The sequence below is a fragment of the Eupeodes corollae genome, chromosome 1 (genome assembly GCF_945859685.1).
Source record: "Eupeodes corollae chromosome 1, idEupCoro1.1, whole genome shotgun sequence".
Classification (NCBI taxonomy): Eukaryota; Metazoa; Arthropoda; class Insecta; order Diptera; family Syrphidae; genus Eupeodes; species Eupeodes corollae.
The window spans coordinates 137,448,006-137,708,642 of NC_079147.1; the positions used below are offsets into that span (position 1 = coordinate 137,448,006).

Sequence of the window (260,637 nt, forward strand, 5' to 3'; positions counted from 1 at the left end):
ACTTTGTGAGCAGAAGAAAAAACGTAATGGACCTTTTACAAGCACAACAGTTTGGACGCCAAAAAACATCAAAAGGGTACGGGCGACGAGTTTGAAATCCAATTGGCGATTGCTTAAAAGATTACTTATCGCATAACAAGACAAATACTTCATGAAGAGTAATCAATTTTCACCTATTAAAAATGGAAGAGATGCAACAACAATTTAAACCGCGCGAATCGCGAAAAATGCGATGTCCTAATTTTCTTCCTTCTTATAAACGGTGATTTTTTAAGAGCTTGAGAAATTTAAAAAAAAAACGCATAAAATTTGCAAAATCTCATCGATTCTTTATTTGAAACATTAGATTGGTCCATGACATTTACTTTTTGAAGATAATTTCATTTAAATGTTGACCGCGGCTGCGTCTTAGGTGGTCCATTCGGAAAGTCCAATTTTGGGTTACTTTTTCGAGCATTTCGACCGGAATAGCCCGAATTTCTTCGGAAATGTTGTCTTCCAAAGCTTGAATAGTTGCTGGCTTATTTGTGTAGACTTTAGACTTGACATAGCCCCACAAAAATAGTCTAAAGGCGTCAAATCGCATGATCTTGGTGGCCAACTTACCGGTCCATTCCTTGAGATGAATTGTTCTCCGAAGTTTTCCCTCAAAATGGCGCCATCTTGTTGAAACCACATGTCAACCAAGTTCAGTTCTTCCATTTTTGGCAACAAAAAGTTTGTAAGCATTGAACGATAGCGATCGCCATTCACCGTAACGTTGCGTCCAACAGCATCTTTGAAAAAATACGGTCCAATGATTCCACCAGCGTACAAACCACACCAAACAGTGCATTTTTCGGGATGCATGGGCAGTTCTTGAACGGCTTCTGGTTGCTCTTCACTCCAAATGCGGCAATTTTGCTTATTTACGTAGCCATTCAACCAGAAATGAGCCTCATCGCTGAACAAAATTTGTCGATAAAAAAGCGGATTTTCTGCCAACTTTTCTAGGGCCCATTCACTGAAAATTCGACGTTGTGGCAGATCGTTCGGTTTCAGTTCTTGAACAAGCTGTATTTTATACGGTTTTACACCAAGATCTTTGCGTAAAATCTTCCATGTGGTCGAATAACACAAACCCAATTGCTGCGAACGGCGACGAATCGACATTTCACGGTCTTCAGCAACACTCTCAGAAACAGACGCAATATTCTCTTCTGTACGCACTGTACGCATTCGTGTGGTTGGTTTAATGTCCAATAAAGTAAACTGAGTGCGAAACTTGGTCACAATCGCATTAATTGTTTGCTCACTTGGTCGATTGTGTAGACCATAAATCGGACGTAAAGCGCGAAACACATTTCGAACCGAACACTTATTTTGGTAATAAAATTCAATGATTTGCAAGCGTTGCTCGTTAGTAAGTCTATTCATGATGAAATGTCAAAGCATACTGAGCATCTTTCTCTTTGACATCATGTCTGAAATCCCGCGTGATCTGTCAAATACTAATGCATGAAAATCCTAACCTCAAAAAAATCACCCTTTAGTTTTTGCGTGAAAGCGTAACAAACAAACTTACATCCGCATTTATAGTATTAGTATAGAAGTATAGATTAATAAAATAGTGATACCATAAATGGCTAAAAGACTTTTTGGAGTAAGATAAAGAAATAGAAAATATAGAAAAAAAGGCCGTGATAACAGAGAAAATAAATGATTAGAGTAAATTAGAAATAAATAAGTGTGAAAAGAAAGAGAAAGTATATGATAAGCAAACAAAAAGTTAATAATCAGACAAAAATAATAATTAATCAATATATGAAAAAAAGTTTACTATCCCATCCATCGTGATTTAAAATTTAATATTTTGTTTTGTTAATTTTCAAATCTCAAATCCATACAGTTTCATCATTCTTAAAAATTTAGTCATCGTTTAGCATAAACATACATGGTCACCAAAATGCTGTGCACAGAATTCTTTTTTTTGTTTTCTTTTATAAATTCCGCTTAAACAAATTTAAATGGATTTAAAGAAATAATACAAAGAATGAAATTAGCTTAGAAAACAAATAAAATGATAGAAATAGACAAACGTAAACGACAAACGAAAGTATTTTTGTTCCTTTGAAATAATTGACATTCCGAGTTAAATTGAGTTTCATATAAAGAAAGCTTTATAAAGATCAGATTCAAGGTCTTGGAGGATCTTTTAATTTTCAACTTTATCGATGCATGGTAATGATTTCAATTATTGTTTTTATTTGCATGTTTAATTTTAAGAATTGCCACTTGAATTGTTGTGTGGAATAAAATGTGTGACGCTTTTAACATAGGCTAATGAAATTAATCCGTCGTTTAGATTTTTTTTGAACATTTGAGTGGTCCGACAACTAAGCAAGGTTGTTTTTCAATTTTTTTTTGAGTAAGAATGAAAACTCTATTGAGTCATATTGAATTATCGTTGTCTTAAGTGAACAAGTTTATTATGAAGATTTAAGGATTTATTTTGGGAAGTGGATTCGTGGAGAAAAAAGAAGGGAAAGATGACGTTTCAAGCATTGTAAGGGAAAGTCAATGATTTTCCCCCATTCAAATGAGGGCTGTTGCAGATATTTTTTTTTGAGCAATCAATGGCGTAGGAGTGTTCATTCGAGTTAATTCTGGATAGAATACTATTAAGGGTGGGTAAAGAAGCTCAGAGGACACGATCATCTTTGCCCTCCACTCAATATGCATGTCGAAAGCTTCGCTGTTGGAATCTAAATTCGGACCATACCATTTTAAGGATGGAAATTATACCAGTCGAGTTACATCGGAGACTTAGGCCTGCAAAAACGTAACATCGTCATTCGCGCGTAACAAGACCCCCCCCCCCCATCGACGAGCTGTGCATGACATATTATCAGGCCTTCAGTTACTACAGCGGATGGACACGCCTCTCGACTCGTGCCTCTATGGGCCCATGGATCTGTGACTATTGGTCCTAAAGGTGGGGATAGTCGTTAGGGATAGGTATTTTTTTTGAGAAGTAAAGGAAATGTTTTGAAAAACGAATTTTGATAAGGGATCTTTTCTGATACCCGATCGTTTAGAATCCGATCTAGTCTTTTTGTGTTAAAATTACGAAGTTTGTTTGGTGTTCAAGGCAACATGCAAGAATATTTTCGAAGTTCCTATTCTCATAAATACCAATGATTTGGTTTAAATTAAAATGCAACATACGTTACAAGTATAGCGCCTAAAGTTAAAACCATCTTCAAAAATTGGGAACCTGAAAATTGTCGAAAGTATTCAAATAGAATGTCAATTTTATTTGTAAACATATTTCAATGTACATAATATTCGAATCAGACAGACAGCGCCAAAAAACTATACAAATGTTATCGTTCCTACACAAGCTTAAATTTACTGCAGATAAACATTTTTTGCAAAATTATAAGAAAGTAAAAACTAAAATTCTCTAAAGAAATATTTTGTTTAAAGCAGCATATGTCTTTGAGAAAAATACTCGAATCGAACCACTCGCCGTTCGTCGTCTTATGCGATGTCAAGATGAAGTCAGCTAAAGTCGATTCGAGCTGCAAAGAGGTTATCAAGGAGAAAGAGGTGAGCTTCCGGTGTTTTAAAGCCAACCCAACTGAGGAAAACCGGAAAAAGTTTAAGCAAGCCAGGAAGGCCCGCAACGCTTATATTCGAAGGACCAAATTTTTACATGACCAAAAATTACGGCGAAAAATACTGCAATGTCCCAAAGGCAGTAAGAATTTTTGGTCATTTGTAAAAAACATGAGGAATTCTTCCTCTTCCTCGGTTCCTTCGCTTGTTGTCAATGACACTCCTTTAGTTAGCTCTATTGATAAAGCCAACTTATTTGCAAGGCAGTTCGCCCAAAATTCCACCTTACCAGATAGTTTCATGACTCCCCCAGTTCTTGAACGAGTAAATGATTCTATGGGACCAATCTTTTTTCGTACTCGAACTGTGGCAAGAGTTCTTAAAGATCTCAACATTCATAAATCCGCTGGCCCAGATGGTATCCCCGCTATTATTCTGAAGAGGTGTTCTTCCACGCTAGCAAAACCACTGCGTAAGCTTTTCCATCTATCCTATTCTTCTGGGCTCGTTCCGAGTAGTTGGAAAACTGCATTTGTTCAGCCAATTCCAAAAAAAGGCGAATCTTCTTCTCCCACAAATTACCGACCGATAGCACTAACGTCCCTTCTTTCTAAGGTCATGGAAACGCTGATTTATTATCAGCTTAAGAAATATCTTGAGGAACGGAAGCTTCTAAATGACCGGCAATACGGCTTTCGTAGCAATAGGTCCACTGGTGATCTCATGGTTCATCTCACCGAACAGTGGAACAGATCTTTACATCGTTTTGGAGAAAATAAGATTATTGCACTTGATATTTCAAAGGCATTTGATAAAGTTTGGCATCTTGCTCTCTTATCGAAAATGCGTGCTTTCGGTATCGACGAATCTCTTCTTCGTTGGATTAGAAATTTTCTTTCGAACCGTTCAATACAGGTTGTTTTGGACGGATTCAAGTCTGAAACTCATAAAATAAACGCTGGTGTGCCCCAGGGCTCCGTTTTGTTTCCGACCCTCTTCCTCATTTTTATAAATGATCTCCTGTCTTCTACTTCTAATCCAATACATTGTTTCGCTGACGATAGCACTCTTAGCTTTTCATATTCGTTTCCAGACTCACAACCCTCCTCTTCGGATGTGGAACTGCAACGGCAAAATATGATTAGCTCATTAAATTCCGACCTACACAGTATTGTACAATGGGGAATAAAAAATCGTGTGGAATTTAATGCTTCGAAAACGCAATGCTGTCTTGCATCGTTAAAGCGAGATAAACCGTCTTTGCCACTATCTATGAGTGGCACTTGCATCAACGAAACAGAAAATCTTGACATCCTCGGAATGTGCATCAGCAACCACCTATTGTGGAGCGATCACATACGCGATGTTGCCAAAAATGCCGCAAGATGTCTAGGTTTTTTGAGACGTTGCAAGAAATTTCTTCTCGGTCTGATCTGGCTACAATCTACAAAACCTATATACGTCCGAAACTTGAATATAACTCTCATCTCTGGGATGGTGCTTCAGTAACTTATTTAAGCCTCTTGGACAGTATTCAAAAAAGAGCTTTTAAAATGATTGGTGACATTAATATCATCAACTCGTTTACATCACTCGAACATCGACGCAAGGTTTCTTGCCTCACCCTTTTTTACCGTTATTTTAACAGACTATGCTCTAGTGAAATAGCCGGTTGCATTCCTCCCCTTAAACAATTTAACCGTAATACCCGCGCTTCTAGGAATGCCCATCAGTTTACCCTTGAGCCCAACTTCCGCCGTACTATGAAGCACAGAGATTCTTTTTTTAGCCGTACTACGCGAATGTGGAACGCCTTGCCACGTTCTATCTTTCCCTGTCATTGCAATGTTCAGAAATTTAAAACCAATGTACACGCACACCTCCTATCCAACCCTTCCCTCTTTTCCTAATGCTCACACTGTGTCTTTGGCATATTAAAGGTATAAAAAACCCTTTTAGTGTTTGCTAATTATAAAAAAAAAAAAGTCAGGTCGAATTGTTGCAGGTTTTCTTTACTCTTCTATGGTTCAGATCTGCAGAGCGATTTGTCCTGAGATATAAGTTCCCTCAGATGTGGCTTGAGGGTTTTTGCTATCGTTGGTGCCGGAGAAAAGAAAGGCTGGCCAAAAAGTATTAACATGTTTAAAGATAACTTTAGTGCGAGCGTTGCTAACTTCGAAGAGTTTTTAGCCAACAGCCAAGAGATCCTATAACAAGCAACATTCGCATCACTACACTGAAGTGTTGTAAAATGGGCAAAGAAATTGCGATCTATACCTAATATCAACAATTTTCATTGCTAGGATTGCTTTTTCAGACTTAACAATACTTTTTTTGTATAGCATTTTTTGAGCCTAAAACTAGTTTTTTTTAATTGATAGCACGGCGCGTACTAACTAGGCATGTAGGGGGGGGCGGGCATGCTGCCCCCTGCAACCCTCCTGCTGAATCACTATAGGATTTGGGGTGGTTGGGAGTTTGGGTATATGCAAAGTACTTTTTGCATTTAAGCACTTAAATCAAAGAAGCACCCCAAAAAAAAAGCAAGTATGACTGTTGCGCCACCGAAGTTATTTATTTATGGCAGCACTGAACAAAGAACAGGGAAGAAATGTCAAAATCAACCATATTTGTGTGTTTTGTATGTAAAAAAGTGAACTTTGAGAATTAATTAAAAATAGAAATAAATATTTTATTCACTCTAAAATTCCTATAGTTATTATTTAATTGCACATATCTATCAAATAAAAAAAAAACGCGGGTCGAAATTCGTGCTGCGGTAATGGAAAGTTGAGCCTCGCGTTAAGCGAACCAAACCATTTACACAATTTGCGGAAATTGTTTAGGGCTGTGTCTATTTAAAATAAAGTGACAAATCAAACTGAGCATAAATTGAATGACAGCTGTCAAAAAAAACTACTCAAAAAAGTATTGCCAGATTTAAAACCACACTTGTAAGAAACACATGTCACTTTTAGTAAAAAGGTACCTTTGGTTGACGACCATTTTAAAAATAAAAAAAAAGACCAGTTTTCTTGCAACCAATCAGTTGAATTTATCCACGTTCACCCTCTTATATGTTTTAATTTAAACGAACATTATCCTTGTTTCGAACGATAATTTGTATAATAAATTACCACCTGTGTTTTATTTCTTTGAGGAAAAGATTTTTGCAGAATTTTATAACTGAACTTGCACTCCGATTGTACTCGTATCTCTGAACCAATTTCCGAACCGCTTGTGTCCAAACCAAAAACACTCCATTAAAAGACGGGAATCTTTGGTACGTATCACTCTCCATCTCCAACACAATTTTGTATACCAAATAGTATTTGTAATTTTGACATTATGTCCATGAATAGACATATGTATGTTAAATTCAACAGTAATTGTAGTATTGTATTTGGGCGCTACAACGGTTGATTTAGTTTTGTTTTGACAGCTGATTTTCTGAATTTTCAATATAATTGTAGTTGAGCATGCACAATTATTTTAATGAACATTTTATTGGATTATAAATAAAAATCTACATCAAATTCTTACGACTGTCAAGTTAGCACTACATTGTTCGAAATTTAAGAACCTGAATAGAGACTTAATTTAAGTCGTTCAGAGTACACACCTCCACCAACCCCTTCTTTTGTTTTTGACCCATCTGTGTAAAAATGGATTGACTCATCCTCCAAGAATGTCCTATCCTCCCAAAAAGATCTGGGAGGTATAGAAATCTGGAAGTTTCTGTTGAATTGCAGTTGGGGGATGGAGTGGATGGATGGACGGAGTGGTCAATGTTGTTGTTAGTCCACTGCGACGAACCTTTGAGCAGCAGAGCTTGCAGCTATTTGTTTGCTAAATATGTCAAGAGGTGTAAGGTAGAGCAAGGTGTCCAGTGCCGCAGATGGGGTCGTGCAAAGTGATCCGCTTATGCATAGGCAAGCTGAAATATTAACGTTTACAAACAGTAAAAGTTTACTTATAATAAGGGCCTGGGAATGCGATCCAAATTGGTAACCTGCGATTTTTCTAAAACTTTGACAAAGTATAAATAAAAATATTTTGTGTAAGATAACAACATTTAAAGTTAATGGGGCATATTCATAGATATTTGCTAAACTCTTGCTAAGTTGTTACTATAAGCAAGTCAAGAGTTTAAGCTATTTATAAGTAAATTTAAACCTAAGTTTAGAACGAAACCTGTGGTTTAAGTATAAACATAGGAAATCTTGTGTTTAAGTAGTTATTATCACAGCCAAATGTTATATTTGATTTTTGTTTGTGAATTGAAAATCTGAAAAGGTAAATCATATCAAATAAATTGAACGTAAACTTGCTGGTGTAGCAAGTTTATTGGCAATTTTCGCTATAAAGTTCTTTGTCTGACTGCGATAAGTTTTCCTGCCGTTCGCGTTTTACTCGTATATTTAAATCTGGTATTCATCTTAAATATTATTGAGCGTTGTTAGTTGTTTTTTTTTTATTTTCTATAAAATAATTTTGTTTTACGTACTTTTTTCGACATCCAATTCGAGGAATGACAGCAAAAATGAAGAAGTTGAAAATATAGAGTGCGTGAAGTTAGCCCCCCTTTTTTTGATTTTCCAATTTTGGAAAGTTGTTCCAGGTTGTTCCCGGTTTGTTCCGCATTGTTCCAAAGTTTTTTTGAAAAATACCCAAAAATGGGGGGTTTAGACCCCAAAAACTGTTTTTGACCTAGCCCCCCCTTTTTCGAAAATCGTTTTTTTGAAAATTGTTCCAGGTTGTTCTAGTTGTTCTGAACATTGTTCTAAATTTTTGGACCTCTATGATCAAAATTTTAAAAGTTATGGGCAAAATTTGAAAAAATTCTAGCCCCCCCTTTTTCGAAATTCCAACTTTTTTTATTTTTTTTAGATTCTAAAAAGTGTTCTAACCATTGTTCCAAAAAATGAGAGTCGTAAAATGTATATTTTAAGAGATATTGCTTAAAATTTTTTTTTTCAAAAATGCAATATACATCTCCCAATTTTTTTGTTTTTTTTTTTTTAAGCCTATATTTTAATAAAACGTGATTAAGCACATGCACAGCAACCAAAACTGGGCTTATAAACTATTATTTACGCTGATGATCGATCTTTCAAAAAAATTACTATTTTGTAAAAAATATTTTAGCCTCCCCTTTTCAAAAATTAAAAATTAAAAAAGTGTTCCAAGTCAAACCATACTTCTCAAAGCTCGTATCCAAATTTCGTCCAAAACCATAAGCGAATAACGCTGAAGGCGCACAAAAAAGAAACAAATAATATTTACCCTCCCGAGTGCCCCCCCTCGAAAAATTTTAAACTTTTAAGCCAAAGCTGTATTCTTTCCGGAAAGAACAAAATGCTTTTAAGATTCCAACTCTACGAAGTTAAAAATTAATATGCCTACATTCAAAAAAACATCCCCAACCCCCCCATTTGCAAACTCCCAAACTTAAACAATATTTTTATATCCATAATCACTCACATCCAATTGTTCCAAAGTTTCATTCAAATATGTTCAAAAATAAAGATATTAAGTCCAAATAAAACTTAACAGTGTACTACTCTGTTAAACATATTCTGGCCCCCCTTTTCCGAAATTCAAAATTCCAAAACTTGTTCCCAATTGTTCCGGGGCTCTTCTAAATTGTTCCAGAGATTCGTTTCTTAATATTGATTTTTAGTATGAAAAATTTACAAAAAATGCACCCCCGCCCCCCCTTTTCCAAAATCGAAAATCTAAAACTTTTTCCCTATCCAAACTCACTCAAATCAAATTGTTCCAAAGATTCATTCAAAAATATTCAAAAATGAAGAGTTGAAGCCAAAAAAACACTTTAAGTCGAAAAATCATGTTATCCTTGTTCTGGCCCCCCTTTTCCGAAATTCAAAATTCCAAAACTTGTTCCCAATTGTTCCGGGGCTCTTCTAAATTGTTCCAGAGATTCGTTTCTTAATATTGATTTTTAGTATGAAAAATTTACAAAAAATGCACCCCCGCCCCCCCTTTTCCAAAATCGAAAATCTAAAACTTGTTCCCTATCCAAAATCACTCAAATCAAATTGTTCCAAAGATTCATTCAAAAATATTCAAAAATGAAGAGTTGAAGCCAAAAAAACACTTTAAGTCGAAAAATCATGTTATCCTTGTTCTGGCCCCCCTTTTCCGAAATTCAAAATTCCAAAACTTTTTCCCAATTGTTCCGGGGCTCTTCTAAATTGTTCCAGAGATTCGTTTCTTAATATTGATTTTTAGTATGAAAAATTTACAAAAAATGCACCCCCGCCCCCCCTTTTCCAAAATCGAAAATCTAAAACTTGTTCCCTATCCAAAATCACTCAAATCAAATTGTTCCAAAGATTCATTCAAAAATATTCAAAAATGAAGAGTTGAAGCCAAAAAAACACTTTAAGTCGAAAAATCATGTTATCCTTGTTCTGGCCCCCCTTTTCCGAAATTCAAAATTCCAAAACTTGTTCCCAATTGTTCCGGGGCTCTTCTAAATTGTTCCAGAGATTCGTTTCTTAATATTGATTTTTAGTATGAAAAATTTACAAAAAATGCACCCCCGCCCCCCCTTTTCCAAAATCGAAAATCTAAAACTTGTTCCCTATCCAAAATCACTCAAATCAAATTGTTCCAAAGATTCATTCAAAAATATTCAAAAATGAAGAGTTGAAGCCAAAAAAACACTTTAAGTCGAAAAATCATGTTATCCTTGTTCTGGCCCCCCTTTTCCGAAATTCAAAATTCCAAAACTTGGACGAAATTTGGATACGAGCTGGGAGAAGTATGGTTTGACTTGGAACACTTTTTTAATTTTTAATTTTTGAAAAGGGGAGGCTAAAATATTTTTTACAAAATAGTAATTTTTTTGAAAGATCGATCATCAGCGTAAATAATAGTTTATAAGCCCAGTTTTGGTTGCTGTGCATGTGCTTAATCACGTTTTATTAAAATATAGGCTTAAAAAAAAAAACAAAAAAATTGGGAGATGTATATTGCATTTTTGAAAAAAAAAAAATTTTAAGCAATATCTCTTAAAATATACATTTTACGACTCTCATTTTTTGGAACAATGGTTAGAACACTTTTTAGAATCTAAAAAAAATAAAAAAAGTTGGAATTTCGAAAAAGGGGGGGCTAGAATTTTTTCAAATTTTGCCCATAACTTTTAAAATTTTGATCATAGAGGTCCAAAAATTTAGAACAATGTTCAGAACAACTAGAACAACCTGGAACAATTTTCAAAAAAACGATTTTCGAAAAAGGGGGGGCTAGGTCAAAAACAGTTTTTGGGGTCTAAACCCCCCATTTTTGGGTATTTTTCAAAAAAACTTTGGAACAATGCGGAACAAACCGGGAACAACCTGGAACAACTTTCCAAAATTGGAAAATCAAAAAAAGGGGGGCTAACTTCACGCACTCGAAAATATAATAGTATTTTTTTGCTTTAATCTGTCATTTGAAGTATACCTAATTGTAGTAGAATACAACCTTAAACTGGGGTTTTACCAAACACATCAGGAAAATTGGCTATGAATACGAGCTGTGTTTATTAAATCAACAAGCCTTAAACTATAGATCAAGAAATCACCACTTTGGTTACTCTCTATGAATGCGCGCCAATATCGTTTTGTGTTCTCATAATACTTGAGTCGAAAACGATTTCTTATCAGTTTTATTTATTTATTTATATTTTTATATTTTATGTTTTGTAGGTTTTCGTGTTTTGTACATACAATTTTCAATTCTTTTCTCTTTAAAACATTAATAAAAAGTTAGCAACAACATTTATGATTACACAAGGATAATTTCAAAATCTGTTTTTGTTAACTAGATTTTTAGTCGAAAATTAATTTTTACCAATTTTGGTAGCATTTTTTAAAGACTGTATTTAAGCATTGAATTAAATAATTTTGAAGTCAATACCTTCAATATCAATATTAGAAGTGAACATCAGCTTTTACTTATTATCTTATCTTATTTAGGACAAAAAAACCGACACTTTATTTTTCATTTTAATCTTAAAAAAATGTCCTCTTACTCTTTCCAGAAACTTGATTATCAATTTTGTAGTCAAAGATGATTTCAGAAAAGTGTCGGCAAAAGAAAAACATTGGCATTTAGCGACAATTAAATGTAACTGGTTTTTCGTGCAATATTGGGATAATTTCAATATCGTCTAGTAAAAGATCACAGTCAATAATATATTTCGAAATTATTTAAAATGAAATTAGAGAAAATAGGAAATTAGTCGTTGTTGTTTAGTTTTTTTAGAGTTAGTTTTTCATATATCAATTCCCTGAAAAGCAAATCGGACGTTAGTTGGATATTTGCTGTTAAGGCCCTGATTTCTTAATAGTGTTTAAAATTGTTTTCTTCCATGCTGGAAGAAATTTGCTGTTCTTCAAAGTTATATTAAACATTATGAAAACCGGTCCAGCTAGAGAAGCAGTACATATTTTAAGAAGAATGGGTGGAATTTCGTCTGGACCTGGGTCATTGTCATCATTTAAACTCAAGAACCCATCTTCAATTTCGGAAATATTTAATTTTAAACAACCAATATCTGCCTTACATTCAAAAGCCAAATATTCGGCTGTTCATGCTGAACTTACATTCGAATTAGCTTAATTAGATTCAAAATAGTGTGCGAAGGAATCGCAAATACTTGTTAAATTTGAAAATGTTGAGCCAAGGTAATTCATACACCTGGGAATACAAATCGAATTATGTTTGCTGTTATTGTAGGACCAGAATGACTTAATATTTATTTTAGCTTAGATTGAATTCATTAAATCTAATTTAACTAAAGTTTTTCATTTTCTTAAGGTATTTTCTGCTACTTTCGATATTATTATCTTTGAAAATTTGAAGTCAATATCTCGAAATAATCGTTCTTGAGATATGGACGACGAAAAATTGTATCTCGAACAAATACGGCCGTATGAACTTTTTGAATTAGATTCTAGAGACCTTGAAACATTGAGAATTGTCAGACTTTTCAATTCGACAAATCAGACAACAACGCAATAAATAAATTGTGCATGGTTAGTTGTGTTTGGACAATTTTATTTCGTTTTTGGAAATAAACATGTACATTTTATTTCAAGCTTTTTCGCTGAAGCAACGTTGTCGTCAAACCGAAAGGTATGCACCAGCGATGAAAACTGCACAAATACGTCACAGCTCGACACTCACCGATTATAAAATATTGCCACCGATAAGTTCTGTTTTTTTTATACCCAGATCAATATTGGGTAAAGTGGCAACATAATCTTAATCCGTGGCGGGCGCCGAAGGTGGCGGGGGAGGACAAGGAATTTGCGATGGGTGCATATTAACACACGTATTGGTCGTCGACTTTCATAAGGAACGATGAGGCTGCGAACCATCACATTTTGAAATATCATGACTCCCCATTGAGGCAGACATCCGATATGTAATTAATTTCGTTTGCAGTGTTTAAAGGCCAAAACATTCGTATGAGCCCGAGACTAAGACCGAGATCGAGACGCTTTTGAGAACCCCTTTATCTCTTTCTCTTTCAAGTCCGAAGAAGCCAAGTCAAAAACAGCTAACACATATTCAGCACTGCGCAGCGGAGGCGCGACGCGTTTTGCTGTGGCTATTTATGTCGGCAACTACCGAATAATTTTCGACCAAAGAAAGAACAAACGCTGAAATCAATACCCAAGGCAATAAATTCTGGAAAAATGTTCATTAAATTATGATTCGTCTCTCGCATCTCGTTCAGTGTGTGTTGCTGGTGCACAGTGCACAGCTCTCTTTCTTTTTTTGGTTCTCTTTCGAACGCCCGCAGTGACTTAAGAAGGCGAGTTGAGTTGAAGCTATGCATAAAAAGGTTTAACAACAAGTTTAACAAAAAATACAAAAACAACGTTGTATCTTATACCAGTAGTCCAGAAAATTTGTACCAAACGAGGGATGCCCTAATCTGCGGCTACACGGTTGAGGGCTTCTTTTTTCAAAATTATGACACCGACATAAAGAAAAAATGTTGTAAAGACAAGAGAAGACATCACACACAAAATAAAAAGAACATAACTTGCAGAAAGACTGCCGCTCCCGCTGAACACACCAAGCGCATATGTAGTTAGGGTATACAGTGCTTTTATCGTTGGACCTCGAATGGAAGCGTGAGGAAATCCTGGCCAACAAATCGGAGCCAACACAAAGTTGACCAGGTCAAGCGCCCCGACTGTGGTTTGAAGCTATGCTGTGTGTGCTCATCATACAGAAATATACAACACAATAAATTTATGCCGCAGCAAGATCATCAAATCGAACTCATGTTATTGTTTCTTGCTGGAATGTTGGATATGTTGTTCAGGGTTTTTCTTCGTCCTTCCGCCATTAAGCGTTGATGTTGTGAAACCCTTTCAAGACTGATCAGATGCAGTGCGAATGTGAGTGTCAAGTTTGTTTTGCAATTTAATTTCCTTAAAATAAAATTGAATGACAAACTTGTTAAGTGCTGGTACTGAAGTTAAAAGATTAATTGAAAGGTGAAAACAATGGAAACGGAGTTGTCAGTGGGTGGTCAGTTTTTATATAGCTAAATTAATTTCACGCGTTCGGTAGCTCCGCCTTTGACTTATTGAATAGAAACAACAATGGACCCTTATGAGGCAATCTTGAATGTTACCTCAAGCCTTGTGTTCACTTTAGATCACAAATATACTAAGCTCGAGCTCAATGCCCGAATAGATTTATTTTCTATTTTGTCGCCCTTCGACAGCTAACAACTGTATTGTCATTGCAATTTAGTTTGTTTTATTTCAGAATTTGTGTATAGCAGTAGTAATTTCGTTTCCGTTTTATTTGAACAAAAAAATATATTTTTGTGATCGCAGAAGATCACAATCAACAATTAAATAAAACGCATTCATGTTTTTTAAACTTAATATATTATTTATTAAATCAAAGCTTCAGATCCCTTACCACTGGTGGGGGGAAATCTTAGGCTATACGTAGAATGACAACTGTGAACTGCCATTGAATTGATCGATGAAACCCTTTTTATACTTATAAAATGTTTACTAAGCAAATCTATCTTCGACTGAAGATCGTTTGCTTTCCTTTGTCTTTTAAAATTGCTGACACAAGAATTCTTTTAGAATTATTTAAGATGCTTTGGGCACACAAGTTACTGAAGGCAAAATGTGCTGATATGATATTTATAATATCGGATATCATCATCCGCTATGAGATGAAATTATGAATCAATGTGTGAGCATTACATTTTGTTTATATAAAGATACTTTGTATCTTTCTTCATTATTATAGGGTGTTTAATAATTTTACAAAGTTATGTGAGGGTGTTCTGATAATGTAACCTAGTGTCTTTCCATTCTGTTCTTTAATTTACAAAAAAAAAATAAATATAATATTAAAAACCGCAATAAAATTTAAGTACACTTCAGTAAACTTTCTTCTCAACGCCCGAGGTTTGAAGCTACATTATACATTTTGCAAATTATTAGAGTACGCGTTTTATGACACATGATACCGTATCTTTAAGTCGGTAAAAAACCTGTCAAAAGCCCGACAGGTTTGTACAATATCAATGACAAGTTTAATTTTTTCAATATTTACTGCTCAAAATTTATGAAAAACATTTTCCGTTGAAAACAGTTTCAATTCAAAATAAATATTGTTCGAGGTTTACATTCGAAGTATACTAACTTCAACTGTCAATTGAACACCTGCGTAAATTGTACTCCAAATGAAAGAACCAACCAGTCCTCTCGCAAACTTTAAAATTTTTAGAAGGAAATTGTTGATAATTTCCCTGGCCCTAACGATCTAAACCACACTTTTACGTCAATTAAAATATACATACTTAAAACTGTGCACCAAATTCCAAAATTGTATATATAGATATTCTAGTGAGTATGTGAGATGATGATGGTGTCCCATTAAATTCATAAAAAAATGTCCACTTTTAACCACATAATCCTTTTTTATATAGCTAGCTCATAATTGCCTGATTTCTTGAAACTTGAGAAAGTTATTCCTGTACCCAAAAAGCCCCATCATTCTTGTTGTTCTGACTTCCAGCCCAATTGCAACTATAAACATACAATTTTGTGTATTAAGCTGAATCTGTATAATTTCGCTTCAGCTGATGATCGGTAAACTTAATTAAAAACTATTTATTAAACCGCAGTCACAGGGTAAAAGTTAGTGACAATTTTTCTGGTTCAATTAATCTGCTGGTTGGTGTTCCTCAAAGCTCAGTTTTGAACCCAATGCTATTTTTCATGTTCATAAATGTCTTGCCCCAAAGTTTGTCATAATATCACTTTACACCAACTATCTTCTTAACATGTTTTCAACTTGAATTAGTAGAATCCGTCTCTAGGCTCCACACTCAATAGTAACAATTGTATTGGGTGTATTTATGGTTATAGCTATCAGTAAAATGTTTGTTTTTAGTTTTGAACATATCTTACAGTTTTATTTCTTTTGAAGCAATAAGATAATTCCTAGATTCGAGTATTTTTTTCAAAAAAAAAACAATACATTTAATCCATTTTATTTGTTTTAATGATGAAATTTCATTTTACTGAACAGCTAACTGCCAAAAGCCAAAAAACATCCATTTTGTTGTGCTGTTGGTGTTCCAATTTGTTACTGTTTCAATAACATCATTACAAATGATGTGATGAAAGCAACAGTAAACAAATTGTCTGAGGCGCGAAGCCTCAAAGTTACATTTAATTTAAGGACGAAATTTACTGCTTGCTATAAACGCTCCTCAGTAAAACATTTCAGATTCCTCCTGTTTGAAATTTTATCGATGGATTTTACTGATAGCTATAACCAGCCCCTAGGTTAAATCTTTTGTCTGCCTTGACTTATGTTGATACTAAGCTGCGGCTTATTTAATCTTTGTTCGAGACGACTGACTTAATGTAGGCTTTACCGAACGTACTTTTCGGACAGAGAATGACAGCTGTCAAATTGTAAATGACACCAGATAAATAATAAATAATAATTATTTTTTTGTTTTCTCTGAGCTTCAATTACTTGTGTCTTGTGTTACTAGTGTTACTCTTTCATAAATTACAATTCTACTTGTAAGCTATTTTTATTTTTCTCTGAATTTTCTAACTTTGATACAAAAAAGATACTGACAACTTCCCGTGCCCGTCTGTCTATATTTTTACAAGTTTTACAAAATATTAATACATAACAACATTTTGTATAAAATAAAAAGTTAAATCAATCAATTCAGCTTGTCGATGAGCCAACGCGAATCCCTGACGTAGCAGGTCAATCCGCCAACACCCTAGACTTGTTTCTTACTTCCTATCCTAATAAATACACAATCAGTGTATTTGCGCTTCTAGGCACATCAGACTATTGTATCGTATCTGCAAATTTCTAATGTGGAAAAAACCCAGTTAAAGAAAAAACTCCTATAAGAACCGTTTGGCAATATGAGAAAGCCAATTGGGACGGTATCCATAAAGTTCAGACAAGCTAGAAAGACTTGTAACGGCAGTATGGCTTTCGTAGCAGTAGGTCCACTGGTGATCTCATGGTTCGTCTCTCCGAACAGTGGAACAAATCCTTACATAGTTTTGGAGAAAGTAAGATTATTGCACTTGATATTTCAAAAGCATTTTATAGAGTTTGGCAACAAACTCTCTTATCGAAAATGCGTGCTTTTGGTATTGATGAATCTCTTCTTCGTTGGATTAGAAATTACCTTTCTCAAAAATCAAATGGAGTGGCGCAACAGTCCGTTGTGAACCAGGTCCTAGTGACTTACAACTCTCAACCATTCCTGTGTGCGAGTACTGTTGTCAGGAATGGAAGGGACCTACAATTTAATGCCGAATCCGAACGGCTAGTTTGAGAAAGCACTTTTTCATGACAAGAATTACTCTTGAAGGATTTGTCAATTCCTCGCAAGAGGCAGTACCCGCGAAAATTAATTTTTTAAATTAAGCTGGCACAGGCAGGGATTGAACCCAAGACCCCTTGCATGACAGTCCAACGCACTAACCATCATGCCACGGGTACAAAATTACCTTTCTAACCGTTCAATATAAGTTGTATTTGACGGTTTCATGTCTGAAATTCAAAAAATAAATACTGGTGTCCCCCAGGGCTCCGTTTTGTCTCCGACTCTCTTCCTTATATTCATAAACGATCTTTTGTCTGTCACTTCTAATCCTTTAAAGTGTTCCGCGGACGACAATACCCTCAGCTTTTAATATTCGTTTCTAGATTAACATCCTTGTCCTTCGGATGTGGAACTTCATCGGCAGTGTATGATAAGCTCATTAAATTCTGATCTTGACAGCATTTTACAATTGGGAATCAAAAACCGTGTAGAATTTAATGCTTCGAAAACTCAATGCTGTCTCCTGTCATTAAAGCACCCCCGATGCCGCAATCCATGAGCGGCACATGCATCCAGGAAACTAATCAACTTTCAGAACTTATATCACAGATCACCTCTTATGGAATGATCACATATTCGATATTTCAACAAATGCTGCTAGGTGCTTATGATTTCTCCGACGCGTCGACGGTGCAAGAAATTTTTCACCCCTTCTAATCTGGCTGTAATTTACAAAGCCTTCATTCGTCCAAAACTTGAATATAACTCTCTGTTTGGGCAGGTGCCCCTAAAACAAGTTTAAGTATTTTGGACAGGATTCAAAAAAGAGCTTTGAAAATGATAAACGATGGACCTATAACCGAAGCAATTGCGTAACTTGAACACGGCCGCAATTTTTCATGCCTTTCGTTGTTCTACCGATATTTTTATAAACAGTGTTCTGTCGAATTAGCCAGTTGCATTCCCCCCTCAGATAATTCAGCCGTAATACTTGTACTTCTAGGAATGCACATCAGTTTAACCTTTAGCTCAATTTCGGACGTACTGTCAATTATAGAGATTCTTTTTTAACCGCACATTGAGAATGTGGAACGCCTTACCCACCTCTATTTTTCCCTATCATATTGATATCCAAAACTTTAAGACCAATGTGCATCGCTATCTTCTCTTTAATCCTTCCCTATTTTCCTAAAGCTTGCACTGTGTTTAAACTTCAAACATGTTAAGGGTATTAATATCCCTTTGAGTGCCCGTTTATTACAAAAAAAAGGTTTGAATTCAATATCTTTTTTGTTCTCAGGAAAGTTGATTCGAAAACAATTTTTGTATCAGCTTTTGTTAAATAAGTTGTCACATGAGCTTTCAAAAAAAATCAACAAAAAGTTAAAATCAATATTTTACACATGATAAAAAAAGCTTGATTTCAATTCCTACGCATCTGGAGGGTTATTATGAAAAACGATAATCGTTTTTAATACGGAGTATTTGTGAAATTCCGATTACGAAAAACGATTGCAGAAGCGCGTATTTGTAAAATTGCGATTACGAGAAACGAGAATCGTAAAAAAACGATACTCGTATTTTTATTTACGAGTGCCTTCAATCACTCGTTCAGCTTTTGTTTTGGCGGGTTAGTCAAGTGTCAAACATTATTGTGTTTTGGTTTGTTTTTCTTTTTGGTTTGTTTTCATTTTGATGAGGGAGAAAAAATGTAAGTTAAATAATAAATATAATGGTGAAAAACATAAAAATAAGATATTTCTAATATTTAGGCCTACAACGAATGCTAAACAAATGGATTTGATGGTAGCTTTCATGGAAAGTAATCCAAATATTGCTAAAAATTATTTGCCGACGAGCCAAGCTAAATCGAAAGCCAAAAATCTTTGGAATAACTTAGCTGCTAAATTAAACGCGTGTGGCCCTCCAGAAAAAACAACAGAGGGTTGGAAAAACGTGTGGAAAGATTATAGATATAATCTGAAGAGAAAAATGCGAGACAATTTGGTCCATCTCAGCGGTACAGGGGGCAAGCAGAAAAAATTGTCTGATAACGAAAAAACTATTATTTCGATCCTTGACCTAAATGAGGCCGTTTCAGGAAAACAAATAGGAAAGCAATTTGGTGATCCGAATGGAAATAGCCCAAACATTGAAGTGACGGCCGGTAGCAGCACCACTGTTAATATATTGATGGAAGATGCTGATGATCAGGATTACCTCATAACTTTAATCGAAGACCCTCAACCACAACTTGAAAACATTGAGAATGAGGAACCACAACCAAACAAGATAAAATGGAAATGAATACGAAATACTACAACCCCATTTCAAAAAATGATGAACACTCAAGTAGTAGTGAATAACTTAACTTGCATGTAAGGTTATTAAGTTTATTTATTAAGTTAATTTGTTTTAGTTTTGTGAAGTTTTTATTTTTTTTTTTAAGAAGAGTTTATTTTATGTTTATTTACTTTCTTAATTTATTTTCTTACATTAATATTTATCAATTTTGTGATCACAGATACACCTATGTACCTACTTGCATACAATGACTGAATTAAATAGTTTTATTTTGTTTACAAAACGTCTTTAATTTGGTTTCGTATTTCTGTTGCTATGTTCGAAAATTGATTCAAATCACTAGCTACAAGTTCACTCTCCTCTCCTTCCTCATTGTTTTCCATGACCGGGAAGTCTGGTACAGCAAACTTTTTGCAAATATTGTGCAAAGCAGCACAAACATTTGTAATTTGGATAGCTTTTTCGGGTGAATAATGGAGTTGCCTTGCTCCGAGAATGCTTCTGAACCTCGATTTCAAAACGCCTATCGTCCTTTCAACAATATTCCTACATTTGGAATGGATCGTGTTAAAATGTTCTTCTTGGCCACCTTCTTGTGCAGTCCTGTAGGGTGTCATCATCCACGGTTCCAATGTGTACCCAGAATCACCTACAAAAATTAAAACACATCAAACGGTTTGAATGAATTAAGCATTTATGTATGTACGTACCCAATAACCAACTTCTCCTATCACCATCATTCCATTTTTGAACAAGGTGTCTGCGATAGGCGCTTAAACTAAACACAAATGAGTCATGGGAGGCTCCTCCATACCGCGCATCAATTGCTCGTATTCTCATTTTGTAGTCACAGACCTTTGACAATTAAGAAAAATTATAATAGAAGAGAATGCTTTTGGAAAATTGTATCAATTAAAGTGGGTGGTACTTACGATCATTGCATTTATACTATGGTCACCTTTTCTATTAAAGTAAAGGTGCTCATTTAATACTGGTCTTATAATTTTAATGTGCGTACCATCTACACACCCGATAATGCCAGGAAAACTATATTTCTCATAAAAATGTTGTTTACTTGCAGTTTTTTCGTCTTCCGTCATTGCAAATGATATAAATTTTGGGCACAGAATATTTTCCATTATTGGCAATATTTTTGCTAGAGTGACCGATAAAGTTGGTTGTGCCATACTAACAAGGAAATCCTGGCCGGTTCCTCTTTGATATCCACCCTCTGCCAGAAACCGAAGTGTTGCAGCTAATTTCAATACATTTGGTATATATGTAGAATTAAAACTTGGAAGGTGTGGATCAATCTCATCCAATACATATTTAAACGCTTCCTTGTTCAGACGAAAAAGTTGCTTGAACCTTGAAAATATTTTAGGAATTTACTTAAATACAGCATGAACAAAAGGATTTTCATTTACTTACGTGGAACTTGAAAGGCTCATTGGGTCGGATGAATCTCTTAAGAGTGCCCTTGTTACACGCATTTCTCCTTCGGATTCAGATTCATCTTCGCTTTCAAGAAAGTAATCGCAATGAAAAAACATTTTACCGAACCGAAATCAAATCAAATTTAAACTTAAAACTTTTCCAACATTCACAATTTGACATTTGTAAATAGGTGTGAAGTTAGTTGCATTTAAAAAAAAATACCACTTTTCATTTTTGGCTGGCAACATTTTCTTGATTCCATTTTCGTTTCTCATAATCGCTCTTCCCCATGAGTTTCGTTTTTCTGGGTTTCGTTTTTTCTGCCGTTCGTTTCGTATTTCATAATAAGGGCCCTGTTTTTGGTCGCGATATATTTTAGTCGAAATCTTATTTTCCAACACGATCACATATTACTTGATAATATTTCAAAATGTAAGTCTTAATGAAAAGAATTTATTGTTCCATTGACTATTCTTAAAGGAGTTGTTGATTTATAAAAAGGTTAGAAATCGACAAATTTTTGAAAAGTTGTGTCCTGGTGTCCCTACGCTGAAAAGGTGTCAAAATCTAAAAGTAACACTCGAAGTGACAAATATTTTTTTCAATTAAGCTGTTTCTTGAATTTCTTTAACATTTATAACAATTTTGGACTTTTTTTGTAATTGCTATGCTTTGGTAGTAAAAAAATCATCCACTCCAATTTTTGAAAGTAAAACATTTTGAAGGTTCTTAAATGTAAAATAAAAAGTATTACTTTTAAGATATGACCGACGGAAAAATGTATCACTTACTTACGGACGTAGATACGTATAGTTACATCAAATTTAAAATAAACCATCGACAATGAATAACTCTTCGTGATGTGGAAAAGGTTAGACTATCTTCATAGATAACACCTGATGCCTTTTATTGGTTTGAAATTGTTTTAAGTATATGTATGTTTGTTTTTCTATCTCGATATCCTCAATCGCTCTACTTAACACCATAAGAAAAGAAAATAATCCAGAAATAATAAAGACCCATAATTCTTATTCCGTTTTTATTTTGATAATTATATAATTCAATTAATGTTTTATATGTAGGCATAGCGAAAAAGTTATGTGCAAACGGTCGTAATGGGTTCACATCTTTCCATATTCAAAAGTAATGTCACAATGTCAGTTATTGTGCTGACATTTTCGAACGATAATATAGCGATAGTGTCTTGAAATGTACGCGAACCGCCAACCGCATTCTAATCGTCTTCGTCTTAGTCTCATGTTGTTTTCTGCATTCTTATCCTGAGGGGGAAACTGGACACATATCTTAAAAATAAGCTTATAACTTCTTGTGAGTGGATAGGTAGGTAAGTAGGTACCTACTTTACCACATTTATCTATCACGCAAACACAAATTGACGTCATACAGCAAACAAAAATAACTGATGTGCACCGCACATGCGTGACATGCCATCCACACTATGCATCCAACTTATAACTTTAGTTTTACTATATGAAGTGTAGGTACCTTACAACGTGATGTAGTTGAACCATGGGGTAAGCATTTGCGTTTGATGGCCTGCTTGCCGGTTTATAGTCTTACCTTGGATCAACTATCAAAGCCAATTGCGTAAAATTAAATTACAAAGAATTTTACCTAAAAAGAGTGATGATGGAATTTTTATTTGACATTTCCAAATGTAAACAATCCCAAAACCGAACTCATTCCTATTGGAAACTTTCACTTTCCACTCAAATGTCAGTCAGATTTAAACAAAAACATATCCTCTTTATCTTATAAGAAATATTGTCTCTTTAAAATACAAGTGCTTCTAAAAGCTTTTCTAATAACCTCTGCAAGACCCAACCCCTTGAGAATATCAAATATAAAACAAAACAAACAATACCAAAAACAAAACTAGTTGTCTCCCTTTATCAACTGTAATAAAACAATACCGGCAACCATTTTCTTCCAATAAGCTTTGTTTCAATTCCATTTCATAGCAAGTGTCTGTATTATTTCCAACCTTCCAGTCAATTGGTTACCTCCTACAAGTAATGAGATTGGCTTCTATTCAACTCCCGCTTATGGTATACATAGGTACAACCACCAAAAACGAATCATCTTTCCTTGTCTGACAATAGCTCCTGGTACCTGGGCGATTGTTCAAACAAACACAACTAAAACATACAACAACCGGACCAGGAGGACGGACAAACAACAGGAATTGTGTAAAATGAAACTCGCCCATGGCTTGCAGGACTGGTTTTCCCATTTTAGTTCTTGTTGGATTCTCAAAGAGTTAGCCTGGCTTATAATACTAAACTATACGAGGTCCGTTGGTCATTCGCGTGTAACTAATTTTGTTTTATTTGTATATCTATTGTTGTTGTTGTTTCTAACGACTACCGAGTCCCGATCCGATTCATTCGCTTTTGCATCTGTTACAGTTATTAATAATTTATTTGTTGGCTCCCTCTAAAATATTTGTTAGTTCAAAAACAGGATACTACCAATTTCATATCTCCTGACATAAGGAGAGTTAAACGGTAACGGGATTGAATAACCGACGCGATTTAAAAATTTTAAGAAACAAAAAGGATATTTCTGCGTGACATTTGTATACGCTACGTAAAGCTGAACCGTGTTCTCTAATTCCTAAATGCAATTCGTGTTTTCTGTGTGTGAATTTGAAGTGCATGTTAAGCCTTACATTTCGAGAGGTTATAGTTTACATACACATACACGCATGGATACCTGATGCCGTTATACCTACCTAGCTGTGATGACAAAATGTCATGTCATCCGTGTTGTTAGTTTACGTTACGTGCAATATCATCAATGAGCGGCGAGAGGATCAATTGATCCTTAGATTGCGTGTCGTTTGCGTGAGTGCGTGCAATTAGTATAGAATAGTGCGGTTTATGTTCCATTGATGAGGTGTTGTTGTGTTTTGTGTGTTGTATGATTTTTTTTTGTTGTTTTGAACTTCAGTTTACCGGTATTCAATCTTAATTGGATTTTTAATCAATCTTTTTTTGTTTTGTTTTAAAAGTAATATTAATAGAGGTTAACAAAAACCAACGGTAGTGTCGATGCGAATTGAAATAAAAGAAACTATTAAGAGGTGAAGTTCAATTTGAATTAAATGTTTTGTCACATTAAAAAAAAGGATAAAACCATACAACTACCTAAATCTACCATTTAAAAAAAGATTAGGTATAAAGAAGGGAGCTCCTGTTGAGATTTTGTTTATAGAACTATAATTGGTATCTACTTAGTTATAACGTAAAGACTATACATCACTTGAGGTAAAAATTAGATAAAACGTTGTGTGTTTCATTCGTAACTATAGTTTCATTAAGCTGTATTGTAAAAGGATCTTCAGTATTCGAGTTGTGATGTACCAAAAGACCTAGAATTCAAAACAATTCTAAGTTCAATAAAAGTTGTTCAAATCTTGTAGTGCAATACCTCATTCTTAATGCAGTGAAATAAAGGGTTATACGAGTATACCTCAAAATGAAATATGGAAATGTGTTCATAGTTTCGTTTGGTGTTCTTAACATTTTTTAAAACATCTCATAAAATATCGTTACCGTGTCTTCGGTTGTACACCGCCAAGAGTCGCGAAAAAGGTGATTTTCGTTATTTTTTCCGTTTCTGTAGGTCCAATCGTATTAACTCCTTCACCAAAATTGTGGGGCTTACGATTTTCCAAAAATTAGTTTCCAATTATTTTTCCATACTGTTTCGTGATGGATTACATCAGAAATTGTGCATCGCTTACCAATTTTCCGAAATTAAATTAATACTCAAAAATATAGACAACTACTAACTAAAAAGCACTTTTTGCCAAGGGAAGATTTTGAACACCATATTAATGGGGCGTCAATTATAAAATGGTATCACTAGCTTCAAATGATGTTTCGTAATTGAGAGAAAAGATGTACTCTTTGTCACAATTTTGGTTTACGGTGTTTACACTATTTGAGGTATAGAAAATGAGATACCTATAGTCTTGAAGAAGGTGCTTTCTTGAATTTTGGCGGTTAATAACTTACACAAGATTTTATAAAACTTGTACCCGTAGCGTGATAGTTAGTGCGTTGGACTGTCATGCAAGGGGTCTTGGGTTTAATCCCTGCCTATGCCACCTAACTTTTTTCATGGATATTACCTCTTGTGAGGAATTGACAAATCCTCAAAGAGTAATTCTTGTAAGAAAAAGTGCTTTCTCAAATTAGCCGTTCGGATTCGGCATTTAGACTGTAGGTCCCTTCTATATCGGATAGCATGTCTCGCACACAGGAATGGTTGAGAGTTGTAAGTCACTAGGCCGTGGTTCTTCACGGACTATTGGGCCACCTAATTTATTTATTAAACACTTGTTGTCTTTTGTAGTCTTATGTCACTGGACTCTCAAGTAATTTTGCTGATTAATTTTACCTATTTCCATGTACCCATAAAAGCTTACGTTAAAAGTTAGAATCAAGTTATTTCTTGACGTTAAGAGTCACTATCCATTAAATATTAGGTACAGTTCGGTAGGTAGTTATTAATTTAAAGAATAGCTGTTTGATGTTTGAACTAGGATGAGATGTCACTATAATTGCAAGTTATTTATCAACATTCGCATTGATCCAACCAATTTTTTTTCCGAAAAAGTTATTAAAGTTTGTACAGGTAATCGCTTAAACTGAATTATATTCAAATTCGGCTATTGCTATTTTTTTGTTGGAGCTTCTTAATTTGAAGCAGTATTGATTGTAGTACCCGTGGTTTGATGGTCCTGGGTTCAATGTCTGCCAGTGCCACCTAATTTTTTGTCCTCTTATACGTGGAATAATCCATCCTCTAAGTGCTATTCCTTGTCATGAAGAGTGCTTTCTCAAATTATCCGTCGGATTTGGAATAACAACTGTAGGTCCCCTCCATCCCAAAATTTAACAATATTAAAAGTGCCTGCAACATATCGAAACTCTCCATTGTGTATTTTGTCTGTCTAAAATTGTTCGAATGTTTCGCAAAACCAATTTGTTGAAAGTAAACAGTAAGTAGCTAGGAGGTATAGGAACACATAATAAACGTTTTCATTTTACTGTTTTTTAAAACAATTCACTGAACACAACTCGAAATCATTAATGAACAATGAACTGTCAATTCGAATCAACTATAGAATGAATTATACATGTCAAAATACACAATTATTTGCTTTGGTAAAAATATGTTTCAAGCGGAAGATCTTTAATTTAGATTTTTTAATATTCGAAAAAAGTGCTAGATTGCACAGCTCGTCATCAAAGTTGCATATTGTAAAATTTTCGGATTCGTCCGTTCTGTTTAAGTACGTACGATTTTGTTCCGTGTAAACTTTAACCTTTTGTATCCAAAGCGCACCATTTCCATACATTTTTTGTATCGTCGTATACAAGAAAAGCGAACACAAGCTTGTACAGAATCATGTTATCCATAGATAAAACGCCGACGGCGATGTAAAAATTTAAAATAGAAATCATTTTTCACTTCTAATACTCTTAATTTTTGAAAATCTTGTATATTTTATAGTGGTTTGATGTTTACGCGTCTATAATTATGAAGACATCGGCAATTTCGGTCTACTATCTCTATCCAACTAATGTGTTAAATTTCAATATCTTTCATCTTCCTTTTATGCATATTTCAAAATGTAAAGCAGTGTAAATCACCATCAATCTTCTGTCAAGTGGTTGTTGATGTGTGACTTCAGTCGTATGTTTATGCCTTTTTACCATATCAGCGCGACTTATGGTTAAATTGTTTGGCTTCGTAAATTTCAGTGTATAGCAATGCTTTCAATTTTCTAGAAATCGTAGAAAATGCCAAAAGGTGGCTTATAATATTTCGACTTACAAGATTTGTTCGATTTTTTGCAATGAAGATATAGAGATTTGTTAAGAAGTCGCTATCTTTACTCTTAAGTATCTTGTGATTTCTTGAGATCGTCACTTAGAAAAAGTAAACAAAAGAAACAATTCCAAGTTTAGCCTAATGGTAGCAATCAACTTCGTTTCCAAAATGTCGCAGAAACTCAATCTTCAAAACGAATTCGGGTTAGAAAAACTTTTCAATTTGCAATGACATAATTATTTTATTGTTTTCTGAATTTTACCAATCTGTAACTTAAACAAAATCCAAAAAAATCAATTCATTGCTTGTTTAAAAAATGTACTACATTTCTGCTAAACTTTTCTATAGGAGCGGGTAAAATGCTTAAACGTTAAAATGATTCCAATGTGGACACTAAGAGTTAAGTGGGGTACTTTGAACACAAACTTGAATCATCTCAAAATAACACTTCAGCATTTTTTTGTATTCAATTTCTTAGTTACCATGTGTGATACCATGTTTAAAAGATCCGTCTAGTATCATTTCTCAAATTAAATAAATTAGAATTACTTATTAAAAACGATGCAAATTCAAGCAAAACATAAGAAATAGCGTAGGTCCAACTGCACTCTTGACATTAAGGCCTGTTTCACACACGTATGTTTCGACAATACTTCAATCGGTACAAAATCAATTGAAACTTTTGCCCTGAACGGAAACGGATTGTTTCCGTACACTCGATTAGAAAAAGATAGGTTAACGCCGCCGGGTAATTTCAGTTTTCAAAGTGGTACAAAATTGGTACCTTTTAGTAACAGTAAATTGCAAATATAAAGGACAACGACTATGATATAAAAAGCTTATGTATCCTGTTTTTATAACTTCACTACAATATTTAGGCACAAAATTCAAATTTCAGAAAAGTTTTCAGGTAAACTTATTAGGTCTATTCGCATACTTTCTGTACTATTCGTAAAAAGAGATATTTTAAAAAGTGGGGGTAAAATTCTCTCACCAAAAAAAAAACTACAAAAAAGTAAGCGAACGGGAAAACAACAAATTTTTAGAACAATATTAATGTCTTGTTGCTGGTCTTTGAAAATTTGTTTTTAAATTTTATAACTGATAGCAAAAGCGAGCAATTTATTTTACATATTTATTTGAATTTCTAACAAATTTGACAATTTTCACTAATCAGCCCAAAGAAATTTCTGAGCGCTTCTTTAACGAAAAATTTCGAAATTTTTGAGTACGCGAACAGGATTTGGTTAAATTTCGTATTTTTAAGTAAAATTAGACTGTTTTAGGAGGGTACGCGAACGGACCTATTATATACACTCCATAAATTCGAATATTTGATAAATATTTCACAGCATCATGATGAAATTTAAATGTCAAATGAAACTAAATTTGTAGGTATTTTAAAATATTAAATCAAAATCAAATATCAATAAATTCAGTCGTTTATAAATAATGTTTTTCAAAGAAATAAAGATTGTTTTTATACGTACATACATATATGGTTTTCAAGGATAAATAAAAGAATTAATGATAAATGCTTGCAATTATGCCTTAAAAATGTTTTCGGGCAAGTGGGCCCGAGGCTGACTCAAGTAAATTTCAGACGAAAGAAAAATTTTTAACTACTTCTTGCAGCAAGTGGGGCCGTATGTCAGCCGTATAATGCTCTGAATATTCTCTTCCAAGGTGTCAATCGTCTCGAGCTTAATTTTACACGATTTGCAAACGCTTTAAAGGAATATGGCCAAAACGAACTGAGCATAAATCAAGTGACAGCTGTCAGAAAAAAGTATTGCCAGATTGAAAAAAAATCTAAAAAACAGCCCCTTACATTATAATATCTGTATCTTTAATTTAAAACAAAAGTGGAGGAGTTTATAGTGTAAGTTTAAGTGCAAGAATCTTAAAAGTCTTGATTCGATTGTGGAGCATTAATGCAGATCATATATTTGAAGTGACGTGTAGAATATATAAGATCTTGGTGAGCATTTGTAATCATGTCTTCGAGAAAAAACACGATCAGTAAACTTATCTTTCAAAACCAAATTTATTTAATGAATTCAAACAATGCGTTGTTAAAGCGAGTAATTGTAGAGTTAAAATCTATAAGCCTAAAACAATTATTTTCGGCACTTTTAGGTGGGTAAAATAATGTGTTAGCCAATAAACCATATAGTAAAAAGTTTTATAACGTCGTGCAAACAGTGAGGGATGTAACCCCCTGCTTGGAAAAACTATGTGTTTTTTTAATGAAAAGTTTTTATTCAGAAAATTTTATTTCACAACTCTTTGAAACTTTTCATTCATTTCTTTTTTTAAGTTTCCATAGATAACTATTGTAATTCGTCTAATTGTTGGAATTGAAAATTTTGACCTTTCTCGACGTTTCAAGGTGTCTTCAAAAAAAAATTAATGGATAGTTCTTTCACTATATAGCAATTGCAATGTTGACCCAAAATATCTCCCGTACCAATAACGCAAGCGACTTCAATAAATTGTACGTTATGTAATATGACGTACTGCTAATCTAGTATCATTTTTAAATGATAATTTTAATTAAAAAAAAACTGTTCAAAATATTTTACCAACAACAATATGAATATGCAACGAAGAATCTGGTAAAATTTTGAGAAAAATCAAAGTGACAGTTTCTTTTTTTAAATATTACTAAAAGTTTGAAAAATTGATTTTCGACTTTTGAGTCTTTTCAAAAACAAAAGATATTGGCTTCAAACTAACTCCATCTTATAAAAATGGTGTTTTCAACATTCAGTAATTTCTTTACAAAACATCAACAATCAGTTTTTTTCATAAAAATTAAAATCAACGAAAAATACAACACAAAATTGATGTTCTGGATATCTCGTGAATAAATAAAGGTATTCTGTGTTAAATTTTGTTGTTAACAGAAAATAATATTTTTAGAAAATCCATTCCAATCTGTATTTGTGCACATAATAAATACAAACTTTCAAAAAATGCTACTAAAATTGATAAAAATAGTTTTTCTTAGTTTTTATTTATATCAAATGCAAAATATTGTTACTTTTTTCAACACCCAAAAACAATAAAAAACGTATAAGAAATGCTTATCTACTCAAAAGCTTTGAGGAAAAAAGAAAGATATTGACTTAAAATGTTTGTATTTCTCACTAAATAGTGTTATTAACATTTTGTTAAAATTTTGAACAAATCGACAGATGGGATGGGACGTTATCATTGTTAGTCGTACTCCAGCCTCTTTTTTTATTGAAATGTATTGACTTATTTTTTTAAATATTGAACCTTTAGTTGTTTAATTGACAAAAGTCTAGATTTTTTTTAATATAATTAAATTTATTACCATACTGATTTCTAACAACTTATTTCTGCAAATCAAAGAACTTTTTTGAATTAGACGGAAGTGCAACATTTCCATAATCCAGGATAAACGAATTGAATTTGAATCCAACTCCCTTAAATTTGGCGAGTCTTTTTTGTATATCTAATATTTTTTATGTTTGTCTAAATTATTGTACATTTATAAAAATAAATTAAATTTACCAAGAATTTTAAAAAAGAGTCTTAAAAAAACCTTAATCTTAGTTGTTTCTTTCAACGGGAGCTCTCAATTGACTTGAATGAACTTTTAAATCTAAACAACTCCTTATTTTTTAGTATATTTTTCACGAGTGAAACAAATACCTGCACATGTGTAATTTTTTAAACAAATGACAAAAACAAAACAAAATATAGTAAAATTATAAGTAAACAAAATGATCTTGGCGAAATAAAACCAAACACTAAAAATATCATCAAGTTTATAGTATTGAATCCAAGAAACAAGGAAACCCTTAAAATCAGGCAAAACGGCGGCGACAATAACTAACAGCAGCGCCCTCGCAATGAGCCAGCTGGGCACCGTTTATGCCACAAAGCGGCGTCGACGCAACGGCAAAAGGTAAGTTCGTTTTTATGATTAAAATGTTACAAATAATCCTCATTTCATCCACCACAGGGTGGCTCACATAATATAAGAAGCCACCCAATACTGTCTATATTATACCTAATCCTCTCTTCGTCTTCGTCATCGTCCTCGGCCTGGTCTTCGTTCCACGGCCAGAACCAGAGCCAGTGCCAGCCAGCCAGATAGATTGAAGCATTTCAATCATTAGCCGACCTTATATGGTTGCCACAGGAGTGCCATGGCAATGCGACCACCTGCTGGCGCTATCGCCTGCCTTCGCGTTCATCAATCAATCTGTGCTGTGCGCCACACCGGCTGTGGCGCGTCCGCAATAAAGGTACAATGTGTGTTTTGTTGGGACATCTTACACCGGGGATACTCTTATTTCTTTTACTGATGTATATAGTGTATGGGTATATGAACGACAAAGCGCGTCCTCGACTTGTCGCTGTCGTTGTCGTTGCCTTTGCCGGTGACTTTTGATGACTTATCCTGGCCCTGTGTGTCAGAAGTGTTGACGATGACATTTTTTTGTAAGCTTTTTTGTTCGGCCTTTCTGTGTGAAATTAATGATCTAGTGGCACCTTTTTGCTCCTGGACATTGGACAGTCTATACATTGTTCTACTGGTATTATTTAGATTCCCTTATTACTTGTATGTATACAATGTATGTATAAGTATATCGATACAGGAATCCTTTCTATACTTTGAATTCGCGTATAGGGGGGGGAAATAGGACTCATCGTTATGTTCGATTTATTACCATTGCCGGCCGTTATCATTGCTCAATTTGAGTGGTTCTCCACTCAAATATTTACATTGCGTGCAAAAATTTGATTAGAATTTAATTTCGAATGCATTTGCGCTGACTGCTACTGTTGCCGTTGCAAGTATATAAACACGCGTTGATTGTGCCTCCAGCTGTTGGTAGGTAGTTGGATTGAAATAATGAAAGGCGCAGGCCAGACCAGGCCAGGAACTAAGACGAAGATGGGAAAGAGCACAATTGGTTGCGTTAAAGTGCATACATTTGGCCTACTGAGAAAGAGGCAATTGGCGTTAAGTGCCCATTTGTGCCCAAGTACCCTGCCACTGCCACTGCCATACAACATAAAACATAAACATATATGGAATAAGGAATTCCCTGTTTTGTGAGCGAGGACTTGAAACGAAAAAAAAAAGTGAAAAAGGAAAGAAAAATGTTGTAGTTATGGCAGCGAACTAATAATTTTGGTATCGATTATCGGGAATGCACGTACATTGTAAGCAGGATAAACGTGATCTATCTGTAGGTTCCTGTATATTGTATGAGGAAAGAAAATGACGTGGGCTGATGGGATGTGAGTTATTTGTTATATTTTCGAGAGAATCCTTTTGGTGTGTTAACTGTCGATTTGCTTGTATACTTGTCAATTAGAATATTGTTTTGAAAAACTAAAAAAAAGAAGAACATCCGAGTTTAAAATAAAATTGATTTAGAATTTTTATGTTTACACCATTTTTGATATTTTTTTCTAGATTTTTGCCTAGATTAGGAGAATACAAATAAAGGGAACTCCAATGGGAACTAGACTATTGTTTTCTTTTAAATAAAACACAAACAATTTGAGATATTGAAAAGAAAGAAAACATTTGTCGCCTTTTTTTGATACGGCTACTCCACCAATGTTGCCAACATTTATTTTCGTCTCTTAAAATATACAAACATATTAAATTTGCGGTCAACGACTTCGACAGTAAAAATTTTGTATAATTTGCATACGTTTCTCTTTTGTATAATTCCATGTTTTCATCTGTTTTTGATGGACAACGTTTTCGACACTTGCTAAGTAGTTGAGGATAAAGTGACAAGTTGCTTAAAATTATTTGCAAACAAAGTTCGACGAAAAAGTTTAAGAACCATCAAGTTTTCGGTAACACAGTTGCGCTCTTTCAAAGAGGCAACATACTTGAACCTGGAGCGAATACATGTATGTATGTGCTTGGGTGAGAGGCCCTAAAGAATGGACTTTACTTTGTTTATTGTTTTACCTACCGTTTATTCACGTCTATCCATCCAATAAGATCTTTTGTCCATCCCCGTAAAAAAAGCTATTTACTTTTTTATAGAAAAAGTCGCCTTTCCTTCAGAATTCGGGATGATCGGATAAAGTAGGTTTGTTTGTCCACCAGTTTCTTTTGACCGTCCACCAAAAATTTGTATGCGTCCATCCTATAGTTTCCAAAAATATAAATATAATTTTTTTTTAATTATAAGAACACCCCCTCCATTCTCCAATTTAAAAAAAAGTCTAGCTTCCAAAAAATTAACTTAGACCATTGGGATTGGTTGTATTTCTTTATCCACAGATAAAACTTTGTAATCCAACAACAAAATTTATTTGTTCTCCCGAAGTTCAAAAGCTACAACATTATTTTTTTTTAAATAAGTTTTGAAACTCAAAACTATGAGTCTATTAAAACCACCGAAAATAATTTTAGAACATTGAAATTGATCGGAACTGTTTGTCCACTCGCCCAATATATGTATGTACATAATTCTCATCAAAAATGGTCGTTTATTCACTGTTAGTTCAAAAGCTATTAGACTTTTATAACACCCACAAAAAAACTATTCCAATATTGTTTTTGCCCAACACATCATGGGTGCCCATCGACAAAACAATTTAGACCACCCGTTCACAAGATATTCGATATTCCTTTTTTATAGCAATTTTTTGAAAAAAGTTCTCTCACACCTCCAAGAAACAACTCATAAAGGGTGGTTAAATTTTTAGGGCCGAAGTTTATTTTGAATAAAATACAAATTATTTAGGAAATTATTGTCATTTCTTTATAGTATGATAATATTGGTTTGGTTCAATAATGTATGGAAAAAAATATTGACTTCGGCGTTCAAATTTTGGATGACATAATTGAGATTCTATGTCGTTAATGTGCCGACTCATCTTGAATTGCTGCTGGCTTATCGACGTACACCATTTTTTCAAATAACCCCAAAGAGAGAAGTGCATGATGTCAAATCATATTATCGTGGAAGCTAATTGACATCGCTATCACTTAACGCGCTAAAGAATCATTGTTTCGTTTGCTCTGTGGCCAGTAGCACCGTCCTGTGGAAACTACATACCATCCACATCCATATCTTCCAATTCGACCCTTAAAAACTTTGTTATCATCTCACGATAGCGAACACCATTCACAGTAACATGTGAAGAAGTGCCTCATTACTGAAGATGATTTTCTTCGAAAATTGATAATCCACTGTTGCCATTTCTTGCCATCATTCTGATCATTGACGACGCTTGAAATGGTTAAGAGGCTTAATAGTTCTTGAATTAATTACAGTTTGTTATGCATAATGTTCATCAAGGACGAACGTAAGAGGTGTAATCTTTGGGCACGACGATGAGTTGAGCTGAAGGCTCTTCAGCCACACTATCGCGAACAGCAGCAATATTTTCTGCAGTACGAACTGTACGAGCATAATTTTTGTCATCTCCTACAGACCCGATTTAAAATTGATAAATGTCAAATAAAATGCAGGAAAAAACTTGACGTATAGGCGTGGTTCACATTTAACATCAGCCCTCAAGATTTAACCGACATTTACAACATTGGAGATTGTTCCAACAGTTTGTCAACTCGTTCAATGTAATTGTCACCGAAAATTGTCATTTGTTCAGCCTTAGTTCAAAAGTATAATTCAACATTTTATTTGTGTAGCACTTTGATTATGTACATAAGTTTAAAAATAGTGTTAAAAATTACACAATACACAAAATTTTGCGTGAACACCCTTTTAATTCATTGGGTTAAACGTCAAATATTAAACATCAAACATTTGTTTCTTAAGCTCACAAAAATTATTTCAGTTTTTATAAACTGTTACAAAATTCTGAAAAGTAAATATGTAAGGATACCAAAAATAAGCAACAAAACAAATTAATTCAATTTATTACATAAATTCATCGCTTTTACTGAGGTGTTTATTTTAGAACTGTTCGGACAAAACTATGGTTTTTGTATTTTCCTTAGCAAAAGTGAAATCCTTGTATAATTTAATTTTACCATTGATAAAGAAAAACAGGACGCAATTTTAAAAGAAATTTCAGTAACTATAATAATAATTGAGAATTTTAGATATTCAAATCCCCGCTCGGTTTCAAAGCAAACAAATTCTTGGTGACCTAGTTTTAAAAGTCACAATGACATTTTTTTTGAGTAAACCATTGTTGGACATACCTGGCAATTCTCTGCTCAAACATAACTAACAACCTAACGTAGAAAACTAACTTATTTTTAATCTTTCGATTCAACTTTTGTTGAGGTGTAAAGTTATACAACAATTAAATTTATCTTTAAATATAAAAGTAATCTCTGCGCCTTTCAAATCAGGGGAATCTAACAGATTCCCTTGATTCGGTGGTGTAAAAAACGTTGTAGATGAATGGTGCAGTCTGTTAAGGTAGAACTCAGTGACATTGCCATTGCTATCATACCATCCTTAGTTTCTATAAACCAAGTTCTTAAAATCCTGTATTTCATGGCAGACTTTTAAATTAATTTTCAAATATGTACCAATGACTAACATTACTATACCTACATACTATGTCGGTATGCAAGAGTAAAAGACTTATTATAACTATTTACATCATGGAATTTGATGTTCATTGAACATTGCACTCATCGACTACCATTTTTCCGTTGTCGGCCGCGTCGCCATCTGATCATTTGCAAATCGCAATCATTTTATTTCAAGCGCGCTTTGCAATAATTATAAATGAGAGGACCGCACTTAAAGGGTTCTGTAATGGGAGTAATTGCTTGGCTGCCCACAATAAATATTCTCTGTTATCCTTTGCTCTCTGCCGTCTGCAATTATGTCAATAGCCATATACTTGTGTTATCTGGACGAAACAAAAACTATCTGAGCTAAAAATAAAGAATTTCACGAAAAAGATACTTTTAACCTTTTTTGTTGCAGTTTTTTTTTATTTTTTATATTTTTTAATGCATTTTCATGTTCATATAATAATTTTTTTGCGATGTAAAGTAGATATGAGGACAGTGCGCAGAGTCGATGGTGCAACCCATTGAGAATTTTTGTATGCAGATGCAGAGTTAGGTATAGTAAGGAAAATTCCCTCTCTTCAAATTAGCCAACAAGCTTGATAAAGGTAGGTATAGAGGTACTCTGTGTATATTATGTAGTGGAAATCCACACCTGTAATTAGAGTTGTCACCTACCTACACGACTGCACCACATGAGTGCGCACAATTATTCATAAGATGACAGACAGCCAAAGCCAGCCAGATAGACAGATAACTGGCACTGAACTGGTCAGTCAGTACACGTTATACCTAATCTATAAGGTAAAATATAGACTCGGATGGCAGATAGAAGTGGAACAGTAAATGCATGATACATAACAGCGACGATATGAATGTCCGTTGGTGTAAGGCGAACCGTTTTAGCACTCATGTTGTCAAAATGCAAAAATTCTGTCAAATATGGCTGCTGGATGTCAGTTACCTTTTTTGATTAACTATATTACACATTATAATTTAAGTATAGATAGCTATTATTGGCTATTTTCTCAAGACGTCCAAATATTTACAACTTCAGTGATTTGTTTTTACATTATGTACATAGTTAAATTCAATCATAAGTGGAAATGGAAATATTTACTTAATTTTATAAAATGCAAATTGTAAAATATTTAAATATTCGCTCGAGTTGTGTGGCATTTGGGTACTGCCTCTTGCGAGGAATTGACAAATCCTCCAAGAGTATTTCTTGTGATGAAAAGTGCTTTCTGATATTAGCCGTTCAGATTCGGCACATAAACTGTGGGTCCCTTCCATCTCTGACAACATTACTCGCAAAAGGGAATGGTTGAGAGTTGTAAGTCACTATAGGCCCTGGTTCTTCATGGACTAAATTACTTTTTTAATTTTTGTGTGGCATTTGGCATCGTCTTGTTGGAACCACATATTCTCCAAGTCGTATTCTTCAATAGCAGGCAATAAAAGTTTGGTTTTCATATGACCATAACGCTCCAAATTGACGGTGACAGTCGTTCCATCGTAGTTTTCGAAGAAGTATCCAATCATACCTCCGGGCCAAAGAGCGCACTTTTTGAGAACGTGGATGACGGATGCCTCTTTTCAATTACTTGAGGATTCTCAGAACCCCAAAGATTTTGTTTATTAACATACTTACCGAGTGAGAAAGGGGCTTCGTCGCTGAAGAAATTTTTGTTGTTCAAGCACCCATTCGACGTATCTACGACGTTGTGAATGGTCAGCTAGCTTAAGTTTTTGTGTGAGCTGGACTTTATATTGATGTAGAGCTTGATCCAAATCTAATACACGCCATAATGTGTCCTAAGACACTAAGACAGTCCTAGTTCTAGAAAACGACGAGGAATCAAAATCGGCATTCGGCAGTACTTTCACTTTTAAAGGAGCGATGTTTTCAATGGTACGAGCGAAACTAATCCCGTCTTTTCAAATTTCTTTACAATTTTGATAATCGCTTGAGTTGGACGACCATAATCTACTCTTAAAGCACGATATGTGGCTGTGCCAGAACCACCATTTTTGTAACAATTTTCATGTTTTGTGCGATAGTTTAACAACCCACTTTCAATTAAGAAAAAAAATGACAGATGTCGAATTTCAGCCCTATACCTTTAAGACGGAAAAATGGATAAGCCGTTATATGAATAACAAATAAAATATCCGCAGTAGACTCCCGCAAATAAAGATTTAAGATTTGAGTTTTATTCGAGTATCGAAATCAATTTCCATTTTTTTTTTCATTTAAGACGTGTTTATACGTTTGATATTTTCGGCTCGATGGATTTGAGATAAAGATAAAGATAACAAATTCAAATCTTGCTTTTAACTTTAATTTTAAACGTCATAAAATCGATCTTTGAGTTTTCTGCGCGTCGGTATAATTTTTTTTTTATAATTATTTAATTGTTAAAACTTACTTAAAATAGTTTTGTTTTTGTAAGCTGACTCGCCTAAGTTGTTATACTGTAACATTTGTTTGTTATTTTGCAAAAAGTTGGTATCAACATCTTTATATTTTTCGGAGTTCAAGTCCGGAGTGAAAATTAGATTATGATTGCAAAAGAATGCATAGACTTCAAGTGACCGCAAGGACAAAGAATGCAAACAGTTTACTATGAATGCAGAGAATGCATGAAGTCTCAAATGATTGCAATCAATTGATTTAAGTTAAATGATTTGTGATTGCAAAATTTTAAGACCCACTTTTTATGTTTAACTAATGAATGCAATCTTAAAGTTAAATTCAATAAATGATGATTTCATATACTGATTGCATTCTCAAAACATTGCCTTCTTTTACAAGCCAACCAACGTTAATTTGTTCAAAATTATAAGTTTTTTAACCAGAAAAATGATAGAGCCGAGTAGTGTATTGCAGAGTGCAGGTTCATGAAATATGTCAGAACAGGTTCAAGCAAAAACATCATAACTGCGTCAGACGTTAAAAAGATGAAAACAAATTTAAATCAAAATAATTAAAAATACAATTTAAGAAGAGTTATTAATTTATTACCATATAAATTAGTGGGATGAATATTTTGTTTTAATTTTATGTTTAGTTTCCTCCAAATTTAATTTAGTGTTGGGAGAACACTGAATCATCAAAAATTAGCCTTCACTTTGAGGTAGCGCTAAAATATGCATTATTTAAAAATTTTAATCAAAAATAAAAATGCGAAATATAAATTAACTTTATTCGTGAATAAAATATAATTGGATAATGACAACAATTGATTTTGTCAGTTTTAACCACCATGGATGAGCTCAAAAGGTAGATCAGAACTAGAGTACCGCTCAATCAATGTTGCCCATGTAACAGTAGGTATAACTTATGTCTATGGTAATACATGGAGATGAATAAGAAATTTAAATTATTTTCAATAAAGGTTAATAGGCTCAACAAACACATTTTCTTGGAATTCGTGTAAGATATTCGAACTTGAAATTGGAAACTACAGAAAGAATTTCCTTTATTTAGAAACTAAACTGGTACCTAATAAAGGGTTTTCCAATGAGGACTTGACATTTGTTTTTGCGAAAACTTTATGGTCGGCGTACATTAAATACATTTATGAATTGAACTTAACTACGTTCACAAGGACGCATCTTGACTAGGCCACGTTAATCGGCCGAAATGGCAGTAATTTCGAATTCAACGATGCCTCTTAGTTTTTTTTTTTATATTATGCGAGCACTAACCGAGTTATGAATACCCTTATAATGAATAAACACAGTGCGAGCAATTAGGAAAGGAGGATAGGATTAGAAAGGAGAAACCGATGCACATTGGTTTTGAAAGTCTGCACATTGTAATGAGTGGCAAATATCGGGCCTGGTAAAGCATTCCACATTCGCTTAGTGCGGCTAAAGAAATAATCTCTGTACTTAAAGTAGGTACGTCCGAAATTGGGGTATAGGGTAAACTGATGGGCATTCCTAGCAGTACGGGTATTACGGTTGAATTGTTTAAGAGGAAGAATGGAGTGATTCTAACGCTCGTAGGCTTGTTAAACTAAGTTCCAAAGAGATAACACGCTTATTAAACTTTCTCGTCAATAAATCGCTTATAAGATATGCTGTGTGGCTTGTATGGCATCATCCACTGGACTTACATGTAGTCCAAGTCAATTTCTTCCAATAACACAAATAATTGGTAATAATATGGTGCGGTATCGGCGACCATCACAGTAACGTGACGCCCCATAACGCCTCCGCCGGCATCAAATCCGCATTAAACTTTTTTTTTGAGAATGAAGAGTTGATTCATGAAGCAAATGTGGACCAATAATGCCAAATAGCCAAATATGACATTTTACACCGAAGATGATTTGGCGAAGAAAATGTACGTCGCTTCAAATGGTACATCGGCTTCAATTTTCGGCTTCTTTTCGCTAAAATACGCCATAATGTGGTCTTAGTGATGCCCAATTCTTGAAAATGCCTTAGAATTGACTGATTTGGATCGTTTTCAACGGAAGCCGATATTTTCTACACTTCGACCAACCCGTTGTTTCACTGACGGGGCTTCATCTCACAACTAATCAGCCCTATCATGAATTCCATCGTAATCGGAGATTTTCACGAATCCCGAAAAACTGTATCATGAAATCCGTTCGTAGTGGAAAATCTCATACAATTTTGCATTACGAACGGTTTTCATTATACAGTTTTTCTGGATTCGTAAAAATTGCCGATAATAAACTTGTTATTTTTTGTCTACTATGGTGAGAATTACTCCAACATTTTTGGAGTTGACGCACCGAATGGGGTTTCCTGCATTTGCCGGAAATTCAATTCTTGCATTTGTTTTGGGAAAGCATTTTCACAGTTAAACAAGTCTTTATGAAAATCAATTACACAATTATAACTTCATTTTGTGAAACAAATGCGTGCGTGTGACTGAACTGCTAATTTCATTGGTTTGAAATTGCATTCATACTTTTTCAAATAAGCGCTTCTGAAAACAGTAGGTACGTATGTGGTTATAATGTTTGTCAAAAGGACTAAAGCTTAATGGGTCTATGATAAATAGCAAACCGGCACACGGTGGTGTTGTTAGTTCCAGAGTATTTTAATTCTACTTAGTCGGGGGTTTTAGCACATTCAGATTTTATTTTAAACTAAATTGTTCATCAACACAAATACTCATATCGTGTGACAATTTGATTGTAAAGTTGTTATAAAATCACGGCTATACCTTCCCTATATATGTAAGTTGCAAGCGACAATATAGTTTTCATACTTACAATCGTCATTTTAATCGGTTATTGCGGGCAACAAAGTGTACTTATACTCATGTATCTATACTTAGATTGAAATGTTTATAAACAAAAAGCACGCGAACCTTATAAAATACAGCAACAAAGTATCTATACGTAAGTACATTTTTATTTATAATGAAATCTCAGAAAACTGTTCTATGTTTAGGCACGACGACGAATCACGATATAGGCGCTCAGATAGTTGTTTTCTATCTTGTTCGTGTTGGGGCATAACCCCACATACTTACATATATCCGTAATGTGTGCGTGTACGTGGTTCTTGTTTCCTTGGTGCGTTAGCCAAAGGATTGCATTCCATGTAAAACGTAACACCATATAGCGTGTTTCGGCTTTAGTCTTATCATCAGGCCAGGGCAAGCCACCATCACACTAGAACCCAGATAGATATTATGTAGTGCAAAGTTGAAGAGGCGCTCAATTCAAGACTCTCTCTCGGTCGCTCATTGAAGTTTGAAGTCAGTTGAGTTCAGTTCATTCACTTTTGTAATGTCATGTCAATTTTTGCAAAAAAAGGCGCACACTTTTGAATCAATGTCGGCGCGGCTGCGGAGGCACGTGTGTGTTGGTATGTGTGTGACGCACGGACAGACTAGCCACAATGAGCGCATAAAACGCAAAGTAGCGTGTTCGCATACGAGGCGAATCATCGAATATACAAGACAAAAAATAAAAATTAAAACAAAACCAAAACAAAAATAATGCCGACGAGCGACGCGACGACCGACGACGCGGCGGCAAGAAGGTAAGGTACTACCTACCGTGTCGATTTTAAGTTTACTGGGTCAGGTGTAAATCGCATTCACAAAAAGTCTGTTTGCTTTTGTATTATGTTGGTAGGTTGGTAGGAATAATGTTAAGACACTCTTAAAGCAAGCGCCAATGTATGCCAATTTTCTTGGCCTATTCGCCCCCCATATAGAATCTTATCCCACGCAAGGAGTTTTATATAAGTTCATACCAAGTCCAGATGACAAAATACTTTCCCTTGACCATAGACCATCAAGCAGATATCATAGTGCACAGCGAAGCATAAAGTATAATTTGTCTACCCCTTACTCGCACCCGCGGCACTAAGTAGCCTCTCTTATTATTATGTCTATTGACCGTTATTATAACTGAAACATATAGGTAGAGGAATATAAGGATCATATCTATTCTTTTGTGTGTGTGTGTGTTGTGCAGTATGCATATCATATGTGGCTCTGTATGGTGTGGTGTGGCATATGGTAGACAGGACCTTTTGCTTTAGGTGTATTCAATGTTGCTCACTCTTGGGAAACACTTTTGCTGATGGTTGGAACTGCTATAAAGTATTGCAGGTATAATTATCATTTGGATGGATTTTTTGTTTTTGTTTTAATTTTTATTTTCAATTCAACAAAAACCACAACGAAAAAGAATGTGATCCTTGAGTTGGTCAGCAATATGAAGACTCCATATGGTGGCACTCCTGCTGTGCAACAACCAACGACAGTCCGAAAAACGGTGTATAGTGAAGGCAGCAGCAGGGGTAGGGCGACGGCACTATATACGGAATGCTAATTAATTTATAAAAAAAAGTAAATAATAATCAACAACTATTAAAAATTGTTTTTAGTTGTTTTTTGTTGTTTCGCTGTTATGCTTATTTTTATTTTGGTTATGTTTTGTCCTTGTTCAATATTTCAATGTATTTTTTTTAAGTTGAAAAATATTGGTTAGTTTTAAATTCAGTAGATTCTTAATCAACGAAGAAACATGCTTCACAGTATTTTAAGCGTGTTTTGCTTGTTTTTGGTCTAGACGAAGATTTAGAAGTTTGCCAAAAGAGTTTTAGAAAGTATTTTATTAGAATTTTAAGCTAAAGTCCATTTAAAAACAGAACTTCAATTGTCTTATAAAAATTATTTGCCATTAATGCTCTGTCCTGGCTCATTGACGCGTATGTATCATCATCAATAGAAAGCACTGAACATAATGTTCAAGCGAAATAATGATGGCGACTTAGCTTACCTACTTTCTTACTTATCGGGCTGCTGATCCATAGAGAGTCTCGGCCTGAGATATTGCATTCTTCCATCGTTTTCGGTCCCATGCAAGCTTTTTCTAGTCGTAGAGACCAAGCGTTCTTGCGTAAGTAACTGCCCGGTCAATGGGTGTTGGTGTTCATTCGACTCGGCCTGTTTTAACTCTTTAGAGTACATAGACATCTTTATCCAGATCGTACAATTCGCATTTGAATCTGCTCCTCTATTCGTTCTTTTCGCATATAGAAATGAATATCTGCGAAAGGATTTTTCTCCCGAAAGTGCCCAGTATCAATTCCCGCTTTTTAGCTATATCGTCCACCATTTAGCGCCGTAGAGTAAAACTAGCAAAATAAGTGTTTTGTGTAACGCTGCACCTTGTTTTTTAAGAAAGAAGTTTTAAACCCGTTTTCCTGTCAATTGCTCACTGTAATCTCTGGCATTGCATTCTGTTATCCTATTACAGATGTAGTATCAATTTCCTTCTTTGGATGGTCTTTACTTTCTTTTCGTTGGACAATCAGGCTCTGAACTTTGTCCTGTGTTTCCAACTAATCCGCCAAAGACATTTTCCTTTAAGATCTTAGCACTGAAGTCACCGAGAACTTAGGCTTCGTCCAGGAGATTGTTATACTCCTCTTTGTTAGACTCTCCAGCTTCATCGGAATGGGCGGTAATAAATGTCACAGTTTTCAACTCTGTAGGGCAATATTTTTGGTGTTGCAATTTTCCCCTTTATCAATCACCGCAGTGTTTACAAGTTAAGTAGGTACGTAAGTCATGACATAGAGCCAAGACCAGTATCCGGCGTTTACTAACGTGGAGTTAATTTAAGCACTAGATGTTTAGAAAAAGAAACAGCTGGAGGTATCAAAGGGGCCCATAATTCTCGTAAGCTTACTTTATCCTGATGCTGGTTCGTTCGCTCCCTTTTTTTTGACAATAGGCCCCACACAACGATATGCACCCATCAAATTGTTTTATAGATTTTACTCCTGGTTTGCCAAACACGACGATTTCCTTCAAAGCCCAAACGGTTAAACTTGGACTTATCGCCTTCCAAAAAGGTTTCGATTTTGTTCTGTATTCTCTAGCGAACTTACAAACATTTATTTTTTGTACCCCAAAGCCGTTTTTCTTTCAAATAAGAGCAGATAATTGAGCATAAATTCAAAAAATGTTTTTCGTACCGTGCTCCAGTGTGCTTAGTGTGTTTATTAAAGAATTGGAGATCAAACCTACTCAGATCAAACTCGACGTGTTCGGTCTCTGGTTAGGACTCTGCCCTGAGCTTAAAAATAAAAATTCGACAAGAGTTTTTCCTCATCTATGCAACTAATCAGGTAGTACCCGTGGCATGATGGTTGGTGCCTTGGACTGTCATACCAGAGGTCTTGGGTTCGATCCCTGCCTGTGCCACCTAAAGTTTTTTCACGGGTACTGCCTCTTGCAAGGAATTGACAAATTCTCATGAAAAAGTGCTTTCTCAAATTAGAGGTTTCGGATTCGGCATATAAACTGTGGGTCCCCTTCATCCCTGCAATTACTAGCACACAGGAATGGTTGAGAGTTGTAAGCCACTAGGCTCTGGTTCTCACGGACTGTTTTGCCACCCAATTTATTTATTTATGCAACTAATCGGACCTTTTGTCATTAGTTCTTCTTTGTATTGTTCTGCTGCTGAATGCTAAGCTTTAAATCCCAAATATCGGATGGCGTTTCTGTTTTTGAGCAAAGCGATTACAAGATCATCTTTTCTAGCGGAAAAATATACATTTTTTTTTGGAATGTGATAAAACTGTGTAACCAGCAAATGCTGTGATTTTGTCAGCAAAAAAAAACTAAACAAATAGTTATGGGCCTAAGGCAAAGCGTTGTGGGCATCTAGATTTACATTTCTTTTCGTTTCAAACATGATCTGTAAACGTTATGTTTACCATAACAAAGTTGTCATGCCAGAGGTCTTGGGTTCTATCCCTGCCTGTTCCATCTAAAGTTTTTTTACGGGTACTGCCTCTTGCGAGGAATTGTAAAAATCATCCAAGAGTAATTCTTGTCATGAAAAGTGCTTGCTCAAGTAAGCCGTTGGGATTCGACTTAAAACTGTAGGTCCCCTCCATAGCTGACAACAGTACTCGCACACAGCAATGGTTGAGAGTTGTAAGTCACTAGGCCCTGGTTCTCAAAGGACTGTTGGGCCACCTTATTTATTTGTTTATAACGAAGTTGAAGCATTTTTAGATTAAAGCCAGTTAACAAAACTTAGTTCTCATAAAAATGTGCATACACAAATATCTTAACTTGTTTTTAAATAAAACCTTCATTGGCTTTAGTTAGCTACCAACTTACAATTCCGTCCATATGAATATTCTGTACAGCCCCAATCAACACTTTTCTCTTCATTAAATTGGCTTTTAAAGAAATTCATCAGCTCTAAAAAAATTGAATTAAGGACAACAGAAAAAAACTGTGAAAAAGTAGGAAATATTTTTGCCTTATTAATACCAAAACCATCTGTACTTACCCATGAACTCTGTCACAGAAAATTCATTAAATAAATAAGATTGTCAAGAGTAATTAAAGAAAATTAATACTCAACACTTGCGGCAGAACTATGGCAACGTCCAACGTTGTTCGCGGTTCGTAGCACGTTGCCACACAATGTTGTGAGTTTACAAAAACTATCCCTCTCACCATATAATATACCTTACCTATACTACATTACATTATATCGGGCTGATGGAGGCTTGGTGGTTGCGCGATTGTTTTTTTTACCCTCCAAAAAGTGAATATTTTAAAATCAAATTAAAATTCTGAATAAATAATTAGGAACGCATAAATCGGCGACATTAATGTCTTCGCCAACACCACTAGCTCCACCAATATCTACAATAACACGTTCACTATAGCACTGCCTTGGCCGCCGACAATGGAAACCGGCAACACACAACAGTCAAACAGTCAGTAAAAGTACCAAAGTATATATTTTGAATCCATTTCCTAAAAGATTACAACTTACTTTTATGGACGGCTGATCAAGTATAAGTAAGCTAAACGCTGAGCGCCAAAACAACTTAAAGAGCGGCTACTGTATAAACAACGATTAATATATTTATCTACCCGCTTTAAGTTGGACGCCATCATCGCCGTCATCCTCTACTTCGCCACAGACCGGCACCTTTTCGAGCTGCGAAACCAATAAAAATCGAACAATGTCATTAATTTCGTGTTCGCAATGCCAGAAAACACCTCCTAAAAAATAATGTCACCCGATCGAAAAAAGAAGAGTAACGAAAATCGCGAGGTCCCACAGTCTTTGACACGATATTCCGTGCCGCACCGCGCTTCTCTTGTTCGTCTGTCCTCTGCTTGATGATGCTTCTAAATCCAAAAGAATCTATCTTTAGAGGCGCTTCTACAAGATACTCTCCTCTTCATATCAGAATCCTTTTTGTTTTTGCATTTTTGTTAAATGGTAGCGAGAAGCGTTGAGATAAGTTGCGATAACCCTCTTCAAGATACATACGTATCAAGTATTGGGGTCTTTAAGAACAAAGAAAAACAAAAAAAAACGGGAGCACTTTCCAGATCAACTCGGAGTCTGAGTGCTTGTCTTCCCAGCGAGGACATCTTAATTTCTTGAAGCAAAATAGCAGACAGTTTGTTTTTCTGTGTTAAATGGTAGGAACTGTCTGCTGACTTTAATGTAAATTTTTTGTTCAACATGTCACACTTTAATCTGAGACCTTTCCGGTTTTTGTGTTCTGTTGCTGTATAAGCTGCTCTGCGCTGCGCTGGTGCAAGCTATACACCACATACACTCAAGGTTCTTCCTCGCTATATGCCACTTAGTTGGTCCATTCAAGATATGTTTAGTTTAGCCACCAAGTTTTTGAGAGCTTCTATAGTGGTATCCTATATGCGAAGGTAAATGTGAAATGTCCTTTTTTGTATATGTATATATTACAGGCGAGCGTTGTAAGGATGAATTGAAATATAAGGAATTTGCATATTAATTGTAAAAGAGATGTTGAAAAAAGAGGCTATACCTACATTTAAACACAAATTCCACACACTTACGGTGTGGTGCAGGTGCAGCCGGACATTCAAAAACCCATTTCAAAGTGATAAAAGTATCTTATAATAATTCTGTAAAGGTGATGGTCTCAAAGGCTTTTATTATACATATTTGTAACTAAGCGGACGGGGCGACCACGAAAGCACAACAAACGTGACATCGTAAATAGATAAGTGATAGTCCGTATAACGTATATTACGTCCTTGTAGGTACGTATTATGAATAATTAAAGGGTAAATATATGAACATTCTTCCGCACAAATAATAAAATATAATAACAATGTACGTTTACGACACTATACTATTATTTTATAGAACATTTTGTACCGGCCTATAACATGTTTAAAGGTTATACATACTTGACGATATGTACTTTGTACTATATTTATTAAAATAATGGAACAAATTGTTTTTGTGTAGATGTATTATCAAAATTTCATCTGCGCTGGGAGTATGTATTTAGGTAACTAACTATAGACTTCTTGATCAAGGTTAACTATAGGGGAACAACATAACACACCGGGTTACAGTCCAGGCTGAAAATAGCCCTAGATCTGCATTAGCTGTCAACTTACCTTTTAGACAAACACTGGAAAAATTGTGCTACAATCCGGGACGGTCCCCAACCAACAAGCATCTCAAGTCAGCTCGGCCCCTAGCTAGCTGTCTTCAGGTTCGCACGCCAAGTTATGGTTAAGGTTGTCTTACACCTTCGTAAGCCACCTGAATCGGGTTGGAGCGTTGGTGTCCATTCGTTCTACTGACCCAGCCATTTAAGTCGTTGGGCTTTTGTTCTTTTATTCAGTGTCGTTGTACAGCCTGTACAGTTCGTTGTTATATCTTTTCCTCCACTCTCCTTCTATGCAGATGGAACCAAAAATCACCCGAAACATTTTTCTCTCGAAGCATTCTTAAACGTTCTTATCTTGCCTTAACAAGTTCCAAACCTTAGCGCCATAGGTGAGAACCAATATAATGAGTGTCTTATAGAGGGTGAGTTGCTCGATGGAGGACTTTACTACTAAATTGACTTTAAAGTCCAAAGAAACACCGATTTTTAAGACTTTCCGCGCGTGTGTCGTTTTCTAATTTTAAAGCGTTTCCTAAGGAGATAAAGTCCTCAACAACCTCAATATCCAAATAGTTGTTGGACGGACCTTTAGAAGTTTTTGCCTCTGGTGTTACGGTTGAGTTTTGCAAAATGTTGAAAAAGTCTCATGACAGTACATCGCTTTTTCCTAAACTGTTGTTGACATCTAATTAATCGTGGAGATCATTTTCCATGATGTCTAGCAGATTCATTTTTAAATAAGAAACTAGTAAGTATAATGGCTTGATAACACTCGCTATTTACTGCAAAGGTAGCATCTTGCGTTGATACCGCCAGCGTATAAGACCCGTCAAACAATCAATTTAAATGGATATTATGGTGATATGTTATTAGATTGATTAATGCTTTAGCTCTATATAAAACATAGATATTTGCTTATTCACGAAGCTATTTCTTTCTCTGTTTTCTCAATAAACACAATTCTCCGGACGGAGTGTTATATGAGTTCCACGAAAAGATTTAAATTATTTGTTTAGTAAATTTCGCCCGATACATAAAAAAGGAGACCCTTTAAATTGCGCCAACTACAGAAGCATCAGTCTCATTAACATTGCATACAAGATCCTCTCTGCCGTATTATGTGAACGTCTGAAGCCTTTTGTCAAAAACCTGATAGGTCCTTATCAGTTTGGCTTCTGACCAGGAAAGTCCACTATCGACTAAATATTCACACTACGGCAGATCTTTGAAAAACCCAAGAGCTTCAAATCGATACCAACCACCTCTTTATCGATTTTAAAGCCGCGGATGACAGCATCTATAGAGAAAAGCTCTACAGAGCTATGTCTAGTTGTGGCATCCCTGTCAAACTTATCCGTTTGTGCAGAATGATGATGGAGAATGCACGCTGCTTTATCAAGGTCGGAAAAGATCTCACCGATTCATTTTTTGTCAAAAAAGGTTTTAGACAAGGCGATGCATTTGACTTCTTCAATATCGTTCTGGAAAGAATTGTGCAAAACTCAACCGTCAACACTAGAGGAACAATCTTCCAAAGGTCCATCCAATTACTCGGATACGCAGATGATATTGACATAGTAGGAAGATCAAAGCGTGATGTCAGTGGAGCATTGCGACAGAAGCGAAGAAGATGGGTTTAGTGGTCAATGAGGTAGTTAAGGACTTTGTCTACCTAGGCACCACTACACTGAACCAAAAAGGTACGTAAATATAATTAAAAAGTTCGTTGAGACAATGAATATAGTGATGGAATTTGTCCAATAAACATATTAATTGTGTCAGTGAATTATCGTTTATTATTCTCCATTTCCGGCTGAAAATTTTACAAACAATTTAAAATTTTCGTTTATAACCACAATAAACTGAGTTTATTGATTTTAATAAATGCGTTCATAAATATAAACAACCGTTTATTATTTCCGTTTATAGTATTAATAAACCCGTTTATAGCCTTAATGAACACAGTTTATTAATTTTAATAAATGCGTTTATAAATATAAACAACCGTTTATTATTTCCGTTTATAATAATAATAAACCTGTTTATAACCCCAATGAACACAATTTTTGAATATTAATAAATGCGTTTATAAATATAAACAACCGTTCATTATTTTCGTTTGTTATATAAATAAACTTGTTCATTGCCTTAATGAACAAAGTTTATTGATTTTAATAAACGCGTTCATTAATATTAACAATTTATTTATTAAACCTGTGTATAATATTAACAAATAAGTTTATAACCACAATAAACAAAATTTATTGATTTCAATAAATTTGTTTATTGCGTTTATTAAACCAATTTGTTACATTCAAAAACAGAATTATTAAAATAAATCCCTTTTTTCAGGAGGATTTACATGGCTGCAAAAGCTTATTACTTTTGCCATACTTTTACCATATATCGTCTAAAGCGTGTTTTTTGACAAAACATAGTAAAGTTATGGCAAAAATGATGACACTTTTTCAGTCGTGTAAGTCCAGCATAAGATTGATCTAAAACGTATAAAAGAAAACATTCATATTAATATTGTTTAAAAAAAAAGTTTCCAACTTCCAGTTACAAACCTGTTTACAGCGCCAATGAGTGACTTCATCCTGGATCTCACTATCGAAGTCTATGCTGAAAATTATAAAAATCTGAAAATAAAGAATTCCGAACTAATAAAAAGGATCTAGTTAATTTAATTTTACAATTTTTATTTTTTGTAGTTAAGTTCATTTATCAATAAATGAGTCCTTGCGTTCATTTTATTTTTAAAATATTGTGTCTCAATTGATGATTCCATGTGATATTCGATTGCTTGGATCGTTGCACCGACCTAAACAAACGAATTCTGGGAGTCCTTGATGGTAAATCGTAAACGTTTTTTTCTCCTCTTTGTATTTCCTTACAACTTTTTGGAAAGGCACAAAATACCCATTTAGGGCCCAGAGTAAAGCTCAATCTTGAAAATCTGAGAAATATAAACAATTTTATTTAAAACATTTTTCATATCATCGATTAATAAAAAAATGAGTTTGTTTATTATAAATTAACAAAATTGTTTTGCGAATAGTTGTTAATAGCTGTTAAGCAACATAGTAAGTCTTGACATAAATTTTTTTAAATATTGTGTTTCGATAAAACCCAGAAATGAGGAACAAGCGATTGGGTAATGAAAATTAAAAAGGTGAAAAAAATTTAACAAATATCTATTGCTCTCAAAAAAGCAGTAGGTATTGTTATATTAATAATTCAATACAAATTTAACTACGTATGTACATTAATACTGTATCCGGTATGTAATATAATTTATTTATTTTATATCATGCTCAGATAACAATTTACTTTTATACCGTTGTTATCATTGGCGGATCCAGGGTGGGTGGTTGTAGGGGTCATGACCCCTGGGAGATAATTTCATTGCTTTTTCGTAGGAATTCCCTTCAATTAATTTTAAATTATTTATTTTTTGTACATATATGAAAACAATATTTGTATTTTACTTCCTTACACTTTGTTGCTAAAAGTACTACTTTTGACTAAAGATTGGACCGAGAATAATATGAATCGGATATAGCCCTATTCCAAAAACACAGCTCAAATTCATTAACTTTTGACCAATGGACGATCCAGGGGGGGGGGTCATATGAGCCATAAAGCTTATACAGTTAAGTTGTATAAGTAAAGATTTTATCTAAAGATTTGTTAGTAATTTAACGACATTCACCAAAAAGTGGTTTGCTGTCAAAAACCCCCCGATGAAAAGTCTTGATCCGCCCTTGGTTGTTATAAAATATTTTACAAATATAAACAAATTGTTTGCTCTGTGTTAACATGAGAAGACCCAAATCCAAAATATTAAAATTATAAAAACGAAATATATTACTCACTGTTAGGTATTGTGCATATTAATGCTTCATTTGACAATTTTTCCAACACTTCCAATATGGTTTTTTCCTTCACATTGTTGTCATTTAAAAGGAAGTTCAAAATTTGGGGCTGTATTTGTTCGCAATTTTCAAGAACTTGACCAGCGTTTTGGTGCAAAAAACAAAAATCCATGTCAATCTAGTTAATGAAGTCACAGTTTTATTATAAGCATATGGCATGCAACAAATATCTTACTTACCATACGATAGCCAATTAGGCATTTGTATTGCGGCCATTTCAAAAAAATTTCGGTAGTAGAGCTTGAGTTTCTTACATCCAATAACATTCGATTTGTACAAGCTTTCCAGCATCGATGTAACGCTTCTCCCGCTAAATTATCATATTTTAAACAACAATATTTTTTAAAAGATAGGAGTTGTTTTAAGTCAATATCTGTAATTTTTAAAAAGATATTGTCAAAAAAAAGTTTTACCAACTTATGTTAATTTTTGTTTAGGTTTTTATTTTTTTTTTGTAAAAAAAACTGTCAATTCGATTTTTATCAAAATTTTAAAGCATGTTGGAAACAATATTTTTTCAAGGTTTAAGTTGTTTTAAGTCAATATCTCGAACTATTGAAAAGTTATTTTCGTGAGAAAAAATTTGTTTCCAACTTATGTTAATCTTTGTTTAAGTTTTTTTTTTGTAAGAAAACAGTCAATTAGATTTAGACGAAAAAAACGCCGCGAACGTACAAATGTGTGAAATTTTATGGATGTAAATAGATAAATTACTGTGGCACTAAGATAAAAAAATATTCAAGAAATGAGACGAGAATTAAAAAAAAAATTGTGTAGTTTACTGACGCGCGCCTCCGAAGAGTTCCCCGTGGCGGTATGCAATCAACAGATAGCGAAACCATTTTGTTGGTGTTGCGCGTTGCATTAAGGAGATTCGCAATAATAAAAATAATAACTAATAATATGACTAATAATAATATCTAATAATAATAACTAAGAAATAACTCACCTTATTAACTAATCTAATTGTTAGCTGATGCACAAATACTTTTTTAATATGTTCACTTCATTTTTCTTAATGTTCACTTTAAACTACTTTTTCGTCTCGGCTTCTTTTGCTAAATGATTTGCATTCTATTCGTTGTTGCTCGTTGAAATTCGGCGACACTTCACTTATTCGTTCAGTTCGGCAAAAAAGCTTCTTACATTGAAAGTATTAAGCTCCGTTTATACTACCAATTTTCAAAGAAATGTTCATATTTTTAAGCTAGGAATTTGATAGTTAATTAATGGTTTATTTAATTAATAAACAAGTTGTTTATTTATATAAACGGGTTTATAAACTCAATAAACGATTAATTGATTTTAACAAACATGATGTTTCTCATTTCTACTCCGTTATGTTTATCAGACGCTTCGTTCAATTTGTAAACAACCGCCACGAAAATTAATAAACTGTTTATTGCAATAGTAGTAATTGGGTTAGTTAAAATCAATGAATATGGTATTTATTTATTCTATAATATATTGCCGACTTATACCACGTGTTCACTTGAACAAAATAAAAATAGAAGAAAGGAAAACTTAAATCAACATTTATTTGAAAAAAAAATAGCTCATCACATTAGTAGGATTAAAACTAGATATATAAGGATGGCGATCGAGTATACTTTAAAAATGTAAGAACTTGGTCAAGCTAACATAAAAGATAAAATCTATAGTTATTCTTAGAACATTTATGATATGAGTATTTTAATAAAAATTAAAATGACTATCAAGTACATTGGTTTTGGCTTACCTTATTTTTAACAACACTGTACCTACACAAATATTATTATTACTATTGTTAATTTTATTATTATTATTACTGTTAATATTATAATATAACTTAATTGAAATATAAAATAAATACCAGTATTAATAAATAATTAGCGATTGCAGCCAGGAATTTACGCTTGCACACAATAACAAAGCAAAAAACACTGCAAAAAACAAATGTTTGTAAATCTGAACGAAATTTTAGCGAAATTCTACACACTTTGTTTTTTATTCTTTTTACCATGTAATCATGAACGTTAGTGCTTGCCAACAGATGAAACAACCAAAAAACGAATCGTGTAATCAGACGCTTATTCGATCACTCAGTCATAGAAGATAAAACATTATAAAGATACATATCCTTACGTTCCGTAAATACTACCGTAGATTTGTATATTTACAATGGTTAATCTATGGTATTACATTTTCTTTGGAGTGCTGAAATGGGCTCAAAGTTTCCTTTGACCCTTTGTATATATGTTTTAACTTGAAATAAGTTTGGTTTGGCTGGTTAATGTGAGGAGGTACGGGTAGAAGTAGAAGTTGATATGAGATGTGTGAAATTCAACATTTTTTTTTACAAAGGTGTGAGTAAGAGAAATGCACTATAGTTGGACATTTCACAAATAAAATTAGTCTCAAAAAATGTTTGCTCTTGTTCTCACACTCTGAGTTCACATTTCTGGGAATCATGAATACTGTAGGTGTGACATATTACGATTTCCAGCAATTACATTTTAAATATTGAATAAAAGGATTTTTAGGAAAAAGTGTGAACTCTGCATCTAAGTAAAAAATACAATTTTTCGTTAAATTTAAAAAAACGATTTATTATTTTTGATAAATTGTTTATTATATATAACAATGGTTAATTGAAAACACTGCCATCTACAACACACATGGTAATAACACCCAGCTTACATTACTATTATAATTAAAATAGTAAGGAAGCCCAGAAGATGCCAACGATCGAATATAACAATTATGAATGAAAATACTAATTGAAGGCTTGTGTTTTTGTTTCGTATTTTAAAGTCTTTAATTGCAAGTAGAAAACTCTATATTATGATTTTATTAAGCTCTTATGATTCCTTATCATATAATATTAAATGCAAATGTTTCACATTAAAATTTAACTTAAAGATCGATTTTATCAAAAAATGGTCTGCTTACATAAAATATAAAAGTACTTAACCAAAATTATTACCTATATAGAATTAAAAACAAATATAAAAGACATCAATTAAGCTCTAGGACTTTTGCTCTTATAGAACGAGTTATAAATATAAATAAAACTCATCACTGAACATTTTACTTATTTTGAGTGCAGCGTTACTGCGATTCACAAGAATTCGTATAAAATGATATGAAGTTTAGCAAAATACCTCATACAATTTCATAAAAATAATGTTTTTCGGCATCGTAAAGTTTAGTTCCGCTGAGTTTGAGCGCAGTGTTATCTTTATGATTTGATAATTGATTGATTCAAGGAATCAATTTCATTTTTGGAGGTTTGGATATAATATTTAACAATTTGCCTCTTTATAATGTTGTTCATAGCAACAATAAATGGTTCACTATTTTCCAATTACCAAAGTTTATTGTGTCAGTGAATAAGTTTATACAAAATAATAAATTGCTTGTAAGTTTTCCAATTCGTCTATTAATAATGTTGTTCATTACAACTATAAACAGTTTATTATTTTTTAATTGCCAAATTTGCATTTGGCAGTGAATAAGGTAATACAAAATAATAAACTATTTGTAAATTTAAGAATTGGTTGTGATATTAGATGAAGGTTGGGATATAATCTTTAATAGTCCCCTTTCAAACATTTTGTTTATTGTGGCAATAAACGATTAATTATTTTTAATAACAAAAATGTTTGCGGCAATCAATAGAGTTATTAATTTTAATAAACGGTGATTAAGTGCTTTATTTTTTATTTAATAAACAGCTGTTAATAGTATTAACAAACGATTATCAAACGCTGAATTTTTTTTTAATAAACCGTTCACTCCGACAAGAAAAAGTTTGTTGTGACAATAAATAAGCAGTTAATAAACGCCGTTTTTTATATTAATGCACGTTTGTTTTTTCAGTGTATAAACACAGACAACGACACCAGCGCTGAAAACAAACAAAGAATAACTCTTGCAAATCGCTGCTTCTTTGGAAGTAAAGTCCTTTCTCGAGCATCTTAAATCATCATTTATAAGACACTCGCATCATCACGGTTTGATGCCTGGACCCTGTCAAAGAAAGATGAGACGTCTTAAGATGCTTTGAGCGAAAAATGTTTCGGGTGATTTTTGGTCCCGTATGCATAGATGGAGAATGGAGGAGAAGATATAACGACGAACAATACGGGCTGTACATCGACACTAACCTAGTTAACAGAATTAAAGTCCAATGGCTTAGATGGCTAGGTCATGTAGAGCGAATGGACATCAACGCTCCAGCCCGGAAGGTCTGCCAAATCTTACTGAACAAAAATGTAAACCTAGTTTGACATTCATAACTGTCAAACCGTAGATAACAAAACAACCGTCGAAAGTTCTCATGCAGCTACAAAAGAAACTATTGCTGATTGCGTCTTTTTTAGACCACAGCGTCGGAACAAATGCGGAGTTAACTTATTCCCGTATTTAAACTCTGAATGTGGAAGGTGCTAACTGTACTCGAAACAAAAGAATCTCATGTAAATTCAAAATGTACTTTTGCGATGTTTTAAAGCTTAGCTGTCTTATTGGAGAGATCGAACAACAACAAAAAATGGGTGTGGTTTACAATCTGAAAATAAATTTTTCGAATTTGGTGTTTTTAACAGCTGTCACTTGCTTTAGGTTACAGTCAATGGGGAATGTTATAGGACTTTTTCGTGTCAGAATTTGGTGATGATGAAATGGACGCTCCTTATAGCCACGAAACAATCAATTTATTAAATCAATGATTTGTTGAACTCATTATTTTGCGTCGTGGGCCTGTAGCATAGCCTCCAAAACCGTGCTATTCAACACCGCTGGACTATTTTTTGTATTGTTATGTAAAGTCCCTTAATAAGCCCTAGACAATTGACTTCTTGAAACTTTTTTTTTTGACAGGAGGAAATCTTCAAAAGACACTTGGCTGTATTTGACACCAAGTAGTGTGGGACTCTTAGCCACTAAAACCACCTCTTCATCAGGATAAATCTTGAAAGATCGACTTCCGATTTTTCAATTTTGTACAATCACTTTGGGGGAAGTTAAAACTTTTAATACTTTCCCATGTTTTTTTAGACCATAAGCTCATGAGGCTTCGTTCTTCTTAATCTCCGAACATAGTTTCTTATATTCAAGACGGACTCCATTTCAGAATTAGTATGACTTTGCAGTCTCTGGTTGTGCGATACAGCGTATTTTTTAACAACTTCTGTAACCATTTCTATTTGTAAGTCACGATGTAGATCGGTATTTCCAAGGTGTACCAAGTTGTCCCAAGGTGCATTAACTATTCCACGAAGGACTTTTTTTTGGAATTTTTGGATGATTTCGGTATTTGTTTTCTTTGTACAGCCCCATAATTGGATTCTATAGGTCCAAACAGGCTTTAATACTTGATTATACAGCATTATTTTGTTTTGGATTGATAAATCAGAGTTGTTACCAAGCAACCAGTACATTTTTCTATTTAGTTCTTCTCTTTTCTTTTTGATGTGCTCTTTCCAATTAAGCTTACGCCATATTGGCATAAGGTACAGCTTGATTATTAATGATTATTGGAATATTGTTTATCTTTTTATTTGTAAAGTTTATATGTGAAGATTTTGTTTCATTGAGTTGGATACACCATTTTTGGGTCCAAGCTCTCACTGTGTTGACGGCATTTTGTAGTTTTACTGTTGCCTTAGAGACACATTTGTCGGGTATCAAAATTGCGGTATCATCTGCAAAAGTAGCCATTATGGTGTGACTACCAACTGGAATATCCCTTGTGTATAGTAAATACAGGGTAGGACCTAGGACATTTCCTTGTGGTACACCGGCTTCTATTTTCTTCAATTCCAAATATTCTTGATCGTACCTTACTCTAAACAATCGGTCTGAGATGTACGATTTTAAGATTTCAAAGTACTGCCTGGGAAGATCCCTTTGCAGTTTGTACTCAAGTCCCTCATGCCAAACCTTGTCAAAAGCTTGAGCAACATCTAAGAAAATAGCTGAACATACTTGTTTTTCTTCTAATGCTTTTTCTATTACATCCGATATTCTATGAACTTGGTCTATCGTGGAATGCTTATTTCTAAAACCAAACTGATGGTTTGGGATTAACCTTCTTTCTTCTATGATTTTGCTAAGTCTCTTCAGAAGCAGTTTTTCAAAAACTTTTGCCATAATTGGTATAAGCGATATTGGTCTGTAAGCCGTCACTTCTGTAGGTGGTTTACCTTGCTTTGGTATGACAATTACTTCAGCAATTTTCCAATGGTGTGGGGCATACCGTTGCTTAAGGCATGCATTTATTATATATTGGAGTTTTATGAAGGCTTTCAATGGCATTTCTTTCATAATCTGAGCAGTAATTAGATCGTAACCTGGTGATTTTTTATTTGGCAGTTCTTGAAACTGGAAGAGAATATTTGGAGTGTTATTGCTGGCATACGGCCACATATGCTGCAAAAAGTGCTTGAACATTGGGCCTCTCGGCTGGAATTTATTCGGACCAGCTGCTCTATAGATCTTTCGAAACAATATAGAAGCTTTGGGAAAGACTATGGACATCGATCAAAATGATTAATGATTCGATATAATGTTGAAATTTTATTTCAGAAACAAGTTGAGTTTTAAAAGAAAAAGAATTCTTTATATACCAATTCAAACATATGTGATGGTTTGCTCCTGAATCGAAATAGAAGTCATAGAAATAAGTTTCAAAAAAGAGTATACTTATGTTCTGATTTAAGGAACATTTTATATGCGAGTATAAGTGGGATGTGCCTTCTAGTTATATTGTAATTTTAAATTTCATTTCGATAGCGCAGTGCAGAACATTGATACTTGTTTCATTTTTCTATTAATTCGTTTTGATTATAAATCAAAGAAATATTTGTAATGTCGCATATGGAATATTCTTCACTATACATATACGAAAAACTATATATATGCATACAAGTTATTACTATAGATAGAATAACATAACTCAATAATTTCGCTCCCAGCAACACCCTCTTCTTATAAAATAAATCCTAGACATTTCTACTTTTAACAATATAGTTCACCTGTATTCCTGACCCGTTAATAATAACTTGACTGAGTACATAAACTGACAAACTAACTATTACATGTATGTGAGTATGTATAGGTATACATACTTATAAGTACAATGACGCGCATTTAATGCCAAAGTAAATGTTATCGATTAAACATTCGCGATTTTCATTACAGTGTTTTATTTTATAGGTATGTATACAGCATATATCTCTATTTGCATACATACGTACACAGGTATAGCCATTCATATAGAATTCCTAGTATTTCAGGATAATAAATGACGACAACAGTCAACTTGTCCTCAAAGCTTACTCACCCTATCTCAGAACTTACAGTAGTTTGGTATACAAGTCTACAAACATATACTAGATCAGAACAACAACCCCATATATAGTATCTATGGTGAAAAGGTAGAAGACAGAACTACGTCGACAAAAATACACTAAACGACAGACTTACGAACGAAAGGTTTTAAGCAACCGTCATATCGTCGAATGGAATAAAAATGGAAAGTATCTTTCTAACTATTCTTATATTTCTGTTGTTTTGTTTTATAGAATAGCAAGTTTATTTTCGTTCAAAGATAAAAGAACTTCGAGTCTTTAACCGCCTTCGCCTTTGAATGTCCTAGGCCATCATACTTTGTCCAATGTCGCGCGTAGCCAAGAAAAACTTTTAACAGGGGTATTACTTACAATTTCCTTTTAAAAAAAATATATGTGACTAAGTAATTATCGTTATGTCCTTAATTTAAACAACCTTCTCTGTCAAATGTGCCTTTTTGATGACTATTACATAGCCTTAGTGGTCGTAAGTAACTATTTGATGCGTAGCTCAGTAATTTAACCTTGTCAATTTTACTAAGCACACGTTGCGAAACTTTCGAATACGATTGAACCTAAACTATCTCAACGAAATAACTGAATTGAAACTCTTGGAAACCACCACATCATGTCTAATTTTTAGGAAGGATCTTCAAGATCTCTTTTTTTGTTCTGATATAAATTTCTTTTAATTTGGGGTCTCTTACCCCATTTATTTACCAGTAAAGACGGGCTATAGTATATGAAAGAATCGCAGTTTTGTTACACATATATATTTACATTACATACATATGTATATATAAATAGCTTTAATGACATAAAAAAGTGTGTGTTCATAAAATTGTATGTATAGTTGGATATGTATAGTCCTGTCAAAAAAGCTATTTCCAGAATCGGCATAAAAATGTGACTTATGTACTTTCGTACCCCAATAGTTGAAAAGGTACAAAAAAAAAACCTTACAAACAAAATATCACCTGCTTTTCGCTACGCGCTGAAGAACAACTTATTCCATATCGATGCTGACGACGAGACGTCGACGTTGGTTAAACGCCATCGTATTTTTATTTTGTTTATGATTTTGAAAAAAAAGAAAATATTTAAGGAACACAATACATGTATGTATGTACTGTTTATATGTTCTTGAATTTAAACAAAAAGTTTAAGAAACTTTTATTTTATAATTGAGATTAGATAGATTTTTATTGCTCGTCTTAAATAATTTACATCGTTTTCAAAAATCAAAAAAAGCATGGCATTCTGCCGTCTGCCTAGGTGACAAAACATAAATTGGGAACTTATTTTTTATGAAATATAATTTATAAATAAAGGAAATAGCTGCATGATTTAAAATGTTTTTTTTTTTTTAATAAATTACAATTGGAATTAAATGTAATTTTTTTTTAACGTCGACTTCGTTCAACGATGTTCATTTTGGTTCAAAAACCCCGTTCCAAGAACATTTCTAATGATGTATTTAAGAATTGGACATTTACCCATGAAGTGAAATACATCTTCTCTCACTTGAAGATTACATAAGGAGCATAACATTGGTAAATCCTCCTTATGTGGAATGAAGTTAAGAGTACGCTACTTCAACGCTGTATTCATCCTGGATATAGTTCTTCGCCTCCAAATTGCGATTGAGTTGACTGTAAATTGCTCTGTGCAGTGACTCAGTTGCTTCATTAAGGCATTTTCCCATAACATATCAACCACTTTTGCAATTAGGTGGTACAGTGATTTTTTAAATTAATTGAAATCAAAGTTATCTATGTTAAGATCCATGTCACTCTCCTTAGCAAGTTTCATCCATTCTGCATACCATCCCGACCTCTCTCGAATAGTTTAAAGTGTCACTATCTTCGGTAACCGTTAATTATCCATATTCATGATTTTGAGCACATAATCAATCTGTATTCGAAGTGTTCGTACAAAGAGTGGCTCCAGTCCCGTTTTCAACTATATAGTTCGGCGTATTTGGTGGCAGCCGGAAGATCCTTTTAACGTAGAAGCATAATACTTTGTCCACATCTTCATTTTGCTGTACTCCACACACTTAAGCTGAATAGAACAAGATTGATTTTGCTACTGCCTTAGAAACAGTGTACTTTACCTACTGCAAGATGCACTGATGGCGGCTTTTGCACTTGTAAGCTTTTCTCTCAGATGCGATTCCATATTTAAATTTTTGGTCAAAATTATTCCAAGGTGTCTGAACTTTTTGACAATCTCTATATTTTCACCATTGTATTTCCATTTTTCATTAAGACAGTTTCTAACTCCTCCGTTCTTGAAAATAAATAATGATCTTGAACTTTTCCATGTTTACTATTAGGTTCCATATTTTACAGTACTCAAAAATCCGGTTTATCAAAAGCTGTAGTGATTCTGGAGATGACGCGAGAACCACAATATCATCCGCTTATAGAAAAGAGCTTGATATTTGAGTAACGGGATCTAAAGCCTGCCTGAGATTCTTTCAACAGCTTATTTTCTTCAATCCATTTATTGAGCCCTTTTTGCAGAACAGCAGTAAATATTTTATAACACGAATTAAAAAAGGATATTCCCCGATAGTTCGACATCTCATATCAGCTTCCTTTTTTGTGGATCGGAAAAATGATTGATTTCCTAAATTCTTGATGAATACCTGTTTCCAACACCACGTTGTAAACTGCAGTAAACTTACTTATTAACTCAAAGGTTCCATACTTTAAAAATTCCACTGGTATCCCATTGGAGCCTCCGATTTTCCATCCTTCATTTTGTTCATTGCTGCATCTACTTCTTCGTTAATTATATCTGTGTCTAAAACTTCATTATAAATACCCGGATGTGCAAAATTATAGTTGTTTCCTTCATGAATTGGGTTTAGCAATTTTTTAAAACAGTCTGCCAAAAGCAAGGGGCTTTTCAACTTCGGATGTTTTTTAAAGGTTTTACCATTTAAATTGTTCACTAACTTCCAAAAGTCCTTCGATTTCATACAATTTGATAACCGTTTAGCTTCTGTCTCAAAGTATTTTGCTTTCTTTTGGAAACACAAGGTCTTGTAATGTCAACAGGAGATGTTATTTTAGAATTCAGTTCTGGTATTTAAAAGGCGTTATATGGCAAAAAATTCTGTGATGGACTTTCTAGATATTACTAATGCATTTAAGTAATTTTGTTTCTAATAAAAGGGGAGTTCCCCAAGGTTCAGTCCTTGGGCCTTTGCTTTTTCTTATTTTTATCGATTTCTTATTCTCTCAACGGTTTTAAAGAAACCTAGCTTTTTCGGATGTAGGTACTAGTCATTTTAATAATTCTATTTCCAGCGCTTTCAATTTAATTGCTGATATAAGTCATAATAACCGCTTTTTTAATGTTGTTAATAACTCACATTAAAATAATATTTTTTTACCTACTTAATATGGAGTTTTCCAACATAGATTTTTGCATTCATTCTTGAAGTTGTGACAAATTTGTTTTTGACTGTAATTTTAATTGTAACATGACAAATAAAGGGTGTCCCAAAATTAACGCAAGATTTGAATTTGCCGCCATTTGTGCAGTGAAGTGTTGGCAACCCTGAAAAAAAGCAATTTGACAGCTAACAGTATAGGGTTATTAAAAATGGAGCGTTACACGATAGAACAACGTGTCTTCATTATTAAAGAATATTTCAAAAATAGTGAAAGCTTGTCGGCTGCAGTTCGAAAATTTCATACAAAATATGGTCGGAATAGTGTTTTAACTTCGTCAACTGTGAAGAGATTAATTGAAAAATTCATGGAGACCGGATCCGTTGGAGACGCCAAACACACTGGTCGTCCAAAAACAAGCCGTTCAAATGTGAATGTCGAAGCAGTGCGTGACAGTGTTGCTGACAATCCAGGAACCTCAATTCGACGTCGTGGACAAGAATTGAAAATTTCATCAACAAATGGACCCTGATTTTTCGAGCAAAATCATCCTAAGCGATGAAGCACATTTTCATCTTGATGGCTTTGTCAATCGCCAAAATTGCAGCATTTGGGGTTCGGAGAACCCACATGTGATTGTCGAATAACAAATGCATCCACAACGCGTGACTGTATGGTGTGGATTTTGGGCTGGAGGCATAATTGGGCAATATTTTTTTGAAAATGATGCTGGTCAAGCAGTGACTGTTACTGGTGCTCGATATCGCGACATGATTACACAGTTCTTTCAGCCAAAATTGGATGATATTGATGTGTCCAATATGTGGTTTCAACAAGACGGTGCCATATGTCATACAGCCCGTGAAACAATTCAATTACTGCATGAGACATTTCCAGGTCGTGTACTCTCTCGTTTCGGTGATCAAAATTGGCCTCCTAGATCGTGTGATTTAACACCATTAGACTTCTTTTTATGGGGTGATTTGAAATCACAAGTCTATGTCAACAAGCCCACAACCACCCGTGCATTAAAGGAGGAGATTCAACGCTGCATCAACGAAATTCAGCCACATTTATGCAGAATGGTCATGGAAAATTTCAACAAAAGAGTGCGCATGTGCATGCAAAGCCGTGGAGGCCATTTGTCCGATGTGTTATTCCATACATAACCCTATCCTATGTACTTTACGAGTCAATAAAAATATAACTATCAAAATACTAAAAACGGCGTTTTCTATTTAATTCAAATCTTGCGTTAATTTTGGGACACCCTTTATTAAAAGTGATTTCTATGAGAACATTAGTTGTAGACCATGAACATTTACTTTTAAAATAGTTATCATGTTCAAATACTATTTATCAAAATTTGGTTTACTTACAGCAAAATTTCATATATAAAACAGAATTTTCGAATTTCTCTTCTATACTTGTATCTTTTAAGAACATATTTAAGTGTTATAACTTTAGAGTCGGTTTACTATGCAACTTGTCATTCTAGACTTCTAAATGGTATTTCTTCTTATGGTAGTACTTATAAGTCTTACCTTAAACATTTGCTTTTAATTCAATAAAAGGCTTCTCTGCTACCTATACTACTTGCTTACTAGAGTAAATCATATTAGATCATCTATGTCGCCTTTCACTTTATCAGGAATTTGAAGATTCTAATAAAATTTAATTTGGTCAATTAACCCTCGTTTCGAATTACTCACTTTCGAAACTTAAAGGTTGTCGTAGCTTGCAAATTGTTTAAAACATTCGCATCAAACTTGGTCATTTTTAACTTGTTTGTTTATTAGTTCTAATAAAATGTTGTACTTACATTTACCCTCATATTTTTGTTTAGCAAAACCAGAAAAAAGGGGATAGATGAAAACAATAAGAAACTCATCTAAAACATATTAATTAAAAACTTCTGGTACAGTAATGGACAAAATGGAAACCAAAATTTGTTATGAAAAGATAAATGCAAAACGACAAAATTTATAATTACCTCAAGAAAATTACTTCAGGTTAAATTGCACCGCTTTTGAAAATAATAATCTCCACTCCACTAGAAATAACACAAGCTAATACAGTTGTTGTAGACTCTAGGCCAAAAACCTAAGAAACCCTTCTTCTCATAAAGCTTTGCTACGGATCACTGCCAAAACCACTTTCATTTGCGTTCAGAATAAGAGCTGCGTTAACAGAACTAAGAAAATCGAATTTATCGTCCAAATAATTCTTAAATTTCATGATTGGAAACATTTAAGGTTAGAGTTGATCATTGAAAAGAAAACGGACAGACGGAAACACAACGAAAATGGAATGCTTTTAGTTGAACGATTTTTTTCCGAATTATGAATTATTCACCAGCTTTTATTTTATTTAAAAAAAATCAACTAAAAATTTTCTTCTTCATTTTAATTCCAAACATTACAAAGTTGACCCTCTTTATCGATTCTAAATCCCCAAACAAAATGTTCAATGATGAAAACCACTGGCCCCTAAGAAAATAGTGTACCCTTGTTGAACCCAAACAATAAGAAATACCTTTAGAAGGCTCTAATTATGTCATTGCTCTTTACCTTTAAATAGGTAATTCAGTAATTCGATAAAAGATTAAGTGAATTGTATTTCTACATATCCTTATCGTCTATTTCTTTTCTGGCCCTTTTAAACCTGCCGATACCAACATGACGTACACATGTGTAAAATGTGCATAATGTTACACTAGTAAGTCCCTACAAACAAATCCTGCCTATTTCTCTAAGTTTTTCTTCATCCCACACCCTATACAAAATGAAACAAGTTACACTTAACGTCACACCCATGCAAGTATCCGGTTATAGCAAATAAATCCGCCAATCAATCACTATAATGGCTTCAAAAGTCACTAGAAAGCAAAACCAAAACAAAAATACAAGCTCCGTATCCGTCACAAGCTATAATTTGACGAATAGGAAAATCTCTTTTATCTAGATTACTAAATGGATTTCACGCAACAAAATCTCTTTTTTCCGTCCAAAGCTATAAACCTAATCGTTTTAAGGAAATCAAGTTTGGATTTCATTCTTAAACGGGTAAAAACACCACCATTTCGTTTGGCTAGCCATAGTTAATCCGCATGTTGCAACTAAAACGCCAGTCTCTTATAGAGAAGTATCTATGCAAACACACAATTAAATTAGACTAATCCTTTGTTAAAAGAATTGACAAGTTTCAAATATGTGCATTTCTTCACAAATGACGTTGTCGCGTCAATCATATGTACGAGTATATATCATCGGATGGATTGGATGGATCGATTTGCATTTGAACATTCATAAAGCGCATATACCAACTCAGCGAATGTTTATATCTAATAATAACTGAAGTCTGAAGGATTATTACATGTTATTCTCATTCATTCCTTATAATATCCTCTTCTGTAGACAGTTTTTTATACTATAAAACAATTAAGACTCATTTATTTATAAAGCTTAAGCATTTTTTATTTGATTTCAAATGGAATTCATTGTTGATTGCTGTTGTAGTTCTAAGTATAATGGATTTTATTGTTTTATTATTAGAAGTTTAAGTATATGCTTGGACATCAGCGTCTGGGAATGGGGACTGAGTATCCTGGACAAAGAATAATATACCTTTTTGTATTTAAGTTCTGTTACCTGAATTTATTGTTTATATTCTAAGGATGACCTAAGGCTAGGTTTTTGTTTTTAGAAATTAAATCGCGACAGAAAATTGGTTTTGCTAAAAATGTTAGACAATTAAGAAGATTGTTTAAGCATAAGCTGAAGATTGGTCTTTCCGAGTTTTGAAAGTAAAGAGAAAAGCACATCGAAGTGTGCAGCTATAAACACAAAAAATGAAAATGCAGCGATCTCAGCTTCACGTTAAAGAAGATTCCGTATTTCACCCTAAATTTAAAGAATATTATATCAATAAAATAACAAAGGTTTTAAAATGCTTAAAGAAACAATTTTGACTGAAACAAACTTTTACTAAACTAAAACTTACTATAACGGTGATCATATTTGACTTATTTCGGTTAACCTATAAAGTGAGAATGATGAGGTTTGACGATTTTTTGAAATCGGCACTTAAAAAATATATGAAAATTTTAACAATTGGTTAGAAACATTATTTTAGAAAAATGAGTATACTGATGAAATCATTATTATTGGTGACTTGAATCTTCCCTTCTTGGAGTGGTGCCAATCAATTTATGAATGAAATAACTTTTTGGTTTAAATCAGGTAAATACACAAAAACTTAAAATAGAAGAATATTGCATCTGTTCTACTTCTCTGATGTAGGTAATGAATATCTCGTATCGCTACCATTAAACCCTTACTTTATAATTAAATGTATGTGAATGCAAAATCTTAAAGAAGGATTTAACAAGCTTCTTGTTAGCAATTTGGAAAAATATTAATCAATTTACTAAAGGAGTCCAAAATTTTAAACCTTTCGTAACTAGTAAATTGCTGATTGCCTTTTATTAAAAAACAAGCATCCAAACATGTTTAAACAGTGAAAGTTCGTGGAAATATTAACCTATTAATTGGAAATCCAACTGTTGACTGGACCCTTCCGTCCACTGCTCTTATAAGAATAATTGTACACACGTCATATGGATTTAGCATATTGCAATTTCGTGATTTTAACTTAAGCAAATTGTTAAGACACAGTAAGATATTAAAACCGTTTAAAATTAGCTAAATCACCTTTTTAGCCTAGTAAATTGCTAAAAGTGGATTTAACAATTTATTAAATCGTTTGAAATATCGCATCAATTTTTTAAATTATTTATAAAAATCATATCGACTTTGACTTTGACGCATTTACTTACTTACTTAAGGTGGTGCTACAATCCTGTGTGAACAAGGGCCCCACCCTAGAAACTTCTCCATGTAGGTCCCTAGCTAGATGTCTCCAGTTTCGCGGTCCAAGTTGAGTGAGGTCACTTTCCACTGATCCGCGGTCTTCCTCTTCTGCGCTGTCCTGTGGGTGTGGATTCGAAGACTTTCCGGGCCGGAGCATTTGTTTCCATGCGCTCTACGTGACCCAGCCATCTTAGTCGTTGGACTTTTAGCCTTCTGGCTAAGTCTACGTCGCTCTACAGCCCGTACAGTTTGACGTTCCATACTCTCCTCCACTCCCCTTCGATGCATACGGGACCGTAGATCACACGAAGAACTTTTCTCTCGAACCGACCCAAGGTGTTTAATCCGCTTTTGTCATATTCTGCGTTTGAATTCTGGCGCTGGTGTTGCTTTCTGCGCTTACAGTGGAGCCTAGGTAGACGAAGTCCTTGACTACCTCAAAGTTACGTCTTTTAATGGTGACGTTTTCACCAAGACGTCGATGTTTTATGTCCTTTCTTGACGAAAGCATGTACTTTGTTTTGCTTACGTCAACCGTTAAGCCCATTTTTGCCGCCTATGCTTCAATACTTACAATAGCCCCATTGACATCACGCTGAGTTCTTCCGATTATGTCAATGTCATCAGCATATGCTTGTAATTGGACAGATTTTTGAAAGATAGTGCGTCTAGTGTTGACGTGTGAGCTCTGCACTATTCTTTCAAGTACGATGTTAAAAAAATCGCATGACAGCGCATCACCTTGTCTAAAACCTTTTTTGACATCGAAAGGTTCTGTTAAGTTGTTTCCAATCTTTATGGAGCATCGTGAATTCTCCATGGTCATCATGCAGAAACGGACGAGTTTGGCAGGGATGCCAAAACTAGACATGGCTCTATACAGCTTGTCCCTGTAGATGCTGTCATATGCGGCCTTGAAATCGATGAAAAGATGGTGTTTTTTTTTCAGGATCTGCCGTAATGTGAATATTTGATCGACTTTTGACGCATTTAAAAACTTAAAAAAATAAAAGAAATAAGACCTGGTTAAAGTTCTATCTATCGATGGGTGATAAGACGCTTAGAGTTGATATGACTAGGTATTTGTACTCTCAATTTATTTCCAATACTGAGTGTGATCTAAAAATTAACAATCATATGTTTTGGAGATGCGTGAATAGTAAAATCCGAAGTAGAATAAATGCGGAAAAACAATTGGACTTTTTTTTGGGTAACGAAATCAATGTTCGAGTTTTTCATTTTTATACATTGGTACTTTTGAAATATTCCTGAGGTTAATGGTTCACTCCAAATCTCAAAATGAACTCGGATTTTTGAAAGAACTTCTTTTCAAGTAGTTATGATAAAGTTTCTGGATTAAAAAGCTTTGACAGACTGAAGTTGGCTTGAGAAATCGCCAGCGTATTTCTTCTTCTAAGTTGTTATGGGCTGCTATTATTGACCCAAAGTAGTTGAAAGATTACACTGTTTCAAATTTATGCTTTCGCTACCTGATTGATTGTTTGACCAATTATTCTTCTCGACGCCACCGTGTACTTTGTTTTTCGTTCAGTAATGTGCAGCTCCAGATTTTGTGCCGCTCGATATAGGTGAAGGAATTAGCTTGTTCGGTTCTCCCGATCATGTCGATGTCGTTTGCGTAAGAAAGTATTTGGCTGGACCTGGTGACTATGGACCTTCTTGTTGACGAGCCAAAATCACTACATAGTCGTGTTAGTTTATTTTTGATACCGAATTTTCTCATGGCTTTGAAAAGTTTTACCCTAGTTATACTATCGTAGGTGGCCTTAAAGTCTGTAAACATATAGTAAGTTGGAACATTAAATTCAAAGCATTTTTCCATCGCTTGAATAAGGGTACAAATTTGATCGATTGTTGATTTGCTGGGATGAAACCACACTGATATTGTCCGATGATAGCCTTAGTGTAAGGGGCTATCCGATCTTTTAGGTTAGAAGGTAGTATCTTTTAGGCGGCTGGGCTATGTTTTGGTTGAGCCTTTTTGTAGTCATCTTGACCTCTTCTACGCTTGTTGGTGGTAACCTATGGGTAGGATAGTAAAAGTTAGTGCCAATAAATATACCGCCATTTGTTGCACGTGAAGATTTACCATGTCTTACCCCTAACTTTTTTTCGCTAAATTTTGCTTTATTTGTTCTGAAAAATATTCAAACGTCCTGATCCTTGTTTTTTAAATTCCTCACCATTTTTTTCACTTGATCTTTCAATGTTTGTTGTTCTTCGAGCTAGATGGTTTAACTTTGTCTTGAAAATTAAAACCAAATTTAATTAAGAGTAAGGAACTCAATGGACTATGAAATTGACGATATTGAATTAATTTCAAACAAATAAATTAGGTGGCTCAGCAATCCGTAGAGAACGAAGACCTAGCCACCTACAATTCTCAACCATTCCTGTGTGCTAGTCATTTAAGGGATGGAGGGGATCTACAGTCTATAGGACGAATCGGAACAGCAAAATATAGAAAGCACATTTCATGACAAGAATTACTATTGCAGAATTTTTGAAACTTGTTTTATTTTATCTACAGTTGAAAAAACGAGTTGACAAATACAGGGTTTACTCAAAAAATGTTTATGCTGTGTTTATATTTATACATTTATGTACATGTAAACAAATTCAAATTAATAAGCAACCTAAAACATAATTACGAGTCGATATGTAAACTTAAACAAAAATAATAAAAATCTATAATTTAAATCTGAATTTGAATAAAGAGCGGTCTTATCTACAATGTATCACCATAAAGAATGAACGTTCGGCCTCGAGGAGCAACGTTTTCATATTTTTTTATGGTGATCCTATTAGGACCTTTTATAATCGATGTTAATGTGGGCCTACCAAACGGTAAACTATAGTCATTATAAAGTTCCACACAAACACAGCAACATAAACGTAATAATGCAGCTTTTAGCATAAAATGATGGCTAAAATAGTGGAAGTTGTGTTTTTTTTTTGTTAAATATTTTTATTGAGATGACCGTCCACTAAAAGCTAACTGAGCGACTGTCATTTATTGCAGTGCCTTTTAAATTACTGTCGACACGCTACATGCGCGTACGCGGCTTTAAATGCTGCTGTAGCAGCAGCCAATAGCCTCATTGATAAGTGGTGTATACCTACCTATTCAAATCGTTTCATTGCCGCGATAAAAGCCGTCGCGTCGCGGCATGCTTGTCGACAAAGGTAGTGCGGTACGTACAAATATCGCCAGCATACCGAACGACGCGAATGACGACGCTACGTTGACGATGAAGTGTGACGTTTGTTGTCGCGCCTGTCTATACTACGAGTACGTTGAATTCATCATCAAAAGTCCACGTGGTGATTTACTTTAAATGTTCTAACCTGCTCGCAAAGCCCTATTTAAGTATAGGTACGGTATCTAGAAAATCAGGATATTTTTGCACATGTTACTCTCAAATTATTATATTTTTTTTTGGTTTTTAAAATTAACTATAATATTGCTTTAGGATGTATAGTAAAGTCGGTGCATTACATATTGCACACAGAATTGAACACATTTTTATCGTTGGGGTTGCACGTAATTGATTTTTTAATTATTGTTTTTGATACCTACAACCTACATCACCGAACGTACCTTTTATCGGCTCGGTGTTGTACCTGTGCATATATAAGCTCATAGTTAAATGGTACTTTTGAGGTGATATTAAGTAATAAATCGAGTGTGATTACTCAGTTGCTTTTAGAATAATTAATTTGATTGGGCTCTTTAGCTTTGGTTATTTTAGATTTTAAATTTTTTGTTTTAAAGTGCTGGGGAAAATTTTATATTTTGGGTAGGCTTAGGTACGATGTTCCTGGTTTATGAGCCCTAATTACTTAAAAGAACTTTGTCATATTTGTGCAATTAGGCCTATCTTTCTTTTAGATTTTTGGGTATTTTTTAATTTTGTTATTAAAAACAATAAAATCGGTCGGAATTTAAATAGATCACTGTTGATCATGTTGTTTTGTAACAGCGAAAAAGGAATACATACCAAAATGTTAACATAATTAAACTCATAATGTCACAACTTATACCTAAATAAATAAAATAAATCAGTTGGCGTAACAGTCCATGAAGAACCAGGGCCTAGTGACTTACAACTCTCAACCATTACTTTGTGCGAGTAATGTTGTCAGAGATGGAAGGGGCCTACGGTTTATATTCCGAATCCGAACGGTTAATGTGAGAAAGAACTTTTCATGACAAGAATTACTCTTGGAAGATTTGACAATTCCACGCAATAGGCAGTACCCACGAAAACTTTTTTTAATTAAGGTGGAACATGCAGGGATTGAACCCAAGAACCTTTGCATGACAGTCCAACGCACTAACCCTAAACTAACGCACTAAAAGACCCTTTTTAATTCATTTTTATTAATTTATTCTTAAAACTAACTAACTAACTAACTGACTGGTCGCATACGGACACTCTAAGTTAAAGTATAACACTTAATACTAATGCCTTTCGGCCCTAAGATCTATTTTACTGTAATTCATTTCATTTATTTTTGTTTATTAGAAAATTAAAAAAAAAAACTAATTTCAATATCTTTCTTATTTTTACTTAAAAACTACTTAAAATTAGATCCTTAAATAAAACTTAAAACTAACTTAAACTATCTATTCTACTACTTACTGAACTTGAATAACCACAGCAGCAAATCTAAATATCTAACATTTGTTGTTTTTCATTTTTCATTTTTTATTTTTTTTTTTTTCTTATTCCATGTTTTTTTTTGTGCCACTATGCCTATTCTACTTAAAACTATAAAACAAGTAAGTAAGCCAGCCAAGGCTTAAAACTCCATCCCGACTACCCGTCCGTTAGGACACAGCCCTACTGAACCGAAGGAGCTCTGCTCCGCCTTGTGCCATGACTTCCCGATTGTACAGGAGTCACCTATCCACGGTTATTCGTCTGACGTGGTAGATTAGCGGAACTGCCAATCTATCCTGTATCAGACCGCATCTGTCTAAAAAGAGGAATTTCTCTGGTGGAATGAAGCCGCTCAAGCGTGCACTTTCAATATACTCGTCGTTCGGATAGAACGCCCCGAAAATTAAATTGTTGGTCGAAGACATAGCTCTTGACATGTGACCTCGAACGAGTTTTATCAGGAAATTGTCAATTCTGTTGATTCGAGCCCCGTTGTATAGGACCTCGTTGGATTCGGATTTTCGATATAAGCCGGTACAGCGTCGTAATCACTGCCGCTCGTACACCCGAAACTTCTCCATCTGGGAAGGGGCAACGTTGAACCACACAGGACAACCATAAACGATCATTGGCCGTATGAGGGCCATGTAGCAAATTACCTTCACTCTGAGGTCAAGCCGACTGCTGTTAAACAGCCGTTTCGTCAGAGCGAAGGCTCCTCTGGCCGTGGTGAGAACAGCATTTATATGTCTGTGGAAATGTAAGTACTGATCTAACCATATACCGAGGTACTTCACTTTACTTTTGCTCACTAATGGCTACCCGTGAAGATCAACGATAACCATCTTGCGCCGATCCTTGCACGTATCCCTCGTGGCCCTAGCCTACGGAGTCCGTAACAGAATTGTCTCAGACTTCTGGACATTTATTTTCAATTTCTAGTCGTCGCAATATCGCTTAAACTTGTCTTAATCAAGCTGCAAGAGAATTCTAATAACTTCAACCTTTCGGGCCGTTCTGTTCGCAGTTAGATCGTCGGCGTACGCAATTGCCTTTGTAAGACTACCTATCAGATCGCTGGTATAAATGCTGAAGAGAATCGGCGAATTCACCGCTCCCTGTTGAAGACTATTTTTAATTGAGAATGTTGTGGTAGAAGTTACATTGTCACTTTTGACAACAAACTTTCTACCGTTAAACATATCATAAAGTATATACAACAATGGCTTGCTTATGCCAAGCCTGCTCAGTTTTAGGTTAAAACCTTCTAACCATACGGTGTCAAAGGCCTTTTCCAAATCAACCAGTGCAGCACCTGTGCATTGTTCTTTTGATTTATTAAATTAGATACCAGAAACGAGTTTAGACGCCGCATGACGTGTCATTACCCGCCTTGAACCCGAACTGTTTATCCGGAATTATTTTACTGTTTGCAGCCCACTTAGTCAGAGCGTTTACTCCATTTTTCGATCGTAATTCTTACAAGCTTATTGCGTTTCGTGGCACGTTGTTTCGGTATTCATAAACAATGGGGTTACGATGAAATTCCTGATCGGCCTTAACTCAATTCGTTTTTATTTTATAAGGCCCAGTTTTTTAGTGCGATTTCATCCTAATTTTTAAGTTAACCCCGAGTTAACTTTTGTAACATGTTTTTCAGTCTATTATAAATTTGTAGTTAATTCTGAGTTAAAATTGGTAAGTTTACTTTTGTTTAAATATACAGATGTTTTTGACAGATGCTAATGCTGGAAAAAAAGTTTGAATTTCGTTTATTCATTTTGAATAATAAAAAAAAAACAAATGGATTAAAAATCAATCAATTTTGGTAGTTTTTTTTTTCAGAACTAGTGCGATAACTTTTCAGTGATATCAAGATTTAAAACCACTCATGCGGTTAACTTAAGAACTTGTTTGTGAGTAAACTCTAAGTAGAGGGTTAACTAGCCTTGGGCTTAACTCGGAGTTAACTCAGCACTCAAAAACTGGGCCTTCGAAAATTAAAAATAAATCTATATCTATTTTTTAAACTACTGAACTCCTGATTATATAACGAAAGCTGGCTTGTGCGCTTAAATCGTTACGTTCTTCTTGTTTTTCATATTGTTTACACTGTTTTTAGACCTTTTTTGGTAGCAATATTCATGTTTCGGGTATAGATTAATTACCATTTGAAACGTTGGGACCAGTATTGAAAATAAAATCGCAATTTTGAACGGCACTGAAGACAAATTAATATATTGCTATGTTCATTCCTGAAGTTGATATACCTAGTCGAGTCGTGCCATAATTTTGGTACCAAACTTTAAGATTTTGATGCGCAAAACATCATTTTGATATAAAATTATTTCCTGACATAGGTAAGAAATGAGGTCATTCGAAATTTTCTCTATTTAAAAACCATTGGAAACTGCAATAATATTCGGCAATCTCCGCTTCCAAAATGTGCTTATTAAAGCAGTACGGAAACGAATACCACTAAATACCCTTCCGAAGAGATAGATAGTTTCCAGAGATTTTGATATATTTGCCAGATCGATTTAAGTGCTGATTAGGGAGCATCTCCACTTAAAGGGCCAAAAATGTTCTAACAGATCATTTGTTAACACCTCGACTCAAAAATGATATTGCGAAAAGAGTCCAAGGGATTTTTCTACAAAGATGGTTGCCGTTGAAGAAGAAACTATCCAATTTATGCTATATAATTTTATCAAACTAAAACTGTTGTTTTAAGTGACAAACCTAACCATCGCTACATTTTTGTAATAGTTTAATTGAAAGTCTCATTCCAAAGCTACACATTCTTCTATTTTGGGAACAAATGTAAAAACGGTTGTTAAGTTGTATCATAGAGATGTGGTGGATGGTTTGATAAACGGTTTAAAAAATACCCTTTTCTTCTACATGATTTTGGTGAGACAAACAAAGCAAACACAACACAATAAAGCCTTTGGATCAATATCTAATGCTTTAAAAAAGCTTAAGAATGGCTCTCGGAAAGTCTATATTTTAATCCTGAAGGCTTTTCTTGTGGTCAGATATGAAGAACGAGCCTGAAAGAATTCTCTCATAAATTTCAAAATTCTTAAGATTGAGTGTATACGGAGGCAGTATATCAGTAGAAGCAGTACGTGCCATTATATGCCCATGGCCACAACGTTAAAGTGCTGGCTTTAAAGCTGAGTTAAAAAGTACTTTCTCAAAAATCCGCTTGAATTCGGCTTAAAACTGTAGGTTCCCTCCATTCATCATTGAGAATCTTAAGTCGATAAGCCCTAGTTCTCGACGGGCTGTTGCTCTACCTTAATTTCTTATTTAATATTAAAACTAAGAAGAAGTAACAACAATGAATACAAAATAGGAGATAGTTTTGTCTTATGGGGTTTTATAGTTGTAACAGCACTTAGGACTCGACTAGGTAGTCTTCGACTACTTGCAATAAATTATCGATAGCAGTGCTTTAAGGGCTTTGTTCTCAATATCGTAAGAAGATATTATGAAGGGAAAACTGATTGATAACATTGATATCATATTTCTTTAAGTCTGTTAATAATTCATAAATTATATACTTTGTATAGTTCCGAAATTAAAGGAACTGGCTCAAGGTTGTGATATGAATTTTATTTTTAACGTGCAGTTAAAAAGTACAAGATGTCAAAATGCACTCTAAGATCTCATTGCCATATTAAACGAAAAATACAGGCTTGAATGTATCCTACAAGCGACTTCATCTGTTCATATAGAGTCACTTACAGCGATCTTCAATACAATCTTTGTGAAAGAAAAGATTGATTCTCATCACAAATGAATATCGGCTTTATTTAAGATAAGATGAGAGTTGACAAGATTGAACTTCATGCCGCACCGAGACGATCATTCAATAATTTGAATAATTTGAAAAAGATATAATGCATTTCATCGGAAAGTGCCCAATCCTGAAAGAATTGAGAAGAACCTTCCTTGGCATTGATGTATTAAGCGATGTACAACTAATAGCTCTTCTTAACTGCATGTAACACAGCTGTACCTACTTATGCTATGAAAAAGCCATCTTCTGTAGAATCCAAATCATTAATAAAGCCTTTTAATACCAGCCTATATAAAGAAATAGCCAGTTTAACCCGGCTTCAACAGGGAGATATTCAACTATTTTATGTAAGCAAAATGAGGATGAAAAAACTACTATTTGTTTATATTGTACCTTTTTTATTTATTAATTTGCATATTATCTACATATCTACTTCTTTGTAAACAATATATTTTGTTCTTTGATGAGGCATGCACATATGTATATATTTTTTGCCGAACTGACACGGGAGCAAGCAACACAAAATTGCCCTTGGGTAAAACAGAGTTTTTTGATGTCAAGGCGTGCAGGCTTCAGTTTCTGTCCCTGTGCCTTATTGATAGACATGGCAAAACAAAGTTTAATAGGAAATTGTACTCGTTTAAATTCGAACTGGTTTTCATTAGTAATTATCGCTATCCTGGGAATGAAAACGACTTGACCTTGGGCTGAGCCGGAAAGAATAGTAGCTTCAATCACGTTCCTCTGCATAGTTACTATCAGTAATCTAGTACCATTGCAAATATTCGGTGCATTTAAATTCCTCATAACTATTATTGGAGCCCAAATTTTCAAGAAAGATAAATTTGTTAATGGGCCTAACAAATTGAAAGGATCATATTATGTATGTTTGTAAAAAAATCGTTTTTAGGTGCTTAAATCGTTCGTTCGCGTAAACAATCATCCGTTTTCTCTGAAATTTGCGGGTAACCATTAATTCGTCTTGTCCAGTGATGCTAGTTGCAAATGTTGGTTCTTTTAGTACTCCCCCATCATTATTTAAAATATTTCCATTTCCTATATCCAAAAGAGTTCTTGAAAATTGTGCTGCATTATTATCACCACTGACAGAAGCCCACAGAAACGACGATTTTAGGCAAGCCTTTATTTTATCGCTTTTTGTAGCTCTTGGCACAACTGGCAATGTTTGCCGAAAATGAATGAAGCCGGTAAAATAACCCTTTTTCCCATTTCTGTAGGATCAGCGCCAGCTCGGCTCGTATAATTTAGTTTGACTTGGTCTTAAAAACTGAAGCCGATCAGATTCAATTTTAGCGTACATATCGACAATATACGGACTGAATAATTTCCCGCAACGAAGTAAAATATTATTTGAACTTTCTCTGACTTGAAGCCTGTAATAGTAAAAATCCCTTGCTGAAACTGTTTTTTTTTAGGAACTCTTAGACAACTTATATTACGTTAATTGAATAACCGTCTTCACCATGACTAAATATCAAAGAGTACTGCAGTGCATCGTAAGACCGGTGTATTTCACTTACACGTTTTACAGTGTTATCTCGTGCTCGCAAATCTATATCCCTTTTTTTAAATTCTAGTCCAACAATTAATACGGCTATACATCTTCAACTTGACCCTTGACGTGCATTATACCGACCTCTGTGTTCTGTCTGTGGCGCACGGTCAGCTCTGATAATGACTTGCAAATGTTCTCTATTTGATGGCATTGCCTCAAAAGCACTCTTGAAGCTGCGCACGTAGGGATTGTGACAATGTAACAAATATTGCAAGTCGTATAATAATTCTCTGTAAGTATTTGGGGCTATTTGGGTTGTTCTTCGCTCACCGAATCACCCATGAAATATATTTGCAAACATTTCCGTTCGTCAGGGTTGTTCGGTAAAAAAGATCCAGCTAAATGGTAGACTTGACCCTGAACTTTAAATGTAGGCATACAATCTCCATATCTCCGAACCATATGAAGCAAATGTTTAGAATCTCAAAGATTATGATTCAAAAGACTTTTTAATGGTTCCGGTGGATCAGCAATTTCTGCCAATAAAACTTTTCCTCCTGAATAGCAGAGCCTGGAGGTTCCTAGTTCTTTTGGCCATTTGAATGAACGACAGAAATTGCACTTGGTATTCATTTTTCCTATCGAAACGAGAGATCAGTGAGTCACTGATATTTGGATTTTGTATGTATACATAGCAAATGATTGACTAATATTCAGCTCTATCATGAATTCCATCGTAATCGGAAGTTTTTACGAATCCGGAAAAACTGTATCATGAAATCCATTCGTAATGCAAAATTGTATAAGATTTTCCACTACGAACGGATTTCATAATACAGTTTTTCGGGATTCGTAAAAATTCCCGATTGCGATGGAATTCATGATAAGGCTGATTATCTATGAATTCCATCGTAATCGGAAGTTTTTACGAATCCGGAAAAACTGTATCATGAAATCCGTTCGTAATGCAAAATTGTATGAGATTTTCCACTACGAACGGATTTCATAATACAGTTTTTCGGGATTCGTAAAAATTCCCGATTACGATGGAATTCATGATAAGGCTGATTATCTCACTTTTTTATGCCTAAAACCTGCTCTTTCATTTAAAAAAAAAACTGCAGGAAAATCGAATAAAAAGTTTCGAAGCCAAACCGTTACAAAGATTTCCTCTTTTGCTTGATTTCAGTTTTGTAGATATAGATTATGTTCACTTTTTTATATTTCTCTTTTTCTTTTCTTTTATTAAAAATTGCATTTATCTCTTTTAAACCTTTAAAATACCATTCACTGACGGCAGACGGCAAAGCCATGCTTAACAGATTTTTGCATTCAAATAAATGTTAATTGATATTTTCGAAATGGAAAAAAATCTAACAAATAAAATCTAAATCTACTTCTGTTATTGAACTATGACAACTGAGCTTTATTCTCTTAGTGTTCTATAAAAATACCCAAACTTTCCACAGACTAATTTTTCCAATTAGAGAAAATACCATCACGTTTTTGAAATCAAATATCATTTCATTTAATGGGGCCTATTAGCCGCAACATGACAATATTCTCATCTCTCAAATCGCATCACGTATCTCAAAAACCAGCAATCACTTAATTTCTATGAACACTTAAGCAAAATGAATTGATCTCTCTATACTTTGTTTCTTTGGCTGTATTTTTGGTGGAAATAATATCTAATAATTGACCCTACAATTATTTGGCCCAGAGACAGCGAATGGGGATAATTTTGAAGACCGTTTCTCTCTCGTATAAAATACGAATAGGTATATAATGAACAAATTATAGCAACTATGTAGATATACGTTTTGCGGTTTGCAGATTCCTCTTTTCCTAAGTTCTGCTTCCCTTGCCGTTTTATGTCGGTTATCCGCGTATAGCTTAGAACATATAATACCACCGCACCGTCTACCACCGTACATCTTTCTATTTCACATTAAATACCCGTAATAAGTGAAATTAGTGGGACCACTATCTCTTTTACCATTTTTAAATGTTGAAGGTTTCTGAGAAGAACACACCGAAAAAGGGGAATATACGAGTATATGTATCTGAGTTTTGGTAAAGAAAAAGGACTAACGATATAACAACTGCTTGTGTTAGTTTGATTCTTTTTTAACTTTTTTGGTGTTTTATCGGCCGTCTGGGTAATATCACCCTGTATTCCCCCCACCTCTCCGTATCTTACCTACATTCAAGGTCTGCAGATAATAAGAAAATTATACATATTACACATACCCTCGAAAAGCGGTTTTTCAACAAACCCTTATTATTTATGGCTAACTGTAAAAGCAGAGTCTTTAAATGAAAAATGGGCCAGAGTGAGTATAGAGTAGGTTTGTAACTATGTATATATGTATTTGTATTGGAAAGGACTAACATAAAGGGAAGAAAAAGAAAAAAAAGAAACTTGAAGGAGGGTGGGCGTTGGATTGGATGGAGTATAGCGCTTAGCGAAGAAAAATATCCTTGGGAAAAATAAGAAGAAAGTGAATTTCGATATGATGTTTTCAAAAAGAAACAGAATACATACATTAATACATATCTATGGTATACTTTGTGTAGAAGAAAGAAAACAAGTATAAAAGGAATGAAAGAAGAATGCGAAAAGAATGCTAACAATTTGGGGTATCGTTTATATAGTATATAGTATATACCTATACATATTTATAGAATAGATATAAAATCTATGTGTATTTTGTTTTACCCTACCGAACGCCGCGCGACGCCGCCGTCTATATCTTCTATATCGTCCTTCCTATAAAAGTTCTGCCATTGTGTTTTTCTTCCTTTTTTTGTATTTTCCTTGACGTTAATTTAGTTTTTCTCTTCATTCGAAAAACGGTTTATTATGGTAGTGAATTCTTTTAAGGCTTGCTATCTTTGAACGTAGTAGATGTTTCGATTTTTGTTTGTTTCTAGAGTTGTTTTGGTGAATTTTGGGGTAGAAACTTTAGATAGGTTTGAGCAAAGAATAAAGGATTTGAAGTTTTTCTTATATTCCCATTTCTTACTTACCAGGAGATGTGAACCTAGGTCCTACTAAGTGAATTGCTTGGTAAAACAAATTAATAAGTGGAAAATAATAAAACAAAATTATGGATAATTATTATCGATTTTTGTTGTTAATTTATAAATATGTATGTTCTATTTTATTGAATCGGAACTTTAATTAATTTTCTGCTTTTGACGTCAACAAAAATTCAAAATGTTCATGTCAACGCAGCGTCATCTTTCATAGTGAAACCCTCAGTTCAATTCTGTCACGAAACGCGTTCACGCTTAGGTATGTTAGCCAAAGTAGCGTTTTGATATCTCTGTCAAAACATAGATTCGCTAAACTTTGATGGTCAACGTCAACATTAATCACTTCCCGTTAAAGTTCTGATTTAGCGAATTAAAAATTTTGACATTTCTCGACATTTTAAGGTATCGAGAATCTAGAGAGACGTCTCTGTGTGCTTGTGTACGTACGTTTAGGATAACGTTTTCCATCGTCCATATCTCAAGAACCAGTAGATATTTCCACTTCAAATAAATGAAAGGACCTTCCAAATAACTAATTATTAACAACAATATTTTGTATATGATAAAATAAGTCTGAATTCGAAATATGTTTTCATTAATGAGGTTTTCAGTCGAAAACCATTTTAGTAGCATTTTTTGATTTTTTTGTTCCTTATATAAAAAACACAGATTATGTTTTCTAAAATTATTATATTACGTTAACAACAATTTAGCACAGAACAAAATTAACTTGAAGTCAATACCTGCATTGATTTCCGAAATATCGAGGGTCGAACATAAATTTTTACCAATTTTGTGTATTACTTGCTATAGATTGTAATTTTATAAAAAAAAAAACTGACTTGTGGATTTTTATGAACATTTAACTGAATCTTGAAAACAACATTTTTTCTAAAATTAAATTATTTTGAGGTTATAATTATTTTTTTATCTGTCCAACAATTAAATCCAAAAATGTACCAGATGTTTTGGGTCTTTGTTGTTTTCGATTCTTATAAATAATCTTCCTGGTCATCACTCATTGCCTTGTTTATTTCTTACTGACGCTGTAGTTCTTTATATTTTTGGTTCAATTGATTTGATTATACCTATACTGTTTTAAAACGACTCGGAGAGTGAAGATGAACTCGTTTTTGATGATTATTCTTTCCCGCTTTTTCGCCGGATTTTCAAGATTTTTGTAAGGGCAGCGATATTGAAAACAATCGTGATTCTACTTCAGGTGGCACTTCACCAAAGCTGGAAAAGCTTATGTGCAATATAAGTACAAAAAAAATGGATTTGAACGCTCAACAGTTAGAGTTAAGGTACCTACTGCTGACGAGACACACTAAAATTGGACCTTTTCTTGGCTTAGTTTACATTATATCGATGTTTCAGCTCCCAAGAGAATCAGGGCACCACTGGTGTCTTGCTCCGATACAACAAACCATGGGATCAAACAAATTTGAAAAGATACGACAGTGCCTATATTTCAATTTAAACTCAAAATGCCTTTCAAAAACTCATCCTGAAGCTGATAAATTCTTTAAAATCTGTCCAGTTGTTGCACCTTGAACGAAGCTAACGCAGCAGTTCCTTTTGATTTGAATTCGCTACACTAAAGTTCGCAACGTCCTTAAAAGAAACAACCCTAAGAAAGCCCACAGAAGCGCTAAAAACTATTTGTTTTGAGAGCCAGACTTAAGAGCACTATCCAAAGTTTTAGTTAGGCTATTGAGAATAATTCCCAGCCACTAAAACTATAGGATTTTTTACGATAATAACTTACTTTGAATTTTGGAGTCTCTAGCTAAGGCACGTATTCTTGTACAGTATAAGGTATAAGAGTAAAGAAAAAGAAAACCTGACTGCAAAACGTCTTTAGAAAAAATTGTTATGAAGAAAAATCGATGCATTTCTGAGTAATATGTTGCTAATGTCAACGACGTTGACGTCTGTAAAGTTGTTTCTAATAACAACAAATTGGTTCCATTAATGGCCAAGTTTTCTATCCAAAATCTTTTATCTAAAGAACTCGAAAAAACATAAAAAGATCAGTTATTGTTTACCATTATCTTCTTCAATTAGTACCCGTGGCATGATGGTTAGGTCTTGGGTTCGATCCCTGCCTATGCCATCTAAAGTCTTTTCTGCCTTTTGCGAGGAGACGACAAATTCTCCAAGAGTAATTATTGTCATGAAAAAGTACTTTCTCAAATTAGCCGTTCGGATTCGGCATATAAACTGTAGGTCCCCTCCATTCCTGACAACATTACTCGCACACAGGATTGGTTGAGAGTTGTAAGTCACTAGGCACTAGTTCTCATCGGACTGTTGCGCCACCCAATTTATTTATTTATTTATTATCTTCTTCCTAAAAGAGGCTGCAGACATAAAAATAAAAACTTCATTGCATCGAAAATAGCAGAAACCTTATGTAAGCTCGGAACTCAAATCAATTCCTCAAAATTATTCAGTCGGAACTTTTAGCTAAAAAGCATAAAGTACCTACACAACATATTCCTCTACAAGATATACGAACAAAACTAAACTTAACACTGGCCTCAGTGGTTAGCCAAAATTTAGATGTAAGTTTCCAAAAGGTTCAAATAAGACATCAAAATGAATAAATTATTTAAGGTTTTGAGATATTATCAATGACGGATCCAGAGGGGGGTCGTAGAGGTCATTACCTCCCCCTTGGGAGATAATTTTTTGTTTTTTCGTAGGAATTCTCTTCAATTCAAAACTAATCGTATTGCTTTAATGGATAAGACCCCCATTAAATTTTTATTTTTTATTTGAAAACAACATTTGCATTTTACTACCTTAAACTTTGTTGCTAAAAGTACTTCTTTTAACTGAAGACTGGACCAAATACATTATGTGAATCGGTTACTCAGCCCTATTCCAAAAACACAGAACAAGTTCATCAACTTTTGACCAATGGACGATCCAGGGGGGGGTCATATGTTAAGTTATATTAGTAAAAATTTCAACTTAAAATGTGTTAATAATTTAACGACATTCAGCAAAAAGTGGTTTTCTGTCAACAACAACTAAAATTTTTGGTTTCAATCAATTTAGAATTTGAAAAATCTTTAGTCATGCCAAATTCTTAAAAATAAACCTTGAATAAGAGATTATAAATATTATATTGAGTTGCCTTTAAATTTCCGAAACTAGCCCTCAGTTTTATTATTAAATTTTTTTGAACCACATAAATAGTGACCACTGAAGTTATTTTTACTTGTGACATATTGGAACTCGATAGCAAGTTTTGCATTAGTAAAAAAATTCAAACTAGAGCTTTTAATCAAAAATGACATAACGACGACATAAGTCGACAAAAGTGGGCACCCCGATTCCGTCCGTCTGTCTTTCTTTCCTGGCCCCTACAGTTCAAACAATTTAATTTGATTGAAATTAAGGTTTTCAGCCCATTAGCGTAAGGCATTTTTTTTCATTTTATTAATACAAAAAATAACAGCAGTCCAATCAAAAAATTTGTTGGTTAAAATATGTGATTTTTTTTTTTAACTTTCTCTAAATTTTGTGTTCTTAATTTGGCTTCTTTCTACAAGAAAAATATATTTTGATATTGCTACGGAAGTGTAACCCTTATAAAACGTTTATTTCGTTTTAAAATTTTCTCGAGAAGTAATGGGCCGATTTCAATAATCTTCTCTTTTTGTACAAGCTCTGGTCAATGATCAAATCTTCAAATTAATGATGATTTTTGATGATAAAAAATGATTTTTTTTTTGTTGATGTTAAACAAAAATATTTATTTTGTTTGCAAAACTCGATATCTCAGAAAGGGGTCAACATTTTGTAAGGAAATTTAAAAGCAAAATGCATATTTATAAGCACTTTATTTAAAAAAAAATATTTTTAAGACAAAATACAATTTTAAATGATTTTCGAAAAAAAAAATAAGTTAATCTAGATTTTTTGAGAAATAAAATGGCATTTAAATTTTTGCAAGTGCATTCTTAAATCTTAAAATATAGGAAATATTTTTAAACAGACATTTTAGAAGAAATTGACAAGTTCTGGCGACCCAGTCGTGCATTTTATTTCTTTCAAAATTGATCTTCTGTTGAATAAACCTACTTTTGAAGTAAATTTGCTTTCGATGCTCTAGAACTGCGATTCAAACACGAATTTCAATAATAAAAATATCACAAAAAAAGCAAAAGTGACACTTTTGTTTAACTAATGGCTAAGTGAAAAACATAGTAAACGTTTCATATCTATTGATATAAAGCTTTAAATGTCTTGAGATTTGAAATGAAAAGAGATTCTGAAACGTGTAATTTGTGAGGGCTACACAAACATTTCTTCCCAACTTATTTATTTAACTTCCTTAATTTGTTTTAATTTATTTTTTAGAGAAATAATGTACTTAAACCAACCTTTTTCCTTAAATTCAAGAACCACCCATTTTTCTGTCTACAATTTTTAAGTTTTGTTCACGCCTTTAAGATCAAAATACGAGTAAGCAGATTAATAACGATAGTAATAAGAGACTCCCGAAAATTGAATTCGAAAAAACTACTAAAACAAACAGATTTCCACATTGGACGTTTCAAACAATTTCTTACATTTCTGCGTGAAATGCACCAAAAACCCTCTTAACTTTTGTGTTTTAGCTCGTAAATATTTCATATTTAGAAAACTGTTAGAATCTTTGAGTGCTTTCATAAGTAGAGAGTAATCCAAATTAAATAGCTAGACCATACCTTGCTGGAGAACAGTGTTCTAAAATAATTTGATTACTAAAGTTGTTTAGCAATCGAAATATATAAGGTTAACTAGCTGACCCGACAAACGTTGTCTTGTCGTATAAATAATTTCTAGAGAAAATTTTGCTTGAAATAAATAACTAACTTATTGTAAGTGTGTAAAAAAAAAGTATTAAAATAACAAATTCTCTGCTCGGGCCGGGAAACATGTAGTCAGAACTATAGCAAATAATAAGGGAATTTGTTAAGCTGTACAGTTCAATTCTACTTTAGTAAGCATACATTCCCATAGGTTGTCGTCTTCCATCAAGTCGAGTGTAATGCATGCATTTTTATACGTTAGATACTGTTGTCGATTCACTTTTACGTATATCTTGAAATGATAATGGGTCGGTGATATTAACCAATAACAGTCTAAGATAGAAGCCCTCAGTCTGCCTTGGATTGACTGTAAATACTCGCCCAAGACATTTGATTTGAATAAATCGGGTCAGGCATCAATTGGCGTACCTTGCTTGCGAGGCATCCATTTTTTATAGCAGCCCATGTGAAATAGCGTGGAAATTTTGAATAGAGTAATATTAGTGCGAAAGCACCAGAAGCATCCACACTATTACACAGTTCAAAAAAATGCAGTGAGTGTAGTTTTTGGTGGATTAATAACACGATCAATCTGTGTCCCGCTCGTGAAATATACACTCTGACCGTTTTCAAGTTAAACGGCTTATTGAGTAACAGCTGGATCCTATTCATGAAACGGGAAACCCATATTACGCCAAACAGCTTCATTGGCGCTGACGTATCGGCTAATTTGATAAAGTGTTATTTTGTCATCATTATTAACAGGAGGAGAATTCAAACTGATATTTTCAACCCGAAATACAGCCATATCACTGCCTTTATTCATATTCTTGCAAATGTATTTAAAGCTCTTCATTGAATTGCAGAACTAAACATAGATATGAGCATTGAATGTTTTACTCAGCAGAGGCAAATATGGGACCACCCTACAGCAGTTTTCAATGTCAATATCTACGTTGTTAATATTTTTAACAAATTATTGTCCTCCATTATCGGATATATGTACATAATTATTTGTGTTTGTATTGTCAGTGCAGAAATTATACTGTCGATTTCCGCAGAATGTATTTTATCGACTAATCAAATGTGAACATAAGGTAGTCCCCGCTTTTGCCATTCAACGCTATATATCAAGCAACGCATGGGCCGAATTCATATAATTTATCCTCTCCCACTAACATATATACCACATCCTTACATCCTTACACACTTACAATATTCTCTAGAAATCATTTATATTTCAAAACAACGTTTGTCGGGTCAGCTAGTAGAAATATAATAAATGGATAAAAACCTATTCTCAGACCTACCGAATGTATATGCAAAATAGCATTGAAATTGGTTAAGCCGTTTAGAGGAGTATGGCAACTAACACTGTGACAGGAGAATTTTATATATTAGATATACACATTATGTTATTTAAATTTTGTAAGCACATTTTGTAAGTTTACAAAAACATTAAAGAACATTTTTAAGCGGTGAGTCAAAACTCATCTAAATGTGCGACTTCCCCCCTGATTAAAAGCCTGGATCCGCCCTTGGATATTATATTTTTAAATACAAACAACCACGTATATAAGGCTTTTAAAGGCTATCGACATTTCTGGAGTAGTTTATTTTAAGGAAATCCATGATGGAAAGCCAATTATCCTTTTCCTTAATATTCAGTTAAAATATTTATTTTATTTTAAATAATATTCAAACAATCTTCTAGAAGAGAAAATTGTGTACTTTTGCGAATTCATCGCACAATTTATTGTTTATCTTTAGTTTTAAACTTGGCTTTAAAACCACAATTTTGGTTGTTTTTAGCATTTTTAAAAGGGCATATTTTTAAAAGCTGATATAATACAAAAATATAAAGGGATTAGAATGTAGGACACCTTTATCCATCAACAAAGTACTATTTTGTTTGTGGTACAGGAAAAACCGTAATTTTGTCTACCAGTAGTACCAGTGTTATCGATACTCTAAAAGATTTAAATACTTATAAGTCATTGTTAAAGTACCTTTATTCGAAATAAAAGCAATGAAATGAAAATGAAATATTATGATGTTACATCTGCGATATCATCTCAACGAATTCCTAGCCTTTGCATAAAACTCATAAAATACAAGTGCACTTAAGTTTGGTAGTTAGGCAAGCTCGAGGAAAAGATTTTTGTTCCTATTCGTCCGATAAACTCCAGGATTTTGAATTTCATTTATTGTATCTGTTTTTAAATAAGAAAATATTAAATTTTGTACATATGTAATTAAAAGATGAAATTGAAATCTTAGAAATTAGAACCTTAAACAGGTAGATGCGGGGATGAGGGACTCTGAGCCATTGCTTGCTAACTGCAGACCTATGACCTTCATCTTAGAACAACTGCGTTACCAAACTCTCTTGTCACTTGTCTTAAATAACCTGATGTTGAAGATATTTGTCAAACATATTCTTTTTCTCATATTGGCCTTTTCCTCAAATAATAAAAGTAAAAACATTTTGTCAAATCAATTCCTCAATAGGTATTTTTCTATTCATCCACTACGGATGAACACCTTATAATTTAAATGGATTATTATAAACTTTGACAGGAGATTAATTATAATCTCCTTCTTATACCACACAAAAAAAAACATAAAAGGACAACAAAAGAGAATACCTTTCAGTCAAACCGAGACGCATGTTAAGCGGGGAAAAAGAAGATCCACAACACAACATAACATACCTTCCGACTTCGGTCGACAATGCCACACCTTCATAATTAAATTATGATGAAGCAAATCTCAAGCTGTTCCTAGTTTATTTTCTTTTTTCATTGTTTTCCAAAAATAAAACAGGAAAATATATTTAACAGTTCGAAATCCATATATGGGATTGGTTCATAATAATCAGGGTGCTATTGGGTTCTTCCTGATGTGTAATCCTTCAAAGCGCCAAAGTCGTCCGACACTTCCATAAAAATATATACAAGTATCTATGTATATCACCCTTCACAAAATGAATACAAAAAAGATTGCGAAACCAAAGAGGATATTGATTACAATAACCCCTCTGTCTACATGGAAATGTTATACCTTTATCTATAGCTACGTGTAGGTAGGTATAATATTTTGTTAAACAACCTTATGTTGTAATTATGAGATCAAGTGGGCATGGCTAATCGATTTCACCCCATGGAGAGGTCCTTTACCGTTGACTGACTGCAATACTTTTTTATTTTTCTATTGTTTACCTCCCACCCCCTGACACTTCGATATATTACAATAACAGCACAAAAGTAATAATGCATAGTTTAACCTCCCAATATTACAGAGGGACAAGTATTATTATAATTTAAGGGTCCTTAAGCGTCCTCAACCGGTCGGTGGTGGTGGTCTGGCCGTGTAGACTTGTATAGATACATATAGACATTATTTCTTTTCGTGTTGGCTACAATTACCTTTACTTTTTCGCTATCGCTAACAAAATAATCCCCATAATCGTTAATAATTGTTCAAAATAATTATTCATTTTGTCAATTTGTTATATTCATTTTTCATTTGTTCATTTCTTTTTGTTTGCAGTTTAAAACCCCCACCAAAAGATGGCGTCACAAAGAGCAATCCATCAAAAAGACATCGAGAACGTCTAAATGCCGAATTGGATCTTCTGGCTTCATTGCTGCCCTTCGAGCAAAATATTCTTAGCAAATTAGATCGACTGAGTATACTAAGGCTGTCTGTTAGTTACTTAAGGACTAAAAGTTATTTTCAAGGTAAGAAATAGGTAAACCTTTTTTTTAAAACACAAAACACAATAATTGCTTTTAATAAGTTCGACAAGCAGTCTGACAATTTATCAATTACCTTCGTTTATATTTTTGTGTTGGTTTATTTTTAAGCTTCTTTTCCCCTCTCTGTTTATGAGGGAAAACGGAATGTAATTATTTTGTTCATTTTGTAAAAATGTTTATTTAGAAATTTGCCTTTTTTTATTCTTCTGCGGCGAGCAATTATTGTCGTTGGCCTTATAGTATAGGTACAGCTATGCAATCAACCATTAATATAGTATATTCAAAAAATTACTATCAGACAACAACGTTAATGGAAGTATGGTTATGGTGTGGTTGGTCAAATACATATTAGTGAAAGGACATAAGCAGATAATAATAACAACTGTGCAAATCTTTGACGCACGTGTCGAACATAAAATGGTTTGAAGTTTGAACTATTTAAGTACACAAAAACATAGATAAAAACGTCAGATCGTCAGAAGACAACGTCATGAAGTTGATTCTTTGGTTTTGAATGTAGGTATATTTCCTGAATTTACCATCTTAACGTATCCGGCCATTTGACCACCCCAACGTTCGATAATGAAGAACAACAACCAATACCTCTAAGGTTTATTTAGTCTTTTGGGATGGGCCTAATTGATTTTGTGTTTTATTTTTTTCTTTGAAACTGGACGGGAAATTAATAGAATATTATAAGTATCTGAAAGTTTTTCTTTTCAATTGCTTGTCAATTCTTGCAACAAAAACTGACAAAAAACTCGGTTTATCAGAGACTTGATTGATTAAATTAAATTTAGTAAGAATTTAAGTCCAATATTAAAAATCAAATTGAACAATTTCACTGTAATTTGTGAGGAAGGATCAAAACTTTCGACTACGTATTATATGTCCAAATCAACAAACGATATCACAACTTAAAACAGCCAGATTGTTATCCAGACCAATTAACATCTAGAATTATATGGTTTGGCCTGCCTCCACTTCAATCTGACTTTGAAGAAAGCAATCCGTGACCCTGTCACGTCATCAATAGGTCCAGCCAGATACTGGCTTACGCAGACGACATCAACATTATCGGGAAAACCGACCAATCTGTATACTATTCCTTCATCTAGATCATGCAAATCTGGGGGAAAAACAAAGTAAACTTAGTGGCTACAACTGCGAAAACAAACAATCAATATAGTGGAGCACGAATTTGAAGTACTGTAATCCTTCGAATACCTTAAAAAATAACTACGCTCAAAGCAAACAGAGCCTATTTCAGTCTATCAAAGCTTTTAAATACAATACACCTTAAAATGCCTTCTAAACTATTGCCGTGCAGGACGAAAACTCTGCCAGTACCTACTCACATATGGATCCGAGACCTAGGTGCTTAGTATAAGGTACTCTGACCTATTTAGCTCGTTCGTGAGGAAGGTCTTGTAGGGAATTGACGCTACAATCATAAAATGTATGCAATCTACCTCGAAGCTGATATTGTGACAAAAATTAGGCTCGGTAGACTACCAGCGCTGGACACATGGCTCGTGTGAGCAATGAGGAACCCGCTATTAAAGTGTTCAGAGCTGGATTTGACTAAACCTCAAACCCACTTAATCGAATTATAAAATCTCAAATGTTTTAATTTTGCTGTTTGATTTGCTGTCGCTAACCATTTTCGAAGTCAGTTCAGAAAGTATACCTTCACAAATCTCAATAGTATCTGTTGTCAACTTGCTGTGTAGCGTCCAGAAAAGGAAACTTAAACCGAGCTTACAACTGAAGAAACTTCATCTCATTTCCTAACTGTAATTAAGTTGAATAAAGGTAGTTTTATTTTTGTCTTCTAAATAGTAACGTTTGATGTTACAATGATCGTAAATTAAAAATTTGCCATTTACTGTGGAAATAACTCCCTTTCCACCACAAACATCTAAAAGAACATGAGCAATTAAAAAAGTAGAGGTTTTTCAAGTTCAACAAGTCGATTTTAGACATCAAGCTTTTTTTCCATTGTGTTTTCGAAACCCTAAATATTCGATTTGTAAAAGAAGAACGTTTTCGACTTCTGGGATCAACTAATCATAATTGACAGATTGACAGTTGAATATAAAAAAAAATATACCCTAAATGTCATCCAATACCTTCGTTGTCAGATTTTCAATAATTCTCTACGCATACAAATTTAACAACTGATTGTCAATTTCACATCAAGAGTTCAAACTTTAAGTACCATTAATTAAAACTAAAACCGTGAACCTAGCTGTCATTCTGGTTTGCGTAACTACAAGTTGAAACGTCAAGTTACAGGCACACAGTTGTTTTTTTTTCTTTCAAAAATTGGTTTCTAAGGAAAGGATAAATGTATTTGATATGATTTAAGTTAAGATTATAAACAAAATCGAAATAGTTTAAATTTTAGTGACTTGAATCTCTTTTAATCACTTGAAAATTTAACGTTGGCAGCCAGTACTTGGATGTTACCTACATATTGAAAATTGTTCAATTGAGTTGAATTAACTTATTAATCGGTAGTCACATTTACTATCAAAACAGATAAGTTTATTTCGCCAATACAATTTAACTACATTTAAAACTTAAAAAAATACCAAATTGATAGATTTGAAACTAAACTATGTAAATGCTTATTGGGTTCTATAAAAATTAGCTACTTTTTAAGCAACGTTAGTAAAACATAAAAGTTGTTAGTTTTAATAGAAGAAGGTTTCCGTTATAGAGTGATTGAATTTTTTACTTTTTTCGCAAAACAACATTTTTTTTGCAAAAAGTTTTGTTCGTTAACTAATTATTAGTTTCACACAAATTCGTGCTTACTATTGGAAGATTTTCTTCTGGGTTTATAAAGTTATTTTCGTGAATGAAAAATTATATTAAACGTAATCAATTATAAACTGTGTCTACACCACAGCAAACAAACATTTTAGAACACATCCCTCATTTATTTTTCTAACGACAATGCTGCAAATTTAATGAATTACTCACAAGAAAAAATAAATTGTGCATGCTTAACCACAATTACATATATTTTTTAGATTTGGTTTGTTCTTTACGTAATAAATTAGATTAAAACCAAAAACACTTTTTGGAAAAATCAGAAATTAGAAAAATTTTTCCGATTGAAAAAAAACATAAGCTGTCAAAACAAAACCATAAAACGCGGGATACCACGCACTGTGTGGTAATTGATGTTGGATTTCTTAAATTATATTCAAAAACATAATCTCAAAATTACAAATAAAACAATGTTAACAAATGGGTTTTGAAGTGGGATCCGTACGAAAGATGTTGAACTGAGCTTTAATTTCAGTCAGGACTTTACATTTCAACTAGAGTTCAGATTCAACTGAACTAAGTTTATGGCTAAACATCAACCAAGCGTTAAGTCGCTCAGAATTTTGACATATTCCTTTCCGACTTTACGATATCATTAGTCTTTAAGTGCAAAGTTGAGAAGAAAGTTAAGTTAAGTTTACTTATACATTTTTTTGAACATATGTGTTTTATTTGTTTTATCAATTAAACAACAGAGGGAAAGACCCTGCTACTAAACACAGATTATGAAATATAACAAACCAATGAAATGACAATACAGTTGTCAGCTGTCAATTAGCACGACAAAAAAGAAAATAGAGCTTACATTATTTATAATTCAAATAGAGCACAAAGCTTGAGGTAACATTTTAAATTACCTCATAAAGTGTCTATTGCTTCTATTCAATATGTCAAAGTGGTCACGACAGAACGTATAATTGTGGTTTAGCTATTTAACCCCGACGTTTTAAACGCTGTTGTCGAAAATTCAAATTTTGACGTTTGGAACAAATATTAAAAGTAGCTTTATTTTGATTAAAATATGTCAAATTATATGTCATAATAACATACAATTAACAAGATAACTATATAAAATGAAAACAAATCTAATCAATTTTTAATGCTTTTCGTTCAACACTATGCGAGTATATCCTTTTTTCTCAATAAAAACTGCATCCTTTAATTACAATAGCTTCAAACTAAGCGCGTGTGTTGACTATATTGTGTTTATATTTGTATTTGCCCATAGAACACCACAAATGACCAAAACAAAACAAAATATAAAAGGACATCAAACCTAAGGGCACGTTAACAATTTTCTTATTTAACTTGACGACACGCGTCTCAAGTCAAAACAAAAACCTACATAGAAATGTCCGAAAGAGTTAATGGACCAGAACGGCCGGCTGGGGAGCTCTATATATTATACTTCTTTCTGCCTCCGATATGAATTACCACTGAACGTTGATACCTCCTCAACTAAACAATAGAACACAACCATACGGCGGCGGCGGCGGCCGGCCAGAGCAGATAGATATTCCTACAACTTACCTGACACATTTTCCAGATAGTTGTCATTAATTTCTCTCTGAGGATTAAAAGTACTTTTAGTTGATTGTTTGAGCTGGGAACTTTTAAACCACCATCAACTTTGTTCTAAAGTCAAAGTACCTTCCTAAATAGAAAATAAAAACCAGGAAAATGAAATGGAACTAATGTTAATGAACGTTGGGATATAAAATTTTGTTGTTGCACTGCGTTGCGGCGGCAAGTATAGTTCCTGTGTGCGAAAGAAGGGAAGTTAGTCGACCATACGGTACATATTAAAGGCCAATCCTCAGAAGGGGTTCCTTTAGCTATCATGTGTACGTCGTCGTTGGTCGGTCGACCGCCAGGTAACAAAACAACAAAACAAAAGGTATCTATCCCCCTGACTCTAGTTGTTGTTATAGATGGGTATGGTTCACCAAAAGAGTCATTGAACTTATGAAAAAAGGTCTGAACCTATTAACAAAATTCAGTTTAATGCAGCCGTCAAAGAAATTCGTACGTCCGTGCCGTACGTTCGTCCTCGTCACAGTCGCCGTCCGTTGTTCGTTGATATGTTTTAGTCTTGTAGTCCTCTTGAGGAAACATATGCCATTCTAAATCTACCTAATTGTTTTTATATCTAAGCTGACGGCACTTCAATTTCCTAAATAAATATGAACTATAATATACGATCTATGATCCTCTTTGAATGAGAATATATCAATATAAAAAGATATATCTTTCGAATATATGAGATGCGTTTCGAAAGAGTGATTAACGACTTCTTAATTCAGAAAATATTGGTATAAGCCAACTAAAATGAATATAAGTAACAATGAAAATTTTAACATTGTTTCATGAATAATAATAGATTCTTTCTTTAATGAATTAAATTAAAATTTTAATGTTACTCTTGCATACAGAGCTTTGGAAAATATAAGTAGAAATAGAATGCCTTTATTTTTATTTCATTTACCAATTGAAAACTGCATTGCTTCCTTAGCACTTTATTTAAAATGGTACATTGAGTAAAGGCACTAGTACAATACTTAACGCAAATCTGTTCTTTGACTTTGTCTCTTTTTTTACTATCAGAGCTCCAAAGAAAAGGTCTGGATATATTAATAAGTGTTGTGAAATATCCTCACTGCCCGGATTTTGAGTTTGAGCTGGTCGCTGTGTCTGTTTCCGTTTCTACAGTACCGTCATTCGTTAGATAATAAACCCCAACGCTTAAGTCATTTAAGTTTAGTTAGATGTGGATTAACAATAATTTCAAGATCGTTTGGTGATGGTAATTTGTCAGCTTTCGAAGCTTCCGCAGGAATAATATCCCAAAAAGACTTAACTTCAACGCCAATGGCACTAAATTGTTCAGAGAGGCTTACAATCACTCCAGAAGCAATTTTTAATTTATCCACTGAAAGCGATTCTATCGATTTTGGAGGTTCAGAAATTACTAGGTTTTTAGCTGTGTTCTTCACGCATTTTGAGCAATCGACAGCAGTTGGATTCAAAAGATAATTTCCGCATTTGCAAAATCCATTTCTGATTGTTGTAGCCATCTCTTTATTTTTCATAATGCAATCATTGAAAAGAGGGCAGAAATTTCTTTTCGTAAGTGATTGTCCAAGATTTGTAATTTGCCATTCGCGAACAGCCTTTTTCCAGTCAGATTTCAGAGGCTTAAACACACTTACTTCAGCTGGTTGCATAATATGAGTTGTATTAGGTGGTAATGCATATAAAATAATTTGCTCCTTGCTGCAAAATTCACTTAACTCCAACGTCAAATGAGATTTATGACCATCAACAAATAATATCACTGGACGTTTTAGTTGGTCTGCCAGTAAGTGTTTATGCATACAATGAGCGACATATGTACATAAAAGGTTTCACTGTGTATCCAACCGTTCTCGCTTTTCCCAAGAATACAAGTTGGGGGCATACTTTCTACAATGTCCTTTGGAGGACGTAGATATGGGAACACTATCATGGGTTCCTTCCCATCAGCAGAGAAAACAATCAAAAACAGTTAATGTTTCTCTCTTATTACCAACACATTTCTGGTAAATGTTCTTGTAATCCTTTGTTGCAATACCTTTGGACAAATACAAAAACTGTTCTTATCGCCGTTGACAATCCTTGAAGGGTCTTCCATTATACTTTTCAAGTAATCTTGGAGCTCCTTAAACCATTTCAAAATGTTTTCCTTCATGTTGACGGCTTTGACTTTGCTAGTGCTCTCAGCTTCCCTTATAGCCCAAGAAGAATTTCTTTTCATGAAAGATTTGAGCCGTTTTTTTCCTGGCCTATCATTTTTAAAAGGGGTTTCCCTTTTCTCGTCCTTAATTATTTTCTGCACCGTATACTAAAATGTGAATTTAAAATTTTCATACAAATTTTAGTACTGTCCGGAAAAAAAATTGGGCTTCAGTACCCGACAACAAATAATTTACATAAAATTTAACATTTGTTTTTCTTAATTGAACAGAGAAGTTATTTATATTTTACTTAAATAAAACGTAACTTGATGCGTAAATGAAGTAAATTATGTCTTAAATTTGTACATTTTGAAAACTGCGTCACTATTTTGTTCACAAAAAAGACACAATTCACGATCCCAGCCCACGAAACGCACGAGCACTGACTGACTCATATTTCGCAAACTGGTAACGGGATCAAATGTTGTGTTTGTTTTTTAAAAAAGCAAAATGGATTGTTTTTGTATGTATTTTTCACATTTAAGCGGGTAAATTCTCTTGTTTTAGACAATTAACTACGAAGTGTCGGGGTACTAACGATGTCCGGGTACTAGTGCCTCTACCTATTAGGTTGTTATTTAAACTTATGGGCAAATTAGCGAATCTTGATTGGAAAAAAATATTAGACACAAAGCCGAAAAATTTAAGATTATTAAGTATTTATACAATATAAGAGCTATTATTAGCAATATTTACTAGGCTTAAAAGATGATTCAGAAAATTTCAAACGATCTCTTAATAGTTTGCTAAAGTAAAAATCAGGGAACAGCTACTTTAACTTTAAAGCATTTTTCTACATCCTTATGATATCTGTCATTATCCCAGACAAAATGTTTTGACAATTTTACTTGAAAGAGTTGATTTAACTCGTGGGCTACAATTCTTTGCTTTTAAATTAATAAAATATTTTCGAAAGGTGAAAAGTTCGAAAATTTTGATGTTTTGACTTTTGAGTTCCAAGCAAATTCCTTCAAAGAGCTGGATGAGTGAGAATCTTACTCTAAGTATATGTTGGTTTGACAAGTTATATTCGTGGCAAGAAAGCAATTATATTAGACTGCCAGGGGTCTTGGGTTCAATCAATGCCTGTGCCACTTAAAGTAGTGCCTTTGGCTGGGAATTGACAAATTCTCTAAGAGTACTCTTACCATGGAAGGCGCTTTCTTAAACTACAGTTCGGATTTGGCATACAAACTGTAGGTCCTCTCCATTTATAATATTACCCGAGCTAGGCCATGATTGTTTACGAGCTGTTGAGACACCTTATTAAATTGTTTAATAGGTTTGACAAATTTAACATTTTGTAGTTCCCCTTAGTGCGTTGGACTGTCATGCCAGAAGTCTTGGGTTCGATCCCTGCCTATGCCACCTAAAGTTTTTTTCACGGGTACTGCCTCTTGCGAGGAATTGATAAATTCTACAAGAGTAATTCTTGTCATGAAAAGTGCTTTCTCAAATTTGCCATTCGGGTTCGGATTAAAAACTGTATGTCGCTTCCATCCCTGACAACAGTACTCGCACACAGCAATGTTGAGAGTTGCCCTAGTTCTCAAACGGACTGTTGCGCCACCCAATTTATTTATTTTATAATTTACCAGTTGGGTTCTTGTTTAAGAAACCTAAAGACCAAACTACAATTCGTAGATTTAAGGTTTTACCGGAATAACAAATCACACGTTTTATGCGATGGAGAAATAGGTATTACTTCAAGCTGATGCTAGCAACTGAACTATCTTCTGAACATTATGGGACACGAGGTTGTACTTAAGTTCAATTAATTCATGAGAACAGTGGATGGAATGATCCATGAGGCACTATTTTTAAATAGACCAATTTAAATTGAATCGTATGAAGCTTAGTTTCCTGGCAGTTACCATTCAAAATATTCAACAAAAAAAATATAATAACTTTTATTTAGAAAACAAAGAAGAAGTCTTTACCATATGATGGAAGAAATAATGACAATAAAGACTTAAAAATTTTGTTTAAACATAAGTCGGCTTGAAGTAAACTCAAAAGAATTCATGAATGTAACTCGACTTTTGTTAATATCAGCCCCGCAAGTAAGTTTTCTGCGGTCGATTGGTTTGACCCAATTTTCGATGAATTGGGGACACATTTCATAGGGGTTAAACCCCTTGAACAAGACGCACAGTTGATTTGCCCATCTTCTGAGATAACACACTCAACAAACTTACTCTTAAATAAAAAGATTTAAAATTTTGCTGTGTGGCTTGTGGCACCATTCCGTTGAAAACAACAAAACAAGTCCATATCTTCCAATTCGGGCCTAAAATAATCGGTTAATATGGTGCGAAAAAGTTGGCCATTCACAGTAACGTGACAATCGCTATCGTCGACAAAATTATGTGGACCAATAACGCCGCCATCATACGAATCGCACGAAACAGTTACTTTTTTTGTATAAAGTGGTAATTCATGAAGCAAATGTAGATTTTCACTCGACCAAGAACGCATATTTTTCTTATCAATGATAAAAAAGAAATTGACCCCAAAATGAGGTCCTTTGACTAATATGATTTTTTGACGAAATTCATAGTCGTACGACAAATGGTTCATCAACTTTAATTCTTAAGTCAGTTCTAGTGCTAACCACAACATTTCTTAAGAACACCTTGGAATTAACTAATTTGGTCAGTTTGAAACGGACGCCTAAACAGCATTGTTATTTTTGGCTCTTCAACCACCACATTGTTTCATTGACAACTCGGACTCAAATTTGCGCACTAAACTTTTTATATTCTGTCTACTACGACAAGAATTTCGATCAACAACAAGAGTTAAAGCTCTTAAAGTTGCTATCACTGTCTCCGACTTTCGGTAGAAAATGATAATAATTTGCAGATTTTTCTCGTTTGTATACTTTACCATAATAAAAATGTTGAATTAACTAAATAAACTAACAGTGACAGTTGGATGATTAGTGAATTACTAGAAAACGTGATACCTTATAACTCTGCTCTATTATGACAATTATGATACCAAGTACTGTAAAGTAAATAAGAGAAGCTTTCAAGTTTATCTTTTTTATCTAAGATATACCTTTTATGGATTTAATTCTGTGCTTAATCTCTGAGTAAAGAACTATTCACACGAGAGCGATAAACTACCGGCGAATGAACAAATATTCGTCGATTATGACATTTCTTTAACATAGCAGACAGCGACGAATTGTCAATTAATAATTACCCTTTTCAACAAACCAAACAAGAGTGGTATAATTTTGAGGTTAAGTTGAACGCGAACAATTTATTCGTTGCAGTGTGGATGGTATGTGGAACGCGAATATAGTTTGACAGTTCGTAGCAACCACACTGCAATTCGTTACTACCAAAGTGTTTTTACAAAATTGTCTTGTTTTAGAGAACAAAATGCAAATTTTATTATCCTTACATAAGAATCAATTGGTTTCTTATAAATTAAATGTGTTTTTGTTTGAAATTGACCAAAAACACATTTAAATTATAAGAAACCAATTGACACTAATGGAAGGATAATAATATTTGCATTTTGTTTGAAACTTCATGGCTGAGGAAAATATGGAGAAAAGGGTAATTATAAATTGACAAATCGTCGCTGTCTGCGAATAGAAATAAAGCTCATTTGAAAAGAAAGTCAAGATATGCGAACAGCCCCAGTTCGCAGTTAGTAGCTCATGTGCAAGATGGTTTAAGGTTAAGACGCGAGCAAATATTTTATTCGTTGAAATGTGGATCGTATGTGGAACGCGACTTGAGTTTGACAGTTCGTATCAATCGGATTCCAACTTGCGACAAACGAAGGTAAATCTACTAAAAACCTTCATTAAAGAGCGATTTTATTCAATGTAAAATTATAGGTAAATACCAAATATTATTTTCAAAAATATATCTGTCTACAAACAAGGTATACCTTTTATCAAATTGAACTTAATTTAACTATAACCAATCATTCTTATTACTGCAATCACTTTTAATAGTTTGTTTTACTACCTAAATAACCTCTTCAAAAACGTTAATTTAACAATGAAATAATAATTTTTTCCAATTATATCATCAAATATCAAACAACAACAAAGAAAAAACATCAGTTTTGCGATATTTCTGCAATCAAAGAATTTCAACAATTATCTTGTTGTAATTTTTTCCATGCAAACAAAAAAAAAAACAATTAAATTGTTAAATTGTATAATTTACATGACTTTGATATAACATGCATCACAATCACAAAATACGTTTCGATTGAGACATATTTCATAATCTTTTACAGGTAGAAAGGTATGTAAAGGGAAGGCACCTACCTATTCCTACTAGCTTATAGTTGAATTTAACTATATAACAATTCGCCAGAAAATCCATCAGCAAATAACATACAGAAAACTAGGTTAACAATTTCCCATTCTCACCATCACCACACATATCTAATTGTATCTTTTGTTGTAAGTTGTTGATATTGGTGGTTATAGATAGACCTGCCTTTCCCTTGGCCGGCTAGCCCACAAAATCTATGTTTCTATATGTATTCCGTATAGAATTTGAGTAAATTAATTTTTTGTTGTTATTTAAAACACCCAACAAACACAAGGTCATTTGGTCAGAAAGGTCTTACACAAATACAACAATAAAGAACCCAAACATGTGTGTGTCTTTCTTTTTGTCTAACCTTTGACGACGCTGAAGACGTCTAGATGACGAAGGCAGCGGCCGTAGCGGCGGTGGCGGCGTTCGGCTTTCGGCAGCAGCAGCAGCTAAGTCGACGATTGCTGAAATCGGCTCTGCGTGCATCAAACTTAGCATATGGTTTGCCCAGTTTTGTTGCCAAACGGTCACGCCATTGCGTGACATGACGATGGAGATACAAATGAGCCTGCTACCGTTAAACCTATACCCTAGTAGACATACCTTTGTAGTACTACTAAAGTCAGACACTCCACTCACTCATCCATACGCTACATCAAACCAACCTATACTATACGAAACAAAAATATCAGTCTATACCTAATAGTTGCATTGTGTATCGAAAGTTGACTTTGCTTTAGAGAAAACGTAAACATGCATGTTTCTAGTTTCTAATCCGCAAAAAAAGCGTTAAAAAAGGATATAGCATGTCAATCACTGACAGCTGCTGTCAGTTGTTGATACTTATAGTTACGAGTATTGTTATAACAGGGGTGAGAAAGAGTCAGATACAAAAACAAAATAAATTACGATAGAATAGAGAGTAACGTGATTTCTCAACAATTTATTTTTAAATATAGATAAGTGGTTCGATCAAAAGTCAATATTTATTTATATTGTTAACAGAGCGGCCATCTTGGTTGCAGTTTTTTCTCCAACCTTTATCTTCTTTTTGGTTTCTCCTTTTTTTGACATCTTTCTTTTGACAGGGTGGAAAAATGTAATGGCGGCTCGTAGAATCCACCAACCCTCTTCAAGTCGAATAATCTCAGAAGAATTGTGTGTTTTTTTTGGCTCGACGACGACGCGACGTGTTCCAGTCTCTTCTTCGATAAAGGTTCTTTGTAAATCCAAACGCTTGCTCTGCGCAGATACTATTTGAGTTTTTATTTTGTATATACTTTCTCCATTTTCTGCCTATTTTATGTTTATCTTCTCTCGTTCGTTTTCTTTCACCACCCAGGAAAGATTCACTGCTAAAATTGGTAATACATAAGGCACACAGACAAACCCCTATTACAGAGCTAAAAGTTTACTTATCTATTATTTTCACTGTCGATATTTATGCAGAAGCAGAAGGGTCTTGAGTTTGGTTTTCTAAGAAAAAGTCCAAGGGATTAATATCCTCATTGTCATTTGTATTATACATATATATAAAAGTCAAAAGAGGGTTTACTATTTTACTTATTCTATTATTTATTATCATTACAATGACTGTAGAGAAGTGGGTTATTGGCGGTGGTTCGGTTAGGGTGTTGGTGGGGTTCTGAAGAACTGAAAATTTTTAATAATACATGAAGATAGATTTTATACTAGCTTACCTTTGACGGGGGTTCAGTCTCAGAGACAGTGTTGTTGTCTGTATACTCTTTTAAAAGTGGGGCAATACAGGGTTGGAAACATTTTAATATCATTTCTAAGGGAGAAGCATGCGCAGAAAGTTACAAAATATGTATCCAAACAATTCGCATAGCTTTGTTTTATTTTTTTGAATTTGATGTAGGAAACTATAATTGGGGGTGGAGAATGGAATGGAGTGGAGAGTTCATTATAAAGCGGTCGATATTAGAGTAGGTATTCATTGACGCGTTTCATCATTAGTCACCTTAATAACGGGCTTTATCAATTGAACACTGCTTTATTAATAAGTTTTATTATCAAGGGGTTATTCTGCTGAGCAGGTGATGGAATTTAAATTTAGTTTCTATTTCCAACAGTTATTTTTACTCGCATTACATTTTATTATTAGATATATATGTAGATAAATTCTAGTATGTATTAAGTTTTTCTTGCTAGGAAAATGTCGAACTTATGATTATAATAAAACTCATGTTAGAAGTTGTTCAGTTCTGTTATTAATATAAGTTACTTTAAGAGCTTAATTTAAAGGTGTTTTATTTTTCACTTCATTAAATTTGAATCTATAGTTGAAATTGTATACTTTTCTTTATCGAAATTGGAAAAAAATACGTTTCAAATCACATTTAACTATATAATCGTGGTTTAGAACAGAAAGCTTTGAGTAGAAATAAATCTTAAAGATGTAGAGATGCAAATATTTTGAATGAATACAAGAATTAACCTACAACAAATAATTTATGTAGGTAATTTTTTCAATCTGGCAAAACTTTTTTTGGAGTTGGTCTATTTGACAGCTGTCACTTAATTTATGCTTAGTTTGGTTATCCCGAAATCATTTTTAAAACTTAATTGCGAAACCTTATGTTTAAAATAAAAAAACAGGTTCTAAATATTTCACCATACCAACTACCATTTTTCAAGTTATGCGGTTAATTATAACTCTCCGGTTCGAACTGTCATGTCATTTCGACAGTACGCACAAACAAAAGCATATTTGTCTGGTGAAATGAAATGGAAATATACTCGTGATAATTAATTGTATTTTTGTATTTATAAATGTCCATCATTTTAGAAATGTTTGAAAACCAAAAGAAAAGGAGTAGAAAAGACTAGATTGGAAAAATAGTTGGAAACTGTCTCTTGTGAAGATTTCGGAAAAGTTCAACATTCACCTTATTTGGGTAACGGGTCATAGAGACATTCCAGGAAATTGCAAAGCTGACGAACTTGCGAAAAATTAAACAACTTTACCTTTAATGGGCAACACATCCAACATCGATATACCCCTATCAACTTCAAAACTAATGTTTAAGCATGACACCATAAGGGAAGGAAACAATAGATGCCCTATAATACAAGAACTTGTCGGCCAACCAAAATAAATTTGGCCAATTCTTGATGCTAAACGCTCTAAACCACTCATGTCTGTTGGTATGTTGAAAATTAGCTACGTTATAGGAGTCCTAACACGACACTGCTTGATAGCTAGTCATGCTTTTCGGCTTGAAACTCTTTCAAACGATTTGTGCAGAGCTGCATGAATGAAGAAGAAGAGGAGATATAGTCTCAATTTCTATGTTCATGTCATAAAGACGAAAACTCTTCCGTCTCCAAGGACTACAATGATCCTAGTAATTTAAGATATTTCGACATTTATTGTCTTAAACACTTCTTAGCTAGCTGTTACTGGTTCAATGAGTAAGGTAGATCCATGTGGTATCACAACAGAATACTATTATTCTAAATGCCTTAGTTTTTTCCGTCAACAGCCAGCTTAACCTAATCTAACCTAAATCAGCAGAAACGTTTGGAATAGATAGGCCATTGACTGAATTACCGCTTCAGTTACCGAGTGAATAAGTCCCATTAGTGATCTAATGAACAAGTGACCATTGCGGGATGATGTTATCCGTAGTGTAACATATCGTCTCACTATTCAAAATTGCAGTATAGTTAGTTTTTTACTACACCGAGTCTCTACCTTTTTTTATGGAGACTATACAAAATTATGTTTGTGTGTATTTAAACTTAATTACAAATTATCAAAAGTTGATAAAGGCTAAGCTGAGGAGCAAATACTCTTGGTAAATAGCTTAAGTTTTGAAAATCAGTCTTTTTAATGAAACGTTATTTTTTAAGCATTCCAAATACAAGGTGTGATTTCGATTCAGTTGAAGAAGTTTTTCTTGAATTGCTATATTTCGCTCTTGAATATCCAGAAGCCTCAAATTTTTTAGACTTATAAAAAGAATTTTCTCTTTCAATATAAAGAAAATTTTAAGTCGACTTTTCTATACATTTTTTTTGTTCTTCTTTCAAAATTATTAAAATCGTAAGAACTAGAAGCTGGTGGAAATTGATTTGATTGCAGAATTTCGTTTAGAAGCCAAATGTGCATTTAATTAAGTGGAGCTTTTGATATACCAACACATTTCACTGCAATGCTTTCAACGGAAACTTTCAGTTTTGTTACTAACAAAATGAGCTCATCAGCCGCTTCTTATACTTTTTCTTCAAACCGAGCAACAGCAGTTTTCATTTAGGCGTATTTTTAAGTTGATATTTCTGATCCGCAAATAATAGATGAGTAACATCTTTTTTGGTGGCCCAATTGAATTCAAATTTTCCGACAGTAATTACTGCCAAAGCCTAATGGTCGTTTTTCCTTGCTTTCAATTTTGTAATATATTTTTGGCCAAATCTTGATGCCTGCATATAAATTCCCCCATTATAATTTCTTGTTCGGAACTGATTTCGGATTTATACAATAATTCCCACATGTTTCAAAAAAATTCGTATCTGTTTTGAACTAAAAAAGTGAGCCCTTAGCATTAGCGGTAATTCCAAATTCAAATAATTGAGTCACGTATGACTGACCCGTAATTTTTTCAAAATTGTATTTTTAACTTTAATGATCTTCCCAGTTACCGAAAAGAGGTTGTCAGAGTTGCTGACTTGAGTGACATATGTATGTATAGAAATTGGTGCTTTCATTTCCAACTTATTTCCTTATTTTTGTTGTTCCATTATTAAAAATCTATGAACTGTCGTAATATTTATCTCCAGTATATTTTTTTAAGAATGTTAATTATATACTTTACTTTTTTTAGGGCAAAAATATCATATAAAATTCCTAAGCTCTCTTCGTATAACACAATACATCAGGAAATTTACCACACTTTTAAAATAAAAGAATCCCAGATTATAAAATTGTAAAAAAAAAATAAAAAAAACATTAAAAAAAGCTGCTCATAAAAATGAAATACATTTCTGACAACCTTGCCGCCCCGTCCCGTTTACAAAGCTTTTTACCTGTATATACATAAAAAGAAAACACAACTTATAGAAGAACCGACGGATATAATATGTTCATGTGAAAAGATTATGCAACCTGATAAGCGTCAACTCCTCTATCTTCACAATACATGTATGTACCTACTAGAGTTACTTACTTAATTAAATCAAAGGTGCTGTTCTTCAGCAGCCACGACTCTGCAGAAGAGCCAGCGCACTCACGAAGTAATTAGACAAATTAAAATCATACTTATGAGCTCAAACAGAAAAATAAATCTTTGGGATTGTGATGACGATGACTATGACGACGACAACGTACAAGTCGACGACGACCGACACGACGAGTTCGACGTCAGACAATGTGGCAAGCCTAGGTTCCCATAAATGATATTAAATCTGCTTTCTTAACCATAATTATTTTAAGTTGAAAATCTATGTATAAGCGGCGGCGGCGGGTAATATGGAAATGTGACACCCTGATGATGTTGGAGGTATTAATTTGGCGGTAACATGGCGGTGTGGTGAATAACAAGTGACAGTTCAGCCATCGCATAGTGTGTGGTCTGGCCTTAGTCTCATAACCAATGTTCATGGAAGCTTTTAGCGGAATGGCTATGGCTTATAGATACCTGTGATCGTTGTGGTATTGGGATACTATAATAAAAGTTACTAATTGCCAAAATGACTTTTTTATGACTGACTGTAAAAAATGTTCATTTTTTTATCTACAATATCGAAATTTATTTTCAAACAATAATTCTATAAAAAAAAACGAATGGAAAAAGAAATAAAAAGGTTTTTTTAGTCTTAGCACTCGAACTAATTTGAACGACTGCTGCTTGGTTTCTTCTTCTTCTTTCGAGCTACCCCCGCACCCAATGCTACCAACGAACGGGAGCAATACCTATAGCATAGTCTGGCATGATGATTTAATGCGCTACCCTAGATAAAACCCATAAAGGCACCAATATAACTCAAGGGGTGATGTTATTTCTTTCCAACCACTATAAGGTAAACTACTTAGAGTTTTAATAACATAAATATGAATAAAAAGAAAGCAATATGGCAAAAAAATAGGAGAAAAACAATGACGACCCGACGTTCGGAAGATTAACAATATGGGCGTCAAATGGTGATATTCTTTGTTTACTACAGGGCAAATGATGTGTTCCAAAAACATCGAATCAAAATTGAAACAAATTGCTAATGTTCAATTCTGAATTTATAAAAATTGTGTGGAGTTCGCAACTAATCCTAAAAAGTTTTCATAAAATATAAAAATCAGATCGAAAGTTAGTGAATCAAAACTAAAAAAACGGTCTTGTTTTTGGGGCAAGACTGTTTTGACCCTCTAAATGCAAATTATTATTTGCAAAAGTCACATACAAATATGACATCTTCATCTTCTCCAACTCCAGCGCAAGCTTCATGAGCCCAGCCGGAAGGTACATTTTATCCAGCCATCAGTTGGGTTCTTTTTGGGAAAAAGCTCCAGACAGAAGATGCAACTACAATCTGCAAAAACATCTTGTAATGTGGAATTTGTGACAAGTTCTTTAGCGACTTCTGTGAAAGGCCTGTTTGTGGTTTCTGCTGGTTCAAACATCCAGTCTTCACACACGTCACTATTTAATGGATAAATTCCAGTCTTCTTAAATGCGTTAACTGCTGTCTGAATGATGGCAGATTTCATGTAAGCGACGCCAAATAGTTCAGTAATTTGATACTCAGTAACCATTTATGGTGAATTTGTTAGCATCCATTTTTTGACTTCTGACGAATAATATTGACTTAATGGTGCAATAAACGCAACGTCTAGTGGTTGCATTCGATGCGAACAATGGGGTGGAAAGCATAGAACAACAACATTTTTCTCTCGAGCCTTGTTTATGAATTCCAGGTTTTTGGTATGTTTTAAATGCCCGTCTAGTAATAGTAAAACCGGGTTATCCTTTGTTGGATTCGAATGTTTTAAAAAATGGTCAAACCAAGTTAAAAACAAATCTGTCTGCATCCAACCACTGGGATGATAGACAGCAGTTGAACATGGTGGAGCTCTCTCAAGTATGTTTACATGTCTATGCGCTCTGACTCGAGGAAAAACGAACAAAGGCGGTATAAACTGTCCAAAAGCACTCAGAAGCACTCATTCAGATCAATTGTTATTGTTTTGCCACGTTCTGCAGCAGTAAGAGTTCCAACCTTATGATTGAAATTAAAGATAAAGTATTGACGCTAAGAAAAGAAAAAGGAACTTACCTGGGGTTTTCCTTTCTTAGCCAATACTTTTGATACTTTTTTGGGAACCGTTGATATGCTCGCTTCGTCGACGTTATAAATACGATCAAGTGTGAAGTTGTATTTATCCATTAATTCTGTCAACAGCTCAAAAAACTTAGCGACAGATACTCGATTGAAACCCATGGCTCTGGCTCCAGAGGTTCCTTCCGGCTTACGAAGGCTAATTTAGGATTTCTCTTCAAAAAAATTTGCACCCACTTATATCCAGCCATCAAAGTTTCTTTGTCAAAATCGTTTTGTATGTTATTTCTTTCTGCTAGTTGGAATGCAAGTTCACGCAAATCCTTGATAGTTATGGGGAACAAACGGCTTTCAAGCTGAATTATATGTTCAGATAATTCATTTTCTTGCTCTTTTGTAAACACGGTTTTAATTGTTCCAAGAGAGCACTTTTTTGCGCAGTTTTCAAGCTTGATAGATTTGTCGACAACTTTCTTATATCTGTCCCTTAAAGTGCTCTTAGGGACATTAAAGGTCTGACAAGCTTTTTTAAACCCCATCTCATTTTTAAGAACAGCATCAAGAGCAGATTTCATTTCCGATTTTTGCCAAGACTGCCGCGTTGTTTTCCGAATGTAATTTCGTACCATATTAGACTAAAAACATTAAAAAAAAAGACAGAAATTAGGAAAAGATAAACCCGTCAGCTAATGAAAACATTGGGGGCAAGACCGCATAGGAGCATGACCGCCCATATGCGGTTTTGCCCCATATGGATCCTACCGTAACTTATTGAATTCTTTACTTTTCGACTTTTTTTTCACAATAAATGATGTTGAAAATGCACTTTCTAAATACCAAAGAGAAAAAGTTAATAATTTTAAGTAATTTACTAATAATAATAAACATTACATTGCACCCGAACGATAACGAACTGACGAAAAATCACAGAAAGTACCGTAACTTCTCGTCTTCTCAACCGAGCTATCTCATACTGTCAGACATGATCGATCATACCAAAAGACACATGTTTTGTTAAAAAAGTGTTGCCATTCAAACTTTTTTTCATACAATATAGTACAAAAACGGTCTTGCCCCCATATGCGGTCTTGCCCCCACTTCCACTATTATTGTTATTGATTTTTAAAAATCAAGAAAGCTCTAGAGCTCAAGTCAAATGAATGATACCAATGTCCAAGACGAGGTAACAAAAATGCCTTCCTTCACTGATTTTCTATATTTCCCATACTGTTTTGAAGGTAACTTAAATAACTAATTGTTTCGGTAATCCGATTTTTATATTTGTCAGGATTAAAACAAAATTATTATTTTCAATTTCTTTTGAAGTTGTTTCCAAGATACTTTTTAGATTTTATTATGAAAGGTTGTTTTATTTAATTTGATACGGAGTCATTTTTGTGGGACTAAAACAAAATTAAAAGCATGCTTTTATAAAGACATCAAATAAAATCTCATTGGAAAAGCCCATAATCAACTACAATAGCAAATATTCATCTTCAGATTACTTCATAATGCTTTATATGTTAGCACTCTATGAACACACCCATCGAGCCTTAAGTTGTTACATTTTGTTCGATACTCGATTAAAAGTCAAGTCTATCCGCAGCATGATTTCACCTTTTACCATTTATCTGAAGTGATTCTACTGCGGATGTTGTATTTGTTATTCATACAAGTTTGTACTGTACTACGGAATGCTTTTCCAAAAAGCCCTCATATTATTAGAAGAGTTTATGTTTCTAAGATCACGGAAATTTTCGAACCTTGCCTTGAAATATAAACTAAAATGTTTATATTTCCGACTTTGTTGTCAAAATTAAATTGTTGTTGTCAAAAATAATTCACTATTTTCTGAGCACCCTATAGAATTGTTTGATATACGTGAGTGTCATTAATATTCGATTTTTATTCTTTAAAATACTTTTGTTTTTCTTATAGTAAAAGTTGAATTTAGGTCTATTGTTTGGTTATTTTATAAATAAGTATATTTTTCCCTAAATATGTTATTAAAAAAATGATGCAATCACTTAACTGCATTAGGATATACAATAAACAATGCAAAAAGGACACGTGTAAGCGCTTCTTTAATATTCGTTTTTTTTGTTTTCTTTGCTGAGTTTGGCATTTGCCCCGATTAACAGTTTGTCTTTTCAAGAGTACAGTTAAAATGAAGTGTTCTCTAGACGTTTGCATATATTTTTAAAACAAATTAGTGTAAGATCGTTTGGTTTTAATTAAAAAGTTAATCATGGGCGCAAAGGAAAAAATGCAAGCCTTGAAGAAAGAAACCTTGTTATTTTTCACCATAATAAAGGTGAAACATAAAAAAAAATTGCTGATATTTTAGACATAAAGCAAAACACTTTCGTTGATATTGTTGGGGGGTGTAAAAGAGAAGGAAGGATCGAACTAAAGAAGCAGATGGGTTAACCAACAAAATTTACAACGAGCTAACAACGAAAGTAGATCGGGTTATAAACGGTGATTTTTTAAGAGCTTGAGAACTTTTAAAAAAAAAAAAAAAACGCATAAAATTTGCAAAATCTTATCGATTCTTTATTTGAAACGTTAGATTGGTCCATGTCATTTACTTTTTGAAGATAAATTCATTTAAATGTTGACCGCGGCTGCGTCTTAGGTGGTCCATTCGGAAAGTCCAATTTTGGGTAACTTTTTCGAGTATTTCGGCCGGAATAGCCCGAATTTCTTCGGAAATGTTGTCTTGCAAAGCTGGAATAGTTGCTGGCTTATTTGTGTAGACTTTAGACTTGACGTAGCCCCACAAAAAATAGTCTAAAGGCGTCAAATCGCATGATCTTGGTGGCCAACTTACCGGTCCATTCCTTGAGATGAATTGTTCTCCGAAGTTTTCCCTCAAAATGGCCATAGAATCGCGAGCTGTGTGGCATGTAGCGCCATCTTGTTGAAACCACATGTCAACCAAGTTCAGTTCTTCCATTTTTGGCAACAAAAAGTTTGTTAGCATTGAACGATAGCGATCGCCATTCACCGTAACGTTGCGTCCAACAGCATCTTTGAAAAAATACGGTCCAATGATTCCACCAGCGTACAAACCACACCAAACAGTGCATTTTTCGGGATGCATGGGCAGTTCTTGAACGGCTTCTGGTTGCTCTTCACTCCAAATGCGGCGATTTTGCTTATTTACGTAGCCATTCAACCAGAAATGAGCCTCATCGCTGAACAAAATTTGTCGATAAAAAAGCGGATTTTCTGCCAACTTTTTTAGGGCCCATTCACTGAAAATTCGACGTTGTGGCAGATCGTTCGGCTTCAGTTCTTGCACGAGCTGTATTTTATACGGTTTTACACCAAGATCTTTGCGTAAAATCTTCCATGTGGTCGAATAACACAAACCCAATTGCTGCGAACGGCGACGAATCGACATTTCACGGTCTTCAGCAACACTCTCAGAAACAGACGCAATATTCTCTTCTGTACGCACTGTACGCATTCGTGTGGTTGGTTTAATGTCCAATAAAGTAAACTGAGTGCGAAACTTGGTCACAATCGCATTAATTGTTTGCTCACTTGGTCGATTATGTAGACCATAAATCGGATGTAAAGCGCGAAACACATTTCGAACCGAACACTGATTTTGGTAATAAAATTCAATGATTTGCAAGCGTTGCTCGTTAGTAAGTCTATTCATGATGAAATGTCAAAGCATACTGAGCATCTTTCTCTTTGACACCATGTCTGAAATCCCGCGTGATCTGTCAAATACTAATGCATGAAAATCCTAACCTCAAAAAAAATCACCTTTTAGTAAGAAAAATTAAAGCAAATCCTCGTTTAAGTGCACTAAAAATTGTGCAAGAAGTGTTAATGAAATGCTAGACGCAACATATCTGCATCAACAGTACGCCGAACCATAAAGACAAATGGCTACAATGGTCGTGTTGCCCGAAAAAAACATTTGTCAATATGCGCATCAGGCAAATTCGGATCAAATTTGCGAGGGAACACAAAAATAAGGATGCTATTTGGTGGGATGGTGAAATATTTGCTGACGAGAGTAAGTACAACCTCTTTGGATCGGTTGGTAGAGTTATGGTGTGGCGCAAGCCAAAAAAGAGCTTAAAAGCAGGAACTCATGGTTTGGGAGTGCATTTCGGCAAGAGGCATGGGAAATTTAGTATTCATCGACGGTATATTGAATAAAGAATTCTATTTGAGGATCCTAAAAGAAAATTTAAGGCAAAGTGCTGAGAAAATGGGCATTTTAAGGAATTTCAAATTTTACCAGAACAATGACCCGAAGCACAACACTCATGATGTAACTGAATGGCTTCTCTATAACTCTCCAAAAGTTATCCAAACAACTCCACAATCTCCAGAACTTAACCCAATCGAGAATGTGTTGGATGAATTGGACCGTCGAGTTCGCGAAAACCCTGTTTCGTCAATAAGTACACTAAAACAACGGGTTCAAGAAGAATGGATAAAAATAGGCATCGAATACCTTACAAAATTTATAAAATATATGCCCAAGTGACGGAATTTAATCCAATCAAGGGTTTGCAACAAAAAATTAAAATCAATGGCAAGAAAGATTAATTAAGTTAATTTAATTTTATTTAGTTAATTTGCTATTTTAATTGAAAAATGTATACATAGCTATATATTGAAATTATTAAGTATAAAATATTTATAGTTTAAAGTGAAAAGTAAAGTGTTTTTATGGAAAGAAACAAAAAAAAAACGAATATTAATGGCACTCACTGTATGTGCATTTCTGACATCTTATCAATTAATAATATTTAATGTTTGTCCTTATGTCTTTTGCGAAATATGATAAATTGATTATAGGTTCTTGAAAGGACATAATGTCCAAACGAATAGTTTGCCTTTTTTTAAAAGACAAAATAAAATATCTGCCTACATGAATTTATGCAACTAAAGGGTTTTTCAATGAAGGCGGGAAAATGTTAAAATAGACCAAAGCAAGCAGTGTGTAAGGTATTAACAAATTTATTACCTTCCCATAGGAAGTTATTTTAATGCCGATTTGTCAAATTGAAAAATTTGACATTTCTCGACGTTTCAAGGTCCGTAGAGTCGAAATAAAAGATTTTTTTCTCGTATGTCCGTACGTTCGGGACGTTTTTTTCGTTGTCTATAGCTTAAGAACCAGAAGAGATATCGACATCAAATAAATTTTGTAATACAGATAAAAACGCAGAAAGGGCGGTTTTTTTACCATAGCAGTTTAAAAAAAGGTGAACATTTTGGTTAGCCTTAAATATCTAACGAACCAAAAACGCTATATAAAATATTGTAATGTGATACCAAAAAAGTTTTTTTTGAAAAAAAAAATCCAACTCACGGTTTTTTTATAAATCGAAAAACTGAGAAAAAAAATGTGTCACCTCTAATATTTTACAAATACAAAATGATTGTATCTCCAAAACAATTTTGTGCAACGAAAACTAAAGTTTTTAACATCTGGTAAAGTTTTGAGAGAAATCGAATTCAAATGTCTTTTCAAAAATTTGAGATTTTGGCTTTCAACTTATTTAAGTTTATAAGAAATATTGTTGTTGAAAAATTTTGAGAAAAATCAAATCGACAGAGTTTTTACAAAAAATAAAAACCTAACCAAAAAAAATAATAAAAGTTGGTTAAAATTGATTTTCCACTCAAATACCTTTTCAAAACTCTGAGATATTAGCTTTAAACTACTTTTATCTATTAAAAATATTGTTGTCAATATAGAGTAAAATTTGGAGAAAAATCAAATTGACTGTTTTTTTACAGAAAATAAAAACTTAAAAGAAAATTTAACAAAAGTTGGTAAAAATTGATTTTCCACAAAAATATCTTTTCAAAAATTTGAGATTATGACTTCCAACTAATTTTAACTTATAAGAAATATTGTTTTTAACATTCTGAAAACTTTGAAAAAAATCGAAATGACAGTTTTTATACAAAAAATAAAAACCTTAACAAAAAAATTAATAAAAGTTGGTAAAAGTGGATTTTCGACTCAAATATCTTTTCAAAACTTTGAGACATTGGTTTTAAACTATTTTTTTCATATAAGAAATATTGTTTTCAACATTAAGAAAAATTTTGAGAAAAATCGGATTGACAGTTTTTTTTACAAAAAAAAAATACTAAAACTTAGTAAAAATTTTCTTACCACTCAAAAAGCTTTTAAAAATTAAAAATATTGTTTTCGATATTAAGTACATATTTAGGCGATGGCCTCTGTTATGTTCACCTTAAGGGTATCGGTCGACTTCAAGAATACACACATTAAAAAGTCTAGCGAGGTCAAATCGCATGACCTTGGTGGCCAATTCACATCAACCCTGCGAGATATAACTTCAAATCGTTCATCTAAAATGTCAATCGTGGCGTTTGCTGCGTAGTAAGTTGCACGCGCCGACCTGGTCCATATGGTTTAATAAAGGCCATGAGAAATTAGTTATCATCGTTATGTAGCGCTGGCAGTTGACAGTGGCCGCCTCACTAACGTATTTTTAAAAAAAAGTCCAAAGTCTACCCGCGCAAATTTAAAAACCCTTTATAATGTTCATTAACACAATGCCCGCCTTAGATTTGAAACTATTTCTCGACAAATGTAAAAGGCTTTTATATTTACTTTTTAGTTTCAATATTTTACTTTTTTATCTGAGCTTAAGTTGCTCTATGCTCGTGAAAAAATTCGAAGACCTAAAATTTAATAGAACAATATTACCTGATCAACATATCGTTAGTGAAATTTAGGCATTGCTAGACCATCCTATTTGAGAGCCTAATAAATCGCCTATAAATTTTAGAAAAATCAAGCAATTAAATTAAAGAAGTTTTTATATGACACTTCTTGTCCCCTTAAGAGAATTCAAATTCAAAATTCCAAATGCTTTCGGATTCTACTCCATTACTGAAATTATTTTAAGATCTATTTTTCAATAAATTTCACATTAGAAATAATCGTGACACCCGAGCATTTCCAAATACAACCTTAACACCTGCCTTACACTTAACGTGATGACAGGTACTTTTTTGAAATATTAATTTGCTTTGAATTGTTGAGAACGAAAAGACCAAGTGATTTCGAGTTCGAACCGTCAAAGTAGGTACAGTATATACAAGGTGTAAAGTACTGGGGCCTGATGGTATAGAAATCTGCCTTGCTATATTGGCCTTAATTGTTTTACTTACTATAGCATTTGTTTCACTGTTTTCGTTTTTGTTTAATGTCACAATTCGCTTGCAAATGTTTTTGATTAATCTTTATAATGTTCTAAGTAGACGGCAATGGCAATGGAAAGTCCCAGCTTTTCACTTTAATTTGGTATAAGGATAGGCTTTTAATGTGTTTTGTTTTTATATATTTTTTAATAATTACCTCAAGTAGAATTAGTGATATCATAGCAACACTTATGTTTTTCATTTTCCTAAACAAAACCCCATAATTCTTAACCCTGGACGGTTAACAAAGGCTACCTTAACATATATCACATTTCATTGTTTCACAAGTGAACAATAAATTAAAACTATCTGCATCACCACCACCGCACCATTATACAGAGGTTACAATATTTTTCTTCATGTGAACTTAAAATGGAAGCTTCGTACGAGTTCTATACAAGTTCTGAAGTGAAAAGCAAATCCTGGGCCTTATAAGTAAATCAACAACACCCTCTAAAGGCTGTAAGCTCCTATAATAGGTCTTGGTTTAGTACAATCTAGAGGTTATATTTAGTGAGTACGTGAAACTTACTCTAATTAAATTATGAATTATGTGTGTCCTTTTCACGTTGAAATGACACGCACGTTGAGGTTATGCCAAAAGCCACAAAATAAGAAGCCCAAACCACATCAACATTACAATACATATAGCAGGTACCTTACATGGAAACAAAAAAAACATACAATTCATTAAAAAAGGGTACATTTTTAGATATAAGTAAAATTTCTATTTCTTTTTGTTTTCGTCCTGCTATCGCATTAATTTGAGTTATATTTTTGTTTCTTCCATTTCGTCCTTTGTTTGTAATTGAATTCTACAAAACATTAAACAAAAGAAAATGAGCTATATAGAGGGTACTAAAGGCAGTAATAAAATCCGTTTTATTTTCAATTCGACCCGCGGTGCTAGCCAAAACTGCCAAATGGTCAAATTGATTCTAGATAAGTCTGATATAGGGCATAGGGTTGACGGACGACCGACGAAGTGACTCGGCGCGACGCGGCGCCTGACCGTCTAGTTTATTTGTGTGGTATGAATATTGTACATATTTGTTTTGTTTTATACTTTTAACTTCTTTTTTGGAATGAGAGAAGAATGCGTAAATTAGTTTTGCGGAATATACTTTTTCATAATTTACCCTAAGTTTTTTGTTTCTTTTATTTTTTATGGTTTTTACCTTCTTTAGTTTCGTAACGATCAGTATAGCCTGTCAGCGATAGAAATCATTATTTATTGCAGAAGAGCTCACAGCAGCGTTCAAACATCTACCCCAAAGGTCTAAGCTAATAGTATGAGATTATTTTTCATATGGCTCTACTCTACGCCTATTCCCGCTTTGCCCCGTTAGAACACATTAAAGGATAAATAAAATTTGAGGGATCTAGACATACAGGCTCATATAGACTTATAACGCAATTTTCAATGGATAGCGAAGTTAAAATATTAACCGTCAGACCAAGCGCACAAATAATTGCTATCGAGCTGATAAAATGGTCTTTCTTTCATTCACTGTTCAAAACATCAGGTTTTTTCTTGTTCAGTTCAGTAATTAACAAAAAGAACAAATGATTTCAAAAATATTCATATTTTTAGAGAAATTTAGAAACCGCTTGTGATTTTTTTGAGGTTAGGATTTTCATGGATTAGTATTTGACAGATCACGCGGGATTTCAGACATGGTGTCAAAGAAAAAGATACTCAGTATGCTTTGACATTTCATCATGAATAGACTTACTAACGAGCAACGCTTGCAAATCATTGAATTTTATTACCAAAATAAGTGTTCGGTTCGAAATGTGTTTCGCGCTTTACGCTTTATGGTCTACATAATCGACCAAGTGAGCAAACAATTAATGCGATTGTGACCAAGTTTCGCACTCAGTTTACTTTATTGGACATTAAACCAACCACACGAATGCGTACAGTGCGTACAGAAGAGAATATTGCGTCTCTTTCTGAGAGTGTTGCTGAAGACCGTGAAATGTCGATTCGTCGCCGTTCGTAGCAATTGGGTTTGTGTTATTCGACCACATGGAAGATTTTACGCAAAGATCTTGGTGTAAAACCGTATAAAATACAGCTCATGCAAGAACTGAAGCCGAATGATCTGCCACAACGTCGAATTTTCAGTGAATGGGCCCTAGAAAAGTTGGCAGAAAATACGCTTTTTTATCGACAAATTTTGTTCAGCGATGAGGCTCATTTCTGGTTGAATGGCTACGTAAATAAGCAAAATTGCCACATTTGGAGTGAAGAGAAATCAGAAGCCGTTCAAGAACTGCCCATGCATCCCGAAAAATGCACTGTTTGGTGTGGTTTGTACGCTGGTGGAATCATTGGACCGTATTTTTTCAAAGATGCTGTTGGACGCAACGTTACGGTGAATGGCGATCGCTATCGTTCAATGCTAACAAACTTTTTGTTGCCAAAAATGGAAGAACTGAACTTGGTTGACATGTGGTTTCAACAAGATGGCGCTACATGCCACACAGCTCGCGATTCTATGGCCATTTTGAGGGAAAACTTCGGAGAACAATTCATCTCAAGGAATGGACCGGTAAGTTGGCCACCAAGATCATGCGATTTGACGCCTTTAGACTATTTTTTGTGGGGCTACGTCAAGTCTTAAGTCTACACAAATAAGCCAGCAACTATTCCAGCTTTGGAAGACAATATTTCCGAAGAAATTCGGGCTATTCCGGCCTAAATGCTCGAAAAAGTTACCAAAAATTGGACTTTTCGAATGGACCACCTAAGATGCAGCCGCGGTCAACATTTAAATGAAATTATCTTCAAAAAGTAATTGTCAAGCTCTCAAGCTCTTAAAAAGTCACCGTTTATAACACATTTGGTTATAGATTAATTCAATTTACATTTTGTCACCTATTTTTTGTTTGAATTTATTGAATGGAAAATATGATTCAGATGTTAACTTAAGCAAAACCTAGAAATCATAAAACGTTAATAAAATAAAGAATTTTCATTTTGAATATATTCGTTTCTATATTCACTTAAAAGACATAATTTATGGCTTACTGTATAGAATATAACATCATTCGAACGGGCGGTGATTTGGGGCTACTTTTTGCGATTCGTCGCTATACCACTGCAGCTTTCCTATTCCTATTCTTAACTTAAGGCGAATTCTCCTTCTGCTCTAACTACCGTAAAATGATCAATCATCAGCTGAGAAATTACTCGAAAATTGAAGCTTTTTAATGAACAGCGGTATAGCTTTGATTTGATGGTTTATCTTACCGAACAGTGGAACACATATTTTTATTTTTTTCGAGAGAGTAAGATCATTGTACTTGATATTTCAAAAGAATTTAATAGAGATTGGTTACAAGCTCTCCCATCGAAAATTCGCGCTTTTAATATTGAATTTGGACACTGAAAGTATAAGAATCTGCTTTTGCAACCGTTCAACACATTAAGTTGTATTCGATGGTTTCAAGTCTAGACCTCTCTGACTTTGTTTTGTCTACAAAACTCTTCCTTATATTCAGTAACTGTCTCTTTCAGGTCTCTTTTAATCCATTAAACTATTCCGCTGAAGACAATGCCCTCAGCCTTTCATATTCTTTTCTAGATTTACGTTATTGTCTTTTGAATGTAGAACTTAAACGGCAGCGTATAAAAAGCTATTGAATTCCGATGTTGACAGCATTGTCCAATGCTAAATTATTACTGGTGTAAATTTAATGCTTAATGCTTCCATGAAAGTCACTAATCAACTTTTAATACTCTGTAGTGCCAAAGATACTTCTAGGTGCTTAGGATTTCTGCGACTTTGCAAAAAATTTCCTTCATCAAAGCTTGAATATAAGTCCCTTATTTGGACAGGTTAAAATAACTCAAGTTTAAGTCTTGGATATAATCCACGTAAAGGGCTATAACGAAAACTCTTACATACATCGCTCGAACACCACTGAAATGTCTCATGCCTTTCGTTATTTTACGGACATTTTACAAACATTACTCTGTGGAATAAGCAAGTTTCATTCAACCTTCAAACATTTCAGCCATAATACTTATACTTCCAGGTTTGGTATTGGGCTTAATTTTAGAGGTACATAGTTTCAAACACAGTGATTCTTTTTTTTAACCGCACACGGAGAATCTGGAATACTCTATCTAACTCTGTCTTCCCTTCCCATTATAATATTCAAAACTGTAAAACCTAATGTGCACACGTATCTTCTTTTAAATCCTGAAATTCTGACGCTTGCACTGTGCTTAAATGTAAAAATGTTTAGGATATTAATAATCTCTTAACTAAATTAAAAAAATACTGGTGTAAGTCCATTACTGGTAAATGGTCAAAGCTGAGCGGAATATCCTGTTTAATATTTTGCCTCTTTTAACTGTCAAAGCTAGAAATATGGAATATACTCAATGTTTTAATACAATGCAATGCAGAGCAGATAAATGTTAACTTTTTTTGTGTACAATTCCTCTGACTTTTAAAGTTCAAAAATTAGTTTTTTTGGTAAAACTAACATCTACAAAACTATTTATGAACAAACAAAACATTTTGATGTCAAGTTTTTTTATCGCTGTTGTAAATGAAGTTGTCCTTTTAAATAACACTAGTCAACAAGGTTATATAGCTGGCAATGATTTTAAACCTTATTTAAGGTTTTTTAAATATTGATGTGGCACTAGTTTGAAAACGACTTGAAATCAGTCTATCACTACAAGTTCTTGTGTTTCAACTTTATATCATTTGAAATAAAAACTTCTTGAATAAGAATTTACGAAAACAAAGTAAGATACTAAAACGATTTTTCAAGTGATGAATATCTATGCCAGTGAAACCATCAAGTCCAGCTGATTCGAGCTAATTTTTGGCGTGAAAGAAAAGCAGTTGGTATTATTTGCAAATATTATTTGCATATTCGAACTCAGGAAGTCAAGGACTTTCGAATGCGAACAATCTCAAGTGGTTTCCTTAAAAAAAAAAATGCCAAACACAAAAACGATTTCGGCGACCTCTGCATGACAAATGCGGCCACCTTCACGTTTGGCAAAATCAAATTTGAGATCAGCAAGTCGTAGGCGTCAAGATGCAATGCTTTTGAAGTTGTTTCTCTCCCTATTTCAATTTTCGGATAAGTTATACATTTGATGCACTCTTTCTCAAAAACGCTGCCACTACGTGCCGGCAGACGAACATTTCTGTTATCACCTTTACTAAGACTACCTACAACTTTAATATCAACTGGGTTTCTTTTACGCCAAAAATTAGCCATAAGCTCTCGGTCTAAGCTATTAGTTTACCGAAACTGTCACTTGTGCTGTTTTTAAAACATTCATATACTTGAAATTCATGTTTAAATATTAATTCTAGAGCATCCACAGCAAAATACCTTCAAAAGCTAAGCTTATAACATCAGTCAGTCAGTGGTCAGCAACAGGTGGACTGCGTTCCGTTTCCAAAAGGTCATAGGAAGGACCGCGGAACGACGAAAGGTCAAACTTAGCCATTCTACCGATTTAATAAAATATGTATTTAAATTTAAACACAATTAAAAAAATGGTTCTCTAACGCACAAGGAAGCTAGTTGTTTGCAACTAACTACGTGGCTAAGTACGTATCCACAGACTAATAAATTAAATTGCCATCAAAAATTTAAATAATCCCTTTTTTGTAGGTATAATTCTCTGTGAGATCTTATATTACGGAGCTTTCGTTCGATATCAAATGTTTTATAATTTTTCGTGTTTAAAAACGATCCGTACCAATAATATGGATCCTAAAATGCAAAAAGTGGACAGTGAAAATAGGAAGTTTCTGACCGATTGGACTGAACAATATTGTCTAACGCGAGTGGTTCCAGTATGCCTCATATGCAATAAAACTGTAGCTATTGTTAAAAGTGACAATTAAAAGCTCCGCTACGAAAGAACTCATCAGCAATTCCACAAAAAAATATTTTTTTTCTGAATGTGAAACGGCGTATTCGTACTTACTGCAACACAACAATATTCGTTGGCCAAGTTAAGGTCATGTTATTGATTCTCGATGCTTAAAGAACAAGTTATCTACATCTTGCAAAACTTGGATACGACGGAAGCAATTAAGCTTATTGAGTTCATAACAAAAGAGCGCAATGTACTTGCTTTGGCTTTTCCAGAAGATATTCTGAAATATTTAAATGAGCTTAACATTCAGTTACAAGGAAATGGGAAGTTAATATGTGATTTAATATACAAAGCGTGTCCGCTTTTCGTCGTAAGCTGGATTTTTTCGAACAAGATATTGCTAAACAAAAATTTATTCATTTCCCAACAATTCTTGAATACAAAAAGAAGAACTTTAATCAAGAAGACATTGCCAGTGTTTTCAAACTTTCTCTCCGATCTTATAAGCGAATTAGCTGTAAAATAAGAGATTGGGAAGCTATCTTAATTCCTTAAACTGCGTTATGAAGTCACTGCAGTAGCAGAATGTATTGGAAGTTATTCGATCTTTTAAAAGCTTCATTACAATTGGAATTAACTGGAAGATGTTTCAGTGCATATGTTTAAAACTGCATCCCTTGAAGAATTTTGGGGTAAGTATTTTCCAGAAAAATATCAAAACTGCAACAAACTAGCTATCAACTTAGCTACTATGTTTGGCTCGACACATACAAGCAAATCGTCTTTCGAACAAATATCGTTCGAGATTATCAGACGCCCAACCTGATGACACTCTTCAAATTTGTGGCTCCCCGCGTGAACCAAACTATTAAAAACTGAATCAAGACCATCGTTGCAATTCTTCTCATTAATTTCAATAATATTACAGTTACTTAAATGAAGCAAAATAAAAACTACAAAACTTTTTAGGTTTTTTTCTGGACCTCAAATAACATGTTTTCAGCCGTATCTGAACCCCACTTAAAACTATTTGCCGAATGTTAAAAAAATAGAAAATGCTGTTTTTTTGGAATATAACATCTAATTGACTCAAGGTTTCTTCTTAAAAATTTTAACATGTGCTCATTTCCTGATAATAATTTAAAGAATTACTTGATGTTTTTCCAAATTTTAAGTTTATGGAGTACCTACCTATAAGATTTGTTCATATATTTTAGGACTTTTTTACAAACAAATCGCTTTTTTGGAGAATATCGTTAAATTACTAAAATGTTTAGATGAAATCAGGATACTTCCTTGGATTTCTGCTTCATTTAGTTTTCTTGGTGCAGTCCTCATTCAAAAGAAGCTCTTTTATCCACTTAGCTACAGACCCATTTTTAAGAAATGTTAAAAACTATGGAAAGGTGACTTCATAATAAATACCAAAATGTAATCCTTGTTTTACTGAAATATACCTACATTATTTTACATTCTTCAAAGAGTGCGTGCCCAATAACAAACGTCGCATAAACATTATTAAACTCTACCTTGCAAGTTACAAATGAATATCGTGCTTACAAATTGAGAAATAAAAAAAATAATAAACCAATTAAATAAAAATTATAATAAAACGACAGTTGATATAAAATATCACAAATCAATTATGGTTTAATGATTTTATATTAATTTTCATGTACCTATATTATGATTAATATTATTATTCATTTTTTTATAATCCATTTACACATCTCAATTATTATTGTAAATATATATACTTACATATTATTCCCAGTGGTCGTTTATTTAATTATCTTGTCTGAAACATTAATGATAACATACAAACATTTATTATTTGTTGTCTATTTCTCATTTCAGTTGTTATGCATAAGGACAAAGAGGAGAATGGTCTAATGCCGCACATCCATTCACATGATGCGTACCGGACTCGAGAGCTTGGAGCCTTTGAGCATGGTCTTCTCGATGGTGATATGTTCCTTCAGGTAAAAATACAAATCTACACTATCAATTACAGCTTACGACTTAATTAGTGATTATGCTATAGTACCGTCTATAGTAATAAATGGAATAGGTATGAAGGTACACTATACTCGTACCATACTCATTCACGTAAATTTGTATATGAATGGATATATAATGAAAATGATAACTGCACATCATCGACACAATTAATCATTAATCATCCATAACATTCTCCAAGTTGAACTCAGTCTTTGTGTAAGTGTGGTTATTTGGATTTTGTATTGATTAATTTAATTTTCTTGGGGTTTGAACCGGGCGCCATTTATCATGCAAGCCAAAAACGATGAATTAATTTGAAACAAATTAACGTACATAGACTAGACTGGACATTATTTGTTTGGCATACATATATATTCAGATGCGCATTAATACAGGGGCATGCAACAGTTTCGTGTACGGGGTAACGGAACGGAAAAAGCCTGAGCTTTTATGTTCTTATTTGGCGCACGACAAACGTTCTTCACCTCGTTTTAACGCTTGAATTTCAATGTCAAGTATCGGGTCGGGCCTACTTAAAGAACTGCACGTTTCTTTTATACGCGCGCAGCCCATCAGGCCCTATTTTTTTGTTGCCACAATTCACTATCGTGTAGGTCCTTGCATAGTATTCTTCATATAAACATGTTTGTGTGATGTTACGTGATTCCTTTCTGAGATAATATAACTGCACTTTGGCACACCACCACACTACGGCGACGAGCGACGACGGCGACGACGAACGGTCCGTGAGGAGAGTTATTAGCGGCAATAATGCTCTCGAACTGCATTTGCCTCTGAACTAGGAATAAGGATTTTTCGCGTTTCAATCGAAAATAATTCTTCTTGATGGATAAAAAGCTCCTCCACTCCCTTGCCCCTCCTATATTTGTTTGGGTGCACTTGGAGAAAGGACTGCAATCATATACTCGACTTCTTGTGTGAAATGCACACGCGGAACGGTCGGTTTTCAGCTCAGTTAGTGTAAGGTTATGCGCGCTTATTTTCCGGTTGCAACTGCATAAAGTGCATATCCTGCGATGGTCTATACCTATTCTTTTTCTTGTCCACAAAAGAGGACCTGTTGCGAACGCAATATTGGAAATTTTGCCTAGTCACGACACGACATGGATAATTTTTATACTTCTTTTGAGGCTTTTGTTTGAATTTATTGTAAGGCTTCATTCAAGGCTTGGTTAGAATATTGTTTGTCTCTTGGAAAAATTTCCATTCAGACATATTTGAATATATAATGGGTAATGGACAATTGCAAAGTATACCTACTCCTTGACTACTTGTTGATAGGAATGTGAAAATTTTGAATTTGAATGGTTTTTTTTTATATTCGAATTGATATAACCAGGCACAGTGAAGGACGAACATAACTATGTGTATGTATAAAGAAGGTCCTTAAAGTAAATGCAAGCTATGAAAATGCAGTTGAATGCAAGTGAATTGCGAAAGGAAATGTAGTAACTTGGGAATCGTTCATTAAATGTTGACATTCCGTTATGTCGTTTAGATGTATGAGGTGTTGAGCAACTAATTTAGTTAAATTTATTTATGAAGAAGAATTGATTGAAAATTAAAGCTTAGTTTCATAGTTTAAGTCTTTCGTTGACTAAAAGAAATAAATTTGTTGGTCCAATAATAGTAATAGATTCGCACTTAGCAAATGTTCCGTGCCTGAAATACCTTTGGTTTGATGGTTAGTACAAAGGATTGTAATTCCAGAGGTCTACGTTCAATCCCTGCCTGACCAGTTTTAAATTTTTGTCCACGGATACTACCTCTAAGAAATTTCTCCGAGAGTAGTTCTTGTCAAATTATTCGGATTCAACATAAAACTTGTAGGTACCCTTCACCACCCTTCATAGGTATATATATAAGAGTGGCTTCAGACTTGGAAAGCCCACTATTGTCCAAATATAACTTTAGACATTTTTGCAAGCATCGATTGTTACTTACTTACTTAAGGTGGAGCTACTGTCCTGTGTGAACTATTGCCTCACACAACAAATTTCTCCATCTAACTCGGTCCCTAGCTAGATGTCTCCAGTTTCGCGCTCCGATTTGGGTGAGGTCACTTTCCAATTGTGCGCGCCACCTGATCCGCGGTCTTCCTCTACTGCGCTGTCCTGTGGGTGTGGATTCGAAGGCTTTCCGGAACGGAGCATTGGTTTCCATACCCTTCTGGCTAAGTCTACGTCGCTGTACAGCCCATACAGCTCGTCATTCCATCTTCTCCTCCACTCCCCTTCGATGCATACGGGACCGTAGATCACACAAAGAACTTTTCTCTCGAATCGACCCAAGGTGCTTTCATCCGCTTTTTTCATAATCTATGCTTCTGCACCGTAAAGCAGGACGGGGATGATAAGGGTCTTATATAGTGACACTTTGGTCCCTCGAAAGAAGAATTTACCACGTAATTGCTTTCTTAGTCCAACGAAACAGCGGTTAGCAAGAATTATTCTGCGTTTGATCTCAGCGCTGGTGTTGTTTTCTGCGTTTACAGTGGAGGCTAGGTAGACGAAGTCCTTGTATACCTCAAAGTTACGTTTTTTCAATGGTGACGTTTTGACCAAGACGTCGGTGTTTTATGTCCTTTCTTGACGACAGCATGTACTTTGTTTTGCCCTCATTAACCGTTAAACCCATTTTTGCAGCCTCTGCCTCAATACTCACAAAAGCCCCATTGACATCACGCTGAGTTCTTCCGATTATGTCAATGTCATTAGCATATGCTAGTAATTGGACAGACTTTTGAAAGATAGTGCCTCAAGTGTTGACTTGTGAGTTCTGCACTATTCCTTCAAACCCGATGTTAAAAAAATCGCACGACAGCGCATCACCCTGTCTAAAAGCTTTTTTAAGATCGAAAGGTTCTGTTAAGTTATTTCCAACCTTTATGGAGCAGCGTGAATTATCCATGTCATCCTGCATAAACGTACGAGTTTGACAGGGATGCCAAAACTAGACATGGCTTTATACAGATTGTCCCTGCAGATGCTGTCATATGCGGCCTTGAAATTGATAAAGAGATGGTGGGTGTCGATTTAGTGTTCTTGGGGTTTTTCCATCTGCCGTAATGTGAATATTTGATCGACTGTGGGCTTTCCTGGTCTAAAACCACACTGATAACGCCCTATCAGGTTGTTGACGATGGACTTTAGAGGTTCACATATTACGGCAGAGAAGATTTTATAGGCGATGTTAAGTTGACTGATTCCTCTATAGTTGGTGCAGTTAAGAGGGTCTCCTTTTTTCAGAATCGGGCAAACAATACTGAGATTCCATTCATCGGGCATGCTTTCTTCCGACCATATCTTACAGATGAGTTAGTGCAAGGTCCTAACCAACTCGGCATTCAAGCCTTCAGCTTAGATATGGCAATCTTTACTTTGTCTAAGTCGGGAGGACGGAATTGTTGGCTTTCGCCGTCTACGTTGAATGGATGAATGGAAAGCATCGATTCTTTTAAGGCATTTTCAACCCATTTTCGACATATATTGGGCGGTATCTCGTCCATAACAAAACGCATGATCTTGTTAGCCAGTTGATATCGCCACGACAAGAAATTACGCCTCCAGAAAATGTCTCTTTCAATAAATCGATGTTCGATCGAGTTGGGTGGCATGTGGCACAGCCTTGTTGAAACCACATATTCTTCAAATCTGATTCTTCAACAACAAGCAAAAAAAATTGGTTTAACAACTTTGTTTAACAGATGAGGAATTCCTGCCCTATACTTTTGAAACCCGTGGCATGATGGTTAGTGTGTTGGACTGTCATGCGAGTGGTCTTGGGTTCGATCCCTGCCTATGCCACCTAAAGTTTTTTTTCACGGGTACTTCCTCGGCGAGTAATTGACAAATTCTCCAAGAGTAATTCTTGTCATAAAAAGTGCTTTCTCAAATTTGCGTTCGGATTCGGCTTTAAACTGTAGGTCCCTTCCATCTCTGACAACAGTACTCGCACACAGGAATTCGCCAGTTTTCGAATCTTAGAAGAATTGTATTTATTACAAGAGGCGAATTAAGAAACGGCAATTACAAATTATTGTAACTTTAGACATTTAAATCACCTGATAGATAAAATTTGTATTTCATTGTTTTGACTTATTTGTGGAATGTTGTGGATTGCGGTGTTAACAGTTTACAATAGTGTTTTTAGACGCATTGAAACTATTTTATTACCAAATCCTTTAATTGAAATTTTCTTCTATTGGTAGTCAAGGATTCAAAACAAAAAAAAGTTTTTTTTATCTCCAATAATTTTCTCATGACGTTTATTCGCATTCAAAACTCATTAGCAAAGACAGACTTCGATAAGAGCGTAACCTAATTACAGTCTTCGAGTCGAGTTTCGAATCATTACCTTATTTGATTTTTTTTCCTATCATCTGTGAAATTATACAACGATAACTTGTGTTGATTTTGATTGATAAATATAAACATAAGTTAGGTAATGGATAAGTAGAAGTTGTAGAAGCCATAAGTACATACTTGTGTCTATTTTCAAGTGCGCATAGTATTGCGTGTGCTTAAACTTTTGGACTTTTTTCTGTGGTTGTTGTTGTTAATAATATCATGCACGAAATGCACGCAGAGCTACAAAACCGCGGTGCACTGTCATTGGCGCTGCACTGGCTGCTGGCAGTGGAGGCGGTTGCGGCGGCGGTGTCGATTCGCATTTAAATAGCATGCACTTTAACAATTAACAGCCACTTAACCTCAAATCTTATTAAGCATTAAGCTTTAATATATGCACGGGGCGTATATTGACTACGGCAGTAACAAGTAACAATAAAAAAAATATAAATATTATTACCTGCAATCAGCAAACTAACAATTGCAGAATCCCCTAAATGATGATATGGTCGAGCATCAAGCCGTGTGGCGTATTGAAATGACTTGCCATCTATCACGACTGATATTTTGTGCGAGGCACGACGACACAGAAGACTATATCTCTACACTTTAAGCTTTTTCAGTTTATTATTTTCGCACTTATCTATAAATGATATCGGATAAGGATGATGGTGTGGAGCTTGAGGGGGCACCAACAAGAGGTAAATACAGAATATAGTCTGTGTAATAGATACGCTCGAATAAAAATCCCACTTCTGATTATCAGCATCTTTTTTTATTTTCTTGTATTTATGTATAGCGAGATGCGATGATAGAAAAGATTCATTATTGGTGAAAAAATCTCTGTTGCACTGTTGCACATTGGATACGGATATTCCGGTTAACAGGTTCACTCTATCAAATGATTAAGCACATTAATTAGCTCGGAACTTATGAGCATCGAACGCTAAAATGGTATTTTTACTTGCTGATGTGTCTATAGTGTGCTTATTTTATTTTTGTTGTGATAAGTTGAGTGGATACAGTGGCAATGTCCCCATTAGCTTTGAGCTGCTAGTTGCTAGAGAGTTGCATAGAAAAGGTACATAGAAATATAAGACCGCATATGTATTTTGATTGCACAGTCTGTTGGAGGTCTTAATATGCATCCCGCGCGCTAATAGGTTCATATGTGTAATTTAAAAGAGTTGGTAGATTCAAAACACAAATAGTAACAATTTGCACTGCTCTAATAAATTGATATGAGCATAGCACCAAGTAAGGGATTCCTGGTTAAGGTAAATTTTCATTTTATATCAATTGAATTTAGGTAATTATAAGTATGAAAGATACAGCTGCAATAAAGGAAAATTAACAACATATTTGATATGTGACAGTTTGGGTTTAGTAAAAATAGATAGAATATGACTTCGGTTTCATTGAATAAATAATTAAGTGAAGTCGAAATTAAGCCATAAACGTAAAGGTAATTACGAATAACATTTTGTTTTAAAAGCTATTAAGCTGACGAAAATTTTGAGTAGTGTCGCCTGTAATTCATCGCAAAATGGGCAACGGCCTAGTCACTGATAAAGCTTCGGTTCCCATCGGTCACCGAAACCAAGCATCAGTGAGCGTGGTTAGTAGACATATGGTGGACAGCCTCGAAACCTACCGCGTGCTGTTGACATGTGTTCTTTCTGTCCTTCTGTCTTGTATTAATGTCTTGTGTTGTTATCACCTTACCTAGTTAAGTCCCTCAAGGGGCTGTGTTCTCTACTCTGAACATTTATGTGCTGAACTCGACTTCGTTTATATCAATACCGGGAGTAAATTTCGAACGAAAGGGCCGCTATTTCTCGTTGAATGTTGGCTTGACTTAAAGTAGCCCCAAAGAAAATAGACTAGAGGTGGCCAACCAAAGTGCCCACTTTGAAATACATCGATTATAAAGTATCCTGTGTTTTTTTTGGCAAACAACAGGCACGCAAAGCGGCGCTGCATAAAAGGACGAGACCTGCTCATGAGCTCTATAAGCAGAAGAGGCGAGAGGAACGCCGACTTCTCAGAAGGAAAAAGAGAGGGCATGAGAAGCGCGCTGTCGAAGATGTTGAGAGGTTTAAAAGCAGAAATGAAGTTAGAAAGTTCTATGAACAGGTGAAACGAAATTCACAGGTACATAAACCTAGAACCGAAGGCTACAGACGAAAGGTTAATCATCATAGTGGAACCGCAGTCAATGCTGATAATATGGAAGGACCACTTTTGAAGACCGTATAACGGCGACGACGAATTGAATTCCGCTGTCAGGCAGAATGATACATTCAACATAGACGACGAAAGCCAACAATCCCGTCCTCCCGATTTAGAAGAAGTTAATATTGCCATATCTAAGCTGAACTCTATAATAAAGCCTCTGGAGCGGATGGTTGGAATGCCGAACTCCTTAAAGCAGCTGGGGATAAGTTGGTTAGGAGCATGCACCAACTTATCTGTAAGATATGGTCGGAAGAAAGCATGCCCGATGAATGGAACCTCAGTAATGTTTGCCCGATTCGCCTATAAAATCTTCTCTGCCGTAATATGTGAACGTCCTTATCAGTGTGGTTTTAGACCAAGAAAGTCCACAGTTGATCAAATATTCACATTACGGCAGATCCTGGAAAAAACCCAAGAACACCAAATCGACACCCACCATCTTTTCATCGATTTCAAGGCCGCATATGACAGCATCAACAGGGACGAGTCGTATAAAGCCATGTCTAGTTTTGGCATCCCTGCCCAACTCGTGCGTTTGTGCAGGATGACCATGGAGAATTTACGCTGCTCCATAAAGGTTGGAAACAACTTAACAGAACCTTTCAATGTCAAAAAAGGTTTAAGACAAGGTGATGTGCTGTCATGTTATTTTTTTAACATCGGGCTTGAAAGAATAGTGCAGAGCTCACACGTCAACACTACAGGCACTATCTTTCAAAAGTCTGTCCAATTAATGGCATATGCTGATGACATTGACATAATCGGGAGAACTCAGCGCGATGTCGATGGAGCTTTTGTGAGTATTGAGACAGAGGCGGCAAAAATAGGTTTAACGGTTAATGAGGGCAAAACGAAGTACATGCTGTCGTCAAGAAAAGACATACAACACCGACCGCGACGTCTTGGTCAAAACGTCACCATTGACAAACGTTACTTTGAGGTAGTCAAGGACTTCGTCTACCAAGGCTCCGCTGTAAACGCAGAAAACAACACCAGCTCTGAGATCAAACGCAGAATAACCGCTGTTTCTTTGGACTAAGAAAGCAATTGAGTGGTAAAGTCCCCTCTCGAGGGACCAAAGTGTTGCTATATAAAACCCTTATCATCCCCGTCCTGCTATACGGTGCAGTAGCATGGACTATGTACAGCGACGTAGACTTAGGCAGAAGGGTAAAAATCCAACGACTAAGATGGCTGGCTCACGTAGATCGCATGGAAACCAATGCGCTGGCCCGGAAAGTCTTCGAATCCACACCCACAAGACAGCGCAGTAGAGGAAGACCGCGAATCAGGTGGTGCGCACAAGTGGAAGGTGACCTGACCCAACTTGGAGCGCGAAACTGGAGACATCTAGCTAGGGACCGAGCTAGATGGATAAGTTTGTTGGTTGAGGCCCTAGTTCACACAGGACTGTAGAGCTACCTTAAGTAAAGTAAGTAAGTGTGGCTTTTGGCACCATCTTGTTCAAAACACGAGTCGTCCAAGTCCATATCTTTCAATTCGGGCCAAAAATCATTGGTAATCATTGTGCGATAACACAGCTGGCTATTCACAATAACGAGACGATCGTTATGGTAGACGAAAATATATGAGGCAAAATAAAGGTTCTTTAAATGATATGCCGTCTTCACTGGTGCTTTTTAGGCAAATATTAGCTTTATCACTTTTTGGACAAAAAAGAACGCCTCATAGAGATTTGATTGTGGAAAATGGACTGGAATTCAATAACTTTTATCGAATGACTATTCACCAATTCTTAAAAACAGCTAAATTCTAAATTACACATTCTTCGTTCTAAAAATCCACAGACATTAAGATACTCGTACTAGATATAATCTGCTATAGTCTATACGGATTCTCATACAAAATCTCCTTTTAAAGCAATAATACCTCTTTAACTATGCTTGCGTTCTTTAAGGTTTGGCGGAAAAAATATAATTAAATCTAAATTTCATTTTCTTCCTTTTTTGTCAAAAAAACTAAGGGCATCTATAATTATAAAGTTTGAAAATATAAACAAAATACAAAATATCAAATAGAAATTTTAAGCTTCTCTATATTTCCCTTGAACATACAGAAGCGGTAGAAGCCTTAAGGCGAAGAGGACACCAACGAGAAGTTTGCTTTTAGGTCAATATCCATAGGTTCTTGAATTCGGAATAATTACTTTTTAATTCTTCCTGATTTTCAATCAGACATTCTTAAAGAAAACACAATCAAACCAATTGTTTTGAACATTTCTATACCTCACATACGTCGTGAACCCAATAGGAGATCATACGTCGCTTAAAATGATCCATCGACTTCAATTCTTGAGTCAGTTTGATCTTGTACGGATTTAAACCATGTCTTTACGCAAAAGACGCCATATTGTGGTCTGAGCGATGCCCAATTCTTGAGAACGCCGTAGAAGTGATTGATTTAGACCGTTTGCCGCGGACGCCTGAATGGGAGTGATATTTTCGACTCTTCGACTAACCCAATATCACACTGAAATGGCAACATCACAAAAGGAATATAAATATATACTCAGACTTTGCATTAAACTTCTTATTGCCTGCTTTCTAGGTTGAAATACAACTAAAAATGGAGTTGACGCTTCTAAAGTTTGTATCACTGACTCTTTTTTTTCTGTAAAAAATGTTTACAATTTGCTGACGTTGTTCGTATGGTGATAATGTAATGCAGAGTCATACCAATATAAATTGACATTGACAGTTATAAAGTTATGAAGTCTCTATTAAAAACCCCAATAAAACTTTAACCCATATAGCAACATGCAAATGGAATTGTTTGCTCGGAAAACAAAATGCTGGCCTTAAGGTTCTAAAAAAATTGAAATCAAAGCTTTGAAAGAAATTCATACAAAATCAGTTGTCAAGTTCCGACTCAGGTCATCATTGTCAAAGGTAGACAAATATTTTTACATACATTTTAAACGAATGAGAATTCAAGACGGTTCCACGATATGGAATGCCAAAATGGTGGTAAATGAGAGCCCAGAATATTTGTCAACGCGTGCTGGTTACAATAGTAACACATTATGAATGCACGTTAACGTAAATCCACAAAATAAAATTATAGCTTACTTAAGAAATCTGTCAACGTTTACAGTAAGAACCTATAAATTGAATAGTGTAACAGACTTCTAGAATTTAATATTTATTGCTCTTTGATCAAATTCATAAAAATATCTCAGTTTTTTCCAAAAAGAAAAAAGATTAGAAATAAATAAGTAACATTCTTCTAATAGAGATGGTTTTGATATTAAAAGGTGGAAATTATTAGGATGATAAAAAGAATTAATATAATGAATGCACAAGGAAAATTTTATACCTTTTGAATTTTCCATTATTGCATTGCATGTAACCATATTGGTTGATCCATCAGCAGAAGCATTTAACAATTCATTAATAAGTTTCTTAAGATATACTTCACGCCAAACCCAGATGAAGTTCCTCAGAATATTATTATATTTCTCTCACTTTACTAGTATAAAACCGTTTTAATTCATAATATTTAATTTATTTCATAAAAATTTCTTCGAAATAAAAACAAAAAATTCTCTTGCACAATTCGTTAAGATTAATTTAATTTGCCTTTAATTGCGACATCTGCATATTTATCTCTCAGCCAAGTGATTAGTATGCGCCTACTTCAATCCATCTTTATATGTGTACCTGTATCTGCCTTTAGAGTATATCTATACCGACTTTCAGCTTATACGGTTGCTGATCATCTTAATCATCATAACAACAATTATTATTTATTAATTCGCCGACAGAGTGATACACAGTGCATCCAAATCCGCGCCCTCAAAATCCACTGCTTGATGCTTGTAAATATATATGCTATAAAGTTGTGGTACTCTGAGGCACTCTTGCGGCATATCATCGTTGCCGTCACTACCGAACGTCGCCGTCGTCGCCGTCGTCGCCGCCGCTGCCGTCGTCACTGTTGTGCCTTAGCAAAACCTCAATTAACTATACGAGCATCAGCATTGAGTATTCACATATATCCTGGGGCTATATAGAGGCTCATATAAGAATCAAAAAATATGGGCGCTCTTACATACTACAAAGGCAGATTGCAGTGATGTGAAGATGTGATGGCCAAGCTATGGCTAACTCTGGCGCACTCCTCCTTCTCGCATCTCATTAATTGTTTCTTTATCTTGGCTGGGCTGTCGGCTCTGTGTCGCTGGATGCGATGTCTTCTGGCTAAGCGACCACGACGACGACTACGACGACGAAATCAACGACGACTTCTTCGGTTGTCATTCTTCTCTACATCCTTTATTCGGTTGTCATTATTAAGGAGGGAGGAGGCGGACACGCACAGATATACATTCATACAATACAGACATAGCAAAACAATCTTTCATTCTAATGCGATTTTAATAACTAGCGCCCCGGTTTTGTTGTAATGGAAAAATCACTTAAGCAACAAACAAATGCCAGCATAGCATCATTCAGACAAGATTTAAGATTTTCCAGCAAGACCAACTGGACAAGTTACTCAATCAAGACCTTGTGTCGTCGCGTCCCCTAGGTAAGCCTCTATTATATTTTTCTATGCCTTAGAGCGCAAATATGAGTTTGTGTAAATGAAGAAGCTGTATTTAGATTAAAGGTACTTTTTTATTAGTTCGATGGACCACAAACATCCGTCCCTCACCCTCAGATCTTCAATCGCGTCGGTCATGCATTCGGTTTCCCGCTTCTTCCAAATCACATTTTAAATGACCCCAATGATGCGTGGATACCTTGCGTATACCTTAACACAAAAACAGAACGCGTAGAATGGCGATGAACTTATTTTATTGATTTAATTGTCTGCCATTTCCTGGTTCATCAGAAAGTTGAAAATCACATCAGCTTGTAGTATTTACCTACCTACATACATACATTTATAACATCTATCATCCAGATAATCCCGAAAATAAAGCAAAGTGTCGGCAGAGGCTCAATTTGAGTTATAATAATTATTGTTCAACCATCATTATGTTAGAGAAGTTTTTGGGGAATCGTTGATCTTGTAGTTGTTAGTTTTGATTTTATTGTCTTGTTGTTTTCGGTCCACATTAAAATAATCTGGACCAAAGCAACTGAAAAGATTGTAAATGTATCGCATATCTAAAATACTGGTTGTAATAATATAATTTTTGGTTTCTTTTTGTCTTACTTTCAGGCACTAAATGGATTTCTAATGATCCTTACATGTGAAGGGGAGGTTTTCTTCGCAACGCACAGCATAGAAAGTTACTTGGGTTTCCATCAGGTAAGTTAACAAAAAATCTTACATATCTTGAAGAACAAAATTTATATGAATGAATGAAAATTTTATGAATCAAATGATGGTTGGTTGCAAGGCATCTATATACTTTTTCATTAATAAATTGTGGAAAGAACCGTTAGAAGCTATGAGGGTAATTGCTTTACATGTTGTTAAATACGAGGTGACTTGAGGGGAACTAAACCTTGATTTAAGAAACTTGACAAATTTAAGTTCTACTGCGTATGTATGTATGTGGATCACAAGAAAGGCGCGTTAAATGTCGGTGAACATTTCACTATTTGGTAAAAAGTCTTTCAGTTTTTTGAAGCTGGGAACGCCATTTCATAGAAATTGACAGATGAACATTTAGACTTCAAAACTGTTAAAAACTTGTCAGTATTTTTACTTGAATGATAGATAATAAAGTACTTTGAATATAGGTTAATATTTTAATTAGGTAGTCGTTTGGCTTCAACGCTTATTGTCGTTGTTTTAATTGTGTCGCTTTTAGGGATAGTTCACATGAGAGCAACCAACGACCGACGAATGAATGAATAAATGTGATTTTAAACAATGTATAAACAAAAATTCTGTGAAAATTGTAAACAACAAGGTAAATATATAGCTTAAGTTAATCTTTAGGTAATAGAATTAGCTTTTTCTTTGCCAAAATAATAGAAATAAAAGTAAACAAATTGTTCGTCCCGAATTGCAATCTGATGTTAAGAACTGTCAAACACAATTCGCGTTCCACATGTCATCCACACTTCAACCAATAAAAACAAGACATGTGAAAGAAATGTCATAATAGACGAATATTGGTTTATTCGTTAGTCGCTCTCATGTGATTAGTCCTTTAAAACGGAATTGCGTATAGCTAAAACACCAATTTACTCGTCGATCATAGACATAATCGGAAGAACTCAGCGTGATGTCAATGGGGCTTCTGTGAGTAATAAGGTAGAGGCTGCAAAAATTGGTTTAACGGTTAATGAAAGCAAATTAAAGTACCTACATGCTGTCGTCAAGAAAGAACACCGACGTCTTGGTCAAAATGTCACCATCGACAGACATAACTTTGTGATAGTCAAAAAATTCGTCTACCTAGGCCTAGGTAAACGCAGAAAACAACACCAGCGCTGAGATCAAACGCAGAATAACTCTTGCTAACCGCTGTTTCGTTGAACTAACGAAGCAATTGAGTGGTAAAGTCCTCTCTCCAGAGACCAAAGTGTTGCTATATAAAACCCTTATCATCCCCGTCCTGCTACACGGTGCAGAAGCATGGACTACGACAAAAACGGATGAAAGCATTTTGGGTCGCTTCGAGAGAAAAGTTCTTCGTGTGATCTACGGTCCCGTATGCATCGAAGGGGAGTGGAGGAGAAGATGGAATGACGAGCTGTATGGGCTGTACAGCGACGTAGACTTAGCCAAAAAGGACTAAGATGGCTGGGTCACGTAGAGCGCATGGAAACCAATGCCCGGAAAGTCTTCGAATTCGAGCTAGATGGAGAAGTTTGTTGGGTGAGGCCCTAGTTCACACAGAACTGTAGCACCACCTTAAGTAAGTAAGTCATATATTTCACATGCGATCTAATAAATCAATTAACATTTCGACAAACAATTTAATTGTAATTTTGAAATAAATGAACAGCCGTTTAAGTAAAGTAAACATAGTTTTGCATGAACTGCGCAACAATTCATTGGGGACTTGGGCCTAGTGACTTACAACTCTCAACTAGCCCTGTTTGTTATGTAATGTTGCCAGGGACGGAGAGGACCTACAGTTTTAAGCCAAATCTGAAAGGATAATTTGAGAAATCACTTTTCATGACAATACATTTTTGCTTGACGGATTTGTCAATTTCCCGCAAGAGGTAATACCCATGGAAACAATTTTAGATGTCACAAGCAGGGATTGAACCCAAGATCCTAGACATGACAGTTCAACGCACTAACCATCTCGCCACGGGTACAATTAAGTGAACAAAATTTACTTTTATGTAAATTTATATCGGATTTTCATCATTATTTATGGAAATACGTTTAAAAATAGAATTTCTTCAAAAAAATGTAGCGTAGCAATAATAACGAGGAAGAATCATTTAAAAGCGCTTTAGCAGCGATGACTTCGTGGATTAGTGTGGAGAGGAGGGGAGGGGGAGATATAGTTTACGAGCAATAAAATCGTAGGAAACACTTGTCACAAATCTGGTTAGGTTCGAAATGTCATTCAACGACAAGATTTTTGGTATCGCTTCTTCAACATCCTTAACACATTTTTGTTTAAAGGCTCCCGCCACTTCAATTCCTTTACAAATTACAAATGTCTGCCTAACGTTGAATTTACCAAACCTTTGTACTTATTTTTAAATGTACATGTAAGTTCTTAACGTTTTGTTTTCAATAATATTTAATTCCTTGGTTAAGGATTCTCATTCCAACTCTGCTTGTTGACTTTTTGAGACGTTAACTACTCAAATGGAATCTATCGATTTTAACTCGTGTGAATGAGTACATAGAACGTGAAAATGTCTTGCACATCAATAATATTACTTCCAATCCTACCCGGAAAGTTTAATACAACGGTGTGCTGACACTACTTTTTCGGAGTTTGTCTTTTTGACAGAGAATACTTGCTTACAGCATCAACACCTGGCTATTGAGCCTTATTTTGACGACAAGTTCTTACATTTGCTGCCCGTCGCAGTATATTCGCTTGGTTTTTGTTTTTAACCAAAAGCATTTACGCAATGATTTACTCTCTCTTATTTGGGTAAATGTTTCAAGTAAGTTCCTGTTTCCAAGCTACCAAGACATACCAAATTCACTTCTTTGTTAACCTTTGGTATTGGCTTTGTCTATCTACATATTGATTTTTGAGTAATGTAAAATCAATACCCTATGCATATAGGATAAACCACAGCCACCACGATACTCTCACAAGGTGGATATCCCAACATATGTTCCTGGAATCAACCAGGAGGCTTTAATATAGCCCGTGGTACCACATCGTCAGTGGTATGATAATTTTGTCTTTGACGAAGTGACATCTAGGGAAGATAACCCTAGAAGTGGTCGCCGGCATCTTGTGGGATGCAATCAGCCGAGCTTTATCTACAATGTATACATCAATCCTAAAAATGATTTTTAACTCCACTTCAGACTTTTTTTTAATCGTATATTAAATATCTATGAAACTTAGTCATTATATTTACTGATCCTTATTGGGTTTGTATAATATTTATCAGTTAGTCAACCACGTAGCGTGGTTGCGTTCGCTCATAAGTTGAGAATTTTCTCAGTGCAATTCTAAGCTGTGTCTTTTTCAATAATTATAAATTGATCAGTATCATTCATCATCGATTGGCATTCATTTCTCTAACTTGCTCCCTGAGAGCCCCCACGTGGAGGTGCAAGTAAGCACTTCTTCCTTCCAGATTAAGACAAGCATATAGCATCCCTGCATCTACACGGAAGTCAGTTTGCCTCGCTGTCTTTTTGACAGACGTCTAAAAAAAAGGCCTTTGCATGCAAGTTTAAAATTTCAATTTGATTTCCATTTGATGTTTAGCAATGCCGTAAATGTTGATTATTTCCATATATTTTAATGATTTGAATACTGAAATTACGTTTTACACTTCTTATATAAAACAATACTTTCTAAAAGATTTAGTTCCGTTGAGTTTGAAACCCACCTTAAAACGTTTCTAGCACATCAAGTTTTTAAAATATGCAATTTTTTAAATGCTAAAGTCTACCAAAAACGGGTTTTTAAAGGCTTAGGTAAAGCACGACATATTCCTCGAAATTAAATTGTACGGTAATTATCCAAATTTCGAATTGAACGCTTTCGTAGTTTTGAAAAATAAGTTTTGAAGAGGACAGGCTTAGATTTAATCTGTTTTGCCTTTTCTGTTGACAATTACTTTAGAACAAATGCGTCAGCGTTTTTTAAAGATTAACTTGAGACACGTGAAATCTGGAAACTTATTCCGAAAATATTATAGATTAAAAAAACTATCAAGAATTTTACTAAAAAAAAGCTACGTCATGAAAACCCTTTTATATGTATCGTATAAACTTTATTTAATAGAGTAATTTTGAAGTCGGACTTGAATTAAGAACATCAAAAGATATTGGAAAAATGCAATGTGATTGCCAGAAACAACGACTTGTCAACCAGTGTTTTCGATTACTTTTTTCATCATTTGCCACCGTTTGCAATATTGTCCCTCAAGTGGTCAATCTTTTCGGGCATGTATAGACGTAGACTAGTGACTACATAATTATCCCTCGAGGTCAATTCACGGGTTCGTACCATTTGGTTTGAAATGCCCACACTAAAATTGAATAACTTGGCAGATGTTACAACTTGCGCCACTTAAAATAGTGTTGTCAACTTAAAGTTTTTGTCCGTTGAGGACTAAGGCCTAGTGACGTACAACTTTCAACCATTCCTGTGTGCGAGTACTGTTGTCAGAGATAGAGGGGACCTACAGTTTTTTTTAAGCCAAATCCGAAGGGCTAGTTTGAGAAAGCACTTTTCATGACAAGAATTACTCTTGGAGAATTTGTCAATTCCTCGCAAGAGGCAGTACCCGTGAATAAAACTTTGTTTGACAGCTCAACAGCTGTAAACAAATTTCAACAAACTTAATATTTGCTCTTTGGAGCCATGCAATAAAGAAATGTTATTCAAAGCAACCTCGAAGCATACTCACCGTAACGCAGACGAAGCCGAAGCTGAAGCGTATTTGTAATTCAGCCATGAACTAGAGCTTCCGTTTGGAGTCACATTACGTTACAATACGTTCTTTTCCTTACGATTGTCAAACGAAACGTGAGGTCGAAGCTCCATTGTGATGCATGCATTGAATTCCTATTTCTGAACTCGTAAACGTCAGGTGAAGCCGAAGCTGAAGCGTATTTGTGATTCAGCCATTAGGTGCTCAGTCAAGGGCACCTTAATCTTATATACGAAATATGCTGTGGAGCTGATATATCCGCAAAGATAAAACTTGATAGACTTCGGTGGGCAAGATACGTAGCACGCATGAGCGAAGAAGAACAAGTCTGGAAAGTTCCAGAACATGTCTCTGAATAAATAATGCCTTAGACTAGTACACCTAGAGACTAGGGGTATGAACAAACTGAAAAAGTTTGAGATTTACGATGCACGTGGCACGGATCAGGTCCCGGTTTTGGTAGGGATGATTGAGTCATCCGCCCGGATGACGTTGTAAGTAAGTTTATAAAGAAGCTATCAAATATGTCAAATGGCATGCTTATTAATACTAAATTTAAGGGTTAAATAGAAACTGCTAATATATTTTCGTAGTTCTCCTATTTTGTATATTAGCAGAAGTTGCATATGCAAAAGTCTCCTTTCTTTAAGTTAAATTAAAAAAACAAAGTAGGGTGAGAATATTGATTTAACCCCGTAATTTGTAAAGAGACTGATACAAAAAATTGTAGAGTTCATGTTTACTGTTTAAGCTCTGAAAGAGCTTCGTCTGTTAGTTAAATTAAAACTCTGGTTTTCTAAAATTTTACAAGGACCTTGACTGGGTATTTAAGGGTATATCCTAATACAAATTAATTTAAATTTCGATTGAAATGTCTTACTTTTAATTGAACTTGCGTAACCTCTGTTCGTAAAAACATGTTGGTACTTACCTTCTCTTTTGTGTTATCCTCCACACCGGCTTGTAGGACGAGCAATGGGCGGGCAACAGAAACTGGATGGCGTTTCATGGATTCATACAAACAAATTTTAGATTGAAAACTCAATTCCTTGCAGGCTCTAAAGGCCAACCCAACAAAAATCTCACAGAATTACAACACTACACCGCACAAAAAACAACAACAACCAGAAGGCAATACAAAACACTTTTAAGACAAGTACTTTCATTCCGTATTTGAAATGTTCAAGACACACTCAGGAGGCCTTATATATGTTTAAAGTGAATAGGTATATTAGAAAAGGTGTATCATGTGGAACCAAGAGATCACAAAGGCGCAAGCACCCACTAACCAGTCGCCTCCGCCTTCTCCTTCTCGTCCTCCGCCATCATCACATCAGGGGGAATACCTTACTTCGAGATGCAGGTAAAAAGAAGTTTAAATACGGACGCGAAACTCAAGCTTTAAATTAGAGAAAGAGTGCGGAGGCAGGAGCATGTTGCAGCGATATGATGCTGCGTTTTATTTATCGTTTGCTCCGCTCCGTGTGTTCTTTATTTGTTCAACAAGCACTGATTACCACCGGCTTTTTGCTGTTCTGCCAATATTACATATGAAATATCGGAAAACATTAAAAATTAATCTAAATCCGATCATAAGAGGAAATGTATCGCTGTGCGCGGAGATGCATCCATTCGATTTGAGTTTCGAATAAATCGTGCAGAGGGATGAGGAAACCTCGCTAAGGTATATTGGATTGGAATCGATTGACTTTAGGAAGGGAGCGACGTATTTGAAGGGATATAGCGCAGGTTGCAAAAGTCTTTGCGTTCTTTTTTATGGGTGAAGTACGTATGTGCTTTGTATTTATGGCTGCCACAAGAATTTATGTCTCAATTTGGCCCAGTATGAACTTGGTGATTAATTTTCGTCCGCGCTGATAATAATCATCTGAATTTCTTTTAAATTAAAAATAAGTCTATAGCAGATTCTTAACCTCACCAAGTTGCCTGAAATTTTTTTTTTTTGGGTTGATCTTGCTTTGTTGGGGTGCAGCTGTTGGTTGCGCATTCTTACGTGAAATCATAGTTAACCTTAAGGCCAAATCACTCGCTGCTCTCCTGTCTCCTCGTTCCTGAATGGGACTAAAAAAAGGGCTGCAGAGTGGAAACACCAAATGACAATATTTGAAAGTCACTTTTGTGGTCTCTGAGTACCCAAATAGGGAGATTTGTATATAATATGTATTTAACATTTATCTGGCCAAAAAAAACATAGCTATAATATTCTGACACAGAATTTTCTAATGTTACTGATTTTTGTTTTCTTCTTCTTACAGTCTGACATCGTCCATCAATCAGTCTACGAGCTAGTTCATTCCGAAGATCGAGAAGAACTGCAACGCCAATTACTATGGAATTCTTTTCTGCCCGCCGATATGTCCAGTATGCAATTGGCTGATGCTTTAGCCCCTGACAAAACAGCATTTCTTGAGCGAAGTTTTACAGTGCGCTTCCGATGTCTACTAGACAACACTTCCGGTTTTCTGCGTCTTGATATACGTGGTCGAATAAAGATTCTGCATGGACAAAATCGTAAGACCGAAGAACCTCCCTTAGCACTATTTGCTTATTGCACTCCTTTTGGGCCACCAAGTTTGCTAGAAATCCCTCACAAAGAGAATATGTTTAAGTCAAAACATAAACTTGATCTGTCGCTGGTTTCGATGGATCAAAGGTATGGCTATCTTTGCACAAAGATCTCGGATTTCAGACTTCAGTTTTTTTGTTTTGCTTTATTTTATAGGGGAAAAATGATTTTGGGTTATTCTGATTCAGAGCTGATCAACTTGGGTGGTTATGATTTGGTGCATTACGATGACCTGGCGTATGTTGCAAGTGCTCACCAAGAATGTAAGTGCTAATTGAGAGCGATTAAGAGTTACATTTGTGATCTACTTTAACTTCAATTTTAGTATTAAAAACGGGAGCTTCTGGAATGATTGCTTATCGTTATCAGAAGAAAGATGGCGAGTGGCAATGGCTTCAAACAAGGTTTGTGCTTAGTAGTTTTAAATGAAAATGTAAAATTTACACAACATAATTCCTTCAGCTCGCGGTTGGTTTATAAAAATTCAAAACCGGACTTTGTGATTTGCACTCACCGCCAACTCATGGACGAAGAAGGTCGCGATCTTTTGGGCAAACGAACAATGGATTTCAAAGTCAGTTATTTGGATACTGGGCTAGCGTCAACGTATTTCTCGGAGGCTGATCAACTGGTGGTAGCACCCAGTGGATCACCTAATTCTCTTCCACCGCCAGTGACACCAACGCGGCCCAATCGACGATATAAAACCCAACTACGAGATTTTCTATCCACGTGTAGATCGAAGCGTAAAATGCAACAAACTTCTCCCCTTGGGCAGGTACTTTTAAACAAATGTACAATTTCATAAGAATCTTGACTCATTTCCGATTTTTTTTTTCTTGTAAGGTTACATCTCCAGCTCCGGTTGTTGAATATATTCCTGATCCAGCTGTAGCTGTTGCTGCTGCTTATTCCAATCTCAATCCGATGTATACCACTTCGCCATATGCGGCTGCAGCTGACAATCTATATATGAGCCCTTCGGTGCATTCAACAAACTTCTATCCAGTGACCGAAAACATCTTCCATCAATATCGGCTACAAGGTGTTAGTGGGTATTACCCGGATTATCATCATCATACAGCACCTCCCGCTTCCTATGTTACTAATGGTTTTCTATCCTACGATGGCTACACAATTGCTCCCAAAGAAGACAAATGGCAAGAATCTAGTAAATACTATAGTGGGTACAGCAGTGGTTATGGGAGTCCGACGTCTACACCACAGGTAGGTATCATGACGAGGAGACGCTTTTGTCAAAATTAAGTAGGAATCCTTTTACAGATATCACTGAAAACGCCAAAATCTTCTCCCCAAGTTATGGAGGTAGTATCCTGCTCGTCAGATGGTCCGTCGCCTGTCAATCCTGCTTCATCGAATCCAGCCAACTCCAGCTCTAATACTAATGGTGTAACTCCAAAAGTTGAAATGGCCTCACATGACCCGTACGAACGTCAAACGGTGCTTATGTGGGGCACAAGTGGAAGTCGTGACACAACACCCCGTTCGCCTCAGGACGCCTCTCCTACATCAGTTGCCGCAAATGGAATCTATGGCGATGGGCAATTGGTGAATGGCAGCGGCGGCACTGGAAAAGATGGCAAAATACCAACTCCAGAATCATATCATCTCCATCAACACCCTGCTGCCGATGATGCAGCCAGTATGTACGCTCACCATCGAATAGCGACGGATGGCTCGCATATACAATCGCCGCATAGTCATTCAGCTGAGACGTTGCTACATGTCGCACCTAATCAGCCGGTCAATCATTTGTCCCACCCTCATGCCACCTCCCATCAACATCATCATCATAGCGCTGCCGCTGTCGTCGCTGCAACGGGTCATCAGCATCAGCATCACCACCATATGCAACAGCAATCCGTTGTTGGATCCGGTTCCAATGGCAGCGAGGTATGGAGTCCTGCGTCCTACTCGCAATATTCGCAGTATTTTACTTATCACCATCACCACCACCACTCCGGCACTCAGCACGCTAGCACTCAGTGAGTGTCAAATTAGAAAAAAGTTGACAATTTCCTTCCCTTCGCTTAAGCTTTACATATTGTAATTTTTGTTTCGATGAATTTAGTTTGCACAGAGTTGTTCTCCTGTTGTTTATTGATTTAATTAAGTGAACCTAACTCACGAAACGGACTTATTTTCCATATAATCGCAGTTTCTGTTAAATTCAATATGCATATTTTTTTAAGTAACGTGTGCAGATCAACATTGTTTCGTATAATAGTCTACTGGTTCCTGAACTGTTCTTCTATGAAGGGCCTCATTTGATATACGGTTTACCTAGAAAATCCTTGGAATGTTGCGAAGATGATCACGAAGGTTTGTAGCTTTCTTGTAACCTTCCAAATGCTGCACCCATAGAGAAGCACAGATTCTACATTTATGCGAAACAGTCGTAGCTTTGTTTTTAAGCTGATAGAGTTATTCCTCCAAATCCTGCTTGTTCGGCATCGAGTGTGGCCTCAAGGTGTTCTCTGATGCGTTTCAGTATGACTTTTGCTACTATTTTAGCAACGGCAGGTAGAATACAAATGTTCGCACTTTGTTAGATCTCCTTTTTTTGGGAGCTTGACGATATTTTATTAATTATCATAGGCGTAATTTAGGCAGCACCCATCATGAAAACTGCTTTCTCAGATTATCCGTTCGGGTTCGGCATAAAACTGTAAGTCATGGTGGTTCTATACAAACTGTTGTGCTATCTAATTTATATTTCTAACATTTTCATTTGTTAATCTAGGCTATCTTATCCTAATGGATTTGATACAAAATTGACTGGCATTTCTTGGGAAATCTGTCTAAATTGAATGGTTTGACGAAAAGACATTTAATTTATTCATATATGGGCCTATTAAATAAATTCCGACTCCTAGTTTGACGTAGTTTAGAAAACGGGCAATAATTATGTATATTTTAATATATTTTAAATATTTGTAAATTAAATAGAACAACTCTGTCAAGTTTTTAAATAGCCTTCTTCTTGTTTTTTCCCTAACTAACTTTTATATTGCACTGACACACATATGAAATATTATAAAACCTATATTAAAGAACTTAACTAATTGATCATATTAACAGATCATCCAGCAGCAGCAGCAACAACAACAGCAGCAATCCATCGCATCATTATCCTTTGCGCAGCAACAACAACCATCACACCAGCGATTACACGGATGTCCATCATCAGCCTCATCCAGTTCATCACCATCATCCACCACTTCGCCATCCGGACAGCAGCAACAACACCAACACCACATCAACCGTCACCATCAACAGCAACAGCAGCAGCAACAGCAACATCAGCAGCAGCAACAACAACAACACCACCACCACCAGCAGCACCACCTCGCAATCATCGCTTCACCCATCATCATCGCAGCACCACCAGCCCCACCACCCACATCCTCTACATCCTCATCCTCATCATCCTCGTCATGCGGCGGCGGCAGCGGTGGTGGCGGCAGCAGTGGCCACAGCATCGGGCGGCACCATATCTCAAATATCACCGCTCACACAGCTCTCGCATACGCATCCAGTGCGTTCTCCGATCAACCGGACGGGAGTCCTTTGTTGTCCTTCTCTGAGGTGACCAACACCTTACTAAATCAGTAAATCAAAAACCACAAGCAATACACTATCTTTCAAAATATTAAACTTCGATCATAGCAGAATTTCGTTTGCCAATATTTAATTAATTATTATTGTAGATACATTTTGCTGCATTAAATACCTATATGTATAATTTCAATGGCTTTCCAGTAGTATTCAAGCTATGCTATCCGAACCGATTGCCAAACTGTAATGGACTATCGAATCTTCCACATCAACAAAAAAAGAAAAAAAAAACAACCAAAACGCTAACAATCTTTTAAGATACAAAAATATCTCCAGGTATCTTACCTACGTTTATAGTATATAAAAAGTATCTAATATTGCAATATTATTTTCTATCTTATTCCCCTCAACTCTGTATGTATTTCCCTCTCTCTCTCTCTATTTCTGAATTTGTATCGAAAATCCAAACCACCAAACCAACAAAATACCCTAAGAGTTTCAACTACAGTATCTTAAAACTATCTTTAAGTGCGTTTTTAACTATTTTTTTTTATAAGAAACAAAACAAAATTAAAGAATATTGGTGATTATTTTCTTATCTGATTGCTAAGGATAACAAACATTTTAGACAACACTTCCAAGGCCACATAAACCAATATTCTACTTTATTGGTGATATTTGGACAGTTGCTTATATTTAGATCACGACTTTTTGTCCTAATTACAATTTAAGTTTCAGCTCGATATCAAAAAGTATAGTAGGTACGTGACTTCTTATTTCCGCAGCTTCAAAACCATCAAAACCATTGACAAAAAGCTTGTTTCGAACGTTATGGGAAATAGCTTTGAGTTAAAGTCAAGCGAGATTGTATTGCAAAAATGCAGGAGACTTCCACTTGGTTTGTTCAGAAAACATTTATATTTACCCTAGAATTTGTTATACAAAAGTAAAATAAGAATTTTTATCTGAAAACGGAATAAAATTCATCTTACTTTTTATGGCACTTGAACTCACTGAACTAATATTTATTTTTGAAACGATGACAAAATTGCAGTTGACAAACAATATTATATCTGCTTTATTAGCCTTATATCAACTGTTGGGTTAAACCGTTTGGATTTTCAGAAATCCACTAACCTAATTTCTGTAAAGTAACTGATGAGTACTTAGGATGGTTTAGGGAACGACAAAATCTAATTCAAAAGACTCAACCAAGATTTTAATTTTTAATTCGTTAACGAATTTTATTTTTCCGGTATTTGAAAGTAACATTTGCATAACAAACAAATTCAATTTTTTGGAAACTGAAAGTTTAAATATTAAATAAAAATATGAATTTAAATTTTTAGTTAACATGTATTTAGTTAAGATAATTTGTTTGGCTCTTTTGGTCTTTTTGTTTTTTGAATGCAAATACTTGTAGTATATTAGTTGGCCCATCTACTTTCGACTTGGGCAAATCTGAAAGTTCCAATTGTTTGTACAAGTTTATACCACTTTTAAAGAAATTTTTCCAATCACCTTTTTATCCATAAGCGATTTAAAGAAATGTATGGTAAAATTTGAGCAAAACATTTTATGGCCAATTTTTTTAAATTCGTTTGTACAAATTTTTGTATGACTTTTCACGACATTAGCTAAAAAAAGCGAATGTCTTGTAGTTTTAATTCATTTTCGCATATTTTGGTACCACACTATGGAATTTGTATATTCTAAAAATGCAGAAACGCAAGTCGACTGATCGTTTGTACAAGTTTATAAATACATTTCCCAAAATTGTTTTACAAAACATTTTTTTTGTTAAAATTCCAACCTAGTTCTCTATTCAAGATGTTGATCGTTTCTTTTAAACCGAGTATATCTATTCCAAAATGGCGCTTTCGGAACTCCTTGAGTATTGGACAAACTCCCAGGAAATGAAACACATCTTCGCGTTCTTTGCGATTGCATAAATCCCACAATATTGGCAATTCTGGACGGGGAGGATGTAGTTCAAATTGATGAGTTCACCTCTTACTTTAAGTAACAAGCTTTTTGTGTACTGTTTTTGGCCAAGAAATAGGTGTTCTGGTTCAAGACATGGTTTACTTAACTGTAATAAGATCTGTAAATAGATGCTTCAGCTTCACTCATAAACTTATCGTACATCATGTTGCCGACTTTTTTCAGCAAGTCATCAAAATTCAATCGATACTTTCATCTGCTGATATTGAAAAAGTAGTTGAGCATTCAATTGCCAGTTTCTTCCACTCTTTAACTCACAAAACTTCAGAATTGATAGCTTGTGTGAATACTATTCGCGGAATTCTTTCGTCACCCATCGCCAAACCTCTTGACACGTGTGTCTAAAAAGAGGGGTCCTATTCCAATTCCTGTTTCAAGTTGTAACATATATTGGGCGTCGTACTTGGCAACTTGAAATTAAAAGTACTTTAAATAAAAAAAACGGAGGAACTTTTAAACAGTCTCAAACGATCGATACGCCCATACTTGAGCTCTGGGAGTTTTGATTGCATCTAACTTGAACCTAGAAAAACATTTACAATCCAAATTATCAGAAGCAAAGCGTGTCATGTGTTCTGTGTAGAGAAGTTGCATTCTAAAAAAATAGGGTTTCGCGCATAGCTAAACACGAAGTATTTCGAGCTACCGTAATAGCAATACTTGAACCTAGAAAAACATTTACAATCCAATATTGCTATTGCGGTAGCTCGAAATACTTTGTGTTAAGCTATGTGCGAAACGTTATTTCTTAGAATGCAATTTCTCCACACAGAACACAAAGCACGCTTTGCTTCCGATAATTTGGATTGTAAATGTTTTTCTATATTCAAGTTAGATGCATTCAAAACTCCCAGATACTTGTATTCCTTTACTATTTCTATCGATTCCTCGTCAAACGTCCACTTCTCCCTCCTGGAATATCTCCCACAACCGTTTCTGAATATCATCATTTTTGATTTAGAAAGAATTACTTCCAGATTCCATGTTTTGCAATAAATTTGAAGCCTATTTATCATTAGCTGCATCCCGTCTATAGTTTCAGCTAGGAAAACTATATCATCCGCGAACATCAATCCTGAATCAGTTATGGCATTTATGTATAAGATAAAGAGAAGAGTGCCTAAAACGCATAATTGCTCAACACCCATTGACGTACCAAACTCATCTGAAAGAAAATTTCCATCCCAAACTCGTGCGACATTTTCTTTGTACATGGCTCTAATGACAGATATAAGTTTAGAGATTCCATGTTTATAAAGCTTGTAAAAAAGTGCTTCCCGGGTAATTGAATCGAAGTCTGCTTGAAAATCCACAAAAAAAGTGTAAATCTTTTTTCCTTTACTGTTATAGATATCAGCAATATATTTTATTAATGAAAAATTTGGTCAATTGTCGTTAGTTTTAGTTTTTCCTAAAGTGAGCTTGGAATTCGTTTAATATTTGCTCAAGTTCAAGCCACTCGTTGAGTCTATTATATAATACCGAGCCAAGGATCTTTGCTGCTGTATTTAAAAATGAGATGCTCTTCAAAATTACCTTTTTTATGTAGCGGAAAAATAATTACCTTTCGAAAACTCTCGGGGACGTCAGCGACGTCGAAAATTCTGTTGTACTCCAAAGTTAGAAGCCGTAAGAAATCTTGTGTAATATTTTAAAAATATTCATATGGTATTCTATCTTCCCCTGGTGCTTTATCTTTTTTTGCTTTTTCAATAACTATTTTTACCTAATTTTGAGATATAGGCTTATCCAGAAACTCATCAATTATTAAAGGTGGTGCATTTTGAAACGATGGTGCTATGTGTGAAGTTTTGAGCAAACTTGTAAAATGGATTTTCAATTGTTCAATGTGCAGTACTGTAGCCGTTGAAATCTTTTTTCCACTCACAAGCCTAATTGCTTCGATGTCTTTTTTCGTCAAAATTTAGCTTTTTGCTTTACAAAGTTTTTTGAAATTTTTGTTCGCTGCTGCATAGAGGATTCTTAAATTGAGGTTATTGGTCCTTCTGAAAAATTTTAAGTACGCAAAAGATAGGTTCCTAGCTCTCATGCATCATGCAATCACTGTCAAACCACTTTTACTTATTTGCCAAAACCTTCTTTTTTTGTCAATTTTTTTGGGCGCTGCATTCTTAATAATGTTCGTTATCATGTGCATGTCTAGATTAGCATTCAAAGTTATTTGGGTTTTGAGCTTTCTGTTTAGGTTTCTTTGGAATAGCTCGGCTTTTGAAACAAGTTCTGAGACAGGTTTTAAATTGTTTTCCGCTAGAATTTCCTTCATTTGGTCTACACTTATTCCTGACATTTCCACTAGAACTTTAGATGGACCTCTTTTTGGATTGTTAAAATGAAGAGGGAAAGTTTTTTTTACGTCCTCTTTTGTTCATAAGTAGTTATATTTGGCGGATCTTTAAATTTTGATTGTAGTGTCTTAAATGATATCTTACAGATATTTCAATCCGCAGAAGCACTTTTTGAATTTCTTTTTGAAAACATCGACTTTTTCTTAGTTTTTCTACAAAGCTTTTCTAAGGCGAACCACTTTGACAGGTAGCAAAATGTCATTTGTCAATTGAATGTATAAACTTGTATACAAGTAGGTTCGATTACCAATCGAACTGACTTTTTAGAATTTGCAGATTTGAAAGTTTTTAGGAATTTAGTTATTATTTTAATTGGTCATACAAAATACGCTGACTGTACTAATTTTTGTTTTAAGGTTGTAAAGATTATTACAAGCGATTGCAACTCGAAAGTTGATGGGCCAACTACATGCTTACCATTTTTTATATGTGATTTTTACCATAGTAACAATTTTGTTTTCTGATGATAAGGCATTAACAAAACTAGTGCTGATAAAATGGCAACATTTCAATCTTACTAAATGTCCTTATTTTCCATAAATATTTTCATAAAATGTCTTTTTAGGTTTCAAATCACTTTTCCCTTTATTTTTGTGCACATTTCAAAAAAAGTTTGTTACTTATTCATATACAAATATTTTTCCAATTTTTTCGTCACATTTAAAAACAAACAAAACTCTGCGGAACACATCCAAAGAATAAATAATTGTCCGATCTTTCGTTAGAAAAGGATTTCATTTTTGCGATCTCTCACATTGAAAGAAAAAATAATTTAATTTGTTCCAAGAGAGAACTAAAATTTTCAGATCGCTAGAAAAGTATCAAAAGTTTAAAAGAATTTTATTTTTTTTCGAACCGTGAGAAGATTAAAAAGGTGTGAGAAGTTTCGACATTTTTCGTACGATATCCTACAAACCCTGCGGAATTACGTAATTATTTCTGACGGGTTTATCATACTATTCAAACATTGTATGATTTTTAATTTCTTGATTGCTTAAAATGCTTAACACGAAATTCAAAAATAAATCAAAAATTGAGTTTAATAATTTCGGCAACAACATAATTTGACTTTAATACTACTTTTTCCAACTACATAAAACTCCTTATAAGCATTTATACCGAATTTCAAAATAATTTACAGTCAGTACCGTTAATTAATCTTGTGTTTTTTCAAACAAACGTCTAATTAATAATAAGATAATGAAATCGACTATGCTAGCCTTAACTATATGATAACATTTTATTTAACATTTTATTTAACAAAGCATACATACAGTATAATACATAAGTAAATAGAAACAAAACATTTATTATTATTTATAAATTTTACAATAAATGTACAAATTAATACAAAATCAGCAGGAACGCCTTGGGCTTTCGGCTGATTACAAAACACTTTACCAAAAGTGGTCTTCAAATAAATGGAATTTCTTTAAATTGTGTTTGTTTGTCAGCAAATGCACTTGATATTTCAAAAGCATTTGATAGGGTTTGGCATCAGAATGCGTGCTTTCGGTTTTCAAGAATCCCTCCTCCATTGGATTAGTAATAATCTTTCGAATCGTTCAATACAAACAAGTTGTATTGGATGAATTCAAGTCTGAAAACCACAACATGAATGCTGGTGAATGAATGAATGAATGCCCCAGGGCTCTGTTCTATCTCCAACACTCTTTCTCATTTTTTGAATGATCTCCTGCCTGCAACTTTTAATCTAATACATTGTTTCGCTGACGATAGTACTCTTTGCTTTTCTTATTCGTTTTCAGATTCACATCCCTCTTCTTCCGATGTGGAACTGTAACGATAAAATATGATAAGCTCATTAAATTCCGAACTAAACAGCATGGTACAATGGGGAATAAGAAACCGCGTGGAATTTAATACTTCAAAATCACAATGTTGTCTTATATCGTTAAGGCGAGATATACCCCCCTTGCCATTATTCATAGATGGCACTTGCATCGAGGAGACTGAACATCTCGATATTCTCGGTATGTGTATCACCAACCAACTTTTGTGGAGCGATCTTGTAGATAACAGCGATGGCTGTTATCTACAAGACTTACATACCTCCAAAGCTTGGGTATAACTTCCATATCTGGGCTGGTACTCCTGCAACTTACTTAAGCCTCTTAGACAGTATTTATCGTAGAACATTTAGATTGATTACTGATATTACCATCATAAGATCATTAACGTGGCTTGAACATCGTCGAAATGTTCCTTGTCTCATCCTCTTTTACCGTTATTTTAATGGTTTATGCTCTAGAGAAATAGCCAGTTGCATTCCTCCCCTTAAACAGTGCAACCGTAATACTCGTGCTTCTAGGTATGCTCATCAATATTACCCTCGAGCCCAACTTCGGTCGTACTGTCAATTACAGAGATTCGTTCTTTAGCCGTACTATGCGAATGCGGAATACCTGACACACTCTGTCCTTCCCAACCATTGTAAAGTTCAGGAATTCAAAACCAATGTGCACCGACACCTCCTTTCAACCCCTCTCTCCTCTTCATAGTGCTCACACTATGGCTACATAATAAGAGTAGTATTTTCCTCTTGAGTGTGCGCTTATTATAAAAAAAAATAAGTACTTCAAAATGTTCGTAGCGGGCAACAGACTTGAGTTAAGTGAGCAAATTTGGACGATCTTTGTCAAACTTTTATATTCAGATCACCCATTCGGATATCTAGAAAATTAGAAGTCATGCGAATCAAATTGAATCAGAGTCGATGGGAGCCCTTAAAATGGATTAATTAATATTTTCCTTTCAATGTCTACCACCTTAATTAAATCGAATAACAAGAACATACATTATTTTATACATTCAAATATTGTATCTCTACATGTTTTATAGTTTTTATCTACAACAATCTTTTGTTTAAAGGATTTCCTTGGCATTTCAGATTAAGAAATGATCACCAATATTTTTTTGTTCTACCTAATTAGCTCTTAAGAATTTTAAATCCATTTTAACGTCGTCGTCGGTTATACTTTGTTTTCTGTGATACAACAAATAAATAGTAATATAATTGCAAATACCTAATAATAATTAAAAAACAAAAACGAATAACTATCCACATCAATCAAAAGTATAAGAATAAAATTTATAAGATTACCATTACGAATATCTACATATAAAAATCTAATACACTATCTTTATCAGAAAATGTTTGTTCAATTTACAAGTATTACAACAAATTAATCCTTAATAATTTTAAGCACAAAAATAATATAAATAACATTTTTAAGTGAATCCTCTATAAATAATATAATTTAAATAAAATACATATATTATTGTAATAATACAAAACAAAAGCAATGTTATACATAGAATTATTTTAATTATTTTATAAGCAAAAATCATAGTTCAACCAAAGACATTTAAAAAGAAAAATCATTTGAAGTGAGAGAATATTATAATCAACATGATACTAAGGATGCTATTTAAACTGGTTGATGTACTATTATTATAAGAACAATTATGTAGGTTGTAAACTATAATTTAAAATAAGATATTGACAAAATGTTTCTATATAATAATTATTTTAAAACAACTCTTTTTATTTTTTAATTTAAATTAAATACAATACCGATTTATTCGGGAATCTAAATAAATCTTATTTTTAAAACAACTTGTCCAGTCCACACTATTTTAAATGGAAATAATATTATATTTAACAAAACATATGATTAAAAAATTAATTTGTTTTAATAATAATTAATTCTTAAAAATATATTATATTTAAAATATATTTGATCTTCTAGTCGAACTTATTCATAAAGTAACAATAAATTTTATACTAAGAAAAAGTACATTTTAATTTATTAATGCATTAAATTAAATTCTTTATAATTATGAAAATAAATAAACATTTTAAATCATAATATATATGTAGTTAAAAATTCTACAAGCAAAAACAAAATCGGAATTAAAAATTGAATTTATTTTAGTTTCAGAAAATGTGCATGCGGTACATTTCTCAAACATGAACAAATTAAATAACAATATGCATGTGAATAATAACTATTTAATATGTTTAATCAAAATTATAGTCCAATATAAAATTTCAAGAATTTGTTTTCTTTTTTTAATAAAAATAATTGAAAAAAAGGTAATGGTTGGAATTATTTAAAAAATTTACAAAGAAGCTTGTTCTAAAAAAGATCAGAAGTTTAATCTTGTCAACCCCACGAAGTCCCCACAAAACCTTTTATTTACATTTTTTATAACGTGTTGAATTCCTATCGGTGTATCTATGTTTTCCCTCGAAGAACTGAGAGAAAAAACATCAGTTGAGAGATTATGGCATTTCTCATTTTTTATTTTTGCTAGCCAAGAAGGTTGTGTTTTCTTAAGTTCCTGTTTTTATTTGTAGAAAAATACTAAATAGTTGGAATTAATAAGAAAATAATAAATAATTGGAATTAATGAAAAAGAAGCTGTGGAGGAAGTTACTAAATATATTAAACAATTAAGGAAAGATTGCAATCTTTTCTTCGGTAGGTATGCACCAATTTCAAAACACTAGGTGCCATCTTAGTAGGGGCCGAACAAAATTTCAATTTTTGAATTTCGCTTGACAACTTTTGGCATCGTTTGTGTTTTGTTTTGATCGTGGTTTCGGTGTGGTTTGTGTTGTTTTTTTTTTTTTCAAGCACTCAAGGGGTTATTAGTACCCTTTATATGTTTATATTTAAACACAGTGCGAGCTGCGGGAAAATAGGGAAGAATTTAAAAGGAGATACCGGTGCACATTGGTCTTAAAGTTCTGAACATCAAAATGAGAAGGAAAAAGTGGTTGGCCAAAGCATTCCACATTCTCGATGTGCGGTTTAAGAAAGAATCTCTATACTTGACAGTACGTCCGAAATTGAGATCAAGGGTAAACTGATAAGCATTCCTAGAAGTGCGAGTATTACGGCTGAATTGTTTAAGCTGTGGAATGCAACTGGCTAATTCGACAGAACATTGTAAAAATATCTATAAAACAACGAAAAACATGAAACATTGCGATGGTGCTCTAGCGATGTAAATGTTTCGATTATAGTTCTGTCGCCTATCATTTTTAAAGCCCTTTTTTGAATTCTGTGCAATAGATTTAAACTTGTTTTGGGAGCACCTAATAAAAGCTTTGTAGATTATAGCCAGATCAGAAGGGGTGAACAATTTCTTGCATCGTCGGAGAAATCCTAAGCACCTGGCAGCATTTTTGGCGATATCGAATATGTGATCATTCCATAAGAGGTGATCTGTGATATTCATACCGAGTACTGAAAGTTGATTAGTTTCCTGGATGCAAGTGCCGCTCATGGATAGCGGCATCGGGGTGGGTTACGCTTTAACGACAGTAGATAGGGGTGGGTTACAATTTAACGACAGGAGACAGCATTGAGTTTTCGAAGCATTAAATTCTACACGGTTTTTGATTCCCCATTGGACAATGCTGTCAAGATCAGAATTTAATGATCTTATCATACGCTGCCATTGAAATTCCACATCCGAAGGACAAGGATGTGAATCAAGAAACGAATATGAAAAGTTGAGGGTACTGTCGTCGGCGAAACAGTTTAATGGATTTGAAGTGACATACAAAAGATCGTTTATGTATATAAGGAAGAGAGTCGGAGACAAAACGGAGCCCTGTGGGACACTAGCATTTATTTTATGAATTTCAGACTTGAAACCATCCAATAGATACAACTTGTATTGAACGGTTAGAAAGGTAATTTCTAATCCAACGAAGAAGAGATTCATCAATACCAAAAGCACGCTTGGTGCCAAACTCTATCAAATGCTTTTGAAATATCAAGTGCAATTACTTACTTTCTCCAAAACGATGTAAAGATTTGTTCCACTGTTCGGTGAGATGAACAAGCTTACGCAGTGGTTTTTCCAGCGTTGAAGAACACCTCTTCAGAACAATAGGGGGAATACTATCCGGTCCAGCGGATTTTTTGTATGTCATGGTCTTTCAGTGAATTATGGACGAGCGTTGGAAACGAGGATGACCTGGTTTTTCGTACGTTTTTTACAAATGAACAACATTTTTACTATCTTTGGGACATTGTAGTATTTTTTTGCCTTAATTTCTGATCATGCAAAAATTTGGTTCGTCGAATATGACCATTACAGGTCTTTCTAGCTTGTTAAAACTTATTCCGGTTTTCCTCAGTCGGGTTGGCTTTATAACAACGGAAACTTTCATCTCTGAACCTAATAACCTCTTTACAGCTCGAATCAAACCATGAGTTCTCTTTGCGTTTGATAGATTTCACCTTATTCGGAATAAAATTTCTTATTCCACAAAGAATTAAATTTGTTACCATTTCTGCGCTGGAGTCCATAGTGACCAGTTAAAGTTCCTGAAGAATTCGTTGAGACCATCCCAGTTGGCTTTCTCATATTGCCAAACGGTTCTCATAGGAGTTTTTTCTTCAACTGGGTTTTTCGACATGAGAATTTTGCAGATACGATACAATGATCTGATGTGCCTAGAGGAGGTAATACACTAATTGTGTATTTATTAGGGTCAGAAGTAAGGAACAAGTCTAGGGTGTTTGCGGATTGACCTGCAACGTCAGGGATTCGAGTTGACTCATCGACAAGCTGAGTTAATTGATTTAACTCAGCAAAGATCTCAACATACCTTCCTCCCGGGGTGTTGACTGGCCAGAATAACGAAGCCAAGAAGAATTGTGTACATTAAAATCGCCCGCAATGATGATTTCAGTGTGAGGATAATGGGCAACAATTCTTTGAATGGAGTCAGACAGAGCATCAAATTCGTTAAAAGTTGAATTTCTGTCCAGATTTTGAGTTCGATATAAAAAACATGTGTGGATGATGCGCTTACTTACCGTAAATTTTAACCACATGAAATTGAAGTTTGTGTTAGAGCACAAACCATATTGTGGCTGGAGTTGGTACGCAACAATAATGGCACTAAGTTATACCCATTTAGATTAAATTTCGAAGTATCGGAATCTTCACCAATTTTGGTTTCACTCAATGCCAAAACAGCTGGCCTATTTGATGCAGTGTGGACATATGTGGCATAGAAGTTCTTTCTTAAACCACGAATGTTGCTAAAATCCACCCTGAATTCACCCAACATTCTAATGTTCAAAACTAATTAAACACAATTGGGACAATTACCTATAGTATATGTTTTATCTTGAATCCAATTTAAACTTTTCAGTTACAGATTTCCACTAGTGTTATGCCTAAGGGAAAATCTGCATACTGAACCGCCCTGGTTAACTAGATATCACATATACTAATCTATCCGAAAACACATCAACTTAATCGATGTAGGTATACAATGTATAGCTATAAAAGAACCGTACGCAATGTCTTCATCGATTGAGATAGTATGGCTGTAAGGGATGGAGGGAAGGGAGAGAAGGGATTACCCATTGCACTGTGTTATCATTTTGCCATGGGATCTGTCCAAATATCAGAAGTAAAAGACATGTAGTCATATTTTTCAATCAATTCTCTGACTTTAGCAGCAACAGTTTATTGCAAATAAAATCGGTAAAAAAGATTCGTCCTCTTAAATTATATTTGGGTGCGACACCGCTGGGGTCGCGCAATGCAAAATAAAAACGTTCGATTTCATGATATTTTTTTGTTTTTAATTGTTTTTTTTTTCAGTGTAAAAGCTGTTAAATCTATGCAAAAAATTGAGGTCCCATTTTTACTACCAACTATTTGGAATATCTGTGAAACTTAATTTTTTGTAATTTATAAATGGTTATATATTTTATTCGGCCATTCTAAAAAAATTTTCGTAGTAAATTAAATAATTTGAAATCGGCCGTTCATTAATTCAAATAAATGTTTAAGATCTTAGTAGGCTCTGCATTTTGTGCAAATTTTAAATCAAATTATTTTATTTTGTGTCTCTGTTTGGTTCTTCAACGTTTGTTTGCCTAGTGTTTTGTTCAAAACATTTTTATATTGTTTTAAATAAAATACTTTATTTGTTAAAAGGTAAGTTAGTAAATGTAACATTGTCTACAAAGAACGCCAAACTAGAGAAAATTTAATAAACTTTTTTTTTATTATCTTTTTTTCATTAATAAACCAATGTAAAATGGAAACGCGTTCCCAAAACAAAGTCTGTCAAATATTTAGAATGGGACAAAAAATGTCGACGCGTTTGTTACCGACTTACAAAGATATTGCGCTTCATCTTACTTTTCTAGAAAACGAAGAAACTTCATCGAAAAAACGGATATCACTTCAGCTGCAAGAGTCATGGAAATGTATGACTTGTCTTTAATTCCAACATTTGGTAAGTTCTGTGTTAAAAAAGCAATTATTAAATTCAACAAAAGAAGAACTAGTCTTCTTAAAACGCCTAAGGGCAGACGAGTACCCGGAGTTTTCGAGCTTAAAATGGATAAATTGAAAAGCGACGGAGAAAAACTGCTTAATATAGCTGCTTGTAAATGCAGTGAAAATGGAGTTTGTCGATGCCCTAAGGCAAAAAAAGTGCCAGTTAGAGAACGTTCGTTTTTGAAAAACCAAAGGAAAGAAAAATGGTTATCGGGAATATCGATGTTGTGGAATCCCCCAGGCTTTAAAAGAAAATTTCCATGCCCTAGCCCTTCATCTTCAAGCACACTTGAAATTTCTCCAACGCACACGCACACACAGATAACAACGAACAAGAATATATCTCTTCCGTTGCTGATTAAGACATTGATACTGAAGCTTCAACAAGATTACTAAAAAAGAGTGAATCCCCCAGTGCTTTACTTGGCCCAAATGCAAAATCCCTATTCAACGTAACGAAGGTAGCAGACAGATTCAAAATATCGGACAGAGCAACTGCAACACTTGTTACACCGGTCTTATGGTCTAATTTCTAATAAATGATACAGATCAGTCAAACATAATCGATAGAAATAGAATTCGATGGGAAAACACAAAACCAAGGTCACAACAAATAGGTGCGATTGAACTGGACTATTTTGGTCCTTATTTTGACGGCCGCAAGGACGTTACAAAAAAAGGAAGGCTTTTCTACTACATATGGTTTGTCTATGCCAAGGAAGTTATGGTCCATTCCCGACGAGGAACTCCTTCTGGAGTTATGGGCCGATAAGAAGCCGGGATTGCGTGGTGCAAGAAGAAATCTCCACATTTACAAAGAAATGTCGGTAGCATTTGAGGGTTGGCTAGTGGAGTACACTCCCGATGAAGTGAAGGTGAAGCTGCACAACCTCACAACGAAATATATGTAAGTAAGTGCATACCTACGTCTACGTCCTACATACATAAATAATTTTACATCGGCCAGGATCTATATTTTACTTTCACTCGAAATAATATTGAAATTCATTGAAATTGGTTAGATTTCAGCTTTATTTCGAATGAAAGTGAAACGTGTTGATGGTGGACGATAGAATATTTACATTCACTAATATATTTTATTCTTTAATAGCCGTGAAAAAAAGAAGATTGGGCCGTCGGGTGGATCACCATCAGAATGGCATTTGTATTCGAAGATACATTCCATTTTCGGAGAACATCGAATCCATAATCTTCATTTATATATGGAGGACAGCCGTCCCTCAGGTAATACATAAATTCAATTAAAAAAGCAGCACAAGTTTTTCAACTAACAGATATGTATATTATTTTAATTTGTAGATGATAATGACATTTCAACGGACGCAATTCTGGCTTCTGACGAGTTGAGGTCGAGATCAAGGTCCAGGTCAAGATATTCCTCATCCCATTGGACATCAATGACAATCCATCTGCGGAATCCACTTCACCAATCGCTACTTCTTCTACTTCTAGGCCGCGGGCTGAAAAGAAAAAGAAAGGAAAAAATATTGAATACAAAAGTGATCCGCAGATGGATGAATTTATCAGAGATTGCAAGCAATGGGAGGAGAGGAACTTTGCGTTGGAAGAAGAAAAAGTAACTCTTTTTAAAGATTTCCTTGAAGAGTCAAAAAAATTCAACGAGAAATTTTTTAAAATGTTCGAGTGAAATCAAAAATAAAGAAAAAAAATTAAAATGTATGTTTTGATATTTTTTTTACTAAAGTTATTGAGTGGGTGTAATTATAGTTTTTGTTTTCGAGGTTTGTAGGTATTATTTATTTGTTCTAATAATTGCAAATTCAGCTTAGATAAAATAGAAAGAAAAAGTTAATTCTGCAGTATAGGATTATACATTTTTGTTTCTAATTATCTATTTTAATTCTGAAACATTTTAGATTAATGGAATGGAAACTCAATTTATATTTGAAGTAGGGCAGGGTAGGTATTTATAATACGCTTCAGGCATTCTGTGGGAATGTAATGGTTGTAAGAAACACTTAGGTGACATAAATTAGAACTCAGAACCGTCTGAACCATCTCAATGAAGAGAGTAGTTTTGAAATGACAGGGGTTTGTATGTAACACTTCCAAGAATTTCGAATGAAAATCATACAAAATTCTTAAAAGTGTTACATACAACCCACCGTCATTTCATAACTACTCTCTTGATTGGGATTGTTCAAACGGTTCGGAGTTTTAATTTATGTCTGCTAACTGATTCCGTAAACTCTATTAAATTCAAAAAATTATTTCAAAAAATTTCCATCTAAAAATTGTTTCAACTTTTTTTTGAGTATCAAAAAATGTTGAAAATACTTTTACATGGGAATTTAAGGCAGTGTTGTTGTTTTAGAGCAAGAACATTTTTGAATTTTACACTTTTGCAATGATACTAGACCAGTTACATCGGATCGTGAATACCCTTTATGTATGTATTTTTTGAGCTATGAAGCTTCACTCGAACAGCACATATAAGTTTACTTACATAAATGCATGCTGATGGCATTTCGTATGATTGAAGGTGAACTTCTCAAATTATCTATTTGCGTTGAATGTTCTGGTTGTTGTCTTTGCGGATTATTGTTTGTATTCTGCAACCATTGAAGGTTCATTTCATCGTTATTGACATTCATAAAATTATGTAAGACACAGCATGCTTTTATGATCAAGGTACTGTTGTCAATACGGTTATCAAGACCCTTTCCAATTCTTCTAAATCTTGCTTTCAAATGTCCAAAACAGTTTTCAACTACTCTTCAGCATTTTGAAAGAGAGTAGTAATAGTTTCATTAAGGATTCAGAAAATCTGAAAGCTGAGTCTCCAATTAGGACTACAGGAACATCCACACCACATAAATTTTTTGACATTTCCTTTAGAATAGGTTGCCGATGCTGTTGTCTTACATAAGAATCTTCGTATATTTGGGAATCATTACAGCGACCTGGAGCTCCTACATTTATGAAAAAAAATCTGTAACTATGAATAGGAATAATTATTAGGACTATTTTTGTAAGAGCAAAAAATCGAATTTACCGATAATCAACCACAGCTAGTAATACAGTTGAATGCCATCCCTTATAATTATAGTAATCTACAGAATCCAGAGCTGGGGCTTGGATCTCAATATGGCACCCATCTTCAGTAAAATTGAAAATTATAAAAAAAAGTTATTAAGAGTACAAAAATGAATCTTCCAAACCAATACGAAACGTTCAGTACGACTACTAAACAACAACAACGTATTGTTTTGTCTTCTTCAACGTTTCGCATTGGTTTGAGAGATTCTTGAATCTATACTATACCAATAGCTCCAAAACACTGAGGGAAACCAAGTTTTTCAAAACCATTCACATTTTCTTTTATAGTTTGTTCTGTGAGTGGATAGGCACAAAGGTATTTTGGCTTTAGAACAAGCCAAACTTCTCTACAAAACTCTTTTAATATCATGCCTACTGTGGATGTGCCAACGCCAAAGATAGCTGCAACTGTCCTATATTCAGCAGACGACCCAAGCGTATATATTGCAATGGCTATTCTTTTTTTCAAAGGTATGCACTTTCTAAAGTTGGTATCGTGCATTTCTAGATTTTTCAGCTCATTGCACAATATGTCGAATGTTTCACGGCTCATTCTAAAATGCTGTTTAAAAAACTCATCATTGTTTTCTAAGACTTCGTGTTCCCAAAAAGTGCTTGTACGTAATTTATATCATAGTATCGCCGATATACTAAAAAATATATTCTATCTGTTCTCCACCGGAGAACAGAAAATAAAAGACAAAGATTTTTATTTAAAAATCATTACTTTATTCAATTCTGAAGCCTCAGATCCCTTACCGCTGGTGGGGGGAAATCTTTAGCTTATACGACGAGATGTCAACAAGATCTGACTCTGTTTAAGATCGAACGATCACTTTTTATACGACTTACTTGCTAACGCAGCAAATCTTAGTTTGTCTGCGGATGATGCAATAATTAAAAGAATATTTTTTATTATATACAAAGAATAATATTCTTGGTTAGGCCAAGAAGTGTTGATACTGCATCATCTCTTAATAGTTCTCATCCCTTTTTTGTTTACATTGTTTGTACGGAGATACACAAGTGTGTTCTCATATTACTTAAGATTTATGGGGACGCACAAGTATGCTCTGATATAACTACTCCCCCTTTAGATTCTTCTATTGGTTAGAAATGAGACCGTTTTAAGATTTACATTATTTATCTTCCTTTTATAATTTTTTATTTTTATACAAACATAAATTATTAAAGTGGTTACAATGATTACAATGATTAGATAAATCGTTAGGTTTGATTTCTTATAATTATATTTCAACTCTTCTATTTTTTTTAAATTGTTTATGTTTTCGTAATGTAATTCTTTGAATGACAGATCTTCTATTTTGGTAAAATTGATATTTAAGATAGTGTTAGGAATTATTGGTTCATATTTGTAATTGTTTTTTTTCATAAATTTCATTATTTATTCGTATTTGACAATTGTTTAATTCTTGTTGTTTAACATTGATAAGTATAAGGTTATTGTTACCTATTTCTAAAATCTTTTCATTTTCATTTTTTATAAAGTTACAATGCATGTGTTTGTTAAAAAGGTTTTCAATACAATTATCTTTTATTTCTTTTAATTTTTTTAGATATTTTGTAGCTTCATACATAATTTGGTTATTTGTTAAATATAAATATTTATTTATTTTCAATTGCATATTGTTATATTTATTAGGTATTGGTTGTATATATAATTTTTGATATGTTTCATTTGTAAATACAGGTAATTTGATTACAAATATTATGTTGTTCTTATATAAAGCAAGACTTAATTGTATGTCTTCTAAATTGTTTAATGGAATGTTATGATGTTCTATTTCTTCTGTAGTTAGAATATCTCTACTAAGTACTCCTAATCTAGAGGTCATTATTACTTCTTTAATTTTCTCAATATCTTCATGCAAGTATTCAAGATTTTCTCTTAATTTTATTTCGTATTGAATTTTAGCTATATCTTTTTCATAATCATAAGTTCCTATGAAATTATCTATTTTCTTTATTATTTCTTTAGTTTCATTGTTAAGAGTATCGGTGAGAATTTTAATTTGTTTGTTAAATTTGTCATTGATTATAATTTGTTTATTTAGGTTTAGAATTTCATTATGATCGTTTGTTTCTATTATTTTTAGATGTTCTTCTATATCTTGTCTATCTCTATCGTCCATTGTACCAAATAAGAATTGTAATCCTGTACCTACTATATTGAAGAGTCCACGTTTTTGTCTATTAACTGTAGGATGTGGTAAAAGGATTTGAAATTCATTGCGTATTTTTTGCATTTTTCTTTCTAAGCTACTATTTTCTTCGGGTAATCTTTTAATGTTTCTTTCCATTATTTCTATGTTTCTTTTATATTCAGTTAAATTAATAATGTGAAGGATCGTATTATATCTTTTGATAATTGAGGATTCTTCTAATTGGATTGTTGCAAAACCGTTTCCTTTATTTAGGTCGATAATTTCTAATTCTGCATGTGCTGTGCTAAGAGTTGTCAGGGTCATCAATATGGTCATTATTTTCAGAATTTTCTCCGAAAGTTGCATTGTTCGATATGCTCTCACTAGATGATCTAGAATGGAATGATATATTTTCTTTAAACTTTTTAGTTTTCCTGAATTGATCTTTATGGAGTAAGCGTTTAGCTTCTTTAATTGTATATTTCTTATTATTTTTATTTATTACTTCTGCCTTTTTATATCGAGGTACAATTTTATTCTTAATACGTTCTTGAGTTGTTGTTTTTATAAAATGTTCGTTTATGTCAACATCTTTTCTTTTTTCGTTTAATTTGTTTAGTACTTTTTCTTTTTTTTCTTCTATATTTTTATATACTACTTCATTATTTACCTTATTTAAATGGATGTTTATAGGCCTTTCCTTAGTTGTCAAATGTATGGTGTTATTATAAATTGAGAGAATGTTAATAACTTGATCTATTAATGGGAATGGATCATCTGTTTTCTCTACCTGAGATAGAATTCTAAGTTGTTCGTTTAGGGTACTATGAAATCTTTCAATGTCTGAATTACCGGTATGTCTGTTGGCTGTACAGTAATGTATTTCTATGTCATTGTTTGATAAAAAGTTTTTTAGGGTTTCTGCCATAAAGGCATTTTCATTATCTAAAGTAATAAGTTTGGGTTTAGTCATATATGAAAATATTTTTGTCATAGCGTTCATAACATCTACGTATGTTTTATTTTTTATTTGTTCCACTGCAACATATTTAGAAAATTTATCAATACATGTAAGGTATTTTCTATTTTTGTCTCTAAACCAGATATCCAAATGATAATGTTCGTGTGGTCCTTTAGGTGTAACTGTTTTTTCGTAAGGTAATTTGATTGGTTTCCTATCTATTTTTGTCATACAAAAATTACATTTGTTTAAAATTTTATTTATTAACTCTTTAAAATTAGGAATATAATATTTTCTTGCCAGTTCTAAATAAAGTTTTTCGATTCCAATATGATTCAATTCTTTGTGTGTTTTGATTATTATTTCATACCCATCTTTTATGTTTAAATCTTTTAAAATTTTTGTGCTTCTTAATAATATATTCTTCTTTCCTATTTTATTTTCTCGTATCCATACATTTTGGAATTCGTTAAACGTTGTATCATTTTCAATATATATAGTGTTTGTAATACTTATATCAATTTCTTTTATTATTTGTAAGTATAATTCTTCATTCGGATTAGTGTTTTTAAAGGTTATTCGTCTTTTACCAACATGCGGGAATATAATTGTTTGATCTCCATTTGCGTTGGAATCAAGTACAATTTGTCTCTTAAAGTAATTAAGAGGTTTGTCGCTAATAGGTATAAAAAGAGAATTATCTTCTTGCGCACTATGATTAGTTCTTAAATCTTCTTCTAATATGTTTAGTTTTGGTTCTTCTATTTTAATTCTTGAAAGAGCATCTGCTACCTTATTCTCTTTGCCTTGTATAAATTCAATTTTGAAATCATATTCTTCTAGTTTAATTTTCCAGCGTTGCAATTTTGAATTTGGCTCTTTTAAATTTTGTAACCATATTAAAGGCCTATGGTCAGTTTTAATTGTGAATTTTCTACCGTAAAGGTAATGCCGAAATTGAGACGTTGCATATACAATTGCTAGCAATTCTTTTTCTATTGTAGAATAGTTTTGTTCGTGTTTGTTTAATGTTCTTGATGCAAAAGATAATGGTCCGTGTGATTGACTAAGAACTGCGCCTATGGCAAAGTTTGATGCATCCGTAGTAAGTATAAATTCTTTTGAAAAGTCTGGATGTCTGTTCATAATATTGTCTGTCATCATTGTTTTAAGTTTTAGAAATGCGTCTACATAATTTTTATCTTTTATATCTATTTTAGCGTTCTTTTTTAAACAAAGTGTAAAAGGTTTAATAATTTTTGCGTAGTCTTGTATAAACTTGCGATAATATCCGGTTAATCCAAGGAATGCTTGAATTTCTTTAACTGTAGTGGGTATGGGAAAGTTTTTTACTGTTTCAATTTTTTTGGGATTTGGTTTTATACCATTTGGTGTTACTATATGCCCAAGAAATTCGGTTTCATGTTTCATGAACTCTGATTTATTAAGGGATACTTTGAGGTTTGCTTTTCTTAAAACGTTCAATATTAGTTTAATATGTGTTATATGTTCTTGTAGATTTGTAGAAAAAATTATTATGTCATCTAGGTATACGTAACAGATTTTGCCTATGTGATCTTTTAGTACTTCATTCATTAATCGTTGAAAAGTTGCAGGTGCGTTCTTTAAACCAAATGGCATTCGTAAAAACTGATAATGTCCAGAAAGTGTGCTAAATGCTGTTTTTTCTTTATCGCTTTCTTCTATTTCAATTTGATAAAATCCCTTAGTAAGATCTAGTGTGGTAAAATAATTACAATGTCCAAGTTTATCAAGTATTGCATCAATATTAGGAATAGGAAATTTATCCTCTTTAGTTTTAAGATTTAATCTACGGTAATCGATAACTATTCTCCATTCTTTGTTTCCATTCGAGTCTTCTTTTTTTGGTACCACCCAAATAGGAGCATTATAAGGAGATGTTGAAGGTTCGATTATTTTTTGTTCTAACATTTCTTTAATTTGTCGATCAACTTTTTTTTTATGAAACTCAGGGTATCTATATATTCTGGTGTATACAGGTGAATTATCATCAGTAGGTATTTTGTGTTTGACATAGTTAGTAAAAGTTAAATCATCGCCTTTGTGATAAAAAGTTTGATTCATTTGATTACAAATTTTTAATAATTCAGATTTTTCCTCATTATTAAGATGATCTGTGCGTAATTCGTTCGTGAAATTTGGTATACTAAAATCTTCTTTAATGTGATTCATATGGTTAATTGAATTTTCATATTCAAGTTCTTCAGTTTTATTAAAAAAAATTGGAAACGTTCTTTCATTTAGTTTTAATAATTTTTCTTTGTAAAATATAGTAGCATTGTTAGGGATTAGTATATTATTACCCAGTAAACCGTTATATTCACTAGAAAAGTTATAAATTTGAAATTCGGCGTCTTCTAAGACTGGTAAAGCGAATTTTTCTTTGGGGAAAATAGCGTCTTTATAAATAGTTATAGGGTTACCTGCTGTTTTAATTGTTAATGGATAAATTCTATTTTTTAAATATTGTGGCGGTGTATCTTCTTCGTTTATTATACTATTAGTTGCACCGGTATCTATTAAAAGTCTTATACTTGTATTTTCTTTTGTTAATCTGATATAGGGTAAACCTTGTTTAGTGTCTCAGAGGCTACATATTGAAAATTTGCTTCATTATAAGGTTCTTCTCTAATAAAATTGTTTTTAGGAGGATTAAAACGTCTAAGTTGAGATGAGCTTGGATCTATATCCATTGGTTCAATTTTTTGTGGATATTGTTTATATTGTTGTCTATTTTCATTTTGTCTTTGGTAATTTTGATTATACTGTCTTTGGTTTGAAAAATTATTTTGAGAGTGGAATGGTTTAGGTTGCCAATTGCTTCTCTTATTATTATTATTATTCTTATTATCATACCGATTTTGCTTAAAATTGTTGTTTTTATTTGCTGTTTCATTATTTTTAAAATCAAATCTGTTGTTAACAAATTGTGCTTGTGAAAGTTCATGAAGTGCTGACTCCATACTTGAAGGCTTTAAAGAATATAAAATCGTTCTCATGTGAACTGGTAACTTTTCTTTAAAAATTTGTAAGGCTGTTTCGTTGTTTCTAGGAATATCTAAGTGATTTCCTTCTTGAAGACATTTTTGATTAAGAAGTGAAAGTGTTTTTTGAATATAATTATAAAATTTTAAAACATCACCACGAAATTGGGAACTTCTTAAATCTTCATACAATTGGTAACTATTTTTGAAGCCACCGAAATTTTCTAACAACATTGCTTTTATATCTATCCATTTCGTTAGATGTGTGTGGATTTCTATGGCCTGTCTTGCTCGGCCTATGAATTTTGATTTCAAAAGATTGATACACATTCTCTGACTTTGTTCGTTATAAGTCAATAGTGTGGGGATTATGTCGTCTACATTGTTTAAAAATATTGGGAGATCTTCCGTTCTTCCATCAAAAGTCGAGAGTCTTTCTATATATTTTAATGGGTTGAGTTCTAAGACTCTTAATGAACTATTATTAACACTATTTTGCAACATATTCGTATTTGAACTAGGATTAATATTACCATTTGATGCGGCTGCTTCTGCTGCTGTTGCTGCTTGTTGGATGTTCATGATGTCTTCTGTGTCTGCTTCTGGTACGTAATATGGTTTTTGGCGTTGGTTTTCTCCTTGATGTCTTGTCTTGAATTTTTGTATAGTCTTCTTTATTATCGAACACGTTGGGGCTTTCGACATGGATGATATCTGCCTCGTAAAGTTGTTCTTCCTTCGGGTTTATTTTATTTCTTTATATATTTTCTCTTTTTTCAGATTTTTCTTTTTCACTTCGCTTTTTGTTTTATTATATAAAATATTTTGTGAATTATTTTTCCTCTATGGATTTCGTAGCATAGGGCATATTCATTGACCTGAGCTACTAAAATAATTCTTTTCGAAAGAGATTTAATGTTCGTTTGAATTCTTTCGTTAAGTTAGATTTTTAATTTTTCGCTTTTCACATAAAAAAAAAAAATTGTCCACAATCACGAGTTACGAGTTGCTTTAAATATTTATTTTTTTGTTTTTATCTTGTCCATCAAACCTTTAAGCTTAGTACCACAATCACGAGTTACGAGTTGCTTTACGTATTTTGTCGCTTGTCTAGTGTTGATTTTCACAATTTTTTTTTTTCTCACACAATCACGAGTTACGAGTTGTTATAAGTTTCGCGAAAAAACGAGGTTCGATCACTGGACTACCATCTCTTTATATGATTTGCGTTCATATATCTGATTGGTATCCTACCGACTGCGCCATTTATATTATAGTATCGCCGATATACTAAAAAATATATTCTATCTGTTCTCCACCGGAGAACAGAAAATAAAAGACAAAGATTTTTATTTAAAAATCATTACTTTATTCAATTCTGAAGCCTCAGATCCCTTACCGCTGGTGGGGGGAAATCTTTAGCTTATACGACGAGATGTCAACAAGATCTGACTCTGTTTAAGATCGAACGATCCCTTTTTATACGACTTACTTGCTAACGCAGCAAATCTTAGTTTGTCTGCGGATGATGCAATAATTAAAAGAATATTTTTTATTATATACAAAGAATAATATTCTTGGTTAGGCCAAGAAGTGTTGATACTGCATCATCTCTTAATAGTTCTCATCCCTTTTTTGTTTACATTATTTGTACGGAGATACACAAGTGTGTTCTCATATTACTTAAGATTTATGGGGACGCACAAGTGTGCTCTGATATAACTCGGATCTGAGATTGAGGTAGAAAGTTTGTTTTTATATTTTAGAGGTAAATGGTATTATGGAAGCTGACCTTTGTCCACATGTTTCTTTGGCGATGATGATTCTCAATTGCATCAATCATACTCTTATTTTTTTTCATTTTCAACATTTTCAAAATAAAACGCTGACGTTTTCTGGTCATGGTAGAGCCTTGAGGTAATGATATGAAGTTGAGCAGGAACTTCATGCTTTGTTTCATTTTCTTTGTATGTATGGAAATCAAACCAATTTGGCGAGAATCCATTTTATTTCACAAATTATTCGAAAACCAATAAATTTTTAAATTAAAAATATACTATTTATACAAAATTTGACAATTAGTATCAAAAAACCAAAACTTGTAAATACTCGGTGTGAACACTTTATGAGTTTTCGAAAACTTTTCGCCGAAAACCAGGTTTTCAGTTTGGTGTGGAAAGGCTATTAACCATTAATGTTAAAAATCCCAGACAGTTTGAACTCTCAAATTTCAATTTTAAAGCCTCTGAATATTTTGAACTTATTGATTGGTGGCAGATTGAGAAAAGTCGTTTAACTGAAGCTCCGTTGGTTATGGATTTTACGGCAGAAGAGCTTTGGGATATTGTCAGCCAAACCAACGGTTACAAATCAAATTTGTTGGCAAGTTTTCTATGCCACAGCCAAGCAGTAGAAAGGACAGTTAAATTGGTCACCGAGGCTTCTCAAACAGTTTGCGGATTCATCTACAGAGATGGATTGATAAAAAACACTTTATTATCGCGAAAAGAACTTCCAAATGTTGAAACCAAAAAAAATTATTTAAAATAAACTATTGTTGGTATTGAGAATAAAAAAAAGTTAAACGAGAAAATCTGTTTTATTATAATTTTTTTAATACAATGTGGATCGTTATTTGTATTTTTCGCTTGGTGTTATTTTTCAATTAAATTTGCAATAACGAAAAACAAGAGTTGGAAAATATATTTTTTAACATGTAAAAATTAAACCCATCTGCAACGGATTGGAGTGATCTGGTCATTTATCGTTATATTTTCAATGCTGATGCGCGAACTCCTTTTAAAAATTAAAAAAAAATCTTAAAATTCATTATATACTGTAGTGTCCGACCGAAGCTTAGGCTCCGGCTCGGTGGAATTCGGCCAAACCTTCGGCTTCGGCCTAAAATGGACGAATCTGTTTATTATATCGAACATCGTACTAGGCGCCGGAAAAAATTTAAATTTTTTAAAAAATTGCAATCTTTTCTTAAGTAGGTATTCAAAAAATTTTATCATCTTAGTAGGCGCCGAACAAAATTTCAATTTTTGAATTTTGCCTGAGGCCTTCTGCGCATTGTTTTTGTTTTGTTTTATATATATAATTAATAAAATTAATAATTATTTATATAATTATTATTCAATTGGAAAGAAAATTCTTGACTTTTTTCAACCTTAGGCTTCGGCTTTCGTCCGAAGATTTTCTTTCAGCTTAATAATTCAGCTTAGGCTTCAAATCGACCTTCGGTCGGACACTAATATAATGACTATAATTTGTATTTTATTTTCCAGACTACTTGATTGATTTTCCTTTAATGTGTCAGCATGGGATAAAAGGAATATTGAATATGTAATTCCATATTCAAGGAACGATATTGAGGATGTTACCCTATTATACCCATATAATCACAAGGTTGTAATAATTTATGATAGTTAGTTGTTAGCACTTTATTCATCAATTTTAATTACATTACAGAAAAGCGTCTTGTGAATGCACCACATTGAAACACAAGCGCCAAGCCAAAATTCCAGAAGAACGCAAGAAGTATCTTAGTCATATACCTATTACAGCTATCAACTATCAATTAGATACTTGATGCATAACAATATTTTTGATGCATTCGTATTATGGCTATCAATTATCAACTTTGTTGATGAGATATGAATTTAACCATTATTGTGAATGATTTTTTGACATACTTGGTATTACGGATATCAACAAAAAATACATACACATCAATTTTCATATCAACCACAAATTCTTGGTTGATACCTCTCAAATACGCTTTAATTTTAAAAAATAATTATAAAACGTACATTTTTTTTATTTTCTTCATAGAATAAAATATAAATATAAAGGAACGCATTTTATTTTTAAAAATACTGGCGATGTTTAATTGGGTTGCTATAAGTATATTTTGCATGCAAACAAAAAACTTCTATATATTTTAGGATTTTCAAAGAGCAACAAAAAATTGAACAAAAACGTTTTTGAAACCAATCAAACGACAATTGAGTGTCCATACGGTGGATTTTGACATCAAGGAACGATATAGAACTGTTATTTTCGTTTTCAACAGTGAACTGTAGTTTGGAGTGGAATCCGTTCAGGATCAATAATAATTCTGCGACTTTATATTTGTCCATAACCGCAAATATGTCATCAACATATTTCACTATAAAATTTGGCTTTGCATTACATCCAGTTAAGCATTCGTGATGTCAAAATCCACCGTATGGACACTCAATTGTCGTTTGATTGGTTTCAAAAACCAACAGCATCAGGACGTCTGATCAACTTCCGGTCCAACCAAGCCAAACACATAATCTTCAACACAGCTTCCAATTAAATTAACAAAGTTTTTACGTTAAGTGACGTAAGATTCCACCATTCAAAAACCATCAAAGTGACCAAAGTTTTAAGCGACAACGGTTTCCCGCCAGCAATTATTCGTGGCTTAATTTTACAACAACAATGCAGACGCGCTAAACAACAAAGTGAGGATAACAACAAAGGATACTTCAAAAGCATTGTTTACGTTCCAAAACTGGCTGAGAGTTTAAAGCAAGTTGTCACCAAAAACATCCAAGATGTCCGATTGGCTTTTAAATCTAACCAGACAATTAGACACCTTTTCACCAAACTAAAGACCAAAATAGACAGAGATAAACGCACTGATGTGATTTATAAAATAAACTGCAAAGGTAAACCTGACGAAACATGTAACCTTTGCTACATCGGAACCACCAAACAATTCTTGCGCCAAAGATTGTCCAACCACAAATCTGACATCAAAAACAATAACCTGGCTAAAACCGCATTGGCGGCCCATTCAATAGACAAAGGTCATTCTCCGGATTTCGATGGTGTTAATTTGTTAAAGTTCTTCAAACGGAAAAACATACTTCTAAGCGATATACACTCGAAACGCTCCATATCCTGAACAACAAAAACAATATGAATCACAAGCAAGACATACAGAGTATATCATCTGTATATTGCTCACTTGTTTCCTCATATGAGATTTTTTCTTTTTTTGTAGTTATAGACTGAACTTCTTAATTAGAAGTGTTTTTTTACACTGTTTTAAAATTTAATTGATAAATTGTAAGTTTTTTTTTTTTTTTTCTTATTCTTGTTGTCCACAATATTGTACTATGTGTTTTATATTTCATGTTTAATAAAGTTCCCCTGAGGAAGGCAGCAACCCCTGCCGAAACGTCGGGAAAAGTTAATGTAACAACCTTGTTTCATTGCCACGATCAAAGTGACCAAAAAAGCCGAAGGAAAACCTAATTTTTCCTATACACATAAAAAAGAAAAGCGCCATAATTGTTTTATGTTACTTACTATCCTGTTCCTAAATAAAATATATTTTTTTTAAAAATTGCATCTTATTTATTAGAACAACTTACATTTTCGAAAAACTATTTTAACTCCAGTACTTTAAATATTTAAATGAATTTTAAAAGAGTTATTGAAGTGTTATCAATAAAATAAAATTATATTTTAATAATATGCATATGTACGCATCGTTTTATGTTTTATTTATTTTAAACAACATTTAGTTATGTGAGGTTTTCATGCTTTTCCACATCACCTTAAATACAAATTTATTTGCTATTGAGGTAGCATGAAGGCGCGTTAACCGATTTTTTTCTAAAATGGTGTTCGGTTTCCCCAGTAGGCATATTGCACACCATATGCTAAAAATAAAAAATATTAACGCCATAACAGACAAACAAGGTAATAAAAGCCGCATTTTATTATCACCATGATCTGCTCCGGATCAGATCATGATAATAAAAAAGCATTGGACAAAGCATTTTGTGACACAGATTTTAAAAACCACTTTCGGCTTCCACATTTTGATAGGTATACACAAAATTGTTAAATTATTTGCTTCCATTGACAGTCCTTCTATTTTTTTGTCAGTCGCACAAATTTATTGAGTGTGTGTTTTTAATAATGGGCTGGGAACCAAATATTTCACTCATTTGGTCCTCAAAAGGAGCTTTGATCAAGGACTCTCCAGTCCTATTGTTGTTGTCGACGGCAGTCTTATAGGCTCTTAGTAAGTTATTTAATTTAACCCTGAGCATTTCCTTTGTTGTTGGCTGGGTCTACAGTAAACAATAAAAATAGGATTAAATTATAATCATTAAACTTAAAAATCAATTACCTACCAAAACTCCAAGTGAAATCAAGTCCTCCAAAACATTCTTTATCACAAATTTTTTGAGTCTGCCACTTTCAAACTCGAATTTTCTTTTCGAATAAGCATCTAAATAGAAACGCTTTGGTTTCTTCTGCATTCCAGATTCTTCTTGACCTAAAAATTAAATAAAATTTGATGAATACAATACGAGAAAGGTATATATAATTTACAAATTACTTACAATTTATTTATGTTTACCATTTTGTGTGGTATATGTGCATTTTTTGTCAAAGGATTTTGTTTTGTGTGTTTCATATAAAAAGTAAATAAGAATGAAATTGCTTATTATAATTAGAATCAGCGAAGAAAACGAGCAACGTGAATATATAGACATGTTGAATTCGTAAGTAGGTAACTCACAAATGGGAGACTGTCAGCATTTTATTCCTAAAACTTTTATCATCTAGCTCTCTATTATAAAACTTTAGTAAAAAAAAGTAAACACGGATTCTGAGCAAATACATATCAAAGAAGGAAAAACTCATCCAGATTTTCACAACATTGAAAGTGTTTGACATTATACAACTCATTAAAAAGGATGTTATATTAGCCCTTTTGGTGGCAGTGCTTAGGAAGTAAAGGTGTACAAATTTTGTCTAGCATTTCAATGCAATTTATAAACAATTGAGGTGGTGAAACTTTATTGCATTTTTCGTACTGTTTAAGTATTGTAAAGTGTGAAGTAGGCTTATTGTTTGATGAAACGGTAGGAAGATCTAAGTTGCAATTATAGTTCTGGTATCTTTTTCGATACAGCCATAATGGAAATTGTTTTGTTTTAAAAAGCTAGATATATCAATGTTCAATGCAGTGGTTTCAGCGAAAAAGTTAATATCTGTTGACGGTTCCGGAAGCCAGGAAACATTTTGAACCAAATTATGATTTTCTAAAGCTGTAATTTTTTCCACTTCGATCATCTCACAGTTGGTAGCCCTAACAATTTGAAGGTATTGTATTCCCCATAGCTTTTGGAATGCGCTTTGGAATCTTATATTTCCAAAAAAGAGTTCAAGGCAATCCTGGTTGAGGTGTCTTGTTAAAATTAACTTCAAATCAAACTGTTTTAAATGCTGCCTTAAAGAAAAAAGTGAAGATATATGTATTTAATAGCCAACTTGAATTGACTTAAAAAAATAGCGCCCGACCTAAAAACTATTCCTGCTTCTGGATGTATTGAAACCCTTTCTTCATATTTCGAGGCTGTCTTGCTTTTGAAGTGTTAAATAAGTCAAACAGTTGACCAAACATTACGACAAACTCGGCTCTATCGGTAACTGTTTTGCTTTTAGTTCCGGACTTGGCAAAAGTCATAAGAGCTGCATACACTGTGTGGATGAACCGTAATCTTCAAGACTAATGATTGTATCGGTTCGTCTATTGTAGTCTAGATGAGCTTTTAATGACATTTCGTCAATGGCAACTGAGCAAAATTTATACATTTTAGGATATCTATAATCTATAACAAGTAGGTGATACAAAGTAAATAGAAAGTGCAAACACTTTAACTTTTTGAATTTGCACTGGGACTTTTTTACCAATTGTTAATTAAAAGCAATACCATCATGGTAAGCGAATCATTCTTAATTCGATTTAGTGAATAAAGCTAATGGTAATAATTATGAGCCTAGTAAACACAGTTTAGTTCAAGAGCATACATACATAAAAATACAAAATTGTAAACCTTTAAAAGTCTATTACAAAAAATCTTTATTCCTTTTAATAATATAAAATTACACTTGGTTTATTTACCTTTTTTCTGAGCTTATATGGTACTTAATTCAAACAATTTCTAATAGTATGAAACTAAGGAATTGTATTATTCAAAAAGTTAATAACACTTAAATCTTTTAAAATATGATTTTTGCCAAAAAGCTGGTCGTATTAACAGCTGCACGATAATTTCATCAACAAACCGAATCGGAAATTATATAAAAGTACATTTTGAATTAATTTGTTTTCTGACACAGGATGTAAAAAAAACATTTACCTTTATTATCATATAAGTACATAATATTGTAAAAAGCTTCTAAACAGCAGGGCTTTAACTTCCTTCTCTTATTCGTCTATCAAATCGGAAAATACAGCAAATGCAGCTAAAAAATTAATTAACACCTTAAATTAAAAAAATATTTTTGTATAAACATAAATACAAATAATTTTTTTCAGGTATTAGAACGAGTATGTATGTATGTATAAAAAATATAATTTATTCAGGAGGTATGCACTCGGCGCGTTAACCGATTTTTGGATTTTGAGTGTTCGGTTTCCCCTGTAGGCCTATGGCACCCATCCTGGAATAAAAAAATAATTAAAATTTGTTTCAATGGAATAAAAAACAATCTCTTCCTATAGAATTATTTCTATACCTATTCTGATCTTACAAGAATGCTAACTCTAACACCTGTTAAAAGTAAACTAACTATGCGGAAAATTGTACTATTGTGTGTCTAAAGGTGTGTAACACACAATACCTTATTCCTAAAATTTGGCTTGCTAAAATCCCTATTCCAAAATTTGAGCTCAAAAAAAATTCTAACTCTTACATAAAATTTGAAATAAAAGTTTTGCGGTAAGTTGCTACAGCGAACAAAACTATGTTTTGGATTTAAACCATTAAGAAGTTTTTTTAGAACTTCGTTCTCATGTGCAATTGTGCCAAATATATTGCAAAACTGATCTTCTAGATCGCGAACGTATTGAATGAAGTTTGATGGTGAAGCCAGAAGGTTGAGTTATCGAACTTCTTGAAGCTGGTAAAAACTAAATTCACTGCGGAATCCGAATTATTAAAAATTGGCAATGGGATTTCGCAAGTGTGCTTTTCATAACATTTGCGATACAGCCAACCACAAACATACTCAAAACTATACCCTCAGTCGAATTTACTGCAAAAGATGTATCAGCATCTTTAAATGTGAAGGCCTGTCTATTAGAATTTTGGTTGAATAAACCGTCTAATTGAACAAAATCTAACTCCTCGCAATTTAAATATCTAACTACTTTTAAATATTTTAATCCCCATAACTGCTGAAATATACTAATAAAACTAAAAGCTGTTATTCTATTGTTTCCCCCTAAGCTTCTAACATTGCCAAAATAAAGCGCTAAGCAGTCCTGATTTAAATGTCTAGTAAGTACATATTTAAAATTGCGAGTTTTTAGCTGCTCCCATAGAAATGGGGGATGCTTTGTTGAGCAGCCATCCCTTAACAAACGAAAATTTGCTTGTAAGGTTTTTGCCATCAGAACCTTTAACTTTTATTGATTTCAATAACTTCTTTGCGTCCTGCAGAAATCTGAATTGGTCTTCTTCACAACAAAATTTTGATTGATACTTGTTTCCGTAAGAACGAGTGGAAGAATTGAAAATACCAAATAAGTCATTGAAGAAAACAACCAATTCTGCAGTCCCTTTCGTACTATCAGAGCCTGTTCCTGAACTATATAAAGCACTCAGTGCTGAACCTAAAGTATGGCTGAAAATCTGGTAGGAAATCGAACTTTCATTCGCTGAAAGGTGTTCGGATTTACATGTTCACTATAGTAAGCTTGTGTGCACATCGCGGAATGATCTTGGAATCGGTGTTATAGAATGTAACAATATCATTCCAAGAGACGCTGTGCCTGAAGCGTAGAACGATACATCATTTTTAAAAGGCAATTTCTTGCAATTTTAACCAGATGGGGGGACATCGTAGAAGCAAAAAATTTGTTGATTCTTTTTCCCTTCTTGTTCGACTTCAAAATACGGATTGTTTGTAGTAACACCAAGCTCGCGCAGATGAATTGGTACAAAGCCAATCTTCTGAAGGGCGTATATGGATTTTAACAACAGCGTTTTTAGCATTACTGACGGACAAGTGGATCTTACAAAAAATATGCCATCGGGTGCGTCCATCTTTTTGGAATACCCTGGGCCATAATAACTAACACGCTGTTACAAGGCTAATTGGTTCTGTGTAGTTCAGATCCATAATCCTCATATCTTTACGCGTTTCCTACAACAATCCAAATGCGTCTTCAAAGACATTTCGTCCATGGAAATAGAACAATATCTAAACAAGTCATTATCATTAGTAACCTGACTCATTTGAAGTTCTAGGCTCTTTGTATTGAAATTAGTATTGCCTGCTCAAGTAGCACACTGGTGCATATTTTGGTGTAAGTTCAATAATTTTGGTGCAAAACTGAGAAAATTGAAAAAACATTTAATATTTTGGTGTATTTTTCAAAATGTGCTGGTAATGAAAATACACCATTGACTTTTCTCTGCAAAATTTCATCACTTTTTTTAAATTCGGTGTACAAAATAAACTGATTCCTAGATGTTTTTATAATACACCATTAATGGTGCATAAAGTTATTCGATTCTGAAACAAACCAAAGTTGTATATTTTTTACACTATATTTAGTAGATAAAATACACTATCTGAAATGGGCAATTATATTTTGGTGCAAGATTTAAACCCCGTGGAATTTAAATACACTGAACTAAATGGTGTGAAAAATGAATATGAAAATATTATTTAACTCCATTGAATTGTTAACGTGCTCAAACTACAATTATTGATAATTATCAAAAATGAGTAGCTCAAAATTTAATAATTATTTGAAGTGTTATCCTGAAAGTATATCCTGCTGCGCATATCAAATGCAAACTTATTTGTTTACATCCATATCATATGGAATGTAGACAATAAACAATCTTTTAACGCTAAAAAAGGCGTCTTTTTCCCTTTAATTCACACATTATAATGTTTTATACATTTAGTTGACATTTAGGTATATTTTTTTCACTAAAAAAGAAGTTATTTGAAATATAATATATGTTGTAAAGAAAGATCATCTCGTGCATTGTTTATTTTTTTACAGAGAGTTTGGTGTACCTTAAACACACTCATTAGTTTGGTATAGACAAAAACACCACACATAACTATGGGTGTAATTAATACACTATTTTGGTAGAATTTGCACCATTCCATACACCAAACATAGAATTTAAATATATCGTCTCATATATTCAGTCAATTGTCTTGCCAACATTAACTTAAGCAAATATTTTTTTAATAAAAACATGGTTAACGAAACCAACATATTTGCGAGGAAAAGGATAAATCACAGTTTGTCGAGGCCGTACCATTCAATTGGTACAAACTATATTTATTGGCCGAGATCTTAAAAAAAAATCAGAAAATGCCAATTAGATTTTCCGGCAAATTTGAGCGATGCTAGTGAGTGGGAGCCTACCCGTGTCGAATATTGCGACCTAAAGCTTAAAATTAAAACTTAAAAATTACTAATGCAGTTACATATGTACCTTAATATAAATAAATATTTGTCTACTTCATATGTGACTAAATATTAATAAATATTTTTTCTTCTTATGAACCAATTTTGTTTTTGTTTTGAATAAACTTTTAGACATTTCCTACACCATTTAGAATTTATTAAACATAGCGAAAAATATTCCTGTATATATTTTGCACAATGGTGCATTTTTTTCATTTTTCCTTTGACTTGGTGCTTTTTTATACCATTTTTTCAAATTGATACACATGAGTGAATATTTTGCACAGTTTTCAGCAAAATAAATGTACCGAAAATAGAAGATGGCATATAATTGTCTCAAATGGTGTATTTTGTTCTTGTTTTTCTAAATTAGTGCATTTTGTTCTCTAGATTCAGGAATCAGTGCATTTTTTACACGGCAGCCATATTTTTCAAAAAATATTTAGGTAAACATGAGATTGCACTGGCCGCCATCTTCAAAATGAAGACTATGATTAATCATTTTATTGTATATTTCGAGTGAATAATTCCCCTTTTTTGGTATTTCCGACTCTTTTTCAACAGCACGTATTTAAAAAAATGAGAACAACCAAAAAACTATGAATTTTGAAAAATTAATTTTCATTAATCCATTTAGAAAGCTTTAATTAAGTAAAATTATTAAGGCGCTCGATTTTTAGATGGGGTACGTCCGAAAATCAGTCGACAGAATGTACTTCGTTTTGAAATGAGACACTCAAATTCATACTAATTACTGATTTTATTGCGCACATATTATGTATTAGAATCATACAAAGATCGGAATTCTTTTATATACATTTTCCATCAGGAAATAAATCATGGTGTAAATTTTAATTCATCAAACTAGTTTCCGATAAAAGAAATAAACTTCGGTGTATATTTTGTTTCAAAATAAGTTCTGAGTTTTGAATTTTTTACACTAATGGTATATTTAATATATCAAATCATCGTGTATTTTTCACGCTCTTGGGAAAGATTTTCAACCAAAAGTGGTGTAAATTGTATACCATTGAGGTGTAAGAATTGAGCTTATTTTTAGAACATAATATACACCTCTTGAGTATTATTTATTCTAGTTACCAGAACAATTTGTATACCACTAACACAATTTAAATACCAATATTCGGTATACTTTTTGCACAGCTGGTGCAAATTTTAAACGGTGACGCGGTATAATTTACACTGAATCCAAATTAAATGTTCAAATATTGCACCAAAAAGTGGTGTATTTTTTTATATTCAAAATGTATATCACGAAAGTGTAAAATATACCCCAAATATATTGGTGTATTTTGCAATTTTGTGCTACTTGAGTGGTTGATTAGGCCAATGACAAATAAAACAATGGAGGGTTTTTTCTGACGACAATCCTTACGTTTCTCTCATCAACCTACATATATATTACTGAGGAAGTAAATTTAATTGAGAGGGCTAATTGTTTCAATTCATTGGAGTATCTAAAGCCTTTTAGCGAAGTTTTTGATTTTTTCCTACAATTACAAATTGTGGTGTACAAACCATCTGACAAACTTTCCTTTAATTCATCTACAAATTTTTTGTTTAAATCCTGATGACCTAATTTTAAATTGCTGTTCTGTTCCTCTAGTAACATGATGTATTTTTCTTTTTCCCTAATTTTTTCCTCAAGCTCCCTATTTCTTTGTTTTACAGCTATAATATTGCTCTGAGCAATTTTCAATTTGAGTTTTAAAGACTCTTTTTTCTGAGTTCCATTTCTCAAAAAATGTGCTGTTTCGGTGCATGTATCACTTACCCGCGAAATAAATATGCATTCTTCGCTTTGCATATATTCTTCTTCTTGTACTACTTCTTCTTCTTCTAATTCTTCTTTTCTTACTTCTTCTTCTACTACTCCTACCTCTTCTTCTTCTACTTCATCTTCTTCTTGCACTACCACATTTTCTTCAATCCCTATTTCTTCATTTTCTTGGGATATAATACCTGCACCAAATTCTTTCAATCCAACCGTTTTCTAAATTATAACTATGCTTTCAATTTTTACGTACCTGGTGTTTGAATTTCAAGTTCCATTTCGGTAGCTTCTTGAAAATTCATTATGTCCGGAAGTGCAGTTCGAATCAGCCGATTTGTTTTCCAATTTGAAAACATCACATTTGAAAAGTGATGATCGCAAACTCTGTGCTCTTTCAACAACGCAGAGATACCCAGACATTGCCGCCATATATTGGAACTCACTTGGACGTTTTCTCATAAGTTTTTAATTTTTTTTTTAATTTTCATGTTCTAGAAGTACTTAATAGTTCTTACTTGTTACAAGTATTGCGAAAGGCAACTCTTATTGTGCTTAGAGCATTTACTTCTGCACCAAGAGTTCCTGCTGCATCCACAAAATCGTCTTTTATTTTATTAAAGCCTTAAGTTCATCGTTCTGATGGCTCACATAGTTTTTTGCCTTCTCACAAGTTCCATCTGGCAATAAAACGATTCTTGCCTTACAAGAACTTCTCCAGCACTAATATTTAATAATGTCTATGGTCTGATTTTTTTGTATATCATTTTTTGGATGATAGGAACATACATTAATTTACTGTTCCTCCGTTTTCCCACAAACTTTTCACAATTCATAATTAATATAAACTACATAATTCAAAACCGCACTTAACAACACTTCGTTAATCTGATTTAACCAGACCGACGATCATTTTCTTTTCAAGCTTTTACATCACCTCGGTTTTTTTTTTTAAACATGATTGCTTGGACGACACTAAGCGATATTTTGCTAGCTCCGGGTCCTCGATTAGCGGATTTTTTTTTAATACTTTTTGTGAAAACAATGTTGTTTTGGCAATTTTAAGTAAATTATGAAATAAGGCTCCAAATTGTTTTTCAAAATAAGATAAAATTAAGTCCCAAATTTAATGTTGGGGTCTTTTTTCAATGGGGCCTTATTTCATAATGAAAACAAAATGTAGTAAGGCATAATGATCTCTATGAAGATGTTGTTTTAGTTGCAGCAGCAAGAATCGGTTTTTTTTTTGAGTCGGCTTGTATAATGTTTCTTGGTAGCTAATGAATGGGCAAAGGACGTTGGAAATCCTTAAGAACCATAGAATTTAAAATATCCGTGCTAAGATTACTTGTAAGTAAATTAATGAAATTACCTGATTTGCCTGCATACTGCGCCCACCGTAGCCGCTGAGGCAGATCTCACCGATCATGATACAGCAGCAATTAAGTGTAGAAATATATACTCTACCTCAACAGGCTTTGAGTAACTATTCACAAATATAGTCCAAAGTCTGTGGTTAAAAAATGTTTCTATTAAGAGAAATATAATGTAAAATAAATTCACCTGGAGACTAGCGCCCTTGTTTTGAGCAAACCTTCCAAATTTCTTGAGAGAAATTGCTTTCTGTATCAGGGTTTGTAACCGGCAGCACCCGAAATGAAAACACGAAGAAGATCCCAATAAAGTCGATTTATTATTCTTACGTCCATCTTCTTTACTGAGTTGGAAAGCAACATAAATATTCTTTTGTTTACGAGATTCTTTTTTTTTAAACGTACCTACTTGAGCTCCTAGTAGAATAAGTCCCATTGTTGTCTTCTGGGTCCTGGTCTATCGTTTTTTTAATTAAATGCACTTGTAGCTCTTCATCGTTAAGGTTTTTGATCTGAAAAGAAATAAATTTTGTTAAATGTTTAAGAAAAACGAAATAATTTACAAAAACTTACTTGTAGAATCTAAAATTGAATGTTTTGTTTTTGAAATCGAAATTGTGGAACTGTCATTTTTGACAAGAATTCAATCTGACATTTTGCCTTTTTTCCACTACTCACATGTATTCACCGATACGGAATTTGAGAGAGTTCACCTCAAATAAAATTTGAGTGTGTTTCAGGAAAGACGGGTAACGGTCGTTTCTCTTGGTAATTATATTTCTCTATGGATAGGACGGGTACCGGTCGGGACTCTAGATAATATATTTCCTGTACGACGTTAACACTAAGGTCCAGAAAATGTCGATTGATGCGGAAATTGAAGAAGATATGGGTGTTTTATATAAATATTCCTTGTAAACTATAGAGCTTTTTTATTTCCCCTTTTTATAAAGTTAAGGTAATACTATTGAAATATAATATAATACATAACATACATTTACAATAAAAAACATTAACCTTGTTACACTCTTTCTGAACACAAACTTTCTTGTTTTGGTTATTTCTCCCATATACACTGCCAATCACTAGGATGAGGCCACATATTTTTCAACCGATTTTCGGTCCGATACCTGTTGTTTACAAATAACTATTTTTATTAAATTTCAACTACAAATGGGTTCCGGAAAGACGTTGACAGTAGCAGAAAGAGGACAAATCGATGCTTTCAAGGAAATGGGGCTCTCAAGCCGAGAAATAGCAAGGAAGCTGAACAGAAGTAAGACAGTTGTAAACAACTATCTTGCTGACCCTCAAAACTATGGAAAAAACTAAAAAGGACGCACAGCCCAAGCAAAAACATCCCGAGAAAAGCGGTTAATTTTACGTATTGCTTCAAATTCTACTCAATCAGCTTCTAAAATAAGGTCCAAAAGCGGAGTATCAGCCAGTATTTCGACAGTCCGAAGGATAATAAGAAAAGATGGTACTATCCAGAGAAGAAAACTCAAAAAGAAACCTGTTCTAAAGCAAGTACACAAGGAGCTGCGAATGAACTTTGCAACAGAACATGTCTCTTGGAGCAGTCAATGAAAACGCGTCGTCTTTTCGGATGAAAAAAAGTTTAGCCTTGACGGCCCCGATGGTTACAACTTTTATTTCCATGATTTAAGAAAAGAGGAACTTGTTTTGGGAAGACATCACAGCCGTACATCAGGTGTTATGGTGTGGGGAGCTATCACCTACTATGGCAAAATCGAATTGGAGTTTCTTTCTCTAACAATGAACGGAAACAGCTACAAATACTTGTTGGAACGCTCATTTCCGAAGATGAAAAATATTTTTGGACCTCTGCCTTGGATTTTCCAACAAGACAATGCCCCCAACCACACTTCCAGGGTTGTCAAAAGCTGGATTTTATCAGAAAACGTAGAGCTTTTGCCATGGCCACCCTATTCACCGGACTTGAACATAATCGAAAACGTATGGGCATGGCTATCTCGAAAAGTTTATGAAGGCGGTAGACAATTTGAAGACAAGGACTCCTTAATTGAAGCTATCCGTGATGCCTGCGACGAGATTTCACTTGACTATTTAAAAAAAACTTTATGATTCCATTCCAAACCGTCTAATAGAGGTCATATCGAAAAATGGGGAGCATACTCATTATTAATTGAGAAAAACTTAATAAATAAATGTTTGAAAACCAAAAACTGTAAATATTTCTTTCATTTTTTTGATATTTTATAAGATTTTTCATGTGGCCTCATCCAAGTGACGCACTTTTTCATACTGTTTTTAAGTAACTTTTTAATTAATGTAGGGAAATTCCAACTGTTTTTTCTATTTAACCCCTTAATTTTATTACTTTTTTTAAAAGAAAATATCTACCTACTCAAATGTAGTAAATTTTTATTGGTACGAAATTTCCAGCAGGTATAATGAAAAATATGTAGCCACATCCTAGTGATTGGCAGTGTATGAACAACTCAGAGAAAGAGAAGGGAAAAAAAAGTTCACCACGATCTACCGCTATAAAGTTCACCGCAATTTATTGACAAACGAACATTTTTTGTTAAAACCAATTTCTGAGAACGTTTTTGGGTTAAAGTGTTAAATTTACGGGTTTTTCAAAGTATTGAAACAAATGTATTTATAAAAGTGTACAGTGAAGTGATACTTACATATATTTTTCTTATTGTTTTGAGAAAGTGATTTGTTATGACGAAAAAATGAGCCATGGACAGTCGAAAAAAAAAATTGGGATTAGCATTGAATTGTACAGACTTTCAAACAAGTTTTAAGCTTCCAGACGAAGATGAAAGGTACATTTTATCCTGTTTTAATAGTAGGATTGGATCATAATATGTTTCGTTGGTCTGGTTATGTTTGTACTGTATGGCAGTATAATATTAATTTAAAAAAAGAGGTTAGGACTGTGGGTCGACACTGATAACTTCCCATCTTGTCTGTCGACAAGTAAGTAATTCCGTTAGCAACTAATATTATTTTTTAATCATTGGTAGGGAAATTCCAAGAACTACCTAAAAACGAAAGAGTTTGCGAAAGGTACTTTTCAGACGTCATGTTCGCTGGAAGTAGAAGAAAAAGATTAAACCCATGGTTTGTGTCCAACCTGAGTGTTGAAGAAATCGATTCCTTCGTTAGGCATAAATTATATGATTCTTTAGTTGTGTAGGTATTCACCGGAAGCTTCAGTTAAGCCGACTGAAGCTTTTGGTGGAGAAAGAAACTTTGAAGATTCAGGTCTAATAGAATAAGATGAAATTTTGTTCAAAAGTACTCACACTCAAACATTTAAAAAATAAACCCCAAAAAAATGATACTTATAGAACTGTCAAAACCTTCTGAGGATAATATTAAAATTATGCAAAAAGAGGACGAAGAAACAATTCGTGACAAATATTTCGAAATTTCAGATTTGAAAGCTCAAATAGAAGACTTTAAAACAGCAAAGAAGTTAGAGCGAAATTTTACAACAAAATGCCAAAAAATTAAAATAGTTTGAAAACCTTAAAAAAAGTAGGATGGTACAGGGAAAAGACAAAGTTGTTAAAGTATTTGCACTTTCTATATACTTTGTATCACCCACCTGTTATAGATTTTTCGCTCCATTTTATCTCTTCCTTTCATTTCCACTCTAAAAAATTATTTTTGATTTGCCGAAAACTCTGAGTAACGTTAAATTTAACGTTAAAAGCCTAGAGCTCAAGGTTAATCAATATCCTAAAATGTATAAACATTTCTCAGTTGCCATTGACGAAATGTCATTAAAAGCTCATCTAGACTACAACAGACGAACCGATACAATCATTAGTCTTGAAGATTACGGTGAAGGGGAGCATCGTCCTCAGTTTCCCGCTGCAAACGTAGTCGTAATCATGGCTCAAGGAGTTGCAGTTCATTGGACTCATGAGATCGCATACTGCTTTGTAAAATCTTCTCGGGAAAGTGATATGCAAAGTTGGTAGAGCAAGCAATATCTGCCCTGCAAGAAATTGGCCTGTTTCCAGTTTACTTTGTTTGTGATCAAGGCTCCAATTTGGTAAATCTTATTAAAAAACTAGGCATAAATCTTTCCAAAACCTATTTCAAAGCTAGTGAACAAAACACTTTTGCTCTCTTTGATCCCCCACATGTTTTAAGAAGTATAAGAAACTGCCTTGTTAACGTAACGTAGGTTTTGAAAAGTCCAAAACAGCTTCTTGGACAGACATAACAAAATTGGTACGAAGCTGATTCCAAAAATAGCATTCGATTAGCCCCCAAATTAACTAACAGACACATTCAGCTTAACAATTTGTACAAAATGAAATTCTGTGGCACTACCCAAGTTTTGATCCACACAGTGCATGCAGCTCTTATGACTTTTGCCAAGTCCGGAACTAAAAGCAAAACAGTGCTTGAAATATTTAACACTTCGAAAGTAAGACAGCCTTGAAATATGAAGAAAGGGTTTCAACAAAGTTATTTTGAAATCAATTTGAATTAAGAACTACGAAGGTCTAGACATACATAACAAATAAGTTAAATTTTGTTTGCAGTTGGCTATTAAATATATCTTCACTTTTTTCTCTATGGCAGCATTTAAAATAGTTTGATTTGAAGTTCATTTTAACAAGACACCTCAACCAGGATTGCCTTGAACTCTTTTTTGGAAAGATAAGAACTTAATTAGGCAATAACAGCAGGCCCACAGCCTCATAATTCCAAAGCGCATTCCAAAAGCTATGGGGAATACAATGCCTTTAAATTGTTAGGGCTAGCAACTTCCGTTTGTTTTGATTTTAAGATTTTTTTTTATATTGCAATGACTGGCTAAGATCGAATTTTCTGTCTGTATACATCCACATTAATTCTAACAGACCAGCTGTTTTGGCATTGAGTGAAACCCAAGTAGGTGAAGATTCCGATCCTGCTGAATTTTTTATTCATGGGTATTGCTTAGTGCCATTATTCTTCTCACACCATGGCCTCGCCATATACATTAGGAATGATGTTGCATATCAACTTTTACCACAATACGGTCATTGTACCAACTCCCTTTTTAATTTCATGTGTTTAAAACTTTCCGTGAATAAGCACATCATTCACTATTGTTTTCTTTATCAGAGCCCAAACCTGGACAGAGTTTCAACTTCTCAGGAATTTGATGCTCTGTCTTACTCCATACAAAGAATTGTCTCCCTGTATCCTCACACTGAAATCGTTATTACGGGCGATTTCAATGTCCACAATTCTTCGTGGCTTCGCCATTCGGGCCAGACAACGCCCGAAGGAATGTGTGCTGAGATTTTTGCTGAGTTTAACCATCTTACTCAGCTTATCAATGAGCCTACTCGAATATCAGACGTTAACGGCCGAGCAGAAAATACCCTTGACTTGTTTCTCACTTCTGATCCTGATAAGTACATAATCAGTGTATTGACGCCTCTAGGCACATCGGACACAAATCCTGTTAAAGAAAGAGCTCCAAAGAGAACCGTTTGGCAGTACGAGAAAGCCAACTGGGACGGTCGCAATAATTTTTTCAGGATCTTTAACTGGTCGCTATGCTTCCTCGGTAGCGACGTGGACTCCAGTGCAGATATGATTTCTAGTATGATTCATTTGGGAATGGAAACGTTTATCCCGAATAGGGTTAAAAGTATTAAACACAAGGTTAAATCATGGTTCGATTCGAGCTGCAAAGAGGTTATCAAGGAGAAAGAGGTGAGCTTCCGGTGTTTTAAAGCCAACCCAACTGAGGAAAACCGGAAAAAGTTTAAGCAAGCCAGGAAGGCCTGCAACGCCTATATTCGAAGGACCAAATTTTTACATGATCAAAAATTACGGCGAAAAATACTGCAATGTCCCAAAGGAATTGAATGCAGTAAGAATTTTTGGTCATTTGTAAAAAACGCTTGTTGTCAACGACACTCCTTTAGTTAGCTCTATTGATAAAGCCAACTTAAGGCAGTTCGCCGAAAATTCCACCTTACCAGATAGTGTCATGACTCCTCCAGTTCTTGAACGCGTAAATGATTCTATGGGACCAATCTTTTTTCGTACTCGAACTGTGGCGAGAGTTCTTAAAGATCTCAACATTCATAAATCCGCTGGCCCAGATGGTATCCCCGCTATTATTCTGAAGAGGTGTTCTTCCACGCTAGCAAAACCACTGCGTAAGCTTTTCCATCTATCATATTCTTCTGGGCTCGTTCCGAGTAGTTGGAAAACTGCATTTGTTCAGTCAATTCCAAAAAAAGGCGAATCTTCTTCTCCCACAAATTACCGACCGATAGCACTAACGTCCCTTCTTTCTAAGGTCATGGAAACGCTGATTAATTATCAGCTTAAGAAATATCTTGAGGAACGGAAGCTTCTTAATGACCGTCAATACGGCTTTCGTAGCAATAGGTCCACTGGTGATCTCATGGTTCATCTCACCGAACAGTGGAACAGATCTTTACATCGTTTTGGAGAAAGTAAGATTATTGCACTTGATATTTCAAAGGCATTTGATAAAGTTTGGCATCTTGCTCTCTTATCGAAAATGCGTGCTTTCGGTATCGACGAATCTCTTCTTCGTTGGATTAGAAATTTTTTTTCGAACCGTTCAATACAAGTTGTTTTGGACGGATTCAAGTCTGAAACTCATAAAATAAACGATGGTGTGCCCCAGGGCTCCGTTTTGTCTCCGACCCTCTTCCTCATTTTTATAAATGATCTCCTGTCTGCTACTTCTAATCCAATACATTGTTTCGCTGACGATAGCACTCTTAGCTTTTCATATTCGTTTCCAGACTCACAACCCTCCTCTTCGGATGTGGAACTGCAACGGCAAAATATGATTGGCTCATTAAATGCCGACCTACACAGCATTGTACAATGGGGAATAAAAAATCGTGTGTAATTTAATGCTTCGAAAACGCAATGCTGTCTTGCATCGTTAAAGGAAGATAAACCGGCTTTGCCACTATCTATGAGTGGCACTTGCATCAACGAAACAGAAAATCTTGACATCCTCAGAATGTGCATCAGCAACCACCTTTTCTGGAGCGATCACATACACGATGTTGCCAAAAATGCCGCAAGATGTCTAGGTTTTTTGAGACGTTGCAAGAATTTTTTTTCTCCGTCTGATCTGGCTACAATCTACAAAACCTATATACGTCCGAAACTTGAATATAACTCTCATCTCTGGGCTGGTGCTCCAGTAACTTATTTAAGCCTCTTGGACAGTATTCAAAAAAGAGCTTTCAAAATAATTGGTGACATTAACATCATCAACTCGTTTACATCACTCGAACATCGACGCAAGGTTTCTTGCCTCACCCTTTTTTAGGGACGAAGCGTCCATATATTGAGTGGAATGAGTGCTTCCGTTAAGCAATTCAAAAAATTATACGATCTAAGAAAAGAATCTTTAATTCGAAACAATGCAAAAGTAAAGCTACAAAAACTCATAATATCCCTTCAATTCCACGGCGAATTCACTATGTCACTCCATTATACACTCACGCTTCCAAACAAATATTTGGAATGCATACCAGCTAATCATTCCCATTCTCATATTATATCGCCTACTCAGTTTCGTTCAAAGCAAATGTCCACGGGGAACGCACAATATCACTCCATTATACACTTGCGCTTGCAAACAAATATTTGGAATGCATACCAGCTAGGCATTCTGATATATCGCCTACTCTCAACTCTCACTCAATCTCCTGCAAAGCAAATTTTTTAATTTGTTGGCGTAAGAAGTGAAGATTGAATTGAGTGAACTCATTATGAAAATTTCTGAAAACAAAAGTAGGTCAGGAAAGGAGAGATATGAGTTTTGAGTTATTTGCTTCTTCTTATTCATTGACAAAGGGGTAGAAAAGTTCATTTAACACTTGTGTGTTCCGTGTTATGTTTTTTATCTGTTGTGTGCAAATCGCATTGTCAATTGTAACTGTTTTGTGAAAGTAGTTTAGGATTTCTTTAGCTTTTTGGTCAAAATGATTACCTGCAATTGTATAATTGAAAGCGTAATTAGTAAACCATTCTCGTCGAGAACATTTGATGAGAAAAAAAGTATAATAGACGGTGGTAGACCGAAGCCATTTGTTAATATCAACACCGTTACAAAGCGATGTACAAGGCATTTTTCAATGCAATTCTATGAAACTTTTTCGTGGTTATCGGGCTGTCTTAAAACAAATAAATTATACTGTTGGCCGTGTCTTTTATTTGAAAATGAAAAAAGCGTTTGGAACAGCACTGGATTTAGTGATATGAACAACATGTCTAAGGCCGGAAAAAGGCATGGAAAAGAGTGCGCATCTCATTTAAGTGCGATGATTTCCTTAAAAATGTTTGGTTCGGTTCGCATTGAAAATTTAATAGATTCATCGCGTTCGCTGTCAATTACAAAATATAATGAGGAAGTGAAAAAAAACCGTGGTATAATTAAAAGTTTAATCGATGTGACTTGTCATCTAGCTCGCTTGGAGTTACCATTCAGAGGCGATGATGAATCCAAAAATTCATTAAATAAGGGAAATTTCATTGAAACAGTTAACTTGCTTGCTTCATACAATCCGATGTTAAAAACGCATTTGGATAATTCCACGGTTTTTTCCGGACTATCAAGTGACATTCAGAATGAACTAATTGCCTCAATTGCTAAAATCTTACTCGAAGAAATGCGAATGGAAATAAAAAACTCAGACTACGTGAGCTTACTTCTCGACGAAAGTACGGACGTGTCCAACAAATCACAGCTGTCAGTTATGTTGCGTATGGTAAAAAAAGACGGATCTGTCGTTGAAAGGTTTATGTGCTTTGTCGATGTTTCGCTTGGAAGATCAGCACAGAATTTGTTTGATTTTATTGTACCATTTTTAAAAAAAGAAAATGTATTTGAAAAATTGGTATGTCAAAGCTACGATGGTGCGGCTGTTATGTCAGGAAGTTCAAACGGTTTACAAGCTAAAATAAAAGAAATCATCCCAAACGCACATTACATTCACTGTTTTGCTCATAAGCTCAATTTAGTTTTAACACAGTCAGTGTCTAAAATTAAGCCATGTTCTGGTTTTTTTAAAAGTTTAAATAGTTTTGTAAGTTTTTTTTCCCATTCGTCTAAAAGAGTTGCAGCATTTAATGCAATTGTCAAAAGAAAAATTCCTAGCGCTGCGCCAACTCGTTGGGAATATAATGGGCGCATTGTGCAAACAATCTTTGAACTTAAATGTCACCTTTCCACCTTTTTCGAAAGCGTAATAGAAAATGAGGAAGATTGGGACAATGAAGCTATAGTTTTATCGAAAGGTCTGATATATTGTTTTAGTGATAAGAAATTTATTGTTCTTTTATATTTTTTCAACGAATTTTTTCCACAAAGTGACATTTTATTTAAAATTCTTCAATCCAAGTCCAGTGATGTTCAATATTGTCTCAATCAAGTAAATATTTTCAAAAACAGTATTTCTAATTTAATTAAATCAAGAAGTTTCGATTCATTTTGGAAAAAAATTGTTGAAACCGAAAATTTTTTAAATTTTAACAACAGCAGGCGTTCTGAAGTCAACCTTTCCACAAAAGAACAATATAAAGCTCTTTTAACCACAATTGTTCACCAAGTCATTACTGAAATCGATAATCGATTTAGTTCGCTGCCATACTTTGAATTTTTAAGGCTTTCGGATGCAACATTGTATGACTATTTTAAAACCCATTTTCCTGATAACTTGCTGAATAATTTAAAAAGTTCATACCCAGGGTATTTTGAAATTCCAGTTTTAAAAACTGAACTAAGGGTAATTTTCAATGACGAGAATTTTAGGTCAAAAAGTCTTCAAGAAACATTAAGGTTTTTAATAAATACTGATTTTAATGAAAGTTTCACTGAGTACTTTAAGCTTTGTAAGCTAATGTTGACTTTTCCCGTTACAACCGCATCTGTAGAGAGATCATTTTCGTGTCTTAAAAGAATAAAACATTTTTTAAGAAATAAATGTGGCCAAGAAAGGTTATCAAATTTAGCTCTCATTTCGATTGAAAAAGGATTGTTAAAAGAAATTCAAGCCAAAGGAACATTTTATGACCAAGTCATAGATCATTTTGCTTTAAAAGAAAGAAGGATTAATTTAATATACAAGACTTAATAACCCTTTAAATTATTTTTATTATTCTATTATACATTACATTAATTTTATTTTTTATTTTTATTTATGTAATTGAATTCAATTAAATTTTCCTTTATTATACGTGCACTTGAAGTGAAATAATCTCGAGTCCAAGAAATATTTAGTGATCAATGATAATTTGCTTATAAAATGAAATTAACATTTATTTTTTTTTAATAAAACTTTAATTATTTATCTTATTCTATTTTACATTATTTTATATTAACTATTTAATTTTATTTATATTTATGAATTCTGTTCCTTTTTTATGTGCAATTCAAGTCAAAGAAATATTTTGTGATTTATGTGTGAAATTAGCATTTAATTTTACATTATTAATATATTACTAAATTTTATATTTTATTTTATTTAAATAAATTAATTTAATACAATTTTCTTTTACATTTCTGTAATAAAAAAAATATGATCTTGATTAAATGACTTTTAATTTTAAGTTCAACGTTAAGTGCTTCCGCTTCCAAAAAAGTCACGCTTCGTGCCTGCCCTTTTTTACCGTTATTTTAACGGACTATGCTCTAGTGAAATAGCCGGTTTGCATTCCTCCCCTTAAACAATTTAACCGTAATACCCGCGCTTCTAGGAATGCCCATCAGTTTACCCTTGAGCCCAACTTCCGCCGTACTATGAAGCACAGAGATTCTTTTTTTAGCCGTACTACGCGAATGTGGAACGCCTTGCCACGCTCTATCTTTCCCTGTCATTGCAATGTTCAGAAATTTAAAACCAATGTACACCGACACCTCCTATCCAACCCTTCCCTCTTTTCCTAATGCTCACATTGTGTCTTTGGCATATTAAAGGTATAAAAAAAAAACTGTGAGATGATCGAAATGGGAAAAATTACAGCTTTAGAAAATTATAATTTGGTTCAAAATGTTTCATGTTTTCAGAACCGTCAACAGATATTCCCTTTTTCGCTGAAACCACTGCACTGGACATTGATATATCTAGCTTATTAAAACATAACAGTTTTCACTATGTGTGTGGATGGCTGTATCGAAAAAGTTACCAGAACTATAATTGCAACTTAGATCTTCCTACCGTTTCATCAAACAATAAGCCTACTTCACACTTTACAACACTTAAACAGTAACGACAAATGCAAATTAGTTTCACCATATCAATTGTTTATAAATTACATTGAAATGCTGGACTAAATTTTGTATTCCTTTATTTCGTAAGCACTGCCATTAAAAATGCTTAATAAACATCCTTTTTAATGAGTTGAATAACGTCAAACACTTTGAATGTTGTGAAAATCTGGATGAGTTTTTTCTTCTTTCATATGTAGCTCCTCAGAATCCGTGTTTACTTTTTATTAAAGTCTTGTAATAGAGAACTAGACGATAAAAGTTTTAGTAATAAAATTCTGACAATATTCCATTTGTGGGTTACCTTCTTACCCAGTCAACATGCATAATATATATTCACGTTGCTTGTTTTCTTCGCTGATTTTAATTTTACCTCAAAGCTTTTTTGTGATATTATTGCCTAGTTTGTCTTTTTTGATGTTAATATTTTTTATTTTTAGCATATGGTGTGCAATAGGCCTACTGGGGAAACCGAACACCATTTAAGAGAAAAATCGGCTAACGCGCCTCATGGTACCTCAATAGCAAATAAATTTGTATTGAAGGTGGTGTGGAAAAGCATGAAAACCTCACATAACTAAATGTTATTTAAAATAAACAAAACATAAACAGATGCGCATCTATGTAATTATTATTATTTCTAATTTTATTTTATTGATAACACTTCAATAACTCTTTTAAAATACATTTAAATATTTAAAGTACACTGTTTTTGTTTTAATTCAGCATTCGTCTATAAAGTGGATTTATATTCTTATAATATATGAAACTAAATTAAATGCACATATGTTGTGAACACCTTCCAACTGTTTATTTTTGATTCCAGCTTCCAACGAGTAATTCTGACAGCCCTATTTGAGTATCGATTTGATAGTTGATAATATCTATCAACTATTTGATGAGTCCACAGGTTTTCCTCAAAACCCACCTCTGTCTATCAACTCCTACTCTCACTTCCCCGTAGATTTGGTTCTGATCCCAGTGGAAAGTAGTTGGGGGCAAGGAGGGGAGAGGTGTTTCCACTAAAAGATTTATTTTGTGTTTAATTTTAGATACTGTCAATAACATACAATAATGCGGGAAGCAATTTCCCTGAAAAAATCTGGAAGACACAGCAAACAAGACGCTTATTTGCAGGCTAGTTTTTTGTAATTATATTTCTCTTAACAAAATAATATCAATGTTTTTAAGGACAGATACTGCCAAATGTTGTTTGTATGTACTTCTCAAAGGCCATAGCTGCCGCAGGCGTTGACGGTGCAGGTGTCACCATCTCTACCAATAGTCATACGCATTCAATGCAACAAAACTATCAGCAACAACACCACCAAGTCAATGATGCAAGTGGAAATTTTGCCATGCGATAGTCCGCTAACGCTCTTCTCGCAGCAGCTGATTGTTGGTGTTGGAACGACATAAAAGAGCAGCAACTGCCAACTCTTTATCTTCTAGGTGTGAAGAGTACTACCAGTCGGTAGTTCAGCAAGGGAAGCAGGAAAAACAAGTTAGTTAAAATATTAAATCTGAAACGAATCCATTAATTTTGCTCCAAGTATTGCACTGTCTTAACGGTGGCAACCATTCGGAGGCAAATGGGCTGGCCCGACAAGAATCCCCAAAGGCCAAACAGATTCAGATCAGTCCCTCGACAGCTAATGACGATGTCAGCGATTTGAATCCATCCAATTTCACACAGAAAATCAACATCAAAAACAGTAAGTCAACTTCCATTTGAGATTTCAAAATTAATTTCTTTATAGTCACGACAATTCACCAGCGTCATGGCCTACCTGCCGATCACCGTGAACAACCTCTATTCGCAGCCAAAGTGTTTGTGGATCAAGCGTTGTCGTCAATGTGAACACAATGTATAACAAACAAAATATCACAAATATTATAAAATAAATACAAGTTACTTAAGAAATTCAATATAAAAAATGCATAATTCCTTATTCGATTCGATTCGATGTCAGCTATTTTTTGATTTCTTCTTTCCTGGAGAAGTGGTGGGGGCCTTGTTTTTCTTCCTTGAATGATATGAATCGATATCCAAAACTATGACAGAGTTGGGCTCCGGAATCGTTAAGATCTTCTTAAACCACTCTTCATAGTCACTGGCATTCATATCTTCGTGGTAGTCTCCGGTGCTTCCAGAAAGGAAGCTTAATAGCCCGTCATCTACAAATCCTGTAGAACTGCCAATGTGCGTAATGATGAGCCTTTTTCCTTTCCCGGATGGTAGACTGTTGATAGACCTTCGTTGAACGCTTGGCGACGTGTTGTTGCTGCTGGATCTTTCCAAGTTTTATCACAAATGCGTCCCTCATTTAACAATGTCTCATCAGTGAAATACATTTTTTTATTTTGTCCTCGCAGTTTCTTTACTTCGCGCAAGTATCTTCTTCTCCATTGTATTATGTCATTTCGTTCTATTAAAAGGTTCTTCTGCTGGCGTTTGGTGAACTTAAAGCCAAGATCTTTTCTTAAGATGGTATGAAGAGTTGATCTGCCTATTTTTGTGATGTTTTCATTAAGTCTTACCTAACACAAAATTTTGTCCAGCGTTGGAAGTTCGTTGTTAGAAAAAAAATTATGAACAATTTGCCTGATTGCACATTTGTCGAAATCATCGGTCTTCCTTTTGATGTCTTATTTTCATTCATTAGTCTGTAGACTGTTCGCTCTGTTACAGAAAAAATTTCCGAAGCTTGTTTTACGGATTCTGTCTTATTTTTCAAATGACCGTAAAATTTGTTGGTGGCTTCAAGAATTTCTTTTTTTTCGGCACTTAAATCCTTGGATTAGCTTGACGCCATTTTCGATTCTGTATCACACAATATTCACAAAATAGAATATTTCATTTTTTTTATAAGAAATATAATTTGTGACATATAGGAAATATGGCCCATTTATTAAGCTTACTGGGTGTGGTTTAGCTGTGAAACCAGTTGTAAGAATTTTATTTTAATTTTACAGGTAGCTTTCTTTTTTCAGCTGAATAGAAAATTTAAATAAGCAACATTTTTTTTAACTTTAAAAGACAAATTTAATAATGGTACTAAAGAACAAACGGAGTCCAATTTGGATGCATTTTTCTCAGACAACAGAGAATAAGGCAAAATGCCTCTATTGCCAAAAATTTATTAGCATTATCGGAGGTGCCACCGGATATCTATGAAGGCGCATTTTCAGCCCATCTTCATCGGTATGTTCTATCAACCAACAACCACAACATCCTCATCCACCTACTATCGCAATAGAAGTTCCATCCACAGCAATATCCACCACGTCTTCCACTACTGCATTCACAATTTCAATAACAGAACGTCCTCCAACTTTAGCCTCAGCATGTACCATACCAACATCAACCTCTAATCAAACGCCCCGACTTACAGCACAACGACAACAAGAAACAATTTCCAGCTATACTTATACTAAAAAACCCATTTCTTTAAACTATTCAAAACAATTAGACGAACAAATCTTCAAAACTACGGTGAAGCAGTATTATCCATTTTGTATGGTTGAAGACCAGGAATTCAAGAAATTTGTTCAAATTCTAAATCCAAGTTACCAGCTCCATACAAGAAAAACCGTTAGCAATTCTTTAATACCTAGGCTCTATGAAGAGACGAAAGTAAAGGTACAAGGCGCATTAGCTACAGTTTCAGCTGTTTGTGTCACAACAGACGTTTGGCAATGCAATACGCAGCAAAGTTATATCGGAATTACGGTCCACTTCATTCAAGAGCAGCAAGACACTTTATCCCTGGAGTCACGTCTCCTAGGATGCATTCCTTATAACGAAAGCCACACCACCATTAACTTGGGAAACATGCTCAGCTCGGAATTGAATAAATGGAACCTTGAAGAAAAAGTGTGTTGTGTTGTGACAGACAATGCTTCCAATTGGTGCTGTGAAATTTAAAAAGTGGAACCATTCCCCGTGTTTTGCACATAGGCTTAATTTGGTTGTTGGTGAAGGACTTGCTATTATCGAGTCGAAAATAGTGAAAATAAAAAATATTGCTGCGTTTAAAAAAAAAAAACTCAAAAGCAACAGTCAAACTTGCAAGCATGGAAAGGGAGCACAATTTGCCAGAACTTAAGCTTTACCAAGAATAAGAATTCTAACTGTTAAATCCGCAGTGCTTGCAGTTCTAGCAATTGAAAATCCTGACCTAAGTTGCTTGTCGGCCAGCGACTGGACGATTTTGGAGAGGGCAACAAATATTTTCAAAATTTGTCATGCTATAACGTAACAAATATCGGCTGAAAAAAATGTCACCATTTCAAAAACGATGCTTATGATCAAAGCGATAAGATCGCATTTAAATAAAATGTCTATGGAAAATAATAATGAAATCGACGAAATTAATTTCATTATTAGTACTCTTGCAAATACCATTAAAAAAAGATTTAAACAAGTCGATCAATTTGTTGATGACAGAGTGGCACAAGCTACATTTTTGGATCCAAGATTTAAAAAACATGGGTTTTCTAACCAAACAGCATATGAAAAATGTTTGAAGGACTTGAAGGCTAAGACGTTATGGTTCCCAACGCAAACACCACCGGCAGATCCAGATACTATAACTGCATCAACTTCAACTAATTCCGAATCATCGTGGCATCAAAAAAGCGATGCACTGATATGGGGAGATTTCGATTCTCATTTGGATTTAATCGTTTCCAACCCAAACCAATATGCTGCAAGTATATTAGAAATTGATAAGTACATCAATGAAACACCTTTTCGGCGCAACGATTATCCCCTTAAATGGTGGAAGGAAAGAAAAAACATATACCCACGACTCTACAACCTTGCCCTTAAGAGCTTTGCATTGTCGCAACAATTAGTGTACCATGCGAGAGAGTTTTTTTCAAAAGCAGGTCTTACAATTTCAAATAGGCGTAACAGCTTAAAGCCCACAAAAGCAGCGCAATGTCTATTTCTAAATTATAACTTGTATGCTTTGTCAAATAATACTTTTTCCTCTTAAAATTTAATAAGACTTACAAATGTACCTTTCATTACTGTACTCGCATTAAGAGTTCAATCGAGTGCAATAACTTCCATTTAAAAAAAAAGTTCCTCGTACCTACATATCTTACCTTAATAACCATTCCATAATAAATGTTCTTTCTTTGACGAGGAGTTTGAAAATTAATAAGAATTTACGATAATTCTGTACGTAATATTTTATTTCTGTAAAAATAACATATAATGTAATTCATTTAACAAATATTTTTCCCAAGGAACTTACCGCAGTTTACACTCCTCGACTTACTCTTGGAAGGTTCAGTTTCATAATGAAATTTCAATTAGGAATAGACGGAGAAACAAAAACTAAAATGGCGACATTTCCAATGAAGAGTCCAAACTGCGGTATCAAATTGAGACAGCTATATTGCTGCATTTAGGTCTGTTTATTTTATGGATGAAGTAAAGGGCGTTCTTCCACAATAAATTATAAAGACATTATGTGTTTTATTTCAAATAAAATTATTTTGAACTTGTTAATTTCACTTTATTTGACTTGGTTTCTCAGCGACTTACCCATGTGGTAAAAAAGAAAATAGTGCTCAGAAATAATTTTTAAATTAATTTTTCCTGCAACTCCATTAAATAGATATGAACAATAAAAACTTGACGATTGATTAATAAGACCGGGATAGCTACTTTGAGGATACCCTGAGAACGCATCGATTGGGTTGATGCTAAAAACAACTGAATATGTACGGTTAAGATTAAATCCACTCGACAAACAATGTTGCAAAATCGAGAGCTTTACGTTTAAAATTGGTAATTTGCAACCTTGTCTTGTCAAAAGTCAAATTTACATCAGAAAATATATCTTATATATTATATACTGAAAAACGATCATCAAATTAAACAAGTTAAGTCAAATTGAAGGAATCCATGAAATAAATCGTTTTAATTTGATCTCACTCTTTACCACTCTAAAATTGTTTTTTTTTTCTTTTAATAAATAAAGTTCATTTAAATTTTATTTGAGTAGAAAATCTACATACACCCTTGAAAAATGCAAAATCAGCAATAATACGCAAAATTTTAGTGGTACTTTGTATTATTTAGAATATTTATTGCTTAACAACTAAAATAGAACAAAAAGATTTAATTTTTTTTTTAACAATTCACTAGAAATAACAAAAAATAAATATCTCACGAAAGTCTGCATACAGCTAATAATTAAGAAAAAATAACAAATATAATATAAAAATTAATATTTTGTTGAACCTCCATTAGACTCCGGGACTGCTTTTAGTCTGCTAAGCATTGAAACCACTAGATTTTCGGTGACATCAGGCGTAATGGAAGCCCAAGCATTTAAAGCCGTTTTGAGGGAATTTCAATGGGTTATTTTGTATTTACGAATTTTCAATGACATTGTGGTCTGGTGATTGGGGAGGAGGGTGGAGTTGTTTTGCGACCCTATACAGCAACCATTCTTTGACAATCTTCGCCGTATGTTAAGAGTCATTGTCTTAGTGTAGAACCCAACTATTACCGAGGCCTGATGAATCGGCAGAGACTTGCAAATTATCTCGCAAAATATCCAGATTTTAGTGACGATACATGTTGCCCTCAATAAAAACCAGGTTACCAACACCATGAAGCTGCCATTGCTCCACAAACCATTACATGGCCACCACCGTGCTTGACTGTAGGAACCAAATTTTTTTCTTCCATTTCTTTCATTCATTCGAAGATGTTAAACGCGAATTTTCACAAAATTTATTTCAAATGAAAGTATGTATGATCGTTATAGAAGTCAACGCAAAACTGATTTACAATTTCAAAAAAAATTCCCTAGTTAGGCGACTAGAGTAGGCGTATCCAGTCTTCTTGACATATACTGCTCAACAAGGTCACTGTGTAACTTTTTCATGAATTCTCGACGGTCTAGCGGTTTCTGTTTGCAGTCAAATATGTTATGTCTATTTACTACGTAGCTGTTTGTAGTAAATTCAATTTTAAACTTACGTTGCTTAGTTAATCGATGCCTCTCTTGAAAATAAATATTTTTTTCTTTTCAATTCATAATGTGTACATTTATTTTTTATAACTATACATAATATATTATAACAGAAATGTTAATAAATATGCAATAATAATAATAATGAGGTTCTAGTTATAAAACAATATTAGCATTTCCACACTGCTTTTCAGTGCGTTAACCGATCTTTTGATAAGGTGTTCGGTTTTCCCAGTAGGCCTATTGCACCATGGTTGAAGAAAAAAATATTAAAACTTTTTATATCTAAATACTATGATTAAAAAGAAATAAAAACAATTTAACTAAAAAAAATTAAAAAAATAACTACTTAATAATTATCTAATATATCACAGGTCGAAAAAAAAATTACAAATGCATGATTGTGAACATTTTGTTCCTGAAATTAGGTTCTTAAATTTTTAAATTTATTATAGTCAAACAAAAAAGTGAATTTTAACTCAAATAAAAAATCTAAGAAGAAAATTTGGGTCAAAGTTTTTGCAGTAAGAATAATGGGGATCAAACTGAAGAGCTTGAAAAAAGTATTCTGCATCTCCTTTTATATGACACAACGTGGACAAATATTATTCAAACACATTTTCCAGGTGTCTTATATATTCCACGAACTCGAGGGGAGGAGCAACGAGGTTCCGGTTGTGGAATTATTTTTGAGACGACACGGACTGGACGGATTCTGAAACTATTGGTAACTCACAAGGCCAAATATGATTTTGAAAGCAATTTTGATATAGCCAGCCACAAACATAAACAAAGCTGTTTTCATTACTGAACTCATTGCCACTTATGTCGTTTGATAACACAATCCTCGAAATGCTTTCATCATCTTGCTCATAATGCAACCAATGTATATCTCCTCTTAAATTTTTACTTAAACTAAATATTTCATTTAAACTGCTATCCTCTTCTACACTACAATTTCCCCTTCTAACAATTTTAAGGTATTAAATAACCCAAATTTTCTGAAAAGCGCGAAAATCTTAACAACTAGGTCGCGAATTATTTCCGTTATCTTCCCGAACAAAATTTCCAAACAATCTTGATTCAAATGCGAAGTGAGTAAAAACTCAAAACCGGATGACTTGAAATGTTCCCTAAGTGAGCGAAGGGATTGAATATTAAGAATCCAGCCTTTTATAAAGGAAAACTAATTGGTCACATCTTTGCCGCCTAAATCATTGCTAAATACGCGAATGGATTTAGGAAGTGAATCGGAAGACCTCCGAAATTCATTTTATAAATCGAGAATTAAAGGGGTCAAAAAGATCTCCGCAAAATAAAATAAGTTCTGAAGTATAAAGCATAATTTTAGTAACATGACCAAATTTTGAAAGAGTTTTAAACGCAGCATGAACAGTATTGCTAAAAACCTGCGTTGCAAGTCGAGCTCTCATTTTTTGCAAATTATTTAGCCTTATTTGGTCTTGAGTCAACCTATGACTGGTATCCATTTGCACAGTCAATATCGTAGAGATAAATTATATCGTTCCACGATGCTCTCTCCTGTTCTGCAAAAATTATATCATTTTGAAGAATACAGTTTCGAGCACTCGCCACTCTTTAGTAGATGCGGGACATCATAAAAAAAGAATATCTTGGGACTGTTGACTTCAAAATACGGCTTTTCGGGGCCGATGTTTACCACCCTGGCTAAGCTTCTGATGTTCGACCCTGGTCGCAAACAAATTGCACGGAACATAAATTATTGTCTTTCAACGAAGTAATAGCTTTAAACAAAAGTTGTTTTTAAAACGGACGGAGGACAACTATTCCTAACAAAGTAATACGCAAGAGTATGTTTCTATCTCTTTGCTATACCTTTGACCATAATAACTAAAACACTACTTGCTGGGAAGACTGAACGCAATTCGTCATAGTCAGAATCTTCTAAACCTGCAGCAAACTCACTTTTCCTATTGTAGTCAAAATGAGTTTTTAGGGACATTTCGTCAGCTGAAATGGAACAATATATATACATAAATATCTGGAAGCTGACTCTCACTCATTTTAAGCACTAAGTTTTTGACATTAAAATCTATATTATCTGGAGTTTTAGGCCAGGTTGAAATAAAATCCCTAAGAGCTTTAAGAACCTTTGTGCAACAGGAGAAATAAAAAGAATTGAAACCATCAGCATTTTTAACTCTATACTATACCTACGTTTATAAGCAGACCTATCTAAATTCCTTAAACTATTCTCTACTATTAACCTAACATCCGTTGTCATGGTCTACTTGCATCTGCCTAATTTTTTGATCAGTTTTAAATTTGCTTTTCTCAATCTTGCATGAGAAAGTCCTGGGTATCATGTTTGGGTTGAAAAGCCCTGGGTCCGAAAATATGCTATGGTAGCCAATATCTTCCAGTCCATCCCTTTCTTCCGCACCACATTGGCAGATGAATCTTGGGTAACAGAATCTGGCACAGACCATAAAGGCAAACGCTTTCTATTTTCGAATGAAAAATGTTTATTAAACACCCTTTGAGATTTGTTCAGCTGTGCCAGATTGAGCCTAACAATCAATATTTCTCTGCTTTTTTAATTCAGGAAAATAGTAATTGCAAATTAAGATTCTATATTTGCAATAGAAAATTTTATTTATCAATTTAAATTAAGGAATAATATAAAATACTTCAATTTTAAGGTATTGAATACCCCAAATTTTCTGAAATGCGCTCTGGAAATCTTGACAACTAGGTCGCGAATTATTTCCGTTAGCTCACCTAATCTTACCGACAAAATTTTCGAAACAATCTTGATTCAAATGCCGATTGAATAAAATCTCAAAACCGGATGAGGTAAGATGTTCCCTAAGTGAGCGAAGGGATTGAATATTAAGAATTAAGCCTTTTATAAAGGAAAACTTATTGGTCATATCTTTGCCGCCTAAATTATTGCTAACTACGCGAATGAAATTAAGAAGAGAATCGGAAAACCTCAGAAATTCATTTTGTTTGTCACTACCTGTAAATCGTGAATTAAAGGGGTCAAAAAGATCTCCGCAAAATAAAATAAGTTCTGAAGTGTAAAGCATAGTTTTAGTAACATGACTAAATTTTGAAAGAGTTTTAAACGCAGCATGAACAGTATTGCTAAAAACCTGCGTTGCAAGACGAACTTCCATTTTTTGCAAATTATTTGGCCTTTTATGGTCTTGAGTCAACCTGGGACATAATTGATATTCATTTGCATCGTTCAAATAAATTATATCGTTCCACGATGCTCTCTCCTGTTCTGCAAAAATTATATCATTTTGAAGAATACAGTTTCGAGCACTCGCCCCTCATTAGTAGATGCGGGACATCATAAAAAAGATCAGCTTTTCCGGGCTGATGTTTACCACCCCGGCCAAGCCTGTGATGTTCGACCCCTGGTCGCAAACAAATTGCACGGGACATAAATTATTGTCTAGAATTATTGTAACTAGAAAGTTTACGTATTCAACAAAAAATAAAGAGAACTATGAACACAAAAGAAGACACCGATAACATCAAACAAAGCTATGCTGTAGCACTTTAACATCAAGTACCTGAAAATTAAGCTGTGATATAAATGTCGTTCTCGTCTAGTTTAATAATTTATTTTGTTTGCTTGTTTTATTTTATATTGTATTTGATATTTATTTTAAATTTTATATCAGTGCCGTCGGGAGGATGCAATACGGAGTTTTTAACAATTGTAATGTGATTTAATACAAGTGTAAGAAAGTAAAATTATTTATTTTCGCAACAAAATTATGTATTTAATATTTTTAAATTTAAAATGTATTATTTGTATTTATATATTTGTAACAGATTGAATAGAGAACAAAAAAATCCTCTGAAGAAGTAAGGAATTCTACCGAAACGTTGGGTAAAAGAATGGAATAAAGTTTTTTATTTATTCGCATTCCAAAAAACAAAAAGACCAAAAGAGCCTAATAAAACATAATAAATAAATTATTGTCTTTCAACTCAGTGATAGCTTTTAACAAAAGTTTTTTTTTTAAACCGATGGAGGACAACTTTTCCTAACAAAGTAATACGCAAGAGGATGTTTCTATCCCTTTGCTATACCTGGGACAATAATAACTAAAACACTACTTTCTGGGAAGACTGAACGCGATTTGTCATCGCCAGAATCTTTAACTAAATCGCTTTTCTTTTTGTAGTCAAAATGAGTTTTTAGGGACATTTCGTCAGCTGAAATGGAACAATATTTGTAAATATCTGGAAGCTGACTCTCACTCATTTTAAGCACTAAGCTTTTGACATTACTAAAATCAATATAACCTGGAGTTTTAGGACAGGTTGAAATAAAATCCGTAAGAGTTGTTTCGGATGCAACAGAAGAAATAAAAGGAATTGAAAGCCCAGCATTTTTAACTCTATACACGTCCCTGAGGAGGCCAATCAGAATTCCTTAAACTGTTCTCTACTATTAACCTAACATCCGTTGGCAATTTTTCCATAGATAACCGGGAAGGCTCAACTTTTTTTAATTTTTCATTTCAAGGACAAAAGCTCACAGTCCTTAGACCGAATATTTTTGTCATGGTCTACTTACATCTGCCTACTTTTTCGCCTCAGTTTTAAATTTGCTTTACTCAATCTTACCTTTTTCGGCGTGTTGTTTCTCAACACAGGGAATGTTTGGGTTGAAAAGTCCTGGGTCCCAAAAGATATGCTATGGTAGATACTATCTTCCAGGTCATCCTTTACTTCCGCAAACACATTAGCAGATGAATCTTGGGCAACAAAATCTGGAACAGCCCATAAGGGCAAACGCTTTCTATTTTCAAATGAAAATGTTTATTGCAGACCCTTTGAGATTTTTTCAGCTGTGCCAGATTGAGCCTAACCTTCAACATTTCTCTGCTATTTTTATTCAAGAAAATAGTGATTACAAATTAAGATTCTATATTTGCAATAAAAAATTTTAATAATCAAATTATATTAAATAATTACATTTACATTATATTAAAATATAAATATACTACATTAAAATGTAAAAAAATGTTATTTAAACCGTATTTATTGACTTATTTATTAAAATTATTCAAGTTTAATTATACTAATTAAAATTACTTATCTAATATGTCTTAAATACTGAGAGATTATTCTTTTTTATTTATTTCTGATATTAAAATACATTTAAATCGTTAACCTTTAAATTAAAACTAACGCGAGAAGATGTTCAAATGGTAGACATGTGGTTTCAAGCGTCCACAGGTTTTTTCTTAAAACCCACCTCTGCCTAGTACCTCAACTGGAGATTGGGTTCCAACCCCAGTGGAAAGTTGTTGCGGGCAGCAAACGAGAGAGGGGTTTAGAGATGTTTCCGCAAAGGCAACTCTCCTAATCCAGACGACAGCGGAGGAATTCCCGAGATGGAATGGTGGCGTCTACAGTTCCAGTATGGTTGAACTACTGGTGAACACGTTATAGGGCTTCTACGACTTATTCGGAGCCCAGGCTTATAACGAGTGATTTTATTCGGCTCCCTGTCCTTGGAGGTATACCAAGGATATGGCCCGCCAGGTTGGGGGTTGTCACATGGGGGTGACTTCCTGGCCAAGTAAAAACATCATTGATGCGAATCACCAACAAGCCTCGGATACGGACGGATTTACTGTTGACAACCTATACGCAAACGAATTAAGGACAACGGGCTTAGGATATGCACGTGAAATGTTAGGTCCCTTAAAAGACCACGTGCGGCCGAAGAAATAGCGGAGCCCTAGACTGCTATAAGGCAGACATCACCGCCATCCAGGAAATACGATGGGATGGGCCGGGCAAAAAGAGCATGAAAAACTGCGATATTTACCAACTGCTACCATGAAAATTAACAGTGCTTATTTGGATGCGACTTTGTCATTGGAGCCAGACTAAGGCAAGAAGTCTTGAACTATAGGTGCGTCAATGAGCGCCTCATGACCATACGTATCAAGGCTAAATTAGGGAACATTAGCCTGATATGAGCGCACGCCCCCACAGAACAGAAAGATGACAACACCAATGATATGTTCTTCGAGCTCTTAGACAGAACATGAGCAGTGTCCGAGCTACAATATTAAAATTGACCTGGGCGATTTTAATGCCAAGCTAAAAGGGAAGACATCTTTGGTGGAATAATCGGTAAAAACAGTCTGCACCACAACACTTCCGACAACGGATTCAGGGTCATAGATTTTGCTGCGGGGTGAAACGTCATGGTAGCCAGTACGTGTTTTCCACACCTCAACATCCACAAAGGAACTTGGAGTTCTCCAGATAAACGTCAACCAGATTAACCATATTGCGATCGACGCCAGACACGCTTCCAGCATAATGGGTGTTCGAACTTTCCGAGGAACTAACATCGACTCGGACCACTACCTCGTTGTAGCCAAGTAAGCACCCAAGGCAAAAGAGTTAGATGCTAGAAGAACGTATAACGTCGAACGGCTACAATCGCAAGAGATCGCCAAATCCTTTTCCGACCAAGTTAGTTACTTCTCTCGAAGTCCTCCGCCGCCAACACAATGTATCAAAAACCAGTGGCAGCATTGCCAAGATGCAATCAGAGAAGGCGCCCCTGATGTGCTGGGTTTCAGGCAGCCACCAACAAGGAACCCCTGGTTTGATGAGATATGCAAAACAAAAAAAAGGAAAAAGAAAAGATAAAAAACAAAATAAAACAATAAACAAAGCAATGGAAAACATTAATAAAATAGATGCTGCATTCGATTTAATTTCAATATTCCGAAAAAATAAATGTCTTTATGACAAAAGGGACGCCTTCTATTTTAATAAGTTAGAAAAAAAAGAAAAGGCGTATAAGGCAATAGCTGAAGAAAGCAAAAGGACAGGTAAGCAATTCATAAAATATGTTATTTGCAAAAAGTATTTATGTACGTGTTTTTATATATTAGATTCAGAATGCCGGTTGCGATGGAAGGCCCTCCAAGAAAGGTACTCGAGGGAACTTAGGAAGCTAAATCAATCTTCTGGAAGTGGCGCGTCAGAACATTGAGTTTGGGAGCTGATGAAGGAAATGGGTTTCCTAAAAGACTCCATGCAGCCAAGGAAGTAAGTAAACTTTACTTTGTTGTGTTTAAATTTTGAAGATTAATAATTTGTTTTTATTATTGAAGGGCAATCTCCATCGAAATTGATGACAACATTGAAACGGCACAGTTTTTCAGTAATGATGGTGGTGCTACAGCAGAAGATTTTTCCACTGGCACAGCCTCATCAAAAAAAGGGAAAACAGCATTTGATGGGTTATGCGAAAAATTTGGCAAAGTAGTGGAAAAGCTTGATGGAAGTTTTGTCCCTTCACACTCAATCGCTGATGGGGATGAAAAGTTTTTATCATCCATTATGGCAATGATGCGAGCTCTGCCAGATGCAAAGGGTGCCTATAAGACGGAAATGCTGACGCGAGTTACCCGGCTACCGAGGCAGTACAGATCATTTGGGAGTATCTAGTGTTTCTGTTTTTTTTTTTTTTTTTTGTATTTTATTCAGTTCAAATAGTGAAGTGTATTTATTTGTATATTTATATAGTTTTAATGTTTTTTTTGTAATGAAATGAATGAATTCTAGTTATTTAAAAGTTAAAAGAAATAGTTTTCTATGAAAGCTCGAGTGGAGAGGTTCATGTCCACTCGTCGTGTTCTGCGTTTATTTGATTATTTGCTGTCTTGTTTCCCGTCCCCGTTGCAGTCTCGTTATATTAATTTATTTAAAACAAAACGAAACAAAAAAAACTGAAATAGAACCAAAACTAAAAAAAAAAAATAGTGTTAAAAAATATAATAAACGAAAATAAAACATCAGAAAATAATAATGATACAAAAAAAAAACAGTGAAAAACAACAGCATTACATATATATAAAAAAAAAGCAACACAAAGGGAAAAAGAAATAATTAATTAAAAAAATCTACCAGAACACAGTAAGTGCATTCCCTTCACTCTTTCTTTCATTTTTTTCTGTACAGTTGAGTGGCTCAGTATCAGCAGGTGCATGCATTGGGCTAAGCTTCTTGAAAGCTCGCTCAATGGTGTGTATGTGTTGGTTCATTCAACAACAAATGGACACTGTTGCCATTTTGACTTGTTTCCAGTCAGATTTGACTGGATTTTTTCTTCGTTAGCTGGAAATAAAATACAGATCCAGTCAACATTTATTTTTGACTGGAATCAAGTCAAAAATTCGAAACACTTTCTTTAATTATTTGCTCATAGTAAACCAAGTGTAAGCAATGAATGTCGAGGCGATTTTAGCTGACAAAATTTCTAGTCAATGGAACAATCTAAACTTTGTAAAATGGAACAGCATAGAGGAAACAGTACCTTTTTAGTGTGAAGTTTCATCTTATAAAGATGCAAGTGCAGAAAATCCTTTTAAAGAATTGGCAAAATTCGCTATTTCAATATTGGTATTGCCAATATCAAACGCTGAAGTAGAACGAATTTTTAGCCAATTAAATTTAGTCAAAACCAAGCAAAGAAACAGGTTGCATTTAATTTCTACAAATGCTATTTTAGTTATAAGAAACAATTTGCGAGGGGTAAAATGCTGCCATAATTTCATCATTCCAAATGAAGTTACGAAAAAAATTGGAAAAAATGTTATTTACCCAAATATTGATATGGAAAACAAAACCTCGAGTTTCGATTCGGAATAAGTATATTCGTATATTTTAATTACCTACCTGAAAAGAATCATTCTTATTATCATAAATTTAGTAACATGAGTACGCTGTGAATTATAGAATTAAGTTGATTTTTACATTAAACATTTTTTATAAAACAGAATAAAAAATGTTATTTGTTTGTTAATATGTTTTTATTATTTGACTGCATTTTTGACTGTTTTTTGTTTTTAATTATGTTTAACTGTTTTTTTTTGACTGGATTTAAATAATCAAAATCCAGTCAACAAGTCAGATCTGACTTTATTCTCAATTTTGAGCTGGCAACACTGCAAATGGATTGTAGAGTACTGTTTTGATTGTCAGGGTGCGGACCAATTCAACGTCACTACTAAAGGCATAACACTAGTAGTGAGGTTGTATTGTAAAGATCTTTAAATAATCTTATACAGTAATATACTTAGAAGTTCGTTTGTTTTGGTTTAAAGATTTTTTTTTATATTGCAATGACTGGTTATTTTAGAGTAGATTATAGTAATGTTCGTGGGCTAAGATCGAATTTTCTGTTTGTATACATCCACATTAATTCTAACAGACCAGCTGTTTTGGCATTGAGTGAAACCCAAGTAGGTGAAGATTCCGATCCTGCTGAATTTTTTATTCATGGGTATTGCTTAGTGCCATTATTCTTCTCACACCATGGTCTCGCCATATATATTAGGAATGATGTTGCATATCAACTTTTACCACAATACGGTCATTGTACCAACTCTCTTTTTGATTTCATGTGGTTAAAACTTTCCGTGAATAAGCACATCATTCACTATTGTTTTCTTTATCGGAGCCCAAACCTGGACAGAGTTTCAACTTCTCAGGAATTTGATGCTCTGTCTGACTCCATACAAAGAATTGTCTCCCTGTATCCTCACACTGAAATCGTTATTACGGGCGATTTCAATGTTCACAATTCGGGCCAGACAACGCCCAAAGGAATGTGCTGAGCCTACTCGTATATCAGACGTTAACGGCCGAGCAGAAAATACCCTTAACTTGTTTCTCACTTCTGATCCTGATGATAAGTACACAAGGTTAAATCATGGTTCGATTCGAGCTGCAAAGAGGTTATCAAGGAGAAAGAGGTGAGCTTCCGGTGTTTTAAAGACAACCCAACTGAGGAAAACCGGAAAAAGTTTAAGCAAGCCAGGAAGGCCTATATTCGAAGGACAAAATTTTTACATGACCAAAAATTGCGGCGAAAAATACTGCAATGTCCCGAAGGCAGTAAGAATTTTTGGTCATTTGTAAAAAACATGAGGAATTCTTCCTCTTCCTCGGTTCCTACGCTTGTTGTCATTGACACTCCTTTAGTTAGCTCTATTGATAAAGCTAACTTATTTGCAAGGCAGTTCGCCGAAAATTCCACCTTACTAGATAGTGTCATGACTCCCCCAGTTCTTGAACGCGTAAATGATTCTATGGGACCAATCTTTTTTCGTACTCGAACTGTGGAGAGAGTTCTTAAAGATCTCAACATTCATAAATCCGCTGGCCCAGTTGGTATCCCCGCTATTATTCTGAAGAGGTGTTCTTCCAAGCTAGCAAAACCACTGCGTAAGCTTTTCCATCTATCCTATTCTTCTGGGCTCGTTCCGAGTAGTTGGAAAACTGCATTTGTTCAGCCAATTCCAAAAAAAGGCGAATCTTCTTCTTACACAAATTACCGACCGATAGCACTAACGTCCCTTCTTTCTAAAGTCATGGAAACGCTGATTAATGATCAGCTTAAGAAATATCTTGAGGAACGGAAGCTTTTTAATGACCGGCAATACGGCTTTCGTAGCAATAGGTCCACTGGTGATCTCATGGTTCATCTCACCGAACAGTGGAACAGATCTTTACATCGTTTTGGAGAAAGTAAGATTATTGCACTTGATATTTCAAAGGCATTTGAAAATGCGTGCTTTTGGTATCGACGAATCTCTTCTTCGTTGGATTAGAAATTTTCTTTCGAACAGTTCAATACAAATTGTTTCGGACGGATTCAAGTCTAAAACTCATAAAATAAACGCTGGTCTGCCCCAGGGCTCCGTTTTGTCTCCGAACCTCTTCCTCATTTTTATAAATGATCTCCTGTCTGCTACTTCTAATCCAATACATTGTTTCGCTGACGATAGCACTCTTAGCTTTTCATATTCCAGACTCACAACCCCCCTCTTCGGATGTGGAACTGCAACGGCAAAATATGATTAGCTCATTAAATTCCGGACTACACAGCATTGTACAATGGGGAATAAAAAATCGTGTGGAATGTAATGCTTCGAAAACGCAAAACGGAAAATCTTGACATCCTCGGAATGTGCATCAGCAACCACCTTTTGTGGAGCGATCACATACGCGATGTTGCCAAAAATGCCGCAAGATGACTAGGTTTTTTGGGACGTTGCAAGAAATTTTTCTCTCCGTCTGGTCTGGCTACAATCTACAAAACCTATATACGTCCGAAACTTGAATATAAATCTCATTTCTGGGCTGGTAACTTATTTAAGCCTCTTGGACAGTATTCAAAAAAGAGCTTTTAAAATGATTGGTGACATTAACACTCGAACATCGACGCAAGGTTTCTTGCCTCACCCTTTTCTACCGTTATTTTAACGTACTATGCTCTAGTGAAATAGCCAGTTGCATTCCTCCCCTTAAACAATTTAACCGTAATACCCGCGCTTCTAGGAATGCCCATCAGTTTACCCTTGAGCCCAACTTCGGCCGTACTATGAAGTACAGGGATTCTTTTTTTAGCCGTACTACGCGAATGTGGAACGCCTTGCCACGCTCTATCTTTCCCTGTCTTATCTTGTCATCGGTATCGCCTAGTTGCCTTTGCGAAAAGCTTTCATTGCAAATTTATTGTTTTTGTTTTTTGCTTTTATTTTCGTTTGTCTATTATGAGTTCTATGTGCAAACATTGTGCCAAATCACTGAACGAGTGTGATACTGTTTCATGTGGTATTTGCGGTGCATTTTTTCATGTATTATGTTCTCTATTGAAATCAAATGAACTTGAAACAATAAAATCTAACATAAATATCTATTGGAGATGTGTTAATTGTGCAAATGTTTCTTTGTCGTTATGGCAGAGGAATCTGTTTGACTGTTTTGGACACTTGAAACAGGTGATTGACGAATATCATCAGATCGACTTTTTAAATATTGACGATGGTGCAAATAAAGTCAATATAGATAATAACTCTGGTTTACAAAGAGAAATGCGAAATTCAACCATGACGCAGCGAGTACCTAAGGTCAATGTCCAATTATTAAAATCTCAAAAAAAAAAGTCAAGTAGTGTTTCCTCTCCCTTGCATAACCGGGTGCCTCTTATTAAGAGTAGCTCTATCACTAAGTCTTCGCTTTCAACCTCTGCTTCCCCACTTCTTTCGTCTAAGCTAAAACCAAATAGTAAAAATCAACAAAAACAACAAAAAGCAGCGTCTTCTACTAAATTGGACCTTTCTTACTCTAATGCATTAAAACAACAACTAATGCAGAGTGATGTAAATTTGGGATCAAAAGATGATGGGAGCGTAAATTCTATGTCTTTGTCTGCTGGCACAGATTCAAACTTAGAAATGAGCTTGCCTGCTGATGTTGATATATTTACTGCCACGAACAATGAGTCGGAAGGCGAAGTCGGTGTCAAGGGAATCATAAACGACAGTGATAGCTTTGAGAAGACAAATTGTCTGTCTGGTAATGTTCCGCTAAATTCTGGTGTTGGTGAAACTGATCTAATAAAAGAGATAAAAAATGGTAATGGCGTTGGAGTAGTAGTTGATTCTTTGTATGCAGAAAATCCTACTTTTAGTGGTGTTAGTCATGATACCAATAAAGCATTAAATCAACACTTGATCAACAGGGTTGCCAAGGCCGGTAATAATGCTGAGGCTGGTACTCTTGGTGGCAATGTTATTAATAAAATGCGATGGTTTCATCTAGCCAGTTTTAAAGTTAAGACAACAACTGAAGACATAACCTCTTACATTTCTTCTAAGACCAATTCTGTAGCTTCAATTTTTTCATGCTATAAGCTGATTAAAAAAGACCCAGTCGAAGAAGAAGTTAAGCTTAAATTTGTTAATTTTAAAATTGGAATTCCAGTGGAATATGCCAAAATGATTTATAGCTCCGAATTTTGGCCAAAAGGAGTGAAAATTCGCCCATTTGAGTCTAGACCAAAAAACAAAGAACCAGCCCAAGAGAAAATGTCAAAAAACGACAATCGTCATCTGGCAACACCGGTATAGTTGTTGCTGCTGATGTAAATGTTGCGTATGATGTTGCCGTTGAAGAATTAAAGCAGATTGTTGTTGCTGATGGTGTTGCCGTGGAAGGTGTTGTGGATATTGCTGATGAGGAGAATAGTCAGGTTGTTGCTGCTGGTGAAAATGTTGCGTACGAGGTTGGTGCTTTTGAAGTTGCCGCTGATGAATTTAAGCAGATTGTTGTTGCTGATGAAGTTTCCAATGGTGTTGCTGCTGATGATTATATTTATGAAGCTGCTGCCGATGCTGTTGTTGTTACTGATGGTGATTTTGTTGATGTTGCTGAAATTGCTTCTATTTACTATCAAAATTCTGGAGGTCTTCGGACAAAAACAATAGAGTTCTATAATGCAGTGACGGATAATTCGTATGCTGTAATTGCTCTGACTGAAACTTGGCTGTGTGATAGTATAAGCAATACTGAACTGTTTGACGCCAGCTATGTCGTCTATAGAAAAGATCGCTGTTCAATTACCACGGGTTTATCAAGGGGAGGTGGAGTTCTGCTGGCAATTAAATCTTCATTCAGGAGTAGTTGGGTAGATCTTGATGATTCTTCAGGTTTGATTGAACAAATTTGTGTATGCGTCGATTATAGTCGTTCTAGAGATGGAGGCACTGTGAAAATATATTATATCTTGTCATATATACCGCCTTATTCAGATATAAGTATTTATTTAGCACATATTTCTAACATAAAACTCATTGCTGACAGTTTAGATTTAAATTCTTTTATATTAGTGTTGGGTGACTTTAATTTAAGTAACGTCAAATGGATTTACTCTAATGATGATAAATGTTTGATTCCGTGTAATGCCTTAACTGATTTTGAAGTAGAAACGATAGATTCTATGCTGACTATGAGTTTTGTTCAGTTCAATGGAATCCGTAATAGTATTGGCCGTATTTTAGACTTAGTATATACATATGAAGACTTAATTTTAACTGTAACTGAAGCTACTTTTTTATTGTCATATAATAGTATTCATCATAAAGCGTTGCTCATCTCTTTTGATATTTCTTTTTTAAATTGTTATTCTGAAGATTCTAATCAATATGATTGTATTTATGATTTTTTGAAAGCAGATTATAACTATATGAATTATTATTTATCCTTGATTGATTGGGAATTAAGTTTATCGGGATCATCTGATTTAAATGATATGTTTGCCTTGTTTATGAATATAATAGAAGACGTTTTCTCTAAGTGTGTACCTCTCAAAAGAGTGGTGAGCTCAAATAAGCCTGTATGGTTTAATAAAAGATTGGCCAACTTAAAAGGTGAAATGAAACGAATGTATAAGAAAAGTTTAAATAATTCTTCACATCATGTAACATTTTGCCGACTGAGAAAAGAATATGAATTTTTAAAAAGATTTCTTTATCGCCAACATATTTTATCTGTAGAATCCAAAATTAAGAAGAATCCTAAGGCTTTTTGGACTTTTCTGAATACAAAAAGGAAATCGCTCGGTATTCCTCTATCTATGAAATACAATGATGTTCTGAGCAGCGATTTAAAAAATATTTTTAACATGTTTGCGAACTTTTTTCAATCTAACTACGTTGCTGAGCCAGAATCTGCTTTTGAACCAATTCGTGATGTCTCGTCCGTAAATTTGGGAAATATTTATGTCTCTAAAAATGATATTTTATCTGAGCTATCATCTCTTGATGGCTCTCCTACTCTTCCGCCTGACAACATTCCAGCTATTTTTGTTAAAAATTGTAGATATAATCTAGTAATCCCGTTTCATATAATCTTTAATCTTTCGCTGTCTACAGGTGTATTTTTGGATTGCTGGAAGTACTCATTTGTCACCCCAATTCATAAGTCTGGTCCTAAGCAAAATATTGAAAATTATAGGCCAATTGCGAAACTACAATTGGTCCCTAAAGTCTTCGAAGCTATAGTCAAGCGAAAACTCTATTCTGTCACTCGGTCTCTTATATCCGAAGATCAACATGGGTTTGTAAGTGGTAGGTCTACGGTAACAAATTTGGCAATTTTTACCAACTTCTGTCTTCACAGTATGGAACGACGCTTTCAAGTGGATGCTATCTACACAGACTTTGCTAAGGCCTTTGATCGTGTTCAGTTTCATATTTTAGAGCGTAAATTATTGGGCTTGGGTTTCCATGCTACTTTACTGAGTTGGGTAATGAGTTACTTAAAAAACCGTAAGCAATATGTGAAATTAGGTTCGCATTTTTCGAAAACGATTTTCAATCATTCGGGTGTTCCACAAGGAAGCCATCTAGGTCCTCTTTTGTTTCTTTTATTTATCAATGATTTGCCTAATTTTATTTTAAATTCAAGTGGATTACTTTTTGCGGATGATTTTAAGATTTTTAGACAAATTAAAACTGTGTCTGATTGTACTCAACTTCAACTGGATATTGACAGGCTTACAAATTGGTGTGATATAAATAGCTTGTATTTAAATATTCGTAAATGTTCGGTGATGTCATTTACTCGAGCTAGAAATCCAATTTTGTTTGCATATAACATCTCTAAGAGTGATCTTAATCGCGTTACGGTGCAAAAGGATTTGGGGGTTATTTTTAACTCTCAGTTGAGTTTCGCCTTGCATATGGACTTTTTGATCTCAAAATCGAATGCTATGCTTGGTTTTATATTTAGAAATTCTAAGGAATTTAGCGACCCTTACACGTTAAAGACTCTGTTCGTATCCTTAGTTCGGTCGAATCTTGAATATTGCTGTACAATATGGTCACCCTACTACAACAAAGGATCATTACGGCTGGAACGTATTCAAAAAAGATTTACAAAATTTGCTTTGCGTAGAACTTACTTGCATTCTGATATGCCTAGCTATAATATAAGATGCCAATTAATTCAATTAAAGCCACTCCAAAACAGACGAGATTATTATTTCGCAATGTTTGCCAGGGACATTCTGTGTAACCACATTGATAGCCCTAAGTTGCTGTCTTTATTTAATATCTATGCTCCTGCGCGTTTCCTACGACCTAGAGAAAACGACTTCTTTTATATCCCAAGACATAATACTAATTACGGTTTGAATAATCCTATATGCAATGCTGCTTCCTGTTTCAATCAATTTGAGGATTTATTAGATTTCCATTTAAGTCGAAATGAATGTAAGACTCTGCTTGTAAATAATATATAATTAATTAGATTTAAGTTTAGCTTATAAGATATTCTATGAAAGTCAAATGTACTTGTTAGAGTAAATAAATAAATAATAAATAAATGTTCAGAAATTTAAAACCAAGGTACACCGACACCTCCTATCCAACCCTTCCCTCTTTTCCTAATGCTCACACTGTGTCTTTGGCATATTAAAGGTATAAAAAACCCTTTTAGTGTTTGCTAATTTAAAAAAAAAAATAAACAAATTGAAAAGAGGTGAGTCATTTACTGGAATAAACAGGACTAAAAGATTTGGGAAAACACTGAAAAAGTGTTTGTACAAAATCCGACAAAAAATTTTGGGAGTGAGTAATAACCAAAATCTGAGTGAAATTTTTGGGTGTATATTTTGTGATATCGAAATCAAAAGTCTGGCATGTTTTTTTCCCTGACTTTTGTTAATATATTTTTGGTGCTGTTCTTGAAAAAAAAAACAACAACGCTTCTATACTAGTAGACAAATCGTTCAACGGACAAATTTTTTCTGCAGCAATGGAAAGTAGACTTTATGTGGTAACGAAATTTTAAATTTATGATATGTATGCAAGCATGATAAAGTTGTGCAATGCATGTTTGACAGAAAAGTAGATAAATAAAAGATATACTTTAGGGATCCTTTTTTGCATTTATTTATTTTAGTTTTCAAACAAAAAATCACGAAGATTGTTTCTTATCGTGGTTGATGTTTTGCAACCGTATTGATTATTGTTTGGCGATGGTGCTATTGATGGAATATTGGTTTTTACTTCCGTCTGCCATAATCAATCATCCCGTTGACCATCAGAATCCTCCCAATATACATAATTGGTGGGACAATAACCCTCATTTTCTTTGTTTAGCATTATAAAATTATGAAGAGCAATACATGCTAAAATAATTTTCTCAGCGTTTTCTGGAAGCATATGTAACGTCGTTAACAAAATTCGCCAACGGGCCACCAATATTCCAAAGGAATTTTCAATTGTGTGACGTCGCAGGCTTTTGTTAAAATTTTCTTCTTTTGGTTGAAGAAGGGTTCCGGGATATGGTCGCATAAGATTTGTGGCCAACGGGAAAGCAGCATCGCCCACAAAGCAATGCGGAATTTGAATTGGTGAGTCCCCCAAAAGTTTCTTTCCAAAACAACTGATCTGAAGGATTCCTAGTCAGAAAAAAAATGTTATTCATAGGTAAGAACACTAGGAAAAAGAGTTTTGGTTTTTTACCACCGTCGCTTTGGCTTCCATACGCTCCAATGTCAATGTTGGTGAAGCAATATTTCGCATCGCAAACGGCCATAAGAACAATGCTGAAAAACTTCTAATAATTGAAGTACTGACTTCCACTATTGGGTGGACACCTTAGGGCAAAATGATTGCCATCGATTGACCCAAGACTATTGGGCATGATCCACAAAGTCCAGAAGTCGTGAGAAATCATTTCAAAATCTTGGATACTGGGTTCAGACACATAGATTGGGTACAAAGCTTTCCACAATAGCTTTGACGCTTCCAGTACTATTTGCCGAACAGTTTCTTTCCCTAACTTGAACGACCAGGCCAGTGACTGAAAAGATGTGCCTTGTGACAAGTAACTAAAGAATGTAAGCAATGAATGAGATGTGAAAGCAATTTTCATTCGGGTGAAACTGGTTGTCTTATAGACGTTTTTAGCTTGAGTGGTGACAACAAATTAAGCAGCAAATTGTACAGTGCAGGACGCATTCTTGTGTAATTAAAAAATTGCCCACTATCAAGCTATTTGATTTTTTAAAAGGTAACATGGAAAAAACCATTCCTTCTTATGTCCCTGTTTATTTCTCGAACAGCACAGGACGTCTCCTTCTTTTTTTATGTAGATCATCCATTTCTTTCAGAACACAAAGTCCTTCAAATACTGTACTTACTAGCTTTAATCTTTTTAAATTTTTTAATTTGTTATTTATCTCCATTTCTTTATTTTAAACAAAAACAAAAGCCATGAATCAAAAAAGCCCTGAATCCAAAAAAAAACAAATTTCACAGCTGAAAATATTATTTTGACATGTAGATACGTGAGCGTTATGGCTATCCGCAGTTATTTCACAAGCTTATGTTTGCTTATGCCTATTACAGTTGGGCCTTAACAATCTTAAATTACATCAAATTTGTTTGAGGCAGAAAATTCATCTCCGATCATATAGGTTTTAAGTCTAGATTGAAAATCTACTAAAATTGTTTTCAGGCCGCTATCTTTCGATGCATGTCATAACTTCGAAATCAAGTGAATTCTAATCAGTTGGCATAGGGTAAAGCCGGGGGATATGGCACCCATTTTTCTTCTTCCGTATAACTTCCAAATTAAAAAAGATTTGTATTTCAAACCAAAATAGCATATTAAACATAACATAACATATTTGAAATTCACAGTCGATTAAATGTATTTTTTTTTTCAAAAATAAAAAACCTTAAAAAAAAGAAGACTAAAAAAATTGAGGGTGATATGGCACCTGCCCGCGGGTGAAATGGTACTTCACATTTTCTTCTTGTTTTTTTTGTCCACATTTGTTGCACGTATTCTTATAAGATGTGCATGAGTCTTGTAACCAAAAGTGACATATTATGCACTTTAGCCACTCGTCACGTTTCGTTGTGAGAGCAGAATCCTCACCACATCCTATACAAATATTTTCCCCGAAATCCTTGGGGCCATCTGAATCATCGTGCAACTATATTTTCTCGTTCTCTGATGTACTGTCATCGGCGTTGTTATTCTTTTTACCTTTATTGGTTTTTTAATTGCAATTTTCCCCTTCGATCTCTTGATATAGATTTTATTTTTTGTGCTGCCAGGTTTTTTAGTGATGTTAACACCCGCGATTTTTCAGACATTGGATTTGGTGTCCTAATACCTTTTGAGGTGGAAGGTATTGGAGAAATTAAACTTAGCATTTTCCCTGGAGTTATTTCACTTGCATCAGCCTTAGGAGCTTCAGGAACATCGGGCTGTTAAAAAGTTAGCTTAGTAAAGCTAAAGAGCAGATAGGTACATACATTTCGATTGGTAAAACGTTACCTGACTGGTGATTTCCGATGTTGGTGTAGTTTGATCTCTGTGACGTTCATCTAATGCGTCATTACTTTGAATGTATCCATACTCTGGAAAAATGTCAGGATTCAGTAAAAAAAATCCCGTTGCTGAAAAGGCAGAAATTCCATTTGCAGGAATTGCAGATTTGGTCCACGCTTGGAACAATAGCAGACGAGACGGGTTAATTTCTTGTGGGATTGCTTTTTACGAACATATTGTATGCTTCATAATAAAAGTGCTTGAAAGATTTAAAAATGTATCTGTCTAACGGCTGCAAAAACTGTGGTGTGTGGTGGTAAGCACAGAAGTATAATTTGGTGTTCTACTGCTTTCTGATTTCTGAAATTTAAGTAAATGGCTAGTTAAAAATAATAATGAAGTACAGTAAAAAGAGAGCGGGGGAAGTGGCACCGGGGCCATGTCACCTTTTTGACCTTGGTTCTGCTATTCCTAAAAACGTGAACAATCAAGCACGCACAGTTATATCAGTAAGTAAAAACAAAGACGCTTAAGTTTTTTGTTTTAAATGAACACCTGGCATCCAATCACTTTAGTATATCCACGAACTTCACTAATACACACAAAAAAAACCTTTTGCTTAACACACTCACTTTTTTTTTCTCCACCTGTATGCATATGTAGTACCTCACGAGCTGCTGCGATTTGAACTGAATATCTAGAGCAGAGAGAAAAAAACTAAACGAGAGAACCAACTTTGATGGTTGCTCTCTTTTTGCCTACAAGCTGCGATTTGCAGATAAACTTGCATAAGTATTAACTCAATAAAAAAAATGTGGGGAACGAATACTTATGCAAGAAGATGTGCATACTCCCCACATTAAAAAATAATGGCGTCCACCTTCGAAAAATGGCGTCCACCTTTGAAAAATGGCGGATGCAGTCAGCTGTTCAGATGTGTTAAAAGAAAATTTAAAATTGTGGATGAACAATTTTTTGGTACTCTCATTGTGTTCGTTTGGGAGTAATATAATTCGAATATGAAGTGAAATTAATTACTCTTGTTAGGTGCCAGAACAATGAAAATTCAGCAACAATTGTAAATTACGCATTTAGAGAAATGTTAGTTAGTTATTTGAAGCCAGTTTTAATTATTAAGTAAGTAAAATAAATTAGGTGGTGCAATGAGAATTAGGACCTAGAAACATAAAACTCTGAAAGCACTACAACTATTATTTGTTTTATTATTAGCTGCGTTTATGCGTTTAATTTTCGCTCAGACCGTTGAAAAATGCAAAAAAAAACTCAGATCTAGTTCAATTTTCAGAGTTCATCGACTTAATTTTGGCTGCGAGAGTTGCTGGAACATTCACAACGAGAGTTAAAGAATGTAAACCTGGATCATTAAAATAAAGCAACGCAGAAACATTGAAAACATTTTTATATACTCATCTCTTTTTCCTATTGTATTTGTGTGTATTAGTTGTTTATTTTATTTATGTTACCGACATTTCCAAAATGCTGAAAATAAGTGATTTAAGTAAAGACTAAATAAAAAACCGTGTACTTCAATTTCATCGCATAAGATTTGTGAATTGGCGATAAGCTATGCTTTCCACTAAGCTAGTGTGCTGTTCTTAATGGCTTAACTACATATTATGTAAGCCGAAAAGTACTTTTGTACAAAAGTAAAAGTATTTGTATTCTCGCTAGGTCAGTGGTTTTGTGAAGACAATATACAAATTTGTTCTTCAACCAAGATTTAAGTCTTATGCATCATTTTTATAAGTTTTCCAGTTCTACTATTTATTTATATCTTATCTTTCAGTTATATAGCGACAAGGAAAAATCCGTGAGGGAAAGTTCTAACTACAGTTTTTCTGAAAGTGCATTGTGGGTTATTCATAGATGTTTGCTAAACTTTTTATGCTATTCATAAATAAATGCAAATCTAAGTTAAGGGATAAACCTGAATAGCTATAAACATAGAAAATGCTGTATTTTCTGTATTTGCAACACTATTGAAATAAACATAACATACATTTATAAAAAACATGTACTTGTTCATAACAAATAAAGTCAAGTCTAAAAAACCTTAACCTGTTTATACACTGTTTCTGAACACATCTTTTCTGGTTTTGTTTGTTAATGCCATCTATCTGTAACTCAAAGAAAGAGAAAAGAAAACAAATTCACCACAATCTATCGTTTTAACGTTTACCGTAATTCATTGACAAACGAAAATTGTTTGCTAGAATTAATTTGTGAAAACCAGAGAGAGAAAGAAATATCAAATGTCTCGATTCTCTCTGCTCTTCGAGATGAAAACATGTATACACCGATACGAATTCAACACGCTATAAAAAATGAGAGTAAGAGGTTTCAAAGGGACGGAGACGAGGAAATTTGGCTCTCTCGATTAGTTTTTTCTCTCTGACTTCGAGAGCTTTCTTAATACTGAAACTGAATGATATGTTGTTCAAAAATACTCCATTTACCAAGATCGGAATCTTTCGTACGTTTCACTTTAAAAATCCGTTTTTCTACATTGTTGTATTTGTAATTTTGACAATTAGTCCATGAATAGATGTGAAAACCAACAACAAAAACGATGCTGTGGGCTAGCGGCACTTTGCAAGCAACAAAAAAATGGGGAGGTGAATAAGTTTTTTTTTTTAATTTTTCTTTTTACTTTTTTTGATGAAAAAGTCAGTTTAAAGCTATACTCATTGTATATACATATTATATTTCTTATAGTACTCCTATGGAACGAACATTTTTATTTCATCTCCACGCCGTGTACGGCGCTGGGTGTATCAAAAGGCTTTATGGAGGGTTAAGAATGAGGAGAAAATTACTGTATAAATAGAATGAGAGGAATGTATTTGTTTAAGTTGCATAAACATCAATATGTCTGAGGGAGTAAGCCAAAATATAAATGTCAAACCAAGAAGGAATAATATTTGTTTACGTTTTTTTTTTGCTTCCACGTGGCAATGCAGAATAGATATATATATACATAGCTATGTATACTTTAACGTTGTAGGTATTTTGAATTTAAAAATTGTCGTTAGATTTTAAATTTTCAATTTTTGTTAAAAATGAAATGTTGCAATTTTTTTGGCATATGTTCCATTGAAGATTTTAAATATATTTAATTGTTTTGTTGTTGTTATTATTGAGTATTATTTGTTATTTGTACGTATCAAGTATAAACACAATCAAAATTGCACACATTTAAAGGTATATTCAAAACTAGGTCGTTTTTTGTTATTTTTTTTAACGGCTTAACAGGATGTACTGAATTGAATTTTTAATTTTTGTATAAATACTTCATGCAATGAAACATTTGTATGTACATAGAACATTTCACTATACTTACGTATTTTAAAAGAGTTTGTTAAAAAATAGTACATATAATTTTAAAAAAGAAAGAGCATTTCGTATTCTTTTCAACATCACCCAATGGGATAGAATACTAGACGCGTTTTTTTTTCGAGGCCTATTCTTCGTTCTTCTGCTAATCTAAACTACTTAATATTTAATATTTATATATAACAAATATTTAAAAAAAATGCTAAATTTATTAAGATAACTATGGAACATCTAGATTAAAATTAAAAATAAATGTAGCATATACTCGTAAAAATATTCCGGAACACAAAAAAAAGAAAGAAATATTTAATTTAAAAATTTCAATTCATTTTGTTCTAATTTTTTTTTTTCGTGTTTGGGTGTTGGATCATAAGTTCTTTTGATTTAATATATAATGTTTGTTTGATTGGGCTTTAATGATCAATATTCTAGATGCAATTAATAAAAAACTAATTCCTCTTCTGTTACCCGATGTTTAGCTGGCTATTTTCCAGCTTTTTCAAGGGATTTTTCAAATTTATTACTTTTGAGTTATCTGTTGAAAAGTTTAATAAATAAATAAATAACACAAATAAAAAGATAAATAAGCGAACAATTTTAAATAATGGAACAAAAACACAACAAAGTTTTCTTTTATTACATATCACATTATTTTTGATTTAACATTTCAAAACTTAAAAATTAAGCTTAAACATATTTCACTTCTTTTTCTACTGTTTCCTTTAATTTTTTGTTTTTTCTTCTAAGGTCCAAAATGATCAGTCCGATACGCACAAATTTTGTTATTGTTTCTCGATGTTCCGTTGAACAGTTTGTTGTGTGAATCCTATCACTTCCTTTCATAATTTGTTGGGTCCAGGTTTCCGCCAGTTTTTCCAAAACAACCATTCTTGAAAAGTCTCTCAGAAATATAGTCTAAAGACTATTAACAGTGTCTTCGAAAAGGATCGAAGGCACTGTGAGTTTTCCGAAATCTGAAACTGTGGCGGCTGTCTCGTAGGCTCTTAGTTTTATTAAAAACGTCTGTTGCCTTTCCTTTCCTCTTCATGTTCGTCTATTAGCAATTGAGTGCACGGATCACAATTTAACTTACTCTTGAGTTTTTTTGCTGCGAATCCGGCATAATATGCTGCAGCTCCCGACTCTTTGTTGCGTTGTCTTTCATAACAACATCCTGGTCCTTATCCTCAAGTTCCTCTGGCTCTTCGAAAATGAAATCTTCAATTGCCGATTCGTTTTGTGCTGCCGTTGTGTTCATACCATCAGCAATTTGTAGGAGCGGTTCTGCTTTTGCATCCTCGTATCCAGAATGTTCCGCTGAAGTCAAATACTATAGTATGATCTGCTTCAGATTCCGGACGAGTCTTCAAGTCGAAGGGTGCCTTTCATATGACCCTTTACTGTGGCGCAGCATGGAAAACAAATTTTCTGCCACATCTGTGTTAAGATGTGAAAGCAGAAAATAATATGTTATGTCATCGCTCTTGATATGTTCCCACATCATCTCTATTCCTAAGAGAGTTTGCTTTAATCCCTTAAAGCAAGGTGGGACTTTCATTTTGCCACTTGACTTCCATGTCGATATCCACTCCCTTGCATTTTTAATTGCATCCAGGGTTTCGGTGGAGTCTGACAAAACCTGTTGATTAGGGTTTCTTGAATAAAGGTGCCTAGTGTTCAACGTGTCAAATAGATCATTCATTCTCTTGAATGAGTAGCTGGTTGTGGTTCAAGAAAGACGTGTTTGATTTGGCTCCAGAGATACGAAATAAAAGTGATTGGATTGATTAAAATTTGGACTTAAGAAGTGTGCCTAAGTATTGGCTTGAAAATTGTGAAGTTTGGTTGAAATTGAAGATATTTCACGTGTATTTTTTTGAAAAAGAATATAATCTTCAAATCAATTAATTTATATTTAAACTCCCAGACTATACGGGACACTTCCAGAAACTCATCCTATACGGTGAGTACATCCACTACATCCTCTCTTATACACAGAAACAAAACATCAAAAACTAGAACCATCATAACATTTATTAAATAGAGAACTCACAACAAATCCAATTAATTAAATTATTTAAATCTCGAACTGATAAATTAAACAATTATTTAAATACGTTTTGGAAAGGGGAAAAAGAACAAACAAAAACAACTTCGTCTCCTATTGAGATTGTATGTTTTAGCAAAATATTTCGAACGCTTTTAAAAATATGTGGATAATCATAGAGTAAGAAAACTCTATGATTTTCGATATCCACATACGGTTTCGCATCCTGGTATAGTTGCAGCCTTATCATATCATGCTTGATCGCAGCTTGTTGCTACAATTGTTAGCCCAAAATTATTTACTCCTTTTATAATTGTTACCAACATCTTCACTAGCATATCTGAGTTAGGTGATCCCACGTAGTAAGCAATCGTCTGCTTCCAGTTTTTGTTTAAGCCTCTAAGGGTGAAAATCAATACTTTAGAGGTGTTTGTTCTCCAAAATCCTCGAAACCGTATATAAAATCATCCTTGATAATATATTCCAGCTCTTTTTTTATGAGCATCTCATCGAATAGCAGCACGCACTTCTTATCATGTCCTTAGCTTTGTCACTAAGCAGCTCCTTTATCTTATCACTGAATCTTGTTGGCAAACGGATTTTTGAATGCCACCGGTAAATGGTCCTTACCGATGGCAGCTTGAATCCCGCACTTAACATGAAGTTATAACATGCTGGATACTTACAGAAAAATTTTGGAAACAAATCTTTCTCTTTAGGTATCCATGGTGCATTTGCCTTATGGAACAGTTGGGAGGTGATGAAAATTCTGAGTTCTTCGGAAAAGTCCTCCATATGTGCATCAAGTCCTATCCTCAGCTGGTATTCTGGTCTCACTGCTTCTCTTTTTGGTGTGTCCATGTAGCATTTACACACACATTCTTCCTTTATGGGTGATTTCTGCGGCACATATTTGTACGTTCCTAAACTGAGGGATGGAAAGTGCTCCTGTTTAATTTCCATCGTAAAATCAGCTGGTGGTAAAGAAAATCCGCGAACATAATTTGCGGAACCAGCCTCAGCCGCATTAACAAGAGATACGGCTGGACTGGAAGGTACCGCCGGAAGAGAGGGTGTAGGTTGAGTAGCAGGGGTAACCGTTAAGGTTGGCTGCTGATGAATTTTCCATGCTTCCATTAAGCGTACATAAGCAAATGGATGGAGAGAAGGGAATAGGGATAGCTTGTTATAGCATAAAAATGTTTCTCACACATGACAGACGTTTTTACTAGTCTGCTAGGATTCGAAACATTCACATGCTTTATCCAAATTGGTCTACGAAAGTTTGTGGGAAACTTAAAAAAGGATATACCCACACTTTTCTGCTGAGAGCAGTTAAAGTAGCAACAGACAACCATATTGAAGCAAAATAATATGTACTAAAAAGCAATCAATTATTAATAAGCAAAAAATATCTGTAAATAAAAGCAGTATATAATTTTTCAAAAAGCAATGAAATGTATATATATTATACATAATAATAATAAAATGTATATATATTATATATAAAGTTATATAAAACTTAAGTCCAAAATTAGATCAAGAAAAAAAATTAATTAATTAAAATTAGGGTAAAAGAATGGAATAGTTTTTTATTTATTCGCATTCCAAAAAACAAAAAGACCAAAAGAGCCTAATAAATAATAATAAAAAAAATTAAAAATAAAGATAATAATAAGGAACACCCCATTGATAAGAAAAAAAAAATATGTGAAGAAAATCTACGTAGTAGGTATCCAAAATGACACCGAAAAAATTAAAATTTACTTGAATATAAAAAACTAAGTACACTACAATAACTTTTAATTATTAGTAAATAATAACAACCTACAATATAAATTCTCACTCACTGCTTAAAAAGGTTTTTGCACAGCACAAACGGCAGTACTTTTAAAAATAGTTCAAACAAATTAAAAAAAAAAAAACACTTATATTATTAGCCGTGTTTTATTATCACCGTGATCTGATCAGGATCATGGATTTACATGCAAAACGAGATCCTGCTTTATGTTTGGATCTCATTTTGTGATCCAAAAATTAGTTCTCTATTTCACACAAGGGGTAAATTTCACATTGCAAATGTTGGTACTACTGCCAACAAATTAAAATAAAAACAGTGTTGCCATTGTATCATTTTTATGTACCCGAAATGAAATATTTCTTAAATCGATAGCGAGAAACGACATATTTATTTCATTTTATTATAATCCTTAAAATAATGACAAATTTTAACAAAACCAAGCATAAATTGGTAAATTAAAATAAATAAATGCTAAAAAAGTATATTGTACAAAAAGCATATGTTTTATTTTTCTCTAAAAAAAGAACAAAAAAGTAACCATTGAACGAAATGTTCATAAGGCAACTCTGCCTTAAACGTCAAAAAAGTAATTAAATTCGTTTATTCTGCTGCAAAAATGGAAGCCAATTCTAATAAATTGTAAGTTTTTATTACTAAATGAAATAATTTTCGTCTAACATTCATCAAATTTGATTTTTATTTTAGAACAAGAAGAACATGGACAGCAGAAGAAACCAAAGCGTTTCTGGATGCGTACAGCAAGAGGCAATTTGAGTTTGAACGTTTTGGAAGACCTAATTGCACTGGGAGTTTTGGTAATTTCAATAAGTTTGCACTGGGAGTTTTGGTAATTTCAATAAGTTTAATGATTTTGTTCATACTTTTATTTGTTTTCCACAGATACAGCCAACAACTGTAGAAATGTTGAAAATTAAACTAAAAAATCTATTGAGGTCCTTTAAGACCTCAATAGACAATAATAAAAAAACAGGGGCATCTCTCATCCGAGCTCCATTCGAAGCGGAGATGATGGAAATCTTCGGCTCGCAGCCCATTATAAACAATAGTCTTATCTGGCAGACAAATTCAATGCCTGCCAATGGGGAGCTTTTCAACAAAAGAAGGTATCATCTTTGCCTGTACAAACATATATATGTGCATAAATAAATACAACATTTTTTCTTTTGTCTATAGATTCAAGCCCGGCAGCGTCTATTAGTTCACCCACACCAACAACATCTGCCGGTGCAATGGGGAACGCGTTGGAATGCCCGACAGTATCTTCTGCGGCCCAAGCAAAAATACTGGCAGATGAGAGAAGAAAGGGCTGCCGGAAAGTATCAACTTTTAAAGGAATATACTGCCAGCAAATTAAAAAAAATGGACGAAGCGGAAAAAGGAAAAGAAGCAAGATTAGTAAGGAAAGAAAAATTGCTAAGGGAATTATTTAATAAACCATAAGTTTTATTCGAATTTACATAAATCTGTGGTTCATTAAGTAATTCTTTTAACAACTATAAATTTAAATGTTTAGTTTCATTATTTTATATTTTTATATTTTTAATGTCAATATGTTCCTACAAGTGAATTTTTTGTGATTTTTAGTTTGTATGTAAATATGTTCCTAGAAGTGAATTTTTTGTGATTTTTAGTTTTTATGTAAATATGTTCCTAGAAGTGAATTTTTTGTGATTTTTAGTTTTGAAGTGAAGTGAATTTTCTTATTTTGTTTTGATGTTTGTTCAAATGTATGCATATGCATAAATAAAACACGTTAGTACTTTTGTGAATGAATTTTTATTTATTTTAAATTTAATAAAACAAAGTTTCTTTTAATAAAGGAGAGCGCAAGGTCATTTTTATATTTTAAGTTATATTTCTATTGATTAAATCTTCCATTAACAGTTGTCGCCTAGAACTATTTGAAGTTCCAGAATGAACATCAAGATCTGATCTGAGTCAATCTGATGGCCTTCCTCTAATTCGTCGTTGTTGTCCACACACATGTTATGGAGGAGGCAAGCGCAGAGAACTAAGTTGACAGCAGAAAACGAAAACGAGTTTTAAGTAGACCGAAAGAATGTTCAACTACGATTCGTCCAGAGGAATGTATTTCGTTGAACTTACGTTGAGCAGCAGACATATTTCCATTGTCTTTAAAGGGCGGAACAAGCCAGTCAAGACATGGATAGGCAGAGTCTCCGAGAAGAAATGAATTGATAGGAAAAAGCGTCCTTTCGCACGCGTCCCTATATAGTTCCGATCTTCGTAAAAGGCGACTGTCGTGCAAGCTCCCCGGTTCACCACAAAAAACGTTAATAAACTTTTTTTTAGCATTAACAACACCTTGAAGCAAGATGCTATAACTATGCTTTCTGTTGAAATAGTTCTCTTTATTTAAAACGGGAGCCTTGATTTTTATGTGCGATCCATCGATACAGCCCAAAATGCCTGGTATTTTAGTTTTGGCTTCCATTGCTGCCATATTTTGCCCAACTTCTTCTCTGCTTGGGCATTTAATATATTCATGCCCGATGGATATGAGCCATACTGTAACTTTTTTAAATTAACTAACTAACTAACTAACTTTTTAAAATTTAAATTAGATATTTCGCGGAAAGTGTTGGTATTTGCAATATACCATAGAAATATATATATTTCTTTTTCGGATGAAATTCTCGGCAGCCCTCTTTTTGGCGTGGAATCGCAGCGTAGTAATAAGCTATACCGATCTAGAAATTTTTTTAAAAAATTGCATGAATATGTATGCATGTAATAAGAAAAACTAATTGTATACCTATCAAAACGTTGACTGTTGTTCTTTCAAGTCGAAAGTGGATTTTAAAATTCGCATCGCAATAATTACGAATTATATCCACAAAATTTTCTATTTTTTGGTGATTCGATGGAATATTTTCAGATGATGAGTCTGAGCTTGTATCGAATCTGGACAAATTCGAAATGCTTGATGTGCTGCTATCATCGCTTTCCAATAAAAACTGCAAATACAAATGTTTTTATCATAAAAAAAGAAACAAAAATAAAAATAATTACTTACATCAACTACCGCAGCCTCCATTTGTGGTTTTTGTTTGTTTTATTTTGAAATGTCACTTTGAAGGAAGGAATTTCACACAGATACCAAACTTGAAATAATAAAAATATGATGATTCAAAGCTGTTTTATTATCATGATCTGATCCGGATCAGATCATGGTGATAATAAAACGCGGCTATTAATTCTAATATTATATGGGAATAGATTATTATTATTAAATAGCAAATATTCGTTTTAATAAAGAAAAAAACAAACAAAATTATTCAACACAAGAGCTTCGCAGAGTTAGGAATTCAAATTGGTGATGAAGAAGTATGTAACTTACAAAACATGATTAAAAAACGAAATTGTATGTATGAAACTTATGAACAACAAATTGATATCATAAAATTAAATTTTAATGCTTTTTTAAATATATTTTTTAGAATAAATATCAAAAATATAAATATAAACCTCTTCAAATAAAGTCACTTTGTTTCAAAAATATTTAAATATTTCTGGAATTTTTTAATAGTTAAACCTCTTTAAGACAAAAGATACCACAACTCATGGTCTTGACGCATATTATTATATCATTATTTTACCAAAGTTTATTACAAATCCTAGTACTTAAATTAAAACTCAACGTCAGAAAATACAACGTATAAATTGCTGAAAATGTGAACTGCAAATCACACATACGATTCAGTTTTGTATATACTATCTGATAATAAACCTGTATCTCTTTTATCGGAACACACTTTTTTGTTTTCTTACATTTTAATTTGGTTCATTCACTTTTTGTCGCTTCTCGCTTTTAGAATATTCTAGGCTTTCCTCTATTATCTTATATTCCATAAAAAGAATTTTTTAATAAAAAGCTAAAAGTGTTTCTTTTCATTCTTTAGCCTTGGATTATTATTATAATCCCTTCACAAATCAATATCCTAATAAGATTAAAAATGTATATACTTATTATTAACCATATTTTATATTCTCTTTAAAATACTACCATGTACCTGTTGTAAGAATTATTTAAGCATTTGGTAATTAATTTCAAAAAAGTACTAAGTTTTTTACTACCAACCGCAAAAAGTACTCTTGCAATACTATTTTGCTTTGTTTCTATTTTTGTTTAAATTTGTTTCTATTTCTAGCCAAAGCAAAACCGTAAAATCATTTCTCTTGAAGTATTATATGCATACACACAATATATAATAACAAAAGGTTGTTTCAATTGTCTCCCTCGATCTCCTACTACATTTACATATGTTCTTCTCTATTTTTTATTCTTTAATTATCGTTGATTATTGTTAAATTTTTCATCATTCTCAACTCTCCACAACTATTGATTGGTATAAAAAAAAGGGATCAAATTCAAGCATCTCCACGCCTCTCAGATATCCTCTTCATAATAGTACTATAGAAAATATATATACAATGCTATACTTTTGCAGTCATTTTGTTGATAGCGAACCAATGTAAATATTTGTCTTGAAAAAAGCATGTTCAACATCAGTTTATTATAATTAATTCATTAATTTACAATAATCATCTCAAAGATGCGTTCGAAGAATCATCAAGTCAAGGGTCCGAGCGCAATTTATTGAACTGTACTAAATTTTCGTTAATGAACGGCCCAAATATTTATTTTGCAGTTAAAATCTGTAATAAATTAATTAATCGAAGTATATACATAAATAGTTTTTCTCCATAATTTAAGCTTGGGACTATTTTTCAATTTTATTTTGATACAGTTATAGCGAACAGTTTGAATAAATGCAGAGCAAATAAAATGCAAATTTTTACATTTATCACAAAATGAAAATGTCAAAAAATCGTTCTCAATTCATGCACAACTCTTTCAACAGATCATGTACTCTCTCGAATGTTTATTCTTGACGTAAATTCTTTTTTCGTTAATTCCCACAGTTAAATGAATAATATAATTTTCATTCATTCCTTAAAAATGTTTAATTACCAAAGTTCAAGTTTACTTATTTTTGTTTGAACGGTTTGTTTAATAAAAATGCTGATTTAATGAAAAAAAAAATTAATGAGAATGGATGAATGAAATTAATTTGAAGTTAATGTCTTATATTATTCCCGAGACATCGACAACCGAACATCAATTTTTAGTATTTTTTGTATGAAAAAACTTATTTTTATAAAAAAATATGTGTCGAATGTCCAAAAAATATTTTCTGTGAGATAAAATTAGTTTGAAGCCAATATTTTTAGTTTTTGTGAAGATATTTGAGTTGAAAATAAATTTTAAATATACTTCTTTGGTATCGCGTTACAATATATTATATAAAATTTAATTCAAGTCTCTAGCATTATTGATTCGTAAGATATTTACGGTTCACCTTTTTTTAAACTGCTATGGTAAAAAAAAACCAAACACTCAATTTTGTTCAGAGTCCTTTTGCATTATTATGTTTATACAAAATTTATTAAGTCAATATCTCTACTGGTCTGGCGCTGTACACGACGAAAAAAACTTCGTAAACGTACGAACTCACGCAGAGAAATCTCTCTAAAAATCTTTTATTTCGACTCTAGGGACCTTGAAACGTCGAATCCAGAAGGGATCAAAATGTACTAGAAACCTTACATTTTGTACTTTAGTAAAAGCGTTGCCAACATAAATATAGACGTTTTTTTACTTACAATTCAACTACGCTCCAATACAAAAATTATTGTTTATAGTTTAATGTATTAACAGTCTTATTTAAAAACGCTGTATGAGCCTACATAAAATTATGTAATCTCTATAATGCCTCTAAACGCAAAAATGCTATTTATAAAACTTATGCAAGGTTGCATAGTCCCATAATAAGCTAAACTCGTTTTGAGGTTGAATAGAGCCTACATAAGGAAATTATTGTTGTTATTATTTCGTAAATGTCATTTTGATTTCTCTCCATTATTTAAATTTAAAAGAGAACAATAATGCCTTTCCAATTTAGCTCATTTATTAACGATTTTAATAATTTAAATCGCGTTTTACCAACTCCGAGAAGTGGGAAAGTTTAAGAATTTAAAAAAAATATAGATTTTCAAAAAGGAATATAATAAAAATAGTTTAAATTATCCGTTCGGATCTCAGCAGCGACAATAGAGGAGGCCACATCCCCATAGATATCCAAGTAATGGCTGCAATAAGATATTGGGGACGGAACGAGGTAAGTTTGTACTAAATGTTCACACCAATTCGAAATCCGTACCTTTTATGGATACATATTTAATGTTTTTAGTTTAATCTCCCACTCTATTATTATGCTCTTCATTTTTTCGTCGTGCTCAAGCTGCATAAACTCTTTTTCGGCTCTCCGATTTGCCATAGCGAACTGAAACAATTCATTTTTGAGGAGTTCGCTGTCTTTGCAGTTATTCTGATAAAGAAAAAAAAACTAATATTATTCAATGACGAAGAGAAATGCATGTGATGTGCTACCTTCCGTTTAAATGATGCTGACTTCTTTTTAGAAAAAGTATCCAAAGATGGAGGTGAAGGTGGTGGCGGTTTTGGTGATGGCATTGGTGGTGATGGAGCATGTATTTTTGGTGAAGAATGAGTTGATGATACATATTTCCTTGGCGAATCGTCCTCCACAAAAAAAAACATCTTCATACTCATCGTCCACAACCAGTGTCTTAAAAAAAAAAAAATGATTTGTTATAATTATATAAAGCATAAGCACATATTGTGTGTAAGAAACCTCAGTATCGCAATCAAAATCATTTGTATCCACCTCAAATTCATGGGGGATAAGTGCCATCAATTTGATGAGCTCAGGCTCAGGTGACTTGGGAGGTGGTCCACCACCTGTTGCTCTCAGGTTTCTTTTGAAGGCCGACATCTCTGCTTTGGCCTTCATTTTAGTTCCTCGCCATTGAGCCTGAATTTGAGATGTTTCCCTCATCGTTGCGCTTAAACTGTTGAGACTGAAAATCATTGCAAACAAATTAGTAAAAAACAAAGATTATCTACATATATTTGTACATACCTAGCGGTTATTTCACGCCAGGTGTCTCTTTTCATGCGGGATGTGTTGGTGTCAAGATTTTTATTTTCAATAATTTCAATTTTGTCGTCTATAAGCTGTCGGAAGAGTATCTAAAAGAAATGTAAGAAGTTTTATTAATTTCATTCAAAGGTTCTTACCGCTGATATTACTTACTTTATCGGACGAATCCCAATTCGGGGTACGAGACCTTTTTGTTTTGGATTCCATTTTTGCACAACAAAAGCACAACACAAATTTCTATATTGTGTTTGTTATGACAAACAGCTGATTTGATAGACAGATAAATGGAATAGATTGCTCCATTTTGGTACTTTTTTTGACATAAGCATTGTATAACTAAAATGTATAGCATAATTTTTTATAAATGAAAATTTTCGCAACGTTACATAGAGCCTACATAAATCCTTATGCACTGTATAATTATTCATCTGTTTAGCGAATTCTATTAAATAAGACTGTAAATGTATAATTAATCAATAGAAACAATTTAATGCATTTTCACACCACCTTAGCCCTACAAATTATTATCTATGTGTGAATACTTTTTTGAGACAAGAGGTTTAACCAAGCATAGAAAATAATATTAAGTCAAGAGGTATGCATTTTGGCGCGAACATCGTTTTCATGAGCAAATTTCAAAACTGTTTTTTTATATCTAAAACATAATCATACAAATTTGAAGGTGGAGCTACAAAATTGCAATTATCGAATTGCTTAAATGATGAAAATACTAACCTAATTGAGGATTCTTAACTAGCTAAAGTTGGCAATGGAACTTCACAAGTGGGCTTCTGATAGCATTGTCTGTACAACCAACCGCAGCCATAAGCAAATCTATTTTCTTTCAAGAAATAAGTTATATTTATTTCATCAGTTATAGTGGCTGTAATACTACTAAAAGGTTCTCTGTCGGAAGGTAAGCAAATCTGCTTAGACACATTGTCTTAAAAAAAACTATCTAACTCTATGAAATCTAACTGCTCACAGTTCCCGGATTTGACAACCCCCAAATATCTAAGTCCCCAAAGCTGTTGAAAAATGGTCATAAACGAATACGGAGACACCCGCCTATTGTTTCCACCTGAACTTCTAACGTCGCCAAAAAAATGCTCTAAGCAATCCTGATTAAGGTGTCTCGATAGTATGTAACTAAAATTACATAACTTTAAATGTTCCTAAATGGATAAAAGTCAATTTTAAGTAGCCAACCTTTTATGAACGAAAATTTGTTTGTTACATTCTTACTGCCGAGCTCAATGACCTTAAAAGAATGTAACATTTGTTTCGCGTCCTGCAGAAATTTTAACTGGTCTTCAGTACAACTGAACTTTGATTGAAAACGATTTCCAAAAGATTTCATAGAGGAATTGAAAATATCAAATTGGTCGTTGAAAAAGTAGACCAATTCTGCAGTGTCTTTTATTGTACTAAAGCTCCCTCCTGAGCTGTATAAAGTAACCTACCTACGGTATGGCTAAAAACTTGGGTGGCATAACAACTTTTCATTCATTGGGATGAATATGATCAATAGCCAGCTTTGGGCGCAACGTTGTACAACTTTTGTATATCTTTCCAAGTGGCTGAAGAAGAAGTGGCACCAGAATAGGTGAAGGATATATTATTTTTAAGAAGACAATTTCACGAGCTTTTTAATTAAAGGGGGTGCACGTTAAAACAAGTTTGGTCCTTGGTCAGAAACTACATGAAGTGGGATAAAACCACTTATTTGAAGTGCTTTTATGCACTTAAACAAAAGCTTTGTAAGCATAACGAACGGACAGGCGGAACGGACAAAATAATAAGGTATGGGATGTTTCCATCTCTTAGCTATGCCCTGGGCCATGATCACTAAAACGTTGTTAGCAGGCCAATGTGTTTTCAACTCACCATAGTCCTCAAATCCTATTATTCTATCTGTTTTCCCACAATACCTCAATTTTGTTTTCAATGACATTTCGTCCATTGAAATTGAACAATACCTTAACATTAAGGGGGCCTGGCTCATTTTAAGCTCCAGGCTTTTAATGTTGAAATCAATATTCATACGTTGGTTTGGCCAATTAGAAATAAACGAACAGTGTTTTATCTCACGCATTAATCTGTAAGTTATTGGCGAAGTAAATTTTACTGAAAGTACTAGTAGCTTCATTTCGTAAGAATACCTAAAGCCTTTTGGATGTTTTTTGTTATTATTCCTAAAATTTGTCACGATAACGTAGAGTCCATCAGACAAAGTTTTCTTTAATTTTCTTTCAAAGCAATCCTTAGCGGATTCTTAGCTTACCTTTAAATTCTTAGCTTTCTCTTTTAATCTTAATATATGAGCATCCTTTTCCTAACAGTCCGTTCCATTCCGTCTTTCGTAATCTAAAAGATTTGTCTGAGTAGCTCTTAAAGTACTTCGCAGAAATTTTTTTTGTGGGGTATAATTTCTTAAATGTAATGAAGTTTGTGTTAATGCATCCCTTACCTTGGTAACAAACATATTTACATCAATTTCATTATTCAGTTCTTGAAGAATATTCAATTCTTCAGGATGAAATAAATAAATAAAATCAAGTTTTTGAAAAAAACAAATATGACTTAGAACCGTTCAAATTATGTTTAAGGATCATATAATAGTTTCGGAACGGCAGGACTTTGCAAGTAGAATTTCATGCATTTCATACGAATTTTTGATGAAGTAGGTCCTAGATAGAAATTTTTAGAAAAAACAATTTAAATTGAAAGTGGTTGTAAGAAACACTTAGAGGAGGATAATTATGACTTAGAACCGTTGGAATTATGTGAAAGTATCAAATAGTTTCGGAAGGGCAGGACTTTGTAGTTTGGATAAGCCTAGTGAAAAGTAGAACAAGGTACATTTTCGTTACGTTTATTTGGAACAAAGATTATTTAAACCATAGCAGCATGGTGTTTTGATTCAGTTAAGTTAATTAAACATATTTATCATTTAATTTACCTGTTATCATCTGCAGCACCGAAAGTATGGTTAAAAACTTTACAACCAAGGATGCATACGCGTTTCTATCGTGATTTGTCAATTTTTGTCCATATGAATCAGTTAAGCATAAGCTACGGTACGTCAATTTAATATGTGAGCACTTAGCACTTTGATTTAAATCCACAATTTTAATAGCTTTTATACAAAATCAACAAATTCGTATTGGAATTGAATTCAAAATTTAATGAAATTATCGACGTTTCATGATTCACCAAATAATAAAATAAAAAACATCACTAATAAATCATTAAATTTGTATTTGGCCAATCTTATTTTATTTAATATACATTAACAACATTTATGTAGATTGAAATTAAAAAGTTATACAAATCTCAAATTGGGCCAATGTCAGCACTTCAGATTCTGTTGGTTAGGATTGTTTAGTTTTTGAACGAAAGATAATTTAGAAAAAACTAATTGCATGTAGCATTTTTATGAATAAAATTTATTTCAGGCGTCAAATTGACCAACGATAACTTCCTTCTCTTATTGGTCTATCAAATTGGAAAGTACAGCATATGCAGTTAAAAAATTAATTTTGGGAAAAAATAAAAAAATATATTTTATATACCTATGCGGAAAATTGTACTATTGTGTGTCTAAAGGTGTGTAACGCAGAATGACTTATTCCTAAAATGTGGCTTGCTTAAATCCCTATTCCAAAATTTGGGCTCAAAAAGAATTCTAACTCTAACATAAAATTTGAAATAAAAGTTTTCCGGTGAATTGCTACAGCGAACGAAACTATATCTTGGATTTAAACCATCAAGAAGTTTTTGGAGAACTTCGTTCTCGTGCAATTGTGCCAAATAAAAAGTTTGATGGTGAAGCCAGAAGGTTGCAGTTATCGAACTGCTTGAAGCTGGTAAAAACTAAGTTCACAGCGGAATGCGGATTATTAAAAATTGCCGATGGGATTTTGCATGTGTGCTTTTCATAACATTTGCGATACAGCCAACCACAAACATACTAAAAACTATTTTCCTTCAAGAAATCTTCCGCACCTATGTATATTCTCAATCGAATTGACTGCAAGAGATGTATCAGCATCTTTTCAGTAAGACATGCAAGACGGCTTATTAGAATGTTGGTTGAAGAAAACGTCTAACTGAACAAAATCTAACTCCTCGCAATTTCCATATCTAACTACTTTTAAATGTTTTAATCCCCATAACTGCTGAAATATGCTAATAAAACTAAAAGCTATTATTCTCCTATTGCTTCCCCCTGAGCTACTAATATTGCTAAAAAGATGCTCTAAGCAGCCCTGATTTAAATGTCTAGTAAGTACATATTTAATATTGCAAGTTTTTAGCTGCTCCCACATAGAAATGAGGGATGCGATGTTGAGCAGCCATCTCGTAACAAACGAAAATTTGCTTGTAAGGTTTTTGCCATCAGAACTTATGACTCTTTTCAATAATTTCTTGGCGTCCTGCTGAAATCTAAATTGGTTTTCTTCACAACAAAATTTCGATTGATGCTTGTTCCCGTAAGAAGGAGTGGAAGAATTAAAAATATCGAATAAGTCATTGAAGAAAAAAACAATTCTGCAGTCCCTTTCATACTATCAGAGACTGTTCCTGAACTATATAAAGCACTAAGGGCTCTACTTTTAGGGCTGATCCTAAAGTATGGCTTAAAATCTGGGTAGCAAATCGAACTTTCATTCGTTGAAAGGTGTTCGGATTTACATGCTCACTAGTAAGCTCGCGTGCACATCGCGGAATGATCTTGGAATCGATGTTTTAGAATGTAACAATATCATTCCAAGAAGCTGTTGACGATGTGACTGAAGCGTAGAACGATATATCATAGCAAAAAATTGTTTGATTCTCTTTTCCTTCTTGTTCGACTTCAAAATACGGCTTGTTTGTAGTAACACCAAGCTCTCGGTAAAATCCACGAAAATTTGCTCCTTGGTACGAAATCAGATGAATTGGTACAAAGCTAATCTTCTGAAGGGCGTATATGGATCTTAACAATAGCATTTTTAGCATTACTGACGGACAAGTGGATTTTACAAAATAAGATGCAATTGGGTCCATCCATCTTCTTGCAATACCCTGAGCCATAATAACTAAGACGTTGTTAGCAGACCAATTGGTTCTGTGTAGTTAAAAGCCATATGAAAAATAAAAGGAATGAAGATTTTTTTCTGACGGCAATACTTAAATTTCTCTCATCAACCTATATGTTACTGAGGAAGTAAATTTAATTGAGAGGGCTAATTGTTTCAATTCATTGGAATATCTTAAGCCTTTTCGCGAAGTTTTTGAATTTTTCCTACAATTACAAACTATTTTTCTTTTTCCCTAATTTTTTCCTCAAGCTTCCTATTTATTTGTTTCACAGCTATAATATTGTTCTGAGCAATTTCAATTTGAGTCTTAAAGACTCTTTTTTGGGAGTCATTTGTCAAAAAATGTGGTGTTTCGGTCCATGCATCACTCACCCGCGAAATGAAAATGCATTCTTCGGTTTGCTCATATTCTTTTTCTTCTTGTACTACTTTTTCTTTTTCTAATTCTTTTTTTCTTATTTCTTCTTCTTTTACTTTTTCTTTTTCTACTTTTTCTTCTTGCACTACCACATTTTCTTTAATCCCTATTTCTTCATCTTCTTTTGATATAATACCTGCGCCTACTTCTTCTTATCCAGCGGTTTTTTAGATTATTAATATTCATTCAATTTGTACATACCTGGTGTTTCAATTTCAAGTTCCATTTCGGTATCTTCTTGAAAATACATTATGTCCAGAAGTGCAGTTCGATTCAGCTGATTTTTTTCCAATTTGAAAACGTCACATCTGAAAAATGATGATCGCAAACTCCATGCTCTTTCAACAACTCAGAGACATCCAGACATTGCCGCCATATATTGGTACTCACTTGGACGTGTTCTTATAAGTTTTTTTGATTGTAACTAAAAAGTGACATACCTTGTTTTGGTATATCAATGACTTCTGCAATATTTTAAAGATATGCTGAATATCTTAGAATTGGAGTTTTTTTAAGGCTCCCGAGGGTAGCTTGTATTTCAATGTATTTTTATGTTTATTATTTTTTTTGTTTTAAATAAAATCGATTATAGTTTTCTTAAAAAAATTTACAATTTATTAAAACTTTTATGTTACAAACAATATTTTTTTTATATAAATAAAACTAGCGACGCGTTTCAGAACTCATGTTCCATCATCGGGCTACTGTTTACTAAACTTTTAAACTTTTGTTGTTTTTCTATTGTTCATCTTTCTGTTGTGTTGTTGTTGTCAGGTTGCTATTGTTTTGAGTGTGGGAGCTTTTTGGAAAGCTTTCTTTTCTTCTTATTTCTTTTTGTTGTTTGTTGTGAATTTTAAAGCTGTGTCAAATAATATGTTCTGTTTTATTGCTAATTTGTCATTTAGTATTCTGTCTTGTTCTATCTTGTTGGCTTTATATATTTCAAATTTTTCTATGGTGTCTAGTGTTTTCCCTTTTCTGCATGTCTGTAATATTTGTAGGTTATGTTCAAAGCTTGTATAGTTATGATTATTTTCTATTAAGTGCATTCCATATGTTGATCTGGTGTTTGGTTTATGTTTTATGAATCTTTCGTGAAAAGATCTTCCTGTTTGTCCTATGTAATATTTGTTGCAATCGTCACAAGTTATCTTGTAAACTCCAGTTAATGTTTTTTTGTTGTTGTTATTTTTTTGGTTGGAGAAATTTGAATATATTGTTTTTTGTTCTGTATGAAATTGTGAAGTTTTGCTTTTTGAATTCATTATGGATGGTGTGTGGAAGCCAGTTGGTGTATGTTACTGATGTGTAGTTAGTTTTTTTCAAATTGGTTACATGTATCATTAGGTTTGTTCATTTTCTTCCGTCTTTTGTTTATCAATTGGTCGATCATATCTGAAGTGTATCCATTTCTTAGGGCTATGTGTTTTATCGTGTTTATTTCATCGTCATAACCTTGTTTGCTCATTGGGATGCTGAGAACTCTTTTTTATGTTGATGTCTAGGAAATTTATTGATTTATTTTGTTCATTTTCGAAAGTGAATTTTATTTGTTGGTTAATGATGTTTATAAATTTATTAAATATGTCTATTTGTCTATTGTTGCATACACCTTGAATAACAAAATGTTGTCGAAAATTTGTCCCTCGATTGCTTGAAAATTTTATACGAAGGTGTAAACTGCTTTGGCAATTGCGGCTTATTGGACTTTATAGTACCAATTGTTGTTATGTTTTTGCTCATCAGTTCCAAGGCTAATGGTACTGATGTAAAATAGTTATATGTTGTTATAACCTTTGCCTAAATAGATTCAAGATAGCTTTTTATAGCCTTTTTTCCGGTAAAAATTTTATGAAAACTTTACCTTAATATCTTTAGAGAAAATTTGTATTCCATATTTTCCAGGCTTGTTTGGCATAAACATATTGAAAGGGCATCTTCCCCTTGAGCCGACTAATTCTTCATCAACTGTAAGCTCTTTTGATGGTTCGTAGAACTCAACTAGTTTCTCCCTGAAACAAATTCCAAATGTACCTAGTAATGATAAAAACAATTATTTGTAAATGCACCTGTCATTCATAAAATATGTATCTTATATACCTAAACGCAGCCATTTTATCAGTTTGTAGACGAAACGCTCTAGTTTTTCCGTCATGAAAACGAATAAAACGTCGTATTTGTTCGAATCTTTCTAAAGACATCACTGCGCGGTAAAATGGCATATTGGTTTGATCTAAAGGATCCTTCGTTTCCACCCCGTAGGCTTTTTGAGCACCAGCGTATAACATATTGCCATGTAAGCATACATCTCTTCTTCAGATGTGTCATACCATCTGCGCATTTGCTTTGGGTTGCTGGACAACCGATTCTCTTCATATGACTTCTTTGCTTTTCTGTTCGTGTCAAGCACTATATTTTGAACAATATTTGGTGTAACTAAAGACTTGAAAACCTCAGCCTTTCTCGAAAACAAATACGAACATTTTGGAACATGTCTAAATCGTTCATTTTTATTCCTTATTGTTCTTTGCCTTTCGCTTTCGTCTGGCATTGACCACCAAATATCATTGAATTTGACATTCCTTGCAACATACTGCATCCCTCTGTTAGGTGCAAAAGGGTCATCGTCTTCGTGGTCATTTCGGTTGCCTTGTTGCTGCTGTCTTTCAGCCTCCATTTCTTCTTCCATGTCCAAACCAGCTTGCGTGACGCGAATATCCAACAAAGCTGTATTTGGCTCATAATTTGGATCATCAGCATCGGAAAAATCTCCATCATTGTCATCTGTCATCTTCTGATTCATTGTGGTGAACTCCCTCCTCTTCTGCCTCTAGGAACCGAGAGTAATTCTCGTCAAAGAGTTCTTTCTCCGCTGCAGTCAAATCCCGGTAGGAAGATGCATTAAGGAGATATAGAACGCGATCCATAATAGCATCCATACTTCTCTATTAGAACAGGAACTCGTAAATTATAGACATAAATTACAAGGAAAGATTTACTTACTTTAGTTGATAAACAAAAAAAATTATATGCAATGATATCGCACTGAAATCACTTGTTTGAACAAACTAATATTTACCGGTGTAAAATGTAAAAAAAAATAATTACAGTATTACAGAACGAAAACAGTCGATATCCTGCAACACGAAAGCTTTGTAATTATAATTTTCCTTGTTCAATTGTTATCAAAACTTTCGAATGCTTTTCCTGAAAGAAAATGATCATCCTTCAGAGTCATTATATTTGCAACTTTGCTAAAACCTCCTTAGTACTTGTTTTTTTTTACAATGAAGTGTGGGTTAGAGGACTCTGACTGTAAGAAATATTTGCATTCAAACTCAAAGTAGCGGCGAAAAAATAAGAACAGTCGACGTCTTATAACACGTAAGTGAAAAAAACCTATCCATACTCGAAGTTTCAAACTTTTTGCAGCGTTTCTATCGAACACTATTTCAATACTCTCCCAATTACAATATCCTCAACTTGGCTAAAACTAAATCTGATTCTTGTATCTTTAGGTAAAAAAAATTAATATGCTAAGAGGTATTTGACTGTAAAACATATTCACATCAAATAACCGTAAAATCAACAACAAAATCATTACTATCATACGAAAAGGAAATGATAAAGGGTGTCCCAAAATTAACGCAAGATTTGAATTTGCCGCCATTTGTGCAGTGAAGTGTTGGCAACCCTGAAAAAAAACAATTTGACAGCTAACAGTATAGGGTTATTAAAAATGGAGCGTTACACGATAGAACAACGTGTCTTCATTATTAAAGAATATTTCAAAAATAGTGAAAGCTTGGCGGCTGCAGTTCGAAAATTTCATACAAAATATGGTCGGAATAGTGTTTTGTCTTCGTCAACTGTGAAGAGATTAATTGAAAAATTCATGGATACTGAAGCAGTGCGTGAGAGTGTTGCTGACAATCCAGGAACCTCAATTCGACGTCGTGGACAAGAATGGCAAATTTCAAGAACCTCTCTACAGCGTATACTCACCAAAGATCTGTGTCTTCATGCTTACAAAATTCAATTAACACAACAATTGAAGCCTAATGACCATGGACAGAGAAGAGAGTTCGTTGAATGGATTATTGAACATTAACAAATGGACCCTGATTTTTCGAGCAAAATCATCCTAAGCGATGAAGCACATTTTCATCTTGATGGCTTTGTCAATCCCCAAAATTGCCTGTTACTGGTGCTCGATATCGGGACATGATTACACAGTTCTTTCTGCCAAAATTGGATGATATTGATGTGTCCAATATGTGGTTTCAACAAGACGGTGCCACATGTCATACAGCCCGTGAAACAATACAATTACTGCATGAGACATTTCCAGGTCGTGTACTCTCTCGTTTTGGTGATCAAAATTGGCCTCCTAGATCGTGTGATTTAACACCATTAGACTTCTTTTTATGGGGTTACTTGAAATCACAAGTCTATGTCAACAAGCCCCCAACCACCCGTGCATTAAAGGAGGAGATTCAACGCTGCATCAACGAAATTCAGCCACATTTATGCAGAATGGTCATGGAAAATTTCAACAAAAGAGTGCGCATGTGCATGCAAAGCCGTATAGGCCATTTGTCCGATGTGTTACTCCATACATAACCCTATCCTATGTACTTTACGAGTCAATAAAAATATAACTAGCAAAAGACTAAAAACGGCGTTTTCTATTTAATTCAAATCTTGCGTTAATTTTGGGAGACCCTTTAGTAATGATTTCCATACGAAAAGGAAATGATAGTAATGATTTCCTTTTCGTATGGAAATACGATATCGCGACATGTTTTGCTTCCAGTCTTATTTTGTCACCAATAACAACTCAAACTATTCAAAAGTCTCTTTGTGAGTACCTAAACATTACAAATTGCGTTATATGAGTATTTAATTGGCAAAAAAAGAGTAAAACATATGTTTAAAGTGATTTGAAAAGTGGACTAGGCACTGAGTGCCCAATTTTGTAACACTTTGCGGTCTTATAATTGATGAGTGGTCTTATTGGGATGTCTTCTTTGTGTATTTTATGTAGTCTTGTTAGCCCAGGAGCCAGCGTCACTCATTTTTGAAAGATTTGATAATGGATTAATTTTTTTTTTCGGGCAGTTTTTACATTAGAAAAACATAAAATCGATGCCTGCAGGCGCACCCGTTATGCATTAATTTACAGTTAACAAAGTTGTAAAAAAACCGAGGTCACATGTCTAACATGATAAGACTTGAAACCGGTCTAGAACGTTAGTTGGTACTGCCTTGAGAAAGAAAAACCATGACTGCCACCTGGACAGTGGGGCGAAGTTATCCTGCCGCTGACCTAAAGTTGTAAAAAAACCGTCAAATTGTTATATGTGATAAGGGCTGAAGTATGTTTAGATAGTTAGTTTGATATTTAAAAAAGAGGAAAAACCATGCCTGCCGCTTGCGTCCCGGGGAGAAGTCGCCGGCAGGATCGAAAATAGTCGCACTGTCGCATACTGTATACAATCGAAAAATATTTTGTTTTTGGGTAGAAATCTGGGAGAGAAACAATGTTTTGATGAATTTTGTAGACCGTTTAATAAAGAACACCGAAAAAATAATATCAGCTCTAAAAGTCTTTTATAACTCCAAAGCAAAGGGGTAAAAGGGGGAAAAATACCCATTTTAATCTATTGTATCAAAACGTCTAAAAAAGTAAAATTATATTAAAATATATGTACCTATACTTTGCATTAATATATAACTCATAACAATTATACCAGAAAAAGGGTAAAGAGGGGGGGGATCACCTTTTGCTGTTAACTGGCATAAGATCTTTACAAAACAAATAAGTTTCAAAACATTTTTGTGTGTGCTTTTAGTTTTGGTTTTAATTTGTTCTCAAAACGTTATAAGATTATAATTTAGTCAAAAATGCTGGACAGCACATCTTCGCCACTTCTGAATGACTCCATTAAACATGAAATATCTTCTTCATCAGAATCTTCGCTAGTGCTGACTTGGTTGTGGGTAGGTTCTTCATCATCTCCTACGTTGTCAATTTGGATATTTGCGTCTGTTAGGAACGTAGATTAAAAACTGTATGAATTGTCAAAGGAAGATGGAAAGTTGATGTATTTACCTGAATCATTAATGTTTGAATGATCCTTAATCAAAACTTCGCTGACCGAAGTTGGTAATTGGTCACCTTCAAACCACCTAAACTCCAGTTTGTCCCTTATTTCTTGCCATCCACAGTTAGAAGGAGAGAGGACGGTGGGATTTTAGCGGTATGCATTACTCCATATAGTTGAGATGTAAGCACATCTCAAAATTTGCTGGTGCAGCTCCGACTTGCAGGGTGGCAAAATTGAGCCATCAAAGTTTTTTGTTTTAATTTTGAACGTCTCTTCAATGTCGTTGCATTTAAAAGATTTGTCGAAAATTGAAAGCCGGGCTTCGTTGACGTCATTAAACTGTTTAAGTCCGTATATGCAGCAAACAAATCTTTCTAGTATGTCAAATATCTGTGCTTCGATGTCTGGATAGTTCTTCAGTTTTGAGAAGGCTTCGATAAAATCAGTTGAGTTTTGAAGAATTGTAAGTGGCCGCTTCTTGCCTTTTTTGAAAAATGCAGGGTTGAAGTCACATACTGTGAAAGCATGGAATCCTGGAAGAGGTTGACATAAATCTGGTCCCAATGATTCGTAGAGCTTCGACACGTTCATGAACCTTTCTGCATTACCAACGCCAACTTTAGTGTCGGCTTCTTCGTGTGCAGGACATGCTTTATTTTCGTCTTCTGTTCTAACAGCTCCATTAACTTCCAAAAATGTGTAACAATTTTTATAGTTAACATAAACTGTTTTATTTTTGAAGAATGTCACCATCTCTTGATTTTTCCCGTCTTCAATCAAAAAAGACACCAAGCTCTCCCTAAAATTAATATTTCTCAGCTCGCATAGAAAGTCTGCAGGCCGGACTTGATCGGGACCCTTTATTTAATACATTTGACTTCGGTTTGTACCTCGCAACGTGTGTACATCTCGTAAACATCTGCAGTATCTTTTTTGAAATATTTCCAAAAGAAGCTGGGATCTCTCTCATCAGATGAAGAATGAAAAATCCATCGAACATCTACATGCGATGGTGGTTCTTTGTTTTCCTTTGTTACCAAAATGTTCAATGGGAACTTCAACAATTTTCCCAGAGACCGTCATTTTTTTCTTCTGTGAATCTGCAAAACTAAAGATTTTGTTTCTTTTAATCGGCTTTTCAAACCTACTTTGACTCTCCGAACATTTCTCTTTGCTTGTCAAGATCCTCAACGTTTAAAAGATAGTCCGCGGTATTTTCACCAGCTGCCTTCCCAATTGATATGTTATACAAATTCAGCTTATCCAGGGAATTTGAAAAAGGATTAATGTTCTGCTCGATGTTGGCGATCAATGTGGTTAATTGGTTGGTTGACTTTTCCAAGTAACTTTTCTGCAGGTCAGCTGTAATATTCTGACTAATTCGTATTCCTGAAGTTTCCATTACATGAGTGATGATTTTCGCCCGTATGCTATGACTTTTACACCAGCGCTGTCGAGCAGAGATCGAGTTAGTCATATGGATAACACCAGTCAGTTTATTAGCAGTGTCAGCATTTATGGTCTGTTCCAACGTCAGATCGATCGGTTGTCGGGAGAATGGCTTGTTTTGTTCTCTTAATTCCAAATGATCCTTTTTCAAACTCTTCTTTCAATCCTGGATGAGTAACATCAACTTTCTGAAGATTGTCGCTATATTTCACGAGGTATCTTGAATAATTCTGTTGATTAAAAGTGAAGCAAAGATTAGTAATTTTCAGAAGTGCAAATTTAAACATTTCAAAATCTCCAGTACGTATACTCCTATTCAGCAAAAGGTAGTATTGCACCAGATTTGTATATATCAGAAAATACTTTGGAGTTTTTCCATGATCTCCAGAAAGTGTTTTTGCTTCATATTCTTCATACTTTATTAGTAACTCCATTAAAGTGTCGTTCAGAACTAGCGGATAAGACTGGCGTTCTTTTTTAAATTCTTCAAGGAATTTTCTTTTCTCACTTGTTATTTCGGCATCTGTAGAACTCAGAAAACTATTGAAATGCAAGATTTGTATTGCTAGGCACGTTAATGGATGAAGTCTTTTACATCGATTGAAATGCTTGCCGGTAATATAACCACTCACAGAACCATTAGCCAAAAGCCAGGAGTCGACCATAATGTTTGTTATACCGCAGAAATTTTCCTATTGCCTTGAAATAAGCCATCATTATGTGGAATGGTCTAATGTGAATGAAGAGGTTGTTGAAGTGGGGTGCTTTGGTGGACTGTAGCTGAAGTGCTGTTTTAGCAATGCCTAAGTCATATGTAACTTGCATATACATTTCACCACATTCTTGAATTACTTTTTGGCAATGTGTCTTTGTTTTAAGAATAACATTGGCACATGTTGGAGAGTTATTAATGATTGTCAGATATGAAATTTTTTGTTTGACAGAAGTGTCATGGCATATCAAACTATTGAAACCAACCCACATCGGCGTGTCTTGTATTTGTAGGGCATGAGACAGCATCCACAATGTGTCGATTTGGTTGGCGAATTTTATATTATCTGACTTTGGAATATTAGACGTAATAATAAGTGGCAATAGGGTTACTGATATTTTTGTTTTTTTTTTTGTATATGATTCTAATTCATGTGTTATAGCATCAAACTTACGTCGCCTTTTCGTTTTACTTATATTTTTGGAGGTCCCGGGATTTCCATCATTCTCATGATCACTTTCTTCCAAAGCTTGTTCTTCAATATTTATCTCTTGAATGTTGTTGTCTTCAATGTTTTGGAAAAGGATTCCAACGGTGTCGTGAAGAGTATCCTTTCCACTAGCTGTGTCAGCAAATCGGTCAAAGTTATTGCATGCCAGGCCTGTGCATAAATTCGGTGATCTAATGATGTCTTCTGGGCAAATATTAGATTGATTGGAGCATGAAAAAGTTTCTTATTGTTACGATGTATGATGGTAAGTTTTTTCGCATATTTCTTCAACAACCTGCTTTCCGGGTACTGATATAAGGTGGTGATGCCAATTCAACGCCTTCGTATTCTTGAGTTAGAAATTCACCATACATGGTTTGGATAAAGTCGAGAAAGTACATGCTGTTGTTCTGAATTATTGTTTTTTCCACAAACAAACAAACTTTTTCAAACGCTGAATTACTTTTGTCCCTTATCTTCTTCGAATCCAAGGCATCTTTCTGTTCATTTTGTATCGCTCTTACTTGCTTTTGTACTTGAACACAACAAATGGCATGGTAAAGTATGGGGTGTCCTTGTAGCAATCGATCGTCAATTTCCATCATCAGGTTCAAGTCGTTTAACTTCATCGCCTTAGCTTTTATTTTATCCATGGAATCTTCCTTAGAACAGGTATGCAGAAAATGCATTTTTTTTAGCTCGGTTTCCTCTTGTTCAGCTGGATCTTCAGATACTTGCTCTTTTGGCTGAGCCAAATCATCACCAATAAGTTCTGATGCAGTGATTGAGGTGTCATAGATTGATGTTTCGGGTTCTCCTAAGTTTTGTTCGGATACTTCGTTTAATTTAATGTTCGCACTTTAAAATAAAACGGATATTTGGAAAGATTAATGTAAGCGGAGGAGAAACAAAAAAAGTCAACTTGTCTTTAAGAGGCTCGTAATTACATACATATATTAAGGTATTTTAAGTTTTAAATATTTTAAAAATTATGCTTACCGTGTAACCATAGCTGCTGAAGGTCCTGATAAATTAAGTTCACTTTCGGAGGCTACCGATTCTACATTTGATTGTTTATATTTTACTTTAAGCGCAGTAAAATTGTTCAAACATTTTGAATGAAAACCTTCACTTTCACTTAATGGATTCAACTTCACTTTACACCCAACCAAACTATTGGCTTGCCGAATTTTCAAAATTTCAAGACATTTATCTAAACGTTCTTGATTGAATAAAATTATTTTGTCTTTTTTTCCACCACAAAAAACACAAACTGGTTTAACATTAGCCATCGCACAAAATTTCTTAACACGTCTATTATTTAGTAGAAAAAGAATCGTACTATAAGATAATATCTCCCTTCATCGGTCTTTATATATAATAGAATTGAAAAAAAAAAAACAATTAAAAGATCATTTTTTAACCCTTTTTAGGTAAAAAATCAAAAATTATTTTTCCTAATTACTTTTTCTTGGAAAAAGTGCATTTAACCCTTTTTAGGTAAAATATGCAAAATAATTTTTCTCCATTACTTTTTCTTGTCACCAATTAGGAAACCAGGTATAACAAAATTTACTATGAAAATCAGCCAATAAATGGTTTTTCCAATTACATATATTTTTCTTGCACAAGTATGAACTCAGGTATAAAAATAGGAAAAATAAAGTATTCATTTGAAAATAAATTGATAATTTAAAAAAAAGTAACATTTTTATCCATGAATTAAATAAAAACAACTTCATCATTGACAAACAAAATGTTTTTGAAAAAAAATAGACATTTATATTGAAATAATTTACATTTTTGGTTGCAAAAAATGTTTCATTTAAAAATAGATATATTACCAGTGGCAATTCTGGTAAGGATCTCACAAATAAAAAATGTGAAATTAAGATTGCAATAATCTTATCTTAATTTGTGCCAGTTACGACTTTTGCAAAAAAATACACATTACGTTTCGTTATGAAACAAAAAAAAAATTAAGGGTGTGAAAATCATCTCTCGTCGGTTTATGATTAGACATCCTATGTTGATATATACTTGTTACTCCTTTGAGTATGAATTTTACATTCGTCGTTCCTATCAACAAACAAATTGTAAGGGATCTGTAGCCCTATTCGATAAGAATATTGAAAAAAAACATTCGCGAAATCTTCAGCAAAGAGATTAGCTTTTTGTTTCGGGTTTCCGATTCCAACCCATTTGCCATCTTTGAGGCTTGATTTCGGGTTTTTTGTCTGAATTTGGTCGACATTTCAGAAATCTTAATGAATGTTTTTTTAAAGTCATTGATTCTTTTTTTTTTAATATAAATATATACAACTCTCAACCATTCCTGTGTGCGAGTAATGCTGTCAGAGATAGAAGGGACCTACAGTTTATATACCAACTCCGAAAAGTCTAATTTGAGAAAGCACTTTTTCATGACAAGAGGATTGTCAATTCCTCGCAAGAGGCAGTACCCGTGAAAAAAGTTATGTGACACAGGCATGGATTGAACCCAAGACCCCTTGCATGACAGTCCAACGCACTAACCTTCACGCCACCGGTACTCTGATTCTTTTTTTTAAAGACTGTTTTATCGTCTGGAAATCTCAAAACTTTCCATGTCCCTCCAACTCTTCTTCTTTCCAAAATGCACTGCCTAACTTCGACAGGCTATTTTATTTCTGTGTTTCGCAAGCTGGAAATAGTTGAAGTACTTTCTTCCGCAATTTTAAAATCAATTCATTGAATTGTTTCTATGGGAGATCTAAGGTTTATAAGACTTTTAATTTAGCTCTGAATTCGTTTCAGTTTGTTCTGTTATTCACGAACTTAAGATAATTTGTGTCTTTTATTTGTGCTGGGGAATTTACCAGTATCAAGGACCTAGTTTACTATAGCTTAGTGAGAACAAACTTTCCCTTTAATTAAAGAACACTGTGCTGTGCGTCGTTCAAATGGCTGACCCGACTAACTATCACTCTGTTTTTCCAATACCTTGCTGATGATTTCGTCCTTTGGTTCATGAAATGCTTGGATGTATTAACCGGATTACTTGCATAAAATTGGTCCTAGTTGACGTTTGTGAATTGAGTTTACACCCTATTTTACACGTAGAACGACTGGGACCATGAGTGTTGTACACTAGCATTATCAAAAACTTGCATGGTTGTTTTCAAAAACAACTCACTGTTTTTTCTACATCACACTCACTATGGAAAAAAAGTTTCAATACAGCAAAGCGCTATTCAAGCGTTCTGACTTTTTGTCAAGATTTCGAGCGAGAAACTGCTGTCAATGTGAAAATAACTCATGATTCAAAAAGAAACCTCTAAATGTTTTCTATGAAATAGAATCACCTAAATCCTTATTTAATATTTGAGGAATTTAAACACAGAATTTAAGTACATATAGTATCAATTAATTTTGTAATAAATTTACAGAAAAACATTCATAAACTTGACAAGCATGTTGATTTCTATTTTTAACACCAACAATAATTACCAAGAACATGAACTTCAATAAAAAGACATATAATATAATTTACTACCTAATGCCTACTGAATTTCTGTTGCAAGACCAAGAATCAGCTTGAGTTTGTTGCACTTTTGTGGAATTCAATATGTCTGGTACTTTTATTTCAAGGAAGTGTGCCAAATGTTTATTTTTATCTTCATACATAAGTTGAAGAGAATAGGTGCACGAATAAAACGTGGAAAATTTATTTTCAGTAGGCAAAGTTTTGCCATTGGAAAATTATTTTGTCGGAGTAATCGTCGCGCTTATTTGTTATTGTTTTTGAATAGTTCAAGTTTTCAGTATTGCATTTGTCAGAAGTGATTATTAAAGTTTGCTTCTTAACAAAATTCTTGACCCTGAGGTGCTATTGGACTTAGTCTTTGTATTAGTTTTTTATTGAGAATGTCCCCGAGACAACAAGATATTGTGGGGCAGGTCAACGGCGACTTCGGTCGCTGGCAGCTGAGAACTATTCTCTTGATTTTCTTCTTGAAAATACCATCAGCTTGGTTAATGGCTGTCATTATTTATACAGCTCCATCTCCCCGAAAGGGTGAGTACTACTGTAAGCCACCGCCGAGTGTATTAGAAGCTAATTCAACTTTCGATAAGTGGATTATGATTTCACATCCGATCAGTGAAGAAACAAATACGGATCGCCAGTTCGATATTGACGTTTGTCATGTCTATGAACATTCGCTTCAAAATAATTTCACAGCAATGCATCCAAATTATTCAAATCCGTTTACGAAACCCAAAGCTCAACAGAAGATAATACCATGCGCTCATTTCCAGCATAACTCAACATTCAGGAGCTTAGTGACACAATTTGATTTAGTGTGTTCCCGACAAGTGCTAGTGGGCGTGTCACAGACATTTCATTCAATTGGAACTCTAGTAGGAGGATTGTTAACTAGAAGTATTTTAGATCAGTTGGTTTACAAACAGTTATTATAAGAATCGTTTTGACTGTTTTGTTATTTAATTACAGTTTGAGTCCTCGAAAGCTAATGCTTGTTGGAATGATCGGTCAAATTATTTGTGGAAATCTAACGGGAATGATGTCAACATTTAGTTTGCACGTAGTTTTTAGACTCTTAACATCAGCGTTTTGCTGTTTTATGTACACTACTGGACAAATAATACGTAAGATAAAACAATTATAAAGTTTATGTATACATATTTACTACGATTTTCGATCACATTTTAAAATATTGAAAACCGAACTTTTAATAGATGCAATGCAATGTTCAAAACTAACTTCTCCCTAACTCATATTATGCTTTAACTTGAAACGCAACTGCAAGCTCACTTGCTGTCAAGAAATGTCAGACGCTTAAACTCTGAATTGGTAGGGCTTTTTATCGAAAACTTAAAAGTCTATGGATTATATACAAGATTTGAAAAGAGATGGGGGGGTTCGTTTCCACCATAACATTGAAGGGAGGTAAATCGGTATTGATTTTTTTTTTAATTCAAAGTTTAAGTTTCAAGCGCTTAGTCATGTTTGAAATTGTACAGTTTTGAAATATCACTGGTGGCGAAAAATCTTAAATAACCTATTGTTACTAAGTAGCACTTTGCTAGCAGTCAAACTTTTATATATTTGTATATATTATGATTGCTTTTATACGATAACAATTTTGTATCTTTGTTTTTTGTTTTCTTCTAATCGAAAAAAGTGTTAAAAATTTTTGAAAACAGAAAGGTTTCATTTGTCAACTTAAAATCAAACATTATTGAACTTATAAAACAAATAATAGCGATACTAAAATTTGTCTCTACATTTTGTTAATTATTTTGTATTAAGTAGATTCTGAAAGTTTTCAGTTTCTTTTTAAAAACGCAAACAAAATATAAAGCAAGGCTTTTAACACTTCCATAAAATAATCTGAATTTCCTCAGTACGCACTTTATTTATTCAAGAAGTTAAACACACCTAGTAATTTGAATAAAGCTCTTAACAACGAACGTACCCAATGTCGCGTTCAATCTCCGACAGATCCGGATACCTTTTTGTTAGTATTTTACGTGCAAAAGAGATTTCCGATCCAAAACAGCTGGGATATCAAAAAATTAATCCAAAAGTATCCAAAAATTTCTTGAAAATTGATTAAATTTTTTTTTTTTGGTAAAAAGTCAAAACCTATCCTTTTACATTTTTGTTTTGCAATATCATTTTACTTCGAAATCTATATGTTTGTCTGCTTTTGTGAACAGCTCTAAAGATGTTTTTATTTTTTGCTAGCTATCGCAATTTAGGTTCGTTCAATGAGGTATTCCTTAAATCCGGGATAGCCTATCCAAAACAAGATTTAACGCATCAATTTTGTCAATCCGTTTCGTACGTCATTGTCAACGGATGAGTTGCTATTTATTATATACAGATTCATATATATTTTTTTTAAAACAAAGCAAAGTCATTTTAAAGGACCTAATAATTGAAATTCCCAACTGTAGTATAGACCATCATGGCTGAAACACAAACACGCTTCAGCTTCGGCTTCGTCTCCGTTACGATGGACCTGCTTCGAGGTTGCTTTGAGTTTGAATGACATTTCTATAATAACCAATGGGACTCCGTCCAAAGCAAATGTATTTTGTTTGTCGACTTTTTTTACAGCTGTCAAGCTGTCAGACACAGACAAAGTAAATGTTAAGCAAACTGGAACTAGAGCTTCCGTTTGGAGTCACATTACGTAACATTACGTTCTTTTCCTTACGATTGTCAAACGAAACGTAAACTCAAAGCATAATAAATATGTGATAGCATGCATTGAATTCCTATCGCTAAACTCGTAAATGTAAGGTGAAGCCGAAGCTGAAGTGTGTTTGTGTTTCAGCCATTAAGTCCACTACTTTTATAAGCTTATTTGTCCCAGGAAGAACCTCGTGCTTAACTACGAAGTGTACTTATCAACATCAGTCTAAAATATATTTCTCCACAAAACAATGCTCGTGATACAAGTTTCTATAATTCCACTAGAAACTAAGTCTACAATTTGAAAATCGGTTTTAGTTGTTGACGTTTTCAGCCAAGAACCAAACTGTTAGCTTGTCATCCATAGATCGAGAGCTGAGGGCTAATTCTTGACGTGAAAGGAAGCCAGTTGATGATTAAGTTGTAGGAAGTAAAGGTGTTAACAGAAACGTTTGTCTGACGGAACGTAGTGGCCACGTTTCTGAGAAAAGTGCATCAAAACTACTAATTTTCCAAAAATTTAAATAGGAAAAGAAACCACTTCAAATGCATTGCCTCTTGACGCCTACTACTCGCTGTTCTCAAATATGGTTTCGACGGCAGTGTAAATGGCCGAATTTGTTCTTCAGAGGTCGCCGAAAACGCGTTATTTTGGCGCTCTTAGCCTTTAGGGAAACCACTTGAAATTGGTCTCATTCGGAGACCTTCACTTCTCCAAACACATTCGATTAAAATCACGAGTTTTTTAAGCAAACTTTTTGATAACCGAAGTTGCCCAATAAAATGGGCTGCTTCTGTTATCAAGGGGCTGGCACTTCGATACCAGAGTGTAATTATACTTACAAAAAATATGTTAGCAACCAACTGAATAGATTAATAAAATAAATCGCTTAACCGCTAACAGTTATAAGAAATTGACATAGAAAAGGCCAACCTTCTCTTACAGATTCTTTAATGTCGAACAATTTAAAATGCAGGTTATATAGAAATCAAACCGAACTTCAACACTGAGAAAAAAAATTGTAATATCAAGCATTTTGTATTTTGGCCCAACAATTTTCGTTTTTTAAAATTAACCCAAGTACTATAAATTCTTTACTTAAGAATGTAAGTGCTGAACGTGCCACAAAAACTTTTATTCTTAATTTAAAGATAAAAAATTTAAAAACTTCAAAAATTTACATTGTTGCCTCAAGAAAGAATTGTAAAAAAGGTCAACAATTAAAATTGTATGGCAAATACTAAAATACCTAAAATTTCAAGAGCGAAAATTGTTGCGAGAAAAATGTATTGTTAATAAAAATTGACAATTTAATAGTTGGATCAAGAACAAAACATGTCAGACTTTTGAAACTATAGATTGTTGACCCAAGAACTAATTTTCAATAAAAAATGAAAATTAAATTGTTGGGGTAAATAAATTGTTTTCAGTAAATGGAGATTTTCTCATTCAACAAAATGAAACATAGACTATGAAGCAGGAAAAACGCTAAAAGTTTTCGAATGTAACGAATTTCATTTTTTATTTTTTTTATAGCAGCCATACTTAGAAATAATGTACGTAAATATTAAATTTAATGCAAAATATAGTATTAATAAAAACGGAAAACTTCTTCCGATGTCTTTAAAGTGAAAAATTAGCAATATGTTTCATATAAAAGCAATTTACATTTTGCTCTATTTTATATGCCTAAAATTGTTCAAGATACAAACATTTGTATAATTGACATAATAAAAAATATTTTTTTCTTAATCCAAAAAGATGTTATATATTTTTAATACTGAAATTTCAAATTTCATAAAGCAATGAATAATTTCTTTAAAAATCAAACTTTCAACTTGGCTACCAAAAGAAAAATGTGTGCAAAGATTAAGGTAATACGGGAGTTTCTTTCAATCAATAGGCAAATAATTGCAAAATTTTTTTGTTTAGTTTGCAAAATTTGGCAAAATCATCCTGAAAAAAATAAATTTTGTTAAGTCGTATGTGAGAATTGAAGCGCGCTTTATGCATTAAAGTGTATGGAATATTTTTTCTTCAATTTATAACGTGACAATACTGCTTAAAAAATTGATGTTTTGCTTCAAATCTGAATCACCAAACATATTTTTAAGGACCAATTTCTTTTATAACAGTGCTGTAGTGTAACATAAAATGAAATTTGGGTTTTAATTTTGTTTTTTCTTTAAAATATCAACATATAAGTTGTTGTGTTCTGAAATGGTAGGTGCTATGGTCTTTACTCTTTTAGGACTGATTTTAAAATTACAACTGCCTGGCTTGTTATCGTGTTTTAAATATGATGCTTAAATTTATAAATAGTTTGAAAGAATTTGTTACATGAATTATATTTACAAGAAATTTCATAGTGTGTTGGAGTCCTATGTCCATCTTTTAAATGAATGAGAAATTTGTTTGTATTTTGAAAAGTTTTCATAGAGATAAACTTTAACCTTTATAGCGTATACCTTCCAAATAAAATTCTTTCAAGCTTTCTGCAACTTAATTTTTGCCGAAACAGCTTGGAGTTGCAGCTCATCCTCCTTATATTTAAAGTTAGAGAACAAACACATCTTTTGTGCATCAGAAATTGATAGTTTGCAAGTTTTGCTAGTTCTTGACGGAATTAAAATGGTGTGCAAGAAATTAAAAAAGAACAAGTTTTTCGAATCTGAAAAAAATTGTATTAGTCCAATTATAAAAATTTATTTATGACTATAATAACCGGCACAAAGCTGGTGGGAATCCATTTTGTTATACATTTCTAGAAAGAGTTTCTCCTTGATTGATGATGGCAAATAAAAAATTATTTGCCCTTTCTTCTAACTTGTAGAACTTTTCGAAGAGTTTATTAGATTTTCCCGGGTGTAATGTGTTGAAGTCAACATTGATTAGCTGTTCGGCATTTAAGTCCTTATACCGTGGCCATGCCATGACGAGTCAGCTTTTCTCTTCCGATTGTATCCGACGTTAAAGTACCTGTCAACAATTTTTCCTGATGGTTGCTTTCCATTTTCTCGTAATACGTACGTTCGTCTTCATTTGCAAATAATTTTACTATTTCCTTAGCTACGCTTTTCAAGGTTTTTGGACACATTTTGTTGAAAATGGTCGACAATGCATCTAGATATGATAGTTTGATCAGTGCTAGATAGGTTTGGCATTTGTTGGTATGCTTTAATCATATCGTCTCCAGAAACAGCAATATTTATGATATTGGTATTTGTTTTTTCTCGAAATTCGAAGACATTTTGAAAAGACGTTGAAGAGCTGGCATGTAATGTATTCGATGAAAGCCATTGTGATACCATGGAAAGTGTTTTATCACTCTGGCAGCATGGTATTACGTCGACATAAAGTATTGCATAGTTACCTATATTAATTCAAAATATGAGTTCGTACTTACAAAATTACCATGACCGTACCTTAATTTACTTCGGTCCACCATAAGCTCTCTTTTTTGGAAGACATTTTCAATGTCATGACCATTAAGAATTTTGATAACATGAAAAGAAGCTATGCGGCACTTCTCTAGTGCAGATATCCTGGCGCAGGATAATCCCCAACTTAAAAAAAGGTCCAGAATTTCAGCTTCGATATAATTTATCACTAATTGTTCGTTCATTTGAAATTTTTAATTTAATTGTTTTCCACTTATAACGCTTTTGCACGCGCCGCCGATCGCACTTTTATTTGATTAATTTTTTTCCTTGAATTTATTTAATGTTGTACCGATCGCATTTCACAAGACAATGATTTCCATTGCTATTTGCATTTATTCTACGAGACAATTTTACAGTTAGGTTTACAAGAGCTTAAGAATAAATTGTTCTTCCAAGAACAAATTGTTGTTCCAAGAAAAGATTCATGTGCCAAGAACTATTTGTTAGAAAATTAACAATTTATACTTAAATCTCAAGAATTGATTGTTAAAGACTCAGTTGCAAAAAACGTTTCAAGTATGCAGTTCTGTGCCAACAACTTTTATTGTTGAGTACCTATACAAATGACATTCGTACAAAAGTAGGTATATCATTGAGGATAATACAAATGCAATATATTTCCAGAGAAAATGAAAGATATTTTACTGTCTGAGTAAGAGATATTAAGACGTATGAAATTGACAGGTAGATTACACTATAGGACACTTGACATTAGAACAATGATTTTATCTTCAATTTTGAAAACAATAATTGTCATGGTTGTTTTCAAAATAACTTAATTTTGATTATAAAACGAACATTTTGTTTTGGTTAAAGAACTAATTCCCAAAATCAGATAATAATACAAAAAAAAATGCATTTTCCATTGCTATTCCAACTTTTTTCATTCTTGATAATAATTGTTAGCTTAAGAACGAATTGTTGGCTCAAAAATAGGATATTTTGCATGAAAAAATATTAATTAAAACAAAAATTTTATTCTTGGACTAACAATTTTAAATTTTTAAAAATGCTTTAAAATGTTTAAATTGTTTTTTCAAGAATTTTATTTTTAAATTGACTTTTTGATTCTTAAAAAATCAAATATAAGTTCTTGCTTCAACAACTGTTTGTTGAGCTAACAATTTTTAAATTGCAATGTAAAAAGAATGGAAAATTCTTCGGACAACAATTTTTTTTTTCTTTAGTTAAGCTTTTATAACGTGTCATTTTCTTAAATCGGTAGTTAATGTGAAGCAGATTTTCAGATTTAGCTTGTGGGCATTTATAAAACAAGTCGCAATAAATTTTTAACACAATATCTTTGTTTTGAAAAACAAATAGCAATTTCCATCCATATTTTGATTTTCCCATTTTACGTTAAAACTGTAATTGGTAAATTTAACTTTTATACACATAGTTACAGATATCACAGGTGGACAAGCCAAAGTTATTGTTAGATGCCTTTTCGAGCTTTTCTGGTCCATCGGTTTGATATTGTTGCCAGGAATATCACTTTTTGTAGATGGTTGGAGTCAAATATATTATGTGATATCATCATTCACTTTAATCTTAATTCTTTTTAATAGGTGAGTTAATAAATGTAAATATTGTTTAGATGCAATTTTAAATAAGAAATTAATTCTCATTTAAGTGTCAAAAAACAACATTTTCAATTTTGACAACAAAGCGTTGTTAATTATTACAAATGTTTGTACATAGTAAATTTAAATTAAAAACCTTAAAACTTTTTTTTAGATGGATAGCTGATTCACCTCGTTGGTTGGCAAAACATGGAAAATACGACGAAGCACTACAAGAGCTTCTTGAATCAGCCACAGTAAACAATAAAAACATTCCAGTTGATCTTGAAGAGCAGCTCAGAGAATTTGGGTCACACGTTAAACATGATAAATCTCTTTCTTATTTGTGCATTTGGGACGAAACAACTAACTGGAAGTATGTCTTGGCCTTACATTGGGCTTGGGTTTGGGCTAGTTTCTTGTACAACGCAATGATTTTGGCCATTCGGCAATTTGGAGTCGATCATATTCATGTCAATACTATGTCTATGGGTAAATCTTTACATAAATGTCTAATTCTTGATGTTGAATTCTATCTCTTTGACAGGTTTTGCGGAAATGATAGGTGTTTTAATTGGACTTTATTTGATTTTATACACAAAAAGACATTGGCTTTGGGCTGGATTGTCAATGATAATCACTGGATTGTTCGCGTATTTTATTTGGCTAATTCCCGAACATCGTCAGTTTTAACTAAACAAACCCTACAAAAATGTTAACAGCTTTTTTATTTTCAGTCAAAGAAACACAAAAAATTGGTATCAGTATGATACTCTGTCTCGGTATTAAAGCAGCTAGTTCAGTTTCGATGTCAGTACTTACAACGTGCTCAGGAGAACTTGTTAAGCGGGAATGTAGACGTACCTTAATGACTTCAGTTGTTACACATAGCAGATTTTGGCTTTTATTTTCATCGTTATCTTCGACATTAAGTCTAATTCATACTTTGGCACCACTGACAATGTTTGCTTCGTTGGCCATACTTAATGGAAGCCTAATGTGTTATTTAAATATGGAGTTCTGGAACAAAGAAGTGCAGGGTGCAGCTCAGGTTCCTTCAGTGACAGATTACAGAAATATGATTCGAACGAGACGAATTTCAGTTGCTCGAAATAATGTTAATTTCTCAAGGAGCATAAGCATAAGGGACATTTGCGTGGAATCAAGTAATGCAAGGAGTAAGGATTCCAGAAACTCAGTTTGACACAGAAGAATTATGATACGTAGAAGCATGTTTTTTTTTATCATAATTTTACAGAGCTGTATTCAAAGTAACTACACTGCAGTAGAACTTTGTAACCCCCCAAAAACTGAAATATAAGTGGCTGAACATAATAGTGTTCTTTTATATTTTTTTTGGTTAGAAGTCTTTAACCATTAAAAAGTCAAATATGAAATTATTTTAACAGTTTATGTTTAAGATTTGTATATGTTAACATTTTTAATTTCTAAATTCAAATTTCAAATGCTCTCAAAACTGTTAAGGGAACCGGATATAAATGTTGCATCTGCGGCTCTTTCTAGAACTAACTCAATATTCGGTATCAAAACCTTTTATTTCAATAAAATGAGTTCCAGCAGCTTAGACATAAACCATTGTGTCATTTAGGTTAGATTAATTACTGCATATAGTAGGGAGTTATCTGAGGTAAGTTTATATATGCTGAAAATTGGCAGTGAGGTGAAATCAAATATTATGAAGTGTAAAAATTAAATTTGTGCTCTTTGAAAACAAAGCTAAACAAGTGCTTATAAATACACATTTTACATTTTAATTCCGTTTCTCTTTTTTGAGATACCGAATTGAAATAAAAGAAATATTTTTTTTTAAATCCAAATAAAACCAAGATTAAGAAAAAAAACTAATTTAAAATCTATTGGTTTGTTTTTGAGAAAATTTAAATTTTCGATTTTGACCAAAAAATTTGTATGGGGACTACTG

At 33.9% G+C, this 260,637-nt stretch overlaps 6 protein-coding genes and 1 long non-coding RNA gene across 10 annotated transcripts; 2 read left to right on the plus strand and 5 right to left on the minus strand.

Annotated features, from left to right (window-relative positions):
• Positions 1 to 19,801: 19,801 nt before the first annotated feature.
• Positions 19,802 to 21,421, minus strand: LOC129939997 (putative nuclease HARBI1). The gene is made up of 4 exons (XM_056048212.1): positions 21,221 to 21,421; positions 20,722 to 21,157; positions 20,500 to 20,644; positions 19,802 to 20,438 (listed from the first exon to the last, which is right to left on the minus strand). Exons 1-4 carry the CDS (start codon positions 21,340 to 21,342, stop codon positions 20,065 to 20,067), a joined length of 1,077 nt encoding a protein of 358 aa, XP_055904187.1. The 5' UTR covers positions 21,343 to 21,421; the 3' UTR covers positions 19,802 to 20,064.
• A 2,056-nt stretch (positions 21,422 to 23,477) lies between these two features.
• LOC129943239 (uncharacterized) lies at positions 23,478 to 153,338 on the plus strand. Of its 3 annotated transcripts, none has more exons than XM_056052542.1 (12): positions 23,478 to 24,332; positions 30,752 to 31,034; positions 88,532 to 88,722; positions 121,899 to 122,023; positions 133,841 to 133,930; positions 140,955 to 141,352; positions 141,422 to 141,528; positions 141,591 to 141,669; positions 141,728 to 142,043; positions 142,112 to 142,492; positions 142,550 to 143,271; positions 144,368 to 153,338. In XM_056052542.1, the coding sequence occupies exons 2-12, from the start codon at positions 30,979 to 30,981 to the stop codon at positions 144,876 to 144,878; spliced, it is 2,976 nt and encodes a 991-aa protein (XP_055908517.1). In that variant the 5' UTR covers positions 23,478 to 24,332; positions 30,752 to 30,978; the 3' UTR covers positions 144,879 to 153,338. The 3 variants fall into 3 exon arrangements, with proteins under 3 accessions (XP_055908517.1, XP_055908518.1, XP_055908519.1); XM_056052543.1 differs by having other exon boundaries at positions 23,479 to 24,332; positions 142,550 to 143,179; XM_056052544.1 differs by lacking the exons at positions 23,478 to 24,332; positions 30,752 to 31,034; positions 88,532 to 88,722; positions 121,899 to 122,023 and adding exons at positions 126,703 to 126,841; positions 126,900 to 127,113.
• On the minus strand, positions 50,246 to 52,678 carry LOC129943240 (uncharacterized). The gene is made up of 4 exons (XR_008781187.1): positions 52,452 to 52,678; positions 51,682 to 51,875; positions 51,443 to 51,620; positions 50,246 to 50,523 (listed from the first exon to the last, which is right to left on the minus strand). It is a non-coding gene; the product is annotated as an uncharacterized LOC129943240 (long non-coding RNA).
• Positions 153,339 to 158,850: 5,512 nt separating the features above from the next.
• Positions 158,851 to 160,226, minus strand: LOC129944982 (uncharacterized). The gene is made up of 2 exons (XM_056054644.1): positions 160,055 to 160,226; positions 158,851 to 159,047 (listed from the first exon to the last, which is right to left on the minus strand). Exons 1-2 carry the CDS (start codon positions 160,200 to 160,202, stop codon positions 158,851 to 158,853), a joined length of 345 nt encoding a protein of 114 aa, XP_055910619.1. The 5' UTR covers positions 160,203 to 160,226.
• A 373-nt stretch (positions 160,227 to 160,599) lies between these two features.
• On the minus strand, positions 160,600 to 167,504 carry LOC129944990 (uncharacterized). Its single transcript, XM_056054649.1, is given in 4 exon segments — positions 160,600 to 160,706; positions 160,873 to 161,258; positions 161,782 to 161,887; positions 167,333 to 167,504. Coding segments are annotated over 4 exon segments (771 nt in total).
• A 64,470-nt stretch (positions 167,505 to 231,974) lies between these two features.
• LOC129942605 (zinc finger homeobox protein 4-like) lies at positions 231,975 to 232,847 on the minus strand. 2 transcript variants are annotated; one of them, XR_008781063.1, is made up of 3 exons: positions 232,645 to 232,847; positions 232,415 to 232,582; positions 231,975 to 232,343 (listed from the first exon to the last, which is right to left on the minus strand). XR_008781063.1 is itself a non-coding variant. In XM_056051621.1 (2 exons), the coding sequence occupies exons 1-2, from the start codon at positions 232,825 to 232,827 to the stop codon at positions 232,418 to 232,420; spliced, it is 348 nt and encodes a 115-aa protein (XP_055907596.1). In that variant the 5' UTR covers positions 232,828 to 232,847; the 3' UTR covers positions 231,975 to 232,417. The 2 variants fall into 2 exon arrangements, 1 of the variants encoding a protein (XP_055907596.1); XM_056051621.1 differs by having other exon boundaries at positions 231,975 to 232,582.
• An 18,368-nt stretch (positions 232,848 to 251,215) lies between these two features.
• Positions 251,216 to 260,033, plus strand: LOC129940372 (solute carrier family 22 member 3). Its single transcript, XM_056048690.1, has 6 exons — positions 251,216 to 251,920; positions 251,980 to 252,134; positions 258,533 to 258,701; positions 258,871 to 259,187; positions 259,243 to 259,377; positions 259,433 to 260,033. Exons 1-6 carry the CDS (start codon positions 251,391 to 251,393, stop codon positions 259,897 to 259,899), a joined length of 1,773 nt encoding a protein of 590 aa, XP_055904665.1. The 5' UTR covers positions 251,216 to 251,390; the 3' UTR covers positions 259,900 to 260,033.
• Positions 260,034 to 260,637: the final 604 nt, after the last annotated feature.

Excerpts from the sequence above, each read along its gene's own strand:
- LOC129939997 (XM_056048212.1), bottom strand. The coding sequence starts at position 21,342 with ATGTTTTTTCATTGCGATTACTTTCTTGAAAGCGAAGATGAATCTGAA. Across the intron at positions 21,158-21,220 it reads ATGAGCCTTTCAAGTTCCAC|GTTCAAGCAACTTTTTCGTC; the intron begins GTAAGTAAATGA and ends AATATTTTCAAG. Across the intron at positions 20,439-20,499 it reads TAGGAGAAGTTGGTTATTGG|GTGATTCTGGGTACACATTG; the intron begins GTACGTACATAC and ends TAATTTTTGTAG.
- LOC129943239 (XM_056052542.1), top strand. The coding sequence starts at position 30,979 with ATGAGCCAGCTGGGCACCGTTTATGCCACAAAGCGGCGTCGACGCAAC. Across the intron at positions 31,035-88,531 it reads CGTCGACGCAACGGCAAAAG|TTTAAAACCCCCACCAAAAG; the intron begins GTAAGTTCGTTT and ends TTTTGTTTGCAG. Across the intron at positions 88,723-121,898 it reads GACTAAAAGTTATTTTCAAG|TTGTTATGCATAAGGACAAA; the intron begins GTAAGAAATAGG and ends TTCTCATTTCAG.
- LOC129944982 (XM_056054644.1), bottom strand. The coding sequence starts at position 160,202 with ATGAATGTCAATAACGATGAAATGAACCTTCAATGGTTGCAGAATACA. Across the intron at positions 159,048-160,054 it reads TGCCATCAGCATGCATTTAT|CCCGCGGCCTAGAAGTAGAA; the intron begins GTAAGTAAACTT and ends TTTTCTTTTCAG.
- LOC129942605 (XM_056051621.1), bottom strand. The coding sequence starts at position 232,827 with ATGAGTATGAAGATGTTTTTTTTTGTGGAGGACGATTCGCCAAGGAAA. Across the intron at positions 232,583-232,644 it reads CAGCATCATTTAAACGGAAG|AATAACTGCAAAGACAGCGA; the intron begins GTAGCACATCAC and ends TTTCTTTATCAG.
- LOC129940372 (XM_056048690.1), top strand. The coding sequence starts at position 251,391 with ATGTCCCCGAGACAACAAGATATTGTGGGGCAGGTCAACGGCGACTTC. Across the intron at positions 251,921-251,979 it reads ACTAGAAGTATTTTAGATCA|TTTGAGTCCTCGAAAGCTAA; the intron begins GTTGGTTTACAA and ends ATTTAATTACAG. Across the intron at positions 258,702-258,870 it reads ATCTTAATTCTTTTTAATAG|ATGGATAGCTGATTCACCTC; the intron begins GTGAGTTAATAA and ends ACTTTTTTTTAG.